We start from the raw sequence: 288358 nt of genomic DNA on the forward strand, positions 1-288358 counted from the left end.
CTTTTATTTTTCTGATTTCTACATCAGTGGGTTTCTGTCTGGTTTCCTTCCACAAGTTTTCGTTTACGATCACTTCAGGTCATCTTATATTGATGATTCTCCACAGAAGAGTAACGTTTGTTGACGACGATCCTCTAGCTGGAAATCAGTAAACTGTGTGTGGCGTACCACAAGGATCAGTCCTCACATCAGTCCATACATACACTGACTGACAGAGCAAATGCAACACCAAGGAGGAGTGGTTCGAAAGAGATGAAAGTTGGGGAAAAAACAGAGTCGGCACGGAAGAATAATTGATGTTTATTTCAAACCGATATGCAGGTTACACAATGCGCACGGCATCGACTCAGTAGGATGTAGGACCACCGCGAGCGGCGATGCACGCAGAAACACGTCGAGGTACAGAGTCAATAAGAGTGCGGATGGTGTCCTGAGGGATGGTTCTCCATTCTCTGTCAACCATTTGCCACAGTTGGTCGTCCGTACGAGGCTGGGGCAGAGTTTGCAAACGGCGTCCAATGAGATCCCACACGTGTTCGATTGGTGAGAGATCCGGAGAGTACGCTGGCCACGGAAGCATCTGTACACCTCGTAGAGCCTGTTGGGAAATGCGAGCAGTGTATGGGCGGGCATTATCCTGCTGAAACAGAGCATTGGGCAGCCCCTGAAGGTACGGGAGTGCCACCGGCCGCAGCACATGCTGCACGTAGCGGTGGGCATTTAACGTGCCTTGGATACGCACTAGAGGTGACGTGGAATCATACGTCATAGCGCCCCAAACCATGATGCCGCGTTGTCTAGCGGTAGGGCGCTCCACAGTTACTGCCGGATTTGACCTTTCTCCACGCCGACGCCACACTCGTCTGCGGTGACTATCACTGACAGAACAGAAGCGTGACTCATCGGAGAACACGACGTTCCGCCATTCCCTCATCCAAGTCGCTCTAGCCCGGCACCATGCCAGGCGTGCACGTCTATGCTGTGGAGTCAATGGTAGTCTTCTGAGCGGACGCCGGGAGTGCAGGCCTCCTTCAACCAATCGACGGGAAATTGTTCTGGTCGATATTGGAACAGCCAGGGTGCCTTGCACATGCTGAAGAATGGCGGTTGACGTGGCGTGCGGGGCTGCCACCGCTTGGCGGCGGATGCGCCGATCCTCGCGTGCTGACGTCACTCGGGCTGCGCCTGGACCCCTCGCACGTGCCACATGTCCCTGCGCCAACCATCTTCGCCACAGGCGCTGCACCGTGGACACATTCCTATGGGTATCGGCTGCGATTTGACGAAGCGACCAACCTGCCCTTCTCAGCCCGATCACCATACCCCTCGTAAAGTCGTCTGTCTGCTGGAAATGCCTCCGTTGACGGCGGCCTGGCATTCTTAGCTATACACGTGTCCTGTGGCACACGACAACACGTTCTACAATGACTGTCGGCTGAGAAATCACGGTACGAAGTGGGCCATTCGCCAACGCCGTGTCCCATTTATCGTTCGCTACGTGCGCAGCACAGCGGCGCATTTCACATCATGAGCATACCTCAGTGACGTCAGTCTACCCAGCAATTGGCATAAAGTTCTGACCACTCCTTCTTGGTGTTGCATTTGCTCTGTCAGTCAGTGTATTTTGAAACGTAACATGTCATGTACACCACCTTTCATGCGAAAACTACTTGTTCAGAATTGTATATTCCCAAACTATTGATCACTCGTACACAACGACTTATCCGAAACTTTGAACATAAAACTACAGAGGGCACAAAACACATGTGTTCGTTACGTGACAAATGCCAGGCGTGATGAACGCACAACACCTTGTTACATACTGCTGCAAAGTTTGAAACTTCATGAACGACGGGAAATCTCAGTAGCCGTTGCTACGCACAAAATTCTCAAACTGAAGACACCATCCTGGATGTATAATGCATTTAAACCTATGGAGTCAGTACATAACAGAGATAATGAGTTTACAAATACTACCCTTCAAATTCCCGTTCATCGCACCACTAAATTTAACAAGTCCTTTGACTGCACTGCATCACGTACCTTTAACGTCTTTAATCTTCAGCGTTTCGTAAATAACACTAACTGTACCCAACTGAAGCAGTCCTTAACATCTGTCTTCCTGGAGGAGTACGCAAGGGTCTGAGATCAGGCATTCTTGTGTCTAAGAAAATTGTTTCTCTGTTTTAGCTTTCTATTCTTTAGATTCTTGTAGTCTAAATTAACAAATAAGCTTAATGGTATACCTTCTTACTTCTTATATAATTTATGATAAAATTTTATTGGATTTAGTACCCGTATTTAAATTCTTTTAAGCTTAGTGTTTAATTTAATGTTCCAATATTATAAAAATGTAGTTAGTGTGTTCATAAACCAGTATTGTGTTATACGAAGACGCTACATAAAGGTACTTTTCAGCCTAAGTGGCATGTAAATCATCTATAAATTCAATTCAATTCAGTTCAGAGAGCGATTTACGAACATCTGGCGTTCGTGTCTGATTTGTTTAGTGATCTTCCATGATTCACAGCCTTAAAGGAGAATAAAGGAGAACGGACTTCACATTGGAATTGAAAAGACAGAACTTGTTTTTTAGTGAGATATTGTTGCTTTTACAAACAGAATGAGGTGTTTGTTTTCCGGGTTCGAGCCTTGATATCTTCCTCTGCGCAGACAGAGTTTCCCGTTGTGCTCCCTATGTATACAAAAGAATCAACTTACCCTATTTGCTTGCCAGGTATAATAAGGTGGTTGTTGTTCATTATTTTAGGTATTAATAGATTAGAATGCCATCAAGTCTCACGTATCATCAAGCCCGCACAATGCTTCTGCTGTGAGATATTAAGTGTAGGGGCTACCAGAACCCCTAATATTTATGATTTCACCAACATACCTGTAGATCAGGCTTAGCAACACTTGCAACTTACGAACATATTAACACCTTAAAATCCTTCCCCCATCCATTATCATATGGTGTTCTGTGTCCTGTCCCAAACCTGGCCTTCGGTCGTCTGATATCCTCCACTTTTCACTTAGTTCACCATTGTTATTCCTCTCCGTCCTTCTCCTTTACTCAGTCTACCGTACCTTCGAAAGCTATTGTTAGAAACAATTTCCGTCTCGTAACAAGGTCTATGTAGTTGGCTTTCCTCTTTAAAATAATATTCAAGAAAATTATGTGCACTTTGACAATTTTAATTACTTCCTCGTTTTTCACGCTACTCATCCACTGTATTCCTTTCATTCTCCGTCAAACCCACATTTCAAAAGCTTCGATGCGAATCTTAACTCTGTCTTCAGAGTTCTTGTTCACAACCGTATTAAAGAACCCTCTCTGGGAAATATTTCACAAGTCCTCTTCTCAGTTCTAGCTTAATTCCACCGTGTATAAACCATTTATTTTGTTAAATGATTTCTTTTCCATGGATTTCCATGGATTTCTTTTCCATGACTGTGAATGTCACAACGCCCTTCCTATTCATTATTTCCCTTAAGACTGATCGCGCCTCCCAGTCTCCGTCAGAACAATCTTCGTTGAAATGAACCTTACCGTACTGTAGGAATGTTATGTTTGCATGACATATTTACGCACTCCTACAGAATAATGTATTTATTTTCTTTCTTTCTTTCTTTGTTTCTTTCTTTCTCCGATTATCTTCCATGGTTGATTTTCCTCGGACTCAGTGAGTGATACAGCCTGTTTAACGTGTACAATTTTACTTTCTGATGTCGTCACCTCCATATCTTCTCGATCGTATATACTCATACTCTCACGTTCATTTTTAACGTTAATTTTCACTCCGTAACTTTCCATTCCTTGAGTATCATCCTCTGAAGGGGCAATGGTTCATCGGTAATTAATACCATTTCAACTCCAAATCTTATGCAAGTTACCTTCTCATATTCCAGTAGCTCGTCTTCCAGTGTATGGAATATCATGTGCTCAATAATGTTAAACATGGTTGGTGAAAGACAATGACCTTGCCATATTCCGCTCCCTAATTCAAACCAATTCGTCACACCATCCCTTAGATTCATTGTTGCTTGTTTCGGTTTTCTTCGCTCATTTCAGTAATATGTTACTTATAAATAATTAAATAATTAGCGAAGTGTTTCTTCAAGTTCGGTTGTATTGTAAAAATTAAATCCTTCTTCCACAACTTCAGCCTTGCCATGGTTTGATATTGTTAATAAGTTGTAGGAATGCTCCAAATCTCAATTTTCTTTAAATCTGTTGGATATCTTTAACCAAAAATAATCAATTTTGTTATAATTATTAAATCAAATTATGACTTCAAATTAATGCATGTCAATATTTAGCTAATAAATTCCCCGCGGAAGCTGAATAAAATTGAAATTCAAGTAGGGATATGGTTGCCCTGTGTTACTTCCTCTCAAAAGTAGAATTACCACAACCACCACGGAGGAACTTGTTAAGTATAGTATTTTATAATCCACATATCGTTAATAAAGTTCCTTACGGCACCGAAGCCACTCCAGTATGCGAGGAGAGTAATATTGAAGCTCGGATATTACCAACCAGTCCACATACACTTTAGCTGTACATGGGAACAGGACGTTAATGGAAAGCTGGAGCAAACGAGTAAATCAAGGGGCTACGTAGCAGACGGCCTGTATACAGCCTCATTAACGCTACAGCGGGTCGTATCGTTTATAGTGTGGCAGAAGGGTCACATAACTCACAGGGTAAGTACATCTTGTACAATATCCTATTATTATTATTATTATTATTATTATTATTATTATTATTATTATTATTATTATTATTATTATTATTATTATTATTCAATGTTCATCGATGTCATCGTTGCTGCTCATTCTAGTGAAGGACACTGCATCAGAAGACCTTCACCGTCATTTACCATGGACGCTTCTCTTCGCCAACTGGCACAGTACGGCACTTTGCACTCTTACATTTTTTTCTGTTACACGGAAATACATAGAATCATGGATATGGGATCAGAAGATGATAGAATGACTAGGAATTATTTGGTTGTTCCCCTCTTATGTAGCCTCTTACGACATGCAGAGGATACAGACAATGCATCCTTTGACTCCACCCATCGAACAAATAATGAATGTATCCACAAAAGATGGCAAGGCCCTTGAATTTTGAAAAGATCAAAGACAATGTAACACTAATTTGATTACACATAAGCCTGAGTCGAAATTACTATCTAAGGAATAATTGCAGATGTCAAATGGTCTTTCATATAAGGCATGATCAAAACGTTTTCATTGCTGCAGCGGACATGTAACGTAGCGCGATTCTGGTGCGGATATATAAGCAGGGACATGTAGGCAAAAGGATTAATGTGGCAGTCGTGTCGTGCCGAGGTGCGTCCGTTAAATGGGGCCAAGTGAAGTACGGCGACGTTATTAGCAAATGCGTCCAAACAGGACCAATGTGTTGTTATTCTGTTCTTGGCTGCCGAAGGACATACACCAGTGGGCATCCATTGGGGAATGAAGAATGTGTATGGGACAGAGTGTCTGTCGAAAACCCCCGTTGTGGTATGGTGCAACAATTTCCGTGCGGGTCGCGCTTCGACACAAGACGCCGGGAGACCAGCCTCATCCATTATGGACAACAACAAGCGGGCATTGGATGAGGCGATTAGGGTGGACCGGCGCATAACCATTCGTGCACTAGCAATGGATCTCGGTAGCGCCTTGAAAAGTCGACGTTTCCTGTCAGATGAGGATGTGCAGCAGGAGCTTACAGACTTCTTTACGCAGCAGCGTCAACATGGTATAATATATTCTGGAATTTACTCTTGTTCCAGCGGCTATAGTCGTGAATTTATTTTACTTCTACTTCATTGATTACCATTAAATATTTTAGTATTAAAGGGAGATTTATGTATATTGTGATTGTGTTTAAATAGTTTAAAGTAAAATGTTGGTTTGTGATACCAGTGATGTAGGTGACTACTTTAAACCATTTTATGGTCATTATCTATTTGTTTTTTAAGTTTTTTATTTTTGTTTATTGTAGCAGTAATTTTGATAATTATAGGATTTTATTTTATTAGATACGATTTAGTGATTTTTATTGAATGAGAAGTGTTAAAATTGAATAGAAGTTCAATTGTTATAACCTTTTTGTTTGATTGAATATCACTTTTATTTATAGGGTTTGTATTGTTTATCTCAGCTTTAGTAATTTTTTACCACACGGGGATCTTCAAACTGGTGTGTCGGTGGGACGAGTGTCTCAATGCTCACGGCGATTTATCCTTAATATCATCCCGATTCAGGACTGTACGGCCGTCGAACGAAAACTTTGTCATCGCCCCTTATGTACCTTATGAATAACAGCTACTCTTTCTAGGTTTTATACGACATTTTAATGGTATTAGAACAGGATTTATAATATTTCTTCACAAAATATATTCAGTGTAATAGTACTTTGACGTCTGTGAATCTGTGTACTCTTTGGAAAACTATATACAGCTGTCCAGAACACTGAGGCGCTGAGATTTATCCCAAATTTAATGTCTTTCCTGGTGACTTATTTATTGTGACAGAGAAATACAAATTTAGAGGAAACTGCCTTTATTTTAGAACGAATGGTATATCGGGACTAACAGGTGTTAAATCTATTCTTGGAATAAAAGAATTTATTTCCGATTTCTGCATGAAATTCGGTATAATAATTCACGTTCCATTGTAAAATCCAGCCTTACTAACCTCATTAACATCATTGAACTCTACGGAATCAATGCTAATGGACGTTATTTGGTCACCTAGCAAACTATTCAGAACCTGTTGGTTGATGACTATGGCCAGGATGTTTATGCAGTAATAGGTTAGAATGCAAACTTACTCAAGCGAGTAATAAGTAGAGTCTACCCGACGACGATGAGTTTTGAATAAACGTTAGGATTTCGGCTCATTAGAACCCCTAGAATTTATGTTACTCCCAATGCATTACGTTAGAGCGAGCTAGTCGATATTTCCTACTAACAAAATTATTTAGTAACAAAATTACTTAGTAGGAAATGTCGACTAGCCCGCTCTAACGTAATGTAGTGGGAGTAACATAAATTCTAGGGGGTTCTAATGGGCCGGAACCCTAATGTTTATGTAAACCTCATAGCATTACCGTCGTGCGGGTAGACTCTACTTCTTACTCGCTTCAGTAAGTTTGCATTCTAACCTATTACTGCATAAACATCCGGGCCCTATTGGTGACGTTAACTTGTTCGTTTCTTGGGCACAAAATTACTACTTTGGAAAAAATGTGCTCTGACTTGTATGAAAAGAAGGACCAGGTGAATCTCGTACAATATTTTTCAAAATTTACTTTTGTAGAATCTCGTTGGTGACAATTGGCTTAGTTCTCTGTTTTCGAGTTGTAGAAGTCCTTCAGTGAAGTGAAGTTTCATTTTTGAGCCATAAAGTTGAATATTTTAAACTCGAGTGGACAACATTTGTTCCTTGACAGTGAAGAATTATTGCAAGGAAGTCTGCACCAGGCCAGATTAATTTTGTAGCGAAAGATTATTTGTTGTTGATTATAATTAGCTGATCTACTGCCGAATGAGCATAATGGATACCCATGGTTGTTACGTCCCATATAATTAACTTAGCCTATCTCAGTTCCTCTGCAACTTCTGATATCATTCGGATATTAGATTTAGGCATCTTCGAATTTAGAATCATTGATCTCTCTCTCTTTCCTTTGGTCCGATTTTACTCAATTCATACTTCTCCAAACGTATCGTTTAAATTCAGTTCTTTGCACGCGTAACTGCACTTTTACTTTTGTTTACTTTTTTCTTCCTCGTTGCGTTTTAGTCCGTTGATGGTCAACTCATTTACAATTTGTTCATTTAACACAGGAAATTCGTACAACTTTTGATGATCAAAGATTCTTTTCAAGTGAAACCTCTTGCATTCTGGAATGTAAAGTCCTCCCGATGGATTTCTCCTAAACATGACAGATGTGGCAAAAGCAAGGTCGTAAACTTCACAATGGATCTTGTTTGGCTAATGATCAACACGTTGATAAACATTGGGACAGGAGTCGCGAACAGCCTAAATATAAAATCCGACTGTGCTGGCAATAAAGTATTTATGTATAAGCTATCGTAAAATTAATGTTGAAGCCATCAAGATAAACACATCTACAGTGCATGACATAATCAATGTTTTTGACATTTGCTCTAATAATTTGTATGCGGGGACGTATAACTCGTTAAACTAAATCCGGTGCTCCAAGTTTCATTGAAAGAAAGGGCATTTTGTGCCGTAAAATTTGTTTCCCTGCAGACAATATCGTGAAGCAAAAAATTAAAATAATCTAAATCCATAAACAATCACTATATTCTAATTCGTTCACTAAATGAAGACGATATCTACTACCCAGACACTTAAACACACAACACGAATATATTGAATTATCGTCATCTGCTAATCTCGCTCTGTAATGGGAAGACATCAAAGCATTCAGCAAGACTTGATTTAGTAGATGATGTTAATGTTGGTACTTGCTCCAAAATGACAACCTCACTGCACTGAATGAGAAGCAGTAACGATTGTCTTTTGTCAGTCATCGCTTTCAATACATGAAAACGTCAAAGCAGACAGTAGAGCTTGGCTCTGTCTTATACCAATAGATGATGAGGGTATTGTTATTACGTACTACAAAATGACAATTCTCATCTCGTTCAATGAGAGGAATTTGGTCGAGAGAAAACCAAGCATACGAAATTCCATTCTCTCTCCCGAATCATATAACTATCATGATATCACCCGCAACGAAACATCAAAATTTGTTAAGATATGGTTCTTCAAACTCGTCGGAAAGCGGAAGGCAGTCTATGTCGTGCTTGTCGATAGAAATAATGTGTTTTCATACGTCAAAATGGAATAAAATGTTTCATTCACTTCGCTGAAAGATAGAATTTTTCACAAAACTGTTCAAGTATGATGGTCATCATTGCATTGTTCTAGTAACCTATATCTGATACCAGTATCAGTCTCACGAACGTCCCCGTTTTCTCAATATATCTGTGGAAAGCAACACAAGTCAGGATGCATGTAGTCCGAACTCACGCCTATAGATAAAGCTGTGACCAGGCGAGTTGGCCGTGCGGTTAGGGGCGCGCATCAGTGAGCTTGCATGTGGGAGATAGTGGGTTCGAATCCTACTGTCGGCAGCCCTAAAGATGGTTTTCCGTGTTTTCCCATTTTCACACCAGGCAAATGTTGAGGCTGTACCTTAATTAAGGTCACGGCCAGTTCCTTCCCACTCCTCGCCCTTTCGTGTCCCATCGTTGCCATAAGACCTATCTGATTTCGTGCGACGTAAAGCAAGTTGTAAAAGGATACAGCAGTATACCTACGTCATCGTGGTGAATATGAGACAATCACTTCGCTGAAATAAACGTCCTTTAAGAAAGTACCAAACTCGTAGACGCGAGAGGTTCATTGTCCTATCTTTTATTCCGAGGTCCTGGGTTCCTTTCCCGGCCAATTCAAGTATTTTAGTTCAGAACTGAGGAGTAGGACGGGGTTCACTTGATACGAAATTTTCTCGAACTCTTAGTTACAGAAAGAAAACGCACAGTGAGAAGATGACGCTACTGACCGAGTATACATAGAGGAACACTGGTTGCCATGGTTAAACTTGTGCTGGGAAAATTACTACTCTAATTCCAGATAGATCTCCAGCCCAAAAGTCATATCCATATATAAAGAAGTCTGAATATATGACGTCAGATCCACCAGCAAACGGAACCATACAGGACGACGGTGAGGACCTACCACGAGTGACAATATTCAATTATCCTGACTCCACAGTCGTTGATGATGACCGAATTGTCGAGGATAACCTCAGCCTGGATGAAATGGCGCACAATGACAGGCGTCACTTGCGACCGCAGGATGGAAGATAATCTCAAATCAAAACTCTATCGTACTGTCATCCGCCTTGTTGTATTATAACGTTGCGAATATTGGCCGACTACGACTGAGACAGAGCGTATATTTGAAATCATGGAGACGAAGATGCTGAGGTGGACAGCTGGCGTCACTAAACTTGATTTCATCTCCAATGAAACCATCGGAGAAATATTTGGTATTGCATCCATTCGACATAAAAGGCGCAAGAGCTGCCAATTATGCTTCGGACATGCACTAAGGACAACGGCCAATACTATCGCGAAAACGGGTTACATGTTAGAAGTCATAGATACGATACCAAAGGGATGACCAGAAAAAGGCGATGGCCCGATACTCTTCACAAATGTCTAAAGAGCATCATTCTTCACACTGATACGGCCCAGGACAGAACTAAATGGAGACAACGAATCCATTTAGAGGACCCCACCACCAGGAGGAAAAACCGCTGAAGAAAAACAAGATTATTATTATTATTATTATTATTATTATTATTATTATTATTATTATTATTATTATTATTATTATTATTATTATTATTATTATTATTATTATTATTATTATTATTATTATTATTATTATTATTCCTCCCCTGTGAACCATGTGACCCGGCCGCGGTGGGGAGGCTTGCGTGTCCCAATGACTCAGATAGCCGAGCCGCAGGTGCAACCATACTGGATGGGTATCTGTTGAAAGACCAGACTAAGGAATGGTTCATCGAAACGGGGGTAGCAGCATTTCAAAAATTGCAAGGGCGGCAGTCTAGATGATTGACTGACATGGCCGTGTAATAACACTCAACATGGCTTAGCTGTGTTGACCCTGCTACACGGCTGAAAGCAATGGGAAACTGCAACCGTAACTAACTCTTGAGGACATGCAGCTCATTCTGTATGAATGATATACTGATGATGGCTTCCTTCCGGGTAAAACATTCCGGAAGTAAACTAGTCCCCCATTCAGATCTGCGGGTGGGGACTACACGAGAGGGAGCGATCATCAGGAAGATGGATGCTGACATTCTGCGAGTCGGAGCGTGGAATATTAGAAGTTTGAATCGTTGTGGTAGGTTTGAGAATCTGAAAAGAGAGATGGATAGACTAAAGTTAGATGTAGTTGGTATGAATGAAGTACGTTGGCAGGAAGAACAGGATTTTCGGTCAGGCGACTACGGAATTGTCAACACAAAATCAAACAGAGGACATGCAGGAGTTGGTTTAATAACGAATAAGAAAATAGGGCAGCGAGTAAGCTACTACGACAAGCATAGTGAAAGAATTATTGTCGTCAAGGTAGACACCAAACCAATGCCCACCACAATAGTGCAGGTCTGTATGCCTACTAGCTCAGCGGATGATGATGAAATCGAAAGAATATATGAAGAGATAGAAGATTTAATACAATATGTAAAAGGTGACGAGAATCTAATTGTGATGGGAGACTGGAATGCAGTGGTAGGCCAAGGAAGAGAAGGTAATACAGCAGGAGAATTCGGATTGGGACAAAGGAACGAAAGAGGAAGTCGGCTGGTTGAATTCTGCACCGATCATAATTTAGTCCTTGCCAATACTTGGTTCAAACACCACAAACAACGGCAGTATACGTGGACGAGACCGGGAGACACGGGAAGGTATCAAATAGACTTCATTGTGATTAGGCAGAGATTCAGAAACCAGGTGTTGGATTGCAAAACTTTCCCAGGAGCTGACGTGGACTCTGACCACAACTTGTTGGTCATGAAATGCCATCTGAAACTGAAGAAATTGAAAAAGGAAAGAATGCAAATTGATAGGATCTAGATAAGTTGAAAGAAAAGAGTGTGAGGGATTGTTTCAAGGAACGTGTTGTACAAGGGCTAAATGAAAAGGCTGAAGGAAACACAATAGAGGAAGAGTGGATAGTCATGAAAAATGAAGTCAGTAGGGCTGCTGAAGAAATGTTAGGAAGGAAGAAAAGATCAATTAAGAACCGGTGGATAACTCAGGAGATGCTGGACCTGATTGATGAACGAAGAAAATACAAGAATGCTAGAAATGAAGAGGGCAAAAAAGAATACAGGCGATTAAAGAAATCAAGTGGATAGAAAGTGCAAGGTAGCTAAGGAAGAATGACTGAAGGAGAAGTGCAAGGATGTCGAAGGTTGTATAGTCCTAGGAAAGGTAGATACTGCATACAGGAAAATCCAGGAAACCTTTTGAGGAAGGAAATTAGGTGTATGAATATTAAGAGCTCAGATGGAAAGCCACTTCAGGGGAAATAAGGCAAAGCAGAAAGATGGTAGCAATATATCCAACAGTTATATCAAGGTAAAGATGTAGATAATTTGGTTCTGGAACAAAAAGAGGCTGTTGATACTGATGAAATGGGAGACCCAATTTTGAGGTCAGAGTTTGAAAGAGCTGTCAATGACCTAAACAGGAACAAGGCACCTGGAATTGATAACACTCCCTCTGAATTACTGACTGCCTTAGGAGAAACCAGCATGGCAAAGTTATTCCATTTAGTGTGTAAGATTTACGAGACAGAAGAAGTCTCATCCGATTTTGGGCAGAATGTTGTGAACCATACTGTTCATGGACCAATAGTATAGATTTTAGTATTGGATATTGGGATTACATAAGACCACCCACGAAGTCATTGTCTTATAGTATATTTCATAAAAGAGGCCAGAAGAAGCGTTCTTATGTGAAGAGAGCTGGAGCGTCATTATGAGAAATCTCAAGAACCTCATTAAAGGGAGTTATGTCCCAAGCCAAGCCTCTTAATGAAGATTGGGGACGCTTCCCGGATCCCGGCAAAACTTACCTTCGGAGGGAAGAAAGAATTAAATTAATATCGTGGGTTACGGAAGAGTTGCATTGGATTTGATACTAGAATTGCAACCTGTATAATTTCTGCTTTATTTTGATATGCATTAGGGCTGCAATCATAAATGCATTCGTTAAATAAGGTACTTGACGTGCGTTGTGCGGGAAAACTTCTAGTCGCCGGCGCGCGTATTCTGCACGCGATCAAGTGGCGTGGTTACGCTAACCTGGTTATAAAAGCAAGGCCGCCTGGCACATCAGCCTCATTCTTTGACCGTAAGGCTGCTTGAACGAAGTCGTCATGCTACAAGTCGGCACTGCGAACAACATCTTGTCTTCGAGCTGCACATACAACTAGTACTACTGTATCTGCGAGGAAGTAAGTAATCAACTTGCATATTCAGCTAAATTCTTGATGTTACCTGTGTTGATATGCTATGGTGAGATGAGGTACTGCCTATAATAGACTGATGAACTAGTAGCTTCAGATTTCTGTGAGGTCAAGTTGTAACTGACGTAATGCTAAAATAAATATAGGCTCAGGGTAGTTCTTCAAGCACTCCATGGTGTCCGAGTGAAAGGATGGAATAATAGTGTTACTAAGAGTGGTAAAGAAACTATAGTGTACCAGGTTTACAATTCTGAACAAGACTTGGCCAATGTAACGTGTGAGGCACGATAGCAGTGGAAACAGGCATCGAGTTTGGACAGTCTGTAATAAATGAATTTGTTTTCAGTTACCCCTGCATCAAGTCAGAACGAGCTTTACATCATCATTGCGAGGAAGCCACAACCGGAGCTGAAGCCAACACGACAACGGGAATCGATTCAGGAACGTTGGGTGTACCTGATCAGCGCGACGTCGAAGGGGACATCTTCCAACCATCCAAGGAGCTGTACGAAGGACTCACGCAAGATAGGATGTCTCCAAGTGTTCACCAGTATCTGCTGCAACCGTCGCAGTTTGTCATGATGTGGTAAATTCAGTGGTCCACAGGGAGGGCCGCTCCGTCATGTCATCAATCACATAAGGTCAGAGCTTTCCAATTCTGTTTCAAGCATGTCATTTAAATTTAGATAGAAATAGGGGGGCCGTCAGTCAACAGGTTAGTTACGGTAGGGAAATTCTTTGTAATATAGAGCTAGGCCTCAAGCTCGAACCCCGTACATTAGGGTAAATGATAGTTTGTAGATTCCTTATTGGTGTGTTTATATTTCATTTCGATTGTATTATATTAGCGTAAGTATTATCTTCATGGGTCAGGTCGAACTCGCTTGGTCATAGTAGGTTAGTCTAACAGGCAGGCACTATTTATTGTGTCGCGTTCAGGCATTTGTTTCTGCAGACGTAGGCTGTATAGTTGAGACCAGGATTCAACCCGTAATTCACACAGCTTTACTGACAGGGCGGGCAAGTCCGAATGTTTGAGAGATGTGAGCATTATGCATGTAGCTGACTGTATGTATTGAGATGAAAAAGCCTAGCACAGTTTGAGAGTGTATTGGATGCATTAGAGATGCCTTATTATGGCCATGTGACTATCGCATATTGATTTGTGTCTTTGTATTATCAAGGTTGAGCCCATGGGAGGCTGAAATAAGATTTGTTATATTGCTGGTGATATTGAGATGAGGGCGGATAGCCCAGGTGCATTTAAAGAGTGCTTTTAGCAGCCAGATTACGTGAGTTGAAAGGCGAGGTTTTGTTTTTGCCTGCAGCCAGCTGAGCTCGTAAATTATGTGGATTGCCGCTCGTCAAGTGGTCGAATGGTGAGGGTTGGTGTGTGTCTGACGTCACAGTCTTGAAACTCGGTGATATTGCTGTCTGCAGCGTGTCGAGTGTGTAGGGGGGGAGTAGACGACCTTGATGTTTTGGAACGCAGGGAGAGATTTTTGTTCTATTTGTTCTACTTTAATTTTAACACTGGCCCGTTTGATATTGTCACTTTGGATATGTTGGTTGCGTTCTTTTTTGATTGTTCGTATATGAATATTATACGCCTTACTATTCATGGGACTAGGGTTCGTGACCGAGTCAGGACACTGTTCATTTTGTGTTTATATTTGTTGGCACCGGGGTTCGATGGTACGAGGCATAGTAAATTTTTGGGAACTACTGTTAGATGTGTATTTCAGCAGATATCCATCTTTCTAGATTTCGTTACTTACACAATTGTAACATGCTTGTTACAGCACAGCTGTTTCGTGAAGGCAGTGAACTGGTTGTCATCGGATCAACGTTATCTTTACCCAATCATTTTGAAAGCTCTTATATTTTGTAAATAGATTTTGTTTTTGTAATAAATCCCTATTTGTTAAACTTTGAATGCAGCGGATGTTTCTGTTAGATTTTTTTCTATTTAGCTGATTCTTACCTGATTAGTCACATATCCTAGTGTTTTATCTTTATGTTGCCCATTGATCCCCATGTTATCCCTGAGAAGAGCGCTATTGGATGGCCGAGCCAGGATATGTGTTCAGGTAAGACTATGTGCACCAGCTCACGTTTGTGAGAGTTCTTTCACTACTGTACTCTGGGTTCGGGACCGGCTTTCGCCTGGCCGGAACCATAGAGTCCTGTAGGGCACAGTTGTTATACCTATTCCCAAGAAAGCCGGTGCTGACAGGTGTGATAACTACCGCAGCATTTATTTAGTATCTCATGCCTGCAAAATTATAACACCTATTATTTACAGAAGAATGAAGAAACAATTTGAAGCTGAGTTGGGAGAAGATCACTTTGGTTCAGAAGAAATGTAGGAACACGTGAAGCAATCCTGACTTTACGTCTGATCTTAGAGGATCGAATCAAGAAGGACACGAACACGTACATGGCATTCGTAGATCTATAAAAGGCATTTGATAATGTTGACTGGACAAAGCTATTTAAGATTCTGAAGGTGACTGGGATCAGATACCGAGAACGAAGAATTATCTACAATCTGTATAAAAATCAGTCTGCAGTGATAAGAATCGAGGGCTTTGGAAAAGAAGCAGCAATCCAGAAAGGAGTGAGGCAAGGCTGCAGTTTGTTCCCCTCATTTTCAATGTTTACATAGAACAGGCAGTAAAGGAAATCAAAGAGGAATTTGGAAAGGGAATACCAATCCAGGGAGAGGAAGTCAAAACCTTGAGATTTGCCGATGATATTGTTATTTTATCTGAGACTGCAGATGACCTCGAGAAGTTGCTGAATGGTATGGACGAAGTCTTGGGTAAGAAGTACAAGATGAAAATAAATAAGGCCAAAACAAAAGTAATGGAGTGCACACGAACGAAGGCAAGTGATGCAGGAAATATTAGATTAGGAAATGTTTTAAAGGAAGTGGATGAATATTGTTACTTGGGTAGTAAAATAACTAACGATGAGTAAAGAGGTTATAAGATGCAGACTAGAACAAGCAAGGAAGACCTTTCTTAAGAAAAGGAATTTGCTCACTTCAAACATTGATATAGGAATTAGAAAGATGTTTTTGAAGACTTTCGTGTGGAGCGTGGCATTGTATGGAAATGAAACATGGACGATAACTAGCTCAGAAAGAAAGAGAATAGAAGCTTTTGAAATGTGGTGTTACAGAAGAATGCTGAAGGTGAGATGGATAGATCGAATCACGAATGCAGAGATACTGAATCAAATTGGTGAGATGAGATCGATTTGGCTAAATTTGACGAGAAGAAGAGATAGAATGATAGGACACATCTTAAGACACCCAGGACTTGTTCAGTTGGTTTTTGAAGGAAGTGTAGGTGGTAAGAACGGTAGGGGTAGACCAAGGTATGAATATGACAAGCAGATTAGAGCAGATGTAGGATGCAATAGTTACGAAGAAATGAAAAGGATAGCACAGGATAGGGTGGCATGGAGAGCTGCATCAAACCAGTCTATGGACTGATGCCTCAAACAATATTATTATTATTATTATTATTATTATTATTATTATTATTATTATTATTATTATTATTATTATTATTATTATTATTATTATTATTATTAGCTACTTCCCTTTAACTCATGTTGGGAAATAAACAACCGAATATCAAGGGACTTCTAATAACGCTCGTTTATTTTGCACACGTTTATAACCTCACAAAGATTATCCGGAAATTTAAAAGCAGCTCATCCATTGGTTGTTGGTGTATTCTGCAAAATCCCGTTTTGTAATGAAGATTACCAGGTAGGGTTTCAATTTTGAGCCTTTCCAGTCGCATCATGGCAGATCACAGCCATGTCGCTCCAGTGCTCTCTCGTGAACTGTAATGCGATTACTCAATCACACAACCAATCATTCATTAAGCCCAATCGAGTGTGCCCGTTGAATCACACAAAAAATGTAGTAGCTGCGGAGCTCAAACGATTCACCACACATTACCTCTGTCACATGGCAAACATTCTGTAGGCTACATCCAGAGTTAGGCCTCAAAGATTGTAAAAAATAATTCAGAAATATTATAATATTTGTTTCTAACAAAAAAGTGCACGATGGTTAATTCAGAATTCGTGGCAAATATTTGTTGTCACTCAAAAAAGCTCAAAAAAAGGAAATTTACCAAGTAAACTTGAAACTGTACAAGGGCATCTTAAAGATGACGCCACATTGGGTATGAATACAGGAACCGTTGGTAAACTAGGAGGACAAACATGGCATTTTAAATTGAGAACACCTCGAAGAAGAGAAATAACATCTCAAAGAAACCCTCAGGTGAAACGGCTACTCGCTGAACCACATCCGACGAGTTTTTAGAACATTTGAAGGAAACGAAGAAAAGACGCCGTAGAAGAAAACAAAGGGAAGAAAGAAATGACCGGTCCAAGAACAGCGAAATTTCCTTGCATTATAAACACTACAGACACGATCACGATCGGAAAGATACTAGACAAATGACAAGAAAATCTATAAACCACTCCGGAAGTTAACCCGTGATCTGCCACCAGTAAAAGACACAATACAATTACGAGCTTCTGGAGTCTACCACAATGAATGTAACTGCGGGACGTGTTACGTGGGTGAAACGAAGGGTCTGATTTCTACCCGACTTAAAGAACATATCCGTCAAACCAAGAAGCAAGACACAGATATTTTAGCTCTAGCCAAGCATTAATATGAAAAAAGACACGTAATTCCTTTTGACAGAACCAAGATCTTAGCAGGTATTCCCCGAAATCTCGAAAAGAAAATCCGTGAGGCTATCGAAATTAAGAAAACCCCGAACAACATGAATTTAGAGGAAAGATAAAAAATCACCAATTCTTGGATGCATATTATATATTAAAAGATGCAGGCCACAACATGAACATGCAGGGCGAACCTCAAGTAACGTAATAGCGTCGGCAGTCCCCCAACTACTTGGGTGTGACACGTAGGTTCCAGAATTCCCACGAGACAGCATGGTCTTACGTTAGCCAGAGAGAGAAGGCTATTTAAGTCCAAGGACAGTAACAACTCTTATAGTTGATTACCCGCCTGGGAAACTGTTCAGTCGCCTTGACAAAGAATCCTATTTGAAACGTCCGTAAACAGTACGGAATGTAAAAAATACGTCTCAACTCGAAAGAAGAACCAAACAATTCTGGATTATATTGAATTAAATATCACTGTAATGTAACCGATCTTTAAATTACATTGTGTTGGTTAACAATACAGTTGGAAAAACATCGATGTCGGCAATAATCTTATAAATAAAGTTGTAGGGGGTCCGCTGTCTGTAATTCCGTTTGTTTTGCCAATTTTTCAGATATTTATCCATTTTAGGTCAACTCAAGACCGAATCGGTGGTTTTTACTTTTCGTGTCTGTTTGTCTGTTTGTTTGTTCCACCATTACGGCAAAACGGCTGGATAGATTTCAACCAAACTTCATATTTGGAGTATTCTCACCCCGAGGAAGGTTTCTGTATTCATTTCATTTTAAAATCTTTGATTAGACGGGGGGTTTTCTCTTATACTATTGATTTTATGTAAACTCCGTGGACCGTATATGAAACGTCTCTTCATTATAAACAACTTTTGTTATGTTCATAATTTACCTAACTATTCAAATGACGGAGAAATTTACTATTTTCTGCGGGTATCATGGTCTGCGTGTGTGACCGACAGACCGACAACGAACCTACAGATTATCATGGCAACGTCTCTGACTGCTTGCCAGCAGGGAAGTAACGTATTGCCATTTTCCTCATCATACCTTTAAATCCATGGTTGTTCTTTGGGTAGAAGGCAAGAGAGGGCTCAATCGGCCATTCTGCGGGATATTGGCGGAATATCGTTGGAGTTTATAACCGTCCTCGAATAGCTTAAGTAATAACACAAATATTCATCTTCTTATCTGATTACCTAAGAATGCCTGTGCCTAAATTTCTCCTCTGTTACCTCTTTCTTATATCCATAACTCACACCAGCATAATTTATTGAGGGGCATTTCATTTTCCAATACATTCACTTGGTATTTACATATTTGTCGTCATCCGGCTGTCCTCAGTTTTAATCCATTTTCTAAATATTTCAACTTTCTTTACTGAATTATTTTCTTCCTTAATTACACCGTATGTATGCGAGTGCTAATACCAAAAGCTTGACACTCTTTCCTTTGAGGAAATATTCTAAGCTATGCAAATGTATAACTTTCGGCCTCGGAAAATATCGAAATATGGATGCAATTTTAACGACGGTGCACACCTTCGTTTCGGGATAATTGGTGGCTAATCTGTAAGTCTTATCACAAATCAGAAAGCACAATCGCCTTTCATTTTGGAGATATCTACATCTTTGGTCCTATTTCCATTCCTTATACGTTAAACAGAGCTGTATTTATCGATTTCAAGTTAATTTTGTACTTTCACACGTATATGTTAACATTAATTTGGCACACTTATAGGAAAGATAGAATCATGACATTCGGCACGCACATTGGCATGACCAGTGGCAATGTGATAGCCAAATTTTATGATTCTATCTGTCACATGAGTATCACAAATATAAAACAGTATGTGAAAACTGTACAAAATTTCACCCCATTCAATGATTCTCAATCTGACCCATAAATATAGGAGATACGAGAAGATGTCATGGGACCAACCATGTAGAACACTGAAAGAGGCGTCTGATGGTGAGGTCCGTTTGCGGATATGTCGCAGAGTTTCAAATCAGTAACTCTCGAAATAAAGGTCTGCACTTCTACAGTGTATCTGTACATTGACTATTTTGGCGACATTTTTGTACAGTTATCCTTTTCAGGTGTAATAATGACCATCTGCATATTTTTAGATTTGGTGTTTGTTTTTCTGTTTGTCTGTTTGTCTGTTTGTCTATAACTTGGAAACTACTCGATATATTTCCACCAAAATCATATTTAGAATCCACCTGTACTTGGGTAGGTTTCAGGGCAAATATTGTTTCTAAATCCCTGAAATGACTGGGGGGTTTATACGAAACCGAAACCATGATTTTGCACTCCCACAAAACCAAACCTTATAGAAATCTACCTGCCTTATTGGAAATTAATTTTAAACCTTTTTTCTCATGTGCATCATTTCGGTAAGATGTATAAGGGAGATATCATTAACCGGACTTAACTTAATAACGGGCGCGTGTTGAAGGTATTTCTTACAACTTGAAAACTATTGAAGATATTTGAACCAAACTTTATATTTAGCATCCACCTTTCCAAAGGTAGATTTTAAAGGCCAATAACATTTCCTGTTCCTGGAATGGACTGGCGGTTTATAGGGAACCGAAATGGTGAATTTACTCTTCCACAATATATACAGTACATGACCAACCTGACTTGAAATCGACCAAATTTGTTGGAAATCCATTTCTAAAACTTTTTTCATGTGTATTTTTTCGACAGAAAGATTAATAAGGAAGATATCATGAATGGTCAGTTTTTCAGGGTAAGTCCAGCAGACATAGCCCAAAAGGTGCTGTACGTGGAGCAGATTCCTTATCTATCTATATAAGCAAAATCCTAACGACTGTGTGCCTGTACATTGACTATTTTGGCGAAATGTTCGCACAACTACGCGTTTAAGGGGTAATAATAACAACCATCTGCATAATTTTTTGGTTTATTTTCCTGAAAGTCCTAATTTTAACCCTCCTCGCCCAAAATCCACACTGCGGCATAATCTATCAGACGAACAAGAAAACAGAAATTTGACAAAATTATACATTTTAGCCTGTAACGGACAGAACATTTCCAAGAACTTTAAATTTTTTACTTTTTTCCCCGAAGAATATCGATATATAGAGGCAATTTTACCGTTCAATTTCGAGTGATCTACAACCTTGGTCTTATGACTTTTTGTTGTATCTGTATCCCTTTTACGTTTGATTTTGTCTATTTCTCGATGTTAAGTAAATGTGGACTTTCCACATGCATAATTCATACTTTCAATCACTTATAAGAAAGAATCATCAAACCCTACACGAAAATTAGCCCACCCAGCAGCCATATGTGAGCCAAATGCTATGTATGTAGCTGTCACATAATTATCTGAAAAGTAATGGAATGTGAGATAATCTTACACAAATTTTACCCTATTCAACGTTTCTAACTCAATCTGATCCATGAATAGATCATACGACCAGCTATTTAGGCCGCTAAATCTGTCGTCTTATGGTACAATCCTTTGTCGATATGACGTACCGTTTAGCAGCAGTCAATCTGTAAATGAAGGTCCGCAATATTTTGAGCATGCATATACTTTCGTATGTCGATCTATATATATTCACTGATGTCGTCTTGTAGCGATCGAGAAAGGGTGTGTCTGCTATTGTAATCAGTACTCCCCACACCGACTTTGACTGGCAGTAGGAATGGGGTCCTTCTCCAACACCTGTGTAACGGGAATTAGTAAGAAAGGCCTACCATTGTAGTGAATAATGCACTTCTCGATTTGACTTGCAGAAGGCAAGGGACCATGCATTGTTGTTTAAAAGTCCCCTACCCGATTGTGTTTGGCTGTAGGCAATGGTACCCGCCCTTATAAACAAATGTATCAATCTAAAATGCGATTGGTATTAGGCATAGTGGCCTGCTATTTTCATGGAAACTCACCAACTTGGTGTGACTGGTAGTAAGCTGGCTGGCTGTAGGAAAAGGGGCCTGTCATTATAATTATAACTGCACAACTCAATTTCGACTGGTAGTAGGGACGTTGCCAAACATTCTAATGAAAACTGTAATCTGTCTGGAAGTAGGAAAGGGGGCCTGCCATTGTAATGAAAACTCCCAAATCGATTGTGACCGCGCAGTAAGAGATGGGGCCTGCAATTATAATGAAAACTTCCCAACTCGATTGTGAATGGCAGTAGGCAAGTGAGCCTGCCGTTATCATCACAAATCCGTAACAAGCACTTTACATTGGAAACCTAAGCATTTCACTTATTAGTGTATTATTAACAAGGAACGTGCCAAAAAAATGATGAACGATAATACAAGAGAAATATTTAATCATACAAACTGACTGAGCTACAGTAGGTCAGTGAAAAGTTTATACATTCCTATAATAGCCCTGAGGCGCAGTTCCCACTCACTTTTCCTTTAAGAAAAGAACCAAGAAAACGAAGTATTAGCATATATTTTTAGTATATGTCTGTGTACATCTGTACAGCATCTTTTTCTCGGGACCATGTCTTTTATTAATAATGTTATTTGCTTTACGTCCAACTAACTACTTTTACGGTTTTCAGAGACGCCGAAGTGCCAAGATTTAGTCCCGGAGGAGTTCTTTTACGTGCCATTAAATCTATCGACACGAGTCTGACGTATCTGAGCACCCTCAAATACCGCCGGACTGAGCCAGGATCGAACCTACCAAAGAGGAGTCAGAAGGCCAGCTCCTCAACTCTCGTAGCCACTCAGCCCGGCATCATGTCTTTTAAACCTGCTATTTATATGTTTCGGGAAAAGAAAGAAAAATAGACTTACTACAGTATTCCGAAATCCTGTGTTTGAAACTCGACGCAGATAACACGTAACTTGTTAAAAACGACGCCTCAATTTAAATAGAAATGCTCAAAATATAACCAAATATGACCTTATATCATCGAAATGAGCAAAATATGACCAAAACAATAAAATGGACGAAATATGCATTTATATGCAAAATAAAATTGATTTAAACGGGGTCGGGGACCCATCATTCACAGTTATCTTTCAGATTTCGGGTAAAATGACACCAGGGAAGAAATATGACTTGGTGATTATTATTATTATTATTATTATTATTATTATTATTATTATTATTATTATTATTATTATTATTATTATTATTATTATTATTATTATTACGTCGTGCAGCCAGTCATGATACGTTGTCAAGTTCCGAAAAAGGTTACTTTGGTTGTGACCTAAGCCTTAATTCGAGACCGAAGAAGACGTTCGATAAGAATTTATAGATACTAAAATGTATTTAATATTCCAAGTACTTGCTACGATCCATGCTCTAAGTACTTATGGCACTCTGAGAACGTTTAAATATTTCGTTAAAATTCTCAAAACACAAATCCGGTGGTTCATCGAAATTAACCAGAATATGACAGAGCTGAGTATCACAAGAAGCGAGATATTAGATAGCGTCATTTTCAGAAGAAGTTATTGTGGAGTTTGGGGGGTTCGAAAAGAAAGAGAAGAAGCTAAGTAAATCTGTCTGAAGGGAGTAGAGAAGGATGGAACGTAGTAAAAGAATGAAAATATACAAGAAGGCAACGAGAGAAAGAAAATCATTAAGTTACTTCACGTCCCTTCAGCTGGCCAAAATAGAAGTAAGAATAATATGGTCAAAGATTGAAAGGTAATCAACAGTCATTGCAATTTGGAACTAACTAACGTAACTAACCCCACGACACTACAGACCCTGAAGAGCCTTGGCCTACCAAGCAACCGCTGCTCAGCCCGAAGGCCTGCAGATTACGAGGTGTCGTGTGGTCAGCACAACGAATCCTCTCGGCCATTGTTCTTGGCTTTCTAGACCGGGGCCGCTATCTCACCGTCAGACAGCTCTTCAATCCTAATCACGTAGGCTGGGTGGACCTCGAACCAGCCCTCAACCCAGGTAAAAATCCCTGATCTGGCCGGGAATCGAACCCGGCGCCTCCGGGTAAGAGGAGGCACGCTACTCCTACACCACAGGTCCGGCTGTAATGTGAAACAAATAGCATTAAGGTAAGTAACATATGGTTATAAATAATACAGTTTCCTTCACAAATGGTTTGTTGAAAGCACCAGTGGAGCCGTACGACTCGCCAAAGTCGTCCAACGTATTGGAAAGCAGCTATACAATGGGACAAGAGCTTCTTAACTCTACAAATGTGGCACATGCATGTAACACACCCGATATTACTCTCTGGGACCGCACTGCCAATCATGTTTGGAGGGTCGTTTCGAGTTTTCTGTACTTCAAACATCTAGTCATATTTATCAAATGAAATTCGGGACATATAAATTAAGAGATCAGTGGCGTGTGGAACAAGTAACCGTATTGGCTGTTGTGATTGAAGAAACAGGACTGGCTCATAAAAAACAAATCAGACCTCGAAAAAGCTTTATATGGTCATGTATTCGATTGGAGACATCCAGAAATTGGTAGTTCTTATTCCTCAGCACTTACAGAGTCATAAGAAAGTTCCTTGACGAAAATACTGAGAAGATTTGTAAAATAGGTACTGCTTTATTTAAGGGTGATTGTTCTTGATAATCGCTTATCCATGCAATTGTGCTTCTAATAATGAACCAGATAAGGCCTGTGTGAGGTGAAAATGTGTATTAATAATAATAGCAATAATAGCATATAGTTATTATCTTTATGTAGGTAAATTATCAATAAAGCTGTTTATGTCATTGTTTTACCCTGTCAGGTTCTCCTTTTCATATACGTATAATCAATCTTTTCACAAGAGAGGCATGCAAACAATTCCATCACCGTCACACCATCATACCTCTATCGTCAAAGACAAGGATCAGTTAAAAGAATGTCATACATATCAGATCTTCTTGGAGATAAAAACAAAAGAAAGCCTTCTAAACGTCAAAGTGCACGAAGAGCACGTGTGGAATCTGGGTCAAAGACAGAACCTTTGTACCTTCCCCCATCAGTTTTATGAAACCTGCCGCGATAACTACTTTGCAACTCGTGAGTGTGGAGAGCGACACTTTAACAATGAATTGAGCCCGACTAATTATAGGAAGTTTAAAGTCCAGGTCTCAGTGGTCTGAGGAATGCAGCCAATAACAGAGTCGACCGACCAGAAGTTACACGGGCTATTGAGCAATGCGACGCCAAATTCCGGTTCGCATTTGAATGGCGTGTCGCCTGGCCTGGCATCGCGGCGGCACACAAAGCGTGCGGCTCGCTCTGTCCCACGCCCCAAGAGAAATGAATCACAGGATTTCCCTCGCATCATCCAACCTCGTGGAAATAACAGCTCACTTGTCCTCTCATCACTACACGTGAAACTGCCAGTTATGCACGTGGACAAGTTAAACGTAATATCAATGAGTCGCAAAGACTGTGATAGCAGTTATTGATTTAAGTGGATATTTTTGTTGTTACAATAGTAATGCCATTTACCGGAGATGACAGGCAACAGTAGAGACAGAGCACACTTCAACACCATCGCAAGTTAACTCGTTACCATGACGAGTGAAAAATATTTTCATCTTCGCGATGATCGTCGTTGATAGAGGGGCTCACAACCATAGTTAACCAAGTGCGTGTGGCAATTTCAGAGTGTGGACAAGCAATTTTCATGTAAGAACACGTGTTAATTTTGAGTCATCATGAAAAGAATGCGTTCCTGACTCATCTCCTGATCTTCAAACAACTTAAACCACCTTAAGAAAAAGAAAAAATCCACAAAGCTTACTGATTACAAACGTTTTCTCTTGTGTTTAGAATTTGGCTTACGTCAATCAATCATTCAATCAATCGATTATCAATTATCTACATTTAAGTAGGTCGCCCAGGTGGCAGATTCCTATCAATGGTTTATCTCAAATTTACATTTATTTATAATTGTTCACCGAGCTTTTTCTTAAATATTTTCAAACCGGGCGAGTTGGCCGTGCGCGTAGAGGCACGCGGCTGTGAGCTTGCATCCGGGAGATAGTAGGTTCGAATCCCACTATCGGCAGCCCTGAAGATGGTTTTCCGTGGTTTCCCATTTTCACACCAGGCAAATGCCGGGGCTGTACCTTAATTAAGGCCACGGCCGCTTCCTTCCAACTCCTAGGCCTTTCCTGTCCCATCGTCGCCATAAGACCTATCTGTGTCGGTGCGACGTAAAGCCCTTAGCAAAAAAAAAAAAAAAAAAAATATTTTCAATGAACTTGGAAATTCATCGAACATTTCTTTTGATAATTTATTCCAATCCAGTACTTTTCGTCCTATAACTAAATATTTGCCCCATTCCTTCCTCTAGAATTCCAACTTTAACTTTATAATATGATTTTTCCCACTTTTAAAAACGACGCTCAGTCTTATTATTTCAGCTTATCATTCAACACCAACTCACCACTGACAGCTCGAAACATACCACTTAGTCGAGCATCTCGTCTCCTTACTCCCAAATCCTCCCAGCCCAAAGTTTGCAACATTTTCGTAACACTGCTCCTTTGTTGGAAATCACCCAGAATTTTTCCACTTCTCGTATCGATTAGTCCTGGGGAAGGTCCCATACACTGGAGCCATACTCTAATTGGGGTCTTACCAGAGACTTATACGCCCTCTCCTTTACATCATTACTACAACCCCTAAACACTATCATAAGCATGTGAAGAGATCTGTCGCCTTTCTTAACTACTGCGTAAATATGATTACCCCAATGAAGATATTCATTCTATTTCTGATCCAGCTGAATGGAAACAGGCTATGGATTTCCACTTTTCATACTCACGATCATTGGATTTTCGAAAAAGAAAAAATTTACATGTTTTCTTGCATTCCTTTACTGTGAATATCACTTCTGCCTTCATACCACGTTGTTCCATTCTTCTTCATTCTTCTTGGTCAACTTATCAATTGTGAGGTTTGGATCTGAAGATTACCCAGTTTTGGACATCTGCTGGTGTAATTCATGCCTGTTTCGGCATCTGTATCAGATTTGGTTTTCCTGTTTTCATATAATTTGACTATTTATTTTGTAAGTCTGTCTGGATGCATTCTCTTAATAGGTCCATAGAATTTTCAAAGGTCATTGTGAATATTTGTGTATTGTTTGATTTCCTGTTTGCCTCTGAGTCGGTATTGTTCGTCGGCGAGTTCATTCCTTCAAGAGACAAACCTCTCCAACTTTCTCTCCTGATCCCCCTGTGGTTGGGGGCGGTAGAATAACCCACAGGGTATCCCTGCCTGCCGTAAGAGGCGACTGAAAGGGGCCCCAGGGGCTCTTAAATTGGGAGCGTGGTAAGCGACCACGGGGCCCGCAGCTGAGTCCTGGAATTGTTTTCACTTAGTCTACTTGTGTCAGGTTCCTCAATTTCATATATCCTATCCGACCACCCTCGGTCAACCCTTGTTCTTTACCGAAAGGTCGGTATTAGAGTACTCGAAGCCTAGGGAGTTTTTCATTTTCCCGCCCATCGTGGCCGATACCTTCATTTTTGGAACTGTCGGATCCCTTCCATTTTTTTTCTCTCTGATTATCAGTGTTATATTGACAATGGTTGCATAGTTGTACTTCCTCTTAAACAATAATCACCATCACTTTCTCTTCCGATTAGAATAATACCTGCTACAACTCCCTAATGGGTACAGGAGTTTTAAATCTGCCTTTTGACACAGGCTAGAGCAAAATGTGCTTTCCAATGAAGTCTCAATGTTGTTCACGGCTGTAACTATGTGGAAGATTCTAAGGTATTAAGTGGTCATTCATAAGACGACTAGTGAGTCTAGATGCTGTGAAAAGAGCTACTCAAAGGGTCAATGGTGCAGCAGTAGTACTTTCTGACACACTACCTCAGCTCTCATGATGACTAGACCCCGAAATTTTAGGAAGTAATAGGTTACAATGCAAACTAATTTGATTATTAGGAAGTGTAGTCTAATTAAATCAATTTAAATGTAAAACAACTCCTATGCAATATATTGTATACTAGCAAGATACCCGTGCTTCGCTACGGTATTATACTGAAATTTATAATTAAATGCTTAACGTTTTATATATAATCCTCCGAAATGACTCGTTTTCTGAGAGAATCCGCCAAAATTCACGATCTGACTCGTTTTCTGAGAGATTACGGCAAACTTCCTCACATTTTTCAATCTTTCTTTCCAGCAATCGATTTCGTACTTCCCGAGGTAGGTCGAGGTATTCCACGCGGTCAGTTCGGCCCCTAAATCTTTGCCATCTTTTCCTATAAGCATTTTTAGTATGGATCAAATCCTGAAGGAGATCCGGCGTGGTGTCGTCTTGGGTGCTTTGGCGGTACTGAACCCGCGGCTTGACTGTATTCGTAGTCATTACCAGGCCAGGACCCGTTTCCAGCGCGTCCGCACAATTTGACGACGGTCCAGAACATTATTATTATTATTATTATTATTATTATTATTATTATTATTATTATTATTATTATTATTATTATTTTTATTATTAGATGTTCTGGACTGTTGTATGTCCGGCGCTCCCTTTCTCGCTCCACCAGCCAGCTGCACGCGCGCCTGTGTATCATTCTGCTAGCTTCGACGCGCAGCCCTCAGTGCGCGTGCCTGACCATCGAGTGTACTATAAATAGGAGCTCCCTGCCTGCTCAATCGCCCACTTGCCCCGGTGTCCAGCTCCAGAATACACCCTACGTCGAGCACGGAGGCTACTCCTCTTGAAAATGTGCTTCGACCAGGTGGACTGAATTTCTGGCAGTACGAGGTTTCACCTCTGGTCACCGCTCCCTTACCTGTTTCCACTGCCTATGTTCCGTAATTCTTTTACAAGCCATTTTCATTCCCTAAGTTATGCAAGCTCCCTTAGTTTCGCTAGGTGGAATTTCTTCAATCAATTTAACTTGCTTTTTAGGAATTCAGGCACTTCAACAAACAAGGACTCTCAAAGACATTCATGTTAGTGTGCCAGATAGTTTTCGACTATCAACGTGTCAATTCACAAAGACTATCTTTTCAAGATAGGAGTGTATATAAAGACTGTAAATCTGTACATATTGTATAAAGACAAACTTTTCTCAAGATTCAATATTCCTTCTTGCTTCAAAATAAATTTCAGTTATTTGTGTAAATATCATAAAGTGAAGCAATAAAAGTTGTGTTCTGTAAATTTCAACCTTGGTTACAACACAACTCTATGGCGACGAGGTAAAAAAGCGACACTACAATTCTTCGGCCCCAGTCGCCAACTCTATGGCGACGAGGTAAAAAAGCAACAAACTACAATTCTTCGACCCCAGTTGCCAACTCTATAGCGACGAGGTACACACGAAACCAACACTACAATTCAAAGGGCCCAGTTGTCAACTCTACGGCGACGTGCTAAACAACAACGACACTCCAACCAGTTCTGACACACAGCTTACCTTACTCTTTCTTGCACGCATCTCGCAATGGCTACTGCGGAACAACTCGCTACGGTCTTCCAAGCCTTACAGCAGCAACAACAACAGTTTATGCAACAACAACAGGCAGCATTAATTCAGGCTATTCAAGCTATTTCTGTCTCTACACAGCCATCAGCTATTCCTCCGTTCTCTGCTTTTGATCCGGCTAAGGAAGAATTGTCAGTTTATTTAGCCCGCTTGCAACAGCATTTCATCTGCCATTCTGTCACAGATGATCAACGCCGCCGCGCACTATTTCTTAGTTCGGTTGGCAATGCTACGTGTGAATTACTACGTAAATTAAGTCCAGAAGAACACTTATCTGAGGTACCCTTCACGCAGCTCTTAGCCCGTCTCACGGAACACTATGCCAAAGCTCCTCACATAGTGGCTGCTCGCTATAAATTTTTTCAGAGCAGAAAGCAACCCCATCAGACACATACTGAATGGATAACTGAATTGCGTGGTCTAGCTAAACCCTGCCAGTTCATCTGCTCCAAGGACGGTTGTGGTTCATCCTACACTGATTCTCTCATTCGGGACATGATAATTTTACATACTCCTGAAGACAAAATACGTTTTGACGCTGTCAAGCAGAGTAACCCTTCTTTAGAAGACGTCCAGCGTATTGCTACGGTTTATGAGCTTACTACCAAGACTGCCGCAGCCATAGCTTCTCCACACGAAGTTGCACAAGTCTCGCCTCAGGCCCGCAAGTCCTCTGCTACAGTGAACCGTACGGATAAGGCGCTCTCCACCAAGCATTCTCGCCAGGTTCCCTCTCGTCATGCTACACGGAAGCCCAATTCTAAAAGCACCTCGAAACTCCTGCCTTCCTGCCGAGGTTGTTTCAAGCATCATGCACGTCGTGACTGTCGTTTTTTCAAAGCTACTTGTGAACGATGTAATAAACTTGGACACATTAAGACTGTCTGTCAAAGTTCGCTCCGCCCTGCTAAGACTACTGCAGCACGCCGGAAGCATATACAGCCCCGCCAAGACATGGAAGTTGATCAGATCAATCTTATTCTTCCCACAAAGGATTCTCACAAAATCATCATTCCTCTCTCATTCTCTGATCGATCTGTCGATTTTCAATTAGATACTGGATCACCTGTCTCTATTATTAACCTGACTACCTACCACAACTTAGGTTCACCTTCATGCTCTCCAGCGGACATCCAGCTCGTGACATTTAACAAGAAGAAAATTGACATCAAAGGTCAAATCAAGCTTCAGGCTAGTTATAAAGGCATTCAGAAAGCCATTCCTCTTCTCGTAGTTAACAACTACACTGCATCAAACATTATGGGCATGGATCTATTTAACTTATTTGGTTTCCAGATACATGACAACATTAACGTCGTATCTACATTGCATCCTACTTCTGACGTTACCGCTCTCCTAGCGCAGTTTCCTGAAGTCTTCGACTCTCAGCTCGGAACAGCCAAAGACTATACAGCTCACATACAGCTGAAATCCGGAGCTAAGCCTCGCTTCTTCAAAGCACGTCCAGTACCCCTAGCACTTCAAGACCAGGTCACGAAAGAATTAGAAAGATGGATACAAACTGGAATTGTTGTACCAGTTACTTCTAGTCAATGGGCTACTCCACTCGTGGTAATCAAGAAACCTGATGGTAATGTTCGACTTTGTGGCGATTTTCGATCTACAGTCAACGCACAACTCGACACCGATATCTTTCCCATTCCACGTCCAGAAGACTTATTCCGTCGTCTCTCTGGTGGACAATTCTTCTCTCGAGTTGATCTTAAAGAAGCATATCTCCAGCTGCTTTTAGACGAAGAATCTAAGAAATTTCTCACACTCAACACTCCTCTAGGACTGCTCCAGCTCCAGCGGCTCCCATTCGGTGTTTCATCCTCAGCGGCTATTTTTCAGCGCTATTTGGCTCAACTCACCGCCTCAATTCCCGGTTGTGCTAACTACCTGGATGATATTATTGTTACTGGAAAAGATCATCAGGAACATCTAACCAATCTACGCCTCCTTCTCCAGAAATTGAAAGACAATGGACTACGAGCGAATCTCGCTAAATGTACCTTCTTTCAGCCTCAAGTTCACTACCTAGGACATATACTTGATAAGAATGGAATTCGTCCTAGTACACAGAATGTCTCAGCGATAGTAAACATGCCAGCACCTCAGAACCTCAAGCAGCTTCAGTCCTTCATAGGCAAAGCGAACTATTATAATAAGTTCATTCCACGCTTCGCTACAGTGGCAGCTCCATTAAACGCTCTACGTAAAAAAGGTGTTAAGTTTCAGTGGACTCCGCAATGCCAACAGGCATGGAAAACAATCAACAACGCCTTAATTCAAGCTATACAACTCACTCATTTTCAGCCCGACAAGATCATCACGCTAGCTACTGACGCTTCAGACTACGGTGTCGGTGCCGTTCTCTCCCAGAAGGATCGTCATGGACAAGAACGCCCCATCGCCTTCGCTTCGAAAACACTTAATGACCATCAACGTCGATACTCACAGATAGAGAAAGAAGCTTTAGCAATCATCTTTGGTATTCGCCGTTTCAATGAATATCTCTATGGCAACCATTTCCTGATCATTACCGATCATAAGCCTCTCGTACACTTATTCCATCCTGGTAATAAGATCCCAGAGAATTCCCTCAGAAAGCTTCAAAGATGGTCCATGTTCCTTTCTGATTATTCCTATCAGATTGTATATCGAGCCACATCCCAGCATTGTAATGCTGATGCCCTCTCCCGCTTACCCGTTGGTCCTGATACTGCCTTCGATTCTCAAGAATCTGAATGTCTTCAGTTGGACATAGAACTTGAAGATACTGTATCCAGTTTTCCAATTGATGCTACCTGCATAGCTAAAGCTACGGATAAGGACAGTACACTTGCTACTGTACGTACTTACATCCGCAACGGTTGGCCTCTTCAGAGCACACTTCCTGCCCACCTGGCACCTTATCATCGTATGCAGCATCGTCTCACGACTCGTGCCGGAGTTGTACTACTAGAAGCAGGCACCATCTTCCGAGTGGTTATCCCACTTAGCCTACAGAAACAAGTTCTCGAATTATTACACCAAAGCCATTGGGGTATCTCCAGAACAAAGCAACTCGCCCGTCAACACTGCTACTGGCCCGGTATTGATGCCGCCATCGAAAAGCTAATACGTCATTGTGAGCAATGTCAAACGAATCAGAACGCCCCGTCTTCTGATCTTGCTTCATGGCCTCCTGCTACTACTCCATGGGAACGAGTTCACATCGATTTCGCAGGTCCTTTCCTCAATTCCATGTGGTTAATAGTCATCGACTCACTGTCAAACTTTCCATATGTCGTGGATATGCATTCGACTACTACAACCGAAGCTACCATTCGTGCTCTCCAGAAAATCTTTACTACAGAAGGCTTACCACAAGTACTCATTTCGGACAACGGACCTCAATTTACAGCTACTGCTTTTCAGAACTTTTGTACACATAATGGCATTCGTCATATCCTAGCACCACCTTTTCACCCTCAATCTAATGGTGAAGCTGAACGCTTCGTACAAACATTTAAAAGAAGTATGAAGAAAGCTGTCTCTTCAGGCTTAACTAAAGACCAAGCCTTGCTCCAACTCTTAAACAACTACAGAACTCTACCCGGCGCTGATAATATCACTCCTGCACAGAAGCTCCATGAACGACCTCACAGAACTTTACTTTCTCTGTTACAGCCTCTGCCGGCCCAGCATAAGACCTCACCAACGAAGTTCTCCCTCAACGACAAGGTCTACACCAGGACATTCAAATCCAACCCACTCTGGATACCTGGAGTCATCTGCAGATCTTTGGGTCATCGTCTATACGAGATACAGACTACGGAGAAACGTATCTGCCGCCATCAAGATCAGATACGTCAGCGCTACCGCCCCTGTCCAGCTATTGATGCTATTGCTAAACCTGATAAATCTATTGCTGAACGCGCTTTAGATCATTTAATAACAATGGGTTCCTTTCAGGACGAGACAGCGCCACTCCGCCCAGTTCCAGCTCCGGACAATACAACAGAAACATCAGCAGCTCCGCCCCAGCATCGCAGTCGCCGCCAGCGCCGCCGCCGTTTCGCGCCGTACCGGCGTATTTAGGAGGGGAGGGTGTTGTATGTCCGGCGCTCCCTTTCTCGCTCCACCAGCCAGCTGCACGCGCGCCTGTGTATCATTCTGCTAGCTTCGACGCGCAGCCCTCAGTGCGCGTGCCTGACCATCGAGTGTACTATAAATAGGAGCTCCCTGCCTGCTCAATCGCCCACTTGCCCCGGTGTCCAGCTCCAGAATACACCCTACGTCGAGCACGGAGGCTACTCCTCTTGAAAATGTGCTTCGACCAGGTGGACTGAATTTCTGGCAGTACGAGGTTTCACCTCTGGTCACCGCTCCCTTACCTGTTTCCACTGCCTATGTTCCGTAATTCTTTTACAAGCCATTTTCATTCCCTAAGTTATGCAAGCTCCCTTAGTTTCGCTAGGTGGAATTTCTTCAATCAATTTAACTTGCTTTTTAGGAATTCAGGCACTTCAACAAACAAGGACTCTCAAAGACATTCATGTTAGTGTGCCAGATAGTTTTCGACTATCAACGTGTCAATTCACAAAGACTATCTTTTCAAGATAGGAGTGTATATAAAGACTGTAAATCTGTACATATTGTATAAAGACAAACTTTTCTCAAGATTCAATATTCCTTCTTGCTTCAAAATAAATTTCAGTTATTTGTGTAAATATCATAAAGTGAAGCAATAAAAGTTGTGTTCTGTAAATTTCAACCTTGGTTACAACATGGACCCCACAGCAAGATGCAAGACCGCTACTTGGCGGTAAAGTACATCTGCTACCATTGTCATTTTTGACATAGTGACCAGCAACATTGTCGCGCGTAGGCAAGTGTGCGGGATTTCTGGCGATACGAATGACATACTTCCGTGCATTATTGACCTTATTATAGAGGTGAATAATTTGACGGTCAATCTCATTCCTATCGTTTATTTCAAATGTGTTTAAATTTTTATTTATACGCTAGGAGAGTCTACTGTAATCTAAGAATGTTCTCCGAAGGAAAAGTTGGCTGTTGAAATCGAACCCAGGAAAGATTAAAAATGATCGTTTTATGATCAGAATAAGTACATCGAAAAACTACAGCCTGTTTCCAGTCATTCGACAGGGTCAGGAATGGAATGAATATAGCCCCATCTAACGGCGACAATAGGAATTGTGCCGGTTGCCGAAGCACTCTTCTGGGGCAATAAGCGATGAATGACAAATGCAATTACATATTGGACAGTGTTACTGGAATGAATGATGACAGGGGAAACCGGAGTATCCGGAGAAAAACCTGTCCTGCCTCCAATTTGTCCAGCACGAATATCACATGGAGTGATCGGGATTTGAACCACGGAACCCAGCTGTGAGAGGCCGGCGCGCTGCCGAGTGAGCAACGGAGGCTCCTTATAAGTACATTATGAACAGTAAAATCAATTGGTCTCACCTCATTTTACACACCACCGCCGTTAAGTTTATTTACCCCCCCCCCCCAAAGAAAAATTGAAGAAGGCGTGTTTCTTTATTTTTAAAGGAGATTCCAAACACCAATTTTCACGTCTATTATCTTCAGTTTTGAGATAAAAGTATCCCCATAAAATAATTCACCTTTTTTCAATTCCTTTCAACCCCCCCCCCCCCCCCCCCCGTGCGGGTGAATTTTCGGCAAAAATACTTGTTTCTTTAATAGTAAATGATCTTCTAAATACCAATTATCACGACTCTTAACTTCTTCAGTTTTTGATTTGTGTGTCCTCATGAAAGGAATTCAACTCATTTTCACTCCCGCCGCCCAAGATGGTTTCCCCTTCAAAACGCGTTTTTCTTTGTTTATAGAGAGCCAAATACCAATTTTCACGTCTGTAACAACTTTAGTTTTTATTAGATGTATGTATTCTCATACAATTAAGTCAATTCATTTATCAATTCTTTCACCCCCCCCCCCCGCACTTCATTGGATTTTCCGAAAATACGTGTTTCTTTACTTTTAAAGCAGATTCCAAATATCAAATTTCACGTCTGTAACATCTTCATTTTTGAGATATCAGTAGCCTAATTAAAAGAAATCGACACCATTTTCAGTCACATTTACACACACACCCCCTTCCAACCAAGTGGTCTTTCCGAAAACCCCTCCTATTGGGATTTACAGAAAACAAAAACATACGTGTTTCTTTATTTTTAAATGAGATTCTAAATACCAATTATTACATCTGTAAACTTTAAAAGTTTTGAGATATAGATACCCTCATTTTAAAAATTCATCCCTTTTTCACCCCAGCCCCCACCATTAATTGGATTTTCCTAAAACAAAAAATACATCTTTCATTATTTTTAAAGGAGATCCCAAACATCAATTTTCAGGTTCTGAAATATAAGTTTGCCGGGCTGAGTGGCTCAGACGGTTGAGGCGCTGGCCTTCTGACCCCAACATGGCAGGTTCGATCCTGGCTCAGTCCGGTGGTATTTGAAGGTGCTCAAATATGTCAGCCTCGTGTCGGTAGATTTACGGGCACGTAAAAGAACTCCTGCGGGACAAAATTCCGGCACCTCGGCGTCTCCGAAAACCGAAAAAGAAGTTAGTGGGACGTAAAGCCATTAACATTATTATTATTATATAAGTAGCCTCATTAAAGTCATTCAACCAATTTTCACCCTTTTCCACCCTTCCTATTAGAATTTTTCGAAAACAAAAAATAAGTGTTTCTTTATTTTTTTTAAGGAGATTCTAAATACCAATTTTTACACCTATAAACTTTAAAAGTTTTGAGATATAGATATACTCATTTTATAAATTCACCTTTTCACCCCCCCCCCCATTAATTGGATTTTCCAAAAAAAAATACGTGCTTCTTTATTTTTAAAGTAGATTCCAAACACCAGTTTTCAGGTCTGTAATATCGTCAGTTTCTGAGATATAAGTATCCTCATTAACGGCATTCAACCCATTTTCACCCCTTTTCACCCCTCCTATTGGGATTTTCCGAAAACAAAAAAATACGTGTTTCTTTATTTTTAATGAAGATTCTAAATACCTGTATTTACATCTGTAAACTTTAAAAGTTTTGACATATAGATGCACTGTTTTTAAAAATTCACCCCCCTTTTCACCGTCCCATTAATTGGATTTTTCTAAAACAAAAAAATACGTGTTTCTTTATTTTTAAAAGAGATCAAAAGTACCAATTTTCAGGTCTGTAATATCTTCAGTTTCAGAAATATAAGTACCGGTATTCTGGTTAAAGGCATTCAACCCCTTTTTAACCGTTTTTCACCCCTCCTATTGGGATTTGCTGAAAACAAAAAAATACGTGTTTCCTTATTTTTAAAGGAGATTCTAGATACCAATTTTTACATCTGTAAACTTTCAAAGTTTCGAAATATAGATACACTCATTTTAAAATTTCACCCCCCTTTTCACCCCCTTAGCAAAGGAATATCCAAAAATCCTCTCTTAGCGAGCACCTACATCTTAATATAAATCTATGCCCAAAGTTTCATTTTTTTATGTCCAGTAGTTTTGGCTCGGCGATGATGAATCAGTCAGTCAGTCAGTCAGTCAGTCAGGACAAGTTATTTTATATATATAGATAAAGGAGGATTTTTTACATTTAAACTGATGTAATTGAAAAACCATCAAAACGGAATGAATTGTGTACTGTGCAAGTGTATTCTAGCCCTTTCTTCCGTTATGTAGCGAGAAAAACATACATTCTAGGGGTTCTGATGGGCCGTACTCCTAACGGTTATGCAATACTCGTGGCATAACCGTTATGCAGGATAGACTACACGTATGACCCGCTTCAGTAGGTTTGCATACTAACCTATTAGTACCTCAAATTCCGAGCCCTAAACATGATAAATATGCTTCCTTGTACCTCTACCATCGGTTTCAGTGAGAACCTTCGTTGGTGTTAGATGAGGATCTAACCTGCCTTCGATCCGATTATATAACAGCCAGGCTCCGCTTTGAAGCAATATGTATTACCAAGAGACTGACTTACACAGTTCATCCTTAAAAGTATCGGAAAATTCGACTTAAACCGTGGAGGTGCATCACTAGGGACGGGTGAAGAACAACCATTCTCCCATGTAGAGCAGAGTAATTCCTCTGTTTAAACTGGCTATAAAGCTTTTAATGTGCAGATTACAACGAAATTTATATGTTCAATACATTTTCAAAGTAGACCATTTTAATAAAACTTCCGTGTGCATATTTCCTTCACAGTGTAATATATATGGCGCGCTCTGGGGAAAAGTGTTTGTAAATGTTTATAGCCCCGGCAAGAATAAAGGTGCGTAAAAATACTGCACACACTGTTGTTAATTGGCTCCACTCTTCTCAATTACGAAGCATTCTGTCATTGACGGAATATTTGAAAAATTCATGGTATATACCTAATCCGGCTTCTTGAGCAATGGTCAGCCTGGCAATTTTCAATTGAGAGAATCCTGCGTTCGATTTCCGGCTGGGCGAGGTAATAAGAAATGAAGTCATCGCAAGTAGTAATAACAACAATAATAATAGTAATAATAATAATAATAATAATAATAATAATAATAATAATAATAATAATAATAATCTTAAGTTGGCCGTGTGGTTAGGGTCGTGGAGCTGTGAGCTTTCATTCAATAGCTAATGGGTTCGAACACCACTGTCGGCAGCCCTGAACATGGTTTTCCGTGGTTTACATTTTCACAACAGGCAATTTCTGGGGCTGTACCTTAAGGCCACGGTCGCTTCCTTCCCACTTATATTCTTTTCCTACGCCATTATCGCCATAAGACCTATCTGTGTCGGTGCTATCTAAAGAAAATTGTAAATAATAATAATAATAATAATAATAATAATAATAATAATAATAATAATAATAATAATAATAATAATAATTCCTCCATATCAGATTGCGTCGGAGAGGGAGTCCGGCAGTAAAACTGGGCCAAATCCACTTTTAGTGCCAACCGAAAATAGTGGGGAAAGGTGGACAAGAACACGATACTTCGACATCATAATTTTCATTCCCCTTGTCCAGCTCCTGCCATGTCGGGGTGTTGATGGTATACCATCACTGAATTTTAGGCTATTGTTACATAGTATCGCCGCTCCCAAAAGGCATATTTGAGCTACTGCCAGCAATTATTCAGATCGTCCCTCAAATGGGGAACAGGCGCGCTTGCAGCCGCCCCTAACATGGGAAACAAAAGCTGCTGATGAATAGTGTACTCATACTATTCCCTGTGTACTGGGCTGCCTCTTCCACAATCTCCACCGGTCCGAAGTCCATCTTCGCTTTAGATGCCGTTGAGGTCTTCACTCGCAACTCTGAGCTGGGAACCTTACCAGATGCTACACTCCGGGTCAGTGTGCTCTGGGAATCACATAAGCAGGGGCACCACTCCTTGGGCAAGGTTCCCCTCCAAAGAGTGTCCCTACCTGTTACCTGCAAGAACATGATACTCCGTACATGTTGTAAACCTTCAAGGAGATGATCCTAATGCAAATCAGATACGTAAGTATCAACATTCGCCTTCTTCAACTTTACCTCGCATTCATGATAGACTATAATGAAATTATTATTATTATTATTATTATTATTATTATTATTATTATTATTATTATTATTATTATTATTATTATTATTATTATTATTATTATTATTCCTGCTGTAGATCAGAGTACAGTGCCGGCCCTCGGATCCCAATACCGTGGTCTGAAACCAGCTAGAGATGGTTCGTCGCCCTATACTCTACGATTTCGGCATGTAAAAGAAGACACATTCGATGATCCCCCGATAAAATGAATAAAAACTCAGTTATAGATTGGCCAACGAAATTTCATAGTTTTTTCCTTCTGGTTAGAATAAAACAGAACGTCGAATTTGACGCTCAGACAGCCAAAATAACGACGTCGAATCGAACTACATGGACATTGTAGATTATTATTATTATTATTATTATTATTATTATTATTATTATTATTATTATTATTATTATTATTATTATTATTATTATTATTATTATTATTATTATTATTCCACATGGACTCCGGAGAAGCATAGTGTTGGGTTTTCTCTATTAGACAGCCTCCAGGCGACCTGCATGTCTGTGAGGTTGGAGCCCTGCGTAAAAATGATTTGTAATGATGAAGGCGGCACACACACCCAGCCCCAGAGCTGGACGAATTAACCAATTAAGTTTAAAATCCTCAACCCTGCCGTACATTGAACCTAGGATCCGCTGGACCAAAGGCCATAACGTTAAATATTCAGTCATGGAGCCGGACACATCGTACATGAGATCAGACGATTATTATTACTAGTAGTAGTAATAGTAGTATGCATGTACATGTATGTATGTATGTATGTATGTATGTATGTATGTATGTATGTATGTATGTATGTAAAACACTAGAATGATTTTTGTTACATCGATTTTGAAAAAATGGCTGAACCGAACGACATCGTAAAACATTCCGACGAAAGCTCTTGGCCTGTAAATTTTCAGAGTGTCTTCAAAAGCATAAAAATTTATTACCGTATATTTTTAAATTATTAAGAAAAATGTAGCATTCTCACCGGTCAATACGCTCACAAATACTTAAAAGAAACCTCCTGAACTTGGAGAGCGCTCAGCAGGTGGCACGATAGCGCAGGTGGAAGAGGGTAGGCACGCATGCGCAGACTTACTTCGTGGACAGGTACAGTAGCTGGTTTGCTTCCCGGCAGTTGAACAGTGGACATTACATTCAAAATGCCTCTAAATTTACCAGGTGCATGCATAAGTCTCTGTGGTGTAGTGGTTAGTGTGATTAGCTGCCATCCCCAGTGGCCCGGGTTCGAATCCCGGCTCTGCCACGAAATTTGAAAAGTGGTACGAGGGCTGGAACGGGGTCAACTCAGCCTCGGGAGGTCAACTGAGTTAGAGGGGGGTTCGATTCCCTCCTCAGCCATCCTGGAAGTGGTTTTCCGTGGTTTCCCACTTCTCCTTCAGGCAAATGCCGGGATGGTGCCTAACTTCAGCCAACGGCCGCTTCCTTCCCTCTTCCTTGTCTATCCTTTCCAAACTTCCCATCCCCCCCACAAGGCCCCTGTTCAGCATAGCAGGTGAGGCCGCCTGGGCGAGGTACTGGTCATCCTCCCCAGTTCATATCATATTATTCTTTATTCTTTCTCCAGATCTACATAATATGTATATGATCCATTTATGTGGAGAAAAAATAACAAATCTTACCTAAACCAGCTCACAAAAGGAAAAGGAAAATACTGTCACCTGATAAACAAACAGACACATGAACAAAACAAAATAATAATAATAATAATAATAGTAATAATAATAATAATAATAATAATAATAATCATCATTAAAAATGGCAATAGGCAGTATAAACACTGCCGCCTGACCCGAGATCAACCCTTATTGATAGTCTGTTGGCCGTGGCAGAAATGTAGTCTGGGAGTATAACAATCAGGAACTAAAACAGTAACGCATTGCTCCATATAGATAATAAACAATAACATATTGCCATGTAGGATGCAATAGTGTAAGCAGACGGTGTCTGTTCTTTAAACACGAGGCATGTCTCTTCCGGCCTGGTACGTTACTCAGCACAATCTTTTCTGAACACTGACCTTCCTGTATTTCTACTTACATTGCAAACCCAGCTATCTTGTTATCTCCATTGCCGTGTCCTTGAGCACTCTTTCTCCTCCCGTTTCATTGTTACCTCCACTGCCGTGTCGCTGTGCACTTTTTCTCCTTACGTTTCATTGCTATTGTCCGTTCTTGAATTCCACTGCCTCGCTACACTTATTTACTTGTATCCACACACAGTTCACCTCCTGCTAATTTAATACTTGATCACTCTTATTTTAACTGCAAATAACACACATCCTCCACTATTCCCTTTAGCTTAAACAATTTACTTGCTACTACTGCTTGTTTCTTTTTACTTCTTGTCATTACACCTACGTCCAGGTTACTCGTCTTCTCCCACATTTCTTTCAGGCTCAAGCTCCTCCCTTTTACCAAGCCACCTCGTGCTTCTGTCTTCTCCCTTTCACTCCGTTTATGTGCACTCGTCACGTCTTGTGGTTCCTCCCCCCCATTCACTCCGTGTTTCTTCCTTTCGTCTCTGGCACCGAACTCCGACCTCATCTCCTCAATCATCGTCTTGGACTCCCTCCTCATCTCTTCACCGATAACCTGTATGATCTTCTCTACCGTGATGTCTCCTTCTCGTTGCGAGCTCTTTTCTAATACCCTATTTTCCTTGGTTTTTCCTTTGTTTCCATGCCCGTTTTCACCAACTATACTATCTGTAGTTCGCATTTCTTCCACCCTCTTCCCCATTACCACTTCGTTCTCATTCTGCTCCATTTCACGTAATTTCGTTACTGTCCAATATTTGGTCCATTGACCATTGGTTACCACTAATAATTGACCGTTGATGTAGGCTCTTAACCCTTGCAATCGAGCCCGGACCAAATGTCTTTTCAGGGTGTTTATATTCTTGATCCCATCTCTTCCCATATCTCTTTTAATCCAAATTTTTGCTCCCTGTATATTACCCGCTCCTCTTATCACTATTTCCGCCACCAGGGTGGAAAACAACTTGATTTTTATCGGTCTGTTACCCCGTGCTTTACCTACCCTTCCTACATCGTCAATATCAGCTTTGCTAAAATTGATTTTCATCATTTTTTGGATGACTTCCACCACTTTGTATATAGTCAGCACTTTGTCCTCACCTTTTTCTTTCGGCACCCCATATATGAATAAGCATTTATTCCTGCGTTCTTGGTTATCATCTTCTACTGCTGACTTCAACTTTACCATCTCTTCCTCCATCTTCCTTATTTTCGTCTTGAGTGATGTAATTTCTCTCTCGTTAGTTTCCACTTTGGTCATTGTTTCCTCCGTTTTTCCCTGTATCCATCGCCTTATATTTTCAAGTTCTTTCACTTGTTCCTTCATCACATTTTTAATCTGTTCAAACGGGCAAACTTCTTCTACAACTTCTTTGACAACTTTTCTTATGACCTCCACGTCTTCCCAGTTCATGTTGCCACTGTGAGTCGGACCGGGATTTGTTTCCAGACCCCCTATAATTAACAGTACCATAATCACGCTGCCACCTGTATTATCTCACCCATCATTCTCGTTTTTACTTTACCTCCTTCACTCCAGGCTGTTTCCATCTTCCATCTTCCCTGCCATCTTCCAATAACCACCCGATATGGGTCCACACCAATCATCTTCCTCTTCCCTCCCGTCTTTCTTCCCAATCGCCGCACACACTGCGCTCCCGCTCTACCGGCACTGTCGTCCTCCCCAGTTGTATCCCCAGACCCAGAGTCTGAAGCTCCAAGACACTGCCCTTAGGTGGTAGTGGTGGGATCCCTCGCTGAGTCAGAGGGAAAAACCGACCCTGGAGGGAAAACCGATTACGAACGAACGCATGCATATGTTTTAGCCGGTTTTGTGGTAAAGACAACACGTCATTTTCAAGAGAAATTTATTTTTTGTTTATTCAAGATATTGACTATCAGCTTCTACACATTTTGCCCATCTTTCTGATAAATTATGAATACCGTGCCAGAAACTGTTTGTCTTTTGCGGCAAACTATTCGTCGAGCAATTTTACAAAATACCTCAAAATTGCTGAAGTGCTGCTCTGCGAGCGCGTGCTCCATTGATGCGAAGAGGTGATAGATGGCGCCAGGTCCGGACAGTTCGGCGGGTGCGGAAGGATGTCCCATCCTTGCGACTTCAACGTGTCTTTCACTTGTGTTGCTGTGTGATCCGGCGCATTGTAGTGTAACAAAATTACTTTGCCATGTCTTCTGGCCCATTCCGGTCGTCTTTCGATCAATGCGTGATTTAAAATAATCATTTGTTGGCGTTAGCCTTGTGCATTAACGATTTCGCCGGTCTTCAAGAGTTCACAATACACAATACAGCTCCTGTCCTACCAGACACAAAGAATGGTCTTCTTGCCGAAGGGATTTGGCCTTGGTGTTGCAGGACCGGCTTCCCTAGGTGACAGCCACAATTTTCTCCGCTTCAGGTTTTCAAAATAAATCCAATTTTCGTCACCCGTCATAATTCGGTACAGAAAAGACTCTCTTTCATCGCGTTGTAGCAGCATTTTACAAGTGACTTTACGATTTTGCATTTGCCGTTCATTCAAATCGTGTGGGAGCCGTTTACCGAGTTTACTGATCTTCCCCATTCCGCGTAAACGTCTGCTGATTGTTTCTTGTGACACATTTATTGCTTGTGCCAATTGTTGTTGAGTTTGAGTTGAGTTTCAATTGAAATCACCACGTTTAAATTGTCGAAACCATGTCTCATATGTTCTAATCGATGAAGCGTGTTCACCATATGTTTCTACCAGCAAACGATGACTTCCCACAGCCTTTTCCTTTGATTAAATAAGAAAGGCAATGCGTGCTGGAAATGTTCCTTTTAAGGCACAAACGTCGACATAATCACTGAACGATACAACACAGACACTAATGTTTGACGGACTCAACTTGTGTATGTTGGTAGGTTCATGTCAGACGAACAAACTAAGGTGTGTGTGTGCGCCATCTCTTAGTGAAGAGACTTATGTATGCACCTGGTAAATGATAGCTCGATGTCTGGATTAAAACTAAATTTCAAAGCAGCTGATGATATTGGATAAGCTCGGTTCAATATGGGATAAATCCTCAATGGCAAATAGACATTCATTAATATGTGTGAACCGTATTTTAAAATATATCATAGGTAGTGACGTTCCATTCCTCCTGGTAGGAAAATTATTGCTCTTGGAGCAGATTTCATAAAGGTTCTGCCTGTTCTGTTATATGCTTATCTCCTAACAATTCTTTAGTTATAATTGTATTAAATCGTCTCCTCTTAGATCCCGCTTCAAAACACGCCGCTTACATAAAAATATGGGCGCAAAACCACATAAAAATGTAACTCGCTGATTTTTTGCAAGAAATCGGTAAAGGCCACTGCCCCTCTGCAGACGGTGACGGATCAAGTGTTATTGACCTACAAGCCACATGATGACATGGTGACAGAAATTTATAGCAGAACGTTCACTTCTGCGAGAGATGACGTCATTGTCTTGAAAGTCGCCTTTCTTAAATAATTTGAGAGTCGTTGGGCTTATATCGGTTAGTTCGAAAGCATACACTAGCGTCAACAGATCAATACTGAAGATGAAAGCTACCTAATTCATTTTCCTGCATAATTCTTGTATTCCTTCGAATTAATGGTTTGCCTCCACATATTCTCATTCTAGAAATTGGAGCAATTTTTATGATCCTTAGAAATCAGAACGTTTCCAACGGCTCCCAAACGGAACCAGATTACGGCCTAATTCTAAAAAGTTTATACGAAAGTTGTTTAGATTTGGAAATAATAAATGGAGGTAAAGCTGCAAAATAACTATAATCCCTCGAATTGATTAACAACATCCTACAAAACTCTTCCATCTACTTTCAAGAAGCATCAATTTTCAATTCGCTTGACATTTTGTATCACGATTAATAAACCTTAAGAGACGGGAAAGTCTCTATTTACCTCAGCCATTTTTCAGCCATGGCCAGTTAAATGATGCAATGTCAATAGAGCGATATTATAAAGTTGCAATTGTGCCAAAAAGGTAACTGTACAGGGAATGCACCGAGCAAGTGACTGCTTGGTTTGGATCACGTAGCTATCAGCTTGCATTCAGAAGATAGTGGGTTCGAACCGCACTGTCGGCAATTCTGAAGATGGTTTTCCGTGCTTTCCCATTTTCACACCAGGCAAATGTTGGGGCTGCACCTTAATTAAGGCCACAGTCGTTTCCTTCCCCTTCTAGCCATTTGCTATTCCTGCGTCGCCGTAAGACCTACCTGCGCCGGTCCGGCGTAAAGAAAATTGTAAAATAGGAAATTACAAGGAATGACGTATATAAGGAAATCCTTCAATAAATATTTACATGGGAAGGGGCATTAGTTCTTCAGGCAGTTATAAATATTTTACAAGAGCAAGGTTTGCTCCTAGCAGTTACAATACACAGGAGTCTGAACTCCAAAATACCATAATCTAGCCTCGCAGTTTCTTTTGACGCAATAAAAATTCCACCTCACATCACAGTGTTCATGTACAGTTGGCCCGATGTAAGCTTATACATTTCTCAACAGTTATATTAGTCACTGTTCCACAAGGAAATATTTATACTCTGAAATGAACCAAGAGGGGCATGATTGCCCATACTACGTGACCCTAATGGTAGAAAGGATAGGTTGCCCATAACCGGCCATAAATCCTCATGTCATGACGGCTTTCAGATAATATTTATTATTATTTTCAGGTAGTTATGCCAAATTGAGGAGCACGCTTGAACATATTTAGCTGATGATCTTGGTGATCTTGCAATCTCTTCTTCCCAAAATCTCTTCATCCTCTCACTGATATTCTTCTTACGTTTTCTTTCCAGGTTTTACTACTTCTAGCTTCTGGATCCACGAAACAATGATTATATTAATCAATGTTCTGAAAGCAAATCGGTTCATCACAGTTGTTCTTGACATTCAGTGTGAGGGCAAGATTTATAATTATTTTGTTCAGTCTATCATTCTGTGCAGACTGGGCCGAAAATTTTCCGTAATTTTTTCTCTCTTCCTTTTCTATATCTTTTATTAGTGATATACCACCAATGATTAAAGTTTCCGGTGCGTATAATGAATCAGGTTTTATTACTGTATTATAATATCTTAGTTTAGTTTTCCGAGTTAATGATTTTTTGTTATATGTGTTCCAAGTGATTCCATAGGCTTTCTGTAATTTAGAAAATCTCTCCTTATTTGCTTCACAATTTAATCCAGATGGTTGAATTAATTCTCCATTGTATTTAAATTTATTTACTTGGGAAATATGTCCAAATTTAGTCATTATTATTATTATTATTATTATTATTATTATTATTATTATTATTACGGCATTTCTATGGCTCACAGAGGATAAGGAAGCTCCTGGGTTGAATGGCTGGATAAAGAATGAATTATTATTATTATTATTATTATTATTATTATTATTATTATTATTATTATTATTATTATTATTATTATTATTATTATTATTATTATTATTATTACGGCATTTCCGTGGCTCACAGAGAATAAGGAAGCTCCTGGGTTGAATGGCTGGATAAAGAATGAATAATAATAATAATAATAATAATAATAATAATAATAATAATAATAATAATAATAATAATAATAATAATGTTATTTGCTTTACGTCCCACTAACTACTTTTACGGTCTTCGAAGTCGCCGAGGTGCCGGAATTTAATCTCGCAGGAGTTCTTTTACGTGCCAGTAAATCTACCGACACGAGGCTGTCGTATTTGAGCACCTTCAATTACCACCGGACTGAGCCAGGATCGAACCTGCCAAGATGGGGTTAGAAGGCGAGCGCCTTAACTGTCTGAGTCACTCAGTCCGGCTAAAGAATGTATTAAATGGAGCAACTTTTAGTATAACAAATATTTTTTAGGGATAGAAAATATGAATCAATAACAAACAATAGTACAAGTTATGAATGAGCTCGTCGCCTAAAACAATATCGGGGACTTGGAAGTCCGAACATCCGTTACAAAATTAAAAGATATTTTAATAAGTAGTTACTTTACATGGGGAGGAGCATTATTGCTCCAGACAGTTACAAATATTTTACAAGAGCAAGTTTTGCTCCTAGCAGTTACATTACAATCTGAGCTCCAAAATACCATAATCTAGCCTCGCAGAGACAAACAGTTTCTTTTGACGCAATAAAAATTCCACCTCACATATTTACACTCTGAAATGAACACAAAGGGGCATAATTGCACATACTACGTGGCCTTAATGGTAAAAAGAAAAAGTTGCCCATAACCGGCCATAAACAAAAGGCAAGGAAGAAAAACACCAGCACTTCTTACGTAAATCTCTGAAACCCTAATTGGGCTTTATGATCCGAAGATACAGAGGCAAATCCTTCAGTACATGGAGGTGACTAGAGGAGAAACATTAGTGCCAAGACAAGATTTTTAAAATGTTGAGGTTGAAAGCTTTTGTCACAAAATGCAAGGTTGAATGGGAAATTACAGAGGGTCAGCACTCTTCGTTCCTTTACATTACATAACTCCCGTTAAAGAATAGAAAATGAGGCCTCAGACTTCACCGCAAAACCTACATTTAATCCACCACTTACTGAACATTAAAAGTAAAACGGCTGAAACATTCCCCTCAGACTATCTGCAAGTGCTATCACATGTCTAGGTAAATTCTGTCATTTCCTTGTGTCGCTGGATCTTCCTCAAGCAGGCCTCGCCCCTGCCTCCTGGGCTCACGTCAAGTCGCACTCCTCATCACTGGAGCAATACGGACTAGACGGCCCTAAAGCGCCCTGCATTTATAGTTTCATAAGGGGAAGCTTCCAGAGTGCTTTGCTGATTGGCTGAATTCCTGTGCACATCCCCGAATTGAATTGCCTAGATAACATATTTACAAGCCTCCGACAGGTAAATAATAATCGAGGAGGAACCAGCTGAAGTGTTGAAAACTTTTGTACATTAAAAAAACAATCCTCAAAAAAGGTTTACCAAATCATAAAATAAACATTACCCTATCAAGTAATTAGAGTTTAGTCTGAGAGGGGGAGCAGACAAATGGATGGTAGAAGACGAAAGTTTCTGGGAGTTCACAAGTTCGAGTCTGGTGACATAGATGGCCTTAGAGAAGGCGTGCAATTTAAATAGCCGGAGAAGGTGTACCCCTGGTGAAATTATTATTATTATTATTATGATTATTATTATTATTATTATTATTATTATTATTATTATTATTATTATTATTATTATTATTATTATTATTATTATTATTATTATTATTATTATTATTATTATTATTACCGTTTGGTAGACAATCAGAATAATTCACTCGATCAGGTATATCGCTATAAATAAAATTTTCGTTTTGTGTATACATTACGAACATGGTCATTTTGCTTACTAAAAACACCTTACACGTTACATCACCCGTTCAATATTTGGTGTGTTCGTTCGTTCGTTCGTTCGTTCGTTCGTTCGTTCGTTCATTCGTTCGTTCGTTCGTGTATTATAAGGAAACGCAGAACATATCTTTAAAACTGTAAAAACCTAGATGATGTGTTAACCGGCATTACGATATTCAAAGAAGGAATTCCAGAGGAAGTTGAAATGAATTTTGCTAATAGTTTGAAAATGGTCAGGTTTATTTAGAAATGTTCCGAACATCATTTTAAATCAAATTTTGAAAGTGACAACCCCGACTGACTTGGGAATAACCTAGAAAATGTAATCGCTGTCAGTTTTGAACCTGTAATCTTGGGATCCTGTGGCCAACTCACTAATCCACACAGAGAGGCCGTGGAAGGTATCCAACAATGGCTATCGTTAACTATTGTTATGACATACCATCAGTTATTGTTCATTCAGCTGTGCACTGTCTCTTCCACTACCAATCACCTCTGCTAGATCCTTCAAAAAGCCAACATATCAACAACGGGGATAACAATTTGTCAATACGAGAAATTAGTATCTTCAGTTACTCCTGCTTTCGCCAAGTATTCACTAGATCTTTGGTATGACGAGGATTTACTCACCTGAAATGTATAATAGTTTGAGTTTCTCCAAACAAACAACGTACACATACACACATGATCTTAGGGATCAGTGAGAACGTCCTTATCAGTGAAAGAGGGTAGACATGTTTGATCCGACGGCTCGCAATATGAAAAGTGACGTTGTTCGGTTCAGAGGAGAAGAGTTGGACAAACACACAATTCTGACAGGCTAAACCACACAAGTACTCTCCTGCCAACGAGATGAATAGTGATCCCACATGAGTGGCGTATTCGCACAATGAGGTCACATACACAACGGACTTGACTTGACACTTGCCTCCAGCATTGCTCACCAGTCACTGAGGTTGGACATACTGCTTTGTACTTTAACTGAAAAGAGCGTCATGTAGCAATCCCTAGGATGGCTTTACTCCAGGTCCATTCTCACTGACAGTGCAAACTACTGTACCGTCCAAGTAAATCAGACATTAGTTAATCTCTTCACAGCAATATGACATCAATCAGCTGACTTTTGATCACTCCTACATTAGCTGTACGCAGATGGGGGACATGGTTTCGAGTCCAGAGGCTAGTCAAGTTTTCAGTTTTCTATGTATTATTTCCTTTTGCACTTATGAACTCTGTTAGTAATTCTCAGCCTTTATACGCCTTTACCTTGGTGTAGAATTCAGTTCCTGTCAGTAGCGGAGATTAGAGGAGAGAGGAGGGCTGGCAGTCCCTCCCCCGCCCCCCCCCCACATTGTGACGAAAACATTACATTTTAATCCCATTTTAGCCAGAGGAATCTAGGAATTATAGGAATTATTTAAAGAAAGCAATTCGTACAAACCCTCTTATATTATCAGTTAATGTTTCTGTTACGAGGTTTGTGTGGAACGCAGAGATGGTGAAAGAAGGTGCGGGCTTGAATGGGTCTAACTACAATATCAAAATTAATTTAAACTTGTACTGAAGGTTATACTTCTTTTAGAACTTCAAACATAACAATTTTTCATAATAATGAAGCATCAGATACAATGACAATCTTGAAACAAGACTAGAAAAATCCAAACTTTAGTGATTTTTACGGATTCTGGGCTTCAAGCCTCTAGTTTTACAATTCCAGAGATACCGGATCCAGTTTACAAAACATTAAAAAATTAGGAACCATTAAGTCAAGGGAAGAAATCCCCTAAATCAAGAGCACTTGCTCCTTCAATTACAATGTCAAGCCTTCTAGAGGCACCCTTCACAAATACAAAACTTTGAAAAAGCTTACAGGCTCTCAGTTTCTACCAGCCTACTCAAGGAAACATCAACTTACAATCTCTGGCCTCTCAAGGCACTAGTTACAAATTGAAAATTGAAAATAGTACCCAACTTCAGGGCCTTTGCGAAAAATAACAGGTTAAATAAACGGCCCTCACACAAACTGAATGGAGGCGAAAAATGCGCTCCGAGGTAATGAAATATTAAAATCTATAGGGCTCTCGACCGATGAATCAGGGACTATTCCCAAAGTACTGAGGTGGCTCGCATGGAAATTACTTTAACACATTACAGGAGAACACCGTTACAAAACGTAGTCGCCTCAAACCAAGATGAAGGCGAGCCCGAGAGGGTAACTCACTCTCCATCCCCGATTTACAGTTAAAACTTTATGAAACCTTTACATTAGCCGAAAGAAGATTTACATTTTAGAAAAGTATGGTTACATAATTAAAGAGTCGGACCTTCCCCTCGAATAAAGCTGCGGAGGTACCAAGAAAGATAAAGTTTACGTGGCCATTACCTTATAGTTGTTCAGCTGACCGAAGCACGAGGTGGCCGCGCCTCCTGCCTTAACACACACACTAATAAAGACGGCGATCAATTGACAAGTAAACAAGAAAATCCGCAGTTTATATACCCTCAGGGAAGGTTCGAGATCATTCAAGACTAATCAGGACACACCCTCTTAATTTTTATTGGCAAATTCAAACTGAACAAGAAATGCGGTATTGGTTAAAATTAATTACAAATATTCGTGATTGGCTAGATTCAAAGCTGGCGGAAAGAAAAGGAATTGTTGCAAATCCAAAAATAAATGAACATACATCAGTTATGGATAACCTAGGAATATGAAACTTCTTTAAGATATAAGTTCTTTCACCTGGCACCAGAGTGCATGATCATAGTTTTTGGTAGTGTCACCCGTGGAAAAATGTCCAAACTTCTTGATTTATAGCCAAACAAAACAAGAGGAAATTCAGTCAGTTTAGGAAACTTCACAACAAAACAATTACCTACTTAATTTTTCAGTGGTGACGTCTTCTGAGTAAAGTTCCAACTTGTTTCATTATCAGTTTCACCTTTGACCGATAGATGAGTTTATAAGGGCGCTTATTTTGAATGGGTGGCGTTGAGGTGTACCTCCCGGTACAGTTTCCTTTATTTTTTCATTATTAACAAAAATTTACCGGAAATACGCAGGAAATGTCATTCGTCGCTGCAAACCGATTTGTATAGCGCCACAGCAAGTAGTGGCAACTTTGGCTGTGCTGTGAGGAAGGATTGCAGATTTTTTCGGTTTTTTAAGGTCATGGACACTGAGGAATGATACGCCAGCTTGCCTCGCGCATTCCCTTGTCTGTCAGTTCCTTTGGTGAAAGTTTGATTGCGTAATATTGAACAAAAATCTCGAAAAAATATTATTACCGCCCTTAAGTTGGCAAACCGTCAAGCTTACCTCTCTGTCGAATTTTTCTCAGAGAGCATTAAAATTCACCATTGTTTTAAGCCTTTTCCGCTTTTTGTGGAACCCACCCCCCTCCTACCCGCCCGTTATATTCCTCAAACTTGGGTACTTTTCCTTGTGTGCACATTTTTGCCCCCACCCACACTTCTAATTCCCAATACTGAAATACTGATCTGCATTTAGGGCAGTCGCCCAGGTGGCAGATTCCCTATCTGTTGTTTTCCTAGCCTTTTCCTAAATGATTTCAAAGAAATTGGAAATTTATTGAACATCTCCCTTCGTAAGTTATTCTAATCCTAACTCCCCTTCCTAAAAATGAATATTTTCCCCAGTTTGTCCTCTTGAATTCCAACTTTATCTTCATATTGTGATCTTTCCTACTTTTATAAACGCCACTCAAACTTATTCGTCTACTAATGTCATTCCACGCCATTTCTCCACTGACAGCTCGGAACATACCACTTAGTCGAGCAGCTCTCCTTCTTTCTCTCAATTCTTCCCAGCCCAAACTTTGCAACATTTTTGTAACGCTACTCTTTTGTCGGAAATCACCCAGAACAAATCGAGCTGCTTTTCTTTGGATTTTTTCCAGTTTTGAATCAAGTAATCCTGGTGAGTGTCCCATACACTGGAACCGTACTCTAGTTGGGGTCTTACCAGAGACTTATATGTACTCTCCTTTACATCCTTACGACAACCCCTAAACACCCTCATAACCATGTGCAGAGATCTGTACCCTTTATTTACAATCCCATTTATGTGATTACCACAATGAAGATCTTTCCTTATATTAACACCTAGATACTTACAATGATCCCCAAAAGGAACTTTCACCCCATCAACGCACTACTGCTTCTTCTCACCACTTTGCACCGAGCAGTCTTCTCACTATTTCTGGAAGATTATTTGTCCCGTGTAGCTGACCAAGATCTGAACTTACTTCTGTCCTGAACGAGACTTTCAGATCCTTGCTCTCCCCAGTTGTCCACGGAGTAGTAAATTTCCAAGTCATGAGAGGATAAAGAGTCCTGCATGATATTTTGATGTTACGCATCCGAGAGATATGACCAAAAAACGTAGGACGGCACCTTCTCATAACAAGTGAGAGTTTTTCAAGTTTAAAGCACAGCTTTGCATTTGACCTCGGAAGATATTCTCCCTCAGAATTTTGACGTGGGTCGATGTACTTTCGTAGGAATTTCCTTTCTTTTACTTGGATCTTGATGAGTGAAAACCAACTACGGCATAATGTTGGTATTTGTTCTGACATAAAATTGACTTGGACTGGTAAGTATTCTTAGAGGTTTGTAAATTTGCATCAATGTGTTTGGCCTGATATTTCAGGTTTTTATTTTTCAATTTGCTTTACGTCGCACCAACACAGATAGGTCTTACGGCAACGATAGGATAGGAAAAGGCAAGGCGTGCGAAGAAAGCGACCGTGTCCTTAATTAAGGTACAGCTTTAGTATTTTCCTGGTCTGAAAATGGAAAACCACGGAAAACCATCTTAAGGGCCACTGAAGGTGAGATTCGAACGTACTCTCTTCTAAGTACAGGCTAATACCTACATGACGCAAACCGCACAGCCAATTACTAGCTGGTTTTCTGTCTCTGATGCTTTAAAGGAAATCAAATGATCACTCCAAGTAAAAGCAGCTGTAGTATCACATCAGTTTAAAAATCAACTCCTTTATTTATACCAGTTTAAAATATCCCACTTTCATTGTTATACGTCGTACAGTGGTTGAAACTGAGATCATTTACGTCGGTTTTGGTGTCAAGAAGGCGGCAATTATTTGAGGAATATTTACATGAAATATTAACTGGTTTGTAAGGAACAACCTCCAAGTCAGTATTTCCGTATAAACAATAACCTTTGTAAATGCTTTTTTTTTTTCATTTACTAATCCGAATCCTTAGCTGATTGGTCAGCTACTCACCTTCGATTCGGAGATCCTCGAGTTCGATTCCCAACCAGACCAGGGATTCAAACTGTGTATGGTTTAATTCATCTTGCTCGGCGAATGGATGTTTGTCTCTCTTGTCTTCATCTACACATAATAAAACCAATACGGAAACACGCAATAGTGAATTCACCACCACAAAACAGATTTTAATTGGGACACTTCGTCACATAAAATAAATATGCCAGACATTTCGACACATTAAAAAGTATCGTAACCAACCTCTGACATTCGTACGTTTCCTTCACCCATTAAACTGCTGTAGCTCTGCTTAGTAATTTCACAAAGCAAGGACGGAGAGAAAGTATGCGGATGTACCTGAGCAGATTGAAGGGGTTGTGTGATGAGGGTAACATACATTCAAGGTGATCTTGGATACAACTTCGCCGGAACACTTTAAATGTTAAATCTGATAATGTTTATTTTCTTCACAACACAATACGTCGAAATAAGGAAATAGTGAACTTGTAGCACAATAACCACTGCAAAAGAGGCTGATTGAAATAAAGCAACATCCAAGTAATTTCGCTGTATTGCAATATCTGCAGACCATCTGGCTGAGCAGACCAGTTCGCTAATGGGTTCGTTACACTACGGATTATCTTTGTTTACTTTGCTCCCACCAGAAAATGAACTGAATAAAACAGTTGAATTTGTTACTTAAATACGTTTTTCGAAAAATTAGCCATTGTGAAGGTATGTCCACGGACACGTGGGACATCGCAATCTTAGGAATGTTGTAACCACTTGAATAATTTTCATTTCAATATACCTTTTTACCAAATCCCTACTTTTTTATCAATCACTCCAGTAGATTTCATATCAGACTTCCACTAACGGACAAAACATTATGGAATAGACAAATTACAATGTAATGATTAACAGTAAACGGATATTGTGTTTCCAGTTGCTGTCATCCGTGATGGGAGATAAGATTACTGTGTTCATTCATTTGTTCTTTCTTTATAAATTATATATTTATGACCGGGACCGACTCGACTTTTCGTTCGAAATTCCACACATATTTGCCGAGGTTCAAATCGCAGTTGCTTTAGTGAGTAGTCAGAGATGATGTTACCGAACCACCGTGACCCAAGTCTAGTACTCTTTCTATATGTCTATGTTAATAAATGGGAGTCGATAATAAATACTGGCTGGGGAAAATAATTATGTCCTTCCGCGCAAACATGAACATTCGCCTGAGAGTGCTGCATGCCCGCTATACAGCCGAGGCAGAGAGTGTTGCTGCTATTACCGCAACCAACGGTACACCTTAGTTGTTCATTGTTTGGCTGCGATATCCAGCACCTTATTATTATTATTATTATTATTATTATTATTATTATTATTATTATTATTATTATTATTATTATTATTATTATTATTATTATTATTATTATTATTATTATTCCGTTCGGTATTTTAAATGGATTTAGCCCCGATTTACTGCTTTTTCTGACACCAACCATCCGTGGAGTGATGTGCACTACATAACATTGCTTGTTTTGTTGTGTAGTGCGATGTGTTACATGTTCGGAGCAACTTCATAATATTGCACCTGTCAGGAGCAATTATGTTCTTTCATATGTACAGCAAGTTAACGACTGGGAGTTCCTCTCATTTAATTTTGTATCTGATTAAGGACTTCTAAGTCCACTGCATTGTTGGAGCTGACGAGCTCGTTGTTAATGTTATATTTCAACTGTTTCTTGTTATGTCATTAAATTACTCCCTCTGAATTTTAAGAAAGGAAAGAAATAAAATTTCCAAATTTTTGTTAAAGTAAATGTTTGCTCTAAGTGGTCCCCTGTCCAGCTATTCAACGGAGGTGCTTCATATTTCCCTGTGATCCACGGAATCACGGTAACATTTATTATTATTATTATTATTATTATTATTATTATTATTATTATTATTATTATTATTATTATTATTATTATTATTATTATTATTTATATAAATAAAATTGTAATGACCGTGTGTCTGTACATTGATTATTTTGGAGAAATGTCCGTACAGTTATCCGTTTTAAGTGTAATAATGACCATCTGCATAATTTTTAGCTTTGGTGTCTGTTTGTTTGTCTGTTTGTCTGTCCTTCCATAACTTGAAAACTACTGGATATATTTCCACCAAACTTCATTTTTAGAATCCACCTGTCCTTGGGAAGATTTTAGGGCAAATATTGTTTTTAAATCCCTGAACTGTCTGAGGGTTTGTACGAAACGGAAACCGTGATTTTGCCCTCCCTCAAAATATACACAAACAAACTTAATGGACATCTACCTGTCTTAATGAAAACTAATCTGTAAATCTTTTTCCTCATGTGCATCATTTCGATAACAGGATTAATAAGGGAGATATCATTAACGGACCGTTTTTCGGTACAAGTCCTACTGGACTTGACGCAAGAGCGAGTGCGTGTAAAGCGTATTTCTTACAACTTGAAAACTACTAGAGATATTTGAACCAAACTTTATATTTATCATCCACCTGTCCAAGAGTAGGCTTTTCTGGTGTTTGTTTGTTTGTTTGTTTGTTTGTTTGTTTGTTTGTTTGTTTGTTTGTTTGTTTGTTTGTTCGTTTGTTTGTTTGTTTGTTTGTTTGTTTGTTTGTTTGTTTGTTTGTTTGTTTGTTTGTTCGTTCGTTTGTTTGTTTGTTTGTTTGTTTGTTTGTTTGTTTGTTTGTTTGTTTGTTTGTTTGTTTGTTTGTTTGTTTGTTTGTTTGTTTGTTTGTTTGTTTGTTTGTTTGTTTGTTTGTTTGTTTGTTTGTTTGTTTGTTTGTTTGTTTGTTTGTTTGTTTGTTTGTTTGTTTGTTTGTTTGTTTGTTTGTTTGTTTGTTTGTTTGTTTGTTTGTTTGTTTGTTTGTTTGTTTGTTTGTTTGTTTGTTTGTTTGTTTTTCTATAACTTTAAAACTACTGGATATATTTCCACCAAAATTCATATTTAGAATTCACCTCTCCTTGGGTAGGTTTTAGGGCAAATATTGCTTCTAAATCCCTGAACTGACTGGGGGTTTATACGAAATCGAAAGCGTGATATTGCACTCCCTCAAAATATACACAAACAAACTTAACGGAAATCTACCTGCCTTAATGGAAATTAGTTTCTAAACCTTTTTTCTCATGTGCATCACTTCGATACGAGGATTAATAAGGGAAATGTCATTAACGGACAGTTTTTCGGTACAAGTCCCACCGGACTTAACACAGGAGTGGGTGCGTGTAAAGCGTATTTCTTACAACTTGAAAACTACTGAAGATATTTGAGCCATACTTTATATTTAGCATCCACCTGTCCAAGGGTAGGTTTTAAGGTCGGTACCATTTCAAATTCCCGAAATGGACTGGGGTTTTATAGGAAACCGAAATGGTGATTTTACTCTCAAACAATATACTGTATAAAGTACAAGACCAACCGGACTGAAAATCGACCAAACTTGATGGAAATTCAATTCGAATTTTTTTCTCATGTGCATTTTAAACAAGAGGATTAATAAGGGAGATATCATGAATGGTCGGTTTCTCAGGCTGAGTCCAGCCGACATAGCCTAAAAGGTGTTATACGTGGAGCAGATTCCTTATCTATCTATATAAATCATATCGTAATGACCGTGTGTCTGTCCATTGACTATTTTGGCTAAATTTTCGTACAGCTTTCCGTTTAAGGGGTAATAATGACCATCTGCACATATTTTAGCTATAGTTTCTGAAAGTCCTAAATTATACCCCCATCGCCCAAAATCAAGCTTGCCTCACAATCTGTCACACGAGCTGAAAAAACTGAAATTAAGCAAAATTATACCTTTTAGCCGGTAACCTACGGAAAACTTCCAAGACCTTAAAATTTTTCACTTTTTATGCCAAATAATATAGAAACATGGAGACAATTTAATGACGGTGCAGACCTTCGTTTCGAGGTATTTCGTGGTTAAATGGTAAGTTCTATCACAAAACTGGTGGCACAATCTCCGTTCAATTTGGAGTGATCTACAACTTTGGTCCTGTGACATTTTGTCGTCTCTCTATGTCCCTTATAGGGTAGATTTGGCTGTATATTTCGATATTTCGATTACATTGACACGACCAATGGCTATATGCGAACCAAATTTCAAGATTCTAGCTTCCACTTGAGTATGTGGATAAAAATGTTAAAAATGTACCCAAATTTCACCCCATTCAAATATTGTAACTCAATCGAACCCATAAATATAGGGAAAACGAGAAAATGTTTTAAAACCAAACATGTAGACCGATAAAATGGACGTCTGAGTGTGCAAACCTTTTGTTGGTATGATCTTCCGTTTAGAAGCAGTAAATCTTGAAATGAAGGTTTGCACTTACAAACGTGCCCATGCTTATCTGTCATCTATATAAATATAATCGTAACGACCGTGTGTCTGTACATTGACTATTTTGGCGTAATTTCCATATAGTTATCCGTTTCAGGTGTAATAATGACCATATGCATATTTCTTAGCTTTGGTGTCTGTTTGTCTGTTTGATTGTATGAGTTCTAATAACTTGAAAACTACTGAATATATTTCTACCAAACTTGATATTAAGAATCCGCCTGTCCTGAATAGATTTTAGGGCAAATATTAATTCTGAATACCTAAATTTACTGAGGGTTCATCCGCAACCGAAACCATAATTTTGCACTCCCTCAAAATATGCACATCCGAAGTTAATGAAAATCTACAATCCCTAATGGAAATCAATTTCTAAAACATTTTTCCTCATGTGCATTTTTCGACAGGAGTATTAATAAGCGAGATACCATGAACGGTCGGTTTTGCAGGTTAAGTCCAGCGGACATTGACCAAAAGGTGTACGTGGTGGAGATTCCTTATCTATCCACATAAATAAACTCGTAACGTAAACTCGTAACGACTGTGTGTGCTTGTACCTTGACTATTTTGATGAAAGTTTCGTACAGCTACCCGTTTGAGGAGTAATAATGACCCTCTGAATATTTTTGTTGTAGTTTTCTGTTACTCCTAAATTTATCTCCCTCACCCAAAATCCACATTGCGGCATAATCTGCCAGACGAGCAAGAAAATGGAAATTTGGCAAAATTATACGTTTTAGCCTGTAACGGACAGAAAATTTCCAAGATCTTTAAATTTTTTACTTTTATCCCCGAAGAAGATCGAAATATGGAGGCAATTTTAATGATGGTCCAGAACTTCGTTTCGAGGTATTTCGTGGGATAAACGGGAAGTCCTATCACATAACGGATGGCACAATCTCCGTTCAATTTCGAGTGATCTTCAACCTTGGTCTCATGACTTCTTGTCGTATCTGCATCACTTATACGTTAGTTTTGTCTCTGTTGCTCGATTTTAAGTAAATTTGGACATTTACATGCATAATTCATACTTTCAATCACTTACAGGAATCACCAAACTCTACATGAACATTGGCCCACCCAGTACCTATACGTGAGCGAAATGCCATGTCACATAATTATCCGAAAAGTAATGCAATGTAAGATTATCTTTCACTAATGTTGCCCTATTCAACGTTTCTAATTCAATCTGACCATGAAAAGATGAGACGCGAGAAAATATCATAGGACCAGCCATTTAGGCCACTAAATACTGCGTCTTATGGTACAATGTTTTGTCGATATGACGTACCGTTTAGCAGTAGTTAATCTATAAATGAAGGTCTGCAATATTGTAACCATGCATATACTTTCGTATGTCGATCTATATACATTCATTGATGTTGATTTGTAGCGATCGAGAAAGGTTGTGTCTGCTATTGTAATTAGTACTCCCCACACGAACTTTGACTGGCAGTGGTAATGGGATCCTTCTCGAACTCCTGTGTAACTGGCATCAGTAAGGAAGGCCCACCATTGTAACGAATAATTCACTTCACGATTTGACTTGCAGAAGGAAGGGGAGCATTCAATTTTTTTTCAAAAGTACCCTACCCGATTGTGTTTGGATTAGGCCAGGGTGTCCGCCATTATAAACAAATGCACCCATCTAAAATGTGACTAGCATTAGGCATAGTGGCCTGTTATTTTAATGGAAACTCACCAACTCTGTGTGACTAGCAGAAAGATGGCTGGCAGAAGGAAAAAGTACCTGTCATTATAATGGTAACTGCACAACTAAATTTTGACTGGTGATAGGGGAGTTGCCTGCCATTATAGTAAAAACTCTTCAACTGTAATCTGTCTGGAAGTAGGAAATAAGGCCTTCCATCGTAACGAAAACTCCCCAAATGGATTGTGACCGTGCAGTAGGCAAAGGGGCCCGCAATTATAGTGTAAACTTCCCAACTCGATTGTGAATGGCAGTAGGCAAGTGAGCCTGCCATAATCATCACAACTCCGCAACCCACACATTACATTGGAATCAACGTATGGAGACCTCCCCATACCATTTCTCGGATAACGCTAAGACACAAGCAATTTTTAAACAACCTTATTTACTGCACGTACAGTATCTACTTCGATATCCGTATACAGTGTAGAAGACCGTAGCGAAGCACGGGTAGATTTGCTTATTATTATTATTATTATTATTATTATTATTATTATTATTATTATTATTATTATTATTATTATTATTATTATTATTATTATTATTATTATTATTATTATTATTATTATTATTATTATTATTATTATAAATCTACCGAGCTCGATAGCTGCAGTCGCTTAAGTGCGGCCAGTATCCAGTAATCGGGAGATAGTGGGTTCGAACCCCACTGTCGGCAGCTCGTGGTTTCCCATTCTCACACCAGGCAAATGCTGGTGCTGTACCTTAATTAAGGCTACGGCCGCTTCCTTCCCATTCCTAGGCCTTTCCTATCCCATAGTCGCCATATCTGTGTCGGTGCGACGTAAAGCAAATAGCAAATATTATTATATTATGGTTATTACTATCGAACCCCCTAATTTCGGCCCCCAAAGGGAGCTTTAGAAATACTCATTTTATAGGAATTTTCACGGTATGAGGTTCTATGGCATCAAGTTAAAAGACTCTAAATCTGGGGTGCTTGCAAGTGCCTCATTAATTCACGTCTATTTTCATTTTTATACCTACCTTTATATTGGGTGGGGAAGTACAGCAACTTCCTCCCCGCACTCACGAATATTCGTCGGATGATGCACACCCGCTATACAGTCGATGCATTGTGTGTTGCCGGAATCACCACGCTCAAGGGTACAACAACTTAGCTGTTCATTTGGTTCTTTACTGTGATATCGCAAACGTCTAATACACTCTTTTGAGTTCGGCAACATGGAAAATTTTAAGCGGCGCTTTAGGTACACTTTACTCTTTAACGATTGCAGAACGGCTAAACAAACCTAGACAAAGATTTGTTCTGTTTAATTATAACTACTGTTGTGGTTCTCAGAGACACCGAGTTGTAGGAATTTCGTCCCTCAGGATTTATTTTACGAGCCAGTAACTCTACCTTCATGACGCTGGCGTATATGAGCACCTTCAAATACCACGGGAATGAGCAGGAATCGAACACCTCAACTTGAGCTCCGAAGGCCTGCACTCTAACTACTGAGCTAGTCATCTCAGTAAGAGGGAGTTCGAAATTGGGGCTCAGATGCCATATACAGCATAGCTACGCTAGCGTAATGAGTTTCTCACACAGTGAGGAACGTTTTTTCCTAAGTGATGACCTACAGTAAACGTTATCTGAAAGTATGAATTAATTTTTGACATAAAATCCTGAAAAAGTGTTGATGAAATTTGTCGAAACATTAAAGAAGTAGGTATATACAGTATCATTGATCAATAAACGACATCCCGTTAATCTGGATTAATTGAGGAGGGATGGTGTTTCTGAACAGATTAATTCAAAAAGCTAGGTGCATGGTATCAGGTACCATAACTTCAGGAAGTAAACATGATTATTGGCGCTTGTATAAAATATACATTACTTAGAATTTAAAATGAATGGTATTTATGTATCGGTTGCGTCCACAACAAGAAGGAAACGCAACTTTTAAATTTCCCTCATGTCTGTCTGTCTGTCTGTCTGTCTGTCTGTCTGTCTGTCTGTCTGTCTGTCTGTCTGTCTGTCTGTCTGTCTATCTGTCTGTCTGTCTGTCTGTCTGTCTGTCTGTCTGTCTGTCTGTCTGTCTGTCTGTCTGTCTGTCTGTCTGTCTGTCTGTCTGTCTGTCTGTCTACCGGGCGAGTTGGCCGTGCGCGTAGAGGCGCGTGGCTGTTAGCTTGCATCCGGGAGATAGTAGGTTCGAATCCCACTATCGACAGCCCTGAAGATGGTTTTCCGTGGTTTCACATTTTCACACCAGGCAAATGCTGGGGCTGTACCTTAATTAAGGCCACGGCCGCTTCCTTCCAACTCCTAGGCCTTTCCTATCCCATCGTAGCCATAAAACCTATCTATGTCGGTCCGACGTAAAGCCCCTAGCAAAAAAAAATTCTGTCTGTCTGTCTGTCTGTCTGTCTGTCTGTCTGTCTGTCTGTCTGTCTGTCTGTCTGTCTGTCTGTCTGTCTGTCTGTCTGTCTGTCTGTCTGTCTGTCTGTCTGATCACCACTAGTAAAGGACTGGAAAGAATTTAAAGAAAAATTGTGTATAGAGTCAGAGAATGAAGCGCTACACTTTATTCACGCTGAGTGAAATGAATAGAATACAATTTTCGATTATTTCTCATACAGTGTTACCATACCGGCTATGTTAACAGATTTCATTAATTTAGATTTGTGTTACTTAGTTCGTATCAACGCCGAGCTTCGCCAACATGGAAACGTTGCTCTGTAGTGTTAATTGGCGATAATGGTAGTTTTTCATGTAATTGTCTTAAGGATAAAACTACGTGGTCATCAGAGCACATCGATAAGGAAAATTGTGAAGATCATTATCAAAATTAAAAAATTATCGTGAAGAATAAGACAAGAAGGAGTCATGAAAGGAGAAAGAATCACTCCCTTTATATCGGATGGTCTCATATCACAGAGTCGGAAGAAAATTAAATAAGAAGGCATAAAATATCGAAAGCCCGTGAAATTGATCGACAATAACATTACGTTGATTATTCTTTGTTGTTACGGGCTTAGTCTCTTTCACTGCCAATCATCTCCGATACATGGGATTATTGCAGCATCCCGAATAGAACAACTTGCCTGAATATTGGTGGAACGTAGGCGAGGAGTTAGATCTCTCTCTTCTTTAGTATGTCATTACTCTGGTTCATACATGTTCTGATAATTATTGGTACGTGGCACACTGGAACACCATATTCGATCCCTGCTCTGAGGAGATGATGGGAATGAGGTGTGTGCACACTTAACGAAAAACGGCAGAGCAGTTTTCATCGCTGTCTATATCCGAATCATTCTAGCTCTGGAACTTGGCACTGTTAGAACGCTAGCGTAACATTATCCGTGAAAAGTAAGAAACTGTGCCGTATTTCACTTGATAGAGCATTTCATTTTATAGCATTGCTTTTAAACGTAATATTCCACTCTCTTATTATTGTATTCTGACAAGAATACCGACGTAACTCTAATGGCCTACGTCGAGTTCAGTTTACCTATGTCGAGTTCAGTGTTTAGTAATTATCTGTTACAGCAGTACTGGAATATATACGATTGAAGAACGTACGGCCCACAAAGGGATCCGTTTAGCTTTTAGCGATTGTACGTGATTCGAAATGCATGGGCACCACTAGCAAATTAATTAATAGCGAGCGAATTGACCGTACGGTTAGAGTCGCGCAGCTGTGAGCTTGCAGCCGGGTGATAGTGGGTTCGAACCCCCTGTCAGCAGCCCTGAAGATGGTTTTCCGTGATTTCCCATTTTCACACCAGGGAAATGCTGCGGCTGTACCTTAATTAAGGCCACGGATGTTTCCTTCCCACTCCTTGCCCTTTACTACCCCATGGTCCCCGTAAGACCGATCTGTGTCGGTGCGACGTAAAGCAAATTTTAAAAAATCAATAGTGTTTGTGGTGGTGGTAGTGGTAGTTGTTTTCTAAGGGGAAGCACAAGGGCAACATTCCTTCTTAACATTAATAAAGATGAAAATAGACCAGGCTCGACTGTTTGAAGAATGAGAGACTCGGAAAAGGGAAGAAATGGCCACGAAGGGCGTGAAAATGAGACTCTCCAGACCTCACGAACCTAATACCATCGGGGTCGAAAAAGAGTTAACCACAGGAGCTCTGATAGGAAATATGACCGTGAGGATTTTGGTACAAGTAAGTAGAAGCAATTCCAGAAATCAGTTAAGTGCCCCGTAGTCACCAAACCACGCTCCCCACGGGGTCCATCTTAACGTCGCCTCTTACGACCGTCAGGGGATACTGTGCATATATTCTACCGCAACTCCCACAGGGGGAAAATAAATAAATAAATAAATAAATAAATAAATAAATAAATAAATAAATAAATAGGTTTTTTGACCGTTCCCATCATTAGAATCTGGTCCTATTTCACGAGAGGTTCCCCTTCCTGATGTCAAACCTATGTGGAGAGCGTGTTCCTGTGTCAGTAGTGATGTGGTGCTTGTTATATACTGGGACCTAACATCTAGGTCATCAGCCCAGGTGTTGTGGTGTGTATAAAGACTTATGCATTGAGACAAACACAAACCAAGTCCCCGAGCTAGAAGAATGAAAATAAAATAAACTCGGCCAAGATTAGAACTTTGGACTCTCCGAAACGAAAACCACGGTTCTAATCATTCATCCAAAAAGCTGGGTAATCGATAATTAAGTAAATAAAAATATTAAATAATATGAGGAAGATGAGACTATAATGACGGAAATGTATATCAAAAACATAGTTTGGTTCAGGGAAAAAATCTCAAATTCATTAGTAATTCATCTATTCATGATCATGCAACACACCAATCTGGAAACTTACTTGTCCCTAGAATGAGCACACTGAAGTATAGAACTAATGGGTATTGTATAGGGCTATAATAGCATTTCATTCCATTTCAGACTCGATGAAAGTTTGTCAGAATTTCAATAAATTCTTTTTCTTTCTTTCTTTCTTTCTTTCTTTCTTTCTTTTCCTTCTTTCTTTCTTTCTTTCTGTCTTAATCTGTTTACCCTCCACGGTTGTTGTTTTTTCGGACTCAGGGAGGGATCCCACCAGTATCGCCTCAAGGGCAGTGTCCTGGAGCGTGTAACTTTGGGTCAGGGGAATTAAAATGGGGAGGAAGACCAGTACCTCGCCGAAGAGGCCTCACCTGCTATACTGAACATGGGCCTTGTGGAGGGATGGGAAGATTGGAAGGGACAAGGAAGAGGAAAGGAAGCGGCCGTGACTTTAAGTACCATCCTAGCATTTGCCTGGAGAAGAAGTGGGGAAACCACTTCGAGGATGACTGAGGTGGGAATAGAAGCCCCTCTACTCAGTTTACCTCCCTAGGCTGAATGAAACCCCTTCCAGACCTCGTACCACTTTTCAAATTTCGTGGTAGAGCCGGGAATTGAACCTGGACCTCTGAGGGTGGCAGCTAACCATGCTAACCACTATACTACAGAGGCGGACTTCAATAAATTCAAAAGAAATATTAAGAAGCATTTATGGACAGAATCATTGAAAAATGTTGCATTTTAGATTTAATATATCATAAATTTTTATCAGGTCTGCATTATAAACAATTTTTTTAATAGTGAAACTGTGCCAGCTCTTTCATCTACTGCCCCAAGATGAGTATTAGCTGTCGGGATCTTTGAAACAATAAAATGAAATAAATAATAAGTAAATATCATTCACACGATGATATGAAGTGTACTTTGTTGACGCCTGCAGCTCAATTCGTCTTCCAACGCTCCATGTAGGATTAGGATTGGAGATGTATTTAATGGAAAAGACGTGGACCTCAAGGGGTTTTACACACACCTCGTCATCTCATGTTTCTCTCGCTGCTTTAAATTGGATTGGGCGAGGCTCTGGGATGACGTTCAACACATACTCACGTGAGCTGCTCCGGGGAATTACCGAATTATGAAATGAATACTTTGAGCCATGGCTTGCTTTGAACATCGTACTCCGCACAAACCGGAATAATTCGAGACAAGAAGCCAATTATCCTGTGAGAGCTAGAAATCCACTTAAAATACGGATGTGAGGAATTCTACTCGAATTTAGTTACACGGCACATGTCGAACTAAAATTTACTTCACACAGCTCGTGTAATGAGATCAAAACCTGTGACTCGCCTCCTCCGAACATGAGTGACTGCTCTGCTGAGAGAGCAGCCACAGTAGCCAGTACATGCCCTTTTATGAATGGCTATCCGTAGCTCAGCCACGCAAACGCGGAGATGTTATTTTCCACAGCTCCCAAAGTTTTCGTCACTGAAGAGGTCGATGTTGGGCGAAGCCGTTTATTGCGACATCACTTATACGACATATCGTATAAAACAGCGTTTTTGATCATATCTTCGAAGAAATGTATCTACTACAATGTGCAATGTTCATTTTTGTTTGTTTCACGTTTGAGGATTGCTGTCAACAATGTAAAGCTTACTTTCAAACTCTTGTTTTCTGTAGATTGTAGATTTCAATTCAGCCTGTCTGCAAAACGTATTTTAGGCCAATTGGTTATATACGACCAATATTGCTTGGATTTTATTTCTCTCATCCGTCATTTTCCATATTAATGATCACTCGGTAATACAAAAGGGACTTTCCAATCAATCAATCAGTCACTGCTGATCTGCATTTAGGGCAGTCGCCCAGGTAGCAGATCCCCTATCTGTTGTTTTCTTAGCCTTTTCTTGAATGATTTCAAAGAAATTGGAAATTTATTGAACATCTTCCTTGGTAATTTATTCCATTCTCTAACTCCCCTTCTTACAAACGAGTATTCCGGAATGGGTATAGTTATTTTCAAGAAATGGTCTCAAGCATGTAGGCTTTGTGAAGTGCTGTATTAAACCCTTTTTGAGGTTACTGGAACACAAAATTTTGATTTTAATTCCAGTTAGAATAAAATTATAATATATTACTTGTATAATTCCGTTTGAATAGAGACGAATCATCTATAAAGGTATGTCTCTGTGCTTTGGAAGTAGTATTTAACGAGTAGTTATTCTGGTAATCGTCAAACTGAATGCTACAAATACTACACTCTCTCAATTATTTTTGTAATTCCTTTTTATTTGCAATAAATTACTCGTACATTAATTATTTGTAACCTTGCCTTAAATAGGTTTTATAGTCCAGGCAAGCATCGCTGTGAGGATGTCGCAAAATAAAGGGAAATTTTTTAATATTGAAAATAAAAGTCACACAATATTATGGTGATTACAAAATGGAGAAACAAACGTCAGGGTGTATCGCACTCTACGGTTACTTCAATTTGGAAAGAGAGAGAACGTCTTGCTTATTAGCCAAGAACGTGTGCAACGTTATTCGTCTCCATCCACAAATATTGTATTGCAAATACAGTACTAATTTCCGTATGTTTTTTGAAGTTTTTTGAAGTTTTAACCATGTAAGAGAGCCTCCGTGGCTCAGACGGAAGCGCGTCGGCCTCTCACCGCTGGATACCGTGGTTCAAATCCCGGTCGTTTCGTGTGAGATTTGTGTTGGACAAAGCGGAGGCGGGACAGGCTTTTCTCCGGGTACTCAGGTTTTCCCTGTCGTCTTTCATTCCAGCAACACTCTCCATTCTCATTTCATAGCATCTATCAGTCATTAATAAATCACTTTGGGAGTGGCGACCCCATCGTACTAATAGCCTATATCTGCTTCATTCATTTCATCCCTGACCCGGTCAATGACTGGAAAACAGGTTGTAGGTTTTCATTTTTTCAACCATGTAAGAGTGCATCCTAAACCTTATAGATCACATTCTTAGCAAAAACGAAACCGGTTTGTGCGACTACCACCTATAATGACCGCTAATTAGCGGTCACTTCGAAGTGATTGAAACCGGTTTCGACTGTATTATGTATCTAAGCTTGGGCCGATGATGAAGATTTTAGGCCCCTTTAAACAACAACAAGAAGCACCATCAAGCGAATCGTAGCTTAAAATGATTTTAGAAGAGAGATGTGTTAATTATGAATGCCGGGACTCAACCTGCCCAACCTTAAAAAAAATATTTACTTTTATAACCTAATAACGCGCCATTGTCCATTAGTCGGCGAGCTATTAGCACTGCAATTGGCCGATGTGATGCCATCAGAGAATTCATAACTCTCAGCTTCCGTTACCAACTCGCGCAGAATGAAAACACTGGGAAAATCTCTGTTTGTGGCTGTAGTCTATAATTTCAAATTCAGGACAATCTCTGTCATGAGAACAGTAGCCCCTTGGAGGCCACCCTCCCTTCGAGGGACTTCTTTCTACGACCACCGCGCACACTGCCCGCATAGCAAGAAGAAAGGTAAACGGCAAGAAACTTTGGTAACAGTTGGCAACAGTTCGTAGCACGTAAAGACGCTCCTATCAGCATTCCCCTGAACTAAGAAGAAAACAGGAATAAAAAAGCATCACTCTCCGCCGAGTTTCCATGTGCAATATGTAGAGTGCGTTAACTAGCCTTGTCCCAGATTATTATTATTATTATTATTATTATTATTATTATTATTATTATTATTATTATTATTATTATTATTATTATTATTATTATTATTATTATTATTATTAAGCGGTGGTCGACACCATTTCAGTCCTATAAAATTTCAATCTACTCGAGTCATCTAGCCTCGAGAATTATTGACACACAAAAGAATTCCTACGGGTCAAAATTCCGATTCCTCGACTTTTCTAGAGACCGTAAAGGTAGTTAGCGGGTCACAATACAAGTAACTTTTAATATTCATTCATGTCGTCGGGGTCTACTAAGAACCACATCATTTCAAGTGTCACCTTCCCTGTACTCCCGCATTCGTTACAGGTGTTGATCCTTTCTTACTTCGGTCCACACTTTCCTTGTTTTCAACTTCAGATTTTCTTGGAAACACTTGTGGTCTTGAAGTTTCTGTTAAAGTTGGTTGCGCTCCAGATTATCATCATACGCGATGCCTTCTTCTTATACACATTTTTCTACCTCGCTGAACCAGGCAACTTTTGTCTACTTATTCTGGAAGTAGGAGAAGATCCGGCTGGTTGACCACGCGGGGCTTCTCAAGCAACTCAAGCGTAAAATAAAGGCTTCTTTCTTAGATGTGTTGGATTCTATCCACTCACCTAGATATTTAAACTTTCCTATCCGCAAACTGAGTTTTCTCAAAGGAGACCTGAAGACCTGATTTCGCTGCTTGTCTTAAGTTGCCTTATTTGTTTTGCAACTGTCCTTAGCGAGTTGGAAAGGCTACTAGATTATCTGCAAAATCATGAGAGTCAATTATACGGTACGTGTTCCTGCAACCATGTCCGATTCTATTGTTGACCACTTCATTTCTCATTTTGTTGCACCATTCACGGATGACTTTCTCTTGAACACACACACAGCCATTATTATCATTATTATCAATATTATTAGTATTATTAGTATTATTATTAGTATTAGTATTAGTATTAGTATTAGTATTAGTATTAGTATTAGTATTAGTATTAGTATTAGTATTAGTATTAGTATTAGTATTAGTATTAGTATTAGTATTAGTATTAGTATTAGTATTAGTATTATTATTATTATTATTATTATTATTATCTCTGGCTAGTTACTTGGATACAACACTATATGTGGATTTAAGCCCAGATTAAGCCTTTCACATCCATCTCACTCCTAGGCATAATTGCTTTGCTTTTTCCAACACCTGCAAATACTTTACCCGATACAATTCTCCTATTCCCCTTACACTCCATGAAAGTTCTCAGTTAACTATTCTCACATTCTCTCCAAATGTGCTCACCATCGAAGTCACGAGCAGTTTCATCTAACACCTTGTTTTCTAAAACATACCTAGCCTCTTCTGTTTATAATGTCAACCAATTCCACTAGTTCCATGTCTGTTACCTCCAAAATATTCATAAGATTATGTCTATCTTTGAAACCTGCGCATAAAATTTGCTCCAATGACTGGGAGTCCCAAGGATACTTTCAAATACAAACTAACTCTCTTGTTTCAAAATCTCACAGATCGCAGCTCTGAATTCCCCATGACAGACTTGCAAAAACTTAATATGATTTCCTTGAAAATACAAGCACGTAGTAATTGGAATGGTTCACTAGTAGCTCCAATTTTGTATTGACTACTTGCCGGATCAAACACAAAAGTGTGCTACACAAAAGTTCCCTTCCCATTTCGATGTAATTAGGACTATCTGCACAGTGTGTGTGAAGGCATGACTTAACTAGTTATCTAGCATATCGCTTGCTGTCAATCAAATGAAATTAAAACGTGAATTCTAAATTAAAATGAATACTGGTGAGAGACATATAAAACCAACTTAATTCACTAATTCTAGGCAAGATATTCTTCTTCTCCATCAAATGAAGTAAAACGATAGAGGTAAAATAAAATTAATTACTGGTGGGGAGGGATTTAATAGCAAATGGTTTCAGAAACTCTAGGTGAGATAGCACAACATTATTATATTTGCCCATTTTTAAGTTATTGAAGTCTTTTTTACCACTATTCGCTTTCTCTTAGGGACATTATTGCGAATTTTTAGGTAAGTGACACTATGTATCTTTTTATTAAACTGATAAGTACAAAAATATATTGTTGATATTGTAAGGAAAATACAGACAGTAACTGAATCGGTTATTTGAGAAACCACATATTCCCATTTTCGGACAATGTATGTTCAATGCATCATATATGTAAAATTATATGTATTCGCATCTTTCAGAGGTAGAGAATAACTTACATGTCCGCCACATTGCAAGGGTTGAAATTGTTGACCTGGCTTACTGTTAATAGGCAGGAATCATCTGAGAAACTTGAATAACAGGCATGACAAGACATTCTCTTGGCGTTATGTTAACAGGGAGGATGCCGCTGAGTATCTTTAATAGGTGATATTGTTAAGACGGACCATGTTGGAAAATGTTCCGAATTTTGATATTAATGTTGTTGTATGAAGGAAAATGTATATATTAAACTTAATTACATAATTAAAGTGTGATATGTAGAGTGCTTAAATATTGGTAAACATTAAATAACCTCATTTGGTTATGTTTTGTGCTATCAAGACGAAAGAAGTATTGAGACTTATGAGGTCTGCTGCTCTACCCGCACGTAATTTAACTAGAGGCGAGAGAAGAGCTCTTAAGGAACTTAAAGATGACCCTGAACTGACCATTCTCTCAGCTGATAACGGTGAAGATCTCGGCTATGTTGTCAGAGCCTGTTTGCAGACTGAGCTCACGTGACCCTACCACTCGTGTGTCCAACGCCACTGTGAAGCTGTAAAGGCAATCCTCAATTTCAAAAAACGAGGCTAAATATCTGACTCCCGGGGATGCAGTGCCACCTAGATTATATGGACACCATAAAATCAATAAAGACGACGTTCCCCTCAGACCCATTGTTTGTGCGATAGGTTCTCCTACGTCTGCTTTGGCCAAATACCTAAGCAAGTTGCTTCAGCCACATATAAGACGTGAATTATACGTTCGGGTCTATCTATATTTCGTCAATAAGTTGTCAATCATTACCATTTTCAACACAATGCACTTCTGATTAGTTTCGATGTGGAATCCTTGTTCACTAAAGTCCAGACTGACTCGGTCATGTCTCTCATTGAGCATATGTTCCCTGAGGACATTACTAAGTTATTTCACCACTGCATGACTTCGAGCTATTTCTTGTGAGGTGGGCAATTTTACGAACAGACGGATGGGGTGGCTATGGGAAGTCCACTCTCGCCCGTAGTGGATAATTTCTTTATGGAGGCTATTGTTTCGGCGCCTGTCAAACCTATAATTTGTCGGAGGTATTTGGATGACACATTTGCGGTATGGCAGAAGGTCCTGAGAAAGTTCACATATTTTTAAACCACTACCACTTAAATCACCAACATTCTTCAATTGAATTCGCTTTTGAGGTGGAGTGGGACGGATGCCTTCCTTTTCTTTCTTGGATGTTTTAGTAAGAAAGAAACCGGACGGCTCCTTAGGACATACCGTCTATCGTAAGCCTACTCACACAAATCGCTATCTCCATCCAGATTCTCGCCATTATCCAGCAAAAAATAGGGCATTCTTACGACACTCACCACGAGAGCGACATGAATTTGTTAGCCATCAAATATCCGAGAAGAGATCGACATGCTCAAAATCACGTTCAGGTGTAGTGGTTACAAGGATGTACAGATTCATAGAGCCCTGCATCCCAGAGAGACAACTGAGCAAAGCTCACAGAAAGAAGAAATGGAGGGAACTGCCTACCTGCCTTACATTCAAAACATCACAGAGAGAATTGTCAAGGTCTTCCGCAAGCATAATAGAAAAACTGTGTTTGGCACCGTCATTAAAACTGCTCACAGTTTAGGTAAAAGCAAAGACCATTACACCCTAGAGTGTACAAATTTCCCTGTACTTGCGGCAAGGTATACATTGGTCAAACATGCCGGTCCATTGGGTCTGCAATAAGGAACACCAGAGAAATATCCGCCTCAACCTGTCAGACAAGTCAGCAATTGCTGAACACGCCCTATCGCCGGATCATGATGTCGTGTTCCAAGACGTTCGAGCTCTTACCCACACTAAACAATACGGGTCTAGGATTATACCGGAAGCTGTGGAAATACGTAAAAATCCTAAGAATTCCAACACGGACACTGTCTATCAGTTAAGTAATACATGATTGCCATCCATTAAGGACTTACGTAGCTAGTTCTCTTCCCTGCCCTTTCTCTATTGTTATTTCGTTTCGGTGTTTTCCAAGTTCGTACGTTCATCATCACCAGTCGGTTCATTTCAAGCTGTGTGTCATTTGTTAATGCCATAACGTGTGTACATCTGTTATACTCCCCACCCCCTCGCACCTTGTCTCACATCATTATCATCGTCTGGTTTTCTTCACATACTTGTCTATCCTGATGTCTTTCGTTGCATTTATTTTATTAGTTTCTATTTTCTTCTACCACATTCGATCCTCATTCGTTTGATGTCCTCTCTGTTGTTTTTCACGCGCACACACACGGTGTGATAGAACACCTTAATTGGAGCTTGATGTTGTCGTGAGCTCCCGCTTGGAGCGCTGTGCCAGCATACAGCGAGCCACCTGGTGACGAACGAGCGTACCACTACAGCTCCTTAAATTCAAACCTTCATTATTGTGGAAGACTTCTTGGTGAACAGTCAAGATTTTCTTCTGAAGACGCGGAGCAAAGTTCTCTGAAAAACGTAAAGAGTTTCACCTTGTTTTCTTGACACGGCATAAGCCCAAAAGTCCATATCATGTCTACAAGTACGGGCTGTGAAAGTATCAATGTTAACAAGAGTATATTTATTTGAGAAATCACACGTGTTCAGTAAATTTCAGTCCCCATATCACTCATTTTCGAAATTTATTTTCAAAAGTGATCATAATTACTACAAAAGATCTGATGATTGATATAAAAAACACACACAAATTCCTAACATTAGAAGCTGTACGCAGTTTCTTCCACTTCTCAAAATTAGCAGTAGTGGGCATGTGCACTTTCTCAAATAACCGATTCAATTTGTAGTTCTTCTTCCTGAACGCGGTTTCTGAGTCCATATATTTGGAGAATTTGGTGTTACGTACGTCTCTAGACATTTTACCACTAGAAACATCCAGACAGACTGACACACAATTAAAGTTGGAGGTATCAAAGAAAGGCGTATAACCGAGTGGCGGATGTGTTAATGGCCAGACTGAGTTCAACCGTTTACATAGAAATCATGAGACTGAGGCGATGTGCGATCTTATCGGAAGTGGCGGAAATGGGACTGGTATAGGCTGCGACAGAATTGCTTCCCAAACCGCATCACACGCTGCATTTCATTTCAAGTTCCCTCATAGCATATTACCGGCACGGTGCGCCAACATAAACAAGTAACATGTTAACAAGTTTCCAAGAAGTGAATTCTATCCTTTCATCTTATGTTTCATAAATTTCCCATATAACGATTATTGATGGAAGGAGACTGTTGCATTGTACAAACCCCTGAAACTTCCTCTATCTAGTAATTCACCCTATCATTAACTATAATTTCAAATGTATATCTTGGAGAAAACATTATTTTCCTGCTGATTTACTCCTGGTGGTTAGATAATAATTTCGCACACAAGGTTGAAGTCGCTACTTGGATGATTTTTACTGAGTAAAAACTGATCGCTTATATTCTTCACAATGGGAGTAAACGTTATATCCAATGGCACGCAGCTTCACCAAGTTCAATAAAACATAAACGTAACTTACTTTTCGTCCTCTAGCGACTTTCCATATCGTGGTGCATACTGAATACATTATTATTGCTTGTTTATTTGTTTCTTCTCATTCGTTTTTCCCAAATAGGGAGCGTGGTAGAATTTACTTATCATACTGTTCTTTTTTTCTTTATCTTCCCAACATCTCTTCATTTCTTCAGTTTCCTTATCTGTTCTACTTATGTTTGTTTATAAATGTTCGGAATATGATACTGTCCTTAATGGTTTCATCCGTAATACGAGTTTCTTGAGGCCACAAGCAAACTATTGTGGTTTCCCAAGCGTAGTGTTGGGATTATAATAGTCTTCTTTAGACCATGGTAATCTATTTTTTACAGTTGACCGTAAAAATTTAATCACAATTTCCTGATTTCATTTGTGATTTGGTAAATTTTCTATGGTTTCATTTCATCCAAATTCCACTTTCGCATTTTCATCCTAAAATTATTCTGAGGATGTTTCTCTCAAGTTCTTCGATGTTTTTATTCGTGATTATCCGCCAAGAATCCGAGTTTCGTACTCATAAAATGATTCTAGTTTGTGTTGCGGTGCCGTAATTTTGCGTCCTTTTAATTATTTTGTTGTTGTATCTGTTCCAGGTGATTTTGCATTTTTTATGTACGAGGGCTGTAAATACAGCAGTGGCGATATTGATATAGCCCAAAATTTAATGGACGAACAAGAACAATTGCATTACATTCCTTCAATGTAGTCAGTCTATTACCCTTTTCCAAATGTCAGGAAGCCGTTGGAGACCGCTGGCATAATGTTCTCTGTTGATGGCAGTGACGGAGCGCACTACTGTGCGGAATACAAAAATAGACGGTCTCAGAGAGATACCTTCAACTTCGGAAACAAGGTCGAAGTCGCAAAGACCCAAGTCTGGTGAGTACTGAGAGTAGTCCCAGACCTCACAATGCCACCGTTGCAATAAGAGCTTGACATTGTTTGCGATAATGTCATGCAACATTATAGGGCGATCGTTTCGCCGGACCCACACGTCGCTCCAGAAATCGGCAATAGTAGTCATTGTTGACAGAACCAGCATGCATAACAATAACACCCTGGTAGTGGAATGCCACAATCGGTATAAGCTTCACCCGAGTGGGTTCCTGTCGAAATGTCTATGGACGTGGCGAACCTAAGTGACGCCATTCATTCGATTGACGCTTTAATGAATGGCAACAATACACTACGGAAATGCGTCTCTTTCCTAGCGATATCTGTCCAGATGCATACCAGCCAGTGCAAACCGGTGCAATTTCTGTACGTCGCGTCGGTGAGTTGATGTGGAACCCAACGTGGGGCAATTTTCCTTATGTTAAGACATTTCGTCAGTATGTGCCACACCATTTGATGACTGAGACCGAACTCTACGAATAATTCCCAGACAGTCCACCGATGGTATACGGAGACGAGACCACCCACGATGTCAATCTGACCTGTCTCATCCGCAGTCTCACTCCGACCAGCACTAAACACCTTGCCCCATGGTGCAACCGTCCTATACGTTGGTTAATGCATTATCGCCACAGGCTTCACGTAATCCTCGATAATATTCTGACGCGTTTTTGCCACGGCCAACCTCGATTTTAACCCATGAATGCTGATTAACTTTTAAAAACTTGCCTTGGAGCGGTGAAATCGACACTGTTACACTAACTTCAACACCACACAGCAGCAACAACACTCCCAACTGAATACCCATCAAATGCACACCACACATCGACAACAGCGCTAACTGACCGCCTCCATAATTATTATTTTATTTCTTATTTTTTCTTGCTCATTCACTCCTGCTGGTTGAGCAATTTTGCCCACATATTTGCTATTACTTTGGAATATTTTTTTCAAAAATTGATGACTAAAGATTGACTGCTGAATCCTGATTTGCCTCCTTCCTTATATCGTATCTTTTCATATGAAATTTGGAGTCCGGATTATACCACTATTTAACGAAGTTTTTCTACGAACTGAAGTACTTGTCAATTATCGGGCAGAATTACAAGATTATCTTCGAAGGCTAGACAGTAAAGGTGACTTATTTAGAAGTCTGCCAGTAATGTTATCTTCCTTTTTTAAATTTGCTTTACGTCTCACAGACACAGATAGGTCCTGTGGCGACGATGGGATATCAAAGGCCTAAGAGTGCGAAGGAAGACTCCGTGGCCTTAAATAAGGTATTGCCCCAGCGTTTGCCTGGTGTGAAAATGGGAAACCACGGCAAACCATCTTCAGGGCTTCCGACAATGGGATTCGAACCCACTATCGCCCGGATGCAAGCTCACAGTTGCGTGCCCCTAACCGCACGGACAACTCGCTCGATTATTATTATTATTATTATTATTATTATTATTATTATTATTATTATTATTATTATTATTATTATTATTATTGTCCGACTCCTTAGCTGAATGGCCAGCGTTGAGGCCTTCGGTTCAGAGGGTCCCGGTTCGATTCCCGGCCGGGTTGGGGATTTTAATCGCGTCTGATTAATTCTTCTGGATCGAGGACTGGGCGTTTGTGTTTGTCCCAACACTCTCCTCTTCATATTCCGACAAGACACTATACTACCAACCACCACAGAAACACACAATATTGATTACATCCCTCCAAAAAGGGGTTTGTGTCAGGAAGGACAACCGTCCGTAAAACTGGGCCAAATCCACATGTGCGACACAGTTCGCACCCGTTACCCAACAGATGTGGTAAAAGTGGTAGAAAAAGTATCTTTTATTATTATTATTATTATTATTATTATTATTATTATTATTATTATTATTATTATTATTATTATTATTATTATTATTATTATATTTTACTGCATCGTATTTCGTATTCATGCAGAATGTATGGCTCGGAAAAAAAAACAGAACTTCAAAGAAACGAAGGCTTACAAATTGCGCGTTTTCGTCTGTTAGTTCTTCAGTATCCAGAAATTCATGTAAGCTACAAAAGGAATAAAAAACGAACTCGTTCTCCGTATTTTGGCAACGCAGAGGAGATTCTCCCTTGCTGTATATGCTAACCGCATGGCTGACTGGTGTTGGTTGGGCGCCAGAATCCATTTGGCAATAAAACACACTCGCCGGATATCTGTATGCTAAACATGGTCCACACCGGCATGATAAGTACACAGACCGAGTGAAAGAACCACTGCATCCATCAGCTAATTACTTACAATGTCTTAAAGCATAGTCGGCCTGGAGGTAAGGGAGTATCTTAAATCTTCCCAGGGTGAACTTAGAGATTTGTGAAGATGAACGGAGCTTATCACTGGGCTCGATTTAAATAATTACTGATGATAATTGTTACGGAGTTTTGTGGATTTGCAGAGGTGAAAGAAGGTGCGGGCTGGAATAGGTCTCAACTACAGAAGCACGAAAGGTGAATTAAAATTTTAACAAGGTTATATTTTCAAAACTTAACAATGGTAGCATAGAATTTTGAGCATACAACAAATAACAACAAGTTAAATCAGGTACACAATTTAGAGAATATATAACCGGTTCCCACTAGGGGAAATAACAAAGACAATCAGGTATACAGCCGCTGTACCAAAAACCAGTTAAGTGATTTTTACATATATTGGGCTACGACCCGATTTCATTAACTCTTGAGCTCTCAGCTCACAATCACAAAAGCTACAGGGCAGAAAACCCCTACGTACAAGGAGCACTTGCTCCTAATTACAATGTTAAAGAAAAGAGCAGAACCGCTCTCAATATTACTAGCCTATCAAAGGCTACGACCTTCATTTCAGACTGCCCTCAAGGCACACTAAGAAACAGGGGTATTTGATACCCAACCTACAGGGCCTTTACATGAGGAAAACAAAACATCAGGTTAAATTACTGGCCCGTAATACAAGATTGAATGGAGGCGATAACTTGCACTCCTACACAACGTTTGTGTCAAAAAAGCTATGTGGCGCTAGGCCGATAATACAGGGGCTAATCCCAATCTAGGAAGGTGACACGTATGAGAAAACTTACTATATTAAAGAAGAGAAGAACGGTTATGAAAACGTAATCACCTCCTTTTTCAAAATGAAGGGGAGTTCGAGAGGGTGAAGCACTCTCTATCCCCGCTTTACAGTAAAAGAGATATGAAGTTTTTACACAGAAAATTTAATTTACATTTTAAAGGGATTGGTTACACATTAAAGGTTTCGAACCCTCCCCGAGAGTAAACTGCTGAGCTAGTAAGAAATGAAGATGTTAACAGGCCATTACCTTGTAGATGAGTTGCTGCTTGAAGAAAGAGGCGCTTCCCGCCCCCTGCTATATATTCACACACTGAGAAAGATGTTACTGAAGTGGCCCCGAGACCAGAAAATCAGCAGTTTATATACCCTCGTGGAACATTCGAGACCTTTCATGAATGATAACAACCCGCCTACAAACTTTTATTGGTCGGCTAAAGATTACAAGCCAAAACTGAAGAAAAAATCTAGGATTGGTGGAAAATTAATTTAGAAATTTTAGGATTGGCTAAATTTAAAACTGGCGGAAACAGAGATCAATATTGCCAACCCAAAAAATGAAAGAAAGAAATTTAACAAACTTATAGATACAAAATTTCTTCAAAAACACTTCGTCCACTTCGCACCAGGGTGCACGGTTATAGTTTTTAAGTAGTGACATCTAGAAGAGAATGTCCACACTTCTTGCTACAGAGCAAACAAACACAAATCGAAATAGACATAGTTCAGAACACTTCAAAATTTACAGTAGTGACATCTTCCAAGAAGCCTTTGATTTAATACAGATTTTACAGTTCAGAGTTTCTCCTGTAGAGAGGTTTCAACTGGCGCAATATTTGAATTCGCGGCGTAGAGGTGTACCGCCCGGTACAATAATAATGAACAGTAATATAGATAATAATAAACAACAATAAATCATAACAACAATAAAACACAGTCATGAAACCAACAGTCCTTTATACAAGTGAAACACTGGCAATTCAACACAAAAGAAGAATTTGAAGAAATCAAAAAAGAGAGGAAAATCATTAGGAAAATCTTAGGAGCAAGAGACAACCAAGACTGTTACAGGTTACAATCAATCAAAACAACAGAACATATCTCAAACATCGAAATTAACATTAGGAAAAGACGAATGATATTCTTCGACCATCACACTAGATTACCAGAAAATCGATTGACAAAAAGGATAATAGATTATGTAACATCACTTAAGAATTCAACAGCCTGGCTTAAGGAACATCGAAATAACCTCAAAACTGCAAACATAAGTTCAACAGACATTCTAGAAAGAGACATCTTAAGACACAAAGTAAACAACTGGGAGGCTACACCAGAGCAACTACAACAAAAACAGTACAGAACAAAGTGGTCGGAAGAATGTAAACAAGCCTTCTCGGAAAGAATGAAAGCCTGTAGGAACAACAAGAAGAACCCCACAGAAGAATTGATTGAGTTAATTGCTTAACGTCTTCGAATCTACTAATAATAACAATATAAATAAAACCCATGCAGAAAAATTGCGTGAAGCCTACAATGTAACCTGGAATATGTACAACAATAAATCGCTTTCCGCCAAAGACAAACTTCATTAGCAAACAGTCGTTCTTACAGAATTCGGAGACGTCATCATTAACTACTAACGTCAAAGACATCGAGAAAGAACGGCAGATGCAGAGGAAAATATTTGGACCAAAGGTTCAAGATGGTATCTGGATGCACAAAAATTCAAAAGAACTGTATTCACTGACTGAACGATTCACCTGACCTGCACGGAAATGACGTATGAAACTCTACGGTCATATAGCACGAATGGACGACTCTCCCTTGATCAAAAAAATCTTCCACATCATCAACGGAACCCGACTATAACCCAAAATACGCTAGCTGGTAGACACCCAAAGTTACCTCACAGAAGTCGGTATTTACCCACTGGCAACTTCATACAGGCAGAAAATAAGTACACATAACTTCACTCCCAAGAACCCAACAGGAAGGAATTTGAAACTCAGAAACGCATGGACGCAAGAAAGAAGACAAGCCCAAAGTGAAAGGATGAGGAAATTTCTGGAATATAAGAAGAATAAGAAAACCAATGCTATGTAATAATTCTACGTGCTCGTTAGAGGGCGAAATGTAATGTATATAATAATAATAATAATAATAATAATAATAATAATAATAATAATAATAATAATAATAATAATAATAATAATAATAATAATAATAATAATAATAATAACAATAATAATAATAACAGAATACGTCTTCCGCATAAAAATGGTAAACACAGCCTGGGGCTTACACAGGTGCACAAGGACCTAGCCACAGTAGGCGTCAAGGAAGAAGTGATACAGAACAACATTTAGGAAAATGTTTGTGGAAGTGAAGTATGCGCCAGAAAAGCCACTGGCCAAGCCACGGAATATCTCGGCAGTAAAGGGAGAAAGGAGACCACGACTACTGTACCCCTTCAGGGTACGGCGGGACCCTTAGATGGTGACGCCTTTTCTCAGGCCGGGAGATTTGGAGCGGTGAAGGTGAGGATGTTGCCGGTTGTGGACTATACTGGGAGCTGGCCTGGCATTTGGTTTAGTGCAGGAGAATGGAAAACCATGAAAACCATTCTAAGGACAGCCGACGGAAGTGGCCGGTCTTTGTCCGTCTCCCGAATACAGAGGAGCAGAGCCACTGCTACCGGTCCTCTCCTCGGGCTTAGTGCAGAGCTGTCCGGCCATGTTCCAAACCAAAGACCCCTTGACGAGAGTTCACAAAGAAGGGCATCACTCTGTCTGACAGAAGGGCTGTGTAAGCGTGGCCCGCAGGTGGCCGTACCGATGAATGAATAATAAGAACAACAACTTGTAAAGTGAAGGAATGCTGGGCTAAGAAGAAAGCTCACCACAACTAGGAACCATGTGGTCCAGGGGCCTCAACGAAACAAGAAGAAAATAATAACCAAACAGACCTTCACATATTTTTGGAACAAGAAGTCAACAACTACCTGGATTTATCAAGTCAAAAAAGGTCTGGGAAGAAACAATGTAAGAGAAGAAGCAGCAACAGGGAGAGAGAGAGATTTAGAAAGAAAGTGTTGAAAATAGGTTTCCAAGATCGGAAGGGAAAGAAAACAGGCTCAAAGTGGTCCGAGGAGAGGAAAAGGAGAATAGTGAGCAGATGAAGGAGTACTGGAGGAAGAAGAAGAAGGAACAAGAAAGGAGGAAGCATTGAAATCGTCACGTTGGTCCATAGAAGACCCCAACCCAGAAAGAAACAAAGAAAAATTCTGACATGTGATCCCTCCATGCCCTTAAATTTTGTGAAGTGCCGACATAAATTCGACTACATTACCACCTGCACAAGACACTCTGAACTCTCCAAGTTGCTACGAGGTTGTTATCTTGTATCTCTGTCAAGGTAGTATTACGTCACCCTTCTTGCGCGTAAGCTACGCTTGCCCGAGATTTCAGCTCAGTGTAGGTTCAGCGTCATTGTCAGAGTGCTGAGAGACTGTCACCGTGAAGTACTGAGTAGTGAATGTGTACTGCAATGGAGTATGTGTGTACTGTGTGTGTACTACCGCGGAGTACCGAATACTGTATGCACTCTCATGGAGTATGTGTGTACTACCGCGGAGTACTGAATACTGCGTGTATTGCCATGTAGTACGTGTGTACAAAACTGTAAAGAACCTTGGCCTCATTTTTGATAAGTACTTAAACTGGACGGAGCACACAACGAAAATTTGAAAACGAGTATTCTTTCCTTTACACACCCTTAAAAGTTTACGGGATCTCCTTCCACTAAATACGGGAAAGTTACTTGTTCAAAGCTTAATTCTACCCATCTTCTATTATGGTGACGTAATATACAACAACCTAAACACCACACTCAGCGCTGAACATCAGCGGGCCTATAATACATGCGTATGCCCGCGTATTGTCGTATATCACCCTGTCTTGAACAGCTGTCGTGGTTATATTTGGCGGAGAGAAGAAACCTTCACTCTGTTTCACTTGTCCACAACGTCCTCCGTACAGACACGCCAAGTTATCTGAGAATGGATCTTAAATACTTGTCATCCCTAAACTATATACCAACAAGGTCAGAAACCTCTTCCCTGTTGACCTTCCCAATTTACCGCACGATCGGTTATGGAAACTCATTCATACTTCCAGCCATACGCTCCTGCAATTCTCTCCCGTAATTAGAGACATGCCTAGTAGAAATGTATTTTTAAAAACGTGTTATAAAAGGTACATAGACTTAAGAAATTAGTATTTAATGTTTGCTTTATAGTAACTATCAGAAATCTATCTTTTGTTTATAACTATTATTTAAGTTTAATTTTATAATTAATTATATGTAATTAGGAAACTTAATACTCTGTAGTTTGTGCAATGTAGCGCATATAAGGTGGTTTGGCATAACAGCATTCTTCATAGCCTGAGCCACGCCATGTAAAATAAGTCAATATTTTTAAAAAAATATATACTATGTGTGTACTGTCGCGGAGTATTGAGTACTGTGTTTCTGCTACCGTAGAGTAATGTATACTGTGTGTGTACTGCCATGGAGTAGTGTACAGTAAATTTGGGCGCCATGAACATTTTCAGTTTTAGTCTGTCTTGTACACTGACGAAAAATTATTTTGTAATTTCGTAATTGGATATATTGTCCCATTAATTCTGCTACTTTCTCAAAACTTTTTTTTTCTATTTGCTTTACGTCGCACCGACACAGGCAGGTCTTATGGCGACGATGGGATAGGAAAGGCCCAGGAATTGGAAGGAAGTGGCCGTGGCCTTAATTAAGGTACAGCCCCGGCATTTGCCTGGTGTGAAAATGGGAAACCACGGAAAACCATCTTCAGGGCTGCCGACAGTGGGGCTCGAACCCACTATCTCCCGATTACTGGATACTGGCCGCACTTAAGCGACTGCATTTCTCAAAACTAAACCCACGTAATTCTTTTAGTATAGTGAAAGTAAAGTCATCTCCGTACAGGCCATGAAGGCCGTTGGAGAGGTGGAAGGTAAAGGCCTCCACTATTCGTGACATCGGCACGTGATGCGGTAGACTGGTTAACTCTACGCCCGTCCCAGGAATTAAACTGGTACTCATTTTTGGTGTAGGCTGAGTGAACCTCAGGACCATATGCACCTCCGGAAGTAGAACTCTCGTTTCTGAAATGTTACGACTTCCTGACGGGTATTCAAACCCCCGTCTTTCCGGGCGAACCGAGCATGCCTTTGCCCCCTCGGCCAGGCAGCCCATAATCAGTATAGTAGTTTTTGGAATTCTATTGTAGCACTCACTTACACCACTTTGAATTGCTTCTTTAGCCAGCTGATCCGTTAATTCATTCCCCTCATTTTCATCATGCGCTATACCCAATTGAAGAAAATCATCCAGTTCTGTTTCCCCATTTCAATCACTTTCCTTCTAATTTCCTTTATGAGAAATGTATGGTTTTCGTAATTCATAAGTGTGCCAATTGTAACTGAGCTCTCTGTGAAAATGAACGCAGGTCTCCAGCTAGCTTGATTTACTGGAACATCGTTTGTTTAGATTATATTGTAGCTGCTGAATGAAGTTATTTCCATTGTACATGGCAATTCCACAGCCTACTCCATGCTCACTCTCCCTTCCATTAGAGCAAATTCATCCGCTCATATTTTTGATAATTATTTCTAACAATGTTAGCTGGATGAGACCATTGCGCAGGTCAGCTAAGTGGTCTTCTCTCCTATTATCTTTAATCAAATCGTAGAATAGGCCTACCACCGCTTTCTCTATTTGAATGTTAATGGGAATTATCCTATTATCGCACAGAGAGCTTCATTAGATACGGTGTGATAAGCCTTAGTTATTTTGATATTTATCAGCCTTTGATCAATTGTAATTTATAACAAGTATTAAATCCGACGTTTGTCCGTAGCTCAATAAATGCGTTCTTTTACCGTTCTTATTTTGCCCGCCTGGACACCATGATCATTAAGGAGCTGAAGTCTAAACGGTCTGACACCGAGGTTAGCCGCTTCGAGTCCCGTTGGTCGAAAAACATTTCACCATCAGAATGTTGGCCGGTGGGGTAAGGGAAGTGGTGGTATACAATTTCTAATCACTAGATTGCGTGCCAAAAGCCTGGATTAAATTCCAAACCTCTCCGCAGTGCTCATATGGAGTTCATTTTTAATTTCGTGTGGCTATTTCTAGCCGAGTGCAGCCCTTGTAAAGCAGACCCTCGGATGAGGGTGGGCGGCATCTGCCATGTGCAGGTAACTGCGTGTTATTGTGGTGGAGGATAGTGTTATGTGCGGTGTGTGAGTTGCAGGGATGTTAGGGACAGCACAAACACCCAGCCTCCGGGCCATTGGAATTAACCAATGAAGGTTAAAATCCTTGACCCGGCCGGGAATCGAACCTTGGACCCTCTGAACCGAAGGCCAGTACGCTGACCATTCAGCCAACGAGTCGGACTTCATATGGAGTGAGAGCATATGACGCTGTTGATGGTGATTCGTCCGTCGGATTGCGACGTTAAGCCTTGAGCAGACTTCTTTGTGCTATTCGAGAGGAGTAGGATATGTGCCGGCACCGAGTTTCACCGGCTCCCTACTATCATATATCACATCATTCATTTCATCTCATTAACTCCTCTGATGAGGAGTCCCGTCATAAAAACCCGCCACGACAGATTCATCTCACCTCATACCCAACCCCGTAGGGAAACGAGACGAGGGTTGCACAAACAACAACCGTTCTTATTAAAAACACAATGACCGTGGTACCAAGAATATTGTATGCTCTCTCTAAAAGCATAATGAATGTAGTTATAATAAGGTTTGACAGCGATCTACCTGTACGCTTCGACTGAGGTTTAAACTCGATTAGCCATACTTTTGAATCGTATAGTAGGTTCTTGATATCGTCACTCATGAGTACCAAGTTGTTGGCCCCTGAAGATTATCTCAAGCCACATCAATGAATTGTTTCCCCACCCCACTCTGAACCATCAGCCTGATGCTGGTATTATTCATCGGAAACAGTTTACGTAAATGAGGTGCTCTTTCAGAATAGCAATCTGAATAAAGTTTTAAGTAGCGCATTCTTCTTTGACTGCAGCTAAAACTACTAAGAAAGATTTGCATTAAACGTTCGTGACCCAGCTCGACTCGACCCGACCCCACACGTCCATAAATATACATGAGATGCTTTGCAGATAAAGACTCACGGAAACGCAAACGAATACAGAGAATAATAGAGCATATACTCTGAGCGAGTCGTGAGGATATCAGATCTGATATCGTATACCTCAGGGTGGAATTTCTCCCTTCTACGAACGGGTGGGGGGGAGGGGGGCAATAAAAGTTAAGTTGAATGACCAAATCTAACCCATACTTGAATATAGGGTGGGAAGTACAAGGTTCACCATATAGCGAGCAAGCTGTGTAAGTCTTCAAACAAAGAAGTGAAACCCTCATAATAATTTCGAAATTACCGAGGGAGGGGCTGCGTGTTTTGGGTCACGCAGTTATCTCTCCCCTGTAGAATAATACCCACGGTATCCTCTGCCTGTCGTAAAAGAAGCCCCAAGGGCAGAGGGTCGGTTGGTACCAACGGGGTCATTAGCTGAGTCCTGGCATTGCTTCCACTTACTTGTGCCAATGTCACTTTCATCTATCCTGTCCGACCTCCCTTGGTCAACTCTTGTTCTTTTCCGACCCCGACGGTATTAGAGCATTCGAGGCATAGGGTGAATTTCATTTTCACGCCCTTAGTGGCCCTTGTCGGATCCCTTCCATTTTTCCTCTGATTAGTGTTATATAGAGGATGGTTGCCTAATTGTACTTCCTCTTAAAACAATAATCACAACCATCGCCAAGATGTCATCTTGCATTCTGTAGATACTAGGTTCTAATCTCCCTGTCGACAGCCCTGAAACAGGTTTTCCATTCTGGCCATATATGCAATAAATTTATAAATAAAGCCGCCCGATAATCACCGATGGTGACAAAGGATCAGGACAACTAAAGTGAATAGAGGAATAACCCTATTGAGTCAATTATTTCAGAAACAACTTAAGTCACTTTTTCGGCCATTTTGAGTTAACAGTGAAATTACATTCTATATATGCCTATCCATAATGTTAGACATAAAAATCATGTCATGTTATTATTATTGGAGCCTCCGTGGCTCAGACGGCAGCGCGTCGGCCTCTCACCGCTGCATACCGCGGTTCAAATCCCGGTCACTCCATGTGAGATTTGTGCTGGACAAAGCGGAGGCGGGACAGGTTTTTCTCCCGGTACTCCGGTTTTCCCTGTCATCTTTCATTCCAGCAACACTCTCCATTCTCATTTCATAGCATATATCACTCATTAATACAATCACTTTGGGAGTAGCGACCCCATCGTACTAATAGTCTATATCTGCTTCATTCATTATATCCCTGACCCGGTCATTGACTGGAAAGCAGGTTGTTATTAATATTATTAATATTATTATTATAGGAGCTGCCTGGTCGAGGCGGTAAAGGCGTCATCGGTTCGCCTGGAAGGACGTGGGTTCGATTTCCGGTTAGGAAGTTGAAAAATTTAAGAAACGAAATTTCCATTTTCGTAGGTGTACATGGCCCTGAGGTTCACTCATCCTACACCAAAAATGAGTACGAGGTCAATTCCTGGAGGTAAAGGTGGCCGGACGTAGAGCTAACCACTCTACCCCATCAAGTGCCGTGGTTACGTATAATGGAAGCTTTAACGTTCTACCCCTCCAGGGGTCTTCATGGCCTATACGGAGATCAATTGCTTTGCTTATTCAGGTTATTATTGATAGTTTACATGGCTATGAAAAATGGCTTTTAATACAGGGTACTTAACAACCCTTACGTGTAGAAAGTAAAAACTTGCTTCAAGCAACTATCCCAGACTATTCTAGTTGCTTTACGTCGCACCGACACTCGCAGACTATTCTGGTGACGAAGATATTACAACCATTATAAATCAAATCAGAAACATTATAAATCAATGGCTTTTATAAATATAAAAAATAAATGATTGAGAGGAATTATTGGGTTTACGACCAATGTTTTTCCCTTAGTTTGTTGGCAGGTGCTTCCTCCGTTGCATTTGGATCCTTTTAAAATTACAGCCATATTTATTACAATATCCCTGTAAGGAGGTTTTTGTGATTACTGAGAAGTTACTATTCTTTGACGTCATCCACACCAGCTCAAGGTTTCTTCTTCTTCTTCTTCTTCTTCTTCTTGATCTGTTTACCCTCCAGGTTTGGTTTCTCCCCCAGACCCAGCGAGGGATTCCGCCTATATCACTTCAGGGCAGTGTCCTGGAGCGTGATATATTTGGTCGTCGATACAACTGGGGAGAAGGACCAGTACCTCTCCCAGACGTCCTCACCTGTTATGGCTAAATGGTTAGCGTGCTGGCCTTTGGTCACAGGGGTCCCGGGTCCGATTCCCGGCAGGGTCGGGAATTTTAACCATAATTGGTTAATTTCGCTGACAAGGGGGCTTGGTGTATGTGTCGTCTTCACCATCATTTCATCCTCATCACGACGCGCAGGTCGCCTACAGGAATCAAATCCAAAGACCTGCATCTGGCGAGTCGAGCTTGTCCTCGTGCACTCCCGGCACTAAAAATCCATACGCCATTTCATTTTTTCACCTGCTATGCTCATCGCACGAACACATCAATCCTGAACCAACTTCAGATAAAAGTTCGTCTATCGTTTAAGGTCTCTCAGCGGATTGTACGCTACTTTGAACATATAATGCGCCGAGATGGTAGTCTTCAAAAGCTGATTGTTGATGGCAAAGTCCAAGGAACCAGACAACGAGGACGAATACCAACGCGATGGATTGACATGGTAAACGGCCCCCTACAGTGTTCTCTCAGAGTAACCACATTGAAAGCTTTAGGTAGGGAAGAATGGCGGAGTATGGTTCATCGGCTAGAGGGCTGAATATTATGATAGTCACGACGCCTCACTCAGGAGGCAAAACGAAGAAGGAGAAAAAGATGCTGAACAAGAGCCTTGTGGGAGATGGGAAGATTGGAAGGTTTAGGCAAGGAAGAGGGAAGGAAGCAGCCGAGTTCTTAAGTTAGGTATCATCCCGGCATTTGCCTTCGAGAATGGCTGAAGTGCGAATCAAAACCCGCTCTACTCAAATGACCTCTCGAGGCTGAGTGAATCTCGTTCCAGTCCTCGTAATACTTTCCAAATTTCGTGGCAGAGCCTGGAATCGAACACTGGCCTCCGGGGGTGGAAGCTAATTACACTAAACACTACAGCACAGAGGCGGACAACACCGCTTTATTTAATTGGAAGATGCCGTATCGTTTATAAATTATAGGCGTGAAAAACTCATCTGAGAAAATGTTGGTTGACTGTTAAGAGGACAGCCTAGTACTGGACCACATTTACAGACGTATTTGTGTTAAAAGTGGATTTCACAACATAACTGTCATTGTTGTTTGTTGCTAGGGGCTTTACGTCGCACCGACACAGATAGGTCTTATGGCGACGATGGGATAGGAAAGGCCTAGGAGTTGGAAGGAAGCGGCCGTGGCCTTAATTAAGGTACAGCCCCAGCATTTGCCTGGTGTGAAAATGGGAAACCACGGAAAACCATCTTCAGGGCTGCCGATAGTGGGATTCGAACCTACTATCTCCCGGATGCAAGCTCACAGCCGCGTGCCTCTACGCGCACGGCCAACTCGCCCGGTCATAACTGTCATTAAGGACGTCGAGACGCATGTGAGACGCATGACGTTAGATGTTCCAACTCTGAATGGAAATTGTAACTTCATGCACAGAGGCTTGTTAACGGGAATAACAGTCCATAATGAGCATAAAAACTTTATACTAAGTACACTCTGTTGGGAAGCAGTAGTCAAATAATAAGAGAATAAACAGTTTCTTAACCTGCTACTGTCGAGGGGAGCACAGTTATCAACTGTCGACCGCTCTCCCTCCTTGCTGGCGTGTCAACAATCACGAAGGGGGGAATGAATTCTCTTAACGATCACAACACCATCAGTGAGCTGGACAGTGATTGCTGCCAGGATCACCACTAGGGGTGTTTTATATGACCACGGAGAGATGCGTTAAAATGAATATTTTGTATCATTTTTATGTTAACCTCCAGTACGAAGTGATAATCGAATTAAGTATAGATGGCTTATTTATAGCAAAATATTTACTTCGTTGCAGTCATATCAGCCGAAAAAATTCAACGTTTACACGAACTGGAACACCGGACATCCAGTTCGACGTCGAATCCGAACCACAAAGACGTGACTTTTAATTTCACAAACCCCAACATACACTGGTTGGAATTCGAACGACAGCCACCTTGGTGGCCATTATCAGCCCGCCCCCCTTCCTTTCTAATTGTACGTACCACAACCTTACAATGTCATATGCCGAGCTCGATAGCTGCAGTCGCTTAAGTGCGGCCAGTATCCAGTATTCGGGAGATAGTAGGTTCGAACCCCACTGTCGGCAGCCCTGAAAATGGTTTTCCGTGGTTTCCCATTTTCACACCAGGCAAATGCTGGGGCTGTACCATAATTAAGGCCACGGCCGCTTCCTTCCCACTCCTAGCCCTTCCCTGTCCCATCGGCGCCATAAGACCTATCTGTGTCGGGGCGACGTAAAGCAACTACGAAAAAAAAAGACAATGTCATATAATACACCGAGAGAAAAAAATACGCAAGGAATACACTGAGTAAGTAATTGTCCTCACTTGCAAATTAACCTTGCCCTTGAGGTGGTAGACGTGGGATACCTCAATGAGTTCGAGGGAAAAACCAACCCTGGAGGGTAAACAGATTAAGAAGAAAATTATTTGTTATTACAGTAGACTCCCAAAAACTCAGCCTAATGTGGACCGAGTTTGTGAAAATGTCGGGTTATCGTGAAAGGGGTTAAAAAAGAATAAGTACATTTCCTCAGAAAATACCGTACTGTTCTGGTATGTATTGTTTGCTTGAGAATACAACAGAGAATAAACTTCCCAAATACTCTTAAACAAAAGAAAAGTATGTATTTTATCAAGGCATAGAGCTTTTACTACATGAAGATGAAAATTAATTAATACACTGAGTACAGTAATTTACCTGATACGACAGACCTCAGAAAAATATTCCTTCTTATTCTTCTTTTGCTACCGCTTCTACCCACATCTGCAGGGTCGCGGGTCCGAACTGCGTCGCACATATGGATTTGGTCCTGTTTTTAGGCCAGATGCCCGTCCTGACGCAAACCCTATATGGAGGGATGTAATCACTATTGCGTGTTACCTCAGAAAAATGCTTTATGAAGGCATAAAACTGTCTATAATGAAAATTAACTAGCCGACTTTGCAAAAAATGGCTATGTTTAAAAAGAAATTCGTAATGTCCTGTTGTCTTCCGCACTGCACTCTGCGGTTCGCTGCTTCATCACGAAGACGACGAAGGAGCAGTAAGTCTATTACCGACGCACCGGATTCAAGATACTGAATGGCAGTTTCGACAGCTTTTAGTCCCTCACTATGTGATACTTTCGGAGCTTGTACGGTAGAGTCTTCAACGTCAACGTCTTCATTTTCCAGCATTTTTTAATGAAATGTGATAGCAGCAATAACTTTTGCATCGGGCATAATGTCTTGCTTGGTATCATTCTGGAACCACTGTTCGACGTCATTTTCATCGGCTTCTGCACATCCAGGAACTGCGCGCAGAGTTGTTTTTTTTCACCTTGCCAGGGTGCGGCCGAGTTATCCGGACTGCCGGGTTATCTAGTGCCAAGTTTTCGGGAATGGGCTGTATTATTATTATTATTATTATTATTATTATTATTATTATTATTATTATTATTATTATTATTATTATTATTATTAAATAGAGATTTTGTTTGGCGAATTGACACAGTTATTGCTTACCGAATTTGTTTAATAAAAGAATGGGCAGACGTTTAGAAAAGGGCTTCCAAATTCCCTTTTTGCAGAGCGTCAACGACCACACCTAAGCCCTGCCATGTACCTGACGTACGTCAGGATGGCCGATCGGTCTAAGGCGCCAGACTCGAGAAAATAGACTTGTCTGCTGGGTAGAAGTGCCGTGATTTCTGATCCTCTGTGAGAGCGTGGATTCGAATCCCGTTCCTGACATCAATTTTGGCTTCATAATTAGTCACACGCATATCAACTCCATCCGACACGTGTTCGTTGTTGACCCCTTCCTTTACTGACTACAGCAAGTAGCCTACATTGATATATATTGACTACCATCCATGCACGTCAACGATCACGGAAGGAGATTAATATGTTACTTCGCCGGGTCGGTCTAGTCTAAATTAGTACCTCGTTTCTTTTTTTTTTCCTACATTTTGTTTTTATGTCGCACCGATACAGATAGGTCGTATGGCGACGATGAGATAGGAAAGCCCTAGGAGTCGCAAGGAAGTGGCCTTTCCTGTCATATTTTATTCCAGAAACTCTCGCCAATATCATTTCACCTGTCAGTCATTAATCATTGTCCCAGAGGAGTGCGACAGGCTTTGGCAGCCGGCACATTTCCTATCCTCGCCGCTAGATGGGAGCTTCATTCATTCCATTCCTGAGCCGGTCGAATAAGTGGAAAGAGGCTGTGGATTTTCATTTTCATTAATAATGCAAAGGCGGGTAGAGAGTGAAGGGGTAGTGCTGAAGGCACAGTGTATTACTATACATCCGCCGCTGTGCCCATTGCAACCACAGCAAAAAGCTGTTGCGGCCTGTCTACCTGCAGCAATACACTAAGCGAGGAGGTGAGGGGACGCCATGCATTGTTTATGTCGGAACACCATTTCTATGCATGCGTGTGCACACACCTTCTGGTGAAGACGTTGTCAAATCAAAACAGTATTCAAGTCTGTTTAATTATCGGGGTGTTTCCTATTAACAAGATTATTGGGATGACGCCAATGACCTTCTGCTAAGGACTGAAAAAGTTAAGAATGTATATAGAATCCGGGTTTGCCTGGCACCCCTAACGTGTTCTTGAAATTAGCGCCCTTGGTGAGAGTAGATGTGCATGGATATTGAATTTTATAGTGTAGTAGAAATGAAATAAAATGGCGTATGGCTTTTAGTGCCGGGAGTGTCCGAGGGCATGTTCGACTCGCTAGGGACAGGTCTTTTGATTTGACTCCCGTAGGTGTCCTGCGCGTCGTGATGAGGATGAAATGATGATGAAGACGACACACACACCCAGCCCCCGTGTCAGCGAAATTAACCAATAATGGTTAAAATTCCCAAGCCTGCCGGGAATCGAACCCGGGACCCCTGTTACCAAAAGCCACCACGCTAACCATTTAGCCATGTAGCCAGACTATGCTGGAGGCCATCTGCACGTTACAAGTTAGTGAAGGATAAAATTGTGTCAGGAGTAGGATTCGAACCCACGCCCTCAGAGAGGACCAGTATTCACTCGACGCTTCTTAGCAGAGAAGGATACTACCTTGAGTCTGGCGCCTGAGACCGCTCGGCCATACTGACACACAGTCAGTACCCATGGCAGGACCTTGCACTTTGAAGAGTGTAAATACCGGTGCCACATCTTAGAATAATATGACTGGTTTTCTTTTATCTGGGAAATACGTGAAACGATAATTGTGTCAATTCACCAGACAAAGAGGGTGATTTCTCGCCTACGCCGACGACCTGGTCTTAATGGCATATTTTGCCGAAATTCTTCAGTGAACTTGAAAATTGATGCTATAGGTATGATACAAATATTAGCCTTTCCAAGGCTAAAGTGATGTCATTAGATAAGAAACCTAAGAGAACTAAATGTCAGTTTAGGAATACGAAGCTGGAACGGGTAGATCATTTCAAGTATTTAGGATCTGTATTAAAGAGCCTCCGTGGCTCAGGCGGCAGCCTCTCACAGCTTGGTTCCGTGGTTCAAATCCCGGTCAATAAAAGTGAGAATTGTGCTGGACAAAACAGAGATGGGACAGGATTTTCACCGGGTACTCCGGTTCCCCTGTCATAATTAATTCCAGCAACGCTCTCTAATATCATTTCATTTCATGTCATCTGTCATTCATTAATCATTGCCCCAGGGGAGTGCGACAGGCTTCGGAAGCCGGCATAATTCCTATCCTCGCCCCTAGATGGGGCCTCATTCATTCCATTCCTGACTCGGTCGAATGGATTTTCAGGATCTGTATTCTTTCAGGATCGTAGTATAGTAAGTGAGAATGTCTCAAGGAACAGCAAATATAGTTCAGCGAGATCACAGCTGTGATCAACAGTATTCTCAGCTCTTACACGAAGCTATATGTGCACTGGTCTGTGTCAACTCAGTTTGTAACTGTTAGGTTCTTCAGTGTGTCATAACTAATTTAGGATTAAATACCTGAAAATGGGCATTAATTCATTAATGTTGATTATACATCCCATAAATCATTCAAGAAAAATTAAAGTACAATTGTAATAATAACAGTCCTCCTCTGTGGTGTAGTGGTTAGTGTGATTAGCTGCCACACCCGAAGGCTCAGGTTCGATTCCCCGCTCTGCCACGAAATTTTGAAAAGTGGTGCGAGGGCTGGAACGGGGTCCACTCAGCCTCGGGAGGTCAAATGAGTAGAGGTGGGTTCGATTCCCACCTCAGCCATCCTGGAAGTGCTTTTCCGTGGTTTCCCACTTATCCTCCAGGCAAATTCCGGGATGGTACCTAACTTAAGGCCACGGCCGCTTCCTTCCCTCTTCCTTGTCTATCCCTTGCAATCTTCCCATCCCCCACAAGGCCCCTGTACAGCATAGCAGTTGAGGCCGCCTGCGCGTGGTACTGGTCATCCTTCCCAGTTGTATCCCCCAACCCAGAGTCTGAAGCTCCAGGACACTGCCCTTGAGAAGAAAATTACCGGAATTATTTAGGATATGCCTACCGTTGATTTAGAATGTAACATGAAATAAACCAGTTTACAAGTCATGCTGTCTCCAAGATGTTGAAATCTGCTCACTTCAGCATGTGTGTTTACAAATCCATATGTAAAGTTTTCAGACTGGATGGATGGCATGAGTGCGAAAGGTTTTGCACCATTCATTGGTATTTTGATTGTAAACTTTCTGAAAATAAAATTAATGATTACAGAATTTATTGAGCATTCAGGCAAATTAAGACATTGCTGTCCAGAACAGTGCATGAAAAGTACCTTATGGTAAAATCACACAAAATATTATCCTTTTTACAGTAAAACTTTGCTCCCTCTGCCGGCCTCCGAACCCGCAATCTTGGGAAAAACCGGCCCTGGAGGGTAAACAGAAACAGAATAATAAGATGTAATAATAATAATCATAGGCCTCTGTGGTGTAGTGGTTATCGTGATTAGCTGCTACCCCCGGAGGTCCGGGTTTGATTCTTGGCTCTGCCACGAAATTTGAAAAGTGTACGAGGGCTGGAACGGGGTCCTCTAAGCTTCGAAAGGTCAACTGAGTAGAGGTGGGTTCTTTTCCCACCTCAGCCATCCTCGAAATGGTTTCCCGTGGTTTTCCACTTCTCCTCCGGGCAAATACCGGGGTAGTACTAACTTATGGCCATGGCCGCTTCCTTCCCTCTTCCTTGTCCATCCCCTCCAATCATCCCATCCCCCACACCAGGCCCCTGTTCAGCATAGCAGATAAGGCCGCCTGTGCGAGGTACTGGTCCTCCTCACTAGTAGTATGCCAGACCCAAAGTCTCACGCTGTTCAGTGTAACAGATGAGGCCGCCTGGCAGAGGTACTGGTCCTCCTCACCAGTTGTATCCCCGACCCAAAGTCTCAGGTTACAGGACACTGTCCTTGAGGCGGTAGAGGTGGGATCCCTCGCTGAGTCCGAGGGGAAAACCAACCCTGGAATGTAAACAGATAAGGATATAAATAATAATAATAATAATAATAATAATAATAATAATAATAATAATAATAATAATAAAATGAAATGGCGTACGGCTTTTAGAGCCGGGAGATCCCAGGATGGGTTCGACTCGCCAGGTGCAGGTCTTTTGATTTGACGCCCGTAGGCGACCAGTGCGTCGTGATGAAGATGAAATGATGATGAAGACAAAACATATACCCAGCCCCCGTGCCAAGGAAATTAACCAATGACGGTTAAAATTCCCGAACCTGCCGGGAATCGAACCCGGGACTTCTGTGACCAAAGGCCAGCGCGCTAACCATTTAGCCCTGGAGTCGGAACTAATAATAATAATAATAATAATAATAATAATAATAATAATAATAATAATAATAATAATAATAATAATGATAGACTATAATTACAATTCTGCGAAGGCCGTTGACATCGTCGGAGATTGACGTAAGGGAGATTTAAGTTGTTGTTCTTTTGTTGTTGTTTCTTTTTGCTACTAGTTTAACATCACACTAACAAATCGAAGATTTTCAGCGACGGAAACATGGGAAAGGGGAACGATTGGGAAGATATCTGAAAACTATATTCAGGGATGCCGACTGTGGGATTCGGACCCACCATCTCCCGAATGCTACGGGACACGAACCTTGCTGCCAAATCGCTCTGTAGAGTAAACAATCCAGCTGGCGCAACACCAGTGCCAGCGTATTGCGCAACATCGCACCCCTAGGTGGATCAGTGAGGAGAAAAAAGCTAATGAGGACTACTTCATAATTATAGTATGTTATAACGTGTCCGTCTCGGTCGTGTAGCGGTTAGTGTGATTAGGTTCGATTCCCGGCTCTGCCACGAAATTTAAAAGGTGGTACGAAGGCCGAAACGGGTTCCACTCAGCCTCGCAAGGTCAACTGGAGGGAGGGATATTCGATTCTCGCCTCAGCCATCCTCGAAGTCGTTTTCCGTGGTTTCCCACTTACGGCCACGGCCGCTTCCTTCCCTGTTCCTTTCCTATCCCTTCCAATCTCCCTATATCTCCTCCCCCAACACCAATGTTCAGCTTAGCAGGTGAAGACGCCTGGGCGAGATACTGGTCCTCCTCCCCAGTTATCTCCCCACGACCCAAAGTCTCACGCTCCAGGACACTGCCCGGGCCTCCGGGGATGGCAGCTAATCACAGTAACCACTAACCACAGAGGGCGGGCCCGATATTTCTAATATATGAATAAGATATCCGGAGTCCACCAGCTTCCATCTCCTACAGTAAAGTTGGTCTGAAAACAAACCGATGAAAAGGTAGTTCCGTCCGGGAGCAGACTACCTTCTTACAGAATACTGTTGATCGCAACTGCGAGCTCACTGCATTAGCTTTACTGCACCTTGATTCAATCTCACTTACTATACTACCATATTGAAAGTCCGACTCGTTGGCTGAATGGTCAGCGTACTGGCTTTCGGTTCAGAGGGACCCGGGTTCGATTCCCGGCCGGGTCTGGGATGTTAACCTTCCTTGGCTAATTCCAGTGGCTGGGGGCAGGGTGTTTGTGGTGTCCCTAACATTTCTGCAACACACACACCACACATAACCTTATCCTCCACCACAATAACACGCAGTTGCCTACACATGGCAGGTGCCGCCCACCTCATTGGAGGGTCTGCCTTACAAGGGCTGCACTTGGTTAGAAATAGCCACACGAATTTTTTTAAAAAAATCTTGAAAGAACAGACATCCTAAATGCTTGAAATGATCCACTCTTCTAGCTTCGTATTCCCAACCTGACATTCAGTTTTCTAAGGTTTCTTCCCTATTGACATCACTTTAATTATGAAAATTCTAATGTTCATATCGTGCACATTGGACCTTGGGCCTGCTTTCCGCACAATGTGCCATTAAGACCAAGTCATCGGCATAGGTCAAACTGCTTACTACATCGTAATAGCGATAAATCACCACCCTTACTTATTATATTAAACTGAGCTGTTTGTTTGGAAAATTGACATAATTATCGTTTCACATAATGTCTAGAAATCAGGGCTTCTCAGGGTGCATGCACCAGTGCATTGCGCGGTGCACGGTGCAAAATAAGACTTCGCTTTGTTGGCCAGAGTGCAGACCCCCACTCCTTGATTTGAAGCAATAGCGCTGTCTTTCTCTTTCCCCACGCCTGTCTCGCTCGCTCCGCCTATCTCCCTCTTCCTCAGATGCACCGTAGCGCTCCAAATCCGAGCCGAGCTTAGCCGAGTAGCCCAGAGACGACGCATTGGTCCGAGCCGATCCGAGTGGGACCGTTGCACGGTGCACAGGAACTCGGAGCCTCAGTTTGAACGCGTGAGATTTTGGGCGTTTGAGAGGCCGTGGTCTAGATAAAAGAAAAGGAGCAATGTATTAAGATGGGGCACCAGTATGTACAGAGTTCAGGGTGCCAATGAACCAAATCTATATTCTGCCGGATACGCTGCGGAGTGTCAGGATGGCCGAGCGGTCTACGGCGCCAGACTCAAGGAGATATCCTTCTCTGCAAAGCAGCGTGGTGTGAATTCTGGTCCTCTCTGAGGGCGTGGGTTCGAATCCCACTCCTGACATAGTGTTTTACTTCATTAACTTGTCTCCTGCGGATCAACTCTAGCTCACATGTGGAATTATTTCTTTAACAGAGGAAACCTTCCTTGTAAGAATATAAAATACTCATCTTAAAAACAAATTAATTAACAACTAAGCAAGATCGATTAAATCATTAATATGTCCGGCCAAGCTAAGAAAAATAGAATGAAATCACTTAACAACATTGATAATTACATTAACTGAGTAACTTAACGCCATTTTTGGTGCAACTCGGAAGGTACCTTCAAGGTACAAGATTTCTCTCCTTTTACCTTTAAAATATTAATTTAATTACTCTTCCTCACGGAATGAACTTACTGTTCCTTCGTCGTCTTCGTGATGAAGCAGCGAACCGCAGAGTGCAGTGCGGAAGACAACAGGACATTACGAATTTCTTTTTAAACATAGCCATTTTTTGCAAAGTGGGCTAGTTAATGTTCATTATAGACAGTTTTATGCCTTCATATAGCATTTTTCTGAGGTAATACGCAATAGTGATTACATCCCTCCATATAGGGTTTGCGTCAGGAAGGGCATCTGGTCTAAAAACAGGACCAAATCCATATGTTCGACGCAGTTCGGACTCGCGACCCTGCAGATGTGGGTAGAAGCGGTAGCAAAATAAGAATAAGAAGAAGGAATATTTTTCTGAGGTCTGTCGTATCAGGTAAATTACTGTAATCAATGTATTAATTCATTTTCATCTTCATGTAGTAAAAGCTCTATGCCTTGATAAAGTGCATACTTTTCCTCACGGAGTTTTCGCAAGTGGATCAGATTTGTTAATTACAATGCCTACTTAGTAGCGTTAGTGATGGTTGTTGTTTTGTTGACGAGGGTTAAAATAAAGAATAAGAACTATATTTCCTGCATCTTGTCGATAATGCCTTGCATCCGCGTGGAGATTGGTCACGGTATCCTACCCTTTACTTGACCTTAGGAATTTTTCTTCTCTCATTTGAGTTTCTTTCATCTGTCTTCGTGACAGGTTATATTATTTATGCTTAAGGTTTTCTCTGTTAAAGAAATAATTCTACTGATGAAATTCAAAATTAAAATTATTATATCCTTCTTAAAGAAATAGCTGTTGTTCTTTCTTTACTCTTAGCAATTTGATACCATGTGCGAGCTTTTAATTTTTTTCTTTACAAGGATTGTTTGTGATACCCCTTCACCTACTTTAGGTAATTCCTTGTCTGTTGTTATTTTCTTTGTGTGGTGTTTGAGGGAATTGTTCATGTTTCTTTATTTACTGGCTTCTTAAACTGACTCATTTGTGGTAAAGGCTAGCTAACATTGTGCTGCTCTCAGTAGGTTATTGGTTATGATTTACGCTGTCGGTGCACTCTCAAAACAATAATCAACACCCCTCAACTGTTACTCATCCCGCATGAAATTTGACTCTGCTGAAAGCGACCGTCGATCTATGAAATTATCGAACATAGATTGAACTCATCAATGTAATCACGAAGGGGAAAGAATCTTTGAGATAACTCCCTCCGTTCAAGTGATATGCACCCAAAACGGTGGCCTTAGTAGTCCGACGCTGAAATGGCGTCACCCGCCTTGCCCAGTACGGCTGCGCCGATGCAATGATGCTACGATAAGGGGCGAGCATTCTGTTTCATTCAGATGATTCCGTGACTTACGAATGGATTTGATACATTAGATACAAGCATTTTATCTCACTAGACTTGGCACATAGACTTTCAATTAACAATATCAAGTTATGGAAATAAACTGTAATGAAGAGTATTTTTCCCTGTAGTAGTGATTTACTTTTTGCACTACATTTTTCTTTTTAATTGAGGCATAGTGATGCATTAGAGACCTTATTGATAGACAGTAATAGGTTAGAATGCAATCTTACTCAGGCCAGTAACAAGTATACTCCAACCGCACAATGGCTCTGCTGTGAGATTTCCATAAACGTTAGGGGTACGGCCTATTAGGACCCCTACAATTTATGTTACTCCAGGTACACATCGGAATACCGGGCCAGCCGATGCTTCCCACTTGCTAAATTAGTTTGCAATCTACTGCCTAGAAATTCGAACCCTACATATTATGCATCACACGCGCCATCCTGTTTAATGGTTTGGCATTACCGTCACAATAAAGCAACGCGTAATCACTTATTCGTCGTGGTTCTCAAGTTCACTAACAGATGCCATTAGCGTCCTAACTCTCATATGTGCGCTTTTAGGCAAATAACTGAGGTCTGAATGCTGCCGCGTTGTGTTACCAATGTCCGTTTGCTGTCCAGCAAGGATACATGGGCGTGCCTTCTGCAATGAGCAGGAAAGAGTTAATGTGAACATGTAGTGAGTACATTATTACAATATTGAGATATACGTAGTACAGTCATTAAGTTCTGAGACTGACCGCACGATGGCGCTGTGGTGCACTATAGCGCATAGGTGACGTCGTGGTATGGTACCATGTCAGTTAGTCTCTCCTCCCTGCAAGAAGCAGGTGACTGCATACACTCGAAGCAGACGTACGGTCGTTCTTGTGACGGTGATTTGAATGCGCCTATCGGATCTTGACATGTCACAGTTTGAGCAACGGGCAAACATCAAATTCAGTCAGAAAATAGGCAAAATCGCTACCGAAACGTTTGAAATCATGCAGCAGATTTACGGTGAGGACGCATTGAGTCGCAGTGTTGTGTTTACGTGGCAACGACGTTTTGTACAAGGACGGGACAGTTTGGAAGATGATGTGCTTACTGGTAGGCCACAAACAGTTCGAACGGAACGCAAGATCCAAGAAGTTGCAACGCTGGTGCGTGCTAACCACTCCCAATCGGTAGACGATCTCGCAGCAGCAATAGGAGTCAGCCATGGTACTTGCCACAAAATTCTGATGGATGACCTAAACCTGTTTCGTGTTACCCAGCACAGTGTGCCACGAATCCTGTCGCAAGACCAACGTGATGATCGCATGACGATTTGTGGTGACCTCATCAGTACTGCTGACGATGATCCGACGCTTCTCAACCGGATAATAACTGGAGACGAAACATGGTGTTTCCTTTACGATCCGCAACAGAAACGACAATCCGCCAGCTGGAAAACGCCGTCATCACCACGACAGAAAAACACGACAAGACAGGTCAAAAGACAAGGTGATGCTGGAACTGTTTTTTCTATTCAAATCGAACGTTCACATGGAATTCCTCCCAGACGGTGCAAGGGTAAACAAAAGCCTCTACAAGGAGATCCTTGGCTGTTTACGCGATGCAATTCGCCGTAAGCGACCTGGGCTTTGGCGTACAAAGAACTGACTGTTGCTACACGACAACGCCCCTGCACATCGCCCTGTCCTTGTCCAAGAGTAACTTTCAAGGCAACAGGTGACAGTTTTACCACATCCTCCGTACTCACCTGATCTCGCAGCATGCGATTTTTTTCTCTTTCCTCGCCTGAAAGTACTCCTACGAGGGCGCTGATTTCAGTCGTCCGAAGAGGTCATGACGGCCACAGGAGAAGCCATACGGGACCTTTCTGCCAACTGCTTTCAGCGGTGCTTCCAGCAGCTATACCAACGCTGGCAAACGTGCATAACGGCCAACGGTGACTGTTTTGAGGGTGGATGTGGTTCTGTTTAAGTGGATAACGGCCAACGACCACTACTTTGAGGGTAGATATGGTTTTGTGTAAGTTTACGCCGTGTAATGCGGCATCGTATGCAGCACATAGAGTCGTGCGGGTGCCTATCCTCCAGGCGTCAAGTCTCAGAACTTAATAACTGTACTACGTATTACAAATATGAAATTAATGTATACAGAATGTCCAAGGAGTAATGTTCAATATTCAGGTACATGATGGGAACGATCATTTGAAGCAGAAAACGTCATATGGACATAACCCTACTCCGAATGGTTTCTGAGATAGAACACTAATGTACATTTACTTTTAGGCTAGTGACGTTCACGTTTGTGTCTTACCCGCTCAACCTCTTTGACATTCTGAAATGGGTATAAGTATTCCTCATGTAATGTTCATGGGACATTAACACGTGCAGAAAGTCACTGCGTGCTTGTAGTAGGACTACACTGCACCATTTGAACAATGTGTTGCGGTTCCTCCACAGGATGTTGCACTACATGTTCAGAACTTGGATGAATACCTGTTTCACGCAATGTGCTGAAAACTCTGGTAAACACTCTACGATCAAGAATTGGACGTGTCGGAAAGCGCCGACGGTGTTCCTCGACACCAGCAGGAGCACTACCATCGCGAAAGCTGCAAACGTACACCATATCTGCATATTTTTCATTAGTGTATATGAGTGACATTTTAGCCAGCGCATGAACAAACACACTTGACTGATGCTTCTCTCTGATACACTCTCAGTCCCTGACACTCACAACACACCACGTTCAATGGACTAGTTTAACGGCTGAAAGACATCCCGTGCAAAGAGGTTGAAAGCAACGAGGTAGGTTGGAGTAGAATAAAGCGTCAAAGAGTTTGCATGGGTGAGACACATAGCTACGTGCCACTAGCCCCAAAACAAATGTACATTAAATGTGTTCTAACTCTGAAACCATTCCGAATAATGAAGTTTCTAGCTTCAAATGATCTTTACTGTAGTATCCATGAATATTGACTATTCCTCCCGGGACACTCTGTATATATTAGGCAGTTCAACACCAGACAAGGAAAATTCTGGTCTCTTCAATGATATATTGCATTGTGTAAACTATAAAACGCGTTTAACCCAGCTTAAAAAGCACTACAAAATTAAAATCGTTTTATAATCATTTCCTAGTTTCCTAATAATAGAAATCCTTCTTTCTCTCTTTCTTTTTTCTTAATCCGTTTACCCTGCAGGATCGGTTTTTCCTCGGACTCAGCAAGGGATCCCACCTCTACCGCCTCAAGGGCAGGTCCAGGAGTGTGATACTTTGGGTGGGGGGACACAACTGGGAAGTAGGACCAGTACCTCGCCCAGGCAGCCTCACCTGCTATGCTTAACAGGGGCCTTGTGGAGGGATTGGAATATTGGAAAGGATAGGCAAGGAAGAGGGAAAGAAGTGACCATGCCCTTAAGTAAGGTACCATCCCTGCATTTGCCTTGAGGGGAAGTGGGAAACCACGGAAAACCACTTTGAGGATGGCTGAGGTTGTAATCGAAACTATCTCTACTCAGTTGACCTCCCGAGGATAAGTGGACCCCGTTCCTACCCTCGTACCACTTTTCAAATTTTGCGGCAGAGTCGGGAATCGAACCCGGGCCACCGGAGGTGGCAGGTAATCACACTAACCACTACACCACATAGGCGGATAACAGTAGAAATATCACAAAAAATATATAATTTATGGTCTCCGTATCCGGTGGACACTCCTTTCCCCTCGTCAGTGCGCCTGTGACTTAGAACATCTCCTTTCTGCCTAATTTATTTTAGTTACTGTAGTTTCTCCTCGCCTCCAATTCTAATGTGCTGTATTTTTCGTGGGATCGTTAAAGCTTGAATTCGCCTCGTAACAACGATAAGAAATGTATGATGTATATCAGCAGTAGGTAGACGCACTGATTGCCCTTGATGTGGTCATGGCGTGCAGCTACAGAATATTGAAACACGGCGCTGGTTCCTCACAAGCATGCAGGACCAGCGCATACTGAACAGAATTAACAAACGGAGAGCGCCAGTTACTTGTTTAAAGGAGGACTCCGGGGAATATCTCCGGAGTTAATGGAATGAAAACATTGAGCGAAATACATAATGAATAGGAATGGTCAATGAATTGAAAGTTCTCAATGCGAACTCAAAATAAACTTCAATACATTTATTAAAAGAAAATGTAGGTGAGGTTTTTAAAAATACAACAGTTAAAGGTCGTAATATTGGAACGGAAAGGAATGAAATACATTTCGCCTTGTTCCAGACCATAACTGGAAACAAAAGATGCACCAAAGGCTCTACGTATATTTTACAGTATGACCCAGACGCTCACGCGTGTCCCTCCAGCTATGTAACTATTATTGTATACTTTTAAAAGTACTGGCATTTTGAATAATGATACATTCAGTTTTAGTTTTAGGCGCAGCATGTAGCTAGTGGGGCAATGTTTTCATCCGATGAGTAGTTCGCTTTCTCTGCCTTACTGGCCGGTCAAGATGTTGTGGTGAATGTGAAGCGAAGAGTGTTGGAACGAGCTAAACCCCCGTCCCCGAGCCAGAAGAATTAATCAAACGCGATTAAAATCCCCGACGCGGCCGCAAATCGAACCCGAGACCCTCTGAACAGAAGGTCTCAACGCTGACTTTTCATCCAATGGGTCAGAAATTATTATTATTATTATTATTATTATTATTATTATTATTATTGTTGTTGTTGTTGTTGTTATTATTATTATTATTATTATTATCCAGCCCTGTGGTGTAGAGGTAACATGCCTGTCTCTTATTCCAAGGCCCTCGGTTCAATTGACGACTAGTTCAAGCATTTTAATTTTGGACTGAGGAGTAGAACGTGGTTCACTTGATACGTCAAGCTCTTAGTTACAGGAAGAAAGCGCACAGTGAGAAGATGACGCTACTGACCTAGTATACATATTCGAACACTGGTTGTCATGGTTACAATGATGTCGGGAAATTGATGACGCAAATGTATTTATATTCGACTGATTTTCAAGATTACTCACCTTAAGAAATAACTCACCACCACCAACGGTCGTGTCACTGTGGACTGTGGACTATCGCCCGACAGGGGCCAAAAACCTATGTCTTAGGCCCCTTTAAACAATTATTATTATTATTATTATTATTATTATTATTATTATTATTATTATTATTATTATTATTATTATTATTATTATTATTATTATTTTTACCATGTGCCTGTAGCTTCGCTCGCGTTTATTAATTCAACCGCGTTAGATGTTTCAAAATCATAGAAGTTGCTTGCTGATAACGCTGACAGCTTGGTGACAGCACGTTACATTATCATATCCCAACGCACGTATACCGACGGTTTTTCATACATAACTCGCCAACGAAAGCGAAAATAAAAAATCCAGCTTCGAGTTACATTGGGACCCCTTCCATCTACCTATGTTCGAAATTTCAGATCTCTAGGTATCGTGCACACGTAGGCCTACGCAGATAGGCAGGCACTTCCGTTTATTATTATTATTATTATTATTATTATTATTATTATTATTATTATTATTATTATTATTATTATTATTATTATTATTATTATTATTATTATTATCGAAATCGACTTTCAACCTACTAGGTCGTGTTACGTACGTATAGTGCGTTTTGAAGAGATGTTACGTACAGAATAAAAATGGCCAACAGGACACCAGTGGGATCCTAACCCAAAGACTGCCGATTACAATGCATATGTGAAAATTCAGTATTTATTATTATTATTATTATTATTATCATCGTCGTCATCATCATCATCATCATCATCGCCCGACATCGAAGCGTCCATTGAAACAAATTCCTGCCGAGCACAGGCATGGGGAATATGTCCCAGTACCCCCTGCAAGCTTTCCATAGACCAGAGACCGGACGGTTATATTGAAAACGTATTTTCAACAGTCCAAAATATGCACAAATTCATTGGACTGGCATCGGGTTTCTTCACATAAATGACACAAATTTCCAGTTCTCGAACCAATATCTGTCAAAACCACACCGAACTTCCAGTAGTATGACATGAGATATTGTCTGTATGGATTTGCACTTGGTCAGAATCCACCCTCACAATTGTGGGGTGTCTACCCGATACTATATGCGTCTGACGAAAAGTCGCGGCAGCTTGTAGGTACGGCAAGAGTAGCAGGTATTATACTAAGCTACTGTGGGATGTCTGTGCGATAATATCTGCGTCTGACGAGAAGTCGCGGCAGCTTGTAGGTACGGCACGATTAGCTCGTCCTATACTAACGTACTGTGGGATGTCTGCCCGACACTATCTGCGTCTGATGTGCTGCAGCTTGTATGTACGACGCGAGTAGCAGGTACTGTACTAAGCTACAAACTTTAGTCGTACTATGGGTCATTCCATGTTAAGAAAACAGTATTACTCTTGTGACAACAATGTTGCTATATCGACAGCTCTGCTGAACAGTGTCACGGGTAAACTGTGGCACATATATTAGTGAAACTCAGTATTTAATTCCGAGATGAAAGGGGAAGAAACTAAGCTCAAATTTATGTTTAGGAATTCAGGGGGCGGGGGTTTTAGAGGGACTCATTTTAATTTTCACAGCAATATGGGAAAAATGTGGAACACAAATATGTGAAACTCAGCACTTAGTTCATGATAAAAGCAGGAGGAAAATGAGCTGCAATCTAGGGTTTAAGTTTTTACAGCAATAAGGGTAAACTACTGCACATATAAAACCTCAGTAATGAAGTTCAAGGGAAATTGTGGGAGAAAATACGCAATATTTCGTAACACTACTCTTCTGTCGGGAATCACTCATAATGACTCGTGCTGCTTTCATTTGGATCATTTTGAGTTCTCGAATCAACTAATCCCGCCGACGGTCCTATACACTAGAAACATACTCTAAATGAGATTTAACAAGTGACTTACGCACCCTCTTTTTCACGTCCTCACTACAACCCCTAAATACTCCCACAACCACATGAAAAGGTCTGTAACCTTTAGTAGAGCCCGGATTTGTGTGCATTAATAGGTTAGAATGCAAACATACTGAAGCGAGTAGCAAGTATAGTCTACCTTCACAACGATCTTGCTATGGGGTTTGCATAAAAATGAGGGGTACGGCCCATCAGAACCCCTTTAATTTATGTAACTCTTGCTACAATATGGAAGAGCGGGTGGCCGACACTTCCTACTAACCAAATTAGTTTGCAATCTAACCTGTTACTGCATAAAAATCCGGGCTCTATTCATAACCTCGCAGAATGGTGGAACACTTGGAGGAAGAAATAGGTTCCTGTAATCTTAAATTGACAAACAGCAAGACTGCTGTGGTAAGGCAATGAAAATGAAAATCCAGAGAATGTTTGCAGTCATATGACCCGGTCAGGAATGGAATGAGTGAAACCCCGTCTAGTGGCGAGAATTGGAATTGTGCCGGCTGCCGCAGCCTGTTGCTCTCCTCTGGGGAAATGATTAATCACTGACAGATGAAATGATAGTGGAGAGTGTTGCTGGAATGAAGGACGACAGGAAAAATCTGTCCCAACGCCACTTGGTCCAGCACAAATTTTGCATCGAGTGACCAGAATTTGAACCACGGAACCCAGCAGTGAGAGGCCGGACCGCTACCGCCTGAGCCACGGAGGCAATATTGATGACAGGAAAAGGATGAGCCAGCATGAATGTACAACATTCCTTGATAGGAGTTCTACTCATGAGAAGCTCCAACATCATCTGCGTGCTTCATTGTACAAATTTAACAGAAATAAGGCAATCTAAAAACACCATAGGCTTTCTGAAGGAGCCCATGCCTATTTGTACTTGTATGGAAAAGCTCAAAATATCAAAGAAACTTTTAAGGGTGTAATTTTTAACCGTGTGACAAGAAATGTATTTGCGAGGCGTAAAACCCTGAAGTTCATGATGCTATAATAACACTTAATATGGAGATAGCAGAAACTGGTGGGGTACTGCGACATTTAGAGATTCAGCCAGGACTCAATTAAGTAGACTCATTTCGTAGTTTGGATGTTCGGCACACCACAATGGAAGATCAAGAGGTTTTCTTTGCGTAAGATAAGCAAGAAAGAGAGGAATAGTTGTAAAAGGAAATCTAGAGTACAACGGGGATTGCATGAAACGAAAAAATGTTGTTCGGGTAAGATTTATTAGAACATAAGTATAAGTGACTTTCCTAGCATTTCATTTTTTTCAGTTATATACGCTCATTTTAAGAACTTTCCAACTTAGAAAGTTGAAGTAATTATATATACTTTGTACCCGTTCTTCTTACGGGAATTTGCAGTGGATTACATGTTTCCTTCAGGAAGTTATGCGAAGTAACATGGCTCTATTCACATGTTTAAATGCAATGTACATTATGTTGGATATATGTTAAAAGTAATATTTTCCTACTACAGCGCGGGGCAGTAACGAAAATATGATGAAGCTGAACAAATTGGAGAGAGAATGAGGACGATTTCCGAATTTATTTTACGGTACCGTTCCTGGTCCGAAGTTGTGCGAAATTCTCCGTGGTTCTCATGTCGCATATTGTATCCCTGACCACTTGCGTGGCGCTCTGACATTGATGATACCTCCCTTAATAACTGCCCTATCGAAAAGAGTAAAACGGCTCTTTACTTTTTCCCCGTCACCCATCTTGAAGTGACATGCACGACATGCCCCACGGGACTCGGACTAAAAATCCAATTTTTCGTAATCATCTGCGTTATTATCCGTCATACGATAAATTCGTGCATGGCAAAAAGGAACGAGGATAGCATATTCTTAAACGTGTGTTATATACAGTCCTTTGATAGACCTAATGTCAACGAAAATATTCGAGAATAATCATCCTATAAATACCAACTCCATGTGATTACCATGACATCATATGCACATGATAACACAATCCGTAATGAGTAGATTCGGTTGAAGTCCACCAGTTTTCCACTTTAGATTTTAGGAATATACAAAGGGGTAGATAGACACTTAAAGAAAAAGTTCTACCTCGTGTTTCTTCGGTGTTCCTTTACATTAGGTGGGGTTGATTTTCAAGCCGAGACAAATATTACGCATCCTCTGATTTTCTCCTGTTATGGATCCTTTAAATAATTGTAGGTGTGCGAGGGTGACCGTTACTGGCAGCAGCGCATGAAGCCCGTAGAAAATAGTACTTTTTTCTCCGTCATTTGAAGAGTAAGCGAAATTATGACCATAACAAAAATTATTTAAAATGAAGGGGCATTTCTCATATAGTCCACATATTTTACATACACGTATAATCAATAGTGTACGGGGAAATTAAAAAACTATTCTGGCCTTCCTATAAACCCCCACTCTGTTCAGTGATTTTTAAATGATATGCATTTCAAAATGTGATCCTGGACGATTAGACTCTAAATATGAAGTTGGTCGGGCTATAATCATTAGTATAAAAAATTGAAAACCTCCTATTGTATTAATACAAACCCCCGGTCTATTCAGGGATTTTTAAATTATATGCATGTCGAAACCTACTCCTGGATTATTAGACTCTAAATATGAAGTTGGATAGAGGTATAGTCAATACTATAAGAGAAAATTGAAAGAAACTCTCCTAGTCTTCCTAAAAGAACCAGTCTTTGCAGTGATTTTTAAATAATATGCATATCAAAACCTGATCCTGGATGAGTAGAATCTAAATATAAATTTTGGTTGAAATATATACAGTGGTGTAAGAGAAAATTTAAAAAACCTCTTCTGGTTTTCCTATAAACCCTCGATCTGTTAGATGATTTTAAAAAGATATGCATCTTGAAACATGCTTCTGAATGAGCAGACCCTAAATAAAGAGTTTGGTCGACATATAATAAATAGCATAAGAGAAAACTGAAAAAAATATTCTAGTCTTCCTATAAAAAGCCCCAGTCTATTCAGTGATTTTTAAATTATATTAATATAGAAACCTGCTTCTGGATGAGAAAACTCTAAATATGGAGTTTGGTTGAGATCTATATAGCCGTTTACCCGTTATGGTGGAACAAACAAACGGACATACATGGAAGCTAAAAACTACTGATATGATCTCGAGTTGACTTAAACCGGATAAATATATCAAAATTTGGCGAAATAAATGACATTACAGACAGCGGACTTCCTAGAATTTTATTTATAAGGTACTTCTTAACATTCTGTATCTACAACTGTTCTGTTTGTTACATTGCACTACATAGTATATGCGATCAAGAGAAAATATTTCTAAAATCTGTGCTTATATTTTCAAAAAATGAAAGTAAAAGTCCAAAAATAACATTTAAAGAAATTTAAAATGGTATGCAGTAATGAATAGCCACGTCTTTCACCTCTAACGTAGCAAAGTTTCGAATCTGTAGGTTTAAGCACTTTCAATTTGAGCGTCTCTAAAATTGAGGAAATTGAGGTTGTCAGGATAGGCAGAACATTACCTCCTTAAACATCCCCTGCCTAAAACAGAAGAATTATAGAACAAGAAAAAGACTTGGACATAGATGGAAGATGAAAGTAGGTGGATAATTGGAATGAGTGAAGGTGATATCAGACTTAATTTATACACAGGATATCTCGAAAGTTGTGGGCTTCTGAGATGTCCCCCATCAAGTACTATTATGTCCTCTACCACTATCAGCCTGCCCTCTCTCCATTACCTTCCTACTTTTATGAGAACAAATGAGTATCGATTTCCGTTATCGACAGCTGGCATTGTCGAGCGGGAGTGACATTTTAACTCAACTTGCCACACCAATCATCGTCTAAACACTAGCCGCTTCCAAACTTCCATTAAACTGGCAATAACGTGGCCAATGACTTTTTTAAAACCTGCTTTACTACGCCCGGGAGGTAAAAGCTTTACATAACAATGCAACGCTAATTCACTTTCGATAATAACTGCAATCACGGTTATTACAAGAACAGTCACTATTATTGTTAGAAATGGGCAATATCCAAATCAAACGTGATTCAGCAGGAGACCGAAATGTTACAACTCACTCCACACTTGAACAACACCGACAGCAAGAAGTTGTCCGAAAAGTTCAAATAGTCGCCGCATACTTCGCTTTATATCGGATTAATATATAGAAATCGAAAGTAGATTCAATTTAATATTTGTTTGTTTGTTTGTTTGTTTGTTTGTTTGTTTGTTTGTTTGTTTGTTTGTTTGTTTGTTTGTTTGTTTGTTTGTTTGTTTGTTTGTTTGTTTGTTTGTTTGTTTGTTTGTTTGTTTGTTTGTTTGGTTGGTTGGTTGGTTGGTTGGTTGGTTGGTTGGTTGGTTGGTTGGTTGGTTGGTTGGTTGGTTGGTTGGTTGGTTGGTTGGTTGGTTGGTTGGTTGGTTGGTTGGTTGGTTGGTTGGTTGGTTGGTTGGTTGGTTGGTTGGTTGGTTGGTTGGTTGGTTGTTTGTTTGTTTGAATGTTTGTTTGTTTGTTTATTTGTTGGTATGCTTGTTAGATTTTATTGCACGTGATGCTGTTTGCGCTGTTACTTGATCGTTTATTTGTTCCTTTATTCTTTTGAGTGTTTGTTTGTTTGTGTGTTTGTTTGTTTGTTTGTTTGTTTGTTATGTTTATTTATGTTTTGTGTGCTTTTTTATGAATTTGTTCGTTTGTTTGTTTGTGTGGCGGGCTGAGTGGCTCAGACGGTTGAGGCGCTGGTCTTCTGACCCCAACTTGGAAGGTTCGATCCTGGCTCAGTCCGGTGGTATATGAAGATGTACAAATACGTCGACCTTGTGTCGGTAGATTTACTGGCCCGTAAAACAACTCCTGTGGGACTAATTTCAGCACCTTAGCATCTCCAAAAACCGTAAAAGTAGTTAGCGGGACGTGAAAACGAATAACATTATTATTTGTTTGTGTAGCTCTTATGTTTGTTTTGCCTTTATTTCTGTGTTTGTTTTTTATGTATTTGTTATCCTTTTTTCCATCGATTTTCGTTTATTTGTTTATTTGTGCCTTGTCTGTGTTTGTTTGTTTGTTTGTTTGTTTGTTTGTTTGTTTGTTTGTTTGTTTGTTTGTTTGTTTGTTTGTTTGTTTGTTTGTTTGTTTGTTTGTTTGTTTGTTTGTTTGTTTGTTTGTTTGTTTGTTTGTTTGTTTGTTTGTTTGTTTGTTTGTTTGTTTGTTTGTTTGTTTGTTTGTTTGTTTGTTTGTTTGTTTGTTTGTTTGTTTGTTTGTTTGTTTGTTTGTTTGTTTGTTTGTTTGTTTGTTTGTTTGTTTGTTTGTTTGTTTGTTTGTTTGTTTGTTTGTTTGTTTGTTTGTTTGTTTGTTTGTTTGTTTGTTTTGTACATTTATTAATAATAATGTAATTGGTTTTACGACCCACTAACTACTTTTTCAGTTTTCGGAGTCGTCGAGGTGCCGGAATTTTGTCCATCAGGAGCTCTTTAACCTACCGGTAAATCTACCAACACGAGACCGACGTATCTGAACACCTTCAATACGACCGGACTCAGCTGCGATCGAACCTGCTAACTTGAACTTGAATTATGTCTGAGCTACCCAGCCCACTGTTTATTTACGCGCGTGTGTAAGTGTGTGTGTGTGTGGGTGTGGGTGTGGGTGTGGGTGTGGGTGTGGGTGTGGGTGTGGGTGTGGGTGTGGGTGTGGGTGTGGGTGTGGGTGTGGGTGTGGGTGTGGGTGTGGGTGTGGGTGTGGGTGTGGGTGTGGGTGTGGGTGTGGGTGTGGGTGTGTGTTTCTTACGACATCACAGGTAAACTACTTAATACTATTTCTTGAAACTCTATGTTTAAGTTCAGGGATAGCCGGGTGGTACTAGTGCTGCAGAAATAAGAGAGCTAGTGACCACGAACTATTGTGGGAAAACCGCATGTCTGAGACGTGTGGTGCGTGCTGAAATATGCCAAGTAGTTCGTCTTCTTCTGAAAGGTAAAATAGAAACGGGTCGAGGAATGGACAGAAGGCTGAAATTTTACGGACATCTCGTCAGAATGGATGACAACCGCCTGACTAAAAGAATATTTAAATATACCAGGTGGCTCGCGGACGCCGTACTTTCTACTTATAAATGTCCCGCATGCAAAAGTGATGTGTGGTGTGTCTACCAACTGATTTTAACAGGGGAACTACTGCCAGCGGGCAGGTTACGTCAGAATATGAAGAGATAAGAAACAGACTCACACTTGCAGCATGTTACTCAGCGCTGGTGGTCGAAAGCACCCCTTGCATTAGTAAACATCGTTTTCGACCGCATAGTTCTAGGCTGGTGTATGCTACAGCCGCACTATATTTACTCTCTGCTTATCGCCAATGGCTAGTGTGTTCAGCAGCGACGAATACATAGACATTATTTTAATCTGGACAACCCGGTCGGAATGCAACCGAAGCTCCAAACAGACGTATGCCTTCTACACAAGTATTTCACCGAACAGTATCGTTTTTGTTTCATACAAGCAACTCTCTTATCAAGTGGAATGTCTACACATGTATAAATTAACAAGTGATTAAATTTCCTTTTTGCATCTTTGGCGTGTTAACAAACAGTAGCGGCGATTAGGGGGTAGGGCCTGAAGGGAAAGTCGCCCCCGCCCCTCACCACTTTGTGGAGGGCTGCCCACAGTGGGATTCGAACTCACGATCTCCCGGACGCAAGCTCACAGCGAATTATTTGTAAAAGAAACGTTATCTGTACAAGCCTTTTTGTCTTATCTGCTAATTCTTTCCTTTATTTTCCTTAATTATTAACATAATTTTTGGCGGAAATAAGCACCAAATTCCGTTCGTCGCGGCTAACCGATTTGTATAGCGCTACGGCAAGTAGTGGAGACTTTGCATGTGCTGTGGCGAAGGATAGTAGGAGTATAATGTTTTTGCCAAGGTCGTGGACATTGAGTTATAATTCACCGGTATGCGGCACGCATTCGTCAGTCTGGCAGCCTCTTCAGTGTCTGTTAGTTCCTCAGTGTGTATTAAAATACTAAATAACTTTTAATTGCATGATCATGCCGTACTATCTATACTTGTTGTCTTGTGTGGTAATCCTTCTGAGATAGGAGAATTTTGTGACTTGTTTAACCTTCTTCGCAAATTTTATATTCGTTCGAAATAGATCAGGACGTAAATCGTTAAGTGTAAATTCATCATAAAACTAAAAAGTACACGATGCATGCAAACTGAAAAGGTATTTTATAATTTAAAAACAAATATGTTCACTTTCGGTTTTTTCAGAAAGTCATTTTTTTAAATTGTTTATTTTCGTTGAGAAAACTGCCTACCTTGGTTAAGACACTTACTATCCTCACTACTCATGTGTACTGTAACAGCAATTCTACCACAACAAATGCAAATTTTGAAATAAAGCAAACTAGTTCTTCAAACGTAATATAACTTCGTGCCATTCCTTATCAAATTAGATCTTCTGGTTTATAATACTGCCTCATAAGTCGTATTGTTGTGTACATTTAGACTGCCCTCAGCGGTTTATTTACACTTCGCTGTAAAAGGATGGCTTATATAAATCAATAAAGGCGGTGGTAACTTGTCAATTGTGTTGACAGTGATGAATTCAACGCAACACAAGACCACTTCATCTCTCGGTGGCAATTTCTCTTCCCGTCTGGAGTGATCGACGTTCCCATCAAGAGAACACCAACTACCGGTGGTATTTACTATATGGGAGATCCTGCTGGAACGCATTACAATGTCTGCATGATATATGGCTTAAGAGAGAAAGATATGTAGAAAGGAAGAAAGAGAGAAGAAAATAAATAAATAAATAAATAATAGTAAAAATTAGAACCCGGTTTTACAGGTAGTTATAGGTTAGAATGCAAACTACTGTAAGTTGACTATTTATAAGGAAGTATTGTACAGCCCGTTCTTCCGTTATGAAACGAGGGTAACATAAACACTAGGGGTTCTGATGGTCCGTACCCCTAATGTTTATGCAAACCTCTTAGCATAACTATCGTCTAGTACGCGGAATAGTCCCAAGGGGTACGCGAGTTTATCGTGGCTTCTGTCTTCAGTAGCAGTTAAGAAATGACTTCAGGGCGCTCATTTTCAATAAAACCTCGTTTTGATTAGGGGTTTTGACTGCCACTACACAGAGTCCCCTTTCCGAACTATTCATTTTAAAATATGCGCCAGGTAGTACCTCCCATTGATTAGGTAAGGTAAACCCCGTTATACGCGGATTCGTTATCCGCGATTTCGCTTATGCGCGATTTTGGTTTTAAGTGTAGTTTTGCCATCTGTTAACTGTACTTGGAAACCCTAATACCTCAAGGAGGGTACAGACACGCGTTCCGAACTCTGTAACCTACACTAAATTGCGCGCCAAGATTAAACTGGACAAGCGCATCTCTACGCGCATCTTCTGTCGTCTTTGTCGAGACGTGAATCGTCATTTCCGGTCAGTAGAACTGTGAAGTGCACTTGACAGGTCTCGTATTTAAAATATCGATTAAAACGAAAGAAGCGTGTACAAAAGTCGTATTCGTTAGAAACAAAGTTAGAATTTTGGATCTCTATGAGATTGGTGAGGGTATTGTTGACATTCAGCGTGCTTTGGGTCTTAGTGAATCCACTGCAAGAATTATCCATGCCAATATGCGATCAATTCAAAAAACTGCTCAATCTTCTACTAATGTAAGTGTGACTAGAGTGACCAAATCTCGCTCGGAAGCTATGGAAAGAATGGAAAAAATGCTAAGCCATTTGATTGAGCATCACAACCACCAACATATGTCTCTCTCTGGAACTGCTATTGAAGCTAAAGTCAAGATCTTGTATGCATAGTTTAGTTTATGATTGTGTATTTCAGTGTAAAATTTTTAAGTGTACAAATTTTCCATTCAAATGCGTTTCAGAAGCATGACAATGGTTTATTTTTTGTAAAAATACTAAGAATATCTGCTATTTTAATATGTAAGTAAATGGAAACCTAATCCTATATTTTACATATAAAATGACACTCGATTTATGCGAATTCGCTATGGGCGGCAATTCCGAGGAACATAACTATCGCGTATAACGAGGCCTGCCTGTATGTAAAAATGAATTGCTCCCTTTTTCATTTTTGTTTCGAAATCCGCTTATGCAAGTTAATTTTCTTCAGCAGCAATATATAGCCTATAGTGCAATAGTAATTGTTGCATTAATAATTATGCTCGTATAGCCTATATATCGTTGCTAGGCAAAGAAAACCTCGTAATTCCGCTCACAATAAAACCACGTTTCTCCATCTGTCTTTTAAAGGCTTGCCACGTTGCCTGAGAAACAGAAGACTCCAACGGTCCAATTATTGGGCTATCATTAAACAATGACAATTCCAGGAAAAGTTTTCCGGCTATTGCTGACCCATGAGGTGTGGGCCTCTTCTGTAAACTTTACTCCGAAGGAGTTACGAGGTTTCCTTTGCCAGCGACGATATATATACAAAATACATTATTGTTATTATTGGTGAACAGGATAGTGTAGTGGTTTAGCTGCTTGCCTGTCATGCCGGCGACCGTGGTTTGATTCCCGGTTTTGCTGGGGTGGGATTCTCAGTTGAAAATCCCGTAGTGTCAGGAAGGGCTTGCGATCTTAAATCCCCAGCCACAATTCTTTCATGTCTAAGTGCGTGCTGGGACACTGAGCAAGCGCGATAAGCTGCGGAAGATGATGATGATGATGGTGATGATGATGATGATGATGATGATGATGATGATGATGATGATGATGATGATGATGATAGTTAATATGGTCTGGCATCGAGCAACTATCATTTCTTATTTCTAGTATAATCGGATTATACTCGTAGTTGGGAGAAAGGTTCAAAGGTAATACAATTAGATTTTTGGGGGTACGTAAACCAAAAAGTTTGAATACCACTGGTATAGACCTTCCTTGTTACTCGCTTCAGTTGTAGGTTTGCATTCTAAATTATTAAACAAATCCATGGCGCAACAGTCCCGAGGGGCCATGGCTTACCAAGCGACCGCTGCTCAGTCCGTAGGCCTGCAGATTACACAACCCAGCATTTTCAAACTTTTTTCTTTTTTGCGGAAAGAATTGTGATAGGTGATCTTAACTAATTTAGGGTCTCTGAACACGAATCCGTTATCCGTTTCTACGTATCACGTCACGTGTTCTCTCAATAGGTATATCAAAATAAGAGATTGACCTGAATATTCCATATAAAATGTACTGAAAAATGTTGATAATTTTGGAAATATTTATAATTTTTGTATTGTTGTATATATTTTGAAATAGTTGAATATTGTCTTGAATTATTATATACAATGAATAATTATTGAGTATAAAATTACAATGAAATATTTAGCATTTATTGTAATATAATAGGGTAAACCTACCCAACTTCGTGATATTAAGGATTGTAAGTAATGAGAACATGTTCCTAACTTGCTGACTAACTTTACAAACATATTAATCTGAATTTATATTGAAAATCTGAATATCTTCATTTAAAATGGAAAATCTGAAAATTAATATTCATTATATAAAATACACACTCGTCGAACCTTGTACTCACACTTACTTGTTACCTGCTTACTTACACATACGTTATTTGAAGGGCGCCAGCTGTCACTCAGTACAGCAATAATATAATGAGACTCTTGACTATCTCTAGGGTGTGGGGTAATAAGCTTACTTTTGACAACATACCATATAAGTTCTGGGAAAAGGAGATTGGCGTTCGGTTTCCCCATTAATTTTGAGGTTAAGATATTTTACTGTCAGTGAAATGAAACTAGGAATTCGTTTGATAGAACAATATATATTCTTTAAATAATATATCAAAAAATAGTGAGTCTTGTTGCGATAAAACAGATGAAAATATGAAATTATGACATTGCAACTGAAAGAAACTAGGCATGAATTTAAATTCTACTTGACCGGACATTTAACAATTTATACGAAATATTTCCCTCACTGATTCACTTGACTGTACCTTCAACACTTTGAGTGTAATTGCGACGTAATCCATTGCTCTGGTGTTTACTGTAGATGTGTCACGCCTAACGTGGTGATACATCCTTGCGACTGCTTCTTCTCCATATCATCTGACTTCTTTGTAAGTCAATATGGTATGACCTCTTGGCAGGTCCAGGGTTGCCCTCTCTGACTCCTTGGTAAGCCTTGCGTCCGCGTCTTCCACTAAGTGACGGACCAACCATTTGGTCTCACTCTCTCAATGACCAATAATGGCTCACTGAGTCTTCTCCATCTCTCGTTCACACTGGTTGACTGGCCACCTAAGGCCTCTTGATCTAGTAGACTACTTCACTGTACTGCATCCGTATAAGTAATGACTGACGCTACAATATGGAGCTACCTTATATAGACGTTGGTTGACACAACTACGTAATCTCCAGAAATAACAATGACATACTCCCACCTACGCGACAGATATTACATCCAGTGGTGAAATAGCCCCGCGGCGACTAACTCCGTGAGCGCATATCTAAATAAATACAATGCCGTAGCCAAGGTGCGGCGATGACTTGGCAGAATCTCCACTGGTGTCGCAATATAACAACGTCACTTCCAATCTCTGATATATACAACAATTCTCACTGTACAGGTATTGAGTGTTATACTACACATACGTATATATGTATACATCTAAGTGCAATCTTGCAAGCAACAGGCAATTGCAAAATTGAATAAAACGGATAATTACAATAATAGTACAATATCACAGATTAATTTAATTTCGTGTGGCTATTTCTAGCCGAGTGCAGCCCTTGTAAGGCAGACCCTCCGATGAGGGTGGGCGGCATCTGCCATGTATAGGTAACTGCGTGTTATTGTGGTGGAGGATAGTGTTATGTGTGGTGCGTGAGTTGCAGGAATGTTGGGGACAGCACAAACACCCAGCCCCTGGGCCACTGGAATTAACCAATTAAGGTTAAAATCCCCGACCCGGCCGGGAATCGAACCCGGGACCCTCTGAACCGAAGGCCAGTACGCTGGCCATTCAGCCAACGAGTCGGACAATATCACAGATAACATAATAATAATACTGACATAATAATAATAATAATAATAATAATAATAATAATAATACAATACAGATAAAATCATACAATAACAAAAATACAGATATCATCTTGTAACGGGATTTGAACCGTTACAGTAATATATCAGGACAAATACTCGATCTAGGAATTTAATATTTTACATGCTCAGTACCAATACATTATTCTACAAACACATGATAAAGAACTTTCAAAAAATGCAAAACATTTGGAGTTATAACATGTAATAAGCGAAGTGGGCGTGCTACTTAATTTCGTGATAGCATGCCCAATTCCGTGACACAGTATACTTAACTCCGTGATAACTTTTCTGAGCATTGTTACAGTTCACTTCACGCACTTTTCACTTATTTTTAGTATCGGTATCGTTGTCACTGACATATTCACAAATAATACAATAGCATCAAATGAACCACTTTAAGAAAAGTTCACTGTTAATCCATTCACTCTGTGACAGGACTACTGAGGCGTTGGGAAGGTACTATCCGTCAATGAATCTGGCATTTTCACTCGTTTAAAAATGATTAGAAGTGGACCGAATTCACCTGCAGTATTTCCAGCTTGCACAATTTTTCACTTCACTGAATGGGAACTTCGTCATTGTTTGCATACTGTTTTTTGGCCATAGCATACGCAACATGTCTTATTCGGTAAACATTCAGACCGATCCCTATTTCCTGCATTTTTTACTATGAAATTAACGAACGTAATCTACAGTTCACTCGTAAGGGCAAACGGTCTACCCATTTTTCCAATAGTTATATTTCCTTTTAGAGTACTCCACGGAACGGTGAAATGTTTAGCAGCCTCGTGTATAGACCACTTTTCCTCCAAAACTTTCTGAAGCGCTTCCCGAAGGTCAAGGTCTTCTTAGGTCACAAGACCCGGCTTTTTGAGCTTGTTGCTGTTTTCCTTCTTCACATATTTGCGTAACGCTGGAGCCATTATGCCTGAAATGGACACAAAACGTAAGAGTCGTAGTCATTTTCTTAAGCAATTATATCATTAATAACGCACTTAAATCCAACTCTGGCTACTGATATTATAAGTGTGTTCCTTAGAGAATATAAGTGCATATACTTGTCTGAATAATTACTTGACCAACTAAACTTAATAAGGTTTTACTACAGGGACAGACCAACAAGTAGTGTGTTTCCATCCACACAACATACAATCAACTGCCTGTCTTTCACCCAGCTGAAATTCCCGTTCAAAATAGTTTCCCCGTGTAAAAGCACTCCTGCTATGTACTGAGGACTGTTGGAACTAAGTGTAAAACGCCTACCTTACTTCAGGATCAACAATATGTCGCATATCACGAAATAAAGTATGTCACGAAATAAGGTAGGTTTACCCTACTGATTTACACAGAAACACATAAACAACTCTGAGGCAATGAAAGCAATTTATGTTGACAATTAAACGTGATTTACAAGCAAAAAATGTAATTTTTATTCAGAATCTTTATGAATTCATAAATGTGAACAAAATAAACTTTAACAGTCCTAGATGTCCCCTTGGAATGAACGCTTGGCTGCCCAGCGTCTGACTGCATCAAATTTGTCTTCACTTTTCAAACACCAACAGTAGTCAAGAAAGATTTGGAAAAAAAATATATAAGAGAAAAAGCAGCAACAGAGAGGGAGATTTTTAGAATAGAACTGTTTGTAAAGCAGTAAGTGTCGGACGTTCAACAAATCATTATTCAGGGAAATAAAACTGACTACCATAATTTTTGATGAGCCAGCCCCGTGAAGTAGTGGCGTGCGCTTCTTTAACCCGGAGGCCGCATATTTGATCCCCAGCCAGTCCAGTGATTTTAATTTTGGACTGGGGGCAGGAATGGGGTCTACTAAAGTGAGGAGCTGTCTAATATAAGAGGCAGTGTATCCGGTCCATGAATCCCCCTGTGTAACAGGCGACTTGGTCAACACTTGTTCTTTTCCGACACCAATGGTGTTCGGTTTTCGAGGCCTAGGGAGTAAGCTATCTCATCATCATCATCACACACCCATGGACTCAAATAGAAAAAGTTGTGCGAATGAAAATTTAAATGAATACATAAAAGGATGTGAAAATTGTAACGTCTTTATTTATTTATTTATTTATTTATTTATTTATTTATTTATTTATTTATTTATTTATTTATTTATTTATTTATTTATTTATTTATTTATTTATTTATTTATTTATTTATTTATTTATTTATTTATTTATTTGACTTTGGCAGTGGTCCTCTCTTACACTTAACCACGTACATTACAAAATAATACATGTATAAAAGAAATGTACGATTCTGTTATAAAATCAAAGAAATATTTTTTTACAATTGGTTTTTAACGTCGCACGGACACGGATAGTACTTATGGCGATGATGGGATAGTAAAGAGCTAAGAGTGGGAAGGAAACGGCCGTGGTCTTCATTAAGGTACAGACCCAGCACTTGCCTGGCGTGAAAACGGGAAACCACGGAAAACCATCTTCAGGGCTGCCAACAGTAGGGTTAGAACCTACTATCTCCCGGCTGCAAGCTCACAGCAGCGCAACCTTAATCGCACGGCCAACTCGCCACCTCAAAGATACCTAGCCTAAATAATAGATTTGGGGAACATACAACGAAGAAAGGAAACAAAGCTCAAAAATTGAAATTAAAATAAAAAATCTGGAGCATAAAAGTAAAAAAAAAGAAAGAGAAAAATGTATAATGAAAATGTAACATACAAACTGAAAAATATAAGCAGTGGATAATCAGTACACAATACATAATAAAGTAACGGAAATACAAATATGTCCATAAACAGTTATCTGTGTACGTATGTTAAAAGCTAATTATTGTCTACATTTACACTATTACAATAAGTATAAGGAACAACAGTGTTTTTCAGCTGTAGAATAAAATAGCAATGTTACTAGCCTTTTACCACAATCACACAGCCTATCATGACATGAAACAATCCGCGGTATTTAACAGGTAACCCCTGCATGCAGTCTTAAATTTGATATTGACTTATTTGTAATTGTTCACGAAAACGACTGTTGAGTCAGTAACTAGCACGTTCTTTTGAGTATTACGCCGGCCTCTTGACTGATGACATTTACAAATAACCCTCGCACCCACTATACAATGATAGGTGCCTCATCATAAAATGAATACAAGCGAATAGTTCTCACCCTACTCTGAAGCTGACTTTTATTATTTATTTGAGAACTATCCCTTCGTAATGTAAAAGAACTCACGTATTTCATATCAGAAGAAAGTTCACGATATATCAGAGATAAGGAAAGTTATGTATGTTGTTTTCAGATCCACCGAGAAGCAGTTGAAAGTAACATATTGAGACAAATGTTCTCGATCTCGTTTCATTCCAACTCTTTAGCCAAACCGCACGTGTGCACTGGCATGACAAATGATGCAGCTTATCTGAGACATTACAGTACAAACGAGGAATGAATATTTAACAGTTACAGTCAAGGGAGATGGTACAGAGAGCGAGATTTCATCTCCACATTCACATTTTCTGTTCAGTGTATAGGGAAATCATCGTCATCAGCCCTTATACATATTATTATTATTATTATTATTATTATTATTATTATTATTATTATTATTATTATTATTATTATTATTATTATTATTGCCGGCCCCCGTGGTGTAGGGGTAGCGTGCCTGCCTCTTACCCGGAGGCCCCGGGTTCGATTCCCGGCCAGGTCAGGGATTTTTACCTGGACCTGAGGGCTGGTTCGAGGTCCACTCAGCCTGCGTCATTAGAATTGAGGAGCTATCTGACGGTGAGATAGCGGCCTCGGTCTAGAAAGCCAAGAATAACGGCCGAGAGGATTCGTCGTGTTGACCACACGACACCTCGTAATCTGCACGCCTTCGGGCTGAGCAGCGGTCGCTTGGTAGGCCAAGGCCCTTCAAGGGCTGTAGTGCCATGGGGTTTGGTTTGGTTTTTATTATTATTATTATTATTATTATTATTATTATTATTATTATTACAGTGCGAGTTAGTCGTGTGGTTAGGGCTGCGCAGCTGTGGTCTTGCAACCGGGAGATAGTGCGCTTGAACCCCACTGTCGGCAGCTCTGAAGATGGTTTTTCCCTCGTTTCCCATTTTCTTCTCATTATTATTATTCTATCGCTTTTCCCACATCTGTGGGGTCGCGGGTGCGAACTGTGTCGCACATTTGGATTTGGCCCTGTTTTACACCTGGATGCCCTTCCATACGCCAACCCTATATGGAGGGATACAATCACTATTGTGTGTTTCTGTGCTGGTAGGTAGTGTAGTGCGTTGTGTGAATAAGAAGATGAAAGTGTTAGGACAAACACAAACACCCAGTCCCCGAGCCAGAAGAATCAATCACACGCGATTAAAATCCCCGACCCTGCCGGGAACCGAAGGCCTCAACGCTGACCATTCAGCCAGTGAGTCGGACTCGTCTTTTCCCATTTTAACACCAGGAAGTGCCGAGGCTGTATCTTAATTAAGGCCACGGGTGCTTCCTTCTCACTCCTAGGCGTTTCCTATCCCATCGTTGAAATAAGAGCTACTGTGTCGATGCGACGTAAGGCAAATTATTGTGTATTATTTATTTTTAATGCTATTTCTTGAGTTCGTTTGGGACGCCTGAGGACTAAGGTGCTTGTGCTTTAGCTGTGTTGTTTCTGATTGTTGCCGCTCCTGGTGGTCTGCTGCTTTCTTCTTGGTACCTTGACATTTTCTGTTGGTCCAATATCCCTTTATTTCCTTGCTGAACTCTATTTTTCATTCCTAGGACCATTTCCTGGTCTCATTATGATAGATGAATGGTAGCTGCTTCCGTTAATACGATGGCATTTATAGGAAGGGGAGTCAGGCATTGGAATAACTTACCAAGGGAGATGTTCAATAAATTTCCTATTTCTTTGAAATAATTTAAGAACATGCTAGGAAAACAACAAATACGGAATCAGGATTGATTGATTGATTCATTCATTCATTCATTCATTCATTCATTCATTCATTCATTCATTCATTCATTCATTCATTCTGAACAACCTCTATCATTCCTGCCACGTACCTCTGCGAGCAGCCGTCTTGAACCTGTGTAAGTGCAAGAGTGGCTCCATTCGGCGACAACTGCTTCCTCAGTACACACGATCAGCCATGTTTGTAAATTCTCCACTCCACACAGACCCCACGCACACTTTGAATCGAGGCGATCGTATATTTCTGTTCGTAAATAGAACATACTTTTACCATGATAGTCCAGTCCCCATCCCACCATGCATTCGAAGAGCGTGATTATAAATATTTTAGGGCGAGAGCAAATTTATTTTTTGAGCATTATAAACCACCTTGATCGAGCGTTGTTAATTTTTTGTTTTCATCATAGTGGCCTGATTTCTTGCTTTGTTTTCGATTGTATTTTTTGTGGCTGGTCAAATTTGATTAAATTTTACGATAACTCGAATTGATGAGTTGGTAATTATGGTCGGTAAGGCTTTAATTCTAAATTGACAGTTCACAAAACACGTGAGCTTCTCCTTACCTGTGTTGCCAGCGCTCTGCTGACCAGCTTTTGCAATATGGCTGCGTCGCACAGCTCTCGTACAATCTATTACCGTACTCACGAGAATCACGAGTGAAAATAAATTCACAAACACTTCACAATGACGCTGTATGCACTTACTAACAACATCCGACACTAAAACGAGAGTGCATTATTAAGAATAAAAGAGAATGTGCTAATAACAAATAACACGCAGCTAATGGCTGGCAGAGGAAGGATGTTATAGTCTACACAGAGAACACTGCATGTTGGCAGTTCGGCCTAGAAGTGGCCACGGCTGACCCGTGGTCCGACAGCTCTGCACTGAGCCGAACAGAGAAGGTTTGGCCGCGGTTCTGCCATGACTCTATGCCTCTGCATTCATGAGACGGAGGGCGGCTGGTCCGCAACGTCCGCTGTCCTGAGAATGGTTTTTCGTGGTTTATCATTCTCCTGCACTAAGGCGAATGCCGGCACAATTCCTAATACAGACCATGGCCGCCAAGCCCTTCACCTTCTCGGAACATCTTCACCGTAACAAATCTCTTGGCCTGAGAGATGGCGTCACCTTCTAAGAGGTCCGCTGTCGCCTTCAGGGATATACCGAGCTCGATAGCTGCAGTCGCTTAAGTGCGGCCAGTATCCAGTAATCGGAAGATAGTGGGTTCGAGCCCCACTCACAGCAGCCCTGAAGATGGTTTTCCGTGGTTTCCCATTTTCACACCAGGCAAATGCTGGGGCTGTACCTTAATTAAGGCCACGGCCGTTTCCTTCCAATTCCTAGGCCTTTCCTATCCCATCGTCGCCATAAGACCTATCTGTGTCGGTGCGATGTGAAGCAAATAGCAAAAAAAAAAAAATTAGCCTTCAGGGATGTAATGAAAACGTTTTAGTAATAGTATTAGGAACACTCCACTGATCTCAGAATCACTTTCTCGCCACTTGTCTTTCCATAACTGCACTGAGACACAGTGTACACAGAAGATCTAGACCCACCAACCAACACACGGATTACTACAGCGACACTGAACAATTAAAACTATAAAAACTATAGGCTATTGTGCTAACTTACACCACACTAAACTGTAAACTACTCCGTACTTCACTATGCTAGAGTGAAAAATACTAGAAAGAACAATATGAAAAAACAGAAATTACTGATGAAAATACAAAATATCGCGAATCGTACAGAATACTATACTCGCCGATCGAGGTAGCTTAACCACATATTACAGCTGATAACTAGGTATCGAGATAGCGCTCATCCGTTATAAATCAATATGAATGGCAGCTTGGGATTGGTTGGATGTCTCTTTCTCCGCGGACAACCACCAGATAGAACCAAACTCGGCTAAAACGTCAATTGAGAAGCTATAATGTTCAGAGTATAATCCAGTATTCAGTAAGGTCTACGTTTCTCAATCTAGTAAACAATTTCTTCTTTGATTTTGAAGGATTATTTCACTGATGAGTGGTCGCAGAGTGCTTCGGCTGGTCCGACGGCTGTGCACTCCGACCGACCAACCGAGCAGAGGAGGGGTGGCCGCGGCTCTGCACTCGGGAGACGGAGAGGAGCTGGTTCCTACCGTCGGCTGTTTTCCATTCTCCTGCACTAAGGTGAATGACGGGGCAGTTCCTAGTATAGGCCACGGCCGCCAACCTTCTCACCTTCTCCGCACATCTCCTTCACCGTAACAAATCTCCTGGTCTGAGTGACTGCGTCACCGTCTAAGAGGCCCGCCTCCTCCTTCAGGGGAGGAATGAAAATATTTTAGTAGTAGTCATCGACAAGTACAGCATGAACAGTTATTACTTAAATATAAGGATGAATATCCGAGCGTATGTTGTAAATGAAAGTGAAAATCCTCAGCCTGTTCCCAGTCATTCGACCGGGTCAGGAATGGAATGAATGAAAACCCCATCTAGCGGCGAGGATAGGAATTGTGCTGGCTGTCAAAGCCTGTCGCACTCCTCTGGGGCAATAATTAATGAATGAAATAATATTGGAGAGTATTTCTGGGATGAATTATGACAAGGAAAACCGGAGTACCCGGAGGAAAACCTGTCCCGCCTCCGCTTTGTCCAACACAAATCTGACGTGGAGTGAGCAGGATTTGAACCACGGAACCCAGCGGTGAGAGGCCGGCGCGCTTCCGCCTGAGCCACGGAGGCAGTCGTAAATGAAAGTAATGTAACTTATTAGTTATGATCTTTAGGGATCGAGATAAACTACTTTGTACACACGGAAGACGTTGAACCCATGGATAAGCGTTCGCTGGTAAAATATTCTTATTAGAGTTTGTAGAATGCACCTTAAGGGTCAGACTGAAGATATTTAATACGAAACATCAAAGAATTAAATCTCATTAGCTCGTCCAGATGTTACTAAATAATGTCATGATGTAGGTGCACATTAATGAGCGGCTACAAGATTGGTTTACGTTATAAATTGCTAATAATTTTCGCAACGCACGAAAAATTATAATATTAGCAATAAACATACATACAGAACACAAGTAGTAGTTTTGCCATAAAAAACCAAACCAAACCCCATGGCACTACAGCCCTTGAAGGGCCTTGGCCTAACAAGCGACCGCTGCTCAGCCCGAAGGCCTGCAGGTTACGAGGTGTCATGTGGTCAGCACGACGAATCCTCTCGGCCGTTATTCTTGGCTTTCTAGACCGGGGCCGATATCTCACCGTCAGATAGCTCCTCAATTCTAATCACGTAGGCTGAGTGGACCTCGAACCAGCCCTCAGGTCCAGGTGAAAATCCCTGACCTGGCCGGGAATCGAACCCGAGGCCTCCGGGTAAGAGGCAGGCACGCTACCCCTACACCACGGGGCCGGCTAGTTTTGCCATAGAATTATAAAATATATAAATACCATCTAAATAATCTCGAAGGTATTGACATTGGTCGATTAGCTGGTTACATCACGTCTGGAAGACAAGTAAGAAGCTCTTTAGAGTCAAAGACGAGATACGTGCAGATATGACACTCGCTGAAACAAAGTTCCACACTCCCATCTGTGTAACAAAGGTGCTCTAGATGTGCTTTAATCAGTGCAGGCTGAAAAGTCCGAGCGAATATTAATATTCAATGGAGAAAATGGCTGACTTTGTATTCTAATATATAACAACATGGCCCATATCCAAAAATAAATCCATTTCCAGGCATATGATCGTGTGGAAAGTTTTCTAGCTATGGCCCACTGTGCAAATACAGTACGTCTTACTTTCAGTTTAACAAGGTATCTCAGTGAAACCGAAGAGCCAACACATATTAACGGAGCAGATGCCTCATTTAAGATCGTCATTAGGAAACGACACTCAGAGAGACTTACGGTAATGTCCTGGTCATTATCCATCTCCTGTAATTACTACACCGTCTCTGTGGCCTCTACCGCCATGTGCCACGTAATGGACGATCTAGGTTAAGTAACGTATCTCGATATCAGGTGCTTGGAACATAAAATACAATAACTCCGTTCACTTACTGTGCATATGAATTCATTTCATGAATAAGAAGTACTTCCATATATTATTTACTAGCAAATATACCCGTGCTTCGCTACGGTATTCTACCATGTATACGGATTTATACGTAAATTACTGTACACGCAGTGATTAATGTTATATTAAATGGCGTATCTATTATCGCTATCCGAGAAACACCATAGCGAGGACCCCATACGATGTTTCCGATGTAAGGTGAAACTTGGGGAGTTTTAATGATAATGGCAGGCCACGTATCCCACTGATATTCACAGTCGAATTCGGTAATTTCTACTATAACTGCAGGCTCACTTTCCTAGTGCCATTCACAATCGAGTTGGAGATATTTGGTTATAATCGAGAAATGCAGCTGTATCTAACGTATAACGAATCGAAATACGACATAAAGTCACAGGACCAAAGTTGAGATGTGATTGTGCTATCTATTTTTATACAGCTTACCGTTTAGCCAGCAATTACTCCGAAACGAAGATCTGCACCGTCATAATAATTGCCTCCGTATTTCAATATATTTCGGGGCCAAAAGTTACACATTTAAAGAGACTGGAATTTTTCCTGAAAGGAAAGAGTGTCCAGGTTTCGGTATTAACACTCACATGCGTACGGAGAAATTAAGGAAGAAAATAATAGAGTTAAAAAAGTCGACATTAATAAATTGAAAACAGGGCAATAATTGAGGACAACCTCATAGGGCAAAATAATATGTATGGCTTCGTACAACAATGGCTGTGTGAGTGCGTGTGATGTGACGGGAGCTCCGTATTTACCTTAATTTCTTGTGGTCTGAGGTTGTCTTGAAGCTTGGAGCAATGTTTGATTAAAGCAGTGAGTACGTTTGAAGCCGAGCAAGTATTTGATATCTTACACCCGTCTATGATACTCAATATATCGTCGTTGCCGGGACAAAACCTCCTATGTGATAATATGCTTTGGAGATATACTGACCCGCAGTACATACATTGTGAAGAGCTGTTTCTGTTGTTTGTAAACGACATTCCTAGCAAAATTCGGTTCTCAAAGGTATTATTATTTGCTGACGATATTAAATTATATAAATCAATATCAAGTGTGCATGACTGTTTAGAACTGCAAGTTGATTTAAATATCTTGTCTGAATGGAGAAAATTGAACAAATTACCCTTCAACATTAATAAATGCAGGAAGATCACTTTTTCAATGAAAAAAGATAAGATAAATTTTACATACTCGATTAATGATGCCCAATTGCAACAAGTAAATGAAATTAATGACTTAGGATTAACATTAACTAGTGATATAAGTTTCACTGCTCATATTGAAAATGTTATGAATGAGGCATACAGGAGCCTTGGGTTTATAATGAGACATTCGTATAGCCTAAGTAATAAATCTTTATTTTGTTTGTATTTTTCATTAGTTCGATCAAATCTGGAATATGCCTCTATTATTTGGAATCAATCAAATAAAGTTCACACAGATTTGATAGAAAGGATCCAAGAAAAATTCTTGAAATATATATACTTCAGGCAAAGCGGAGAATATCCTAAAATTTATCATATCATAAGATGATTGAAATGTTTGATTTTTAAAGACTTGATATCAGAATAAAATGTCAGTCGATGATGTTTCTCTATAAGTTGGTTAACAATGAAATAGACAGTATTGATTTAACTTGTCAACTCCGACTGTATGCACCTAGAAAACCAGCAGGTAAATTTAGGAATTTGTTTTTCTTGCCAAAAGTTAACACAAACAAACATGTAAATTCACCCCTTTACACAATGATGCCACTGTAAAATTAATTACATCCTCTGAATATAGATTTATTTCAAAATAAAAAATCAGAATTTTTGAAATCTTGTAAGCATTTATTACAGATAATTAGCTAGATGAATGATGCCATATTTCCTCTTTTTGTTTTGTTCTTATTATTACTTTTATTGTATTCTTTATCTTTATCACTGCTGTTATACTGTAGTTAGGTAACTTTATTTCATGCTCTATTTTGTGATTATCTTATTTCTCATGTTTTTTATTATAATTTATACGATTAGAACTTATGAGCAAATATTGTAATTGGGCTAACGCTTGCATATTTACATACAATAAATAAATAAATAGGCATATCATGTGGATGTATTGGAAGAATTAAATGACCCTCATTAAATTGGAATGATATGCGTTTCGGATTTAAGAAAGCGGTAACAGAGGAGAAATTTATTCGCAGAAATTCTTAGATAATCAGATAAGAAGGTGACTTATGGTGTTATTACTTGAGCCTAAAGAGGCAAGGCAGAGGCAAGAAATTAAAACAGAAAACGAAAATAGAAAAGAAAAAAGTCAAAATTATAACTAATGCCATAAAATACCTTACGGTGTGAAATAATGGGCTACACTCTACGGTACTGTTGAAATATTAACAGCCATCCTTAGTGCTATTCGAAGACGATTGTTACTGCCAACGGTATTCCACGAGTTTACAGAAATGATGACGAAAATGGCAATGCGTTACTTCCCTACTGGCAAACAGCCAAAGACGTTGGCATGGTAACCGATAGGTTCGTTGTCGGTCTGTCAGTTACTCAATGCGGAGCATGAAACCCGCAGGAAATAGTCATTTTCTCCGTCACTTGAAGAGTAAGCAAGATTATGTACATAACTAAAGTTGTTTAAAACAAAGGCAAGGTTCACATATAATCTGTGTATTGTACATAAAATCAATAGTATAAGAGAAATTTGGGAAAACCTGATCTGGTTTTCCTATATACCCCCAGTATATTCAGTTATTTTTAAATCATATTTAACTAAACCTGTTCCTCGTTGGGTATACTCTAGATATGAAATTTGGTCCAGATCTACCCAGTCGTTTCGCCATGACAGTGGAACAAAACGTCAAGCGGACAAGCAGACACGGAAACTAAAAACCATTGATACGGTCTTGAGTTGACCTAAAACGGAAAAAATCTTTAAAAATTGCAAAACAAATTAATTTACAGACAGGGGACCCCCTACAGCTTTATTTATTTTAACATTTTATGGCGAACAGGACCACTCCAGTCAATAATACAAAAAAATACTTTTCCATGATTTCAGTATTTCTTCATCCTCTCAGATCCATTCTTCAGTTGAGAACACTCTTCCTTTTGCCCCTTTATTAATTTGATTTGTAGTGTCACACGTTAGTTGTTGAAAATCTTAACTTAATCTGGTTTGTTCTTGAGATCAATTAGTGTAATTTGGAGTTCAATAATATCATTCTTAATTTCTGCGAACCGTTTAATCCTGATATTTCTATTCCATAATTCTTCTATTCTTTTTCTACTAATTCTAGTTCCCGGTGTTCTTACAAGATGCACAAGTCACCTCTGGCTGTATGACTATTTCATAATGTCTTAGTTTTGCTGCAATCGATAAGATTTTTTGTTGTATGTGCTTTTGGTGATATAATTTGCTTTCTTTAATTTATTTATTCTGTTTCGCAAAGTTGGTTTTTCGTTTAGATTATAATTTCATCTAAATACTTCAATTTATCAACAATTTTGATTTCAAGTTCATCAATATCAATTTTATTTTCGAGTGGTGGATCAGTTAACATGATTTCAGCTTTTTCAAAAGAAATTCCAAGACCTATTTTTCGTGTTATTTCCTGCAGAGATCCGATTTGATGCTCAGTTGTGTAATAATGCAATGTCATCAGTAAAGCCCGGATTTTTAAGCAGTAATAGGTTAGATTGCAAACTAATTTGGTTAGTAGGAAGTGTCAGCCACCCGCTCTTCCATAATGTAGCAAGAGTAACATAAATTATAGAGGTTCTGATGGGCCATACCCCTACGTTTTATGCAAACTCCATAGCACAATCGTTGTGAAGGTAGACTACACGTGCTACTCGCTTCAGTAAGTTTGCATTCTAGCCTATTAATGCACAAAAATCCGGGCTCAACAATCCCAAACAGTTCAAACTAGTTTCTTGCTTAGAACTTCCAATTCTTATGGCCAAAAATGTGGGTTCCGATTGAGATAGCTATATAAAATTCAGGAAACTCAATCGTCAAAATATTACCAGAGTTTTACCCTAGTGCGGCATGGGCTCATCATTTGGATACCACACCTTCCCAAGACACTGCCCGCCTAGCACGCCGGTAGCGACACCATTGCAAGCCATACATGTGATAAGCACAATTCAGTGCCGACGTACTAGGGGAGAATTGGATCTCCACTTACTATAAATGCCCTCCCTGGCTAGCATGACCAAAAATATGGCTTCCGATTGAGACACCAAAATTTTAGAAAAATGAAGATATCAGCTAAACAAAGGGAAAAGCCACGAAAGGCGTGTAAAAGAAAGACTCCCAAGGCCTCTCAAACCTAATACCGTCTGTATCGGAAAAGAACAAGCGTTGACCAAGGGTAGTCGGATACGAAATGTGAAAGCGAGGGGCCTGGTGCGAGTAAATATAAGCAATGCCATACTCAGTTAGAGGAACCGTGGTAGCCAACCCACGCTCCCACGTTGAGAGCCGCTAGTCTCCCTTACGACAGCAAGAGATACCCTGCGTCTGCAACCCCTAGGAAGGTGTTAATGATAACTGCACGATGATTACACGAGTTTATATCCATTAAGATGAAGTCTTCGAAGATAATATGCTGTCGATCGTTTCCACCGTTAATTGGAGAATATCATCCCTGCAATTTGGAAATTTCGATGATGATTGATGATAGTAGTTTAGGGGGCCCAACATCTAAGTCATCGGCTTCCCGGAACTTTCAGTGAACCCTGAAGAACCATGAGAGGTGTAAGGTGATTGTGCATAATGCCACGTCAAAACATCAATGGGCCACCCATCACCTTGCTGTAAACATTTGCCACAGTGTCCGTGACGTGTGGTTTTACCTAGTTCCCTCCAAGCACAATCACTGCATCCTATCGGGCCCAGACTTACGCGACATTCGTCAGTAAACAATACCCGACAATCCACAGCTGATAATCCCCTATACCTATAATATCACCTCCTGCGTCAGGCAAGGGATTCCGTGGATATGTATTCGGTACGCATTTTGTATCATTTAAACCTGCTACCTATCTGTTGCTGGAAAAGAAAGAAAAATAGACCTACTACAGTATTTTGAAATACTTTGTTTGAAACTCGACGCAGACAACTTGAACCTTGTTAAAAACCATATAGTTAGTAAATAATACACTAGAGGTAGCACTGGCGCTGCAGTCGCGTGCGAAGTTGAACGAGCGCGCTGTTTGGCAAAAGCTGGATTGTTTGGCACTGTCACTACGGGAGCTTCCCGATAAACTGAAGTACATATTTCTCTGAAGAAAAATGCCAGTCTCCTGTGCATCTTATGGCTGCATAGAGAGGTTCATAAAGGGCAATGGCGTATCCTTTCACAGGTATGTTTCCTTGAAATTCATTTCCGTGCATATAAAATAATACTTTGCGTGACACTAATTTTCATGTGAACTGGCCTACTTGGGTTGACTTCGCGACTGATGAGATTCGTGAATGAGATTCTTTGGATCTCCCCTTGAAGTCTTTTAGGAAATAAAAGTGATCCCATTTTCCTTTCACTGAATGGCCATGCCTTTGAAAGCGAATAACCAGAAAAATCATGTGCATGATACCGAGCGAGTGGCTGCAGGCTTTAGGTCACGGAGCTGTCAGCTTGCATTCAGGAGATAGTATGTTTGATGTCGGCAGCCATGAAGATGGTTTCCAATTTTCACACCAGGCAAATGCTGGGGCTGTACCTTAATTACGGCGACAGTCGTTTCCTTCCCATCCCTAGCTCTTTCCTGTCCCATAGTCGCCTAAGACCGATGTGTGTCGGTGCGACGTAAAGAAGAAAATAAGAAAATATGTGCATGATAGCCTGGAATTATGCTCCGTTTTTCACTTTCTGTGTGCCTTTTTAATATTAAAAGCTATTGAATATATTTTCTGTATAAACAGTTTGTTGCTTTCCCATCGTACAATACGTGTAACAGTCCCCATTCATACCTTACCAGATTTTAAAATTTAGAGACTAGATGTGATACACCGTGTGAACATCTGAGTCCTTTACTTCCGTCAATATTATTCCCTTAAATGTCATATATCTAGGACTATATACAAGCATAATAAATTATAGACCGAGTGAGTTGGCCGTGCGGTTAGGTCCACGCAGCTGTAAGCTTGCTTTCGGGAAACCCCACTGTCGGCAGCCCCGACGATGGTTTTCCGTGGTTTCCCATTTTCACACCAGCCAAATGCTGGGGATGTACCTTAATTAAGCCCACGGCACTTTCTTCCCATTCCTAGTCCTGTCCTATCCCATCGTTGCCTATCTGTGTCGGTGCGATGTAAAGCAAATTGTAAAAATTATTGTATTTTTTCAGTTCTCTTCAATCATATAATTTATCACTCTCCCTTCCTATTAACGGAAATCATTTTACATCTTAAATCATCTTAAAGCAAATCATACATTTCAGGAAAAGCAAAACAAAAACTCCATAATAGTCTGAAACCACAACCGAGTGTCATATTTCCACTTGTGATCGCGTTTAGAAAACATCGAAAATAATAATAAGAAGAAGAATGACTTTACGTCCAACTAACTACTTACAAGGTTTTCGGAGACTCTGAGGTGTCGGAAAGTTTTTCCCACGGGAGTTCTTTCATGTGCCGTTAAATCTATATACAAGAGGCTAACATACTTGAGCACCTTCATGTATCTCCGGAATGAGCCAGGCTCAAACCTGCCAGCTTGAGCTTAGAAAGCCAGCGTCTAAACCGGAGATGAAAATATTTTGTCTTCTTTACCCTAAAACCTCGCCAACGCTTTTAGGCTTAAACACTCGCTTATCCGCTTCGTGCGAGAGAGGATATTTTCGGTCGTTGCGCAGAATTATAGCAAAGTCCTGGTCATTTACACAAAATATAGCGAAATATGCTTGCCCTTCTTCTAAACGTATGTTTGATTTTGTGCTACTTAACTGCACCTGAACATCGTCCTCTTTCATCACGCATTTCTTCTGTATTTGTGCTTTTCGGGCATTCTTTTTTACTAGAGAGAATCATGGCAAGTATACTGTAGTATCTGAGAATGTTTACATGTAAGAATTTTAAATATTACCTATGTCTACATAGTTTTAAAAATCCCCTATTTACATTGATGAGTACAGTTGAGTGAGCCTTTTGCCAAAGAGCTGCGGTTTCAACATGCTCCGGTCGCTACAGTGATTCTCTCGTAGACGGTGGCGCCACTGCTACCTCCAGTATATTATTTACTAACTCTATGTTAAAAACGATGCCTCAATGTAAATAAAAATGCAGAAAATATAACCAAAGGTGACCTTGTATCACCAAAATTATCAAAATATGACAAAAACAATAAAAATGGCCGAAATATGCATTTATATGCAACATAACATTTCTTTAACCCTTTACTGTATGAATTATTTTTCGTTTTCGTTTGCTGAAGAAAATTTCAAGCTTCAATGTTCAACTTACGTTCAGTGTTTTAGATTTACCAGCAATTCTTAACTGGGGCTAATAGCTTAACACTCGTATGTGATATGGATTGCCATAACGGGGTATATATACGATTTTTCACGATTTCGCGCTAAGCTTTTAACGTTCAAAGACCGAACAGTACTTCCTATTGGCCATGGGTACATATTGAAGGGCCCAAGTACAACTTGCACGACCGTAAAATAAACGGTGGTTGGTACGCGTGGATGTTGACGGGGTGGAAGAAGTACGTTTGGTTATAGAGCTGTTTTGTCTTATGTTATGTAAAGAAATAAACCCACAAAAACAAGGCGTCACTGGTATATGTCTTTAATTGACTGTACAAAGTTATGCCGTAAAACTACCTCTGTCCACAATCTATATCCATTTATACAGGTGAAAAGTTATATGTTGCCTCTAACGGAGCAGGGACCCATCGTTCACAGAAATTTTCCATATTTCAGGTAAAATGACACCAGGATAGAATTAATGATTTTTCCTTAACATCCGAGCCTTAGTTATCAGTATACCGGGCGAGTTGACCGTGCGGTTAGGAGCGCGCGGCTGTGAGCTTGCGTCCGGGAGATAGTGAGCTTGCGCCGACAGCCCTGAAGATGTTTTTCCGTGGTTTCCCATTTTCCCACCAGTATGACGAATCCTCTAACGCCCGTATACCTGGTTTACGTTGTTTCCGACCACCAGGTATAGGCTACTTCCTGTCGTATAATGCTTGCCTATGTACCATCAAATAATAACATCATGACTAGGCTGAAATCCCCTGTTGTAAGTATATGGTGTATGATAAGCCCCTGCAGACAAAATTTGTATCCATATATACAATTTCCCGGCTATTACCATCACAGATATCAATATCAAGCAGTCAGCAGGAAGCGTATTAAACGTCTCACTTCACAAGCTCACATATAGGATTATGTTCGGATATTTTCAATATATCCCACCCACCCCTCACCCCCTTTTGCTGCCATTCCTTTTTAAGACGTGGTTTCCCCCTCCGCCTCATCTCATCTCATCTTATCTCATCTGCGAGGAGGCAGGCTTCCCTCCGGGGGCTTGCTTTCTAAAATGTCCAGACGGAGGAAGAACAGAAAATATGAGATACAGCCAGGAAAGAGTTCACCCGTGTGAAAATAACGGATAGACTCGTGTACTTGTCGAGTACTGAATTACAGATAATTGCAGAAGGAGTCATAAAACAGAATCTTGTGGATTCCATGAACTTGTATGCAGAATTGGGAAGTAAAGAGTGATCAAATTAATTGCAACCAATACTTTTTTAGATTTTTTACTTGTAATCGTTTTTTAATTAAATTTTTGCTCCTAGAGAGAGAATCTACAAGGGCTAGCTGCCCTAGAACAAGGGCTACCGTACGGTAACAGCATCAAATATATAATAATTTTCACACTATTTATCTTAGGATAAAATGAGCTTTTATATTTTCTTTTATTTTGAATTTCCCCTGTTGTAGGCCTACAGCTATCCCCGATCATAAAACTTTATTTTTCTTTACACATACCGTACAAATGATGATTTACTATTGCCAATGAATCTCGTTAAACATCTGAACATATCTTTTAGATACGAAACAGGAATACCAAAACGAAGGAAGAAATTCATTGAACATTTTGTGACTGATCCTCACGCACCGACGAGTAACTTAAAACAGGGCCCGTAGTGACTCTTCTTTTCAGAATCAAGTTCTTTGGCCTGTGAACTGTTACTCTCAAACCTTATTGTTGGATCAATAACAATGCTGATGTTTCTCTTCCAGTCAATCGCGACAATGTCTGCGTTTACTGGATCCATCGCTAGAGATACAGTGCACTTCTTCCAAGACTTCAAATCTGCCCGATTTTTTGAGAAGTTGTGCAATACTGCTCCTGACCCTATGGTGCCTTGAAGCAGAACTGTAATAGTTAAATTCTAGTAAACCACATACACAGTACAGTATAGTACATGTTCCGAGCTATCAATGGAGAGATGGTGTGGAATGACTTCAGTAGACGAATAAGATTGAGTGGATTTTGTAAAGGTAGGAAAGATAAGCATTATATGCATTTAGGGTTGTCGCTGGATTATGATGTGAGGGTGGTTCTTTCAAATATTCGGCCATAAAATATTAATTATTATGCGTATACAGTGTTCTCTTATTAAATTATGTTTCTATCTTTAACTTCAAATGAACTGCCTAACAAAAAATTAAGCACCGAGAAGAAGTGGTCCATTATTATCCCATTTCGGTACACATGCATACCATTGATGTGTGAGTAAATGATTATATTTACAAGTATCTGTAATTTGTAGAACGCCCACCAGAGTGCATTCGTGATGGCACCGTCCTGTTGTTGATCTGAGTCAGACAGTTAAGCAAGACGTGCAGAGAGGACTACGTACAGTACGAAGCAACCGCGATCCTCCGCAGACGCATTAAACAGCTTATCAACCAACTGACAGCATTTGACAGAGGCCGCATTGTGGGGCTGATGAGGCTGGTTGGTCGCATCGCGCGATTGCCAGGCATGTGGGCCATTCATATGTCACAGTGGCCCGTTGTTGGACTCAGGGGATACATGAGGGCACCCAACCACGTCGTGTAGGTTCGGGTCGACCAAGAAACACCACCCCGAGGGACGACCATCGTATGGTGCCCCAAGCATCGCCGGATCGCATAACTTCGGCACCCGCCATCCGCGAACATATACTGGGGACTCTACAACACCCTGTGAGTTCCCGCACAGTGTCTCGACAACTCGCATCCGCGGGATTGGGGTCCTACCACCCCATGTGTCAGTTGCTATTGACACCATAACGCCAACGCCTGAGTTTGGAGTGATGCCTTGCCCGGGAGGCATTGACAGAGGACGACTGGCGTCACACCATGTTCAGAGATGAGTCCCGCTTCTCCATAACCTCCGATGACCATCGTGTGCGGGTTTGGCGGCGTCGAGGGCAGAGGACAGATCCTACCCATATTGTGTAAAGACACACAGGCGTAATTCCTGGCATTATTTTGCGGGATGTCATAGGATATGCGTGCAGGTCACCTCTAATAGTGCTTCGGCAGACTTTGACGGCACAGACATTCTGCTCCCGTACGTCCTACCCCTTATGGCAAAGCACCCTGTATCAGTGCTCCAACAAGTTAATGTATGACTACACCTAGCGTGTGTGTCATGGACTGCCTAGGGCATGTTTAGGCCCTCCCGTGGCCAGCAAGATGTCCGGACCTCTCCATCATTGAACACGTGTGAGATGACATTGAAAGGGGACTCCGTCCCAGTACCAACCTGCGGGATCTGGAGGGTCAGCTGCAACAACTGTGGACGAACTTGCCTCAGGAGAGGATCCACAGGCTATTTGCCACCATTTCGAACCGCATAAGGGCATGCATTCGGCCAAGAGGCGTGCGACACCCTACTGACCTACCACTTCATTCACTTTCAACCACTCCTTCCGGGTGTTTAGCATTTTTGGCCAGGCAGTGTATATTTTAATATTACCTTTATTTTAGAATATTGTGTAAGAGGATACGAGTGTGCTACATGTTGAAAAGGCCGGGCTGAGTGGCTCAGACGGTAGAGACGCTGGCCTTCTGACCCCAACTTGGCAGGTTCGATCCTGGCTCAGTCCGGTGGTATTTGAAGGTGCTCAAAAACATCAGCCTCGTGTCGCTAAATTTACTGACACGTAAAAAGAACTCCTGCGGGACAAAATTTCGGCACCTCGGCGTCTCCGAAAACCGAAAAGTAGCTTTCTTAGCTAGTGACTTTACTCGCACCGACACAGATAGGTATTATGTCGACGACGGGATAGGAAAGGGCTAGGAGTTGGAAGGAAGTGGCCGTGGCCTTAATTAGGGTACAGCCCCAGCATTTGGCTGGTGTGAAAATGGGAAGCCACGAAAAACCGTCTTTAGGGCTGCCGACAGTGGGATTCGAACCCATTATCTCCCGGATGCAAGAAAAGTGGTTAGTGGGACATAAATCCGATAACATTATTATTAACATTATTAATTGAGGAAACACGCTTTTATAGGAAACAGAATTAAGGACTGGAATAATTTACAAAGGAAAATAAATATTACGAGGATCTAATCACTGATATCTTCTAATACTATGAAGAATAAATTTAAAACAACACTTCAATCCATACTGACTGCATACAAGATAACGTCAATACAACACCAAGAACCTATTTTTGAAACAAAAATATTTCAGTGGATGAAGCCAATAATGTTTATAAGATTTTAATGTAATGTCACCATAATTTTTCTGTACTGTTTATAACATGTTTTACATTACGTTATCTCACAAGAGACCTAACAGATATAATATTTTAACACTTAAATGCGCAATGTATTATTTTAAATATGGTGGTTGTTCGTTCCAAAAGTAACATTATTAATTGGAGAAATACGCTTTTATAGCAAACAGAATTACGGACTGGAATAATTTACCAAGGGGAATAAATATTACGAAGATCCAATCCCTGATAGCTCGTAGCTACGCGCCCCTAACCGCACGGCCAAAGCGCCTGGTGAACAAACGAAAGGGAATTTGTCAGATGAGTGACAGCCCTAAATGCATATTTTGATCACCTTTGAACTTTCCTAGTTTTAAAAGCCTCACTCAAGCTTATTCTTCTACTACCGGGCGAGTTGGCCGTGCGCGTAGAGGCGCGCGGCTGTGAGCTTGCATCCGGGAGATAGTAGATTCGAATCCCACTATCGGCAGCCCTGAAAATGGTTTTCCGTGGTTTCCCATTTTCACACCAGGCAAATGCTGGGGCTGTACCTTAATTAAGGCCACGGCCGCTTCCTTCCAACTCCTAGGCCTTTCCTATCCCATCGTCGCCATAAGACCTATCTGTGTCGGCGCGACGTAAAGCCCCTAGCAAAAAAAAAATAATTTTCTTCTACTAATGCCATTCCACTCCATCTTTCCACTAACAGCTCGGAACATCACGCTTAGTCGAGCAGCCCGTCCCCTTTCTCCAAGTCTTCCCAATCGAAAGTTTGCAACATTTTTGTACCACAACTCTTTTGTCGAAAATCACCCAGAACTAATCGTGCTGCCTTCCCTTGGATCTTTTCCAATTGGTCGATGTGTGGAATGACAGAGGTTTTGAAGGTCCATCACTCAAAGCTAATCAATGCATCATTCTGATTTATCTTCGGAAAGAACGTTCAGCTATTTCTAAAATGTCTGTGAAAGTTCCCCTTCCCTTTTCTATATCTTACATTATGCGAAGAAGATTTTCTACACTGAACGAAAGTTAAAGCTGTTAACTCTGGAAGATGATCTGATGGTGGGTCTGTCAAATATTCGGCCATAAAATATTAATTACTCGTATTATGCGTATACAGTTTTCTCTCCTTAACCTACATGTCTATCCTAAACTTCAAACGTATTTTTTTAATTATTAATTTTATTTGAAAAATGTGTATGATAATATAAGTGTGCTTCAGCGCTTTCACTAAAACCTTTAGTGTGCCGTGGGTTGAGAAAAGTTGAAAAACGGTGGCCTAATGTAATATGCAAAACGCGATGATGGTGGTGGTGGTGGTGGTCGTGGTAATTATTATTGTGAAGGGGAAAACAACCAGCCAAACATAACGAGAAAGCAAGAGTTCGGACATTTCGAACAATGAACGTGTCGGCGAAAAATAGGGCAGCCCCCGAAACATGTGAATATTTCCGACCGAGCGAGTTGGTCGTGCGGTTAGCGGCACGCAGCTGTATGTTTGCATTCGGTAGCTAGAGGGTTCGAACTCCAATTTCGACAGCTCTGAAGATGGTTTTCCGTGGTTTCCCATTTTCACACCAGACAAATATTGGGGCTGCACCTTAATTAAAGCCACTGCCGCTTCCTTCCCATTCCTACAATGTGTTGCCATGGGTTAACGTAGTACTGATACAGTTAATGAAGTGGAGATACAGCACAAGTGATTATGAACCCAGTGATTTATCTTATGGCTCTACACTTTCCTATCCCATCGTCGCCATAAGACCTATATGTGTCGGTTTGATGTAAAACAAATTGTAAAAAAGAGAAAATGGAAATGTACGGCTCCCTAGGCCTCGCAAGCCTAACAGCGTCAGGTTCCGAGGAGAGCAAGGGATTATAATAGGAGGTCACATAGGAAATATCTAGGCTGCATGTCGCAGATCAAACGATCTGCTTACGTCACCATTTTTTCACAGTGTACTGCAGAAGTAGAAAGACTGGAATAAAGCCAGGGCCTTACAATGTGTTGGCATGGGTTAACGTAGTACTGATATATTAATGAAGTGGAGATACAGCACAAGTGATAATGAATCCAATGATTTATCTTATGGCTCTACACTTCTCCCTTGGTATGGTGCATTAAAATCACAATGGAACGGTGTGAACGGGGTGGGGAGAGTTAGAAAAATCCTTGAGATCAACATAGTAAGACATAGTGAGAGACAAAATATAGCAAATGTGACGAAGTTTAGATAGCTCTATCGACCAAGTGGCTGTGCGGTTTGGGTCACGTAGCTATCAGCTTGCATACGGGAGATGGTGGGTCCGAACCCCACTATTGGCAGCCCTGAAAATTGTTTTCCGTGGTTTTCCATTTTCACACCAGGCAACTGTTGGGGTTGCACCTTAATCAAAGCCATGCTTCCTTCCTACCCGTAGCCCCTTCCTGTCCCATTGTCGCAATAAGACCTATCTGTGTTGCTGTAACGTAAGGCAAATTGTAATAAGAAATAGCTCTAAAAGTGAGAAGTACTAAGTCAGAATATTGGTGGAAACACCGACCAATTAATATAAGAATTTCCTGTGGATATTGCCAGCATTGTGCAGCTCCTCTCACGTAGGGCAGGCGGTATCTACCGTATATGGTGCTGTATATATTGTATGAGATGCATCACAAATGCCCAGTCCCCGAGCTAAGGGACTTAACCATTTAATTCCAGTCCCGGCCGAACACTTACCAATTGAAAATATGGAATAATATCCGCGCATCAGAGGTAAAGCATACTACGTCACAAACACAGGAGAACTAAAAGAATGCTTTTCAGTGTTTGTTTCACTTGCTCATTTTAACTAAAATCTTAGGAAGCATGTTTTTCGTGATACTATCAAACAAAATATATTTCTTATTTTAACAACCAGTTCCCAAATTTTCATTATTTCTTCCCTTTTTTTATATTTTTACATTAAACTGTTCTTGGAGGGTATTACCTCCAACAAACTAACTCGACTATAATTATCGTGTTTAGAAGATAGTGTTTCGCACCCTGAAAAATAGCGAAGAAAATACAGTAATCATATTATGTCAAAACCTCAATATCCGAAGAAATGAACATGGTGGCATTTACCTCCGGTGCACAGAAATGTAGTTAATAAATTAGCTTTTACTCCAATTTGATGCCATGCTGAGAACAGCTTGCCCTGCGGTGACAGACTTTTTACTGGAGAGTTGATTAATGTAATTACACAATTTAATTAATTTTAAAAATATGTTGTATATTTTTCGAATTGAGGATACTTTTCAGTATATATAATCATTCCCTCGATCTCCCTCTAAAAGACTTAGTTTTGGTGTAACAAGTGCCCGTATCTACAGTAAGTATACAGACCCGTTACTGAATCTGCGTATAATGCCTTTGTTTCGAGACTTGGTTCTCAAATGTATTATATCACTTGAGGGCTAGAATCTCGCTTGATGGGTAGTGTCAGGATAGGAGGACGCCTCATCAACACCAGATGACGTGGTAGTGCTCGCCAAAAATCAAAGACAACTGCAACACATGATGAACCGGTTGGTAAGTAAATATGGTGTGGAAATTAACATTGCGAATCGAAACTAATCAGGATATCAAAACGGGAGAAACCTTTGAGGATAACTGTTGACTATCAAGAACTGGAGAATGTGAAGCAGTTCAAGTACTTGGGAAGTTTGCTGACAAAGTATGTCCACTATACAAATGAAATTCGAGCAAGAATCAACATGGCCAAAGTCGCATTCAAGAGAAGAGGTCTCTGTTGACCAGCAAGTTGAACTTGGAACTAAGGAAGAAACGGGTTAAGTGCTATATCTGGAGAATTGAACTGTACGGAGCGGAAACGTGGACCATGAGAAAGAAGAAGAAAAAATACTTAGAGCGTTTTGAAATGTGGTGTTGGAATAGAATAGAGAAGATCAAATGGACAGATAGGTTCACAAACGACGATGTACTGAGAAGAGTAGAAGAGAAGAAAACTATTCGGAATACAATTCTTCAGAGGAGGGCCAACTGGACTGGACTCATACTTAGACAAGAGAAGCTCATACACGACGTCATCGAAGGGAAGATCAAAGGAACTGCAGGACGAGGAAGAAGAATTCAACTCCTGTATGTCATGAAAGATGGGAGGAGATACAGCAGACTGAAAGAAGAAGCTGAAAACAGGGAGCATTGGCGTCAGAAATTCTCCATAGAAAGACATGGACCTGCCACTAGACAGAATATTATATAACATAATAGTTTCCGTCCGATTTCTGTTTCCCGCTTCACTTAAATGCTTCTTCAGAGGTACGTCATCTTCCGGGAGTTTTACTGTAAATCTTAACTAAATTCCACATCATTTAAGTTGTGTTTCAGTCGTTTTCTTTAAAAAATACTGGTTGTTGCTTTCCACCTGTTGAGGTACTCGTTCCTAAACCAGCTCTTGATCTCTTCTTTGATGGAACACTCAGGTATTCCGAGAGCTGACACCGGTCCTAGTAGAAAGGAAACTGATCCTGTCGGGGAACTTCGTTAGCTTATTCGTTTCCCTCAATGCCACTGTGGTCTGGGACCTCAAAATATTATATAATTGCTCTCTGCAAGGTTTGACAGAGCACTGAGGCATTGTTCTGTCTTCTTATTGCTCACGCCAGGCTTTTCGTACTGTGGGAAGAAAATATACCAGGCGGTCCGCAAGCCCCGTACTTTCTACTTACATATGTCCCGCATGCACAAGTGATGCAGGGGATGCCTAAATCACTTCTTTTCGAAGGAGCGACAACGTGCTGTATTCTGGAGATTGTGAAACGAATAACATTAATTTATACACGTGTAGACATTCCACTCTATAAAAGAGTTGTTTGTATGTAAAAAAAATGAATACTTTTCGGCGAAATACATGTGTAGAAGGCAGACGTCTATTTAGAAAGTCGTGTGCATACCATCTGCGAGCTTCGGCTGCATTCCGACCAGATTCTCCATAGATGTGCAGTATATTCGTCGTTCCTGAACACACCAGTCATTGCCGATATGCAGACAGAAAATTCAGTGCTGCAATAGCAGCCTAGTACTATGCGGTCGAAAACGAGGTTTACTAATGCAAGGGGTTGCATTAGATGGGTAGCACTCAGAAACATGCTGCGAGCAACCATCCGGTTGTTATCTCTTCACATTCTGATGTAACCTGCCTGCTGGTAGTAGTGCCCTGGTGAAAATCAGTTAGTAGATATCCCATTAATCATGTGTGCATGCGGGACACGCGCGCGCGCTTCAGCCACAGTGTCGTGATTACGTCACAGACCGTGAAGTTCAATGCTGTGCGAAGATCTCTCTCTCTCTCTAGCGGTGATGCCCGAGTTCGAACTGAACCGTGAATGATTGTACATTCAATGAAAGTAAATGTTTCAATTTGACTCACTGGCAGATCAAACCTGTGTGCGTTCTTAAAAAATATTGTACTAATATCCAAACCAAACCCCATGGCACTACAGCCCTTGAAGGGCCTTGGCCTACCAAGCGACCGCTGCTCAGCTCGAAGGCCTGCAGATTACGAGGTGTCGTGTGGTCAGCACGACGAATCCTCTCGGCCGTTATTCTTGGCTGTCTAGACCAGGGCCGCTATCTCACCGTCAGATAGCTCCTCAATTCTAATCACGTAGGCTGAGTGGACCTCGAACCAGCCCTCAGGTCCAGGTAAAAATCCCTGTCCTGGCCGGGAATCGAACCCGGGGCCTCCGGGTAAGAGGCAGGCACGCTACCCCTACACCACGGGGCCGGCTTGTACTAATATCACCTATATTAATAATTCGACACAAATTGTTTCATAAGCCTCTTAATATTACACGAGAACACCAAAAATAAGGTCGACTTCCTTAGGCAATGGAGATATTTATTTAGACTAAAATCTATTATTTACAGCGCTTTACCTTTCTTTTACTTAGAGGATTCAGCACCTGGGACTCACTAAATCTCGAAGATAAGACTGAAGAATTTCAATATTTGCGGAGGAGATAGCTCGCGGGCTGTTTGTGCGCGTGTGTCGACAAAGAGCTGAGAGAGCGACTTTAATGAGGTTATCACCGTACAACGAAGAGAAGAGATCTAATAACAGAGGAGTGATGTTCCCCGTCAATAAACTACTATTACACAAGTCACGTGCGAGCAGGTGGAACAGAGGGAGTTACAGGTGTTTTCACGAAAGACTGCGTTCGTACAACGTACATCCTGAAATATGAACATGAATAGCAATTTTATGCATCTCTCCATGTAACCCTATCCTGTGCTATCCTTTTTCATTTCTACGTAACTACTTCATACTACGTCAACTCTAATCCGTCTGTCATATTTATACCTTGGTCTACCCCTACCGTTCTTACCCCCTACAATTCCTTCAGAAATTAACTGAACGCAAGTCTTGCGTGTCTTAAGATGTGTCCTATCCTATCGTTCTATATATTCCTCTGGTCAAATTTTGCGAAATCGTTCTACTCTCACCAATTCGATTCAGTATCTTTATTCGTGGTTTGATCTACCCATAATGGGCGAGTTGACCGTGCAGTTAGGGGCTCGCAGCTATGAGCTTGCATCCGGGAGATAGTAGGTTCGAGACCCACTATCGACAGCTCTGAAGATGCTTTTCCGTGGTTTCCCATTTTCACACCTGGAAAATTCTGGGAATGTACCTTAATTAAGGTTACGGCCACTTTCTTCCTACTCCTTGGTCTTTCCTATTCCTCCGTCGCCATAATACCTATCTGTGTCGGTGACGTAAAACAAATTGAAAAAAAAATATCTACCCATCTCACCTTTAGCGTTCTTTTGTAACACCACATTTCAAAAGCTTCCATTCTCTTTCTGCGTGAGCTAGTAACAGTCCATGTTTCAGTTCCATACAATGCCACGCTCGTGACGAAAGTCTTCAAAAGCATACTTCTAATTTCTATACCAATGTTCGAAGTGCGCAAATTTATTTTGTTAATAAAGGCCTTCCTTGTTTGTTCTATTATGCACTTTATATCCTCTTACTTCTGCATTGCCAATTATTTTACCACCCAAACAACAATATTCATCTACTTCATTTAACACTTCATCTCTTAATCTAATATTTCCTGTACCGAGTTCGATAGCTGCAGTCGCTTAAATGCGGCTAGTGTCCAGTATTCGGGAGATAGTGGGTTCGAATCCAACTGTCGGCAGCCCTGAAGATGGTTTTCCGTGGTTTCCCATTTTCACACCAGGCAAATTCTGTGGCTGTACCTTAATTAAGGCCACGGCCGCTTCCTTCCCACTCCTAGCCCCTTCCTGTCCCATCGTTGCCATAAGATCTATCTGTATCGGTGCGACGTAAAGCAACTTGCAAAAAAAAATATTTCCTGTATCACCTGTCTTCGTTCGACTGCACTCCATTACTTTTGTTTTGGATTTTATTTATTTTCATCTTGTATTTCTTCCCCCACGTCTGTGACCATACCATTCTGCAAATTCTATCAAGAAGAACGAAATGGAGTCGATTTGGTTATAATACTGGTGGCACTGATTGTGGATAGAACGGAGAGTTGACAACGTAAGCGAAATATCAAAGTAATAAGAATCCTGCCATTATGATAATCAATCTATAAGATTTCAAAAGACGCCTTTCAGACTAGGAGATTGACGTGCGGGGACTGAGGGACGGGATAAGGGAGATGCTTTGAAGGTAACTCCGCTACATATTGGAGCTAGTCTTCCGATCAGCGAACAGAGATGAAAGACTTGTCGTATGATATGAATGTTTTATTAATAACTAAAACATAATTATATAAAAATGGATGTTTGAATGAAATCTGCTCTGACAAAAATGATGTACTATTATTCGATCTAGTACTGGATAAAGTGAGGAGGTTTTTGCAAGTATGTGGGAGTAATATTCGTGGATCAGGAAGGTGTCACCAAACCTCACGCTCTGGCTGACAGTACCTGGGGGACCAGCTTGTAGTTGCCTCGTTTACGACCTCGCCCACTGGGGGATATGGGTAAAAGAATGGAAAAGGCCAAGAATGGCGTGAAAATAAGTCAGTCTCTAGCCTTCGCAATCCTAATACCATTGGCGTAGGAAAAGGACAAACATTGACCAAGGGAGGTCGGATGGGAAATATTACAATTTGCTTTACGTCGCACCGACACCGATAAGTCTTATGGTGTCATGTGGTGGACTGCTATCAAACTAGTGATGGTTTACAGTATCGAAATTTATATACACTGCTACTAAACTTGTGAGGCGTATGGCTTTTAGTTCGGCTCGCCAGATGCAGGTCGTTTTTTTATTTTACTTCCGTAGACAACCTGCACGTCGTGATGAGGATGAAATAATGATGAAGACGAAACGTACACCCAGCCCCCGTGCCAGCGAAATTAACCAATTAAGGTTAAAATTCCCGACCCTGGCGGGAATCGAACCCGGGACCCTGTGACTAAAGGCCAGCACTCTAACCATTTAGCCATTGAGCCGGACACTAAACTTGTAATGGGCCGAGATATAGTATAAATATAGCAAATATTAAAAGGGACAGCGGTATATAAGAATGTAAAGCACGTCAGTAATCAACGCAAGCCAGGAGAGTAGCAATTAGGTAAATATATAAATTGTGATAATATAGAAACGCAGAGTCCATACAAAGGAAGCGCGCAGCTAGTAAATAAGAACCACCCAGAGGGAGTGAAAAGGGCAAGAGAAATAAAATAATATATAAAAAAGGCAATAAATATATATATTAACAATCAACAAGTGGAATAATTTAACATCTGTGATAAGATGTAAGACACCCAAAGAATATTGCTTAGGAATAGCAAGAGAATAAGCTCGAGAAGCGAGCGAAAATATACCTCATTTACAATGCTTGAAGAATATATATGCTTCAAGAAGAGAATAAAAGAACAGTAACTTTAGAAGTACAATATAGTGAAATCGAAAGAACTAAAGGATAAAAATAAAGCAGAGGACAGGGAAATGGAAATAAGGATGCACTATGAGAATAGCTTCGCCGGGATAGTATGTCGTAAAAGTCTCAGATGCGTGGAATAGTAATTAACTTCAAAAAGGCCGTGTGAATATGCAGATAACAGTTCTCGTAGTCCTGGATAAAATCCTTATTTAGCAGAGAGAAGAGTGGAGTCTGTTAGCATAATGTCAACACTGGTATAAGCTGGCAAGAATAAAGACAAGTAGAGGCCAGCTAGCCTAATAAATATGAAGCTGAAGTAATAAGTTCATACTTCTTGCTCACCAAAGAAACAGCAGGTGTTATGCAGACGTACGGTGCTCCACCACTCCGATGGGAGAACAAACTTAATTTGTGAGGGGTGGAGCCCGTGAATATAAAGGAGCAAGGAAAATCTAGAAGTTTGCAAGAATAAAAGCCAGTATGTTCTAAAAGCACCACGTCGCAATCACGTGTCCGCAGAGATGTTGTACAGCACGCATGGCAATAGGCGGTAAATGTCGCAACGTCAGAAGGAGATGCCGTCATGCTCACATGTTGAGGAGAGCCGGTGAGCAGCAGGTGGACGCAGCAGTATAGAGAGACTATGGCGGCAAAGCAGTCGAAGAAAATACGGCGGCCGAAGGTACGATAAAATGCAGAATATGTAATCGAGATCGTTACAGATAATGGGATAGGAATGGGCTAGTAGTGAGAAGGAAGCGTCCGTGGCCTTAATTAAGGAACAGCCTGGTGGGAAACTACAGGAAACAATCTTCAAGGGTGTCGACAGTGGGTTTAGAACCTACTATCACCTGAATGCTGTCTCACAGCTGAGCAACCCTAACCACACGGCCAACTCGCTCAGTTGGGGAATATTAAAGTCACGCCTATGATAAAGGCCCCCTGTGAATGGGGGTGGCAGAATACATCCACGAAATGCACCATCTGTCCCGAGAGGGGAAGGAAAGGAGACTTAAGTGGCTTCCAACTTCGGAGCCTGGATTGGCTACCATGGATCTCCTTGTTCAACTGCTGTTCTCTTCTGACATCCACAGTATTAGGCTCGCGAGACCGAAGGAGTCTCATTTCACGCCTTCATCGTCCTTCCAATTCTTTTGTCGAAACCTTCATTCTTCGAACTCTGATCTTTTCCATTTTCACTCTCACACACCCCGCCATGGTTACTACAATCCTCGCACGTCACTGAAATTCTCTGCCGTTGTCTTGACTTACGCAACAACGCTGTATGAAATAAAATTTATTTAAATTAATGTCCGTTTTTTCTTGCTTGGCTTTTTTTAGTTTTTATGTTTTAGTTTTGTTACGTTTTAGTTTTGTTTCGTTTTGTTCTTTAGCTTTGTTTTCTTCGTTTCGTTTAGTTTTCTTTTCTTTTTTCTTTTCTTTTCTTTTCTTTTCTTTTCTTTTCTTTTCTTTTCTTTTCTTTTCTTTTTGTCATAGAACTGTTCTATTCCCATACATTTATATTTTACCAAAAATGTTTTATTTACATATTTGTAACTCGTTGGGCGGAAAGGGACCCAAGGTCGATAATGGACATTTTACAGCAGAGCTGAAAGGAATTATCTGGGGTGTAAAAATTGCATTTCTAAGTTTTGATTTCTTGCACTACCTGTGGGTTTCCTTAACAAACCTAGTTAAGCAACAGATTGAGTCTTCGCCACTCACTGTCATGAAAACTTTGTACATTTGGTAAGAACATGAGTGAAAGCCGTAAATTCTATTTTCTCAAAATACAGTTTACGAAATACAACATTCCTTTTGTAGTATTGCATCAAGAAGCTTGAACTCTCGTATTTAAATGTTTAGTACCTTAAGCCAATTTTGAAACCACAAAAATTTCAAAAATAAAAAATACTACTTTAGGTCCCTTTCCACGCAACGAGTCATATTTTCATATTACATATTGTAATTAGACGTGATTTAACGAATGACATCTGTTGTTTCAAAATTTTTAACTGCTATCAGCTTGGTTCACTTGTGCTCAACACGTGCTCTTCTTCATTCAAATGCCGAAAAATCGAACTTTTCGGTGTTGAGTGACAGCAAAACTGAAAGATAAAATAAAAAGGGACCTGAATTTCTTGACTCATTTTTAGTTCTTAATTCCTCTCTGAAGGCGTCGAACCTAAACTGTAGAACTTGTGACATCATGGATCAGCACAACCAAACGACTTCAGGATGGAATAACCAAATTCATAGTAAAAATTACGTATAATATAATAGTGATTAAAGAAAATTCGTTCAGTTTTAATACCTAGAGTAAAAAAATTTTGGGTGGACTTCTGGTAAAATGTAGGGACATTCTGGTTAGTCTGTAGCAACGAGATCTACGAATAGTTGTCAACACTGCATTGTGGTAGGGGTCTCCAAATTACTGCCCGTGGGCCACATCTGGTCAGCGAAGAAGTTTAACCAGCCCCCGGGATTACAAAATAATATAAAATTCAATAACGAGAAGGTTATGTGCTTTTCGACAAAACAAGGGAGGGAGCCTGTTTTTCAATGCTGCGCGCAATTCTTGCGGCTGGTGTAACGCCACGAGGGACCTCTAGAACAACTGAATTTCCTATCTACATTCGGGACTACCTACACGTGCGAGTAAACCACTTCTTTGTTGACGTTCACAAAATACAGAGGTAACTTGAGTGACGAACATTTGAAAGACGTTGGGTTGTTCATAACTTCGTTCGTTTTTTCGTTACCTCTCGACCACTAACAACGCCTACGTACACTGTAACCCGCTGCATAGATCCGACAGAGTAGTTGCAGAACATCCTCGGGAACGGGATATGGACGTAGGAAAATATGACGCACACAGTCACCCACAGCAGAAAGGGGACATTTACAGACAATCGAACAATACTTCGTCCGCCTCTGTGGTGTAGTGGTTAGTGTGATTAGCTGCCACCCCCGGAAGCCCGGCTTCGATTCCCGGCTCTGCCACGAAATTTGAAAATTCGTACGAGGGCTGGAACGGAGTCCACTCAGCCTCGGAAGGTCAACTGTGTAGAGGTGGGTTCGATTCCCACCTCAGCCATCCTGGAAGTGGTTTTCTGTGGTTTCCCACTTCTCCTCCAGGCAAATGCCTGGATAGTACCTAACTTAAGACCACGGCCGCTTCCTTCCGTCTTCCTTGTCTATCCCTTCCAATCTTCCGTTTCCCCCGCAAGACCCTGTTCAGCATAGCAGGTGAGGCCACCTCCGCTAGGTACTGATCCTCCTGTCGAGTGGTATCCCCCGACCCAGTGTCTCATGCTCCAGGACACTGCCTTTGAGGTGGTAGAGGTGGGATCCCTCGCTGAGTCTGAGGGAAAAACCGAACATGGAGGGTAAAAGGATAAAGAAGAAGAATTCGTCACCGTAAACAAATATTATTTCACACAAATTGCCTCAATCTTATCAACAATATAATGCCATTTTTCTGGAAGATTACTCTTTCTACGTTTGCCAAAACAGGACGTCCTGTGCGCAGTTTTCCTTTTAGGGAGAAATTCCCCGATCGAAATTGCGCAAACCAGTTTTGACATGCCTGATTCGTCGCTGCATCTCCTCCATTAAATTTTAATTCTAAAAATATTTTTATCATCCAATTTCATACATACGGAAGACAAGTACACGCTAATGCGGCCAAAGTCAGTCACAAACTTATCCTCCCTCAACGCCCCCGCCCCGTCACTATGGTCAAACAGCCCCGAAGGCCAATAGACCTCCACTCGGCCCGCAGGCGTGTAGGTTGTGTGTTCGGCACGACGAATCATCTCCGCCTTTATTCTTAGCATTCTAGATGGAGGTCGCCATCTCACCGTCAGGTATCTCTCTAACCACCCCTCAGGTCCAGGTAAAAACCACTGACCTGGCCGGGAATCTAACCTGGGGCTTCAGGATAACAGGCACACACGCTACCCCTACACGCCGCAGGTCTGATTGTTTACCATAAATGTACAGGAGTGTTTTGGCAACGTCCATTACACAGCTGTACAGCGGATACAGCGTCGTCAGGCGTTTCGCAGAGGTACTTACGACAGCAATGAACGAACATTTGAACCCACCAAATATTTTACATATTCAAAGGACTAAATTAGAGATCTCCCTTCCCACTATCATATATCACGTCATTCATTTCAACTCATTAAATTCTCTGATGAGGTTGAAGTCAGGAATGGCATCCGGTCATAAAAACGCGCCACTTCAGATTCATCTCACCTCATACCCGACCCCGTAGAGAAACGGGACAAGGGTTGAACAAACAAACGAACAACGCACTAAACTAGAGACACAGTTCGACGAGATTGTGTTTTTTTAAGTTGCATATCTCTCACTAAAATTCACAAGAGTTTTAAACATTACAGTGTAAATACTGCATATCTTCTTCTTCTACCGCTTTTACACATCTGTTGGATCGCGGGTGCGAAATGTGTCGCATATGTGGATTTAGTTTCCTTTTACGGCCGGATGGCCTGCCTGACGCCAACCCTATATCACTATTGCGTGTTTCTGTGGTAGTTGGTAGTGTAGTGTGTTGTGTGAATATGAAGAGAAAAGTGTTAGTACAAACACAAACACCCAGTCCTCGGGCAGGGAATCGAATCCGGGAACCAAAGTCCTTGGAGCTGACCATTCATCCAATGAGTCGGGCAAATACTGCATAATACATTTCATTAATTTCCTTATAGTATTTTATTTACGAGAAAACGTCTCTATTTGACCCCCAGTGAGATCCAAAGCTCGATAAGCTATCCTGATGGTCCAATGATTTTTAGAACCCTGTATAAGGGCATCCGAGGGCAATGAAATACTTCATTTCCACCTCACTTCACGACTCCCTTTCCTCGTATTATTTACGCGAATTCCTTTTTTATTTCGATGGTTATCTTAATTAAGATCCTGATGAATACGGGCTGATGATCACGCAGTTTTGTACCACCATTTTGTGAGCGTGCGCCTGTATATAGAAATCTGTACCATGTGTAAGCGCCGCCTAAAACTATCTTCTTGTGCAGTGTACAGGGCGAGCTGGTCCAGAAGAAGGCGAAGGGAATGGACTTGATTTATCGGCATCCACTATGAAAGTAAGATGTATAAGGACAAGCGAAAAGTACTATGTTAATGTACTGACAGTACCAATAATCCTAGTTATCACTTCCCAGTGCCAGGCTTCATATATTTTACATTTTCCGAAAACATATTTTGCAAAAATGTATAAATTATAAACAGTATGAAGAAAATCATCGAAATGGTGCCACATTTAAGGTATATAAAATGCTGGCTAACACAAGAATGGAATACGCATTTAAAAATCAAAGCCAGAATCGGTATTGCAAGAAGTTGTCATCTTCCCGCAATGGAGCAAGATCCGCTGATTTTCAAGCCTATCTTCACATGATTTTATGAAGTATATCGTTGGAAAGAAGATCAATATAGCGCATGTCTTCTTGAAGGCGATCAAGGCAGGGATTCTTGGGCCGCCCACGTGGCCGATTTCCAGTTGGTCTGATGCGAAGTGCCATCTGCACAACAGATAAACCTTCTCTACGCATTACGTGACCATACCACTAAAGTCGGGTTTCACACATCTTTTCTACAACCGGGGCAAATCCCCTGATTATCCATGTTTCTATGTTGGTGACATGGTCTAGCCGAGTAAGGCAAAGTGACCAGTGAAGCATGATCATCTCCATGACCTGGCTTGTTCGTACTTGACTTTTGCTGGTCACTATTCCGAGCCGTACAGAGCAAATGGACGAACAACAGTCCTGTAAACCTTGAACTTCAGGTGGATTGGTATCCGACGATCTAGAAAACACCAGTAGTTTGCCGCCACTCCATAACGGCCACATTTAATCCTGAACGGGCTTCTAGAACAGTGTCACACTCAGCCTTGACCAAAGAACCAAGATACCTAAACTGTTCTGCGTTATTGAAATCTTGGCCATCTACCTCAATTGTTCCAGCCGTCTGGGACCACGCTACATTTACTACGTTTTCTTGATATTCAATCGAAGTTCATGTGCTGTTAGTCTTTCATTCACCGAGCTCGATAGCTGCAGTCGCTTAAGTGCGGCCATTATTCGGGAGATTAGTGGGTTCGAACACCACTGTCGACAGCCCTGAAGATGGTTTTCCTTGGTTTCCCATTTTCACACCAGGCAAATACTGGGGCTGTACCTTAATTAAGGCCACGGCTGCTTCCTTCCCATTCCTACCTCTTTCTTCTCCCATCGTCGCCATAAGACCTATCTGTGTCAGTGCGACGTAAAGCAACTTGCAAAAAAATGTATTTCATTCCACTTCTGAACCTGCTCTTGAATCTGTTGACGCTCCTCAGCAGCCAGTAGGACAGCATACATGAGTTACTATGGGGGATGATGACTGGATATCGGAGGTGACTAAATCCATACACGGTATGGAGAGAAGCGGTGATAGGGCCGATCTCTGGTGGACACTAACCCTAATGGGGGTGAAATTCCAACAATAAATGTGTTTATTGAATTATGTTCACAGTCGTGATGTCCTATTCGGAACTCGCTGACGTATTGTTAAATGTTACGCGTTGTTGTGACCACAAGACGCACACAGGAGGTGCTGTCAATTGTGTACACTGATTTATTTACAAACTATATACGCATTATACACACACACTAATAAACTGCTGTCATGAACAAAACACTGCTACGAAGAAGAAGACTGCCACAATACCCTGTCAACATACTACCAACGCAACACAATCACAACATGAATTCGCATACTCGATTAACGACTTCCACTACGAGTCTTGCTAACAACTCTCACTCCAACTCTCAAGACTGCATCTTTATATGCATTGCCTGGCCAGGCTTCTAGAAAAGTATGACACAACATGATTTCTCGTATTTTCTAGAGTCTCAAATAACCTATTTACAAATGAATTGAATGTTCTGTAAATTTCTAGTGACAAGATGCGTTGTTCTGGACTATTGCCATTTGTTGCACAATAGTACACTGGATTTATACATCATATTTATATATACTATTAACTACGTGTTCTTACAATAAATAACCTCATATTAATATACATATATATACAGCTGACGTGCCGTAACATAACCTCACATACAACACACAAATAATAAAATCACAATTTATACCAAATAAAGTCCGTATATAACTACATAAATAATAATAAGAAGAAGGAGAAGAATAACCGACCTCGATATTTCCATTACTTACCCATGGGTTTGTGTCGTAAATTTCATTACGAAACGCCTGACGAGGCTATACCCGCTGTACATTTATGTTATGGACGTTGCCAAACCACTCCTGTACCATATGGTCCGGAACACTGCCCTTGAGGCGGTAGAGATGGGATCCTTCGCTGAACCCCAAATTATACTAACCATTACACCTGCATCAGCGTTAACGATGCTGCTTCTCGGTGTCGAAGGATGGGCAGTAAGGGCTTCGTCAGTGAACCGACTGCAGGCCTTTGAAGTGTGGATGTGGCAAAGAGTGTTCAAGATCACACGGACATAGCACGTGGCCTATAAGTATGCATTCCGTTCAGCCGGGGAACATTTAAAATCTTAGCCCTCATAGCTGAAAAGCAACCTATTTTGATCACATCTTCCGGAATAACAGACAGCCTGATTAGGACTTGCCCGGAATATCTTTTCATTTTATACCATGTTTGGTGCACCCTTCAAACCATACGCCGAATGTTCCGCCGTCATTAATATCGCGGCTTAGACAATAGTAGAGTATCGAAAAAAGCACGGTTTTGATCGAGTACAAAATATTTTGTACTCTGATCAGAAATATCAGTCATCACAGTTAAGAACAGCACCTCTGGCAATGCCCTAGTGGTACTCGTGTGTATTGTCGATCATGTATCATTTTTATAATGAAGTGACTCATACATTAAATAAATTGAATTATTTCATTACTGGAGAAGAAATTTCAAACGTATCTATAAAGTTTACTCATTTGTTTATTTCTTAATCTGTTTACCCTCCAGGGTTGTATTTTTCCCTGGGATTCAGCGAAGGATCCCGCCTCTACCGCCTCAAGGGCAGTGTTCTGGACCATATGGTACAGGAGTGGTTTGGCAACGTCCATAACATAAATGTACAGCGGGTATAGCCTCGTCAGGCGTTTCGTAATGAAACTTACGACACAAATGAACAAATATTTGAACTCACCTAATATTTTATTGAACGGACTAAATTAGAGACACGGTGAGACATTGGGTCTGGTATACAACTGGGAAGGAGGACCAGTACCACGCCCAGACCTTACCTGCCATGCTGAACAGCGGCCTTGTGGGGGAAGGGAAGATTGGAAGAGACAGGCAAGGAAGAGGGAAAGAAGCGGCCGTGGTGTTAAGTTAGGTACCATCCCGGCATTTTCATTGAGGAGAAGTGGGAAACCACGGAAAACCACTTCGAGAATGACTGAGGTGGTAATCGAACCCGGGCACCCAGGGGTGGCAACTAATCACACTAACCACTACAACACAGAGTCGGAAAAGTTTGTTAATTATCTATGTAAATGGTTTGATTTTAGTGGCTCTAGAAAACTCAACTCAGTTCAGCAAGAACTTTAAAGTTAGTAGAGACACTAGGTTTAGAGGAAAAGCTGAATAGCCGGGCTGAGTGGCTCAGACGGTTAAGGTGCTGCCCTTCCAAACCCAACTTGCCAGGTTCGATCCCGGCTCAGTCCGGTGGTATTTGAAGGTGCACAAATACGTCAGCCTCTTGTTGGTAGATTTACTGGCACGTAAAAGAACTCCTGTGGGACTAAATTCCGGCACCTCGGCTTCTCCGAAAACTGAAAAAGTAGTTGGTGTGGTGGGACCTAAAGCTATTATTATTATTATTATTATTATTATTATTATTATTATTATTATTATTATTATTATTATTATTATTATTATTATTATTATTATTATTATTATTATTATTATTGAAATAGCCAGTTTGTTTTCTGGGGAGAGAAAAACTAAAGAACATTTTCATGATACTTAAGTTTGTGTTTATTATGTTTCCATCGAATACATGTACTGAACGAGTATTGTCAATAATGGCAATAAAATAGAGATATGATAAATAATGGAAGCTCTGTAGATTAAACAAAAGATGTACTATTTGTATACTTCAACTATGATTAGAATTGTAAGGACTTTCACAAGACAAGACATGTTTGTTGAATAAGAAATTGTTGCATTTTGCTAATTTAAATAGCAAGTACTTGTGAAATGTTCATTACAATCCAAAGACTAACGTATTATTAGTTTGCAATAAAGTAATAAATAAGTCAAGCTGTAATAATTTTACCAGTGTTTACTATTTAATACATCCCTGATCTCTTTTCTCATTCATTACATAGCTATGGTTGTTTATGTTAGCACTATATAGCGAAGAAATTAAATTGTTCCATTTGCCACCTGGAAATGTGGTTAGTGTTCCTATTTATTTTCTTTCTCCTTAATCCGTTTACACTCCATGGTTGGTTTTCCCTCTGACTCAGCGAGGAATCCCACCCCTACCGCCTCAAGGGCAGTGTACTTGTGCGTGAGTCTTCGGGTCTGATGGATACAACTGGCCAGGAAGAGGACCAGTACTGTTGTATGTCCGGCGCTCCCTTCTCGCTCCGCCAGCCAGCTGCACGCGCGCCTGTGTATCATTCTGCTAGCTTCGACGCGCAGCCCTCAGTGCGCGTGCCTGACCATCGAGTGTACTATAAATAGGAGCTCCCGGCCTGTTCACTTGCCCACTTGCCCCGGTGTCCAGCTCCAGAATACACCCTACGTCGAGCACGGAGGCTACTCCTCTTGAAAATGTGCTTCGACCAGGTGGACTGAATTTCTGGCAGTACGAGGTTTCACCTCTGGTCACCGCTCCCTTACCTGTTTCCGCTGCCTATGTTCCGTAATTCTTTTACAAGCCATTTTCATTCCCTAATTTATGCAAGCTCCCTTAGTTTCGCTAGGTGGAATTTCTTCAATCAATTGAACTTGCTTTTTAGGAATTCAGGCACTTCAACAAACAAGGACTCTCATGAACATTTATGTTAGTGTGCCAGATAGTTCTCGACTATCAACGTGTCAATTCACAAAGACTATCTTTTCAAGATAGAAGTGTATATAAAGACTGCAAACCTGTACATATTGTATAAAGACAGACTTTTCTCAAGATTCAATATTCCTTTTTGCTTCAAAATAAATTTCAGTTATTTGTGTAAATATTATAAAGTGAAGCAAATAAAGTTGTGTTCTGTAAACTTCAACCTTGGTTACAACACAACTCTATGGCGACGAGGTAAAAAAACAGCCACAAACTACAAGTCTTCGGCCCCAGTCGCCAACTCTATGGCGACGAGGTAAAAAAGCACCAACTACACGTCTTCGACCCCTGTTGCCAACTCTATGGCGACGAGGTAAAAAAGCAACAAACTACAATTCTTCGGCCCCAGTTGCCAACTCTATAGCGACGAGGTACACACGAAACCAACACTACAATTCACCGGGCCCAGTTGTCAACTCTACGGCGACGTGCTAAACTACAACGACACTCCAACCAGTTCTGACACACAGCTTACCTTACTCTTTCTTGCACGCATCTCGCAATGGCTACTGCGGAACAACTCGCTACGATCTTCCAAACCTTACAGCAGCAACAACAGCAGTTTATGCAACAACAACAGGCAGCATTAATTCAGGCTATTCAAGCTATTTCTGTCTCTACACAGCCATCAGCTATTCCTCCGTTCTCTGCTTTTGATCCGGCTAAGGAAGAATGGTCAGTTTATTTAGCCCGCTTGCAACAGCATTTCATCTGCCATTCTGTCACAGACGATCAACGCCGCCGCGCACTATTTCTTAGTTCGGTTGGCAATGCTACGTGTGAATTACTACGTAAATTAAGTCCAGAAGAACACTTATCTGAGGTACCCTTCACGCAGCTCTTGGCCCGTCTCACGGAACACTATGCCAAAGCTCCTCACATAGTGGCTGCTCGCTATAAATTTTTTCAGAGCAGAAAGCAACCCCATCAGACACATACTGAATGGATAACTGAATTGCGTGGTCTAGCTAAACCCTGCCAGTTCATCTGCTCCAAGGACGGTTGTGGTTCATCCTACACTGATTCTCTCATTCGGGACATGATAATTTTACATACTCCTGCAGACAAAATACGTTTTGACGCTGTCAAGCAGAGTAACCCTTCTTTAGAAGACGTCCAGCGTATTGCTACGGTTTATGAGCTTACTACCAAGACTGCCGCAGCCATAGCTTCTCCACACGAAGTTGCACAAGTCTCACCTCAGGCCCGCAAGTCCTCTGCTACAGTGAACCGTACGGATAAGGCGCTCTCCACCAAGCATTCTCGCCAGGTTCCCTCTCGTAATGCTACACGGAAGCCCAATTCTAAAAGCACCTCGAAACTCCTGCCTTCCTGCCGAGGTTGTTTCAAGCATCATGAACGTCGTGACTGTCGTTTTTTCAAAGCTACTTGTGAACGATGTAATAAACTTGGACACATTCAGACTGTCTGTCAAAGTTCGCTCCGCCCTGCTAAAACTACTGCAGCGCGCCGGAAGCATATACAGCCCCGCCAAGACATGGAAGTTGATCAGATCAATCTTATTCTTCCCACAAAGGATTCTCACAAAATCATCATTCCTCTCTCATTCTCTGATCGATCTGTCGATTTTCAATTAGACACTGGATCACCTGTCTCTCTTATTAACCTGACTACCTACCACGACTTAGGTTCACCTTCATGCTCTCCAGCTGACATCCAGCTCGTGACATTTAACAAGAAGAAAATTGACATCAAAGGTCAAATTAAGCTTCAGGCTAGTTATAAAGGAATTCAGAAGGCCATTCCTCTTCTCGTAGTTAACAACTACACTGCATCAAACATTATGGGCATGGATCTATTCAACTTATTTGGTTTCCAGATACATGACAACATTAACGTCGTATCTACATTGCATCCTACTTCTGACGTTACCGCTCTCCTAGCGCAGTTTCCTGAAGTCTTCGACTCTCAGCTCGGAACAGCAAAAGACTATACAGCTCACATACAGCTGAAATCCGGAGCTAAGCCTCGCTTCCTCAAAGCACGTTCAGTACCCCTAGCACTTCAAGACCAGGTCACGAAAGAATTAGAAAGATGGATACAAACTGGAATTGTAGTACCAGTTACTTCTAGTCAATGGGCTACTCCACTCGTGGTAATCAAGAAACCTGATGGTAATGTTCGACTTTGTGGCGATTTTCGATCTACAGTCAACGCACAACTCGAAACCGATATCTTTCCTATTCCACGTCCAGAAGACTTATTCCGTCGTCTCTCTGGTGGACAATTCTTCTCTCGAGTTGATCTTAAAGAAGCATATCTCCAGCTACTTTTAGACGAAGAATCTAAGAAATTTCTCACACTCAACACTCCTCTCGGACTGCTCCAGCTCCAGCGGCTCCCATTCGGTGTTTCATCCTCAGCGGCTATTTTTCAGCGCTATTTGGCTCAACTCACCGCCTCCATTCCCGGTTGTGCTAACTACCTGGATGATATTATTGTTACTGGAAAAGATCATCAGGAACATCTAACCAATCTCCGCCTTCTTCTCCAGAAATTGAAAGACAATGGCCTACGAGCGAATCTCGCTAAATGTACCTTCTTTCAGCCTCAAGTTCACTACCTCGGACATATACTTGATAAGAATGGAATTCGTCCTAGTATGCAGAATGTCTCCGCGATAGTAAACATGCCAGCACCTCAGAACCTCAAGCAGCTTCAGTCCTTCATCGGCAAAGCGAACTATTATAATAAGTTCATTCCACGCTTCGCTACAGTGGCAGCTCCATTAAACGCTCTACGTAAAAAAGGTGTTAAGTTTCAGTGGACTCCGCAATGCCAACAGGCATGGAAAACAATCAACAACGCCTTAATTCAAGCTATACAACTCACTCATTTTCAGCCCGACAAGATCATCACGCTAGCTACTGACGCTTCAGACTACGGTGTCGGTGCCGTTCTCTCCCAGAAGGATCGTCATGGACAAGAACGCCCCATCGCCTTCGCTTCGAAAACACTCAATGACCATCAACGTCGATACTCACAGATAGAGAAAGAAGCTTTAGCCATCATCTTTGGTATTCGCCGTTTCAATGAATATCTTTATGGCAACCATTTCCTGATCATTACCGATCATAAGCCTCTCGTACACTTATTCCATCCTGGTAATAAGATCCCAGAGAATTCCCTCAGAAAGCTTCAAAGATGGTCCATGTTCCTTTCTGATTATTCCTATCAGATTGTATATCGAGCCACATCCCAGCATTGTAATGCTGATGCCCTCTCCCGCTTACCCGTTGGTCCTGATACTGCCTTCGATTCTCAAGAATCTGAATGTCTTCAGTTGGACATAGAACTTGAAGATACTGTATCCAGTTTTCCTATTGATGCTACCTGCATAGCTAAAGCTACGGATAAGGACAGTACACTTGCTACTGTACGTACTTACATCCGCAACGGTTGGCCTCTTCAGAGCACACTTCCTGCCCACCTGGCACCTTATCATCGTATGCAACATCGTCTCACGACTCGTGCCGGAGTTGTACTACTAGAAGCAGGCACCATCTTCCGAGTGGTTATCCCACTTAGCCTACAGAAACAAGTTCTCGAGTTATTACACCAAAGCCATTGGGGTATCTCCAGAACAAAGCAACTCGCCCGTCAACACTGCTACTGGCCCGGTATTGATGCCGCCATCGAAAAGCTAATACGTCATTGTGAGCAATGTCAAACGAATCAGAACGCCCCGTCTTCTGATCTTGCTTCATGGCCTCCTGCTACTACTCCATGGGAACGAGTTCACATCGATTTCGCAGGTCCTTTCCTCAATTCCATGTGGTTAATAGTCATCGATTCACTGTCAAACTTTCCATATGTCGTGGATATGCATTCGACTACTACAACCGAAGCTACCATTCGTGCTCTCCAGAAAATCTTTACTACAGAAGGTTTACCGCAAGTACTCATTTCGGACAACGGACCTCAATTTACAGCTACTGCTTTTCAGAACTTTTGTACACATAATGGCATTCGTCATATCCTAGCACCACCTTTTCACCCTCAATCTAATGGTGAAGCTGAACGCTTCGTACAAACATTTAAAAGAAGTATGAAGAAAGCTGTCTCTTCAGGCTTAACTAAAGACCAAGCCTTGCTCCAACTCTTAAACACCTACAGAACTCTACCCGGCGCTGATAATATCACTCCTGCACAGAAGCTCCATGGACGACCTCACAGAACTTTACTTTCTCTGTTACAGCCTCTTCCGGCCCAGCATAAGACCTCACCAACGAAGTTCTCCCTCAACGACAAGGTCTACACCAGGACATTCAAACCCAACCCACTCTGGATACCTGGAGTCATCTGCAGATCTTTGGGTCATCGTCTCTACGAGATACAGACTACGGAGAAACGTATCTGCCGCCATCAAGATCAGATACGTCTACGCTACCGCCCCTGTCCAGCTATTGATGCTATTGCTAAACCAGATAAATCTATTGCTGAAAGAGCTTTAGATCATTTAATAACAATGGGTTCCTTTCAGGACGAGACAGCGCCACTCCGCCCAGTTCCAGCTCCGGACAATACAACAGAGATATCAGCAGCTCCGCCCCAGCATCGCAGTCGCCGCCAGCGCCACCGCCGTTTCACGCCGTACCGGCGTATTTAGGAGGGGAGGGTGTTGTATGTCCGGCGCTCCCTTCTCGCTCCGCCAGCCAGCTGCACGCGCGCCTGTGTATCATTCTGCTAGCTTCGACGCGCAGCCCTCAGTGCGCGTGCCTGACCATCGAGTGTACTATAAATAGGAGCTCCCGGCCTGTTCACTTGCCCACTTGCCCCGGTGTCCAGCTCCAGAATACACCCTACGTCGAGCACGGAGGCTACTCCTCTTGAAAATGTGCTTCGACCAGGTGGACTGAATTTCTGGCAGTACGAGGTTTCACCTCTGGTCACCGCTCCCTTACCTGTTTCCGCTGCCTATGTTCCGTAATTCTTTTACAAGCCATTTTCATTCCCTAATTTATGCAAGCTCCCTTAGTTTCGCTAGGTGGAATTTCTTCAATCAATTGAACTTGCTTTTTAGGAATTCAGGCACTTCAACAAACAAGGACTCTCATGAACATTTATGTTAGTGTGCCAGATAGTTCTCGACTATCAACGTGTCAATTCACAAAGACTCTTTTCAAGATAGAAGTGTATATAAAGACTGCAAACCTGTACATATTGTATAAAGACAGACTTTTCTCAAGATTCAATATTCCTTTTTGCTTCAAAATAAATTTCAGTTATTTGTGTAAATATTATAAAGTGAAGCAAATAAAGTTGTGTTCTGTAAACTTCAACCTTGGTTACAACAAGTACCTCACCCAGGCAGCCTCACCTGCTATGCGTATGTGGGGGAGGGGTGGGAAGATAGAATGGATAGGCAAGGAAGAGAGAAGGAAGCGGCCGTGGCCTTAAGTTAGGTACCATCCCAGCATTTGCCTGGAGGAGAAGTGGGGAAACCACGGAGAAACACTTCAAGGAAGGATAAGGTGGCAATCGAATCCCCTCTACTCCGTTGACCTCCCAAGGCTGAATGGACCCCGTTCCATCCGTCGTACGACTTTTTAAATTCCGTGCTAGAGCCGGGAATCGAACCCGGGCCTTCGGGGGTGGCAGTTAATCACACTAACCACTGTACCACGGAGGCGGACGTTTTAATTTTCCATCTGAAAATCTGGTATGTGTTCCTTATTTGCCTGATACACTTATTTATAGAAGGAAAGACAGAAAGGAAACCTTCCGTTAGGATACGACTAAGAAGAAACAGATATAGGACTGATAATTTATGCTTGTGATAAAAACATGGTCGCAAAACGTAGCGTTTACGAGTATTCATATCTTATGTACTATCCATGCACAATGTCTCTTCCAAAATCGCAAATAAACAAGAGTTTTTATTATTATTATTATTATTATTATTATTATTATTATTATTATTATTATTATTATTATTATTATTATTATTATTATTATTATTATTATTATTATTATTATTATTGCCCTCATTGCCAGTCTACTGAGGTCGATACTTACATGTATTTGACACAGTTTTACGACCGCATGCCCTTCAAGTGGCAGAACTATATGGGGGATGTATTCATTATGGCGTGTTTCTGTGGTGGTTGGTGGATGATGAACGAAAGTGATTTTAAAACGCACACAAACACCCAGTCCCCGAGCAAGGGAAATTAACCATATAAACTTGGATCTGACCGGGAATAGAACCCTGAGCCTCTGAGCTATCCCTCCAAGGAGCCGGACAAAATAATCAAGAGTTTACTGCATCATATTTCAAGAATGCACAATGGTGCACAATACTGCTTTTCAAATCCTCACTTCATTTGGACTGTAATACTAGCTCGCAGGCAGAAATCTAATTAGAGGTCGACGCATGAGCACGGTACACTCATGACAGACAAAATCCCCTTTCAGTATTCACCTTCATTCCGGTCAGATGGTTCATACAGCCTGGCGGTGTTGTATTCAGCAGTCCATTGGAGCATTCATCCGTTGAAGCCTCGCGCGCACAGGTCGAAACAAAAGCGCATTTCGTTCGACGAACATGGAAACTTCCTCTACAGAAAATCGTCCAAGTATTACCAATCAAATGATGTCCACAGTACAAAACAACTCTCTGGACATCAGAGGATTGTTTGAGCAGGTCCAGAGTTCGGTAGCGTTTTGTGTGTGATACATCGTAATGCTATGGGTTTCGCAGTGAATTTTAATAAACAAAACTTGAACGGGACTCTATCTGGGTCATCAGCAGCATCATCATCATCAATCATCTGCTAAAGGCGTCCGGCTCCATCGCTAAATGGTTAGTGTTCTGGCCTTGGCCACAGGAGACCCGGGTTCAATTCCCGGCGGGTCGGGAATTTTAACCATAATTGGTTAATTTCGCTGACACAGGGGCTGGATGTATGTGTTGTCTTCATCATCATTTCATCCTCATCACGACGCGCAGATCGCCTATGGGCGTCAAATGAAAAGATCTGCACCTGGCGAGCCGAACTTGTCCTCAGGCACTCCCGGCACTAAAAGCCATACGCCATTTCATTTTATCTAATAAAGGCAATGCCTTGTGGCTGTAGCCACATCTGATGATCTTCTGCTAGCTTCTTCATGTTGCTATATGAACCACATGCCAGTTCACCGACGGAGTTCCTGATGTATGAATTCATTTGTCGTCCTCTGGGTCTCTTTCCCAGTACTTTACCTTCAGAGATGGTTTGGAGAAGAGTGTCATGTCTCAGTACGTGTGCAAGGAACCTTGTTTTCCTCCTCTTTATCGTATTTAGTAAACATCGATACTCTTTTACGTTATTTAAAAGAAGTTCATTTGTTTTTTTATCCATCCAACTTGTTTTTGTGATTCTTCCCCTAAAGCACGTTTTTGTATCCTCAAGTTGTGTTTCTTCCTGTTTCCCTAATGTCCAGGTTTCGCATCCATACAGTACCACACTCCAAACCAAGGTCTGAGATGGTTGTTTAGCAGTAAGTTTTTCTTATTTCGGAAGGCTTGTTTTGCGACCACTATTATTTTCTTAATTTCCGAAAGAGGCCTGTTATCAGAAGTAATTACGCTACCCAAATAGGAGAATTCAGAGACTTGTTCTGCTGGTAAAATCAAATGATAAATATGCCTTTCAGTGAAATGTGTGACGCGATGTTACCTAACAACCATGTAGGCTGTGATGCGAAGTACTGATGGGTGGCCATGACATTCAAATCCACGACCTAAGCAGATCTCAAGGTTCTTTTGTTAGGTAAACCACCTCACACGTTTTGTTACTTACACTATTTCGTAACACAAATTGTTGGATGACCCCCATCTCTAAGACATGTTTATGTCAATACGGACCGCGTGAGATGTATTGTCGAACTCAAGCATCCAGTCAGCATGGCTTTGACATTTTATTTCCTAATTCTAAACACTTCAACACATCGTCAACGCCATGAGATGCAAATAATTTTCCCTGACTAGTTTCATTTTTTTACAACTTGTTTTACGTCACACCGACGCAGATAGATCTCAGGAAACGTCCTAAAAAAAGTAGGATTGTCCTGAATTTGAGCACGTGTCCCCACGTCCTGACTGATTTTTTAAAAAATCCCAAATGTCCTGAATTTTAGAAATCAGAGCAAATGATTTTAACTTATGCTCAACTGTTTTTGAAAGGGAATGGAACTTTTTTGGTTGGTCATACTGAAGCAGAGCCTGACATTGCCATAGTAACAGACTTGACCTACGCTAACGCTATCTACTTCCGCCCGGGAGCAGCGAGTTAAATAATGATGAAAATTATTTTGTATCCATGTTAGCTAGTAATAAATGGGTTCAGTTTTTTAAAGCAATGTAAATCCAGTGAACAATATTCTGAATTGCCTCCGTTCTATTTCTGTTTACATGGCCGTAACGCATGTGTGGAAAGAAGCTTTTCTTTAATGAATTTACAATGGACAAGTGACAGGAATAGACCGAAAGCAGAATCTGTTAGATCAATATTATTGCTGCAATACAATTTTAAAGAAATATCTTGGCAGGAATTTCATGATTACATTCGAAAAATTAAAATAGTTGCTAAAAAGTACGGAAAAGTATGATTGGTATCAGAATCAGGGCACTTCTGTGTCATAAACATCTTTAAGCAAAGGTATATAAATGCTGTTTTTAGTTTTCACTTATTCGTATTATTGAGAAATTAGTCATTCTACGTGAACTGTCCCATCTGTTACTTAAAAATCTATGCAAATAACATTGAAAATTACATAATTTTGGAGTGGTCTGTAAAGTAGCTGCTTTACATAAAGTATGATTTCTTATTATTTCTCTATTCGATGTTTAACATATAACAAGTATGTATTTTGGTAACGGACGGGACAATTCATATAGAATTACCCAAGACCTCAATAGCATATCACATTGGAGCGTTATTAACAAGTTAGATTTTAACATTAACAAGTGTCATGTAATGGTATTTTCCAGGAATAAAAATAAAATTAGTCACTCGTATAATATTTTGAATACTAATCTGTCTTCAGTGAATTTTATCAAGGATCTTGGCGTGCATTTTGACGCTAAATTGACGTTCTCTCTGCACATAAACGAAGTAGTTGCAGATGCTTACAGAATATTAGGCCACTATCGGCAGCCCTGAAGATGGTTTTCCGTGGTTTCCCATTTTCACACCAGGCAAATGCTGGGGCTGTACCTTAATTAAGGCCACGGCCGCTTCCTTCCAACTCCTAGGCCTTTCCTATCCCATCGTCGCCATAAGACCTATCTGTGTCGGTGCGACGTAAAGCCCCTAGCAAAAAAAAAGAATATTAGGATTTTTTAAGAGATGCACACGTGACTTCACAAATCCCGAGGCAATAAAGCTATTATACAACTCCTTTGTAAGAAGTCGGTTAGAATATGCACCAACCATTTGGAATCCCACCTTTAAACTATATGAAAACAAAGTTGAAATGGTGCAAAACAAATTTCTTAGATACCTTACGTACAAAATAACTAATAATTATCCTAAATTTGATTCGTATGATGACTTAATGAAACAACTTGGCTATAAGTCCTTAGCAAAAAGACGAGTAATTGCAGTTCTTCTATTTGTCTACAAATTATTTAACAATCTTATTGGTAGCTCTAACTTGCTCTCTCTGTTCAACTTGTCTGTCCCTAATCCATCTACACGCCCAAAATATGTTACTTTCTACTGCTCTAGATCAAGAACCCAACAACATAGTAATTCACCAGAGTTAAACTCAATGAAAATATTTAATAAATATAGCAATGAGTATAGAATAGATATATTTGCAACTACATACACATCCATAGTAAAACAATGTAAACAAATAGCTTAATTGTTTTCTGTTCTAAGTTAAAATCCCACTTAGCTGATTCCTATTGTTAACCTCATAACTTTAGTTAATATTCTAGTTTCTAGTTATACCATCTAGCTCATCATCATTATTATCTTCGATACCATCACTACCATCATGTATAATTACAGTACTAATGCAGCTTTAAAGCAGTTCGTAAATCATTTTAATTGTAATATTTTAAATACCTTGTTATAATATGTGCATATGTAACTGAATATTTGTAATACTATGTTACTGAAGAAAAGTGTATTTTTTATTTCATTTACGACTTTATTTTACAAGGACTTTCATAAGAGGTATTATAATTTTAATTTAATATTTGTTTTTATCTAATGTAATATTATATGTATATGTGTTTCACATCATTAGGTTTGTACCTGTCTGAAGCACAATAAATAAATAAATAAATAAATAAATAAATAAATAAATACACTCGCTGGAACCATAGGCGCCGACTTTTGGTCTTGAGCACGAGGGCAAGGATGAAGATATCATTCTTACGGAAGCAAAACCACGATTGCGTCCCCGTACGACTATATGTATAGGGGCAAGTGCTCCCGTGGTGTCGGCGCCTATGGTTGGAACTTGTCGATGCTGGTGTCCTGAATTTCATCCTGAACCTTATGGCAATCCTAGCCTAGGAGTGAGAAGGAATCGACCGTGGCCTTAATTAAGGTACAGCCCCAGCATTTGCCTGGGGTGGAAATGGGAAACCAAGGAAAACCATCTTCATGACTGCCGACAGTGGGGTTCAAACCCACTATCTCCCGGATGCAAGTTCACAGCCTCACGCCCCTAACCGCACGGCCAACTCAGCTCAAGACGCTCAATCATATTAATTTTAACACACTCCCGATAGGCATTTTGACGTTCCACCATGGTGTATACAACAAGGCTATCGGCGAAGCCCTAACCTCAAATGAGAAAGATGGAAATCTAAATCACATCATAATATAAGCATCTGACACATCGTTCCACTTCCAAGACTTGAAAGCCATGAGAAAAACGTCGCTCGTATTTCTGAGTGCAAGGCATCGGAGAATGATTTCGCAGTCCAGGCACTACGTACCTCCCCCCTCACCACACCTCGTGCGGCCCGCTGCTGAATGTCCGATATGTGCGGGGACCGAGAGTATACGTGGAGAAGGCTTCGTTCCCACAGTTCGCCACTCGCCCACCCACTGCTAAAGACGGAGGGGGAACTCAAAATCTCGAAGTTCTCCGGAAAAATCCGAACAGACACGATTGGCCCATGTACTGCGGTGTCACGTGTTTGCTGTTGCATGTACAAGACATCTTGCTCATTGTTTATAGTTGAAAAAATTATTTATGTATTTCAGTAGTATTACCCTACTGTTCTCAGAACAATTTTAGTTTATTTGAAGTGTAAAACGTGACTGACCGGGTGGGATTAGTTTTGCAAAAAGGCTGAACCGTACAAAATAGGTGCTGAATAACCCATTGTCGCAGCTGAAGTTTAAAATGGTAAGCCTATCCCACATCTTCCCCAGGATCATCCTCTTCGTACCCTGGCTTGGGGACTGGGTATATGTGATGTCTTCTCAATTCATGTCATCCTTATTTTGTCACCACCAAGCCTTTCCAGAAGACACATATTATTATTATTATTATTATTATTATTATTATTATTATTATTATTATTATTATTATTATTATTATTATTATTATTCTAAAATTAAAATGTAAATTTTTATATCAATACCATTGGAATCGAATCCATGATGATGGGTCGGGCACCGCCATCGATTTACCGAGGAAGCTAATAAACCAGTGAACGACATGTACAACCGCAGGTAATGCTGTAAAACTCTACCTTTTAATCTGATGATAAGGAGAAGAAGAAGAAAACTGGTGCATAGCCTCTGGAAAGGCTTTTTGGTGACCCAATTAGGATGAAATGAAAGGCAAAGACGTCATAAACATTCAGTCCTCAACACAGGAGAATTAGGAGTACAAAGAGTTTGATCCCAAGAATTGAACTGGGATCATCGGACCAAAGGCAAACATTCTGTCCATTTGGCCACAAAGCCGGGATTTAATTTGCTAAACACTATGCTACCATTTCCACTGATCAGGCGATGAGTATTGGCAGTGGCAGAGGCCTAGCAGTAGCTTGTAAAACAGCCTTGACAACACAGCATGCTACTCCGATGGCGCAAAGATTTGACGTTCACTAAACCAACTGACGGTAAGACGGCAACCTACGTCTAGTTGTAGCCCACGTGTTGGTCCCAGACTACGCCACTGCGGTCCACCGCGGTGATTTTGAACTTCTTGGAACTCTGACAAGGCACTATTGAACGCGTTTTCGATTCCCGATGCAATTTATTGTCCGTATGTTTCTCAAGTGTGTACTGTTCGATTTGATTTCTGCCCTATGCGAGTTAACAAACAGCTGAATACGGCACCATGCCGGAGGTCAGAGCTAAATTAATTGTCAGTCATGCAGTTCGGCTATTCTTAGTACCTCAAAACGCAACAGTACCTCATCGAGGGCAGACTCTTCTCACTAGAAACAATGCTCCTTCCACTTCATAAAAAAAGTACTGAACACAGTCGTCGCATGTTTTGGCTAGATTTTATTTCACTGTGCGCTTTCTTCCTGTAACTAATAGTTTGAGAAAATTCCATATCAGGTGAACCCCGTCCTATTCCTCAGTCCAGAATGATAGTCCTTGAACTGGACACAAAATGAACCCAGGGCTTTGTAACAAGAGACAAGCACGCTACATGTACACCACAGGATTGGCTAATAATAATTACAACCTGTGACAATAAAGTTTGGTGAATATTCCTGTACTATCAACATAGATGAACATTGCACGACAGTGACCTTACTGTCATTCGAAATAGTTCCGTCCCATAAATATGCACTGCTGGGATCGGCGATACATGTCCTGGAAATTTTGCAGGAAGGCTTCCTTTGGGATGGTGTTAAAAAGCCTCGTCACGTCTCGTTGGATGTCAGGCATATCGACAAATCTCTTTCCTTCCAAAGCGAGTTTGAGTCGTGGGAATAGGAAGAAGTCTGGAGGACTGAGATCGTGCCTGCTTCTGATCGTCAGTCAAGTGATGTGGCACAAGACGAGAACACGTTTTCCTCTTCCCTAACATCTGGGTAACGATTTGTCGCACGGATTCACGGTTAATCTGCAGTTCATCCGGTATCATGCGCACAGTTAATCGCCGATCGTTCGTGATTAATGTCCTCACCTTCTCCATGTTTTCTTCACTAACGGCGGTCGGCGGTCTTCCGCTACGGGGGTTGTCAGAAACACTTTCCCGGCCTCCTCGAATACGGGCGAACCACTAGTACACACACTTCAAGGACAGTGCTTGATCTTCATAAACACGTACCAGCATCGCATGCGTTTCTTTCGATGTCTTGCCAAACATAAAACAAAACTGTACATTGATCTTTTGGTCGTTCATGTTCCTGTTCGAGTTCAGAACCAACGCACTAAACACGCACTATGTCAAACAGGTCTTTCACGGCACACACACGATACTCAACTGAACAACGTTGGGAGCAGGTGGTCAAAACCTGCTGCTACGCAGATGCAGCGTTTTTTTTTGTCGCCAGTGTTGCCGGATCGAACGTTCTGACTTCTTTCACCGAACTTTATTGTCACAGGTTGTAGGTTAGTATTATAGCCTATTTACGAGGTCTAGAAGGTCCTTCATTACCTAGCAATTCCTGAGATTTACCATTTTTTCGTGGATACATTAATGCTTCTTTCGATTTACCGTAACTCTTTACCTCCCGTGTGGATGGAGACATCTCTCCCCACTGAATGTCGTAAAAGGCCAGTAAGAGGGGAACAAACAGAGAATCTGTATTCGGTCACTCGTCTTCTACCGGGCGAGTTGTCCGTGCGGTTAGGGCAGCGCAGCTGTGAGTTTGCATCCGGTAGATAGTAGGTTCTAACCCCACTGTCGGCAGCGCTGAATATGGTTTTCCGTTGTTTCCCATTTTCACACCAGGCAAATGCTGGGGCTCTACCTTAGATAAGGCCACGGTCGCTTCTTTCCCACTCCTATCCGTTCCCTCTCACATTGTCGTCATAAGACCTATCTGTGTCGGTGTGACGTGAAGCAAATTGTAAAAAAAGAAACTCGTCTTTTAAGCCCAAGAACATATCCATGATTCTATGCTTCCCCGTATAGCGGAGAAAAATGTTTTTTCTTTAACGCTCGGCGGTTGCGAACCTATAGGTAATGGGGGTGGTGATGCTGGTACAACTAGGCAACCATCCTCCACATAACACTAATCAGAGAGAAAAATGGAAAGGATCCCACAATTCCAAAGAAAGACAAGGGCCACGAAGGGCGTGAAAATGAAAGACTCCCTAGGCCTCCATACTTAATACCGTCGGCGTCGGAAAAGAACAACAGATGACCAAGGGAGGTCGAATAGGATAGAAGAAATTGAGGAGCCTGGCGCAAACAAGTGGAAGCAATGCCAGGACTCAGCTAAGGGCCCCGTGGTCGCTACACACGCTCCCAAGTTAAGAGCCCCTCGGGCCCCTTTTAGGCACCTCTTACAACAGGCAGAGGTACCGTGGGTGTAGTTGTACTACCCTCACCCATGGGGTACCTATAGGCGTATTCCTCTTCAAACGTTTCAACGATAAATCCACATTAAAAATGCGATGGTCCGTATTTCATTGATAAATAAGTGAACCAAGTCGGTCGTGTTCTTCAGATGAATGTGTTAAAATACATTCTGTAAGATATGAAACTAGATTTTCTCTTTTATGTACACTCATTTACGATAAGTATAGGTACACCCGTCCAGCTGCCTGGCTAAAAGTTGAGCACTGTGGCCAAGAGCGCTTCGTATTTAGTACGAGGTCGGGTCGGGGATTTTAACGGCTCATGGTTAATTCCTCTATCTCAGGGATTGTGTCTTTGTCTTTGTATTCGCCCTAATACGCATCAACCATTACAGCAACAGTGAATACATTCCTCCGCATAGGGAAGGTCACGCAGCCGTAAATCAACACAAAGCGCCGATCCCAAGAAATTGGCCACGAATAACAATCTGTTTTGTTGCTAAGCGTATCATCAGCATCCTCGTAAATGTAGGGACCGCTCTCCAGATCTCTGAAAGTCACTTCGCTTTTTCAAACGCATCATAAGGATGCATGCCAGCAATCAGCTGCTCTTCGACTTCACGTAGTCACTGGCCTTCCATTTCCAGGTGGTAAGTGGAAGATCCATACCATTTGTCAACAAATGACACTAACGAGGGAACACATACATGTGTTTCACTCGGATTCGGTTGAAATTCGGTAGGAATATTCGTGGGAGGCAGTAGAATGCTAAGGTGAAAACTGCATGTCACCAGCGCAAGTTTAAACGCCAAAATAGAACAAATAAATAGTCGTAAAATTAGAAGTGCCGCGGGAGTATCTGGGTGTGGCGGAGAGGGAGGGAGGAGCGAAGAAGCGGACGTGAGCAGCGTATAGTCGGGCTGCTCGCTCGAGTCGAATGAATGACCACCCACCCCCACCCTCCCGGCCACTCTTCTTTACTACACCGCACTTCGCACATACCTCGTATCTTCCCGATTAGAAACGTCAAAGCAGATCAAGAGGTGCACATTGATTAGTCGTCCGATGAGACAACGTTCTTACAATGACAGGTAAAATCTGATGTTCTTATAGTAATTTTTATGAATGGTGACTGTAAGTATATTTACTTTAACCATGTATGGTAATAATTGACTTTTTTACACCTAGATACTATAAAACTCCCACTACATAAGTCATTCAATCCGTGGAATGTAGTAGTGTGCGTTCAGAATTGTTTTGCAGAGTGTGACACAAAGGACACCCTATTTTCTGAAGATGAAAGGAATTTGGGATTGGAATTATATAATGTATTTATATATATTTACTTTTACGAGAAAAACAAGCGTTCACAGGAATTGCGTTCTTGTCTCCGTTTTACAGGTCTAATTGCCGACAGGGTTTTCGATACCGATATGACAGTGGAACTGGATGGCACATTGGATATGTCAGATGATGACTTTGATTTCGAGGAAGACAATATTGAAACACCGTTATTTGACCTCGTCTCCAAAAATGTTGCTCCTAACCCTGCATCCACAACAACAGCTGAACGATGCCTAATCCCAATAAGTTATAAGAAGAAGGTCGTCGAATATTGGCGAAACAAAGGTGGGAAACACAGGAGCTTCGCATCAGTGAAACACAGGTTTTGTAAATTAAAGTTCCGGCAAGAGCTTTACAGGTGGGAGCAACAACTGGAAAACGGTGGCACAATGGGAGAAAAAATAAATTTGTTACGAAGAAGACTTATCAAAAGTTCAAAGAAAGTAGACAAGGAAACAAAATTGTTCACGATATAAATATTTAAAAATGGGCCTTAAAGTACGCTCGTCTAGTTAACTACGACACGTTTCGAGCGTCTCATTTCTGGGTAATGAGTTTTAAAAAGAAATTCAAAATTGGATCAAGAAAAATTTGCAAATTCGTATCTAAAAAGTACCAATTTGAACAAGAAGATACTAATTGTAACGCGACACTGTATGTTGAAGAAGTGTCGCAATTAATAGAAAGTCACGGCCCAGAGTGCGTGTTTAATACTGATCAGTCTTGCTTTCATGAAGAGTTCCATTCTGGCAGGACCCATAATGAACGAGGAGAAAAAGTATTAGCGGAAGCACAATCTATGAATTCACTAACTCATAGCTACACAATACAGCCAATAATTTGGGCAGATGGACAACTCCTGCCGAATTTGCTAGTGGTGTTGAAAGAAAAAAATGGCAAATTTGGTCTTAATATAGAAACAAAAAACTATTTACCGCACCAAATGTGTACACTTTGCCGTCAAAGTCTGGAAAACTGACCAAAGAACTTGTACAGAAATGGTAACGGGATGTTTATTGTGAGCTAGTACCAGAGTACAGTGTTTTAGTTCTCGTTTCCTGGACCGGGCAGAAGGAAGAAAATATTTTAAGTGCTAAAATTGGGAGTAAGAAAATCATTAATGTTCAAACAATTCCGAAAGGAGCCACTGGACTTATCCAGCCGTTAGATGTTTTGGGCTTCCGCATTTAGAAGCAATTTATACGTATTTTGTACGATTTAATTTTGTTAAACTCGTTAGACATCAAGGTACATTTAAGGAACAACATTTTAAAAGTGCAATCTTTGACGCACAACCAGTTCTCCTCTCCGCGTTTTCGTAGCATGTGGCAGTACAGTTGGTACAAATGTGGCTATGTTAACAAGAAACCTTCACAATTTGTTAATCCAGTCGATTATTGTTTCAAAGAAGAGCCTTCCTATAAGCAATGTAATACTTGTGAAAGCGACAGCGCTGTAAGATTGGCATGGTGCACACAGTATCTATGCCTTGTACACTTTTTTGTAAACAATCACTATTGCACTAATTACAACGAGTAACACGAACTCGGGCGTGAATTCTTCAAACCTTATTGGCATCGTTGTTCAAACATCGCCCTTTGTACACTTGTTTCATGTGCTGTTTTCATATTTACGGTTTGCACATCTAATCGGGAAGTTAAGGGGAACGCGCTAACTATACGCTGCCTGGCTGCTGGCGCAGCTCGACAGAGCCCGGTTGGCTCACGTCCGCTGCTTCGCTCCTCCCTACCTCTCCGCCAAACTCCGATACTCCCGCGGCACTTCTAATTTTACGACTATTTATTTGTTCTATTTTGGCGTTTAAACTTGCTCTGGTGACATGCAGTTTTCACCTTAGCATTCTACTGCCTCACACGAATATTCCTACCAAATTTCAACCGAATCCGAGTGAAACACATGTATGTGTTCCCTCGTAAGTTGAACGTAGCAGCTGACTCACACTAACATATCATATGTCAAACTAGCCCTACCATTTTCAGGTGTGCTGTAACTTAGTTCAAAGGTAAAACATGTTACTGATGACGCAAGTTAATTCCCAAAACAGGTTATTAGCAAATAAATTTATTTGTGCTGATTTAGACTGTGTTTCTGTTATATTATTGTACTGTGATTTATCAGCACTGTTTTTCCTTCCTTTCTTCTTCTCTCTTTCCTTCTGTCTTTCTTTCTTTCCTTCTTTGTTTCTTAATCTGTTTACCCTCCAGGGTTGGTTTTTCACTCGGACTCAGTGAGGGATACCAACTCTACTGCCTCAAGGCAGTGTCCTCGAGTGTGAGACTTTTGGGTCGCGGGATAGAATAGGGGAGTAGGGCCAGTACCTCGCCCACGCGGCCTCACCTGCTATGCTAAACAGGGGCCTTGTGAGGGATGGGAAGATTGGAAGGGATAGAAAAGGAAGAGCGAAGGAAGCGGCTGTGGCCATAAGTTAGGTACCATCCCGGCATTTGTCTGGAGGAAGAGAAGTGGGAAACCACGGAAAACCACTTTGAAGATGTTGAGGCGGTAATCGACCCCCTCCTACTTAGTTGACCTCCCGAGGCTGAGTGGGCCGCATACCAGACCTCGTACTACTTTTCAAATTTCATGCAGAGCCGGAAATCGTACCCGGACCTCCGGTGGTGACAGCTAATCACGCTAACCACTGCACCATAGAGGCGGACGTTTTAAATAATTACGTCATAATTTTGTGATAACAATAATAATTTCGTGTGGCTATTTCTAGCTGAGTACAGCCCTTGTAAGGTAGACCCTCCGATGAAGGTGTGCGGTATCTGCCATGTGTAGGTAACTGCGTGCTATTGTGGTGGAGGATAGTGTTATGTGTGCTGTGTGAGTTGCAAGGATGTTGGGAACAGCACAAACACACAGCCCCCGAGCCACTGGAATTAACCAATGAAGGTTAAAATCCCCGACCTGGCAGGGAATCGAACACGGGACACTCTGAACCGAAGGCCAGTACGCTCTGACCATTCAGCCAACGAGTCGGACATTATTTTGTGATGATTACGGATCATATTTCCAAAGCCCACATTTTGCACAAAGCTCATCATACAGATTTGTTATAAATTTATATCAGTTAAATGCAAATGAATGCAACTATTTGTTTAAACTTAGAGTACGGTACATTTCTTAAATATTGATATACTAGCAAGATACCCGTGCTTCGCTACGGTATTATACTGAAATTTATAATTGAATGTTGTTTTAGATATATAACCAGCCGAAATTCGCGATCTGAATCGTTTTCTGCGAGAATCCGCCAAAATTCGCGATCTGACTCGTTTTCTAATAGATTATGGCAAGTTTCCTCCCATTTTTCAATCTTTATTTCCAGCAATCGATTTCGTACCTGCCAGGCTAAGTCCAGGTATTCCACCCTGTCAGTTGGGTCCCTAAATCTCTGCCATCTTTTCTTATAAGCATTTTTAATATGGAACAAATCCTTCAGGAGATCCGGCGTGGTGTCGTCTTGGGTGCCTTGGCGGTACTGAACCCGCGGCCAGACTGCATTCTTAGTCATTACCCGTCCAGGACCCGTTTCCACCGCGGTCCGCACATTTGACGACGGTCCAGAACATTATTATTATTATTATTATTATTATTATTATTATTATTATTATTATTATTATTATTATTATTATTATTATTATTATTATTATTATTATTATTATTATAGATGTTCTGGACCCCACAGCAAGATGCAAGACCGCTACTTGGCGGTAAATTACATCTGCTGCCATTGTTATTGTTGAGAATGTGACCAGCACCAATGTCGCGCGTAGGCAAGTGTGCGGGATTTCTGGCGATACGAATGACATACTTCCGTGCATTATTGACCTTATTATAGAGGTGAACAATTGGACGGTCAACCTCATTCCTATCGTTTATTTCAAATGTGTTCAAATTTTTATTCATATGCCAGGAGAATCTACTGTAATATAAGAACGTTCTCCGAAGGAAAAGTTGGCTGTTGAAAACGAACCCAGGAAAGATTAAAAAGATCGGTTTATGATCAGAATAAGTACATCGAAAATCTACAGCCTGTTTCCAGTCATTCGACAGGGTCAGGAATGGAATGAATAAAGCCCCATCTAGCGGCGACAATAGGAATTGTGCCGGCTGCCGAAGCACACCTCTGGGGCAATGATCGATGAATGACAAATGAAATGATATATTGGACAGTGTTGCTGGAATGAATGATGACAGGGAAAAGCGAAGTATCCGGAGAAAAACCTGTCCCGCCTCCGTTTTGTCCAGCACGAATGTCACATGGAGAGACCGGGATTTGAACCACGGAACCCAGCTGTGAGAAGCCGGCGTGCTGCCGCCTGAGCAACGGAGGCTCCTTATAAGTACATTATGAACAGCAAAATCAATTGGTCTCACCTCCTTTTACACCCCACCGCCGTTAAGTTTATTTACCCCCCCCCCCCCCAAAAAAATTAAAAGAAGGAGTGTTTCTTTATGTTTAAAGGAGATTCCAAACCACAATGTTCACGTCTATTACCTTGAGTTTTGAGATATAAGTATCCCCATAAAAATAATTCGCTTTTTTTACTTCCTTTCACACTTCTCCCCCCCCCCTTAAGTGAATTTTCCGGCAAAAAATACTTGTTTCTGTAATAGTAAAGGATCTTCTAAATAGCAATTATCACGACTCTAATTTCTTCAGTTTTTGATTTATGTGTGCTCATGAAAGGAATTCAACTCCTTTCCACTCCCGCCCCCCAAGATGGTTTCCCTCACAAAACGCGTATTTCTTTGTTTTTAAAGGAAATCAAAATACCAATTTTCACGTCCGTAACAACTTTAGTTTTTATTAGATGTATGTATTCTCATACAATTAAGTCAATTAATTTGAGAATTCTTCCCCCCCCCCCTTTCATTGGATTTTCCGAGAATACGCGTTTCTTTATTTTTAAAGGAGATCCCATATACAAATTTTTAGTTCTGTAATATATTCAGTTTCTGAGATATATGTATCCTCATTAAAGGCATTCAACCCACTATTCACCCTTTTACACCCCTCCTATTGGGATTTACAGAAAACGAAAAAATACTTATTCCTTTACTTTTAAAGGAGATTCTAAATACCAATTTTTACATCTGTAAACTTTTAACGTTTTAAGATATAGACACAATCATTTTAAAAATTCACCCCCCTTTTCACCCCCCATTATCCGGATTTTTCAAAAACGAAAATATACGTATTTCTTTATTTTTAAAGTGGATCCCCAATACCAATTTTCAGGTCTGTAATATCTTCAGGTTCTGAAATATAAGTAGCCTCGTTAAAGGCATTCAACCTCTTTTTCACCCTTTTCCACCCTTCCTATCGGGATTTTCCGAAAACAAAAAGAAACGTGTTTCTTTATTTTTAAAAAAGATTCTAAATACCATATTTTACATCTATAAACTTTAAAAGTTTTGAGATATAGATACACTAATTTTAACACTTCACCCCCCTTTTCACCCCCTTTATTTGGATTTTCCAAAAACAAAAAAATACGTGTTTCTTTATTTTTAAAAGAGATCAAAGGTATCAATTTTCAGGTCTGTAATATCTTCAGTTTCTGAGATATTAGTATCCTCATTAAAGGCATTCAATCCATTTTCACCCCTTTTCACCCCTCCTATTGCGATTTTCCCAAAACAAAAAATGCATGTTTCTTTATTTTTAATGAAGATTCTAAATACTAATTTTTACATCTGCAAACTTTAAAAGTATGGAGATATAGATTCACTCATTTTAAAAATTCACCCCCTTTTCACCCTCCCATTAATTGGATTTTCCAAAAACAAAAAAATACGTGCTTCTTTATTTTTAAAAGAGATCAAAAGTACCAATTTTCAGATCTGTAATATTTTCAGTTTCTGAGATATAAGTACCGGTATCCCGATTAAAGGCATTCAACCCATTTTCCCCCATTTTCACCCTTTTTCACCGCTCCTATTGGGATTTTCTGAAAACAAAAAAATACGTGCTTCCTTATTTTTAAAGAAGATTCTAAATACCAATTTTTACATCTGTAAACTTTTAAAGTTATGAGATATAGATACACTCATTTTAAAATTTCAACCCCCGTTTTCACCCCCTTGGCGACGGAATATCCAAAAATCCTCTCTTAGCGAGCACCTACATCTTAATATGACTATATCCCCAAAATTTCATTTCTTTATGTCCAGTAGTTTTGGCTCGGCGATGATGAATCAGTCAGTCAGTCAGTCAGTCAGTCAGTCAGTCAGGACAAGCTATTTTATATATATACTAGCAAGGTACCCGTACTTCGCTACGGTATTATACTGAAATTTATAATTGAATGCTTATTGTTTTAGATATAAAATCCGCCAAAATTCGCGATCTGACACGTTTTCAGCGAGAATCAACCAAAATTCCCGATCTGACTCGTTTTCTATTAGATTACGGCACGTTTCCTCCCATTTTTCAATCTTCCTTTCCAGCAATCGATTTCGTACTTCCCGGGCTAGGCTCAGGTATTATTCCCGGTCAGTTGGGTCCGTAAATCTTTGCCATACCGTATTTTCCTATAATCATTTTTAATCTGGATAAAATCCTTCAGGAGATCCGGCGTGGTGTCATATTGGGTGCCTTGGCGGCACTGAACCCGCGGCCGGACTGCATTCTTAGTCATTACCCGTCCAGGAGCCGTTTCCAGCGCGGTCCGCACATTTGACGACGGTCCGGAACATTATTTTTATTATTATTATTATTATTATTATTATTATTATTAATGTTATTATTATTATTATTATTATGTGTTGCTGGGATAAATGATGACAGGGAAAACCGGAGTATCCGGAGAAAAACCTGTCCCGCCTCCGTTTTGTCCAGCACGAATGTCACATGGAGTTACCGGGATTTGAACCACGGAACCCAGCTGTGAGAGGCCGGCGCGCTGCCGCCTGAGCAACGGAGGATCCTTATAAGTACATTAAGAACAGTAAAATCAATTGGTCTCACCTCCTTTTACACCCCACCGCCGTTAGCTTTTACGAACAACCCCCCCCCCAAAAAAAAAAAAAATTAAAAGAAGGCGTGTTCCTTTATGTTTAAGGGAGATTCCAAACACCAATGTTCACGTCTATTACCTTCAGTTTTGAGATATAAGTATCCCCATAAATATAATTTACTTTTGTCACTTCACTTCAAACTACTCCCCCCCCCCCCTAAGTGAATTTTCCCGCAAAAAATACTTGTTTCCTTAATAGTGAAGGATCTTCTAAATACCAATTATCACGACTCTAACTTCTTCACTTTTTGATTTATGTGTCCTCATGAAAGGAATTCAACTCCTTTACACTCCCGCCCCCCAAGATGGTTTCCCCCCCAAAACGCGTTTTTCTTTGTTTTTAAAGGAGATCTAAATACGAATTTTCACGTCTGTAACAACTTTAGTTTTTATTAGATGTATATATTCTCATACAATTAAGTCAATTAATTTTTCAATTCTTTCACGCCCTCCCCCCGCTTCATTGGATTTTCCGAGAATACGTGTTTCTTTACTTTTAAAGCAGATTGCAAATATCAAATTTCACGTCTGTAACATCTTCATTTTTAAGATATCAGTAATCTAATTAAAAGAATTCAACACCATTTTCAGTCACTTTCACCCCCCCCCCTCCACCCAAGTGGTATTTCCGAAAATTAAAAATACACGTTTCTTTATGTTTAATAGAGATAAAAAATACCATTTTTCACTTCTGTAACATGTGAAGTTTTTTAGATATACTGTAAAAATTATCATTTTAAAATTTCACAGCTTTTGGGTTCCCCTAAAGTGGAGTTTCCAAAAACAAATCACCTATGTTTCTTTACATTTACAGGAGATTCCAAACACCCACTTTTTACGTCTGTAACATTTTACTTTTCCAAGGTAATCTTTCAAAAAATTAACCCCAATTTGTCACTTCTGTTTAACCGCCATTAATAGGATTTTCCAAAAACTAAAAAAATACGTGTTTCTTTATTTTTAAAGGAGATCCCTTATACAAATTTTCAGTTCTGTAATATCTTCCGTTTCTGAGATATATGTATCCTCATTAAAGGCATTCAACCCATTTTTCACCCTTTTACACCCCTCCTATTGGGATTTACAGGAAACAAAAAAATACGTGTTCCTTTATTTTTAGAGGAGATTCTAACTACCAATTTTTACATCTGTAAATTTTAAAATTTTTAAGATGTATACACATTCATTTTAAAAAATTCACCCCCTTTTCACCCTCCCATTAATTGGATTTTCCAAAAACAAAAAAATACGTGTTTTTTACATTTAAAGTAGATCCCAAATACCAATTTTCAGGTCTGTAATATCTTCAGGTTCTGAAATATAAGTAGCCTCATTAAAGGCATTCAATTCATTATTCACCCCTTTTACACCCTTCCTATTGGGATTTTCCGAAAACAAAATACGTGTTTCTTTATTTTTAAAGGAGATTCTAAATACCAATTTTTACATCTATAAACTGTAACAGTTTTGAGATATAGATACACCCATTTTAAAAATCACCCCCTTTCACCCCCCCCCCCCATTAGTTGGATTTTCCAAAAACAAAAAAATACGTGTTTCTTTATTTTTAAAGGAGATCCCGAACACCAATTTTCAGGTCTGTAATATCTTCAGTTTCTGAAATATAAGTAGCCTCATCAAAGGCATTCAACTCCTTATTCACCCCTTTTCACCCCTCCTATTGTGATTTTCCGAAAACAAAAAAATACGTGTTCCTTTATGCTTAATGAAGATTCTAAATACCCATCTTTACATCTGCAAACTTTAAAAGTTTGGAGATATAGATTCACTCATTTTAAAAATTCACCCCCTTTTCACCCTCCCATTAATTGGATTTTCCAAAAATGAAAAATACGTGTTTCTTTATTTTTAAAAGAGATCAAAAGTAACAATTTTCAGGTCTGTAATATCTTCAGTTTCTGAGATATAAGTACCGGTATCCTGATTAAAGGCACTCAACCCATTTTTCACCCTTCTTCACCCTTTCTATTGGGATTTTCTGAAAACAAAAAAAATACGTGTTTCCTTATTTTCAAAGAAGATTCTAAATACCAATATTTACATTTGTAAACATTTAAAGTTTTGAGATATAAGTGCACTCATTTTAAAATTTCACCCCCCCCCCCGTTTTCACCCCCTTTTCACCCCCTTAGCAACGGAATATCCAAAAATCCTCTCTTAGCGAGCACCTACATCTTAATATGAATGTATCCCCAAAATTTCATTTCATTATGTCCAGTAGTTTTGGCTCGGCGATGATGAATCCGTCAGTCAGTCAGTCAGGACAAGCTATTTTATATATATAGACTAGCAAGATACCCGTGCTTCGCTACGGTATTATACTGAAATTTATAATTGAATGCTTATTGTTTTAGATATATAATCCGCCGAAATTCGCGATCTGACTCGTTTTCTGCGAGAATCCACCAAAATTCCCGATCTGACTCGTTTTCTATTAGATTATGGCACGTTTCCTCCCATTTTTCAATCTTCCTTTCCAGCAATCGATTTCGTACTTCCCGGGTTAGGCTCAGGTATTCCTCCCGGTCAGTTGGGTCCGTAAATCTTTGCCATCTTTTCCTATAATCATTTTTAATATGGATAAAATCCTTCAGAAGATACGGCGTGGTGTCATATTGGGTGCCTTGGCAGCACTGAACCCGCGGCAGGACTGCATTCTTAGTCATTACCCGTCCAGGAGCCGTTTCCAGCGTGGTCAGCACATTTGACGACGGTCCGGAACATTATTATTATTATTGTTATTATTATTATTATTATTATTAATATTACTATTATGTGTTGCTGGAATGAATGATGACAGGGAAAACCGGAGTATCCGGAGAAAAACTTGTCCCGCCTCCGTTTTGACCAGCACGAATGTCACATGGAGTGATCGGGATTTGAACCACGGAACCCAGCTGTGAGAGGCCGGCGCGCTGCCGCCTGAGCAACGGAGGACCCTTATAAGTACATTAAGAACAAAAAAATCAATAGGTCTCACCTCCTTTTACACCCCACCACCCTTAAGTTTATTTACCGCCAACCCCCCCCCCCCCCCCAAAAAAAATAATTAAAAGAAGGCGTGTTTCTTTAAGTTTAAAGGAGATTCCAAACACCAATGTTCACGTCTATTACCTTCAGTTTTGAGATATATGTATCCCCATAAAAATAATTCACTTTTGTCACTTCATTTCCAACTGCTAACCCCCCCCCCCCCCCCCAAGTGAACTTTCCCGCAAAAAATACTTGTTTCTTTAATAGTAAAGGATCTTCTAAATTCCAATTATCATGACTCTAACTTCTTCAGTGTTTGATTTATGTGTCCACATGAAAGGAATTCAACTCTTTTACACTCCCGCCCCCCAAGATGGTTTCCCCCCAAAACGCGTTTTTCTTTGTTTTTAAAGGAGATCCAAATACGAATTTTCAGGTCTGTAACAACTTTAGCTTTTATTAGATGTATGTATTATCATACAATTAAGTCAATTAATTTTTCAATTCCTTCACACCGCCCACTTCATTGGATTTTCCGAGAATACGTGTTTCTTTACTTTTAAAACAGATTGCAAATATCAAATTTCACGTCTGTAACATCTTCATTTTTGAGATGTCAGTAGCCTAATTAAAAGAATTCAACACCATTTTCAGTTACTTTTACCCACCCCCCTCCACCCAAGTGGTATTTCCGAAAACTAAAAATACATTTTTCTTTATGTTTAATAGAGATAAAAAATACCAGTTTTCACTTCTGTAACATGTTAAGTTGTTTTAGATATACCGTAAAAGTTCTCATTTTAAAATTTCACCCCTTTTGAGTCCCCCTTAAGTGGAGTTTCCAAAAACAAATCACCTATATTTCTTTACATTTACAGGAGATTCCAAACACCCACTTTTTACATCTGTTACATTTTACGTTTCCAAGATATTCTGTAGATATAGTCTTTCAAAAAATTCACCCCAATCTGTCACTCCTGTTTAACCGCCATTAATTGGATTTTCCAAAAACTAAAAAATACATGTTTCTTTATTTTTAAAGGAGATCCCTTATACAAATTTTCAGTTCTGTAATATCTTCCGTTTCTGAGATTATGTATCCTCATTAAAGGCATTCAACCCATTTTTCACCCTTTTACACCCCTCCTATTGGGATTTACAGGAAACAAAAAAATACGCCTTCCTTTATTTTTAGAGGAGATTCTAACTACCAATTTTTACATCTGTAAATTTTAAAGTTTTAAGATGTATACACACTCATTTTAAAAATCTCACCCCCATTTTCACCCCCATTATTTGGATTTTCCAAAAACGAAAAAATACGTGTTGCTTTACTTTTAAAGTAGATCCCAAATACCAATTTTTCAGGTCTATAATATCTTCAGGTTCTGAAATATAAGTAGCCTCTGAGATATATGTATCCTCATTAAAGGCATTCAACCCATTATTCACCCTTTTACACCCTTCCTATTGGGATTTTCCAAAAACAAAAGAATACGTGTTTCTTTATTTTTAAAGGAGATTCTAAATACCAATTTTTACATCTATAAACTTTAAAAGTTTTGAGTTATACACTGACTGACAGTGACAATGCAACACCAAGGAGGAGTGGTTCGAAAGGGATGAAAGTTGGGGAAAAAACAGAGACGGCACGGATGAATAATTGATGTTTATTTCAAACCTATATGCAGGTTACACAATGCGCACGGCATCGACTCAGTAGGATGTAGGACCACCGCGAGCGGCGATGCACGCAGAAACACGTCGAGGTACAGAGTCAATAAGAGTGCGGATGGTGTCCTGAGGGATGGTTCTCCATTCTCTGTCATCCATTTGCCACAGTTGGTCGTCCGTACGAGGCTGGGGCAGAGTTTGCAAACGGCGTCCAATGAGATCCCACACGTGTTCGATTGGTGAGAGATCCGGAGAGTACGCTGGCCACGGAAGCATCTGTACACCTCGTAGAGCCTGTTGGGAGATGCGAGCAGTGTGTGGGCGGGCATTATCCTGCTGAAACAGAGCATTGGGCAGCCCCTGAAGGTACGGGAGTGCCACCGGCCGCAGCACATGCTGCACGTAGCGGTGGGCATTTAACGTGCCTTGAATACGCACTAGAGGTGACGTGGAATCATACGCAATAGCGCCCCAAACCATGATGCCGCGTTGTCTAGCGGTAGGGCGCTCCACAGTTACTGCCGGATTTGACCTTTCTCCACGCCGACGCCACACTCGTCTGCGGTGACTATCATTGACAGAACAGAAGCGTGACTCATCGGAGAACACGACGTTCCGCCATTCCCTCATCCAAGTCGCTCTAGCCCGGCACCATTCCAGGCGTGCACGTCTATGCTGTGGAGTCAATGGTAGTCTTCTGAGCGGACGCCGGGAGTGCAGGCCTCCTTCAACCAATCGACGGAAAATTGTTCTGGTCGATATTGGAACAGCCAGGGTGTCTTGCACATGCTGAAGAATGGCGGTTGACGTGGCGTGCGGGGCTGCCACCGCTTGGCGGCGGATGCGCCGATCCTCGCGTGCTGACGTCACTCGGGCTGCGCCTGGACCCCTCGCACGTGCCACATGTCCCTGCGCCAACCATCTTCGCCACAGGCGCTGCACCGTGGACACATCCCTATGGGTATCGGCTGCGATTTGACGAAGCGACCAACCTGCCCTTCTCAGCCCGATCACCATACCCCTCGTAAAGTCATCTGTCTGCTGGAAATGCCTCCGTTGACGGCGGCCTGGCATTCTTAGCTATACACGTGTCCTGTGGCACACGACAACACGTTCTACAATGACTGTCGGCTGAGAAATCACGGTACGAAGTGGGCCATTCGCCAACGCCGTGTCCCATTTATCGTTCGCTACGTGCGCAGCACAGCGGCGCATTTCACATCATGAGCATACCTCAGTGACGTCACTCTACCCTGCAATTGGCATAAAGTTCTGACCACTCCTTCTTGGTGTTGCATTTGCTCTGTCAGTCAGTGTAGATACACTCATTTTAAAAAATCACCCCTTTTCGCCCCCCAATTAATTGGATTTTCCAAAAACAAAAAATACGTGTTTCTTTATTTTTAAAGGAGATTCTAAATACCAATTTTCATATCTATAACATTTAAAAGTTTTGAGATATAGATACACTCATTTTAAAATATTACCCCCCCTTAATTGGATTTTCCGGAAACAAAAAAATTTGTGTTTCTTTATTTTTAAGGGAGATCCCAAACACCAGTTTTCAGGTCTGTAATATCTTCAGTTTCTGAGATATAAGTAGCCTCATTAAAGGCATTCAACCCCTTTTTCACCCCTTTTCATCCCTCCTATTGTGATTTTCCGAAAACAAAAAAATACGTGTTTCTTTATTTTTAAAGAAGATTCTAAATACCAATTTTTAAATCTGTAAACTTTAAAAGTTTTGAGATATAGATGCACTCATTTTAAGAATTCACCCCCATTTTCACCCCCATTAATTGGATTTTCCAAAAACAAAAAAATATGTGTTTCTTTATTTTTAAAAGAGATCAAAAGTACCAATTTTCAGGTCTGTAATATCTTCAGTTTCTGTATATAGGTACCAGTATCCTGATTAAAGGCATTCAACCCCTTTTTCACTGTTTTTTACCCCCTCCTATTGGGATTTTCTGAAAATAAAAGAACACGTGTTTCCTTATTTTTAAAGAAGATTCTAAATACCAATTTTTACATCTGTAAGCTTTTAAAGTTCTGAGATATTGATACAATCATTTTTAAATTTCAACCCCCTTTTCAGCCCCTTAGCGAAGGAGTATCCAAAAATCCTCTCTTAGCGAGCACCTACATCTTAATATGAATCTATGTCCAAAATTTCATTTCTTTATGTCCAGTAGTTTTGGCTAGGCGATGATGAATCAGTCAGTCAGTCAGTCAGGACAAGTTATTTTATATATACAGTATAGATAGATGTAAACTTACCGGTACGTAAAAGAACTGCAGGACTAAATTCCAGCAAGTCGGTGCCTCCGAAAACCGTAAAAGTAGTCAGTGGGACGTGAAGCCAATAACATTATTATTATTATTATTATTATTATTATTATTATTATTATTATTTATTATTATTATTATTATTATTATTATTATTATTATTATTATTATTATTAGTTAAATTTTGCGAATGATGTACTTTTTTCGTAATTTCGATATGTTTATGTTGAAGGTTAATTCTACGCTGGTGTCCCTTATTTAAATCTGAGAAACCTCGCAACCCTGTCAAGAACTGAATGCTCGCTCTGAACTTAAATCATTTTGAGAACCGTTACTATTGGTGGACACAAAAACTGTGAACGCAACTCGGTTGTATTATGCGCGGTATATATTATATCACGTATTAAAATATTCCCTATGTTGTCTTCTTTCTTTCTTTCTTTCTTTCTTTCTTTCTTTCTTTCTTTCTTTCCTTCTTTTTTCTTTCTTTCGTAATCTGTTTACCCTACAGGGTTGGTTTTTCCCTCGGACTCAGCGAAGGATCCCACCTCTACTGCCTCAAGGGCAGTGTCCTGGAGCGTGAGACACTGGGTCGGGGGATACCACTCGACAGGAGGATCAGTACCTCGCGGAGGTGGCCTCACCTGATGTACTGAACAGAGGCTTTATGGGGGGATGGGAAGATTGTAAGGGATAGACAAGGAAGAGAGAAGGAAGCGGCCGTGGCCTTAGGTTAGGTACCATCCCAGCATTTTCCTGGAGGAGATGTGGGGGAAACACAGAAAACCACTTCAAGGATGGCTGAGGTGGGAATCGACCCCCCTGTACTCAGTTGACCTCCCGAGGCTGAGTGGACGCCGTTCAAGCCCTGTACCAATTTTCAAATTTCGTTTGCAGAGCCCGGAATCAAAACCGGGCCTCCGGAGGTGGTAGCTAATCACACTAAACACTACATCACAGAGGTGGACATAGCCTTCCTTAACTTTTCAAATTAGCATCCCACATATGCGTGTCAAAAAAGTTTGGATACTGGAATATATTATAAAAACCCTGGACTGTCCCGGAAAAAACATGAAGAATAGGACACCTAAGCTACGCAGGCCAAATAACAAGTCCTGTTGTACAACACACTGGGGTAACATTCAGCTGTATTGATGTACGCCGTTGAAATACTATCTCACTACTAATGGATATTAGCGCAAATATGTTAGGTTGGGAAAGAAGGGAGCGGACAGTTTCATAGACCAGAGATAAACACACACGACGCGCCGTAACTACCGAGTATTGGCAGATCCCTTTATGTCTGACAATGGCCCTAAGGGACAATAGACACACTTCCACAGACCGCCATAGTGAAACAAAATGATGTGCTCGTGCAGCCTCCACGGAAAGTAATGTGTTCCCACCGATCCCTCTGGGCGAAATGAGTTGCATGGGGAGTATCAGCATTCCCCGCGGACCATCAGCAAACGGAAACCATAGCACATAAATCTTCGGCTGGAATGTTTATCATAAAAAAATAAATGAAGGCTATAAATTTGGGGGGAAGATATGAAACTGTCAGCGTAAGATGCTTCTAGTTCCTTGAGACGCTGCGTGTTTACATAGCAAATTACTGCAGTAGCAGCAGCAAAAGACGAAGTACATTACACGGTACTTGCAGAATGAAGTGCGTAGTTCGAATTCCTCTCATGCCAGAAATGTGTGTGCCACTCAGTCAAACAAGCCAGTGAATTAACTGAAAAAGTAAGAAAATAATTATGCTAATTACAAATCAGTCCAGTACACAGTGAACTGAAGTCATGAAAAGCAGGGAAAGAAATAGAAGTGTTCAACCTAAAAGCGTGAAAATTGGTAACCCAACGGTTTTTACACACATTACAAAAGTCTTTAAGCATATCATTGTTTGGGAAATAGAACATTGCCAAACAGTCAGACAGTGAATACAGAAAATGAGAGTATGTGCATAATGAAAAGGTTAAAAACCACTGATCCTGATGCCAGTTCATTTATTCGCGATTTATTTTTAAAGAGAAACTTATCTTCACTTATTTTCATATTCCTTTCTTTCTTTCTTTCTTTCTTTCTTTCTTTCTTTCTTTCTTTCTTTCTTTCTAAGTCCGTTTACCCTCCAGGGTTGGTCTTTGCCTCGGACTCAGCGAGGGGTCCCAGCTCTACCGCCTCAAGGGCAGTTTCCTGGAACGTGAGATTTTGGGACAGGGGATACAAGTGGGAAGGAGGACCCAGACTGACCCACCTGCCATGCTGATGAGTGGCGTCGTAGGGGGATGGGAAGAACGGAAGTAATGGACAAGGGACAAGGAAGGAAGCGTCCGTAGCCTTAAGTTAGGTACCATCCCGGCATTTGCTTGGAGGAGAGGTGGGAAACCACGGAAAACTACTTCGAAGAAGGTTGAGGTGGGAATTGAACCACCTCTACTCATTTGACCTCCCGAGTAGACCCCGTTCTAGTCCTCGTACCACGTTTCAAATTTTTTGGCAGAGCCGGGAATCGAACCCGGGCCTACGGGGCTGCAAGCTAATCACACTAACTACACCACAGAGGAAGACACTTATTTTCATATTTAAAATGTATACTTCTTTTCGTTTGGATCATCAGTTCATAGACTGGTTTGAAGCCATCCTATCCTCTCCTAACCTTTTCATTTCGACGTAACTACTACATCTGCTCCAATCTGTTTGTCATATTCATACCTTGATCTACACTTACCCTTTTTACCGCCTACACTTCCTCAAAAAACTAATTGAACAATTCCTGGGTCTCTTAAGATGTGTCCTAGCATTCTATCTCTTCTTCTCGTCAAATTTCGTCGAATTGATCTCCTCTCACCAATTCCGTTCAGTATCTCTTCATTCGTGATTCGATCTACTCATCTCACCTTCAGCAATTACTCTGTAACACCACAATGCTAAAGCTTCTATTCTCCTTCCCTCTGAGCTATTTATTTTTTGTCTGTGTTTCACCTCCATGCAATGTCACACTCCAGACGAAAATATTCAAGAACATCTTTCAGATTCCTATATCATTGTTCGAAGTAAGCAAAATTTATTTTCGTATGACATCACGTCGCACTACAAGGCAGCTGCACCGTCACCGTCAATAAATATCCTTGCTTGTGCTAGTCTTTACTTTGTTTCCTCCTTATTTCAGCATTAATTAGTTATACTACAGAAAATCCCACAGCCTGTTTCCAGTCATTCGACCGGGTCAGGAATGGAATGAATGAAACGCCCATCTAGCGGCGAGGATAGGAATTGTGCCGGCTGCCGAAGCCTGTCGCACACCTTTGGGGCAATGATTAATGAATGACAAATGAAATGAATAATATTGGAAAGTGTTGCTGGAATGAATTATGACAGAGAAAACCGGAATACCCGGAGGAAAACCTGTCCACCTCCGCTTTGTCCAGGACAAATCTCACATGGGGTGACCGGGATTTGAACCACAGAACAAGCGGTAAGAAGTTGGCGCGCTGCCGCCTGAGCCACGGAGGCTCACCCATTAGTTATTCTACCATCTTATGCTATTACTCTTCATATAACTTATTTTGGGAAAAGTTTTTTTTGCTTGAATTGTTTAACTATTTTAATTACTGGTGTTTTTTTATTCTTTCCTATTTAAGGACAACACATACGCCCAGTTCCCGAGCCATTGTTAATAACCAATTAAGGTTAAAATCTCCAAATCAACCGGGAATCGAAACCAAGACCCGTTGAACCAAAAGCCAGCACGCCAACAATTTAGCCGTGGAGTCTGACAACGCTAGTATATAATTTCGTGTGGCTATTTCTAGCCGAGTACAGCCCTTGTAAGGCAGACCCTCCGATGAGGGTGGGCGGCATCTGCCATGTGTAGGTACCTGCGTGTTATTGTGGTGGAGGATAGTGTTATGTGTGGTGTGTGAGTTGCAGGGATGTTGGGGACAGCACAAACACCCAGTCCCCGGGCAATTGGAATTAACCAGTGAAGGTTAAAATCCCCGACCCGGCCGGGAATCGAACCCGGGACCCTCTGAACCGAAGGCCAGTACGCTGACAATTCAGCCAACGAGTCGGACACAACGCTAGTACAACGCTCGGAAGAATTTCCTCTCCTCCCCTCGACTTTCGAAATGGGAACACCCAGCAAATTCCCACGCCACGGCACTGGTAGATGGTAAAGAATTCCACTTTCCATAACCTCGGCGCGAAGTGGAGTAGGAAGATTAGCTCTATGTCTGGCCGCTTTGCGTGCACCTGGCACTCATTCTTGGTATAGGATAAGTGAACCTTAGGGCCACGTATGCACCCAAGTCCTGTTGAACCGAGCAAGGCGAAACTGTTAACGATACTTCATGTTTGCTCAGTGAGAAAGTTGTTGTCGAACATTCCTGTGAACGGATATTGGGTTTCGATTAGCAGCCTGAGTGTCGCCAAGTTTGTTCTATAATTCCAACCTGGTTTGAAGACGGGTGAGGTCCTGCAAACTGCGAACACTCATTAAGGGACGTAATTAACAGAATGGAAATGAGAGAAGGCGCTCTCTTGAACATTCACAGCTTACCTTAAATGAGAAGTACGACCTTCCATTTATCTGTTAATACAATGTATTTTTATCTATTTGTTCGTAGAAACAGCTTAATATAACTTTATGTAACGTTGTAGGGTTTTAGCTGTAGGGGTTGGCTAGTCGAGGTGGTAATGGCGTGAAATAGTTACTTACGCAACTGCTTGGCAAGTGATCTTTCACCTTACGAGTGAGATGTTTACGGAATTCCGAAACGATTAAAGAAAACTTATTACATTAGTGGATTTTCTTCTTCTTCTCCTCCTTCTACTTCTTCTTCTTAAACTGTTTACTCTCCAGGGTTGGCTTTTTCCCTCGGACTCAACGAAGGATCCCATCTCTGCCGCCTCAAGGGCAGTGTCCTGGAGCGTAAGACTTTGGGTCGAGGAATACAACTGGAGAGGAGGATCAGTACCTCGCCCAGGTAGCCTCACCTGCTATGTTGAACAGGGGCTTTGTGGGGGGAATGTTAATATTGGAAGGGATATACAAGGAAGAGGGAAGGAAGCGGCCATGGCCTTAAGTTAGGTACCATCCCGGCATTTGCCTGGAGGAGAAGTGGGAAACCACGGAAAACCACTTCCAGGATGGCTGAGATGGGAATCGAACCGCCCCTCTCTTCAGTTGACCTGCCTAGGCTGAGTGTACCCCGTTCCAGCCCTAGTACCACTTTTCAAAGTTCGTGGCAGAGCCGTGAATCGAACCCGGACCTTCGGGAGTGGAAGCTAATCACGCTGGCGATTTCACTTCATTTTAGCCATTTGATCTGGAATACGTCGAGAGTACTATTTTAAAGATATCTTTTACAGGATATGAGAGTCCTTACAATTAGGGCCTACTCCATAAATTGTAAAAAGTTGTTTCAATGGACTCCTCTTTGGCAGTATAGGAAATATTGATGTAGAACGTTCTGTCTTCAATGAAACTGGAGAAACTTATGTTAAAGAAAATGGACCAATAAGAGTAATAGCATCTTCAGTAGTGGCCGAGTGAAGCTGCTGTATGACAGCAAGTCGCACTGCAAGGCAACTGTACTGTCTTCTTCTTCTTCTTCGTCTTCTTCTTCTTAATCTGCTTACCCTCCAGGGTTGGTTTTTCCCTCGGACTCAGCGAGGGATCCCACCTCTACCGCCTCAAGGGCAGGGTCCTGGAGCGTGAGACATTGGGTCGAGGATACAACTAGGAGGATGACCAGTACCTCGCCGAGGCGGCCTCACCTGCTATGCTGAACAGGAGCCTAGCGGGGTGGGGATCGGAAGATTTTAAGGTATAGACAAGGAAGAGGGAAGGAAGCGGCCGTGGACTTAAGTTAGGTACCATCCCGGCATTTGCCTGGAGGAGAAGTGGGAAACCACGGAAAACCACTTCCAGGATGGCTGAGGTGGGAATCGAACCCACCTCTAATCAGTTGACCTCCCGAGGCTGAGTGGACCCCGTTCCAGCCCTCGTACCACTTTTCAAATTCCGTGGCAGAGCCGGAAATCGAACCCGGGCCTCCGGCGGTTGCAGCTAATCACACTAACCACTACAGCACAGAGGCGGACAACTGTACTGTCACCGTCAATAAATATCCTTGAACGGAATATGACACTGGACTAATACGAGGCCGCTCCATCGGTTGAGCACATATAGTTACACTTTATACAACAGTTACTTTGCAGTCATAACATAAACGATGTTTTCTATTGACGATAAATGTTCCATGGCGTGCCTGATGAGCTCTACCTCATATTCCAAAAACGGAATTTAAAATATTTTCTGAAACACCCGAGAAAAGATACCTGATACCTGACACCCAGTATACTGTATATTCAGATGCAGCCGCATATCTTAACACAACGAGCCTCCGTGGCTCAGACGGCAGCGCGTCGGCCTCTAACCGCTGGATACCGTGGTTCAAATCCCGGTCACTCCATGTGAGATTTGTGCTGGGCAAACAGGAGGCGGGGCAGGTTTTTCTCCGGATACTACGGTTTTCCCTGTCATCTTTCATTCCAGAAACACTCTCCATTATCATTTCATGGCATCTATCAGTCATTAATAAAATCACTTTGGGAGTGGCGACCCCATCGTACTAATAGCCTATATATATGGTTCATTCATTACATCCCTGACCCGGTCAAAGACTGGAAAACAGCTTGTAGGTTTTCATTTTCATCTTAATACAACACAGTAATTATAGTTGTCCACTTATTTAGTGTAGTGGTTACTGTGATTAGCTGCCTCCCCTGGAGGCCCGGCTTCGATTCCCGGATTTGCTACGAAATTTGAAAAGTGGTACGAGGGCTGAAGCGGGGTCCACGCAGCCTCGGGAGGTCAAATGAGTAGAAGGGGGTTTGATTGCATCCTCAGCCATCCTCGAAGTGGTTTTCCGTCGTTTCCCACTTCTCCACCAGGCAAATGCCGGGATGGTACCTAACTTAAGGCCATGGCCGCCTCCTTCCCTCTTCCTTGTCCATTCCTTCCAATGTCCGGCTCCACAGTGTGCTGGCCTTTGGTCACAAGGGTCACGGGTTCGATTCCCGGCAGGGTCGGGAATTTTGACCATAATTGGTTAATTCTCCTGGTCCGGTAATTGGGTGTACGTGCCACCTTCATCATCATTTCATTCTCATCAGGACGCGCAGGTCGCCTACGGGAGTCAAATCAAAATACCTGCACCTGGCGAGCCGAAGGCCTCGGACACATTTCGGCACTAAAAACCATACGCCATTTCATTTCATTTATCCCTTCCAATCTTCCCATCTCCCCTACAAGGCCCCTGTTCAGTATTGCAGGTGAGGCCGCCTGGGCGAGGTACTGGTCCTCGTCGTTAGTCGTATCCCCTGACCCAAAGTCTCACGCTCCAGGACACTGTCCTTGAGACGGTAGAGGGTGGATTCCTCACTGAGTCCGAGGGAAAAACCAACTATGGTGGGTAAACGGATTAAGAAATAAGAAATAATAATAATCATAACAATAGCTCACTTAAACCAGCTCTGTGGTGAGGTGGTTGGCGTGATGATCTGCCACCTCCGAGGACCGGGTTCGATTCCTGGCTCTGCCACGAACATTGAAAAGTGGTGCAAAGACTGGAACGGGGTCTACTCCGCCTCGGGAGGTCAACTGGGTAGAAGGCGGTTCGATTCCCACATCAGTCATCCTCGAAGCAGTTTTCCGTGATTTCCACTTCTTCTTCGTCGCCTTCTTCTTCTTCTTCTTCTTCTTCTTCTTCATCATGAAAATGTCGGGATGGCCACGGCCACTTCAGTCCCTGTTCCTTATCTATCGCTTCCAATCTTCCCATTCTCCACAAGGCCCCTATTCAGCATTGCAGGTGAGGCCGCCTGGGCGAGGTAGTGGTCCTCTTTCCCAGTTTTGTCCCCAACCCAAAGTCAGAGGGGGATTCCTCGCTGAGTATGGGTGAAAAACCAACCTCTGGAGGGTAAACGGATTAATAAAAACAGAAAGAAAGAAACGGTGGTCCTATAGCACCTAAAATACCTAAATTGAATTTAAAAGATACATAGTTCAAAAAAGTTAGGGGAACATGTTTTTGGACGTATGCCATGCTCCACAAAACAATACCTCAGACCCAGGTATATTACCAACTAAACCTTTATTCTTTACCGTTGAAGTATACAAAAGAACATCGATGGATCCGCGTTAATTTTCAGAACACAAAGAGAAATGTCTAAATAGGGGCGAAAACAAAGCGATAACAGTCCTCAAAGTTGGATTTTTATCACAGTTGGAGAGCTTCAGTGTGGTGTATGTCCTCCACGAGCATTATCACAGCTTGATACCTACGTGTCATGCTCCCTGTAAGTCGACGGAAGTCACGTTGTGGTATCAGGTGTCATTCTTCAATGAGAGCCTGTTCGAGGTCTTGGAGAGTCTGAGGTGGAACAGGACGCCCACGAACACTTCTGTCAAGCCTATCCCACACATTCTCGATGGGGTTAAGGTCAGGACTCACTTCTGGCCATGCCATCTCTTGAATGTCCAGTTCTCGCAAGACATTTCTGGTGATGCGCACAACATGAGGCCTGGCATTGTCGTGCATGAGTACGAATTCATTGCCAATACTGTATGCAGCAACCAACGCATGCTGCAGCAGTATCTGCTCGATGTAAACCGCAGCGGTATAATTACCACGAACGACGACAACATCCGTACGGCCATCAATACTGATGCCACCCCACACCATCACAGAACCTTGTCCGATTAGGTCGCATTCCTGGACAAGATTTGGTATGTACTTCTCACCACGGCGTCTCAGTACACGTTGACGTCCATCACGCTGTGTCCGGAGAAATCTGGACTTGCCTGTGAACAACACAGGTCACCATTGGCGAAGTTGCCAGTTGACGTGGGTACGGCAAACAGAAGACGAGCTGCGCCATGTTACTGCGTCAAACGGGGCACTCGAACAGGACGTCTGGGTAGTAAGGACACTTCTCTTAACCTGTTCCTTACTGTCTGATCAGACACCGTGACTCCAGTGACCCTCCTGAGGTCTTGCTGCAGTTCTCTGGCAGTTTCTGAACGACGCCGCAACGCACAGATGGTCAGATATTGGTCATCCTGTGGGGTTGTCATGTGTCCAAGACCTTGTCTAACGCTCCTTGTGAACTGGCCTGTCGCACTGTAGCCATTCCACAAGCGGCGAATAACTGACGGAGAGACATTGAGATCCAGAGCAACACGACGAAAAGTCCATCCTTCCTGGAATAAAGTGACGGCCCTTGCGACTTGAACTTCGTTAAGATGTCTCATGGGATGTGCTGGTTTACGTACAACGTGCCCAAATGACCGCAGTAGTCTGTGTACCTCACAACGACACACGGACGCACTGCTATTCACTTTGTTTTGAGGGGTCACCTGACGATTTAATGCATGGCTACGCCTACAGATGGAGTATAACTTCTATTTGACATACCCTGAGTAGCTAAGGTATCAAGGTATGCTGTACGACCATTGGATCCCTACCTACCAAATTAACGTTCACATACCAGACGTTACAAAATATGTTCCCCTCATTTTTTTTTTGAACAGTGCATAATTCCTACATTTTTCCTACATCAATTTAAAATGCTTTTATTTTTTCCTAGAAACTGAATTATTTGCGGGTTCGTTTTTAGTATATTGCACAGTATATTCTTGAAATAGTTTCTTTTTTTGCTATTTGCTTTACGTCGCACCGACACAGATAGGTCTTATGGCGACGATGGGATAGGAAAGGCCTAGGAAGTGGGAGGAAGCGGCCGTGGTCTTAATTCAGATACAGCCTGGTGTGAAAATGGGAAACCACGGAAAACCATCTTCAGGACTGCCGACAGTGGGGCTCGAACCCACTATCTCCCGATTACTGGATACTGGCCGCACTTAAGCGACTGCAGCTATCGATCTCGGTAATAGTTTTTTACAGTAGCTGTAAATCATACTGTCCGGAAGTCCTTAAAAACCTCCGCAGTAAACACGCCCGTAGCCTGTGTGTCACGAGGGGAGAAGAGTGCCCAATGACCTGCTGGAAACAAAACTTTTCATTTCATTCTCTGAGGACATTTCAGGTCTTAATTTTTTCAGTGTGTGCGTTATGCCGAATGTCTCAGCCTGCAAGTTGTCTTTAATTAAACAGTAGTTACAGAAGTTTATCCATTTCACATCGGATAGTAAAATTATATTCTGTAACGCTTGCAGCGAAGAGGTGGGTGATGTATTATGTTTTACCCTGAAGAGTTATTATCAATTCAGAAAAATAAAAATTGTAATTTTATTTATAAAGGCTAATTAAAAATTCAGAACTGAACCTATTTTTAACTGATTGTTTTATATTATTTAGAGCCTATGTTAGCATTTAAAAATCATGAAGTACCTGATGATCAGTCTCCGTTTAGGCCGACTGTACCTCACATTACAAGAAAGAAATTAAAAATATATTTCGAAACACAAAAGAAAAGATACCTGATGACTCTTAAGTGCGACACCTGGTATTATATTCCAGTTCATCAGGATAAGTTAATAAAACATAGTCATTATAGTATCATTTGTGCATATTTTGATGTTAATCTATCTATATATATATAAAATAACTTGTCCTGACTGACTGACTGATTCATCATCGCCGAGCCAAAACTACTGGACGTAACGAAATGAAATTTTGGGGATATGTTCATATTAAGAAGTAGGTGCTCGCTAAGAGAGGATTTTTGGATATTCCTTCGCTAAGGGGGTGAAAAGAGGGGTGAAATTTTAAAATGAGTGTGTCTATATCTCGAAAGTTTAAAAGTTTACAGATGTAAAAATTGGTATTTAGAATCTTCTTTAAAAATAAGGAAACACGTATTTTTTGTTTTCAGATAATCCTAATAGGAGGGGTGAAAAGGGGTGAAAATGGGAAAAATGGGTTGAATGCCCTTAATCAGTATACCAGTACTTATATCTCAGAAACTAAAGATATTACAGACCTGAAAATTGGTACTTTTGATCTCTTTTAAAAATAAAGAAACACGTATTTTTTTGTTTTTGGATAATCCAATTAATGGGAGGGTGAAAAGGGGGTGAATTTTTAAAATGAGTGAATCTATATCTCCAAACTTTTAAAGTTTGAAGATGTAAAAATTGGTATTTAGAATCTTCATTAAACATAAAGAAACACGTATTTTTTTGTTTTCGGAAAATCGCAATAGGAGGGGTGAAAAGGGGTGAAAAAAGGGTTGAATGCCTTTGATGAGGCTACATATATTTCAGAAACTGAAGATATTACAGACCTGAAAATTGGTGTTTGGGATCTCCTTTAAAAATAAAGAAACACGTATTTTTTGTTTTTGGAAAATCCAATTAATGGGGGGTGCAAAGGGGGTGATTTTTTAAAATGAGTGTATCTTTATCTCAAAACTGTTACAGTTTATAGATGTAAAAATTGGTATTTAGAATCTCCTTTAAAAATAAAGAAACACGTATTCTTTTGTTTTCGGAAAATCCCAATAGGAAGGGTGTAAAAGGGTGAATAATGGGTTGAATGCCTTTAATGAGGCTACTTATATTTCAGAACCTGAAGATATTACAGACCTGAAAATTGGTATTTGGGATCTACTTCAAATGTAAAGAAACAGGTATTTTTTCGTTTTTGGAAAATCTAAATATTGAGGGGTGAAAAGGGGGGTGAATTTTTTAAAATGAATGTGTCTACATCTTAAAACTTTAAAATTTACAGATGTAAAAATTGGTAGTTAGAATCTCCTCTAAAAATAAAGGAACACGTATTTTTTTTTGTTTCCTGTAAATCCCAATAGGAGGGGTGTAAAGGGGTAAAAAATTGGTTGAATGCCTTTAATGAGGATACATATATCTCAGAAACGGAAGATATTACAGAACTGAAAATTTGTATATGGGATCTCCTTTAAAAATAAAGAAACACGTATTTTTTTAGTTTTTGGAAAATCTTATTAATGGCGGTTAAACAGAAGTGACAAATTGGGGTGAATTTTTTGAAAGATTATCTTGGAAACGTAAAGTGTTACAGACGTAAAAAGTGGGTGTTTGGAATCTCCTGCAAATGTAAAGAAACATAGGTGATTTGTTTTTGGAAACTCCACTTAAGGGGAACCCAAAAGGTGTGAAATTTTAAAATGAGAATTTTTACAGTATATCTAAAAAAAAACTTAACATGTTACAGAAGTGAAAACTGGCATTTTTATCTCTATTAAACATAAAGAAACGTGTATTTTTAATTTTCGGAAATACCACTTGGGTGGAGGGGGGGGTGAAAGTGACTGAAAATGGTGTTGAATTCTTTTAATTAGGCTACTGATATCTTAAAAATGAAGATGTTACAGACGTGAAATTTGATATTTGCAATCTGCTTTAAAAATAAAGAAACACGTATTCTCGGAAAATCCAATGAAGCGGGGGGAGGGATGTGAAAGAATTGAAAAATTAATTGACTTTAATTGTATGAGAATATATACATCTAATAAAAACTAAAGTTGTTACAGACGTGAAAATTCGTATTTGGATCTCCTTTAAAAACAAAGAAAAACGCGTTTGGGGGGGGGGGGAAATCTTGGGGGGCGGGAGTGTAAAGGAGTTGAATTCCTTTCATGAGGACACATAAATCTAAAAGTGAAGAAGTTAGAGCCGTGATAATTGGTATTTAGAAGATCCTCCACTATTAAAAAAACAAGTATTTTTTGCGGGAAGATTCACTTAGGGGGGGAGGGGGAGTAGTTTGAAATTAAGTGACAAAAGTAAATTATATTTATGGGGATACTTATATCTCAAAACTGAAGGTAATAGACGTGAACATTGGTGTTTGAAATCTTCTTTAAACATAAAAAACAAGCCTTCTTTTAATTTTTTTTTGGGCGGGGGGTGCCGGTAAATAAACTTAACGGCGGTGGGGTGTAGAAGGAGATGAGACCAATTGATTTTACTGTTCTTAATGTACTTATAAGGATCCTCCGTTGCTCAGGCGGCAGCGCGCCGGCCTCTCACAGCTGGGTTCCGTGGTTCAAATCCCGGTCACTCCATGTGACATTCGTGCTGGACAAAACGGAGGCGGGACAGGTTTTTCTCCGGATACTCCGGTTTTCCCTGTCATCATTCATCCCAGCAACACATAATAGTAATAATAATAAGAAGAAGAAGAATAAGAATATCATTAATAATAATAATAATAATAATAATAATAATAACATTAATAATAATAATAATAATGTTCCGGACCGTCGTCAAATATGCGGACCGCGCTGGAAACGGCTCCTGGACGGGTAATGACTAAGAATGCAGTCCGGCCGCGGGTTCAGTGCCGCCAAGGCACCCAATATGACACCACGCCGGATCTCCTGAAGGATTTTATCCAGATTAAAAATGATTATAGGAAAATACGGTATAGCAAAGATTTACGGACCCAACTGACCGGGAAGAATACCTGAGCCTAGCCTGGGAAGTACGAAATCGATTGCTGGAAAGGAAGATTGAAAAATGGGAGGAAACGTGCCGTAATCTAATAGAAAACGAGTCAGATCGGGAATTTTGGTGGATTCTCGCTGAAAACGTGTCAGATCGCGAATTTCGGCGGATTATATATCTAAAACAATAAGCATTCAATTATAAATTTCAGTATAATACCGTAGCGAAGCACGGGTACCTTGCTAGTAGCATATAAAGTGCATATTCTTGCAGTGAATACCGCTTTCGATAGAACACACAATATACAAGAGACCATCTATAATTGTCAGGTGGTAATACCGACGTAATCACACCTCATTACAAGCTACTTTCCCTCCTGAAATTTGAAGAACTCAGAAATCTTCTTGTAGCCGCGCTGGTGTTCTGACTGCTAACTGAGAGAACTCCCCAGTACCCGGCAATAAACTTTACATACCTTTCCTCTTTTCATCAGCATAATACACGCTCTATTACTACACATGCCATTCCCTTCAGCAGGTCAGCTGCCTATAATCGCTCATTTGTTGCGACGGGAACTAGATTATGGAACTCTGTTCCAAATAACATCCGAAGCAGTAACTCAGTAGAGTCTTTCAAGTTTTCGTACAGAAAGAATCCCTTGGATGAGTGAATGATTGTGTGTGTGTGTGTGTGTGTGTGTGTGTGTGTGTGTGTGTGTGTGTGTGTGTGTGTGTGTGTGTGTGTGTGTGTGTGTGTGTGTGTGTAATTTAGTTAATTTTCTTTAAATTAATTTAAAGAAAATTATTTTTCACTAAATTTCATTTAGTAATTTGAAAAATGATATGTACATATTGGTATAATTATGTTGTATTTATTTTGAATTTATGTTGCAAATTAGTATATTTTCTTCTTCTTCTTCTTCTTCTTCTTCTTCTTCTTAATCCGTTTACCCTCCAGGGTTGGCTTCCCTGCGAAATAAGGACAGCGAATGTCGAAAATGTAAGTGGACTCCAATTTTGTCCAGTTTTTAAGATTCACCATGAAGCGTTGTCGAATGTATTTAAAGGGTACCTTGATGTGGGTGCTACGCCCTTAGGGTCTTTAAGTTTGGGAGTTCGATCTCCCTTTGGAGTGTAATCTTAATTCTTGGAAGCTCACAATTATACCAAACATTGCCTTGCCATGTTAAAGTCTTGTGAATTGGGAACCTTTATCACCCCACTCATTAACGAAGCTTTAAAGGTAGTTTTGTAACAGATTGTTACCTATCATTGTTAAAGCCATTTTCCAATTGTTTACACTTGTCCTTAATTTTGTTGTTGTTGTTGTTGTTGTTGTTTTTGAAAAGAGAAACGGAAGAGAAAGAACAATAAAACTATTTAGGAAATACATAAAACATGTTAAGATATTTTGGTGTGGTCATTTTGACCAGGATCCTTGGCTCTGTCGCTTGTTCCCCTCTCCTGCCATTGTGCCATAATAATAATAATAATAATAATAATAATAATAATAATAATAATAATAATAATAATAATAATTGTACCGGAGTAAGTTACACCTTATCCGTCCAGTTTATCTGCGCGCCTTATATAAGGCCATCCATCTAATTGATTTTGAACTACTTTAATGCAAGATACTTAGGTTTGCAACTGTTAGAATGTCTCTACCATCGGCTTAATCGGCAGCTATGTTTGGTTACTAGAGATGGGAATTTGCCTATTTGATTTCTGTCTTCAGAAGCGTAGGCTTTTGAGATATAAATCCGTTTTAGGATCATTTTAGCTAGATTTCGGTGGTTTTATTGTGCCTATAAATGCCTATTTCAGGAGTTTGTGCCTATTTGGAATTAAATTGCCTATTTGATGCCCTTTGACTGTATTTCAAAAAAGCCTATTTTCTTCCAGTGCATTATATTGTAGCTACAGTAGTGTGCTCGACAGAACTATCTTCTCATTTCTCAACATCTGTTTACCCCACGATCAAAATTGGGGAATCCCGGAAGTCACCAGAAATAGTGCTTGGGAAATTTCCATCAAGAGAAACAAGAAAAAATTTGACCTCGAAGACTTCAACCCCTCCAACCTCCTAAGACATATGTGAGAACCAATCAACATCGAACTATGTTGCACAACCCATATCCCCTATACCTCCTTCTCGATGCGAACTGTTGTACGCGTACACTTTATCTTCAGAACATGTTGTGATTTATTGTAAATAAGAGGTGTTTCTGCGGCAATGCCCAAAGAAAAATCGTCGAATTCCTATTGGCTGAAGCAGTCGATCACAGAGGATCCCAATTTCACTACGGATGGAAGGGTAGTATTCTGCCAAGCGTGCTGTAAAGTGGTAAGTTCGTTTATTCCTTTTATCTTGCTTTCTGTGATTGAGAACTGCGATCGCATTTCATTGTAGCAGTTACATGCCTATCACCTTATGCATTGTGGCAAGTTCTTCTGTTGCAATGCTGTATCAGTCGTGAACTTTCAATAAATTATATTGCAAAATGTAAATAATCATTTAATTACTGAACAAGGAGTTAGAACGCCGGTGGTCTCTTGTCACACAGTGGATGAAAATCGGTATTTTGAACTGTGATTCATTTCCTGTGAAAATAGAGATTTTCTTCTGAAATGCAATTGCTTTTTAAATCGAGAGTAACTTTCACCAGCCCTATGTGTGACCTCTAATGAATTCTGTTACGCTTCCGCTAAGCCTTCGCGAAACATAGGTTGCATATCCAATGTTGTGCGGCTAGGACAATGTCACAGACACTACACATACAACATGGCATGGCTGGGACGATGTCGCAGCGTGTTTTACAAGGCTAACAAGACTCTTTACAAGACCAGGCCAGTGAAAAAACCGTTGGTCTAGATTGGTGAGGTCCGGTTAGTAACCGTCGCGCTGGGGAGCAAGCAAAGCGAGTCGGGGGGGGGGGAGGTTGTAAGCCCCCAGGTTAGGGCCGCGAAGTAGCCAACAAGCCTCTAGCATCCCCTGGAGTCTTGCTAAATTAAGACAAAATGTAAGGTTATGGGCGAATGCAAGGACAATTCAGATTATGCCGTTTCCTAATTTTCAACGAGGGCGGCAGCAGTATAAACTGGTGCATCTTCAAAATTTAATCACCGAGTTGGAGAAGATTGGCATGCCTCTGGTGGAGTCATTTAGCATCGTGGAAGAAGTCAGGAGAAGTTTTCACGCATCCTCTGGGAAAGTAGCCGTTGTCAGCCAGAATTTCGATGGGGTCCTGCAGTGGAATCCAAGATGGATTCCAAGAAGCAGCATGATGCAGATCTATTTCAGGCAACAGAAAATAGTCTTCATGACAGCTGACCCATCTGACCAAATCCGACGAATAGTAACAAATAAAATGTTCATAAATCTGAGTTTTATAGTGCCTCCGTTTTAATTCTTCTGTATAAGTAAGAATGTAGCTAGGAACAACTTGATGGGTCCCTGGCAATCATAAAGGAAGTACCTCTCCTCTACGCTGCGTAGGTATCGTTTCACGTCATTTTTGTTATTTTTTTTTCACCCGGTGAACACGACATGATACTGCCAAATTATAGCTGAAAATTCTTTGAGGACATATTTCCATGTAAATTACGAATTCTCTTGTTCCTTTTTTAAATGTTTGTACTTCCCGAAACATCATCTCTAATAGTCTTTTTCTTTCTATTATGAAACAAATGCATGATATGTTTATACTAAGCATTATTGCCAATCAGCCCAATTGTAGAAATTTAATTAAGATATAGGAACATTGTAATTTAAGTCAATTTTATTTTTTCAGATTCAATGTGAAAAATATACTATATACATCAACATAGAAATATCGCCATGCATCTGACACGAGTACAGAAAGCTGTATCAACCAGTCCACTGTGAACAACGACAAACAACAATTTTCTGCAGACCTGTGCACTGCAATGTTGGGAGCTAATATCCCCCTGCAAAAACTGGTGCATCTTCAAACTTCAACAAGCTGCCGGGAGCAATCACCGAGTTGGAGAAGAGTGGCATGTCCCTAGTGGAGTCATTTAGGATTGTGGAAGAAGTCAGGAGAAGTTTTAACTGAACCTCTGGGAAGGTAGCCGTTGTCAGCGAGAAGTTCGATAGGGTCCTGCAGAGAAATCCAAGATGGAAAGCGATGGTAAAAGTAGCCAGGGTGGTACGATGTGAGGTACATGAAACAATTTAACTAAAACCAGATGAAGTGGTTACATTGAAGTTTTGTTCAGTCACTTCATGTGATGTTGAGAGATATTTCTCTCACTAGAAAAACATTCTTCATGAGAGGGAAACAAGACTGTTACCGGAAAACATTGAAAAGTTACGTGTTGTAAATTTATTTTATAGTAATTGTGTTATTAAATTACACTGACTGACAGAGCAAATGCAACACCAAGAAGGAGTGGTTCGAAAGGGATGAAAGTTGGGGAAAAAACAGAGACGGCACGGACGAATAATTGATGTTTATTTCAAACCGATATGCAGGTTACACAATGCCCACGGCATCGACCCAGTAGGATGTAGGACCACCGCGAGCGGCGATGCACGCAGAAACACGTCGAGGTACAGAGTCAATAAGAGTGCGGATGGTGTCCTGAGGGATGGTTCTCCATTCTCTGTCAACCATTTGCCACAGTTGGTCGTCCGTACGAGGCTGGGGCAGAGTTTGCAAACGGCGTCCAATGAGATCCCACACGTGTTCGATTGGTGAGAGATCCGGAGAGTACGCTGGCCACGGAAGCATCTGTACACCTCGCAGAGCCTGTTGGGAGATGCGAGCAGTGTGTGGGCGGGCATTATCCTGCTGAAACAGAGCATTGGGCAGCCCCTGAAGGTATGGGAGTGCCACCGGCCGCAGCACATGCTGCACGTAGCGGTGGGTATTTAACGTGCCTTGAATACGCACTAGAGGTGACGTGGAATCATACGCAATAGCGCCCCAAACCATGATGCCGCGTTGTCTAGCGGTAGGGCGCTCCACAGTTACTGCCGGATTTGACCTTCCTCCACGCCGACGCCACACTCGTCTGCGGTGACTATCACTGACAGAACAGAAGCGTGACTCATCGGAGAACACGACGTTCCGTCATTCCCTCATCCAAGTCGCTCTAGCCCGGCACCATGCCAGGCGTGCACGTCTATGCTGTGGAGTCAATGGTAGTCTTCTGAGCGGACGCCGGGAGTGCAGGCCTCCTTCAACCAATCGACGGGAAATTGTTCTGGTCGATATTGGAACAGCCAGGGTGTCTTGCACATGCTGAAGAATGGCGGTTGACGTGGCGTGCGGAGCTGCCACCGCTTGGCGGCGGATGCACCGATCCTCGCGTGCTGACGTCACTCGGGCTGCGCCTGGACCCCTCGCACGTGCCACATGTCCCTGCGCCAACCATCTTCGCCACAGGTGCTGCACCGTGGACACATCCCTATGGGTATCGGCTGCGATTTGACGAAGCGACCAACCTGCCCTTCTCAGCCCGATCACCATACCCCTCGTAAAGTCGTCTGTCTGCTGGAAATGCCTCCGTTGACGGCGGCCTGGCATTCTTAGCTATACACGTGTCCTGTGGCACACGACAACACGTTCTACAATGACTGTCGGCTGAGAAATCACGGTACGAAGTGGGCCATTCGCCAACGCCGTGTCCCATTTATCGTTCGCTACGTGCGCAGCACAGCGGCGCATTTCACATCATGAGCATACCTCAGTGACGTCAGTCTACCCTGCAATTGGCATAAAGTTCTGACCGCTCCTTCTTGGTGTTGCATTTGCTCTGTCAGTCAGTGTATAAGTAATTTTTCATGCCTACTTTGTTGCCTATTTTACACGTTAGTGTCTATTTACATGCCTATTTTGGTTAATTAAGAGCATATATGCCAGCATATTTTAACTGTTTTTAGTGCCTATAATTCTCATCTCTATTGGTTACTACCTGTCAAGCCAGAGAGTATACACTTCCTCTGATCACGGAACAACACTCTCCCCTGCTAAGTACTCTTTGATCCTCTAACCTTATCCAGCTTCCAAATATATTTAACAGATGGCAGAGTGTTCCTAATAATCTACATGCTGCTACGAGGAAAAAGTCTACGTAAAAATAGACCCCATCATGCCATACGCCTTAGACATTATCTGAGAACACCTATCAAAGTTAAACCTAGCTACACTAGAAATAGTGAAGGCCATGTGCCTTTAAAAAGTTCTCTGTCTAGCAACAAACGCTCCTTCGAGACTAACCTATGAACTTTCAAGACAACCGTTCTATATAGAAGAATTGCGATTTAAAATACCATTGCCTTCTGCGACACAACACCAAGTTCTACATCAAGAACTGCAGGATAAAAAAGCGTAGTATTTTACCAAACAGACGGTATGATGACGTATGAATGGATGAATTTCGAGTACGAACTGCGGCATACCATAAAGCGCCTCTTATAAAACGTTCATAAAGCCATTGAAAACGTCAGGTAAAACAATATGATTATGACAGACATACATACATACATACATTATCATTATAGACTGTTATGCCTTTCAGCGTTCAGTCTGCAAGCCTCTGTGAATTTACTAAACGTCGCCACAATCCTCGATTTGCAACTAGTGTTGTGGCCTCATTTAGTTCTATACCTCTTATCTTTAAATCGTTAGAAACCGAGTCTAACCATCGTCGTCTTGGTCTACCTCTACTTCTCTTACCCTCCATAGCAGAGTCCATTATTCTCCTAGGTAACCTATCCTCCTCCATTCGCCTCACATGACCCCACCACCGAAGCCGGTTTATGCGTACAGCTTCATCCATCGAGTTCATTCCTAAATTAGCCTTTATCTCCTCATTCCGAGTGCCCTCCTGCCATTGTTCCCACCTGTTTGTACCAGCAGTCATTCTTGCTACTTTCATGTCTGTCACTTGTAACTTATGAATAAGATATCCTGAGTCCACCCAGCTTTCGCTCCCGTAAAGCAAAGTTGGTCTGAAAACAGACCGATGTAAAGATAGTTTCGTCTGGGAGCTGACTTCCTTCTTACAGAATACAGTCGATCGCAGCTGCGAGCTCACTGCATTAGCTTTACGGCACCTTGATTCAATCTCACTTACTATATTACCATCCTGGGAGAACACACAACCTAAATACTTGAAATTATCGACCTGTTCTAGCTTTGTATCACCAATCTGACATTCAATTCTGTTGAATTTCTTACCTACTGACATCAATTTAGTCTTCGAGAGGCTAATTTTCATACCATACTCATTGCACCTATTTTCAAGATCCACGATATTAGACTGTAGGCTTTCGGCACAATCTGCCATTAAGACCAAGTCGTCAGCATAGGCCAAACTGCTTACTACATTTCCACCTAATTGAATCCCTCCCTGCCATTTTATACCTTTCAGCAGATGATCCATGTAAACTACAAACAGCAAAGGTGAAAGATTACAGCCTTGTCTAACCCCTGTAAGTACCCTGAACCAAGAACTCATTCTGCCATCAATTCTCACTGAAGCCCAATTGTCAACATAAATGCCTTTGATTGCTTTTAATAATCTGCCTTTAATTCCATAGTCCCCCAGTATGGCGAACATCTTTTCCCTCGGTACCCTGTCATATGCTTTCTCTAGATCTACGAAACATAAACACAACTGCCTATTCCTCTCGTAGCATTTTTCAATTACCTGGCGCATACTGAAAATCTGATCCTGACAGCCTCTCTGTGGTCTGAAACCACACTGGTTTTCATCCAACTTCCTTTCAACGACTGATCGCACCTTCCCTTCCAAGATGCCAGTGAATACTTTGCCTGGTATACTAATCAGTGAGATACCTCGATAGTTGTTGCAATCCTTCCTGTTCCCTTGCTTATAGATAGGGGCAATTACTGCTTTTGCCCAATCTGAAGGTACCTTACCAACACTCCACGCTAATTTTACTACTCTATGAAGCCATTTCATCCCTGCCTTCCCACTATACTTCACCATTTCAGGTCTAATTTCATCTATTCCTGCTGCTTTATGACAATGGAGTTTATTCACCATCCTTTCCACTTCCTCAAGCATAATTTCACCAACATCATTTTCCTCCTCCCCTTGAGCTTCGCTGTTCACAACACCACCAGGATGATTTCCTTTTACATTGAGAAGATGTTCAAAATATTCCCTCCACCTCTCCAGTGATTCCCTGGGATCTATTATGAGTTCACCTGAATTGCTCAAAACACTGTTCATTTCCTTTTTCCCTCCCTTCCTAAGATTCTTTATTACTGTCCAGAAAGGTTTCCCCGCTGCTTGACCTAGCCTTTCCAGGTTATTACCAAAATCTTCCCATGACTTCTTTTTGGATTCAATAATTATTTGTTTCGCTCTGTTTCTTTCATCTACATACAACTCCATATCTGCCTCGGCCCTTGTTTGGAGCCATTTCTTATAAGCGTTCTTTTTACGTTTACAAGCTGCTCTCACTTCATCATTCCACCAAGATGTTCGCCTTTTCCCGTCTTTACACACAGTTGTTCCAAGGCATTCCCTGGCTGTTTCTACTACAGCATCCCTATATGCCACCCATTCACTTTCTATATCCTGAACCTGCTTAATGTCTACTGTTCGAAACTTCTCACTAATCATATCCATGTACTTCTGTCTAATTTCCTCGTCCTGGAGATTTTCTACCCTTATTCGTTTGCAGACAGATTTCACTTTCTCTACCTTAGGCCTAGAGATACTTAGTTCACTACAGATCAGATAGTGGTCTGTATCATCGAAAAAACAAAAGCTGTCAAACACACTGCAATTACAATTTAAATCATAACACTATAACCATATCTTTGAAAATACACACTATTATACACTATTTTATACACTATTTTTACAGTGTGTACACTATTATACACTATTTTATGCACTATTCTTACAGTGTGTATTTTTACAGATATGTTTATAGTGTTATAATATATAATATATATTGTAATTGCAGTGTGTTTGATAGACTGAAAAGTCGACACTGAAAAGTATGGCTTCATTCTTAACAAAATATGACGGACATATCAAGATGAGTTATCTGACCTATTTATAACGAATTGTGCGGAGTAACATGAGTCCTCTAGTTATTATTATTATTATTATTATTATTATTATTATTATTATTATTATTATCTTACCGGGAGGTACACCTCAACTCCACACATTTAAAAGAAGCGCCTTAAGGAACGCTATCTATCTCTCATACAAATCTTGAAACAGCTAGTGCATGAAGTTGGGACATTAATAGGAAGATGTCACTCATAAATAACAGAGTATTGCGTTATTTTAATGTTTCCTAAACTGTCTAGAATCATTTATTTTTTTTGCTGTGCAGCAAAAAGTTTGAAATTTTCTCCATAGATGTCCTTACAAAAACTGTGGTCATGCACTCTGGTGCACGGTGGAAGAACTAGTGATTTAAGAAGTTTTGTGTTATTATGTTTTCTCAGCTAAATTAACTTTCATTTATTTTGATATTTCAAGGTTTAGAACACTTCCTTCTCGTCCCGCCAGCTTTCGAATCGGGCCAATTAGAAATTTTTGTATTTATTTTTCAGCTTATCATAGGCTTCTTGTAACTTTTAAACTATCCAATAAAAATGAGAGGGTGTGTCCGGACTTAGTCGAAAGCCTTCTCGAACCATCGCTCGGGTATATAAGCGGCGGCTTTTTCAACCTAGCTTGCCATATTGATCGTCGAAGTACTGAGTGTGTGTGTTAAGACAGGAGGCGGGGTGCCTCATCCTTCGGCAGGCAGAACATCAGCCCAGATAATGGCCACAAGCTTCCTACCTCTGTAGCTATCTCCACAAACTTGCCCGAGGGGAAGGTTCTAAGCTTTAACTATGTAACTGTTTGATTTCTAAAATGTAAACTTCTTCCTTTTCATGTAAAATTTCATAAAGTCTTAATCTGTAAATCGGGGATAGAGAGTGCGTTACCCTCTCGAATACCCCTTCAATTCATCTTGAGGTGACTACGATTTTGAAACTGTTTCTTTTCCTGTAATGCATTAAAGTATCCTTTCATTCTAGTCACTTCAGTAATTTGGGATTAGTCTCTGTTACATCGGGCCGCGAGCCCAATTAGCGTTTTGTACTTGGTTTTCAAGGAGCGCAAGTGTACGCCTCCATACATTTTGTGTTTGGGCCCGTAATTTAACCTGTTCTTCTTTTCCACGAAGGCCCAGTAGTTTGGGTAATACATACCCCTGTATACAAAAATTGTAAATTGTAGGTTGGGCCTAGAGAGGCCAGAAATTGTAAGATTTTTTGTGTAATGTTGCCTTGAGTAGGCTGTAAGAAATTGGAAGCACAGCCTCCTTGGTTGAAGTTGGAGAGCATATGAGCTCTTTTCTGAGATTGCTGAGATTGCTGTAATATTGAGGGGTGCCTCTGAAAGGCTGTAAATTGTAACGGTTGGAGCAAAGTGCTCTGGAACCTTGTGTCGAAGTAAACGCTACATTGGCGACATTGTAAATTTGTAAATTAGGTGTTTGAAGTCCAAAAGTGTTAAATTCCCTATTATGAGGTATTCCATTCTTATATAATTCTTAAGTCTTTGTACCTGATACACTGTTGTTTTCACTAAGTGAAGAATGTTGTTAAGTTTGATTTTCTGAAAAGAAATATAACTTTTATTTTAAATTTTCATATGAATTTTGATATCGTAGATAGACCCATTCAAGCTCGCACCTTCTTTCATCTCTCTGTGATCCACGAAACTCCTGAAACAATTATTATTATTATTATTATTATTATTATTATTATTATTTCTTCGTTATGCCCATTTACAGAGCGCGTCGGAACTTCTTAGCTTGATGATGGTTTTCCTTTCTCCCAAAATCCTTTCATGAACTCACTATGCTGTTTCTTGCGTTCTTCCGTCCATTGCTTCCCTGTGGTTCTCTTAGCCTTTTCCGTGAACGTGTGCTTTGCAACCAGATTCCCAAAAGCCTTGCGATCCCTGATGATATCTTCTGTGATGTTCATTTCTTTTAAGTCCTGCTTTATTTCCTCAAACCAGCTTATTTTGACCTTCTTTGAATTAATTATACCAAGGAGTTTTTTTTTTTTTTTTTTTTTTTTTTTTGTTGCATATCTAGTGTCGTCCATTCTACAGATGTGGCCATAGAATTCCAATCGTCTCCTGCGTACGGTATCGGTGAACTTGTCGATTGCTTTGTACAAATCTACAGTCTTCCTTTTCATCCATATACCATTTACATTAACGGGGCCATATATTTTCCTCAGAATTTTTCGTTCTTGTTTTTCAATTTCATCCATTTTAGAGTGGCCTCCTAGAGATGTGGTTTCTGAGGCATACAAGGCTTCCGGAAGAACAACAGTCTTGTAATGCCGAAGTTTTGCATTTCGTGACATCACTCTTTTATTGTAGTGGTTCCATGTTATTCGGCATGCTTTCAGGAGTTTGGTGGCTCTTTCTAAATTAGCTTTCCTGTCCAATCCGGATGGTATAATGATTTCTCCTTGATATTATTATTATTATTATTATTATTATTATTATTATTATTATTATTATTATTATTATTATTATTATTATTATTATTATTATTATTATAAGTTCTTGTGAGTTAAATTTTTATTCAATCTAATGCCTAGTGAGGCACAAGAAATGTTACGCTTCTGAAGAGGGGTGCGAAATAAAATGTTTGCGGAGGACTGATGTAACGTATGAAAAAGAATGTAGTTAAGTGTGACAGAAAGCCAAGAACTTCGCAACTTATAAAGACATAAATAAATGTCAAAAACTGAGTAATTCTCGCAGATTAAAACACAGAAATCATGAAATTGACTTTAATTGATTATACTTGCAAATGACTGTGTATGTGCAATGATTGTGTCTTCTCCACTACAACCATGTCATATTTTAAGAATTCTTATTTTTTATGTTTTCACTGACATTTTCCTCTCCAAAAGTGGTGGATGACATCGATGATGGGCTCCTTAACACTTTAAGGACTAGTTTTAAAAATTCCGGATAATGACACCTCTCCTTAGATAATTTTCACATTTTGTGAAACTCCCTTCTGTGTGCCCAAACATCCAGTCACAGTATCTGTATTCTGCAAAATGCATAACATTAGATTTCCATTACCACTACTGTTTCCTGACAAAGAGTCTTTCTCTTATATAATGCGACCATTTTTATCGATATCCTAGCCGGCTCAAATAATAACTCGTAATTTCTTCACTCAGCGAATGTCCGACTCGTTGGCCGAATGGTCAGCGTACTGGCCTTCGGTTCAGAGGGTCCCGGGTTCGATTCCCGGCCGGGTCGGGGATTTTAACCTTCATTGGTTAATTCCAATGGCCCGGGGGCTGGGTATTTGTGCTGTCCCCAACATTCCTGCAACTCACACACCACACATAACACTATCCTCCACCACAATAACACGCAGTTATCTACACATGGCAGATGCCACCCACCCTCATCGGAGGGTCTGCCTTACATGGGCTGCACTCGGCTAGAAATAGCCACATGAAATTTATTATTACTCAGCGAATGAATTGACTCCGCTATTATTATTTACAAAACTCGATACCTGAGATTTTCCGCCTCTGTGGTGTAACGGTTAGTGTGATTAGCTGCCATCCCCGGAGGTCCGGGTTCGATTCCCGGCTCCGCCACGAAATTTGAAAAGTGGTACGAGGGCTGGAACGGGGTCCACTCAACCTCGGGAGGTCAACTGAGTAGAGGTGAGTTCGATTCCCACCTCAGCCATCCTGGAAGTGGTTTTCCGTGGTTTCCCACTTCCTCTCCAGGCAAATGCCGGGATGATACCTAACTTAAGGCCATGGCCGCTTCCTTCCCTCTTCCTTGTCTATCCCTTCCAAACTCCCTATGCCCTAGCAAAGGTTCTATTCAGCATAGCAGGTGAGGCCACCTGGGCGAGGTACTGACCATCCTCCCCAGTTGTATCCCTGATCCAGAGTCTGAAACTCCAGGACACTGCCCTTGAGGCGGTAGAGGTGGATCCCTCGCTGAGTCCGAGGGAAAACCAACCCTGGAAGGTAAACAGGTAATGATTTGCCTGGAGGGGAAGTGGGAAACCACGGAAAACCACGGAAGACCATTTCCAGGATGGCTGAGGTGGGAATCGAACTCACGTCTACTCAGTTGACGTCCCGAAGCTCAGGGACCCCGTTCCAGCCCTCGTACCACTTTTCAAATTTCGTGACAGAGCTGGGAATCGAACCCGGGCCTCCGGGGGTGGCACCTAATCACACTAACCACTGCACCACAGAGGCGGACGCTCGGATGTTTATGACCTAAAAATGTTAGAAATATGCAAGCAATTATGACCTAAAGAAGTATTAAAATATGACAATAAAAATGACTTTAAAGTTTTTTGGTCACATTTTCGAAATCTCCAAAACCTTGCCGCTGTTTAAATTAACAAAGCAAAGTAAAGTCATCTCCGTTACAGGCCATGAAGGCCCTTCCACTATTTGTAACCTCCGCACTTGATGAAGTAAAGTGGTTAGATATAGGCCCAGCCGCCTTTGCCCCCTGGAGTTAACCTGGTACTCATTTTTGGTATCGGCTGAGCGAACCTCGGGCCATGTGCACTTCCCGAAGTGGAAATCTCGTTTCTTAAATTTTACGACTTCCTGACGGGGATTCGAACCCACGCCCTTACCGCCTCGGCCAGGCATCCCCCGTTTAAATTAACATTATACGGAAAGTATACTTTTAAAATCTAAAACATTCAATAATAAATAAATAATAATATTAATTTTATTATTATACTTTGAATTTATTTAATTACTCAATCCAGAGGTAACTCTCAACTATGCACAGAATGGAATAAATGTCACACTTTGATGAGCGATCAGAAAGAATTACAATAGCAAACTGCATATATTTTAAAGTTTTCAATTTGGAACGATCTGTTTACAGGCAACATTGACTTGTACTGGGAAAAAGACCGCTCTGCATCGCAGGATGTTGCCTGTGCCTGTTAGGTCATCAGCCCAGAGGCTGGTTGAATCCTCAAATAGCACCACCAAAGGCTATGGGGAAACTGCAAAAACCAATCGCAGAGCCCAAATGAGGCGTACTAGGCAAGATGAGGAGTGAGGTAGTTTGCAGTTGCCTTCCTCACTGGACCAGAAGGTGCCACTGCAGCACGACTGATCCTATGAGCAACACCTTTCATAGACACTAGTTGTGCCCCAAATGTCATTACTCAGCACCACCCACACCCCCAGCAGCTTCCATATTGTCACAGCCATGGATGAGACTGGGACTTCGGTGGAAACTACACTTTGCTCTGGCCTGTGCCAAGAGACGGATACAAAAATACTGCATCCATCAAGAAATGGCAACAGGCGGTTATTTGGCCATATTAAAATACGTCAAATCATTAGAGTTCCATTGAGGCTCACCTTCCTGTAGCTTTCTACCCAACTGTTTCTTTGTATACAGCTTAGCCTCCTAATTCACATAAATATATATTTCTAAGAAAGATAAGAAATCCAGGGCAATAATTAGGAGACGTGAAAAGGCCGTCTTTGAGACGATTGAAAGCAGGTATGGAAAAATATGACAAGAACACTAAAATGCACGGCGAAATATTATCATAATATGAAAAAATACCAGTAAATTACAAAAAACGTTAAAATAGCGAAAATATGACTTCATATGACCCGTGAAAATTGCATAATTTTAGTCACCGTAGATAAAAACATTCTTAACTCGTATTTTCCTTGGAAATAATATAAAGAATTAAAACATTGCATGCCATAAACATCCGGGCCCTATTTATTACAGTTTTTGTGATAAACGGCGAGAAAGTGGCGTATGGCATTTATTGCCGGGATGTGGCCGAGGACTTCGGCTCGCCAGGTGCAGGTCTTTTGATTTGACTCCCATAGGCGACCTGCGCGTCGTGATGAGGATGAAATGATGATGAGGATGGCACATACACCCAGGGGAATTAACCAATGATGGTTAAAATTCCCGGCCCTCCCGGGAATCGAACCCGGGACCCCTGTGACCAAAGGCCAGGACGCTAACCATTTAGCCATGGAGCCGGGCCATCCTTATAGTAATCAGTGTATACACACATAATCTTCTAGTATATACGAAGAGTAAACCCAGTAATGATTTGCCAGGATGTCCGAACACCGTACATACCCATGGTGCCAGGTCATCCTACCATCTCGATATGCCGCTGTGTAGGTTAAATAAAACTGAAAATATATATAATACTGTGTTAAATATAACCCTATACAACAAGTTAAATCAAGAACTACATCAGCTCCCATTGAACACTTTCAAACTTCGTCTTTAAAGGTGGTAGTTCGTCAATCCATGGCATAAATAGAAACCGCATCGTATTTGCTTAAATATTTAAATGTGCTATCTATAACTGTATTCAATGACGTTGTTTTTGTTCTGATTTAATTTGAATGGCCACCACGCATTGAACTGGATGAGAGTCCTCTGCCAGATGTTACCAGGATTCAAAGCCGAGATGAACAGACTGGGAGCGTGGATGGACAACAGCATCACCACTGCACCGCCGATTGACATCTTTTTTACAGTACTGTAATTATTTTTGTGTTATTCTCATATCTGCCAGTTAATTGTTTACTTTTTAATAGCGTAAATTATTTTTGATAGAAGTTGTTTTATCCAAAATTTATTGAGGTTTACATTGTTTAATTATTGGAGTAATCTCGTTTAGTTTATATGGAGAATAACTATATATCGATCGACTAGAACCATACTGCTGTAAGCCCATTTTTATTAAAATATTAGTTATTAATTTAATTTCGTGTGGCTATTTCTAGCCGAGTGCATCCCTTGTAAGGCATACTCTCCGGTGAGGGTGGGCGGCATCTGCCATATGTAGGTAACTGCGTGTTATTGTGGTGGAGGATAGTTTTATGTGCGGTGTGTGAGTTTCAGGGATGTTGGGGACAGCACAAACACCCAGCCCCCGGGCCATTGGAAGTAACCAATGAAGATTAAAATCCCCGACCCGGCCGTGAATCGAACCCGGAACCCTCTGAACCGAAGGCCAGTACGTTGACCATTCAGCCAACGAGTCGGACAATATTAGTTATGAAGTTCAGCGAATGTTCCATATCGAGAGCCATGCTGTGAATGACAGAAGTGGAGGAGACCCATATAAAACACCCGATATCAACAGAACCGTGTTGTTCTATGTAAATACTTCCTATTAATTTCCGGACCGTACTGTCTACTGCTTTAATTAATTTTTTGAAAGCAACTACCATAACATAAATATGTTAGAACATAAATACCAAGAACCTGGTCATAGTGCTGTTCAAGAGGTTGATTCAATGCATGCAGTTATAGGACGACACATTAGAAATATGGAACTCAACAGTCCATTGTCAGTGTTCAGCGTTAATCTGAACTGTAGGTCAAATAAGAAATTCAAAATTAGCCAAATCGTGCCAACAGATGCTTTTGATTTTTATGCTAAATCAGTTGCTCTTAAACCAAATATAAACAAAGTGCCATACTCAAAATTAAAGCATATATAATATGAAAAAGGTAGTAGTTCAGCGAAATAGAAATGCTCATTTTCAGATAGTGATTTTAAGGAAATTACCGTAGCCTTTAGTGCACACTAAGACGAGGTCTAATTCTACTGTAAGTTTACCACAACCAAAAGTAATTAGCACTGCAACCGGTAAAATTGATGCGAAAAACGTAAACGACATTAAGTCACATTACAAGTATTTCTCATTAGAAGAGAAAAGAAGTATGGAACTGTTTCCTGAAGTGAAACTTGTATCAATGAGATCAGAAGTTGAAAACAAAAGTGTATTAAAATTATTTGCTAAAATAAATATAACGCACATCATCACTCAGTCACTACTGATCTGCATTTAGGGCAGTAGCTCAGGTGGCAGATTCCCTATCTGTTGTTTTCCTAGCCTTTTCTTAAATGATCGCATAGAAACTGGGAAATTATTGAACATCTCCCTTGGTAAGTTATTCCAATCCTTAACTCCCCTTCCTATAAACGAATATTTGCCCCAATTTGTCCTCTTGAATTCCAACTTAATCTTCATATTGTGATCTTTCCTACTTTTAAAGACACCACTCAAACTTATTCGTCTACTGATGTCCTCCCACGCCATCTCTCCACTGACAGCTCGGAACATACCACTTGATCGAGCAGCTCGTCTGCTTTCTCCCAAGTCTTCCCAACCCAAACTTTGCAACATGTTTGTAACGCTACTCTTTTGTCGGAAATCACCCAGAACAAATCGAGCTGCTATTCTTTGGATTTTTTCCAGTTCTTGAATCAGGTAATACTGGTGAGGGTCCCATATTCTAGTATGGGTCTTACCAGAGACTTATATGCATCCTCCTTTACATCCTTACTACAACTCCTAAATACCCTCATAACCATGTGCAGAGATCTGTACCCCCATAACTAATATGAATGTTCTATGTCTGTCATCTCCGAAATAAATATATTTCTGTAAGCCATTTTGTTCTATGTCCATCACCGTCAACTCCCTGTGGCCTATTAATTTCCAACGTTTGGAATGGTTGTTCATTAATACATCTCATAATTACATAGGAGAGTATTCTTTTTTTTTTTCTTTGCTAGTGGGTTTACGTCGCACAGACACAGATAGGTCGTATGGCGACGATGGGATAGGAAAGGCCTAGGATTTGGAAGGAATCGGCCGTGGCCTTAATTTAGGTACAGCCCCAGCATTTGCCTGGTGTGAAAATGGGAAACCACGGAAAACCATCTTCGGGGCTGCCGACAGTGGGATTCGAACCCACTATCTCCCGGAGGCAAGCTCACAGCCGCGCGTAAGTAATAAAATAACAAGATGTGCCTATGATAGTAAATAAGGTAAACTGACCGCCCTAAAATGTAATCGCTTCTACTGTAAAATGAGAAAAATGGGACTTGGAACATCATGTTTCTAGACCATCGATTTGTATGTATTAATGTATTATGACGAAGGCTATTGTACTTGTTGTTTAATGTCAAGTGAATAATTCAATGATTCAACACAATATTGCAATATCACAGCGAATGAGTTAATTTCGCAGATGCAGGGCTGAAATTTAGCACGAGTGTTTCTTATAACCGAATTATGGAAAGTAATGATGTTCTATTCCGATCTCTTTTCATTAAAGGTGTGAAATAATTTTAAAGAATAAGCGACGTCGCCAAATGCCATCTAGAGTTTTGTCGCTGCATCTCAATGCACGACCTCATTCTGCTGCTCAAACTGAAGAGTTAATCCGATCTTTTGGATGGGAGCAAAGGGATCACCCTCCATACAGCCCGGATCTTGCGCCGGGCGATTATCATCTGTTCCGTTACTTGAAGCTGTTCCTCGCCGGTCAGAGGTTTGACACCAACGAAGAAGTGAAAACAGTAGTTGAGATTGGCTTCAGTCACAGGCGGCAGACTTCTACGATGAAGAGTACAAAAAATGGTGGAACGCTATGAGAAATGTTTAAACAAACACGGAAATTACGTAAAATAATGGCTTAATGTGTAAAGAGGATAGAATAAAGTAGTTTTGGCAATATCATTATTTCTTTTGTTTCTATTGACAAACGGACCTTACTTAAGAAATAGCATGCGTATATGATTACAAATTCAGAACTAATGAAACACTCACGTCACAGTAAAGGGTGCCCAAACAGTCGCAACAATACACGGTTTACCCCCCTCTGATGGCAATGCATGCGTGTATTCGAGCACGCAAACGATCATGAATGGCATCCTGCGATAGATTGCCCCGAGCATCGTCCATCGTTTGATGCATTCCCGCTATGGTTCTTGCAGGCTCTGGAGAACGCGTCAATTCCCGCTTCATCATGTCCCGTGCGTGATCCGTTGATCATGCTGGCCAGGACAGATGGTGTACACGACATCGACCACGTTGCGTTGCAGCAGATGTATGTGGACGTGCATTATCCTGTTGAAAACCTCATCGCCTTCCTGTCGAAGAAATGGCAGTAGCACGGGGACAACAACCTGCGCAATGCAGAAACACCAACTGTGACCGCCCCCAGCATCATGAAGCCTGTGGTGGGACCTGGATGTCGTGGGTGAATGCACTCCGGAATAGACAGCTCACCAGGTCTACACCGTACGCGTGTACGTCCATCACTTGCACTTGGACAACAACCTGCGCAATGCAGAGAGTACTGGTTATGTCACCCTGCAGAAACACTAACTGTGACCGCCCCCAGCATCATGAAGCCTGGGGTGGGACCTGGATGTGAATGCACTCCGGAATAGGCCGCTCACCAGGTCTACGCCGTACGCGTGTACGTCCATCACTTGCACTGGGACAACAACCTGCGCAATGCAGAGAGTACTGGTTATGTCACCCTGCAGAAACACTAACTGTGACCGCCCCCAGCATCATGAAGCCTGGGGTGGGACCTGGATGTGAATGCACTCCGGAATAGGCCGCTCACCAGGTCTACGCCGTACGCGTGTACGTCCATCACTTGCACTGGGACAACAACCTGCGCAATGCAGAGAGTACTGGTTATGTCACCCTGCAGAAACACTAACTGTGACCGCCCCCAGCATCATGAAGCCTGGGGTGGGACCTGGATGTCGTGGGTGAATGCACTCCGGAATAGACAGCTCACCAGGTCTACGCCGTACGCGTGTACGTCCATCACTTGCACTGGGACAACAACCTGCGCAATGCAGAGAGTACTGGTTATGTCACCCTGCAGAAACACTAACTGTGACCGCCCCCAGCATCATGAAGCCTGGGGTGGGACCTGGATGTGAATGCACTCCGGAATAGGCCGCTCACCAGGTCTACGCGTGTACGTCCATCACTTGCATACAGACAGAACTTACTCTCGTCCCTTCTCCGATCCATTCCTTCACGACACCAGAGTAGCCGTACTTGGTGGTGTCGTGGCTTCAGTGGTAGCCTGGCCAGCACCTCCTAGAGAACAAGACCTGGCAATACTATTCGTGACGTCACGCGAATGGGCCCAGCGCGAGTGGATAGTAGATTAAGCTAATTCCTTACGATGATTGAAAAATACGCTGGTTAAACTACAATTTACGAATATTCTTTCTCGTAGGCGCGCATATCGAAAGCGGAATTAGTAATATACCGGAATAATTAGGAAGAACAATTAAACATGCAAAAAAGAATAGAATTAAGTTTTTAAGAGTCTTGATACTGAACAACTTGAATAATATGCCTATGTGACACTTTCTGTCGTATATTTAAGAGTCAAAAATGATCAGTTCCTTTTATAAAACTCCCCATAAGACCTCTCTGTGTCGGTGCGACGTAAAGCCACTAACAAAAAAAATAGTTTTTACAATACTGAACTTGCTGATCAAAGATAAAAGATCAAAAACAACATGTAAGTACAGAAAAAGCTATTAAATAAAAATAATAACATATAAACTACCTTACTTACAATATATTAGTAGCAGTCCAGGAATATACAAGCTGTAATGCTCATTGTTGTCGGTCATGAAAACAGGTAAACATTTTTTTTTTCCATAGAAACCTAACATAAATTAAAGGGGCGAAGAGCTCACAAAAATTTGGCTGTTATGCAAAGAGAATGATTACAGTACATGCCAACAATAGTTTGTTCATGAAATCATCAAAATTATATTCGCATTCCCTAGTGTATATAAATGTACTCATATGATTTTGGGCCCTGATTCAAATAACCAGAACAGGAGAAAAAAAGAAATTAAACTGGAAATAAAACAACATTAAAATATATGAACTTAAATTTGAAAAGTAGCATGCCAGTTCTGATAACATTTGAACTGACATTCACCCAGACACTTTCTGAAATTGTTTTCAATTTAACTTCACCAGGTTGCTTAAAATTGAAATGGACATGAGGTGAACATGATATAAGACAATATAAAAGGAAATCTCTATGAACAGTTATTGTTAAAGTCCTAAGAAACCATATTAAGAACTTGCATCCCTGCCATTAATAAAAATATAGCAGAACACACATTGAACTACTCATTTCACGCTTTATGAACCAGCTGCATAGTATAGATATGACACACATGAGATCAATTAAGTAATTAATCTTATAAGATCTGCGGCCGCGAAAGCCTTTTTTGATATTGTATCTCCAATGGGGGAGCATTTTTTAAACGGAGAAGTCATTTCTCCTTTAGCATGTTAGCAAACTTGATTTGCTAACACGGCGGGGCCACACAGTTTGGTCTGCCGCCTTGTTGGCTGTCGCCTCCCCACTATGGCTTCTTCCTGTCTCGTCAAGAACGTGGACACAGCATACTCTCCTGAAGCAATTCGTCAATGGCTTTGCAACTCCGGGGTCGATGTTCGCGTGGTTCTACGTCTACAGGATGCTTCCTCTGGCCAGCCTTCACCGGATGTTGTGGTCTTCTTTCGCGACCCGCAACTGGCATATTATGCCGTCCTTCGTGGTGACCTCCTGCTCTTTCATCGCGGGTATCAAGCTCTTCCTACTCCTGACCATATTTTGCAACAACTGGCCTCCGATCCTGACTTCCCTCTCGATGTCACGGCTCCCCCCACTCCTCCTTCCGTCCCTCCTTTCTCACCTCCTCTTTCTACTACCTCCACCACCACCACTACCATTGTCACTACTTCTGTTCATCTCTCCCCGTCTTCTTCCACTGCCACTCTCACCTTCAGTCATCCTTCTCCAATCATGTCTAGCCCCCCCTCCTCCCTCTCTACGACCGTTCACAGTCCCACCCTGCCCCCTACGGAGCTCATGGATACCGCCACACCTGCTCAGCCGGTCTCTCCACCTGAGTCTGGCGATCCCACGGCTGCTCAACAACCTACATCATTCAGTTGTGTTCTTCGTGGCGTTGACCCTGCTATTGCTGAACACGACCTTTTGAACGATCTTCACCTGGCAGGCGTTCCGGCACGGCGAGTTTTTCGCATCCTCAACGCTCAAGGCCCGACGTATATGGTTCGCCTTCAGCTTCCTTCCCATGAAGACGTCCACCGCCTGCTTACTGATGGCGTTCATCTTCACCGGCGAACCTATCGTGTGGAGCCTTCTCGTTCCCCTCCCCGCACCGTCCGCTCTCCTCCCCACCCCACCCTTTCTCGCTCACTCCCTCCACCGCCACCCACCCAACCGCCGCCTCCTTCCAGCCTCCCGCCTCTCTCTATCCTGGAACTTCTCCGTCTCCTTGCCACTTCCATCACTAACATCACCACTAACCTCTATTATCTCCTTCTCCAATCCTACCCGTGTCCTTCTCCCTATACCTTCCCCCCCCACCACCCTACCCGTCCCTCCACACTCTATGTAAATACTATTGTACATATTCACTGTAACAATCTCTTTCTGTAATGCGTGCCAGAGATACGTTACTCTTAATAAAATTCTCCTCTCCTTTCCCTCTTGTGCTCGCGGGGGTTTGCCTGCGCGGGGTTCTTTGGGGGGCTTCGCCCTGGGTCCCGGCTTGTTGTGATGGTGCCCTTACGCCAGCTTCATTCTCTTTTTTTCCTTTTCCGGTGTGTACGACACACACCTACGTTTTTCAGTTTCTAACTCTTCCATTATTTTCCCGCTCTACGGCCTAAGAGCTGATGGCCCGCCCCTCCTAGCCTGAAGAGGGGAATGAAATAACTTGTTTAAGTAAGTAAGTAAGTTTGGTCTGCCACTGCTAAGCAGAGTCCTGGAGGGGCGTGCCATTCCAGCTGATGAGTCCAAATGGCACGCCTGGACGAAACTCTGCATAATGCACACGGCCTAACCACCCAAAAGCTGGGTCTATTCCTGTGATTATAAGATCTGCGGCCGTGAAAGCCTTTTTTTGATATTGTATCTCCAATGGGGGAGCATTTTTTAAACGGAGAAGTCATTTCTCCTTTAGCAGGTTAGCAAACTTGATTTGCTAACACGGCGGGGCCACATGGACGTAAAAACTATAGCCAAGCAAGAGGCTCCACGAAACAACAAATTTACCTTTAAAAATGTGTAAAATATATAACTTGTGCTTGATATGTAATTATTGTAAATTGATACATATGTAGTGAATACGATCAGCAAGAAGGACTTAAAGACTCTAACCAAAGAAGAAACTCAAGGAAACAATTACCAAATGTAAATATATGTAAATATAAATGTACAAAGAAAGAATTCAATAAACGGGGTCTAGCGGGGGAAGACTATGGGGGGGGGTCCTCTCCGTGGGTGGGGTCCTCTCCGTGGGTGGGTTCCCCTTGGTGGTCCGGCGATCTCTGCGCCAAGTCAACAATAAATAATGACGTATGTACAACACATACAACCACGTTTAAAGCCAAGTATCAATAAGTCAACAAACAAAGGCCAAAGAGCTACTGGTTTAGCTGACGGCCCGCCTGTCAAAGGACAGGAATGAAATAACCTCAGCAGCAGCAGTTTGGTCTGCCACTGCTAAGCAGAGTCCTGGAGGGGCGTCCCATTCCAGCTGATGAGTCCAAATGGCACGCCTGGACGAAACTCTGCATAATGCACACAGCCTAACCACCCAAAAGCTGGTTCTATTCCTGTGATTATAAGATCTGCGGCCGTGAAAGCCTTTTTTGATAACAAAATGCCTGTTTAACACAAATGGTGCCCTCTCAAAGGTAACATCACTCCCTGAAAACATGACACCTGGCAATAAATACGATAAAATAAAAGTGCTCTTGTGATATTACTGTGTTCTCTTCTAAAGAAACTACTATGGAAAATACAGCTAAGTTACTAAATTTGGCAATGTGTCGAGAAGTACATACTGTAGATACAGAGACCTTGTTGCATGAAAAATTAAAGAATAGCTCAAGAAACTTCTAAATATTGTCACATTATCAACATAATAAATAATTTGGCATGTACAAAATTAAAATACAACCCCCTTAGCCTACATACTCAAGTATTCCACAAGCATATCACAAGTTCAATAATACCATACCCATACCAGGTAGGAGTTTCTGGAACCTACAAACCCACCCCAGCATTAGCAATTGGATGATAATTGTTGCAAAACAAGTAGCACAATTACCACAAGTTTCAGTGTTGGAGCACTTGTGTTGCCACAGGTACTCAAACACTTGTTACCAATTCAAACAAAAATATTGCAATTTTTAAATTAACAAAGGCAACCAACCATTGCATTGAGAGATTTAGTAGACAGTATTACGTTTTTATCATAAGTAGTAATGAAATGGCGTATGGCTTTTAGTGCCGGGAGTGTCCGAGGACAAGTTCGGCTCGCCAGAGGCAGGTTTTTTATTTGACTCCCGTAGGCGACCTGCGCGTCGTGATGAGGATGAAATGATGATGAAGACGACACTTACACCCAGCCCCCGTGCCAGTGAAATTAACCAATTGAGGTTAAAATTCCCGACCCTGCCGGGAATCGAACCCGGGACCTCTGTCACCAAAGGCCAGCACGCTAACCGTTTAGCCATGGAACCGGACATCAAAAGTAGTAAAAGTACCCTATGAAATACATGAGATGAAGTTATAACAATTTTATGTTGTAATATGCATTTAAAAATAAATACTTCATATTATTAACACAAGAAGTGAAAAATCTTGTAAGACCTCAATTGGCTACCATGAGACACAAAGCCAGCAAATAACACACCAATATAAATGCAAGTTTTTTCTAGTTTAGAAAATATTCACTACTATCAGTCACTGTGACACAACAATTATTTGCCTGAAGATGTATACAGTAGGCTACATGGCATTTCTTGATTATATGTATTAAACTTTGAGCAAGAGCCTTGGCCAAACTTTCATTGTCTTCTCGACGACACCTATCATCTGGAGCTTCTCGGTGGGCAGATGTGGTATCAGACAAGTACTCTGGGCAGTTTGAAAACTGAGAAGGAACAGCTCCTAAAACGTTTAGACCAAATTATAATGCATTCACCTAGGTATAAATGCACTCATCTATTAATTCATGGCATCACTTACTTCACAGGACCATGTCATGTCTTAGATATATCTGGTTGATTTTAATATATAATGGATAGCACACAAGGAGACAGACAAAATCATTGAGTGAATGTAATTTACAATAATTTTACATAACCTAACTATAACTGCAATAAACACAATAACATTGCTTTCCAGCCTGAACTAAAAATATTAACTCACACTAAGAGGTATATTCCCTCATGCGATATAATAAATAGAACTGCCTCACTTGCAGTTAAGGGTCCAGCAGAGAAGGAATACTTGAAACCCAATACCTTACATGCCTTTATAATTTAAGCCCTATAAGTTTTCCCAGAATATCATTTTACCTACAACAGTAGTCCTATAAAGTAATGTGAATACTCAACACATCCAAAACTAAATATAATAACTGGTAAATTCAATACAGCAAATGCTTAAATCAGTAAAATATAAATCACCCCGAAAAATCTATTTCATTTATAAATAGCAAAGATATAAGAGACCTATCCACAAACCTTTCACAAGCCTTGGATTAGATAAAGGTGCAGTCAATAATTTCCCATTTCTCTCATCATAGATGCTGGTCGTCCAATCAACCTCATGAGTTTTGAAATGGAGCTCGCACACCTACAACACAGGGCTCCATTTCAAGGACAATTCGACAACTTACGTCATTGAATGATTGAAATCAGATATAACACACTAATAACTAAGACTTACCTTTGCATTTTTGGAAGGAACGAAATTATCTCGGCGAATAGCTCTTAACCACTTAGCTTTCTCCGAGTCGTCAGTTGGAAATGAGAAAACACTCACTTTAGGGGCAGTGCGATAATTGCCCTTACAATTTGGAACACTGCATTTCTGAGGCATCGTTATTCATAATTTGAAAAACAGTGATCGCAATTCACAACAACACACCGTTAAAAATATACTCAGTTTTAACCTCGCGTGGCGGCCATGCCGGCACTTTAAACACAATTTATTAATAGTAACAATTTATAAGTACTAACACCTTTAACTGAACTTACACTAATAGGAATATTAAGCGAGTGTTAACACACAAGACTCGATTAAGATTAATATAATCGATGAAAAACACACATAACAGGGGAAACGCGTCCTAATACTCCAAGCGGCAACAAGCTACATGAGTTACTGCCAGTAACTTACTGGCATGAGCCCATTTGGACATACGTCATCAGCTACTCTCATTCGTATTGCCAGGCCTTGTTCTCTAGGAGGTGCTGGCCTGGCCAGAGGCACACGTGATCGTAATCCTGCTGCAAGCAGACGGTTCCCAATTGGTCTTTGGTGACACAACAAGTGCAACGTGTGACCGGATTTCGTTTCTGCATAATGTTCGGTCAGCGAACGCTGCTCGCACAATGCATCGATCTTGACGTGCGTCCGTACTACGCGGACGTCCGGAGCCTGGTCTACGGGTGTGGGAATGATCCACAGACCACTGCTGAAAGCAGCGACACACCACCGATACATTGTGCCTAACAAGTGCAGCAATGTTCGGCCCCGCTGTGTCACGTGTCACCCGGCGGCCCCGGGTTCGATGGCCACGACCGTTACATTCCCAATCCTATCCCTTTCCCATCCCTCCATCACTTAAAATCTTCAATGTGTTAGTACGAAGTTAAAATAGTAGCGAAAAAGTTCATTGAGGAGTCGGGTGTTGTTAATTTAAATTATTAATATCCCTGGCCTGGGGACTGGGTGTTTGTGTCGTCCTTAACGTTCCTTTCCTCACATTGAACACTCTACACTTCCTCCATTCCAATTACACGCAGGTTCATATCACATAGTGCAAGTAGGGGTAAAAGATCTCTATAGGTCGACGCCCCGAACAAATAGCATTTTTTAATATGCAGGCATCCAGTTCCCACAGGCCCACAATGCGACCGCGTTCAAATGGCTGCAGTTGCTCAACAGGAGTACCTACTAGTCAGCAGGGCTTGGTTGTACCCTAGAATGAATGTTGCAAACACTGTTCACCTCTAACCTCAGCACAGTTACTGCCTACAAAGTCAAAACAGAGTGCGTGCGAACAGGCCAACTGAGCGCCTTTTGATTATCGATGTCTTTCACAAATGAATCACTAACAACCCCTCAGTATGCCTTGGGTTTTTTCGGCAGTGTATAATTATAGAATAGTAATAATAAATGTGGAAAAAGTTACTTGAAAGTAGTGTATTTGAAGATCCGCCAAAAGTGGTGTTGCATCTACATGTCGATTCTTTTCCAAGAACACGTTAAGTTTGATAGTTCTTCACTAGCATGATACTCGTACATTAAAATGCCTTTCGAAAACATCTATCTGATGTAGTCTTCCAGTATTTTAAATCAGGAGTACCGAGCGAGTTGGCTGTGCGGTTAGGGTCGAGCATCTGTGAGCTTGAATTCGGGAGATGGTAGGTTTGAATCCCACCGATGGCAGCTCTGACGATAGTTTTCCGTGGTTTCCCATTTTCACACCAGCCAAATGCTAGAACTATACATTAATTAAGGTCACAATCGCTACCTTCCCAATCCTAGCCCTTTCCCATCCGTCCATCACTAAAAATCTTCTATGTGTTGGTGCGAAGTTAAAATAGCAGGGAAAAAAGTTCATTGAGGAGTTGGTCTGGCATTAGAAATAATATTTCTTTTCTCGCTATATGTACGCGATCCTAAGGGACGGTGTATTATTATTATTATTATTATTATTATTATTATTATTATTATTATTATTATTATTATTATTATTATTATTATTATTATTATTAACAAATACATCGCAATTAGGAAATATCCCGGTGACAATGGTCACTTACAGAAGTGTGATAATAAAGTAAATTTAAAACATAATTACCAACAACAACAACAACAAAACCATCAACAAGAGTAAATCAAGCCATTCCGTGGAAAGAAAATATTACAAGTTTAACATTCTAAATGCAGCATCCTCATATACAAATTCACACACAACTTAAGTACTTCGCAGTGCTTAACGCTACGGCTTACAATACTATAGGTTGAGCTTACTACTAGCTTAACATTACAAGTTATAATAAAGTAAAGTTTAAAGTTTAAAAGTCTCTCTATAGCAGTCATACAGTAATCACAGGTGATTATTACAAAGGTCAATTTAGAAGCCATGCATGAGGAGTGTAGGAGAAGAAAGAACAGCATTTGCCTTTCTGTCTAACCGGCAAATACACTGACTGACAGAGCAAATGCAACACCAAGAAGGAGTGGTTCGAAAGTGATGAAAGTTGGGGAAAAAACAGAGACGGCACGGACGAATAATTGATGTTTATTTCAAACCGATATGCAGGTTACACAATGCGCACGGCATCGACTCAGTAGGATGTAGGACCACCGCGAGCGGCGATGCACGCAGAAACACGTCGAGGTACAGAGTCAATAAGAGTGCGGATGGTGTCCTGAGGGATGGTTCTCCATTCTCTGTCAACCATTTGCCACAGTTGGTCGTCCGTACGAGGCTGGGGCAGAGTTTGCGAACGGCGTCCAATGAGATCCCACACGTGTTCGATTGGTGGGAGATCCGAAGAGTACGCTGGCCACGGAAGCATCTGTACACCTCGTAGAGCCTGTTGGGAGATGCGAGCAGTGTGTGGGCGGGCAATATCCTGCTGAAACAGAGCATTGGGCAGCCCATGAAGGTACGGGAGTGCCACCGGCCGCAGCACATGCTGCACGTAGCGGTGGGCATTTAACGTGCCTTGAATACGCACTAGAGGTGACGTGGAATCATACGCAATAGCGCCCCAAACCATGATGCCGCGTTGTCTAGCGGTGCGGTAGGGCGCTCCACAGTTACTGCCGGATTTGACCTTTCTCCACGCCGACGCCACACTCGTCTGCGGTGACTATCACTGACAGAACAGAAGCGTGACTCATCGGAGAATACGACGTTCCGCCATTTCCTCATCCAAGTCGCTCTAGCCCGGCACCATGCCAGGCGTGCACGTCTATGCTGTGGAGTCAATGGTAGTCTTTTGAGCGGACGCCGGGAGTGCAGGCCTCCTTCAACCAATCGATGGGAAATTGTTCTGGTCGATATTGGAACAGCCAGGGTGTCTTTCACATGCTGAAGAATGGCGGTTGACGTGGCGTGCGGGGCTGCCACCGCTTGGCGGCGGATGCGCCGATCCTCGCGTGCTGACGTCACTCGGGCTGCGCCTGGACCCCTCGCACGTGCCACATGTCCCTGCGCCAACCATCTTCGCCACAGGCGCTGCACCGTGGACACATCCCTATGGGTATCGACTGCGATTTGACGAAGCGACCAACCTGCCCTTCTCAGCCCGATCACCATACCCCTCGTAAAGTCGTCTGTCTGCTGTAAATGCCTCCGTTGACGGCGGCCTGGCATTCTTAGCTATACACGTGTCCTGTGGCACACAACAACACGTTCTACAGTGACTGTCGGCTGAGAAATCACGGTACGAAGTGGGCCATTCGCCAACGCCGTGTCCCATTTATCGTTCGCTACGTGCGCAGCACAGCGGCGCATTTCACATCATGAGCATACCTCAGTGACGTCAGTCTACCCTGCAATTGGCATAAAGTTCTGACCACTCCTTCTTGGTGTTGCATTTGCTCTGTCAGTCAGTGTAATTAACGACATCAAGTGCGACACATTGTCACCGTGGCACTGAAGATCACTGACACCCATCCTGGGTGAGTTTGCCATTGAAGCGCTGCAGGTGGAAACACTGAAGACGTTTTGTGTGTCAGACATGATTATAAGCTTTTGGGCTTTACCGTGTGAAAAAAACAAGGTGAAATCCTTTACAGAGAAGTCTTCCTCGCGAACAGTCCAGATTAACTTCTGAAGACGCGGAACAAATTTTTCTGCGAAACGTAAAGAATTTCACCTTATTTTCTTGCCACGGCGAAAACCTATTATCATGTCTACATATAACGGGCCGTGACAGCATCAATGAAAATACTATGTATCAGTTCAATTCTTCGCTACTTGATGGTAGTCCGACATGCATTGCTGGAATCTGATCGATTTAGATCCTTGATAGGAAATACAAATTATATAATAAGAAATATACCTCATTTCTATTTTTCTAACGAGGGAACACATACATGTGTTACACTTGGATTCGGTTAAAGTTAGGTAGGAATATTCGTAGCAGGCAGTAGAATGCTAAGGTGAAAACTGCATGTGCCCAGCGCAAGTTTAAACGCCAAATGTGAACAAATAAATAGTCGTAAAATTAGAAGTGCCGCGAGAGTATCGGGGTGTGGCGGAGAGGTAGGGAGGAGCGAAGCAGCGGACATGAACCAACCGGGCTACGTCGAGCTACGCCAGCAGCCAGGCAGCGTATAGTTAGCGCATTCCCCGTAACTTCCCGATCAGATGTGCAAAAAGTAAATAGGAAAACAGCACATGAAACAAGTGTACAAAGGACGATGTTTGAACAACGATGCCAATAAGGTTTGAAAAATTACAACGAGTAACAAGAACTCGGGCGTGTCTCCTATCTTAGCATTGAAATCAACTTTGATTATCAACATTTCCTTGTTTCGTATTTTCTGGATGACATGTTCCAATAGCCCATAAAATTCGTTAATCTCGTCCTCAGATGCTGCTGACATAGAAACATAAACTTGAACCAAACTGATTTTACAAAGTGAAGCGTTAAACACAATGCAGATGATCCTATCAGAAATGGGTTCATATCCTAAGACGGCACTGGATCGTCTCTTTGAAACAATTACAGCGACACCACTCCGGGTTTCATTCTCACACCCTGAAAAGTACGCTGTATTCTCTCCGTTGGTAATGAAATGACCACATCCTTTCCAATGTGTCTCACTGAGTCCTAGTATGCCCAAATCATGTAAGTGCATTTCTCGTTCAATAACGTTAAGCTTTCCTGCCTGTAATAGGCCACGAACATTCCATGTTGCAAGCTTCGTAATCGTGCGCAAGGACAATTGGCATTGATGATCTCTTTGTGAGGTTGCTCCCAATCCTGTTCCCGCCGGAGATCCGAATGGGGAACTTACTCCGAAAGCAAATTTAAGAATAAGCAAAGCCATGCGGTTGCCATGGGAAAATTACAGTGGCGGTTTCCCGTTGACTTCCACTGACTTCCAAAACCATGTCTGCTCAACGACTCAATTTCCCGCTGGGGTTGGTTACCCAGCCTTCCACTGAATTGCTCGGCTTAACAGGGGCACCACGTGTAGATAGGAAGTTGGAGAATTGAGGTGACAGAGGCTGAGAGAACTCTCTTGCTGAATTACTATAATCGCATATCACCCCCATTTTTGCCAGAGTCTCAAGATATTTGCAGCGACTCCCCCAGGTCATCTCCTGGGCCCATACCCTTCCATTTTTCATAAAATTTGAATGACTGCCAATTATGCTTGCCATCATGTTATCCTTAGCTGACTTCTTTGCTAGATTCAATTTCTTATTAAGTTCCTTCAATTTCTCTTTATTTCCAGAGCCATTTCTAACTCTATTTCTTTCCAGTCTGCACATCCTTCTTAGCCTCTTTATTTATGTTATAATAAAGTGGATCTTTGCCATTCCTTACCATCTTTAAAGGTACAAACCTGTTTTCACATTCCTTAACAATTGCTTTAAACCCGTCCCAGTGCCTGTTTACATTTTTATTTATCGTTTTCCACCGATCATAGTTACTTTTATCAAACCCCCTTATGCCTGCTTTATCAGCCATAGGGAACTGCCTAATAGTCCTACTTTTAAGTCCTTCCTTTCTTTCACATTTATTTTTAACTACGACAAAAAGAGCTTCCTGATAACTAATACTATCTATTACTTCGGTTCCTCTATAGAGCTCATCTGCTTTTACCAGCACCACGTCCAGGATATTCTTCCCACTAGTTCTTTCCATCAGTTTCTGAATCAGTTGTCCTTCCCATATTAACTAATTTGCCATTTGTTGGTCAGAGTAGAAGCGCAATCGTGTGAGATCTGTCAGCATCTACCGGACCGTCATGCTAAGAAAGGTGAAATGTTTCTGAAACGGATCATCACTGGAGTTGAAACACGGGCTCACCACTTCGAACCAGAGAGCAAACGTCAGAGCATGGAATGGAAGCATCCCGGATCCCCAGTCAAAAAGAAATTCAAGCGTTAATCTTCTGCAGGAAAAGTGATGCTCATAGTGTTTTGGGACTCTCAGAGGCCAATCCTGGAACATTACCAGGAAAAGGGGAAAAGAGTAAACAGTGAACGTTACAGTGATATGCTGGTAAACGAGCTGAAACCTGCAATTTCTAACAAACGCAGAGGTCGATTGTCGGAATGACTTCTTTTGTTGCATGACAATGCTCGTCCACACACCGCCGCCCACACCGCTCAAACTCTTCAGGTTCTGCGTTTCGAGGTCTTTGAACTCCTGCGTACAGTCCCGATTTCGCCCCGTCGGATTTTCATCTGTTTGGTCCACTTAAAAAATGGTCTAAGAGGCCGTCGATTTAGCTCTGATCAACAGGTGAAGGAAGCGGTGAATACGTGACTTGTTGCGCAACTAAAGGCCTTTCTTTTTTTGCTATTTGCTTTACATCGCACCGACACAGATAGGTCTTACGGCGACGAAGGGATAGGAAAGACCTAGGAATGGGAAGGAAGCTACCGTGGCCTTAATTAAGGTACAGCCCCAGCATTTGCCTGGTGTGAAAATGGAAAACCACGGAAAATCATCTCCAGGGCTGCCGACAGTAGGGTTCGAACTCGCTATCTCCCGGATGCAAGCTCACAGTTGCGCGCCCCTAACCGCACGGCCAACTCGCCCTGTAAAAAACCTTTTTTGCAGAGGGTATCAGAAAGCTTGTGAAACGGTGGACCATGTGCACTGAAAAGCAGGGTGACTATGTTGAAAAATTATATCAATAAAAAGAGTGTGTTCTTTTTTGTAATAAATTATAAAAATTGATTGCAGATACTTATTGACTTGCCCTCGTATATGTTGTAGGCTGATATAATAGATGTACGCATAGGGCCTGTCGTGCTGCCATAGTACTTTATGCCCAGTGAGAAAAGCAATGGCAAACCACCTCACTCAGAATAAAATACCCCCATCCCCTACTTCCGCATCGCCTGGAACTGGCGGGAGCGTACTCATTTATTGCTATCCAAGGTGTTTGATATATGCACGGTTTTGTTACAATTAATTTATATATTACTTCATTAAATGATAAAATTACGCTTACTCACTAATTACACCCGATCTCTAAATTGTAGTTTCTAAGATTATTTTATTATGTATTATTTTTGTTCCACGCGTTAACAATGTTATATAATATAGGATAACATGTATCCTACTCCTTTTAATTCGTGTTAGTGCAAGTATTTATTTGTGTCACTAGTCTGAACAATGTTATCCTGAACTTACAATAGACATCATGAATTAACTGAATGACAGTAAGAGTGATTGAACGAATTGCCTCATTGGATTGAATTTCATGAGTTCATGAACATTCTTCTTTCCCAATCACGGATAGCCACCAACTGGAGAGAGAGCACTCGTTAATGAATGAGTAATTGAAATGAATTGAATGTTCTCAACCTACAGCTACGGAACTCCAGTAGCTGAGGAAGGAACATTTAATCTATTGTAACCTAAGCAACAACCTCATACCGTCTTTGCTTTCTGTGGCTTCCCTTTTACCGCAAAATCTTTGCTGGTGCTGTTTGAAGATCCAACCAGCCTCCGGGCTGAAGACATGACCGAAAGACATTGAGATATTGTTTGTAAAATTTGTAATTTTCATTAGAAACTACTCACGTTGGTAGATACTCAGGTTTGCTATATCTGTTTTTTTTAGGAATGAATGTTAAATCATTTCAGCAACAGTCCGGTGAAAGAGAAGACGAGGAAGAGGGAGAATACTGCAGCTAAGAAAACGATGTGGAACTTGTAGCTGTAGTATGAAGACTGGGAACTACAGCAGTCCATACAATGATGCTCCACCAGGTGTTTCGGCGTCACAACAGTTACCTTGTCTATATAACAGTGTCGGCCGTTATTTTTAATATCCTGCCACAACATGCCCTGAAGATGTTGCTTTCCTCCCCTTTTTAAAAAACATTTTCTACATGACTACGCCATTATTTATAACAGCAATTCCTTCCTCTATTTCCCCTACTCGTTTATATGCAAGCGCAATATTACACTTCCTCCGATGCTCACGGCCCTTGTAGCCTGCTGCTACATAAAGTACACCGGAGTTTGTCCTTCTCCACTTACAGACATCTACAAAAATAGAATTTCGTCTGCACATTCAAATTTTGTTTCTTGCGTCCTTTATATCTCTGGTTAGGTAGGCCTATACAAAATTCGAAAATACGTACAGTTAAAGTTTTGTTTGCTTGTTTGTTTGTTTTGTAACGACATCACGGGAAAGTAGTTCTGTAAAATTTCTTAAAACTCAATATTGAATTACACGAAGAAACAGAAAGGATGTTTCTTGATTTGATTTGATTTGATTTGTTTTGATTTGATTTGATTTGATTTGATTTGATTTGATTTGATTTGATTTGATTTGATTTGATTTGATTTGATTTGATTTGATTTGATTTGATTTGATTTGATTTGATTTGATTTGATTTGATTTGATTTGATTTGATTTGATTTGATTTGATTTGATTTGATTTGATTTGATTTGATTTGATTTGATTTGATTTGATTTGATTTGATTTGATTTGATTTGATTTGATTTGATTTGATTTGATTTGATTTGATTTGATTTGATTTGATTTGATTTGATTTGATTTGATTTGATTTGATTTGATTTGATTTGATTTGATTTGATTTGATTTGATTTGATTTGATTTGATGTGTACTTATGCAATTACAGATGATTTAATAAATACAAACAATAACACTATTATTACTACTAATCTATTTGTTTTACAATTGTCTTTACGTCTTATGGCGACGATGGGATGGGAAAGAACTAGGAGTGGAACGGAAGCGGCCGTAGCCTAAATTAAGTTACAGCCCCAGCATTTGGCTGGTGTCAAAATGAGAAACAACGGAAAACCTTTTCAGGGCTGCCGTCAGTGGGTTCCGAACCCACTATCTGCCGAATGCAAGCTCATAGAATAAGAATAATAATAATAATAATAATAATAATAATAATAATAATAATAATAATATAACAAAGCAATATTCAGTTATGATCAGAGTTGGAAAATTATTGAGTAAAAATATTCCAATTGTTTATTACTTATTGTTTATTACTTATTCTTCCACAAACGATTGAGGTTGGCAAACCGACAAACAATATCCCACTTTATAAATCTAATTACAACTAGCGAATGTACCCGTGCTTCGCTACGGTATTCTATATTGTATTCGAATATCGAAGTAAATAGTGCACATGCAGTAAATAAGATTGTTTTAAAATTGCATGTCTCTTAGCGTTATCCGAGAAAGAGCATGGGGAGGTCCCCGTACGTTGTTTCCAATGTAAAGTGTTTGTTATGGATTTGTGATATAACGGCAGGCTCACTTGCCTACTGCCATTCACAATCGAGTTGGGAAGTTTACATTATAATTGCAGGCCCCATTGCCTACTACGCGGACAGAATCGATTTGGGGAGTTTTCGTTAAAATGGCAGCCCCCTTTCCTACTTCCAGACAGATTACAGTTGAGGAGTTTTTATTATAATAGCAGGCAATTACCCTACTATCACTCGAAATTGAGTTGTGCAGTTATCATTATAATACCAGGCCCATTTTCCTACTTCCAGCCAGCTTACTGCTAGTCACACCAATTTGGTGAGTTTCCATCAAAATAGCAGGCCACTATGCCTAATGCCAGTCACATTTTAGATGAGGACATTTCTTTATAATGGCGGGCACCCTTGCCTAATGCCAAACACAATCGGGTAGGGGAGTTTTAAACAAAACTGCATGCTCACTTGCCTTCTGCGAGTCAAATCGAGAAGTGAACTATTCATTACAATTGTAGGCCTTCCTTACTAATGACAGTTACACAGGAGTTGGAAAAGGAACCCTTTCGTACTGCCAGTCAAAGTCGGTGTGGGGAGTACTGATTACAATAGCAGACCCACCCTTTCTCGATCGCTACAAATCGACATCAGTGAATATATATAGATCGACATACGAAAGTATATGCGTGTTTACAATATTGAAGACCTTCATTTACAGATTAACTGCTATTAAACGTACGTCATATCGACAAAGGATTATACCATAAGACACGCCGGATTTAGTGGCCTAAATGGCTGGTCCTATGATATGTCATCTATTCTTGGGTCAGATTGAGTTAGAAACGTGGAACAGGGTAACGTTTTTGTAAGATTATCTCACATTACATTACTTTTCGGATAATTATGTGACAGCTACATACATAGCATTTGGCTCACATATGGCTACTGGGAGGGCCAATTTTCGTGAAGAGTTTGATGACTCTGTATTTCATATAAGTAATCGAAATTATGAATTATGCATGTGAAAATTCCAAATTGACTTAACATCGATTAACAGAGAAGAATCAAACGTAAAAGGGATACAGATACAGCTAAAAGTCATAAGACCAAGGTTGTAGATCATTCCAAATTGAACGGAGATTGTGCAATCCGTTATGTGATAGGAATTTCCGAAGGTCTGCACCATCATGAAAATTGCTTGCACATTTCGATATTCTTCGGGGATAAAAATGAAAAATTTAATGATCTTGGATGTTTTCCGTTCGTTACAGGCTAAAACGTATAATTTTGTCAAATTTCAATTATCTTCTTTTTCTTCTGGCAGATTATGCTGCAATCTGGATTTTGGGCGAGGCGGGTAATAATCAGGTCATTCAGGAAACTAAACCAAAAATTATGCAGATGGTCATTATTACCCCTTAAACGGAAAGCTGTCCGACTCGTTGGCTGAATGGTCAGCGTGCTGGCCTTCGGTTCAGAGGGTCCCGGGTTCGATTCCCGTCCGGGTCGGGGATTTTAACCTTAATTGGTTAATTCCAGTGGCCCGGGGGCTGGGTGTTTGTGCTGTCCCCAACATCCCTGCAACTCACACACCACACATAACACTATCCTCAACCACAATAACACGCAGTTACCTACACATGGCAGATGCCGCCCACCCTCATCGGAGGGTCTGCCTTACAAGGGCTGCACCCGGCTAGAAATAGCCACACGAAATTAAAATTAAAACGGAAAGCTGTACGAAAATTTCGCCAAAATAGTCAGTGTAGAGGCACACAGTCGTTACGATTTGATTTATATAGATAAGGAATCTGCTCCATGTAAAACACCTTTTGGGCTATGTCCGCTGGACTTAACCTGCAAAAGTGACTATTCATGATACTCCCTTATTAATCCTCCTGACGAAAAAATGCACATGAAAAAAAAGCTTTAGAGGTGGAATTCCATCACGTTTGCTCGATTTCCAGTCAGGTTGATCTTGTTCTGTATATATTGTGGAAGAGTAAAATCACCATTTCGGTTCCCTATAAACCGCCAGTCCATTCCGGAACATGAAATGTTATTTACGTTTAAAACCTACCTTTGGACAGGTGGATGCTAAATATAAATTTTGGTTCGAATGTCTTCAGTAGTTTTCAAGTTGTAAGGAATACGCTTTACACGCACCCGCTCGTGAGTTAAGTCCGATGGGACTTGTACAGAAAAACGGTCCGTTATTGATATCTCCCGTATTAATCCTCGTATCGAAATGATGCACATGAGAAAAAAAGGTTTAGAAATTAATTTCTACCAAGGCAGGTAGATTTAAATTAACTTTGGTTGTGGATATTTTGTGGAAGTGCAAAATCACTGTTTCGGTTTCGTATAAACCCCCAGTCAGTTCAGGGATTTAGAAACAATATTTGCCCTAAAACCTATCAAGGACAGGTGTATTCTAAATATGAGTCCTGGTGGAAATACATCCAGTAGTTTGTAGCACTCGCGTACATCGGCGTAATTAAGGAAGAAAATAATACAGTTAAGAAAGTTGAAAGTAATAGAAAATGGATTATAACTGAGGACAGCCGGATAACGACAAATATGTAAATGCCAAGTTAATGTATTGGAAAATCAAATGCCCCTCAATAAATTATGCTAGTGTGAGTTATGGATATAATAAAGTGGTAACAGAGGAGAAATTTAGGTCCAGTGATTCCTAGGTAAACAAATAATAAGAATATGACTGATGGTGTTATTATTTAATCTATTCGAGGGCGGTTATAACATTCAACGATATTCCGCCAATATCCCGCAGATAGGCCGATTGTCGCCTCCGTTTCCTTCTACCCAAGGAACAACCACGAATTTAAAAGCATGATGAGGAAAATGGCAATACGTTACTTCGCTGCTGGCATGCAGTCAGAGACGTTGCCATGGTAACCTGTAGGTTCGTTGTCGGTCTGTCGGTCACTCAATGCAGAGCATGATACCAGCGGAAAATTGTAAATTTCTCCGTCATGTGAAAAGTAAGGTAAATTATGAACATAACGAAAGTTGTTTATAATGAAGAGGCGTTTCACGTACGGTAAATGAAGTTTACAGAAAATCAATAGTATAAGAGAAAATGGAGGAAAACCATTCTAGTTTTCCTATAAACCCCCCGTCTATTCAAAGATTTTAAAATGATATGCATATTGAAACCTTCCCCGGTATGAGTATACTCCAGATATGACGTTTGGTTGAGATCTATCCAGCCGTTTCGACGTGATGGCGGAAAAACCATTCTGGTTTTCCTATAAAACCCCCGTATATTCAAAGATTTTAAAATGATATGCATATCAAAACCTTCCCCGAGATGAGTATACCCTAAATATGAAGTTTGGTTGAGATCTATCCAGCCGTTTCGACGTGATGGTGGAAAAACCATTCTGGTTTTCCTATAAACCCCCCGTCTATTCAAAGATTTTAAAATGATATATATATATCGAAACCTTCCCCGGGATGAGTATACTCTAAATATGAAGTTTGGTTGAGATCTATCCAGCCGTTTCGACGTGATGTTGGAACAGACAAACAAACAGACAGACAAACAGACAAACAGACAAACAGACAGACACGAAACGTAAAAACCACCGATTCGGTCTTGAGTTGACCTAAAACGGATAAATATCTGAAAAATTGGCAAAACAAAAGAAATTACAGACAGCGGACCCCCTACAATTTTATTTATATAGATATACAATAAAAGATAAACAACATGTCTAAAGATTATGTAGAGTAAACAATCTTTAGTGACAAAGAAGATTTTTTGCTAGGGGCTTTACGTCGCACCGACACAGATAGGTCTTAAGGCGACGGTGGGATAGGAAAGGCTTAGGAGTTGGAAGGAAGCGGCCGTGGCCTTAATTAAGGTACAGCCCCAGCATTTGCCTGGTGTGAAAATGGGAAACCACGGAAAACCATTTTCAGGGCTGCCGATAGTGGGATTCGAACCTACTATCTCCCGGATGCAAGCTCACAGCCGCGCGCCTCTACGCGCACGGCCAACTCGCCCGGTGACAAAGAAGAAACAGATAAAATACCTTAATTGATTTAATTAAGTAGGCGCAATGTAGAGGTGCCTCTAGATCGACATCGAAGCTTTCACTGTATGTATACCCCAGTTCACAACATTCTCATCCTTAATAATATTTGTTTATATCCGTTACTTTTTACAAGATTTAATTTTTACTTGTAATTTCCTTCTTGAAATAAAATTGCAATTATTATTATTATTATTATTATTATTATTATTATTATTATTATTATTATTATTATTATTATTATTATTGTACCGGAGGTACACCCGCTCCGTGCATTTAAATTAAGTGCCATTTAGAAGGTCATCTGCAACTTGCACTTTAAACTAGGTGGTAGAAGAAGTTTTAACGTTTTTCGACAGACGTCTTTACTGTCAACCTAGGTACTCACTCTGATGACAGGATGGACAATTAAATTTGAAGAGAAATTCAGTAGTCATTAGTTGGTAAAACTGAATTGTTTGTAAATTGTTTTTGGTGTTCTAAAGTTATCAGCAATTCTATCTCTTCTCGCCAACTTAATATTGTATCCAATAGGGAATTTTGTACATTTATTTAATTCACTAATGAGAAAATTTTGATTGTCCAATGGAAATTGCGGGGTGTGTCAGGGCTTCGGCCCAGAGAAATCTGGAACCTTCCTCTCCGCTTTAAAAGCTGGGACATTTCGGGCCATGTTGTCTTTTCGATCGCTCCATTCAAGAGGTTTGGAGTGTGCTCATAGCGGAGGCAGGGGAAGGGCTGCCTCGTCCATCTTCGGGAGACCCACCAGCTCAAGGTAATGACAGACCCCGTGTTATCTTGTAATAGTCTCTGAAAGATAGTTCGAGGGGAAGGTTTCGATTTTCTTTCGTAATGTAACTTCTATTTCTCATGTAAATTCTCAAACAAGTCTAAAGAACTTAAGGTAACTTAGGGAATAAGGAGTGGAAACCCTCTTGTATTCCCCTTCAACTTGGCATTGAGGTGACTATTATTCTGTAGCCTTTATAACCTTTATGGTAACTTTAAAAATATTCCTTTCATCTAGTCACCTCCATAGCATAGGCTTAGCCTCTGTAACTTCGGGCCATAAGCCCACATGGAGTTCTAATGATGTTCTGGTGAATTCAAAAGGAGTTCAAGTGTTCGCGTCCTAACATATTGATTTTCGGCCAGTAACTTTAACCTTTTCTCTTTAACTAATGGCAGGTAGAATGGGTATCTACTGCCCCTGTTAAAGTTCACTATTTTTTCATTCTACTGTATTTTCCTACGTAATTTCGACTGTTGAGCAAATAACACAGTGTATACTGTCGGTTTTTGTTAAACGTTATTGTTAAAATTGAAAGAATAAATAAAGAGGTTCAACCTATTCAATACAAAAGAATAAGAAATGCAGTGATTACATTCTTATTTAATAATAAGTAGAAGTGGTACCGGTTTTGACCCTAGTCCAGGTCATCATCAGCCGATTAAAACATGAAAAACAATGCATAGGCCTGGAACTTGTAAATGTTCGAGAATAGTCTCCTAGTAGTAATTGTGTGGAACAAGTTGCCCCTTATACTGTTGTAAATTTTGGGAGCTCAGTCTCCCTAAGTATTTATTGAAGAGAGCAGTGGTGCTCTTTTGAAATTGTAACTGGGGAGCTTCAAGCTCAGTTTGTTAAATCATGTTCTAGAATTTTCTTATAGTGTTTCTCGAGCTCACGGGCTAGACCTTGTACCTGATTATTTTTTATTTGCTTAGCAAAGTGTAAAGTTTGAAAAGAAAAGAAAAACCGAGGAAAGAAATATATTCCAAAATTTTAAATTGCTATTTATTCTTATCTCTATCCACCCATTCATGCCCGCACATTATTCCACCTCTGCCCACTACTGTATCACCGTAACAATTATTATTATTATTTTTTTTTTTTTTTGCTAGGGGTTTTACGTCGCACCGACACAGATAGGTCTTATGGCGACGATGGGATAGGAAAGGCCTAGGAGTTGGAAGGAAGCGGCCGTGGCCTTAATTAAGGGACAGCCCCAGCATTTGCCTGGTGTGAAAATGGGAAACCACGGAAAACCATTTTCAGGGCTGCCGATAGTGGGATTCGAACCTACTATCTCCCGGATGCAAGCTCACAGCCGCGCGCCTCTACACGCACGGCCAACTCGCCCGGTATTATTATTATTATTATTATTATTATTATTATTATTATTATTATTATTATTATTATTATTATTATTATTATTATTATTATTATTGTTGTTGTTGTTGTTGTTGTACCGCGAAGCGAGTTCAAATCTTGCGCCAATTGAAAATTCTCTATAGGAGAAACTCTGAACTTGAAAATCTGTATTAACTCAACGGTTATTCAGAAGATGTCACTACTGTAAATTTTGTAATTTTGAAGTGTTCTGAACTGTGTCTATTTCGATTTGTGTTTGTTTGCTCCGTATCAAGAAGTTTGGACATTCTCTAACAGATGTCTCTACCAAAAACTATGATAACGCACTCTAGTGCAATGGAATGAACTCCCTTGCAGAAATTCTGTATGCTTAAGTTTTGCCTCTACTAAATTTTGTTCTGTGGTTTGTGGGTTGGCAATATTAATCCTTTCTTTCCGCCAGTTTTGACCTCAGCCAATCCCGAATTTCTGTAATTAATTTTCCACCAATCATAGCTTTCTTCTTCAAATTTCCATGTGTAATGCTTTGTCTACCAATAAAGTCGGGTGGGTGTGTCTACTCATTCTTGAAAGGTCTCGAATTTTCCACGAGGGTATAAAAACTGCTGATTCTCTTGTCTCGGGGCCACTAGTATAACATCTACTCTGTGTGTGTGAATATGTAGCAGGGGGCGGGAAGCGCCTCGTTCTTCGGGCAGCGACTCTTCTACAAGGTAATGGCCTTTTAACTTCTTTATTTTTTTTCGCTAGCTCAGCAATTTAACTCTCGGAGAAGGTTCGAAACCTTTAATATGTAATCCATCTCCTTAAAATGTAAATCCTTTTCTTCTGTCTATGTAAAAACTACTATTTCTTGAACTGTAATGCGGGGATAGAGCGTGCTTCACCCTCTCGAACTGAAATTGAGGTGACTACGCTTTTCTAACCGTTTCTACTCTTCCTTAAAGTGTTTAAATCTTTCAGACGAGTCGCCTCCTTAGCTTGGGACTAGCCCCTGTATATCGGCCTAAGGCCACCTAGGTTTTAATATGTAGAGTTAGGAGTGCAAATTTACGCCTCCATCCCCTTTGCTTTGGGCCAGTAACTTAACTTGATGTTTTGTTTTCTTCATGCGAAGGCCCCGTAGGTTGGATATTAATTACCCCTGTTTCCTTGTGTGCCTTAAGGGCAGATAGAAGTGAAGTTTGTTGTAGCCTTTGATAGGCTTGTAAAATTGAGAGCGGGTCTGCTCTTTTCCTTAACATTGTAATTAGGAGCAAGTGCTCCTTGGCATGATGGGGTTTTCTGCCCCTTTGTTCATTTTTGTACCTTGGTAAAGTTGGGCTAATCGCTCAAGGATTGTGATTGTGGGACTCGAAGCCTAAAACCTGGTAAAAAAACCCCTGAACGGGAAAATTTATTTTGTACCTGCCTTTCGTTGTTATTTCACCTAGTGGAAATTGTTGAATGTTGTTATCTGTTATTTGTTGGTTTTGAAAAGAAAATATAACCTTTGTCAAAGTTTTAAAATAACTTTAATTCTGTAGTTGAGACCTATTCCAGCCCGCACCTTCTTTCACCTCTGCTGTTCCACAGAGACCTCGGAACAATTATTATCCAATAAAATGAACCCTATTTTACAAATCAAATCATTTTAAATGAGGGTGATTTACAGAACCAGTTTACAAAAGATGCGATGAATGGAAATTAGAAAATGTTTGTAACAGCATTTCTGTATGAAAATGTGGTATAGTGGTTGTGAAAGCTGAATACTACAGCAGTTCAAATGAGAGTCCAAATGAAATATTGCTCTTGTAAACACAGGACAATCAAATATTAAATGATCAACTGTGTGAGTAGACCCACAAATGCAAGAATAGTCACCTGTCAAAATAAGTTTAAAACGTTCAAAATATGATTTGAAATTTCCATGGCCTGACATAAATTGTATTAACTCAAAATTTGGCACCAAAAGTTGCACTGAAGTCGGTTGTACACTGTTGGAAAACACATTCTTCTAGTAACGGATCCATTTGAAGCAGAGGTCCAAAGGAGGTTCCATTGATTCAAGATATGTTCTTTGATTTGTCTTCTTGCACAGTATAAAGGAAAACTGTCATACATGACTTCCAAATTTGATTGAGCAGCAGCTTTTTCTAGAAGATCAGCTCTTTCATTTCCGATCCATCCAGTATGTTTGCGAATCCAGGAAATGCAGATATGACTGTTTTTGGTAAGCTATATTTCTTATAGCAACTGCTAACGGGTTCATATCATATTTGTTATCTATAGACTTCATCGCAGCTTGCGAGTCACTGAGTATTTGGACCCCTTTGATGTTGTCATGACACCACTGTATTGCACATTTAATGGCTAAGAGTTCTGCCTGAAAGACCGAATAGCAGGAGGATAGTTTATACTGCGTTGTAAAAACTTCACTTTCGTTTTCAAAAACTACAAAAGAACACCCAATAAGGTCCTTACCGTCGTTGCTTGATGTACGAGAGCCATCAGTATAAATGATGCAGTCATGAGTGTCTATGCATTTGTTACGGAGAATCTTCTTGAACAATCTTGGATGACCAGAATGTAAAAAATGGCATTGCTGTTCTATAACAGTATTGATGATAGGCTGAAGTGATGGCCTATTTTTCCTAAGTAATGTCAGTTCTGCTAGTCCAGTTGCAGTCAAAAAGAGCGGCTCAAATCCAGAAATATTAAGTGCTGCATCGGTAGAAGTTGTCCCGTAAGCTCGGGGGATCCGGATGGCAACGCCTCTTCGAATTTGCAATAATTTATTTCAGGCCCATTTATTTTCCAATGTGTTTCGGAAAGAAGAGGCACAGTATAGAATCAGTGGCACAAATGCCGTATAATAAATAATTTTAAGTACTTCTTAATTCAGTCCCCACGACGGTCTGCATGCAACAGTTAGTCCCTGTAACAATTTACTGGCTGTAAATTTTAAGTTGTTGAAGTGAGTTCTGAATGTGAGTTGTTTGTTCAGGGTAATGCTCGAAAATGATAACTGATCCTCAGTTTTTATCTGTTGTCCATTCATAATTATTCTTGGTTTCTTCTGTTTTCTTCTCCTCGTGAGAAACATCGCTTTGGTCTTCATTGCATTAAATTGCAGTTTGTTAGTTTTATCCAATTAAAAACACTACACAAGGCAGAATTTGTTCGCACAGTGAGATCTCTCACATTCTCAGCATCAATTAGAAGAGCATCTTCAGCGTAGGCAATGACTAGACATCCCGTTGGAAGAATTAGCTGTAAGAGGTCGTCATAAAGGATATTCCATAAGCCAGGACTACATGTTGATCCTTGCGGACAGCCTTTGGAAACATATTTTGTGGAGACTCCTGTTTCAATCTGAAGCCTCACTCTTCGTTTACAAAAGTAAGACTGAGTTAGTTTATAGTGATTTTTGGGCACCGTTTCTTCTTTAGCTGGGACAAAATTTTGGGCCACCATGCATTGTCAAAAGCACCACTCATGTCCACAGAAATTAATACAGCAACTTTCTTCATTGAAAGTATGCCTTGGATCCATTCTAATACGTCAAGAACAGGATCTTCGGTTGATTTCTGAGGATTAAAGGCATACTGATTGCAACTTAGAAAACCATAGAAATACTTGTGATACATAACTCGATCAATGAATAATTTCTCTAAGATCTTTCCTAGCACAGGTAGAAGACAAATTGGTCTAAATGATTTGGAAGTAAAATTAACTAGAGAACTTCCCTTCGGCATTATTTTAAGAATTGCCATTTTCCAAGAAGTTGGAAAATGGTTTAGAGTCAGACATTTTGTTGAAAAGAATGACAAATAAAGAAGGAAAGCAGTAGTGAATGTTTTTTATTATATTAGCCGACAATCCGTCCCAGCCGGGAGCTTTCTTGTCATTCTGCAAAAGGATAATACGTTCAACTTCCTGTTGAGAAAATTGTGCATCAACTTCAGAATCAGGAGAAATTTCTGAACAAATTATAATTGATGCTTGTTGTTCTGAGTCATCTTTTTCATCTGACAAGAATGTATTTATCAGAACGTTGGCGGTATCAGAGAATTTTCTTGTATATCTGTTTTCAGTAATCGTTGTAATCGTTACATGCTAGTAATTGGAATACATCGCACGGAAGCAGAAGCGGGGCGACACGGTGATGTACTTTTTCAGTTCTATTATAACCGAACCAGTAAGAGTATGAGTTTTGGATGAGGTACTTCTTTACCTCTCCTGTACTTCCGAAACCACCATAAACCGGTGAGTTGGCCGTGCGGTTAGGAGCGCGCAGCTGTTAGCTTGCATCCGGGAGAAAGTGAGTTCGAATCCCACTGTCGGCAGCCCTGAAGATGGTTTTCCATGGTTTCCCATTTTCACACGAGGCAAATGCTGGGGCTGTAGCTTACTTAAGGCCACGGCCGCTTTTTCCCATTCCTAGGCCTTTCCTATCCCATCGTCGCCATAAGACCTGTCTTTGTCGGTGCGACGTAAAGCAAACAGCAAAAAACAGTCTTCGCTAAATGATTGTGCGTGTTACTGTAACACTATATATAACTGTATGATATGTTTGGTGTATTCAGGGTATTCTTGATAAAAGGTTCCAGTATTTACAGAGGAGGCAGCACGCAACAAACAAAGGAAAAAAGGTTCTATAAACATTGGTCACAAATCCAATATCTTCGGAGTTATGGACCGTTTCCATTACCAGCAATGATCAGGTTATTTTGAACTGCTCTTCACAACAGGCAATGCAGCGTCCTACCCTATGTCGCATGGAATCACGTACTCCTTGGAACACCCTCATTGTTGCCGGACTGCATCACAGGAATTGAACACACGTTCTCGTAGTGTTACCACATATACCATATACCATGAGCTTTACATGTCCCCAAAGCCAAACATCTGAAGGATTACGGTCAGGCGAGCGGGCAGGCCAAGGTATTAGCAAGAGCAGTCCATCGCTCATGGAAGACCCGTGTTAGGTATGGCCTAATCCTGTGATGAAAATGGGCCGGTGCCCCCTCGTAATAAGACCATAACACAACATTTATGACCTATGTTCATAGAACCGTTTTTCCTTCGTGTGTTGCGTGCTGCCTCCTCTGTAAATATTGGAGCATTTCCAAGGACACCCTGTATAACAGCTTCTACAATTAGTTTATACTATACTATTAGCTGTATCTTTTTATGTTCTTACTTTATCACTTTGTAATTGTCATTTATTGTATTTCATCAATTAGTCTACTGTAATTGAAGCATTGCTCTGTTGTATACTGTATTAAATAAATGAATAATTAACTACTTATACAACTACGTCCTTAAAATAAAATATACAGTTATTCCTTCAAGTGCCCCTGTATGGCGTCTTTTCAGTAAACACAAAGACGTACTTTCGTCCAAAGACGTCGAGGCCCAGCGATGAGAATCTTAAGAAGCAATTAATTAATTTGCAAAATAAATGGCAAATTATTTGAAATGCTAAAAGTCACTAACTAAAATAAAAATTATAGGAAAAGATCATTATGCAAGTTTCAAGCTCTCTCGTCTCACCCAGTGGTGATAGTCACTTAATGACTCTATACTAAAAAACACAAAATGACGTAATATATTTTCCTTGCAAACTTTGTATTATTCCGATAACGTCCGAAAAAATGTCATTTCCTAAGACTGGCGTTTTGTAAAGTAGTGTGGTGTGTTGTCAGAATATGAAAAGGAGAGTGTTGGTACAAACACAAACAACCAGTCCCCGAACCGGAAGAATTAATCACACGCGATTTAAATCCCCGAGCCTGGCGGGAATCGAATCCGTAACCCTCTGAACCAAAGGCCACAAAGCTGACCATTCAGCCAAGGAGACTAGACTCGACAGTATGAAAAAGAAATACAGAGTCTTCAATGATATTACGTATTTTAAACTCCTGCAGTTTCTTTTCAGGGAGGCTAATATTTTAATGCTTTATTGACGATATTTAACACATTAATACTGTGACCGTATCGTCACATTGAATATTTATTCGGAAATATATATATATGTGTGTGTGGGAAGTAGGTATGCTTGGAGTTTCTTTGTCAGAACAGGGGCTCGGTTGCATTATGTTGCGTAACATCTTTGCCAGCCCGGCGCCTAACCTGGCTTATAAAATCCCCGAACTGAGCGCGCGTGAAGAGGGAAGACAAAAAAGTATAGTTTCTGCTGACTCCACCCTTAAAACAAATGCCGACTCACAGTAGAGCCAACGGGAGGAGGTGATTTTAGAAGTACTTTCGGGATAATAACACTTAAATTAATCATGAAGCATATGTCTAAGTCACAGCAAGAATAATGGATCATTGACAAAATTATAAATAAAAATATATTGTTTATGAAATTACGTCTCAAAGAAATCACGTAAGATGCTCTGGCGTCCTCACGCTATCTGTGAACCAGACACCCAACAGAGGTTCCCCGTTGACTCTTGATTTAGACGGCCGAATTACGATTAAACCACTGATCGTTTTGAATTGCGCATTCCATCTAGTATTAGTGATTGGTGAGCCACACAATTTGCCACATCGCTGATTTCCATAAACTTAATGTATCTGGAGATCTCAAAATTATGTTGGGGAGACGTTCCTCTGTCCATCCCCCACTCCATGTGAGACCATATATGCTCGCACTTCTGAGGGTGACCTCAGTCAACAGGCAGTCTATGAAGTGACCAGACGGTTGTTTCGTGGTCGGATTTAACCGGTCTTTGTATAGAAAATGTTGATATAAACGGGAGTGCAAATGTGTATAATTTCTCACGTGAAATGTCAGTAGAGAACTTAACTGAGCGATAGTGCCGTATGAAGTACAGATCGATCGCGAATATACGACGTAATTACGTGAATTACGTCGTATATTCACGAAACTGTGACGCTATGATGTGCCAAATATCGGTCGGAGAAAATTATTCTTCAATTAATCTCCCGCAGTAGAGAGAGAGTCCGTGCAGTGTGATAGTAATTTTGAAACTTTGTGAAGGCTAACATGTAAAAAAAGGGTAGCACGAATGTCCGTGTCATATAATATAAACAGAATTCCAGTGTCCGGCTTCATGGCTAAATTGTTAGCGTGCTGGCCTTTGGCCACAGAGTCCCGGGTTCGATTCCCGGCGGGTTCTGGAATTTTAACCATAGGCCCTAATTGGTTAATTTCTCTGACACGGGGGCTGGGTGTATGTGTCGTCTTCATCATCATTTCATCCTCATCACGACGCGCAGGTCGCCTACGGGAGTCAAATCGAAAGACCTGCATCTGGCGAGCCGAACATGTCCTCGGACACTCCTGGCACTAAAAGCCATACGTCTTTTTTTTTTTTTTTTTTTTTTTTTTTTTTTTTTTTTTTTTTTTTTTTTTTTTTTAGAATTCCAGTACCAAGGTACCATGCTGAATGACGGCGGAACTGTAGAAGTACAAAGAAACGGACGTACGAGACAGGGTTTTGAAATAAATATAGGAACCCGATATTACGTTAATTCAGAGTAATAAACTACTGCAGTGACGACACCGTGAGCTTATGTACTAGCTTTGTCTGACTGAGGTAATCTAGCTGCGTTCAACCTAAAATTAATAAATATGACACTTTCTTTCTGTAAGAGGTCGCAATCATACCAATAAAGGGGAAATTTTGACTGTGACGTGTGCAGAAGAAGTCTGTGTGAAAATCAGTGTGAATAGTATCTTTCCAGTGTTCACGACTCCAAGACTATGGATTACCCAAGAATCATCGAGGGACGTCTGGAACCCGTGATTTCCCACCTCAGCGCCATGGAGTAGACGCTTCAGGAGAGTCCCTTGCGGGCTCTGACTATGGAGGACGGACCAAAGCTGTTGGGTACCAAGTTATGACTTTGTAGTGCTAATATTCCCTTTGTAATTAGAAAGAGATGTAAGGATAGGGTTAAGATAATTTATCGTATTTGAATTGTTAGATTAGTTCGCTTAGAGTGGTCAGTAGGATCCCTTTTATTTAAATACTCGAGGTTATTCGGGAAGGATACAAATTAGGTTAATGGCATGTCTTTTGGGCCCATTTTATTTTGTTGCATGTGCATGTTTTGGGGTATTTGTATTTCCAAGTGCTGTCAGAGGAAAAGGGGGGAGAGAGTATTGAATTTTGCTGAGGTAACGAAGTAGCCTTCCTCTGAGTGACTATTCAAGATGAGACAGGATAATTTGACGGTACAGTTTCCGCCAACTGCCTTTAAACAGTATTTTAATGTGGGATAGTCACAGCACTCTTTTCCTAATGTATAGAAGATTTTGTTGCATGGTAGGTTAACACGTGGCTGTTTCCAGATGTGTGTGAAGAATTCATTGTGCCAAGCTCGAATATCCACCCCCAAACACTAGCTAAGCCCCTGTGTTTTTGTTGTTTGTTGTTGTTTGGTATTTTAATTTTATTTAAGTTGATCTATTTGGTTGGATATTAAATGCCGATTTACTGAATGTAGTATCATTTTATATCAGGTACATATTTCTCATGTCTTTGGCCTGAGATAATAGGAAATTTTAGCTTATGAGCTTGTGAAATTGTGGTTAAACTCTGCAGTGAAAGGAACAATGTTGAACCCCGGCCTTCTGTAAAGTTGAGGAAAGATGAAGTGATATAGCGGCATGATTTTGAGAGATATTTATAGGATATAATGAACACCCGAGCTGATTTCAGCATGTTTATAAGTGTCCCAGTATTATTGCGTGAATATAATGAGCCGATGACCATGCATTGAGAGTGCGTTAATGCGTGGAGATATTTGTTTCAAGAAGGTTATTGTCCCGTCGAGAGTGCGGTCCCGAGAGATTTACGGCTGGCGACCCGAGGGTTGTAGCTTTTTGTGAGAAAGACAGCTGAGCCGCGATCAATCAATCAATCAATCAATCAATCAATCAATACTGATCTGCATTTAGGGCAGTCGCCCAGGTGGCAGATTCCCTATCTGTTGCTTTCTTAGCCTTTTCCTAAATGATTTCAAAGAAATTGGAAATTTATTGAACGTCTCCCTTGGTAAGTTATTCCAATCCCTAACTCCCCTTCCTATAAATGAATATTTGCCCCAGTTTGTCCTCTTGAATTCCAACTTTATCTTCATATTGTGATCTTTCCTACTTTTATAAACGCCATTCAAACTTATTAGTCTACCAATGTCATTCCACGCCATCTCTCCGCTGACAGCTCGGAACATACCACTTAGTCGAGCAGCTCTTCTTCTTTCTCTCAATTCTTCCCAACCCAAACTATGCAACATTTTGGTAACGCTACTCTTATGTCGGAAATCACCCAGAACAAATCGAGCTGCTTTTCGTTGGACTTTTTCCAGTTCTTGAATCAGGTAATCCTGGTGAAGGTCCCATACACTGTAACCATACTCTAGTTGGGGTCTTACCAGAGACTTATAGGCCCTCTCCTTTACATCCTTACTACAACCCCTAAACACCCTCATAACCATGTGCAGAGATCTGTACCCTTTATTTACAATCATATTTATGTGATTACCCCAATGAAGATCTTTCCTTATAGGCCTATTAACACCTAGAAACTTACAATGATCCCCAAAAGGAACTTTCACCCCCATCAACGCAGTAATTAAAACTGAGAGGAATTTTCCTATTTGTGAAACTCACAACCTGACTTTTAACCCCGTTTATCAACATACCATTGCCTGCCTGATCTCTATGCCGCTTGACAAAGAAATAAATGTTGTTCAGACACTGTGTTCTTTTGTCAGTAGAAGACGTATTTTTACTTGATTACCACATCCGCAACAAGCTATGTCGAAATTAATGTAGGAGCATTTAATTGTTACCCCTTAATGATGCGGTAGACAGGGTTTTGTTTTTCAGGAGACCTGATATGGAAGGAACCGAGGTCACTACTTCGAACCTTGGGGCACAATGAGAATTGTTAGTCACACAGTAGCGGATTATAATAAACCAGAAATGCAGCCATTATTCGTATTCTATATGTTTTCATTTTTCAGGTGGCAGAAGTGTGTGAACGTGATGTTTAGATAATTATTGATTTCTTGAAGCTAGTTTCCGTGACAATCCATTGATAGTTTGTTTAAGTGAAGGGCTGAGACCCTTATGACGTGTACAGTTAGTTCATCAACTGAGGTGGTTTGTAGTCACCAGAATTATGTTCATTTGTATTATTTGTGGGAATATGTTGTAATTCCGTAGAATTTGCTTATTGTTTTTTCTAATTTTATATATATATATATATATATATATATATATATATATAATTTATCGTGCTATGTTTAATTTAGGCGGCCACTCTAAGACTAATCTCAGAGTAAACCAGTGTTTTCTTTTGAATATGTAATTTGGGAATTTTCCCACGGGAATATCGCACATTCACAAGGTCATAACTTATTACTGTAAATAGTAAAATGTTTTATTATGATGAAGTTTAGAAGGGTAAAATTATTTTTGTGTCGTATTCAACAGCCGGAATGAATTTCAGGGTTGATCAAAAACAAAACCAATTATTCAAAGTTAAAACTTAGAAAGGTAATTCAACCGTCCTCAAATTATTTGAATCGAGTGAAGGGACACTCATGTTCGTAATTAATATATGTATGGAATGTTTAGTCAGTAAGTAAAATTTGACACCGTAATTTCAATAATCCACATAGAGACACTGGTGAAGAGGTAGATCGAAATGTTTACTTGAGTGACAGCACGGACCTTATTTCTCGTTGCTTTACTGAGTGTCAAATGTATTTATTTTAAAATTTAATTATCAAGGTTGTAGAAAGTATGTTTCAACGAGAGCTAATTAAATCTGTAGGAAAATTTTATTTGTGCCTATCTTTGCCGTTATTGTCATCCTGACCTCTTCCGTTCATTTTATGCCTATAAGTTAGATATAAATTTGTTTTAGTTCCTATCCGCGGACGCATCATGCCCTTGACAGGCTTGTGCTCATATCTTGGAACGGAAGGGTAGCGGTAGACCTCGCTAGGCTGTAATGGGTATTTGTCACCTCATGTGTTCGGATTAGTGATTAAAATCCAAATGAGGCGGCATTTGTCACTAGGCAGAAAAGGCCCCTTGACTGTTATATTCTGTAGCGCGTGGTCCCATGTGTTAAGACCCGGTAGGGGTAAATTTGTGTTGACGCATGGTCCCATGAGCTATGGGAGATAAGGGAACAGGTTCCAATACAAACCTTTATGATTACTAAAAAACACAAAGATCATTAATTTTGGTAACACGTTTCACCTCTTGAATCCATTATCTTGCGATTTTTTGTAAAGAATATTCACTGCACTTTGAAATATATAGAATTAAATGCCACTTTTCGAACAAAACATCAATCACTGCAGTAATTTGCAGTCACTCATGTTTTCAATTGAATCGGTTATTTGAGAAAGCACACATGTCCACTACTACTAGTTTAAAGAAAAGTGGTAAAAACTGCCTACATCTTCTAATTTTTGGAATTTGTTTCTGGTTTTTATACCAAATATTTATCAGATCTTCTTTAATAGTTCTGATCATTTTTGAAAAAAAAACGTTTTCAAGAAAAAGGGTGATATGGGGACTGAAAGTTACTGGACCATGGAAGGAAGCTCTCCTTTTCCTAGGCATATTTGACACCAGTAAACATGTATGCGTTTACGCCGTACATTCCAGTCACCACCAATAAAAGCACCAGTTCTACCATCCCCACCACTTGTATCGTCCAATCCCCCGCTGCACAGCCTCTGAGTTTAATTCCTGCTTCACGCTGACCGCGCTTCACCTCGTAATCTGCAACTCTAAAACTGTATTCTCTTACATTTTTGTTATTATCACTTCTATCGAAATATACTGCATAACCAAAGTTGTAGAAAATACAATTTCCAATCACTTCTCTCTTAATATATTTTGCGCACTGTCTATGATAACAGAGATAATCATGATTTTTAACCTGTGACCTGTGACGACCATCTTTCACTCGTTATATATAGCCGTTTCAGTAGTCACAGGTTTCAAGTGTGTTCTGAACACAAGCGTTCGATGCCCGAGTGATGTACACTGACTGACAGAGCAAATGCAACACCAAGAAGGAGTGGTTCGAAAGGAATGAAGGTTGGGGAAAAAACAGAGACGGCACGGACGAATAATTGATGTTTATTTCAAACCGATATGCAGGTTACACAATGCGCACGGCATCGACTCAGTAGGATGTAGGACCACCGCGAGCGGCGATGCACGCAGAAACACGTCGAGGTACAGAGTCAATAAGAGTGCGGATGGTGTCCTGAGGGATGGTTCTCCATTCTCTGTCAACCATTTGCCACAGTTGGTCGTCCGTACGAGGCTGGGGCAGAGTTTGCAAACGGCGTCCAATGAGATCCCACACGTGTTCGATTGGTGAGAGATCCGGAGAGTACGCTGGCCACGGAAGCATCTGTACACCTCGTAGAGCCTGTTGGGAGATGCGAGCAGTGTGTGGGCGGGCATTATCCTGCTGAAACAGAGCATTGGGCAGCCCCTGAAGGTACGGGAGTGCCACCGGCCGCAGCACATGCTGCACGTAGCGGTGGGCATTTAACGTGCCTTGAATACGCACTAGAGGTGACGTGGAATCATACGCAATAGCGCCCCAAACCATGATGCCGCGTTGTCTAGCGGTAGGGCGCTCCACAGTTACGGCCGGATTTGACCTTTCTCCACGCCGACGCCACACTCGTCTGCGGTGACTATCACTGACAGAACAGAAGCGTGACTCATCGGAGAACACGACGTTCCGCCATTCCCTCATCCAAGTCGCTCTAGCCCGGCACGATGCCAGGCGTGCACGTCTATGCTGTGGAGTCAATGGTAGTCTTCTGAGCGGACGCCGGGAGTGCAGGCCTCCTTCAACCAATCGACGGGAAATTGTTCTGGTCGATATTGGAACAGCCAGGGTGTCTTGCACATGCTGAAGAATGGCGGTTGACGTGGCGTGCGGGGCTGCCACCGCTTGGCGGCGGATGCGCCGATCCTCGCGTGCTGACGTCACTCGGGGTGCGCCTGGACCCCTCGCACGTGCCACATGTCCCTGCGCCAACCATCTTCGCCACAGGCGCTGCACCGTGGACACATCCCTACGGGTATCGGCTGCGATTTGACGAAGCGACCAACTTGCCCTTCTCAGCCCGATCACCATACCCCTCGTAAAGTCGTCTGTCTGCTGGAAATGCCTCCGTTGACGGCGGCCTGGCATTCTTAGCTATACACGTGTCCTGTGGCACACGACAACACGTTCTACAATGACTGTCGGCTGAGAAATCACGGTACGAAGTGGGCCATTCGCCAACGCCGTGTCCCATTTATCGTTCGCTACGTGCGCAGCACAGAGGCGCATTTCACATCATGAGCATACCTCAGTGACGTCAGTCTACCCTGCAATTGGCATAAAGTTCTGACCACTCCTTCTTGGTGTTGCATTTGCTCTGTCAGTCAGTGTAAAAAGCTACTGTCGACTATTTAAAGTCTCTAGAGTTCAAAACTATAAACTCAAATGTTACGATCTGAAGACAGTGAGACAGCACCCTCAAATACCACCAGAGTGAGCCGAGATTAAACGCGCTAACTAGAATTCAAGAGGACAGCGCATCTCCTCTTAAGCTGATTCAGCTTAGCAGGAGAAGATAGTTCATAAGTCACAAATACACAGCCCAGCTAAACTTCCCGTTTCCTTTTCAGAGAGATGTTAGAAGAGTACGAGTGTTAACTAAGGGAAGTCAGACTAGAAGTCAAAAGGGTGTTTAGGGGTTGCAGTAAGGATGTAAAGGAGAGGGCATATAAGTATCTGGTAAGACCCCAACTAGAGTATGGTTCCAGTGTATGGGACCCTCACCAGGATTACTTTATTCAAGAACTGGAAAAATCCAAAGAAAAGCAGCTCGATTTGTTCTGGGTGATTTCCGACAAAAGAGTAGCGTTACAAAAATGTTGAAAAGTTTAGGCTGGGAAGAATTGGGAGAAAGAAGACGAGATCACAATGTGAAGATAAAGTTGGAATTCAAGAGGAAAAATTGGGGCAAATATTCATTTATAGGAAGGGGAGTTAGGGATTGGAATAACTTAACAAGGGAGTTGTTCAATAAATTTCCAATTTCTTTGAAATCATTTAAGAAAAGGCTAGGAAAACAACAGATAGGGAATCTGCCACCTGGACGATTGCCCTAAATGCAGATCAGTGTCCGACTCGTTGGCTGAATTGTCAGCGTACTGGCCTTCGGCTCAGAGGGTCCCGGGTTCGATTCCCGGCCGGGTCGGGGATTTTAACCTTAATTGGTTAATTCCAGTGGCCCGGGGACTGGGTGTTTGTACTGTTCCCAACATCCCTGCAACTCACACTCCACACATAACACTGTCCTCCACCACAATAACACGCAGTTACTTACACATGGCAGATGCCGCCCACTCTCATCGGAGGGTCTGCCTTACAAGGGCTGCATTCGGCTAGTAATAGCCACACGAAATTAAAAATGCAGATCAGTATTGATTGATTGATATTGAACAAATCTCCCAGCCCGAGAGACTGCGTCACCGTCTAAGAGGGCCCGCCTCCCCCTTCAGGGGAGGAAAGAAAACTTTTTAGTAGTAGTAGTAGTAACTACGGTACTGCAATCAGGTGGAGAAACAGTACAGCAAGGTTAAGTTTGGTGTTCTTTGACTCGTGATCTCTCTGACTACCCATGTTTACGTTACTGTAAAGCGGAGTTCAACCAGTCGGAGACGATGTCTAATAGAACAGTGCGGGAAGAAAGCAATTACATCATAGTATGAAATATAATTGTTTTACCTCATTAAATTATATATTTTACTGCATACGTGTATTTATGACACAGAAACTACTAACTTTCGCTGTATAAACGTGCATTATATACTGTATTTCTTGATTCAGAAGAGGTTTTTCTACTCATTGAAGTGAAAACCAAGATGCGAAGTCCAGGTGCGCTTACGTTCCCTCCGCGAGGCAGTAAATATTGCACATTGCTTACCCACGAGCTTCATATCTCTGTCAGCCTATGTTTCCCGTTATGCTCGTTTCAAAAATCTCAGCAATTCTATTTCACAAGCAAGTATGCCATTTCTTACCTTTACTTCCCCTCGTTATTTTCCTACCCTTATTTTTTTGCTTCAGGCACGACCACCCCAACTTCCGCTCCTCTATTTCTTAAAAATGTTATTCATTATGAATAATCTTTTGTTCTTTCCTGGCTTTGCTCTTTTCATTACCTCCGTTATCTGGTGGAGAAGGGGCGAGCTAAATTGAAAATCTCTCTGTATGTTAAGTAGCTCATCACTTAGTCAGAAATGAGGCGTGGGTGCGCCCCGCAATTAACTCGCTCATATCTGTTCTATCCATATGGATGAGGCTCCACCGAACACATCAACAGATTTTCCTTCGCCGTCACTAGTTCGGTACTCATAACTTATTTATAAGTCACTTGCTCAATAGTGCCTTCGTTGACAAGACCTCGTGTTTAGAGTACACGTTGCCTTCTGGTATGGGCTTCGTGAAATATTTCATGGCACGTGCCACGTCGGTCCGCACACTGACAGGTCGTCCCGAACATTGCTCATCACTGGTTGACACACGTCTTTGCTAAAACTTTCCTACCGAGCTCGATAGCTGCAGTCGCTTAAGTGCGGCCAGTATCCAGTATTCGGGAGATAATAGGTTCGAACCCCACTGTCGGCAGCCCTGAAAATGGTTTTCCGTGGTTTCCCATTTTCACACCAGGCAAATGCTGGGGATGTGCCTTAATTAAGGCCACAGACGCTTCCTTCCCACTCCTAGCCCTTCCCTGTTCCATCGTCGCCATAAGACCTATCAGTGTCGGTGCGACGTAAAGCAACTAGCAAAAAAAAAAAACTTTCCTACCCACCGTGCTACTGTACGGTATGGTAGGGCATTATTCCCAAGGGCTTCCACTAATTCACTGTGACATTCCATCGCATTTTCTCCTCGGAGAACGGCTATTTTGATGTAAGCGCGCTGCTCAACACGGGTTATTTCCATCTCGCACGACACTCACCAGCTGACTGATTTCACAGCCCTCGCTGCGCTACTACCAGCTATCACAGAGTCATATTTTGTTCTGTATACACACTATGCCTGCAGAACTTCCACACGACACATACACGTTTGTGATCCGTTCACATATCTACAAGAAAAAAAAATAGTTACCATGACTTTTGCCCCAATCCTCGTATGTTACTTTCATTGAGTTGTTTCAGTCTCATCCTTGGCTTTGAAAGTGACTGAGGTATGAGCGATGCTAATAATGTCATTCTTTATGCAGCCAGTACCTTTTATAAATGGTGCGAAAATGTCGCTCATGAGGTCGGTTGGTGAGTGCATTTCAATTAGCTTGCTAAACTGATATAGAACAGCACCTTCTATTTCGATGAGAAAAGCAACGGTAAACTACAGTACCTCACTCCTTATTTTTCTCTATACCTTTTCAGTGAATAAATGAATGAATAGAATACCCTTCTCTCCCAGTCACAAAAAACAAGACGTGTTCCCTTGCTGTAATATTCTGTCTTTATTGTTTGTCGTTCAACGTCTTTCACTTTTTAGACCACATTCTTACACAGTCCCATATCATCCCTTGATAAATTTATTTTCCAATTACACCCCATTCCTATGTCATCCAGTAGTTTCTTCACCCCATCCACCCAGAAACCCTAATTTTGATGCTATCGTCAGAATTTCACCTCCTGCCTCCATCTTTAGCCTCAATCAACGTTTAATTATTCGTTTAACAATATCTGTCCCTATACTCATCACTTCACACATCTTTCTCACTCCACTGCTTGCAGGACAGCTTGGCAATCCCAGTATTATTTTGGCAAATTTACTCACATTACAATTACATTTATTGCTACAATTCCATCATCTACTCCCCAAACTTCTGCTCCATACAGTAACTTCGTTTTAATTACTGAATTACATTTTTCTGAATTTTATTTTCGAAGTTGGGCATCTTTCTATCAAATATTGTTCCGCTATCCAGATCACTTTATTTTTGCTGTATGGAGTCCAACAATGAATTACCACGAACCTGCTACGCTGGCGTAGCAGGGGGAGAGGTGATACTCCCACGTGGCGCGTCCCAGGTGGCGGATAGGGGGGTCCTAACCGGCTTGCCGGCGGACTTGAGAGAAATAAAATACCTCTCGCGGACCAAACACACTACCCCCTGCGGGTGGGGGACGCACATGTAGAATACACCCGCGGTATCCCCTGCCTGTCGTGAGAGGCGACTGAAAGGGGCGACCAAGGGATGACGGAATTAGAACCATGAAACTACTTTTGATTCGTACCAACACGTGGGGAACACCATGGGTTGCCTGTACTTGCGAGTAGTACCACTATATTAGGTATGAAATAAGTTTGTGATTAGTAGCAGCTGGAGGGAGTTCTCCTGTGGGTTTCCAGTACCCGTGCGTCGTACCCATGTGAGCAACACCGCGGGTCTGGGCGTTGCCTGTGAGTTGTACCACTATATGAGCGACACCGTGGGTCTGCGTTGGCTGTGATTGGTACCCACTCTGTGAGGAACACCACGGGATGTGTGGTTAGTACACCTAGGTGAGGAACCTTATCGGTTTGCGTTGGCTATGAGTGGCGCCATTGTGTGCGAGACACCATAGGTCTGCGTTCCCTGTACGAAGTGCAAAACTTGTGAGTAGTACCTTCTTGTGTGGAACACCGTTAGTCTTCGCTACTTTTGATTAGTACCCCGACATGACAAATACCATGGTTCTACTTTACTCGCGACATGTACCATTCTGAGGGGCCTTAGATCTGGATTTTGGACCCCTATCCACATCAAGCATTCTCGATTCAGGATTGTGCTTTATGTGTGGTCCCTTGGTCAGTCATACCTTAATTATGATCTTTTTTGAATTGGATCCACTGTTTTTTGTTTGCTCGTTTTTTGTTTTTGTGGTTCATGTCCATCCATTCTTTCTTCACGACATTTTTATTTTATTTTGGTCAGTGGATGAATTTGATTTCTTTTGTTATTTCATTTCGTACCATTAGGGGCCGATGACCTCGATGTTAGGCCCCTTTAAACAACAAGCATCATCATCATCATCAACAATGAATTAAAGGAGAAGGCCTATAAGCCTGTGGATAAGACCCCAACAACAGTATGGTTCCAGTGTACGAGACCCTCACCAGGATTACTTGATTCAAGAACTGGAAAAAAAAATCCAAACAAAAGCAGTTCGATTTGTTCTGGTGATTTCTGACAAAAGAGTAGCGTTACAAAAAGGTTTCAAAGAAGGGCTGGGAAGAATTGGGAGAAAGGAGACGAGCTGCTCAACTAAGTGGCATGTTCCGAGCTGTCATTGGAGAGATGGCGTGGAATGACATTAGTAGACGAATACGTTTGAGTGGTATCTTTAAAAGTAGGAAAGATCACAATATGAAGATAAAGTTGTAATTCAAGAGGACAAATTGAGGCAAATATTCGTTTATAGGAAGGGGAGTTACGGATTGGAATAATTTGCGAAGGGAGGTGTTCAATAAATTTCCAAATTCTTTGCAATTATTTAAGAAAAAGCTAGGTAAACAACAATAAGGAATCTGACACATGGGAGACTCCCTAAATGCAGATCACTGGTGATTGATTGATTGATTGATTGATTGATTGATTGATTGATTGATTGATTGATTGATTGATTGATTGATTGATTGATTGATTGATTGATTGATTGATTGATTGATTGATTGATTGATTGATTGATTGATTGATTGATTGATTGATTGATTGATTGATTGATTGATTGATTGATTGATTGATTGATTGATTGATTGATTGATTGATTGATTGATTGATTGATTGATTGATTGATTGATTGATTGATTGATTGATTGATTGATTGATTGATTGATTGATTGATTGATTGATTGATTGATTGATTGATTGATTGATTGATTGATTGATTGATTGATTGATTGATTGATTGATTGATTGATTGATTGATTGATTGATTGATTGATTGATTGATTGATTGATTGATTGATTGATTGATTGATTGATTGATTGATTGATTGATTGATTGATTGATTGATTGATTGATTGATTGATTGATTGATTGATTGATTGATTGATTGATTGATTGATTGATTGATTGATTGATTGATGTTCAGAACCTGGAATATATGACGCAACTTATCTGATTCACTGGTTTGTTTTAACAAGTCAGTATTAAGGTCGCCCATGACTATGGCATCTTCGTAGACCGAGATAAGATCTGTTGAAGCTGCTTCGAAGTCCTCCATTTGTCTAATATTAGGTGGCTTATATACAATTCCTATTAATATTTTCTTATTGCAGTCGAGTTCAACAAACATATACTCAGGTCGCAGGGGAAGGGTTGGGTCTGAGGTGCAGATGATCTTGCATTTTAAATCATTCCTGTAGTAAAAGGCTACTCCACCACCTCGTCTGTCAGTGCGGTCACGTCGTAAGAGCGAGTATCCGTCGAGATTTACAGCACAACACAGCAAATCTCCACGCAACCAGCTCTCTGATATGCCAATACAATGCACCTTATTATTTTTGAAAATAGTCTGTAGTTCTTCCAGGTGAGCTGCAATGGATAGTGAATTTATCTGGCAACACGAGAGAGCTCTCGGGTGATTCATCAACTGTCGTCTCAGAAAGGATCCCGTTGCCTCAGGGTATGGGAGTGGTGAGGGTAGGCGAGGAATGTGGGTCGTTGAAATAAGGGACAGATTCGTCTACCAATATAACACAGCACATAAAGCAAAAAACAAAGAAGAATACATGCTTCTTACTTCCGTATCCTCTCTAATGCCGCGCCGACTTTTCATGCACTCAATCACATTCACACTGTGATTTTTCCTAACTCCTTTACTAGCTTTACAGACTACCCTGAAATTAAATTGAAAAATATGAAAATTAATATTCATTAGATAAAATACTCAATAGTTGGACCTTGTACTCGCACTTGGTTCTTACCTGATTACATAGGCACCCGCAAGGGGGGGCAAGGGGGGGAACTTGCCCCCCCCTGGAATTCTAAAGATGTTGATGTTCAATTGTTTAATATCATACCGGATTATTTCATAAACTGAAATTATTGACAGTCATCTAGCATATGTTATAACTGGAAGTTTCTGTAAACAATTTAATGTTGCTGACGTTATATTGGTTTTTATATTCAAGAAAGTTGTTAATGTGCACCCCCCCCCCCCTGGAAAAGATCCTGCGGGCGCCCATGACTGATTACTTACACATACGTTATTTGAAGAGCGCCAGCTACAACTCAGTGCAGCAAGAAAATGTGATTCTTGAATATCTGTAGGGTGTGGGGTAATAAGCTTACTTTTGACAACATACCATATAAGTTCTGGGAAAAGGAGATTGGCGTTCGGTTCCCCGTTAAATTTGAGGTTATATGATTCTACTCTAAAAATAAAACGAAAAATTTATTTGGTAGAACAAAAAATATATTCTTGAAAAAATTTCAATAAAAATAGTAAGAACTGTAAGAACGACGATTTACCGAGCAGAATCCAGTTCTTAATAAAACTAAAAAAACATCGCACGCTACAGATGGCAAAAAAAACCGAGAGGAACAACATAAAAGGTCATATAACACATTACGAAGAAAATGCGCCGCAGAGATTTCAGAGTATAAGAACGAACAATGGAACACCACACTCCGCAATCTCTCGGCACATGATAACAGTATACGGAGGATGACTAAAGCCCTCAAGAGAAAACCCAACGTCATACCCATATTACATTAAGAAAATGGCAACACAGCCGTAACAAATGCAGAAAAGGCTGATCTGCTGTCTCGTACGCTAGAGGCGCAGTTCCAGCCGCATGAAGACGCTTATCCTCAGTTCACAAAAGCTGTAGAAGACGAGGTTAAGGAAATTCGCACCTCCACTGAAAAAGTAAACTATGAATATCCGCAGATAACAGTCCAGGAAATAAAAAACGTAATTAAACGACTACCGAACAACAAAGCCCCCGGCCCAGATGGAATTAGCAACACAATAATTAAGAATCTTCCACCGGCAACACTGGAGAGGCTTTGTGCTATATATAACTCTGCATTAAGAACAGGCTACTTTCCCACCCAGTGGAAAAAAGCTAAGATTGTCACTCTACCTAAACCAGGAAAGAAGAGGAGCGATCCCAAAAACTACAGGCCCATCAGTCTCCTGGATGGACTGGGAAAAATCCTGGAAAGATTGATATATCGCAGGCTAGTGACGGACGCCAATATCCATGATAAACTCCCAGAACAACAGTTTGGGTTCCGAAGAGGACACTCCACGGTCCAGCAACTAATACGTACAGTAAATGCTATTACGAAAACACTCAACACAAAGAGAGGGAGAGGCATTGTATACCTGGACGTAACCCAGGCCTTTGAAAGGGTGTGGCAAGGCGGCCTCCTATAAAAACTGAACTCCAAAGGTACCAAGCCGGTCTATTGGAGGCTGATAGACAGCTACATCACGAATAGAACATTTTATGTAGAGGTAGCAGGAGAACAATCTGTAATACGACAAGCGAAAGCGGGCGTAGCCCAAGGCTCCATATTGGGCCCCTACCTCTACCTACACTTCTGCGCCGACACACCCACGACAAACAAAACCGAATTGGCTTTATATGCAGATGACACGGCAATAATGGCAGAGTCATTTCAACCTTCTGTGGTTACACAACAACTTCAGGACGCACTAGACCACCTCGAGATGTGGAGCCGGATGTGGCGCATTAAGATTAACGCCAGCAAGTCCACAGCCGTGTACTACAGTACACCAAGAGGTACGGGCGGAAACCAACGAGAAATCTAACGTTTAACGGAGAGGCTATACCATGGGCAACTGAAGCGAAGTACTTGGGTGTGATCCTGGACAGAACACTGCAGTACAGGGCACACTTCAAGTACCTCCTCGAAAAATCACAAAAAGCCTACAAGGCAATAGAATGCCTGATAAACAGAAGATCAGAACTGGACATCAAGAATAAACTACTGATATATAAGAACTACTTAGATCCGTGACCCTATACGCGTCAACAGTGTGGGGCACGGCTAAGAAGTGCTACATACAGAAACTCCAGAAATATCAAAATAAAATCCTCCGGAAAATCGTCAATGCTCCTTACCACGTGCGTAACCGAGAAATTCATAAACAACTCGGAATACCCACCATCAAAGAGGAAAACGTAAGGGCAGCTGTACATTTCTATAGACAAGGGCAAGAACATGCCAGCAAGACAATTCAACAAATTCACAAGGTGGACGCTAATGTATATTATCAGGTTAAGCACCCGAAAATACTCATTAATGAGTGATACATAACTGTACATACTCTAAATAACACTAACACTAGACTGTACATATAGAACCCAAGACACTCCTGGACACCAGGAAAGCACATAATCCACTAGATATAATAATAATATACCGTACCAAATTGCCAAAAGTTGCACGCTCTAAGAGCTTCATGTCAAAAAGGAATTAAGGACTCATTAGTTGGCAATTCCTGTTTCTCACTCGCTTGCACTCATAAAGTGCAAGCAGTCGCAGCGCGAGGCTCAGGCTCCCCTGTCTTATAAGGCTCGGTCGTTTTTACTGAGTATAGCTGAGGCCGTGAAAAACGATATTAGGGCAGTAAAAACTTAAAATAACATAGAAGAAATGCGACGCGTGCCAAAGAATTTCTTTCGAAGATTTCAGGTCTGTACAAACGAAAATAGAAATCATGTTCAGCAGCTGCTATTGCATAAGGTAAGGAAAGAAAAGTCAAGTAATCGCTTGCTTTTTACTTATTTCCTGGTTTTTATGATAATGGGGCTGTTTTCTAATTCCCTGTTGAAGAAAACAGTGGTTATCTCCAGCGAAAAGAACTGAGACAGCATAAGAAGAAGAATTTATTTTACTTCCTGAGAAACCAGTTTACCTGTCCTCTAAAGCACGTTTTCAGGCATGTGTGAGGTAATGCATAAAATGAACTTTACTTCCGATTAATGGGACACGGCCTGAGATTTTAATACTTCAATTGGGACCATTTGAATTTCTTCTTCTTATTCTTATTCTTCTTTATCTGTTTACCCTTCAGGGTCGGTTTTTTCCTCGGACTCAGCGAGGGATCCCACTTCTACTGCCTCAAGGGCATTGTCCTGGAGCTTCTGACTCAGGGTCGGGGAATACAACTGGAGAGGATGACCAGCACCTCGCCCAGGCGGCCTCACCTTCTATGCTGAACAGGGGTCTTGCGGGGGGATGGGATGATTGGAAGGGATAGACAACGAAGAGGGAAGGAAGTGGCTGTGGCCTTAAGTTAGGTACCATGCCAGCATTTACCTGGAGGAAAAGTGAGAAACCACGGAAAAACCACTTCCGGGATGGCTGAGGTGGGAATCGAACTCACCTCTACTCATTTGACCTCCCGAGGCTGAGTGGACCCCGTTCCAGCCCTTGAACCACTTTTCAAATTTCGTGGGAGAGCCGGGAATCGAACCCGGGCTCCGGGGTCCATTTGAATTTAACTAATTTCATCCTGAATTTGTGTTTAATTGGCAGTTTATATTCCTGGCGCCCAACGTTATTTCATATTTTTGTACCGTCACAGTACACATGGACAGTAACGGCCATTATGGTGACTAGGGGGGGGGTGGCAGTCACCCCATTTTATTACATCTTAGTCGGCTGAAACTATGAATTATTTTTTAAAGCAATTTGTACAAGACTTGTTGTCTTATCAGTAGACCTGAGATTTTAGGCTCTAAAAATAGTTTTAGGCACCTAGAATAGGCTTTTAAAACAAGTTAATAGGTTTTAAAAGATAAAACAGGCATTCAAAACATGCTTTAAAATGTGCAAATAGACAAGATAGACTTTAAAAATATCACAATAAACACTTAAACAGTAATGATTCTTTTTTACTTTAAGAAACGTGATATACTTTTTCCTAACAAGAATAACTACAAAATTAAGACATAATTAAAAAGAAATTTATCAAAAACGCGTAAGGATTATATGACAAATTATACTCAGTACTGAACTAAATCCTTACTACTAAAATCACTGATCACAATTACAGTACTGTAGGTATCCCACAACGGTGTAAACGCGACCGGTGTATGTGTTTATTTATTTGTGAGGAACGTTCCTACAGCACTTTCATTCGTAGTTTGCTTTACAGTAAATTACAATAATCTCCAAATTTCCCACAGTCAAGCTGTGTCTTTTGTCTGTAAACATTATTTTGAAAGCATAAAAAGAATGCTCCCCACTCACAGTTGTTAGAGAGCATAGGAATTTTACTTACATTTTTCAGCTCAATTTCACTACGTAAGTCTACTTTTTCCCCATCCATTTTCTCCTCTACCCTTTTCAGCACTGAATAACCTGAATTCTTCCGCAGTAGACTTGCCCATTTGTCTCTTATTTCATCCCCTAATACCCAACCTCTGCTGTTCTGCTCTTCATTCAGGGATGCACATGATAGGATTGTAAAAATTACAGATGATGAATTTTATTTTAAATGTATAATATAGACATTTTTAACATAATATACAGATCATTTTCTATATAGACATTTTAGGCACTAAAATATTAAAATAGGCTCTAAAGGTCCAAATAGGAATTTTAGGGCACTGTAAAACTCGATTGATTGATTGATTGATTGATTGATTGATTGATTGATTGATTGATTGATTGATTGATTGATTGATTGATTGATTGATTGATTGATTGATTGATTGATTGATTGATTGATTGATTGATTGATTGATTGATTGATTGATTGATTGATTGATTGATTGATTGATTGATTGATTGATTGATTGATTGATTGATTGATTGATTGATTGATTGATTGATTGATTGATTGATTGATTGATTGATTGATTGATTGATTGATTGATTGATTGATTGATTGATTGATTGATTGATTGATTGATTGATTGATTGATTGATTGATTGATTGATTGATTGATTGATTGATTGATTGATTGATTGATTGATTGATTGATTGATTGATTGATTGATTGATTGATTGATTGATTGATTGATTGATTGATTGATTGATTGATTGATTGATTGATTGATTGATTGATTGATTGATTGATTGATTGATTGATTGATTGATTGATTGATTGATTGATTGATTGATTGATTGATTGATTGATTGATTGATTGATTGATTGATTGATTGATTGATTGATTGATTGATTGATTGATTGATTGATTGATTGATTGATTGATTGATTGATTGATTGATGTAAGGGATTCATCATGAAACGTCGCATATTTTCAAATTTTTATGTAATTTCTTTCTTTCTTTCTTTCTTTCTTTCTTTCTTTCTTAAACTGCTTACCCTCCACAGTTGGTTTTTTCCTGGGACTCAGCGAGGGATCCCACCTCTACCGCTTCAAGGGAAGTGTCCTGGAGCGTGAGGCATTGGGTCGGGGATTCAACTGGAAAGGATGACCAGTACCTCGCCCAGGCGGCCTCACCTGCTATGCTGAACAGAGGACTTGCGAGGGGATGGGAAGATTGGAAGGGATATACAAGGAAAAAGAAAGGAAGCGGCCGTGGCCTTAAGTTAGGTACCATCCCGGCATTTGCCTGGAGGGAATTGGGAAACGACGGAAAACCACTTCCAGGATGGCTGAGGTTGGAATCGAACCCACCTCTACTCAGTTGACCTCCCGAGGCTGAGTGGACCCCTTTCCAGCTCTCGTACTACTTTTAAAATTTTGTGGCAGAGCCGGGAATCGAACCCGGGTCTCCGGGGGTGGCAGCTAATCACACTAACCACTACACCACAGAGGCGGGCTCCTTTATTTTCTTTAATTATGAACAAAATTATTAGCGGCGATACGCACAAAATGTCGCTCGTCGCTGAGAACCAATTTGTTTAGCGCCACAGCAAGTAGTGGATACTTTGCATGAGCTGTTAGAAAGGGTAGCAGAGGTATATGTTTTTGCCAAGGTCATGAACATTCGTCAGGCAGTCTGTTAGTTTCTTAGTGTGCAGTCAAATACTGACTGAGTTTTAATTGTGTAATCACCCAGCACTTCAATTTAATTGTAATACATGTATAATATTGTTCGAAGTATTATTGTTAAGTATTGAATCAAAATCTCAAAAGTACAAACGCCATCCGGTTCGGTGTTTAAGACATTAATTACTGCACTGTCACTTAGTTTTATGCATTGATTCCCCTCTTAGTTACACCCGGTCACGAGGCACGACACATTAACTTAGTTACGTGGTCAAAGGACGTTGCTACATGATTTCAAGGCGGCATGTTTTTTTTTGTATTTTTTTTTCTAAGGGCTTTACGTCGCACCGACACAGATAGGTCTTATGGCGACGATGGGATAGGAAAGGCCTAGGAGTTGGAAGGAAGCGGCCGTGGCCTTAATTAAGGTACAGCCCCAGCATTTGCCTGGTGTGAAAATGGGAAACCACGGAAAACCATCTTCAGGGCTGCCGATAGTGGGATTCGAACCTACTATCTCCCGGATGCAAGCTCACAGCCGCGCGCCTCTACGCGCACGGCCAACTACGGCATGTTTTAAGAACGGATGATATAACATTTCGCTAGAGTTCAGAATCGTGTGCAAAATGTGTTCACTGAACATTAGTACTATACAGTACGCCTGCAGGGGGATATCACCCTTATAACCATGTGCACGTTGGTTGGGCTGCAGCAAACGATATTGGAAGGGGCTGCTGTATCACACTGCATACACCGCACCGCACCACATCCCCCGCCCACCCGCTATAGCCCTCAAACCCGGGTACTTTTTCTCTGTACATTATTTTGCAACCCCGCCCACCACTCTTCTAATTCCCAATCGCGGCTACTGTACATAGGATTGTTCCAAAACCCTTGGGTACAGCAATAACAACTCACAGAATTACGTTTGTGGCATCTTTATACAGTTTCCTAAAGATACATTTTGGTTCGGAACTCCTACCAGGAATCGCGCCCATCAAACTTCCCCTGACATAAAACGGCGATAGGCTATTCACTTTTATCTTTTATTTCCCTCTTCATAATTCATTTGGAACAATATGTCTCAAATTAATCACAATGTCCGTTTTAATTCGTTTAAACACCTTACGTATTTGTTTTGAGGTATAAAGGCGGTTAAGGTTTTAATTACAATGTAGATTTATCAAAGTGTAGGACCGTGTATGTGGAGCGCTTCATCCATTCATCTTGGCGTGTCGAGTTCGTTTGACGGGTTGTAACAAACGACGTTAGAAGGAGACATGCGATGTATTGTTTATTTCGCTTTTCGGTATAAAATACGGATGGCACTGCATTCTGTCATACCAGCGTTCGGAAGGGGAAATGCCCGCATTAATCATTTCTAATCAATAATGAGCAGAACTTTGAATCTTCATCGTTCGGGAAAATTGAAATTCAATACTTTGTGGACTCTACACGTGTACAGAATAGAGACGAGTAACCTTCAACTTGAGAGGTCGTATTTGGTGGTGGTGGTGATCTGCCATATAAGTTTAGTCTCGGCAAGTTATGTACTTTAGGATTACCAGATCTAGAACAAGAAAAAACCTGACACTCTTCTTGAACATTTCCATTAAATAATTTCGTAAGGTCAGTGACATACCGTCTTTCTTTCTTATTCTACTTACCCTCCAGGGTTGGTTTTTCCCTCGGATTCTGGGAGGGATCCCATCTCTACCGCCTCAAGGGCAGTGTCCTAGAGCGTGAGACATTGGATCGGGGATACCACTGGGGAGGATGACCAGTACCTCACCCAGGCGCCCTCACCTGCTATGCTGAGCAGGGGCCTTGCTGGGATATTCGAAGATTGGAAGGGATAGACGAGGAAGAGGGAAGGAAGTTGCCGTGGCCTTAAGTTAGGTACCATCCCGGCATTTGCCTGGAGGAGAAGTGGGAAACCACGGAAAACCACTTCCAGGATGGTTGAGGTGGGAATCGAACCCACCTCTACTCAGTTGACTTCCCGAGGCTGAGTGGACCCCGTTCCAGCCCTCGTACCACTTTTTTCAAATTTCGTGGCAGAGCCAGGAATCAAACCCGGACCTCCGGGGGTGGCAGTTAATCACACTAACCACTACACCACAGGGGTGGACTCCAATGAATTTTAAGAGTTATAATGTTTCAAACATTTTGAAAACCTAAAAACCAAAACTAAACCGCAGAAGGTCTGTGCTTGCAATATTTTTCTAAATACCTATCCAATAGACTGTCTATATTGGCATAAAAGCCGAAAGATGAAATTACCATGGGATATTTTTCTTTCTGAGGATGTTTTCTTTGAAATGTTGCATGTAAATAACAAAAACTGACACCGTAGTTAGAAATGCTTGAAAAATCTTTGGAATGAACTACCGTCTCCGAACTTGCACTCCTCTTATAGGACAGGCTTCGCTCAATAGTTCGCAGGGATCAATACATGTTACAGATTGAGAATTATCAACAACTGGCGTCTTAACTTTGAGGTCACAGTCAACGTCCGAACTGGGAAGTGAATGTCGTGAAAAACGAAAAAACAATCGTACGATATTTTCATCTTTCGGATTTTACGAAAATATACATTATATTGGATAGGTATTTAGAAAAAATTAAGTATCCAAAACACCTGCTCTGGTTTAGTGAACCAGTAACCCCAAAAGTAGGGTACTTTTATATGTTCTCAAAATGTTTCTAAGATTATAACTAATATATATTTCAACGGTTCGAGTCACAAGTTGTTTATCAACACGAATAAGCCAAAAACTATTTTCAGACAAATTCGTACCATAAATGTAGGACTAGCAGTTCATTAATTATTTTTGCTGGTGGTCTTAAACATTTTTTTAGGTACTGCATTACATCTTAATTCTAGTAAATATGGAAAAAAATAATGAATAACTCTATCCAAAGGTAATTTTTCTATAAATTAAACAGAATTTTATTCACAAAATGAAGAGACATATCAACTGGAACATTATTTAATAAATGAAGGAGCAGCGGCTGTGGCCTAGATTTGCCTCAGTGCCGAAAAATAGGAATCTAAAAGCAGTTCTCAGGAAAACCGACAATGGAACCAGCTCACCCTCTCCAGAATATAGAGCTGTAGAGACGTGGTAAAGCCATGTCCACTGCTAGGTGAACTAAGATGTAAATTGCAGCAAATCTATTTCAGCTGAGTTACACCCATATTGCTATTGAAAATGTTGAACGTGTTATTGGTAAAGAAAATGAAATCATAAAAGGGTGTGACTTAGCTGTAAAACGGCTAAGTTTGCCATCATGTAATAACGCCTTTCTCGTGTCTTCCTTCTGCATAGCCTTCTAAATACACCAGATCTTGACGAAAAACCTATCTAATCAATAAAATAATATGCTTAATAGTTAAGGTAATCTGTCAGCCCGTCTGGTGACCACGACTGACAAGGCGTCAATGCTGCATGGTATGAAACCGTGGTTGGCCGGTTCGAGTCCCTTTGATCGCAAAAATATTTCACCATCAGAATGTTGGCCGGGAGCGTAGGAGAGATGGTGGTATACAATTTCTAATCAGTAGATTGCGAGCCCCTCTGTGGTGTAGTGGTTAGTGTGATTAGCTGCCACCACCGGAGGCCCGGATTCGATTCCCGGCTCTGCCACAAAATTTGAAAAGTGGTACGAGGGCTGGAACGGGGTTCACTCAGCATCGGGAGGTCAACTGAGTAGAGGTGGGTTCGATTCCCATCTCAGCCATCCTCGAAGTGGTTTTCCGTGGTTTCCCACTTCTCCTCCAGTCAAATGCTGGATGGTACCTAACTTAAGGCCACGGCCACGTCCTTCCCACTTCCTTGTCTATCCCTACCAATCTTCCCATCCCTCTACAAGGTCCCTGTTCAGCATAGCAGGTGAGGCCGCCTGGGCGAGGTACTGGTCATCCTCCCCAGTTGTATCCCCCGACCCAGAGTCTGAAGCTCCAGGACACTGCCCTTGAGGCGGTAGAGGTGGGATCCCTCGCTAATTCCGAGGGGAAAACCGACCCTGGAGGGTAAACAAATTAAGAAGAAGAGGAAGAAGAAGAATATTGCGTGCCAAAAGCCCGCATTCAGTGCTAAACCTCTCCAATATCCGTATTTTGTGAGGTTATAGGATGCTGTTGATGGTGATTCGTCCGTCGGATGGAGACGTAAAACCTTGTGCAGACACCCTCGTGCTCTTCGACAGGTGTAGGCTATGTACCGGCACCATGTTTCACCCTCTCCCTTCCTACTATCATATATGACGTCATTTATTTAATCTCATTAACTCCTCTGATGACGCTGAAATCAGGAAGGCATCCAGTCATAAAAACTTGCTACGAAGATTCATCTCACTCTATACTCGACCCCGCAGAAAAACCGGAAAAGTGTTGGACTTACAGTTAAGGTAAATTGCCAACAAAGTGCAGCACCATTCCCATTTCGAATTTTAAAACTTTTAATGTCCGCCTCTGTGGTGTAGTAGTTAGTTGATTAGCCGCCACCCCCGGAGGCCCGGGTTCGATTCCCTGCTCTGCTACGAAATTTGAAAAGTGGTACGAGGGCTGGAACGGAGTCCACTCAGACTCGGGAGGTCAAATGAGTAGAAGGGGGTTCGATTCCCACCTCAGACATCCTGGAAGTGGTTGTCCGCGGTTTCCCACTTCTCCTCCAGGCAAATACCGGGATGGTACCTAAATTAAAGCCACGGCCGCTTCCTTCCCTCTTCCTTGTATATCCCTTCCAGTCTTCCCCTCCCCCCGCAAGGCCCCTGTTTAGCATATCAGGTGAGGCCACCTGGATGAGGTACTGGTCATTCTCCCCAATTGTATCCCCCGACCCAGAGTCTGAAGCTCCAGGACACTGCCCTTGAGGCGGTAGAGATGGGGTCCCTCGCTGAGTCCGAGGGAAAAGCCAACCCTGGAGGGTAAACAGATTAAGAAAGAAAGAAAGAAATAATTAAAGAAAGAAGGAAAGTTTAATAATAATAATAATAATAATAATAATAATAATAATAATAATAATAATAATAATAATAATAATAATTTTTCTTGCTTTACTTCCCACCAGCTACTTGTACGGTTCTTCGGAGACGCCGAGGTGCCAGAATTTCGTCCCGCATGAGTTCTTTTACGTGCCAGTAAATGCACCGACACGAGGCTGACGTATTTGAGCACATTTGAATACCACCGGTCTGAGCCAGGAAAGAACCCGCCAAATTGGGATCAAAAGGCCAACTCCTCAACCGTTTGAGCCACTCAGCACGGCTTAAAAGTTTTAGATGTTACTTTTATCTCCAGTCAATGCAGACAGAAATACTACTACTAAATGTTTCCATTCCTCCATTGAAGGGGGGGGGGCGGGCTTCCTAGACGGTGACGCCGTCTCTTAGACCAGGAGATTTCTATCGGAGAAGGAGATGTGTGGAGAATTTGAGAGGGTGGCGACTGTGGCCTGTACTAGGAACTGTCCTAGCATTCGCTTTAGTGCAGGAGAATGGAAAACCAAGGAAAGCCATTCTCAGGACAGCCGAGGGTGGGCACCAGCCCCTCTCCGTCTCTCGAATACAGAGGTGTAGAGCCACCCCTCCTCTACTCGGTTGGTCGGTCGGAGTGCAGAGCTGTTGAACCACGGACCATTCCTGGCTACTAGTGGGCCGAGATCCACTCTGCATCCACAGACCGGCAGACATCAACAGAACAGGCGCTGCTATACGGATTCTTGATGCAGGATTTTGGCAACATTATTTTGCCCATTTTCTCTCCAGGCAAATGCTGGAGCTGTATTCAGGCCAAGGACACTTTCTTGCTACTCCTAGCCCTTTCCTATTCTATCATAACCATAAGACCTATCTGTGTCGGTGCGACGTAAAGCAACTTGAAAGAAAAGAAGATGTGTGTGATCGATGTTTCTAGTGCCGAGGTGCATCTGCGGCTACCTTCATGTATCACATTCTCTTTTTTAAAATGCCTTCTGTACTTCGTTGCATCTATGACACAGTCCTCGATTGCAATGACAAACCCCTGGCTTTCACTGTACGTCAGTCGTAAGTTCGACAATACACGGTCGACGTAATAACACCTTAGCATTTGGAAGTTTGCACCATGCAGTTCTTCTGACATAAATATATCTTATGACTGGGGTTCATCTGAAAATTTGCGTTGTGGATGTTAGCGTCACAAAATGTGTGACGGAAGTGCAACCCTAGCAACCGTGCAGGCTGTGATGTAAGGTATGGATGGTCAGACAATTCTTCCCAGCAACCGTGCAGCCTGTGATTTAAGGTATGGATGGTCAGACATTGCTACCTAGTAAAGATGCAGGCGTGATGTAAGGTATGGATGGTCAGACAATTCTTCCCAGCAACCGTGCAGCCTGTGATTTAAGGTATGGATGGTCAGACATTGCTACCTAGCAAAGATGCAGGCGTGATGTAAGGTATGGATGGTCAGACAATTCTTCCCAGCAACCGTGCAGGCTGTGATTTAAGGTATGGATGGTCAGACATTGCTACCTAGCAAAGATGCAGGCGTGATGTAAGGTATGGATGGTCAGACAATTCTTCCCAGCAACCGTGCAGGCTGTGATTTAAGGTATGGATGGTCAGACATTGCTACCTAGCAACCGTACAGGCTATGTCTTATGGCTGGCGGTTATCTGAAATTAGCAGCCGTTGATGGATGGTCATGACCGACAGTAGAGACATATTTATGATCATTTGATTGTCGCAATGGGAAAACTGGTTGCTTTTTATTTATTCCTTATCATACTGCGATGTTATTATTATTATTATTATTATTATTATTATTATTATTATTATTGTTGTTGTTGTTGTTATTGTTGTTGTTGTTGCTGTTGTTGTTGTAGCGGGAGGTACACCCCAACTCCGCACATTGAAAATAACCGCCTTAATGAACTCTATCTATCCAACAAAACGTGAAACTGCTACTACATAAAGTTGGGACATCAACCAGAAGATGTCACCACTGCAAAATTGAGAAGTTTATCATTTCTAAGTTTCCTAAACTGATTGGATTGATTTTGGTTTTGTTTTGCTGTACATCAAGAAGTTTGGACATTTCTCAATAGATGTCATTACCAAAAACTGTGGTCATGCAATCTGGTGCAAGGTAAAAGAAGTTGTTATTGAAAGAAATTTTGTGTTTATGGGTTTTTACAAGTAAATTAACTTGCATTTGTTTTTTGTTTTTATGTTTCAAAGTTTGCAACACTTCTTTCTCATTCCGCCAGTTTTGAACCTGGCCAATAGGAATTTTCTGTAATTATTTTTCAGCCTATCACAGGCTTCTTTTTGGTTCTTTGGGTGTAACTTTTGAATTTGCCAATAAAATTGAGAGGGTGTGTCCGGATTAGTACAGAACCCTCTAGAACCCTTCCCTCGCGTATATAAGCTGAGGCTTTTCTGGCTACCTTGTCATTTGATCGCCGAATTTCTAAGAGTGTGTGTTAAGACAGGAGGCGAGGCGCCTCATTCTTCGCCAGGCAGTTCATCAGCCCAGGTAATGGCCATCAGTGTTATCTCTCTGTAGCTACCTCCGCTGACTTACACGAGAGGAAGGTTCAAATTTCTTACTGTGTAACCACCTATTACAAAAATGTAAATTTTCTTCCGGATAATGTAAAGTTTCATAAAGTCTTAAACTGTAAATCAGGAATAGAGAGTGTGTTACCCTCTCGACAACCCCTTCATCTTGGATTGAGGTGACTACGATTTGGTAACTGTCTTTCTTTCTTGTAACGCATTAAATTAACCTTCATTCGAGTCACCTCAGTAGCTCCGGATTAGCCCCTGTATCATCGGGCCGAGAGCCCATTTAGGGTTTTAATTTCCTAGGAGTGCATGTGTATGCCTCCATTCAGTTTGTGTTCGGGCCATTAATTTAACCTGATTTTGTTTTTGTTTTGTTTTCTTCACGAAGGCCTAGTAGGTTAGGTACTAGATACCCCGGTATAAAAGAAAATGTAGATTGTAAATGGTGCCTCGAGAGGCCAGAGATAGTAAAATTCGGTGTAATGTTGCCTTAAGCGGGCTGTTTAAATGTGGTTAATGTTGGAGAGCATGTTAGCTCTTTTATAAGTTTTCTGTAATAGTGAGGAGTGCCTCTGGAAGGCTAGAGATTGTAACTTTTGGAGCAACGTGCTCTTGAATTGGGGGATTTGTGCCCTTGCCTAAATTATACCTCATTTACGAAATTGTAAATTTGTAAACTAGGGGCTTGAAGTCCAAAATTGTTCAAGTTCTGAATCTTGGATTTTCCAATTCGTGAAATTGTCATTGTACCTGTAACCTCATTATTTCACTGAGTGGAAAATTTGTTAAGTTTGGGGGTTTAAAGAGAAATATAACCTTTGTTAACGTTTTAAATTAATTTTTGATATTGTAGCTAGATGCCTTTGCTGGCAGGACCTAGTGTTTACAGTGCACTATGTCTTCTGGTATGGGCTAGAGCAATTTTGTTACTTTCATTGATCTGTCTCTGTCTTATCCTTGGCTTTGACAATATGAAAGTGACTGAGGTATGAGCGATGCTAGTAATGCCATTCCTTCTGCAGCCAGTCCCTACTATGAATGGTGTGAAAATGTTGCTCATAGGGTCGGTTGGTGCATGCATTTCAGTGGGCTTGGAAGACTGATATGTAATAGCAACTTCTGGCTCGGTGAGGAAAGCAACGGGAAACTACATCAGTCCTCATTTCCCTAGTACGCCTCTTCAGTGATGCCTAGGCCATCTATGACAGCTGATGGCAGAGTTATTGAGGATCCAACCAGCCTTAGGGCTGAAGACTGAACATACACATACATTGTAGCTAGACCCATTCTACCCAGTACCTTCTTTCACCTCTGCGATCCACCAAACCACGGTAACAATTATTATTACTATTATTCTTATTATTATTATTATTATTATTATTATTATTATTATTATTATTATTATTATTATTATTATTATTATTATTATTATTATTATTATTTCATCGTGGCAAGTAAGTTTAATATAGTTTCTATTTTTATGGCATGTGACTACAATGCAAGATATATACTCTCCAGAGAAATATTTGTAGGAACGCCAAGCAAAGGGAGAAGAAGCCGTAATTATTCCCACCATAATCAGTTTGTTGGATTACACCGAAGATCTGTGATGTGCGCGCTGTCGCTGTGTAATTATAATCAGAGTCTTGTTCCTCCCCTAGTTTTAATTGCGGCATGGAGGGGAAGACTCACATCGCTCAACGCCAGCTGTAATTCGCCTAACGAGGGAACGGGAAGCGTCGTGGCGCCCTCGGCTGATCATTATTGAAATAGCGACGTCAAGGACTGTTGACCGCTGTCAGAGCACATTCTCTTAGTCTCTCCCCAGAAAACGCTTGCATGTAAGCACCAAACAATCAACTGCCCAAGGAAGTTTGAAGTAATGTTTAGTGTTAAGTATCTTGACTGACAAGGGTAGGCACAACTTGGAGAACTGACTTTGGGAGCACACTTTGTTTTGCAGTAGCGCACCCTTAGGATGTTATTGTATTAGGGCTCAATGTCCAGCCAGGCGCGAAATAAAACACCGTAAAGATTCGATTGTGGGTATCCAAAAGATAGGTTAGGAATCCAATACCACGAATCTACTACGCTGGCGTAGCAGGGGGAGAGGTGATACTCCCACGTGGCGCGTCCCAGGTGGCGGATAGGGGAGGGGTCCTAACCGGCTTGCCGACGGACTTGAGGGAAAAAAAATACCTCTCGCGGACTAAACACACTACCCCCTGCGGGTGGGAGACGCACAAGTAGAATACACCCGCGGTATCCCCTGCCTGACGTAAGAGGCGACTACAAGGGGTGACCAACGGATGATTGAATTAGAACCATGAAACTACTCTTGATTCGTACCATCATGCGGGGAACACCATGGGTCGCTTTTACTTGCGAGTAGTACCACTCTGTTAGGTACCGAATAGTTTTGTGATTCGTAGCACTCAAGCGGGGTTCAGTGTGGTTTTCCAGTACCCGTGAATCGTACCCATGTGAGCAACACCACTGGTCTGGGCGTTGCCTTTGAGTTGTGCCACTAAATGAGCGACACCGTGGGTCTGCGTTGCCAGTGATTAGTACCCACTATGTGAGGAACACCACGGGAATGCCGGCGCCCGTGCTTAGTACACCTAGGTGAGGAACCTCATCGGTTTACGTTGGCTATGAGTGGCGCCAGTGTGTGAGAAACACTATAGGTCTGCGTTACCTTTACGACGTACAGTACTTGTGAGTAGTACCTTAATGTTTGGAACACCGTGAGTTTACGCTTCCTTAGATTATTACCCGCAGCTCGAGAAATATCATGGTTCTACTTTACTCGCGACATGTACCATACTGAGGGGCCCTAGACCTGGCTTTTGGACCCCTTTAGACATCAAGCATAATCGATTCAGGACTGTGCTTTATAAGTGGTCCCTTGGTCAGTAATACTATTATTTATGACCGTTTTTGAGTCATATCCACTGTTTTTTGTTTGTTTGTTTGTTTGTTTGTTTGTTTGTTTGTTTGTTTGTTTGTTTGTTTGTTTGTTTGTTTGTTTGTTTGTTTGTTTGTTTGTTTGTTTGTTTGTTTGTTTGTTTTTGTTTTTGTTTTTTGGGTTCATGTCCATCCATTCATTTTTCATGACATTTTTTATTTATTTTGGTCAGTGTATTTTTTGAACTTTTTGTTGTCATTTCATTTCGTACCATTAGGGGCCGATGACCTCGATGTTAGGCCCCTTTAAACAACAAGCATCATCATCATCATCATCAGGAATCCAATATGGTGCGGCTTGGGTGACGTCAGAGTTCAGCAAACAGGGCAAGCAAAGTTGGTGCATTAACCTACACAGAAGAAACATTGCACAACAGTACATTCTTAAGACTATGACAAGACCATTCGTTACGACATGAAAAAGGGGTCTGCGGGCGTAGGTTCCCAGATTAGAGCTGCGAAGAGAATTAGAGTAGGTGAAGCTTTATCTGCCCCTGTAAAAATTAAGAGGGGAATTCCGCAAGGCAGTATTATTGGACCTTTATGTTTTCTTATATATATCAATGATATGGCTGTTTGCAGACGACCTCGATAATGTTGTGAGATGGACAGTAGGCAATGGTATGATGATAAACGGGGTTAAAAGTCAGGTTGTGAGTTTCACAAATAGGAAAAATCCTCTCAGTTTTAATTACTGCGTTCATGGGGTGAAAGTTCCCTTTGGGGATAAAAGTCAGGTTGTGAGTTTCACAAATAGGAAAAATCCTCTCAGTTTTAATTACTGCGTTGATGGGGTGAAAGTTCCCTTTGGGGATCATTGTAAATACCTAGGTATAAATATAAGGAAAGATCTTCATTAGGGTAATCACATAAATATGATTGTAAATAAAGGGTACAGATCTCTGCACATGGTTATGAGAGTATTTAGGGGTTGTAGTAAGGATGTAAAGGAGAGAGCATATTTGTCTCTGGTGAGATCTCAACTTGAGTATGGTTCCAGTGTATAGGACCCTTACCAGCATTACTTGATTCAGGAACTGGAAAAAATCCAAAGAAAAGCAGCTCGATTTGTTCTGGGCGATTTCCGACAAAAGAGTAGCGTTACAAAAATGTAGCGAAGTTTGGGCTGGGAAGACTTGGGAGAAAGGAGACGAGCTGCTGGACTAAGTGGTATGTTCCAAGCTGTCAGTGGAGAGATGGCGTGGGAGGACATCAGTAGACGAATAAGTTTGGATGGTGTCTTTAAAAGTAGGAAAGATCACAATATGAAGATGAAGTTGGAATTCAAGAGGACAAATTGGGGCAAATATTCGTTTATAGGAAGGGGAGTTAGGGATTGGAATAACTTACCAAGGGAGATGTTCAATAAATTTCCAATTTCTTTGCAATCATTTAAGAAAAGGCTAGGAAAACAACAGATAGGGAATCTGCCACCTGGGCAACTACCCTAAATGCAGATCAGTAGTGATTGATTGATACAGGTCTCTATAGTCGGTCGTAATATTGAAAGATGCGTTCTGACAGTTCTTAGAGGGAGGCCTGTTTACAGCCTGCCTTGGTGAGATGAAGGGAGTAGGGGCTATAGTTGCCATGGAAACGAGGGCGGACCCACTGCGGTTGCCATGGAGATAAGCCTGCTAGCCGGTTCGTGTTGCTTGCAGTTACCAAACCTCTCACTTCTGAGTTACGTACGACAGAACACAGCAGTCTGAACGAACGAACAAGTGAGGTTGAAGCGAAGGGAAGAAGAAAGGAATGCAGGAATGTGGCAACACTGTGCAATGCTCCTCCCTCCAGCCCTATATGTCAAAACGCTTCTTTTATTATTACGGGTATAGTATCATCTGGACAACAGCATAGGTCTGCTTAGTCCATTGGTCTGGTTTGGTAAGGTCCGGTGAGTGACAAGACAATTGGTCTGCAACTTCAAACTGGGCGCATCTGTTATTTTGACCGAATGTGGCAGCCCTGAGATGAGACCTGAAGTAATTTTTATCGGGGGCAATAACAAACTTACCTTCATCACAACCGGCCAAAGTAACAAAGAAAATGGCCACATTTGGCACATTTACACGGTTTTCTTTTAATTCCCCTGTATAAAGTAAGAATATTTCTAGAGGAGGATTGGTGGGTCCCTGGGAAATATAAAGGAAGGAGCTCTCCTGTCTGCTACCGTACTTCAGGTATCGCTTTACATTATGTTTATGTGTTTTTATTGTTTCCGAAGCTGCTTCTGTGGATCAGTGGTAGAGTGTTGGCTTTCAGTTCCGAAAATTGTGAGTTCAAACTCGGCAGAGGTAGTCAGATTGTTGATGAGCGGGAAAAGTCCATGCAACAGTCAATGTCGTAAGATGTCGGCATATAATACATTTGATGTTCACCCGATAAAATTCATAAAACTCAGCCATAGACGCCCAAGAGAGATGTTCACTCTGCCGTCTAGCAGGCCTAGAGTAACAGGGAACGTTGGAAACTGTCGAACAGACAGCCAGATGGCGTCAGATTAAATGTCTGCACACGATAGCTGAGGCCATACGATTGTTATTATTATTAGTAGTAGTAGCAGTAGTAGTATACTGTTTTAGGGTAAAGGACAAAAATTTGCATGGAAGGAGAATCAAACCCGAAACGTCGTGCTCGTGAAGATGGAATTCTACCTCCTCAGCCACCCGGAATATTGGGAGGGAAAAGTGCCTTTTAATACTGGCGTGTCCGTGCAAGAACTCTCGCATATGGAAACCCGGCCAACCACCCAACCCCCTCCCCCCCCCCTCCTTTTCACTCTACCTATACACATCGGTATGAAGTGTAAAAGATGTTAGCGAGACAAGTTTATTTGTATAAAAATTATATAAACCTTACTTTCAATTTACTTATAGAATATGAAATAAAAACCAAATGTAATACTTTTTTATATTTATCATAAATGTATGTCTCACAAGAAATATTTAGATTATAATTTGCTTGAAAACTTTTTTCGCAAACGTCTACTCGATACTATTCACAAAAGTCCTCTTTTAACAATTTGCCTTACGTCGCACCGACACAGGTCTTATGGCGAAGATGGGACAGGAAAGAGTTAGGAACGCGAAGGAAGCGGCCGTGGTCTTAATTAAAGTACAGCTCCAGCATTTGCCTGGTGTGAAAATGGGAAACCACGGAAAACCAGGGCTGCTGACAGTGGGGTACGAACCCACTATCTCCCGGATGCAAACTCACAGCCGCACGGCCAACTCGCCTGGTACAAAAGTTCTTGGATATAATAGTTTACAACACTTTCTAAATAAAATAACATTGTAGGTAATGGTACAGTCTTCCTTGACAGCTTGTTTTTCTCTTTCCCTGATAGATACAAACATATTAGAAAAAAACATTTTTAAAGAATACTACATAATTTTTTTTCACGCAAGATCACGGGATTGAACAAGTACAACCCTGCTCTTCACAATGTTTTTAGTAATGGTATTAACACAGACAATTTTAATGAGACTAAAAACATGACAATGACGAACAAAGACGGGCAAATTTGATACTAAAAAAGGCCTAGAATATCTTCTTTACGGTAAATCAATGATAAGTTAGAAAAATTCCACGGCAAGTGGAAATGAGACCCGTTTTATAACAAACCGCTCATATACATAAAGTGAAAGTGATATTCGTCACTGTTCCGGAAAATTCTCTTTCTTTTGACACCTCATTTGTTAATATTGTTTGAGTGTGAGATCCGTAAAAGGGATCTATACTATAGAAACGTATGATGTAAATTGCTGTGAATACGTTGGAGTGTGTTATTTCGAGACTAGCGGCTAGTGCGCCCTAATACTTTAAAGTATTAACACATTGACGGTACACCACCACCACCACCACCACCACCACACGAAACTTTAGGCTTAACGTCCCCATCCGACGGACGAATCGCCATCAATTGCGTCATATGCCCTCACTTCATATGAACAATGCAGAGATGTTTGTTGGAATTGAATCCAGGATTTTGGCATGCAATCTAGTGATTAGAGATTGTATACCATTACTCTTTCCGCAGGTCAAAATTATTTCGATCAACGGAATAATGATAATAAAATTAATAATAATGAACTCCTGAGGAACAAAATTCCGGTATTGTTAAACATAACCCTGTTTTTAAGGAAGGCCTTGTCTGAGAGTGCGAATTAATTCTTTTCAAAGAAAACTGTTACCAGTCGCAAGTTTTATTAAATGATGTACTCCACTAAACGCTTCAGATTCTTTGCTCCATCGTCAGGTGGAAAAAAATGGTGACGTACACTGGCGTAGCCAAGGGGGCGGGGCCCAGTGGGGCCGCCACCCCCCCCCCCAAAAAAATATTTCCTGAAACTAGAGCGAGGATCAGCCGTTGTTTTACGTACGGTACGAACAACTTAAAAACGTACGCCGAAATGTTAAGTTAACGTACCGGTAGCGAGAAGAATCTACTAGCAGGGCTCAATAGGGCCATACATAATTCTCCATATTTGTACTGCTTTAATGAAAGGAAGACACTTAGGATTGTCATGCGTGGGGATATTTCCCTGTAGAGGCCTCAGTATTGAGAATGTAACCGTGTGTTGACAAATGTCAAGACTTGAAGAAAGGGGCAATTAGCAAGGGATTACTCAGTAGGGGGCTGGAACGTGACCACCGACATAACGGGTGGCCACGTCCAGAAACAGTTGCAAGCTTACAACATCGTGTCAGCTGTTGCATATCGGTTCCAGGAAACAACAATGTCCTAGGGATCCTCTGGTTGTACCATGGTTGAGAGATGTTCTGTGTTTAAGTTGCAGCGTTGGGAAGACTGTGACAGGATTGTGAGCTGCACGTTAGTTCCTCATTTTGTGCCATATAAGTAACTTTTTTGAAGAGGGACTGTTTTGTCACTGAGAAGCCAACAAACACTATATGCATCCTCGGTAAGTTATGAAAAAGTATTTTTTACTTTTAAACTAGCAAGACAATCGCGGAGTCGTGTCTAAGTTCGATAGGTAGGCCTGTATATTTTGTCAAATGCCCGGGAACTGATTGGAACCTCAAATGGCACCATCAAAAGTGCGGGTAACTATTTTGTAATTGGCGGGCGTGATAACTCAGTTCCAATGGTTTTATCTTCTCATCAGGACTGCCCAGGTTTGAATCGCAGTCGATGCATGAAACATTTTTAAAACGGGAAGTCACGTTCTATTAATACGGATTCTACTTAAAACACTAGATCCCGTCCCTTAAGTTTCCTTACACTTTTGAGTCAGAACCGCATCATTTATGGTGGCGTATTTTGTGTATCCAACCATTCTTCGGACTTACCTTGTACCTTAAATGGCGTACCCACAAAATAATTTCAGTGGGTGGGGTGTAAGTCCAGACCAGTAGTGTGGATACAACTTTTCCTTGGAAGGGTTTGTGAAAAGATTTTTTACTTTTTATTTAGAATTTGCTTTACGTCGCACCGTAGGTCTTATGGCGACGATGGGAAAGGATAGGGTTGAGAGTGGGAAGAAGCGGCCGTGGCCTTAATTAAGGTACAGCCTCAACATTTGCCTGGTGTGAAAATGGGAAACCACAGAAAACCATCTTTAGGGCTACCGATAGTGGTGTTTGAACCCACTATCTTCGGGATTCAAGCACACAGCTGTGCGCCCCTAACCGCACGGCCAACTCGCCCGGTGGATATAAAAAGAAAGCCGGCCCTACGAGTGCGGTGACGGATCTTCAGTAGATATTGTTGGTTTTGATTGTTACCATGTACAATCATAGCTTCTGTACTCTTAACATACACCGGCTGCATTATTGTTCGTAAAATGTATAATATCGTTCTTCGTTTGTGGGGAAGTAGATTCTTTATTTAATTTGTCTTCTTAAAAAAGGAACCACTTTGGTACTACACTCCGTGAAGGTGACTATCTTCCAGGCCGTAGATATTTCGATTACGGGAGACTCAAGGAAAACTCTACTGCACCCAAAAACAAGGTTGTATCCTCCTCATCCCATGCCTTTCTTAACTCTGTCAGTGCCGGGAATCGAATGCAGGATGCCTTAAGTCAAATTCGAAGTTAAGGAGACCAACAAGTAACCATCCGGCCCCACGGTGTAGGGGTAGCGTGCCTGCCTCTTACCGGAGGCCCTGGGTTCGATTCCCGGCCAGGTCAAGGACTTTTACCTGGATCTGAGGGCTGGTTCGAGATACACTCAGCCCACGTGTTTATAATTGAGGAGCTATCTGACGGTGAGATGGCGGCCTCGGTCTAGAAAGCCAAGAATAACGGTGGAGAGGCTTCGTCGTGCTGACCACACGACACCTCGTAATCTGCAGGCCTCCGGGCTGAACAGCCGTCGCTTGGTAGACGATGGCGCTTCGGGGCTGTTACGTCATGGAGTTTGGTTTGGAAAAGTGAACCGAGAAGGAAGCGACACCCCTGCAAGGCTCCTTAGCTTCAAGCTAGTTCTTCTGTCCGGCCTCGTGCATTTAGGACAGTAAGAAAACGTACGCCTTAATAAATGCTCCTCATAAAACCTTTGTAAAAATACTAATTGCATCTATTTATAAAAATAATAATCACAAACGCCTTCTTTTCATGTGGCTCAGTTGTTTGTGTCTCTGTCCTTCTGAGTCCGAATTCGCAGGTTCAAATCCCGGCTTGGATCGGTAACCCTAAAAACTGTGTTGAAATGGCAACAGCTCAGTGTCGTTAATTTCTGACACGTTAATAAAAGTTATACAGACGAATATTAGCGTCACAAAACTCTAACTTTATACTTATATAGTCTGTATCCCAGGCTTGCGAGGAAAGTAATTAACAATTTACTTTACGTCGCACCGACACAGATAGGTCTTATGGCGACGGTGGGATAGGAAAGGCTTAGGAGTGGGAAGGAAACGGCCGTGGCCTTAATTAAGGTACAACTCCAGCATTTGCTTGGTGTGAACATTGGAAACCACGGGAAAACATTTTCAGGGCTGCCGACAGGGGGGTTCGAATCCACTATCTCCCGGATGCAAGCTCACAGCTGCGTGGCCCTAACCGCGTTGGAAACTAATAGGACAAGGTAAACTCTACACAGCCTATCTTGTAACGCGTATTTTTCTTTACCAACTTACAAAATATCTATACCCATACGCTTTACATTATTTATTTATTTATTTATTTATTTATTTATTTATTTATTTATTTATTTATTTATTTATTTATTTATTTATTTATTTATTAGTGCCTTCAGTACAGTGGCGAATTTAGGGCTCCATACCCTCTCGTACAATTAACCACATACTAATCAGAATCTTAAATAAAATACTGAGATACTTAAAATAGTTAAATCTACATAAATTAATAGAATCGAAAATAAATTTAAATAAATTACTTACTAAATTAATATTAGAACTAATTAATATTAAAAACTCTTAAAAATGGCTAATCCTCAGGAACGCACACATTCGTACTTCAACCATTCAGTCAGCTGTCATCAGCAGGTAGTCTCGGCAGGTGACCTTAAATCGTGATTTTAAAAAGCTAGATTCCCTGACCTGATCTGGCAGGGAATTACATAATCTGGCGACAGTCACCACAAATTATCTATTAATTTTATTTGTGCGGTGAAGTGAAATAGAGAGAATGAAACTAGAACGTGTATTTAAGTTGTGAAATGATGATAAAAAGATGAATTTAGAAGTAATATACATTGGCTGACTTTCAGGTACCACTCTGATCACCATCGTTAAAGTGTGTAGCTGCCGACGTTTATCAGACATCAGCCTTGAGACAGCCTGATAGTATGGGGTGATATGAACATCGTACCCGATATTGTAAATAAATCGCAGGCAGGAATTCAGTGCTCGTTGAAGTTTAAGTGTTTCTTCTCTCGTCATGTCAACTAAAACAACGTCACAATAATCAAGAATAGGGAGAATTAGTGTCTGTATTCGTTTGGCCTGTTGCTCAAATAGAAACACATCCCTCTGCCGTTTAAGAGAGTGAACAACTCCAAAAATCTTTTTACGTATTTGTTTCGTGTGATCAGACCAATCAGCTGCTTCATTCATCATTACGCCGGGCTTTTAAACCGTTTTACTGTAGGGAATAATTCAGTAGGATAGGCGGGATTGCGACATTGTTTGAGCAGCTCAGTAATTTTCGTGATCCAATTATAACTGTTTGAGTTTTTTTTCAGTTTAGTATAAGAGAGCTTCGTTGTGCATATACAGTACACTGAGTCGTCGGAGGTCCCTGTTAATATCTTGTCTTGCAGTGTCGATATATTGGAAGATCGTCAGCACAGAGGTCATGTGTGTTATTTCCTGTCACAGATGGAATGTCATTGATAAAAATACAGAAAATTAGGGGCCGTAGAATACTGCCCTGTGGGGCAACACTAAGTTTCATTTTCCATTTAGAGGCATTGTCGTTTACTGTTACACGCTGTTGACGGTTACTCAAATAAGAACTAAAAATCTTAAGCACAGCCAGGTCGAAATTTAGCAGTTCCATTTTCTTTATCATAGTCGGAAAATGGAAATTTAGCAGTTCCATTTTCTTTATCATAGTCGGAGTCCGACTCGTTGGCTGGATGGTCAGCGTACTGGCCTTCGGTTCAGAGGGTCCCGGGTTCGATTCCCGGCCGGGTCGGGGATTTTAACCTTCATTGGTTAATTCCAGTGGCTCGGGGACTGGGTGTTTGTGCTGTCCCCAACATCCCTGCAACTCACACACCACACATCACACTATCCTCCACCACAATAACACGCAGTTACCTACACATGGCAGATGCCGCCCACCCTCATCGGAGGGTCTGCCTTCCAAGGGCTGCACC

The 288358-nt window shown here is 41.0% G+C and overlaps 1 non-coding gene across 1 annotated transcript; it reads left to right on the plus strand.

Moving 5' to 3' along the window:
* The first annotated feature begins 97375 nt into the window (after positions 1 to 97375).
* On the plus strand, positions 97376 to 97493 carry TRNAL-CAA (transfer RNA leucine (anticodon CAA)). The gene is made up of 2 exons: positions 97376 to 97413; positions 97449 to 97493. It is a non-coding gene; the product is annotated as a tRNA-Leu (tRNA).
* Positions 97494 to 288358: the final 190865 nt, after the last annotated feature.

This window comes from Anabrus simplex, chromosome 1, assembly GCF_040414725.1.
Source record: "Anabrus simplex isolate iqAnaSimp1 chromosome 1, ASM4041472v1, whole genome shotgun sequence".
Classification (NCBI taxonomy): Eukaryota; Metazoa; Arthropoda; class Insecta; order Orthoptera; family Tettigoniidae; genus Anabrus; species Anabrus simplex.